A 258,274-nucleotide genomic window follows, 5' to 3' on the forward strand; every position below is an offset into this window, starting at 1 on the left:
GACTTTTACAAGCAGGGAAAAATAAATCTCTAGACAAATCAAAGTATTATATATATTTTATGAAAAACAGGAAGAAATGGTCAGATGAAGTTCCTGACTCAGTGTTGTATACAAGATACATGGACCTATAGCAATAAAATTAACATTTTCAGTAGGTTCAAGACTGGTGAGACCCCCTAAGGACTATCAAATAATGAATAAAATATCATCAACAGTGATGAGTTATTCATGATGCTGTTTCTTCCCATAAACCAAGAGTCTGTTTTGCTGCAAAAATGTTAAATATTGGAAGCTGATATTTTGCACATTTTTAGCATTTCTGGAATTTATGCAGTTAAAAACTGACCTCTTATATTTGCATTAAAACTACATTCCCTTTTTACAGGTCACCACATAAAAAAGGCCACTAAGATCCTTCATCTAGTTTACCTTTATTTTAAGGCTATACAAAAGAGAATATTTCAGTCCTTATGGACAATAAGTATTTAGTATTTCCATCATTCAGGACTGATAACCACTCCCATTGGTCTTTCTACATCCAAATACACTGACTGTGAAATACAGCTTGAAATTAATTTCATGTTAAAGCTTATTTCTACTCAAAAGGATTTCTCAATGAATTGGTAATAAAAAGCAACTATTAAAAATGTATCATTGAAACAGGAAGATACCAAATGCAAGTCTTGCCTATTATCTGTTATGACACGTGTTAATAAAGTTAAGACATTGACAAGTAAGGCTTGAATTCACACCAATGGGGGGGAAAGGCATAGAGTGTGTTACAGATTACGTGTAAACTGTAACTAAAAATGTTCAGAGCCTTGTGAGTCTGGGTTAAGTGTTAAAGTAAAGCTGCAATGCTCTGTTTAAAAAAAAAAAAGTAACATGAAATGATGCAGGATGCTGACACATTCATTTGCAAAGGGATCCGAAGGCATGAGCCCTTACTCCTATGCAGAGTCCTAATGACTTTAAAAGGGATTCTGCATAGAAATAAGTTTCATGATTGCAGAGTCCTTCTGAGAATTGGACCCATTGTCAGTCTGAAGACATGCATCAAGACAGGAATATCAGAGTTGCAGCTAGAAACATAGAGATCAGTAAGAAATTTCCATAGCACTTTTATTAAAGGCCATATCTATCTTTTTTGTCATGGGCTTCTCTGATGACATCTTTCTAGATGTCTTCTGGGTCTGCAGTGAACAACAGTAAGAGAAAGAGAGGAAAGGGAATTACATGCCATTGCATCTTCCTGTGTCTCTGGCTACAGCGCTGATCTGCCTGTATTCATACATTATTAATTACTATCTGTTTCTGTTCCAGTAGTACCCAAAATGGGTTAAATGCCATACAAACATATGTAAGAAGGCATTGTCCCTGCCCTAATAAGCTTAGCTGGATATCTTTAAAAAATATCATCAGGGTGTGATTCCTGATAAAGGAACTTAACAAATCATTCACGAGTGGTTATAAAAGACATATTATGAATTCCAAAATGCAAAACAGTCCCTTTCTGTTGTGATCTGAAAAACACATTAAAACCATGCAAAGATGCTTTCTACAATCTTTCTCTGTCAATAGGTATTTGTTTTGATTTATTTGAGCTACTGTTTTTTAAAAAAACAGGCTCTGATTTTGCACCCACAATTAATTGATTGTGCCTACAAATCAATTATTTAGATCTGAAAGTGCTATCATTTGCAGGCACAATCAATTGTGAATACAAATTTGTGGGTGCCAAATTAAAGGAAAAGTTGATTCCACTTTAAGAAATTTCCCTTATGTTCTTTCCCAAATAATAATCTGAAGCCTATGCCTGAAACCAAATGTGTGTCTAGCAGCAATAAGTTATGACACTTTGCTATCATACTTCTTGCTACCATGCTTCAGGAAATATTGGTTTAGTGGTTAAATCAGCATCTGGAAGGTAGAACCACCTTGAAATTTATTGTAGGTTGTAAATATTAGAATCCTAATTTCATCCATTTAATTGTTTTTTGAAAGCCAAGTTGTAAGGCCATGAAATTAAAAAAAAACAAAATATCATACAAAGCAAATATCATACAAATCTATTTATGTGATTTGATATCCAACATAATGTGATATCCAACATAAACAAACCAGCGCACATGAAATGATAGAATTAATGTGGAAAAGGCACTGAGCAGGTCCACACAGGTGTTTCCTTTCTAAATGATTTATCTATAGTTGCTCTTTCTTGTGAGGCGTTAAAGGTTTAGCACAGCTGTGTTTTATAAAAATTGCTTCTGTATAAGGTAGCAAGCCATATGTATTATGGAAGAGTGCATGTGAAGGAAAATCATAAGAGTAAAGGGATCTAGCCCACTGTGGGTACTATGCAGTGAAGACAGAGATATCCAGTTATTACAGCTTTCATAGATTCTAAGGCCATTCCAGCTGACCTCCTATATGGTCTGTGTTATACAACCTTACCCAATAATCTCTGTATCAGGTCCCTAGCTTTTATTTAAAGTGTAGCTTATGTTTTACAAAGACATCCTGTCTTCTGAGATTTCAAATGATGGACAAGATATCACAAATGGGGTACATGTAAGGTTTCCATTGTAATGACCCAGACCAAATGCTGACTTCAATAGAAGATTTACCTGAGTGGGGTTAGCTGATTTGGCTCATGCTCATGTTATCATTCACATCTTTATCTTTATACAGTTCATTACTCCCCCATTTAGGGTTCGTTCTTTCATGGAGCAGGAGAGAGATGCAGTGAGGAGATTAACCACACCTTATCCAGAGGAGCTTGCAGCATCAAGTGTGGAGTTACTTACCATTGTGTGAGTTGTCTGGGTACTCCTGGTACCACAACCCTTTGCAGGCAATGCAGCAGCCTATGCTACAGCAACAGCAAATTTCCACAAAAATAGTCCTGGACCTGGGCTTTGCACCACCAGCCCAGCCACTCCCTAGCCCCAGTATGCCCCCTTCCAGTGCTACACATCTGTTCATAACCAGAGGAGGACTGTGTCCCCAGAACGCACCATCCTGAACATGACCTGGAGTTCTCCACGCTTTGTGAGCACTACCAGAACACTCATTGAGTTAGTATCCCTTTCTAACCAACAATTTGTGATGGAATTACATGCCTGTATTCACACCCTGCACACTACAAAATATGCCTTGTAAGGTACCATTTGAAACTCATAATTAGCGGGTCAGTATTGTCCTGATAAAATATATGTGGCAACATTATATGCAAAGTTATAAGATTTCCCTGGATTATGTTAACACATATTCCAAACCCCACAGCCCTGCCCAAACAGAGGTTTGCAAACAGGTCTGTCCTAAACGAAGGAATGTGTGCACTGCTTAACTTGCATTTAAGCAGTAAACAGAGTCATCAAGCAGGAAAGGAACGAAAGAAAGCTCAAATAGGTGAGAAAAAGACAGCAGGGAACATCCTTTCACATAGACTTTGTCTCCTAATGCCCAGATGGAAATGTTCTTCAAGAGAGGGACTGAAACTATAAAAAGGAGGGGCAAAGACCCCAAGACACCCCCCCTTTTGTCCCCATTGCATTCACTGCACCTGGAGCAACAAAGGAAGCATTTGTTGGACTCTGGGAAAGGGGTCCTGACTGATAGGGTTTGGTCAGCAAGACTGCTGAAAGAATGTGATGAGACATTTTTCTTGAATCTGATATCGTTTGTTAAATTAGGTATTAGTAAACATCTTAGCTTTATTTTTCTTGTAACCATTTCTGGCTTTTATGCCTCATTACTTGTACTCACTTAAAATCTCTGTCTTTGTAGTTAATAAATTTGTTTTACTGTTTTATCTAATCCAATGTGTTTAAACTGAAGTGTCTGAATTACTGTGTTATCATTTAAGGAATAACATTTAAAATATTCTGTACTGTCCAGGAGACAGTATAACCCAAGCTGGTGAGAGCCAAAGCATAACCAAAGTGTGGCTGGCAGACAGCAGTTATGCACAGATACTCAGGGTGTAGCTTTCATGCTGGAAGGGTGTTTCTGAGTGACCCAGGTGGAAGCTACTTCAACAGCGCATTGTGAGGCATGGAGGGTTACAGGGCAGGGGTGACAACAGCTACCTATTAGCATGTATTGTGCCCTGGTATGTCACACACATGCAGATTTGCAATCCTTCCAGTGTGAGTTGGTTTGGCTTTCCTATACAAGCCAGGTTTCTTGGTTCTGTCTTTAAATGTTGTGCTGAAATCTCAGGGTTCCAATAACAAATGCTAAACAATACTGAGCAGTGAAGAAACCTATGTAATAGAATAAATAAATATTGTTTCTGGCAATGGAGAATAGGCAAAAAATATTATTTACACATCATCTAGGTGTCTGTCTATAGAACTAGATGCCAAGACAGAGTGGATTTTAGCTAAACATTGATGAGCCTTCACATAATATTTATTGTTGTTAGTATTGTTCAGCACAGTTGCAGATAAATATTTATCTTCTTAAATTGAAGCCTATGGGGAGTCCATAAATAGTTTCAAGACTGAAATGTAACAGACTTTATATTTGGTCTACTTCATGGTAACATAGAACTCTATGTGATCCAGGGTCCTCTGATATTAATGCCAATTATCAGTCTATATGTTACCATGAACTGCATCTTATAACTGTCTCCTGGTCTAATACAGGGAACCACTCCAACTCCCAGTGTAATCAATAGAAAGGCTTTCAGTGGGAGTGGATCTATCAAGAGAGACACCTAAATAGAGCTACATGTATAATTTTGAGAAAATTTCACCTCTTTTTCTGTTTATGATTTGTTCACGAGCAGATTGTGAAATCCCAGATGTATTCACTGTAGGTGCTTAGTAATACTACTAATATTAATAACTCATAATTATTAAATTCATCAATTTCCTTCAGGAAATCATTCTTAGTCTGCAGACCATTCACATTCAGATTTGACTCATCTGGAGTCCTTCACACCACCGAGTGGTCCTCTATCTTAATCATATGACTGACCATAGAATCATAGAAATGTAGGGCTGTGAGGGACATTGAGAGGTCATCACCCCATCACCAGTGCTGAGGCAGGATCAAATATACCTATACCATGCCTGACAGGTGTTTGTCTAACCTGTTCTTAAAAATCTCCGATGACAAGGATTCTACAACCTCCTATTCCACTTCTTAACTATCCTTATAGTTAGAAAGCTTTTCCTAATATCTAATCTAAATCTCCCTTGCTGCAGATGAAACCTGTTACTACTTGTCCTACCTTCATTGGACATAGAGAGCAATTGATTACTTCCTCTTTATAATAGACCACCCCATATTTGCTGAAGCAATGTGATGGCTAAATGAAATATGTCTGAAACAAGAATCTTGTATGGTTTGATAATTTTATAGTGAGAAGTAGCCAATAACCAAATAGAGAAGTTGTTAAAATTAATTCATTTTATGTGTCTGTAGAGATTGTTTTTTAAAAAAGAAATACAGTTCTGGAATCAAGAAGTTAACACCAAAGCTTCCCAGCAGGTCAGGTTTTAAGCTTACAGTACCAGCCTTGACAGTGATCACTTAAACAAGCTTTTCATGATTAACAGTTCTTAGTGCCAGAACCTCAGTTGGTTTAAATAGCTCAGCTCATTTAAAGTCACTTGACACCATCCGAAGAACTGTCCACAGTATTAAGGCTAGAGCGGTCAAACTTGCCAAATGCCTTAGATAAATAGTTGTTTATCTCCATATTTTCAGTGTTTAAACTATTCCATATAGTAAATGAAGTGAAGCGCAAAATATACTGCAAATTCGAAAGTAACTGTATTTCTTTATCTAAGTCCAAACTGGCAGTTTTTTAAGGGGAGTCACTGTATTATAGTAAAAGTTCTGTCAGCATCTGTTTTGAACATAAGAACGGCCATACTGGTTCAGACCAAAGGTCCATCTAGCCCAGGATCCTGTCTTCCAACAGTGGCCAATGCCACATGCCCCAGAGGGAATGAACAGAACAGGTAATCATCAAGTGATCCATCCCCTGTCGCCCATTCTCGGCTTCTGGAAACAGAGGCTAGGGGGAAAATGATGTTTTTCAGGGGGATATAAAACTAGGTAGGTAAGAAAAATTCATCTTTATATTAAATAGGAGCCAGATATTCTTCTTGGCTATGAATGGGTGGTTCCCATTAAAGTCAATGGAATATCTAGCCACGTGCAAAGACACAATTTGTCCATACTGATTTTGTTCCAAGAAGTAACATGAAGGAGAGATGGTCTTTCAGGTAGCTAGAGCCAATCCTGTGGTGAGCTTTGAACATGAGCACAGAAACCTCAAACTTGAAAGGGGGCCAGTGTCGACTACAGCACACCTGAGTGAGGCATTGAGAAGCTGGGAGATGGCACTGGATACATTTGTTACAATGGAGATATACAACTGAGTGTCAGCAACATACTGCAGGCCCTTCAGCCATTATTGTCTCATCAGCTCCGTCACTTAATATTTATATTAGTGTTGTACTCAGAGGCGTCAATCAGGATTTGGGCTCCATTGTACTAGGTACTGTACCAGCACCTAGAAAGACATTGTCCCTGCCCTGAATGGGATGGGGAAGAAGAGCACTAACTCTTGTGGCTGTTTGGTGATGGAGTGGAGGGCTGTAATGAACCTCTGTGCTCAGTTAAAGAGGGATGACCTGAACCATTTCACTTAGTAGCAGCTGCAGAGAGACCCAGGAGGTAATGCTGTCTCAAGCAGCATTAAATCCCCCTTAAAAATCTGCTTGGATCTCAGGGGTTAACAGGCATGACAGTTCAAGCATCCAGGGTGGAGCTGGTCAGAAAATGGAAATCTTGTCTCATGAAAAACGTCACGGTTAAAAATCCATAAGACAGGCAGCCAAGGCAGGGTGCTCTGACTCTCCAACTTCCCGCCCACGTTAGCATAAAAATCCAAAGAAAATTCAGTCATAAGATTTGGAAATAATGTTGAGACTGTCCATAACCTAAGGGCTTATAAACATTCAGATCTGAGATTCAAAATCTGGGTATCAACCCAGATTTTAATCATCTTCTCCAAGTATTCATTTAAATCAGACACAATGTTATTTCATCAGAGATTCATGTGGCCCCCATAGGGTTGAGGTTTTTTTTCCAGCTAGAGTGCAAAGATTTCTGATTAACTAGTTTTCTTTTAAAACATGAACAATTCAGCAAGACAAGGCCATGTTTCTCCCTGATTTATTTAGTGGTGATGAATAATGGGGGTGTACAGAGCTGCTTCAGTTTTCTTTCCATTCTACCTTTAACAGACTGACATTTTTCCCACTGAGAGCTTTTGAAAGAGCTTAAGCTTTAAATCACAATTTTTCTCTGATGAAAAGGCTTTATGCTTTCCACTCTGACCTCTGCATTCACTGTAGAATGCACTTATCCCTACTTAGGAGCTTTCATTCAGAGTGAACAAAGTAAAGGAGCATCTTACTCTTAATTGACTTAGGTGTGATATCTCTAACACATTCAGCTAAAAAAAGTGCAGGAAAAAAGACATTGTCTCACTTAAGTATAAGGTTTATGTGTTTCTCTTGTGGGGCAGTGTTCTCTTTTCTCTCCCTTTTTAACTTTACACAAATCTTTTCTTTCTTTCTTTTTTAAAGAAGCAAGTCTTTTGTTAGCATATCATGTCATTATTTCATAATAAGTGAACATCAGTGGAGGGAAAGATTTTAACATGCTGAAGTATACACAGCAGCAGAATTGTTATGCAGATTGGAAAAAAAATCTCAACTACACATATATAATGATGTGTTCTAAATTAGCTGATCCACAAGAAAGAGTTCTTGGAGTCACGGTAAATAGTTCTCTGAAATCCTCAGTTCAGTGTGCTCCAGCAGTCAAAAGGGCTAATAATGTTAGGAACTGTTAGGAAACTAATGTAAAATAAGACAGAAAATGTCATAATGCCACTATATGAATCCATGTTGCACCCACATCTTGAAGACTGTGTCCTGTTCTGGTCACCCCAGCTCAAAGACATAGTTGAACTGGAAAAGGTTAAGAGAAGGTCAACGAAGATGGAATGGTTTACATACAAGGAGAGACTAAAAAATTAGAGTTGTTGAGCTTAGAAAAGAGATGACTACTGGGGGGATCTGATAGAGGGCTATAAAATCATGAAAGGTGTGGAAAAAGTGAAAAGACTGTTATTTCCCCTTGCCCACAATACAAAACAAGGGGTCACCCAATTAAATTAATAGGCAGCAGATTTAATACAAACAAGAGAAAATACTTTTTCACACAATGCAAAATTAACCTGTGGAACTCATTGCCAAGGGATGTTGTGATGGCCAAAAGTATAACCGGGTTCAAAAAAGGACTAAAAAAATTGATGGAGGATAGGTCTGTCAATTACTATTAGCCAAGAGGGATGCAACCCCATGCTTGAGGCAATCCTAAATCTCTGACTGACCAAAGCTGTGAGGGGAAGACAAGGGTGGATCACTCCATCTGCCCTGTTCCGTACACTCCCCCAATGCTCTGGTACTGGCCATTGTCAGAGACAGGATGCTGGGCTAGATGGATATTAGTCTGACTCAACATGGCAGTTCTTATACATACAGCATGGAGAATTTGTATTCAATTTACATTACTGCAATATGACAGTTACCTAAAAGCTAGTTTGTGTTATATAAGTGCTTTACAATTCAAACAATGTATCAGGTCAAATACTACTCATGCTCCATTGTAAATTTGGAGTTAACCTACTGATGTCAATGTGTAGATTTGAGTAGAATCAAGCAAAATATGTCAACACTTTTTAATTTCATCAAACTTTTACATGAACAACAACAACAAAATAGTCCACATTCCCTCTCGGCATAATTCAATCAACTTCAAGGAGACTACACCAACAAGTAACTGAGCATACAATGTGCAAAATATTTAGATCCTAATTCAGGCCTGGTGTAAGTCGGTAAAATTCTAGTGGACATCAAGTGAATTTTGCCTACTCGTACTAATCCAGAATTTGACCTACAGCGTGTGCAAATAAACAAACAAAAGCCAGATATGTAATGACCTGCTTCTCCATGGTTTCACAATCATGTAACTCCACTGGGCCTGATTCTCCACTGCCTTAGATTAATTTAATGCTGGTGTAACCCTGTTGAAATGAATAGAGTTACACTGATGTAATTCAGTAGAGAATTAGTCACATTGACTTAAACAGTGCTATTCCTTATTTAAGCATGAGGAGAAGCAGGGCCATGAATGTCTACCCCTTTATTTATTAATTGTAATCAAAGTAATATTTTAAAGTATATTTTATATTAAGATATATTAGAGAGAAAGAGAAGATCTGTGAACAGAGGGTCTATATACAGATTTAAGGGGAATTATATGGTATAAGATTCTTACTGATCCACCACTTTGTGAGATTATTCTGAAAGTAGTGCATCCAGAATAATTATTTTATGTCCGTAGCTCAGTTTCCAGAGGTACCTTCCACTGTAGTTGATGCTTATGTGAATTATGTGTAGAAGACTGAAGCATGATGAATCTCACCATTTGTCACCGGTGAAAAGTATCAACATACTGACCCCGGAACAGATTCTGATCTCAATTACTCTGGATTTACTCATTGACTTTGTTGAAGTTGCCCGTTATATGCACCAGTGTAACTCAGATGAGAATACCGTACCCTAACTCTACAAAGAGATGTGTGCTGTTATATTTTCAGGCACTAATTCACTTACATACTGGTCCAACAATTCTTTAAAATAGAGAAATATATACACATAATAAACGTAAAAAAATAATCAAATCAGATACTTTAAAACATCCCTAAAATTTGTCTGCATCCAGGGATAAGTCCTGCTTTCAGTTACACTGTTGTAAATCCAGAGTAACTCCACTGAAGATAAGGGAGTTTCGCCAGGTATACACAGGTGTGAGAGAATTTTGCTGTGACATCTGGTCCTGGCTGCCTTAGGCTTGGTTTACACTATCAACTTATCTTGCTATAACTACGTCACTCAGGAGTGTGGATTTTTCATATCTCTGAGCGACGTAGTTATATTGACCTAAAACCTTGTGTAGACAGAGTTGGATCGACAGGATGGTTTCTCCCCTTGACAAAGCTACCACCTCTCGGGGAGATGGAGTACGTATGACGATGGGAAAAGCTCTCCTGTCGGTGTAGGTAGTGTCTTCACTAAGCACTATAGTGGAGCAGCTGCACCAGTGCAACTGTGCCACTGCAGCGCTGTAATGTAGACAGAGCCCTTGCATACCCAAAACTTGTAGGCTGAGATCTGTGGCTGTTACTCCTCATAGCAAAATAGATGGAGAGCAGCCTGAAGAGGGTAACTAGGAACTTCCTTAGCACAGAGGAATCCCTAGTTGGTGTAGCTGGTTCTAAATCACCTTCTCACAGCCCCTTCCTTAGTATAGAGGTCATGTTGGGGATATGTCCAAAGTGTAGTGCATTCAGGTGATCCTGGACTGGCAGGATAATGTATATAAGAGGAATTCATTGTCATTATAAATTAGAGGAGCCCTGAGCTTGCTCTGACTTACTCTATCTGAAGCCATATCTGTTCCTGGCAGCCCCAAGATCAAGAAACTGTAAAGGTGGCTTTTTAAATGGTGGCACCAATACATAAAATCTACAGCAGCATAATCAGAGAAATAATTAGTCTTTAGTGTAACATAGGCATAAAATCCTAAACTAAAATATATTGTATCATGCAAGGAGGAATATACCAAGAGTCTGTCTCTAACTCTTCCCCCGCAGCTACAGTGCCTCAGTTGCAATCAGCAGAGGCATTTGAGATGGATTTATTTGGATATTGACCTCCCGGAGGGGCATTCTCTATGAGGCTCCCTCAGTTTTAGAACTCACTCCCCTGCTTTGTTCAAAGTAGTCTGAAAATGTTGACTTTCTCAACGTACTGCAAAGCCCACCATTTTGGATAGTATTTGGGGAAGGCTAATGGATGGGGCTGTGTGTGGTGGGTTGATTTTGTTCTGGAGTATGTTCTTACTGAATGACCACAATACTTTGGGGAGATTTTTTCTTTTTTGTTTTTCTCCGTTTTGTAGTGTATACAGGTTGCATTTTGAACAGACAATAAAGGTATCTGTGGTTTGGCCGTTCTCTTGCAGTTGTTTAAATCCAAATGAGTAAGACTTGGATTTTCAAAGAAGCCATGGGAAACCCAAATCCTACTCAGTCTTTGGGAGTTGGGTACATAACTCCCTTAGGCCCCTTTCATAGCCCCAGACCAAATTAAAAAAAACAAACAGCTCTGAGCAGTGAAGATGGTTCTGCACTCAAAGGTTATAGAATGGAGTGTTCACAAAAATGGAAAAATTTAAATACTGCCAATAATCAGAACTTTATGGCTTAGCCAATTGTGATTCTATCAATTGCACCCCTGGTGGTCTAGTGGTTAGGACTTAGTGCTGCCACAGCCTGGGTTTCATTCCTGATCAGGGAACAGGACTTCCAGAGGACTGGACTAGATGACCTCTCAAGGTCCTTTTCTGTCCTATGATTCTAGTTCTTGCATTTAGTGTAGGTCCTGGAGTGTGAAAGAAATTCCCTGGCAAAAGAAAAACCTGTAAAATATGGTTGGTTTTTTCTCCTGTCACACAGCAATTTCAAATCATAACAACTTTTTTGTATTAAATAAAAAGCCTTTGAATGTTTTCAAATGTAAGATTAGTTTAAAAAACCTGCTATAGTTAGTACTGTGATGGGTTGGACCCCTTGGGAAGTCACCTAATGTGCTGAGATACCACTGAGTCTACCTGTTCTGCCAACATGGGCCCCCTTTTACCTGTCTTGCTGAGCCAGGCTCTTAAAACCTCCTCTAACACATACACAGGCAGGGCCACACCCAGCTGCAGATCAGCTCTGGGAAGACTCAGGTTAAGGGACTTGCTCCAGCACTCAGATGTCCACTTTCCTTGGAGTACAGACCCAAAGATATACTATATTCTCCTCTTCCCTCAATATGGAAGAGGGTATGCACAATTTCTCCCGTCCCCCACAGTTGGAAATCATATAAACTGGGCTATATTATAAACCAGAAATAAACTTATTAACTATAACAGGTGTATTTCAAGTAGTTATAGAGGTAGCAGACAGAACAAGGCAGATTACTAAGAAAATAAAACAGAGCACGCAAACTTATCTTAATACACTAAAGTATCTGGTTACATGTAAATTCTCACTCTAAATGTGGTTCTAATAATCTTCTTCACAGTCCAGATGCCCTTCCAGCCTGGGCCCAGTTCTTTCCCCCAGTTCAGTCTTAGTTGTTTCCAGCTGTAATCTTGGGTGGGCTAGCAGGGGAGAACTGACGACCAGGATTACCTCACTGCCCACCCTTAAATAGGATTTGCATAAGGCAGGAGTCCTTTGTTTCCCTAGTTAGGACCCCCCCCCCCCCGCTTCCCTTACAGTGGAAAGTTACAAGAAGTCCCAGATAATGTTTTAGTATCAGGTGACAAGACCACCTGACTCTGTAGGATTATAGCGTCCATGAGACAGGGGCAGTATGGAGGGTCCACAGGAATGCCAAGCTTTTCACAATCCATTGTCCTTGCTGATGGGCCATCCGCCCTGTCTGGCTTTTCCATCCTTGTACCTGAAGTGTCAGCAGTTAACGTCACCCAAAGTAATATAGTTGAAATACAAATACATAGTCAATGTTCCTAATTTCAGATACATGCATACAAATAGGATAATCACATTCAGTAAATCAGAACCTTTCCAATGATATCTCACATGAGCCATCTTGCATAAAGTATATCTGTTATGTCATATTCATAAGCATATTTTCATAAAGAATATGGAATGACACATCACAAGTACATTCTAAATATCCCAAATAAATGACTGATGGAAGCTTGCATATTTTATTACTAGTGTTCTTTTCATGAACATATATATTTGTATTCAATTGAAAATCCAGACAATTTTAATGTTAAATCGTTATCAAAGTAGTAAAAACCTTTAGGGTGTTAGTGAGGTGCTAGTTGTCAATTATAGCTGGAATTTAAATAACCCACATAGTAATGTTCAATCTCAGCAGCCATGGACTATCAATTGTGGCTTTTTAAATATGAATCATCCAGCATAATGTTAGAGACACAATACAATACTGTATATCTGTCTTTCTTAAAATAGCAACAAATATAATAAACACTTCTAATATGATGAAAAGCAAGCAATAAAATTGCCATTGTTAATGTTAAAATTAAATAAAAGTAACAGAACCACTTTCAGTTCTCTCTGCTAATTAAAACCTGCAATACTTACTGTATTTTATGGCATTCAGGATGACAAATTTTGCAGCATAAATACTATGCATTTTATTCCACTCAAAGGACCGGAAATTATTATCATGTTTGAACCTTAATGTATAGTAAAATCAATGGGAATTTTTGCCTTGACTTCATTTGATACTGAACCCAACCCAAAGTGTGAAATTCAGTTCTAGCATATGTATGCAAAACTCCCATCAGCTTCAGTGGTTGAAACTGGCCACATTTTGCCCTCAGATTATATATGCATTTGTTCTGAAAATAATTTATGGTCAGGATATATCTGCTACTAGTAAAGTTATATAAAAAATGGACACTATAATCACAATTGGCTAAAGCATAAGCAGTGCAGAAATGGGGAAATTTAGTTAGTTTAATCTCAAATATTCAATTTTCCAATTTTTCTCACTCAAAGGTGCAGAAAAAGAAGGAAAAAAAGAAAGAAACCCACAACAAAAAAGTCTTCATCTGCTCTATAATGAAATTTTAAAAGTGTGAATATCTGGCCATATGTTCCTATGGTTTGCATGCTGAAAAGCACATTGCAATTTGCTTCAAAACCTGTCTTCTATTCCTATGCATAATCTATAGCCTCCTACTTGGTATGGTTGGTATATTCAACACAAAAATAGTCTTGCATAAAAAATTCACAAGAGAACAGCAATATAAAAAAGCTGTGTGGTTTGAAGAAAGGAGGGAAGGGTCAGGACAAAGCCAAAGTGCTACATATCCTACTCTGAGAATACAAAGATGAAATCCTGGTCCTATTGAAGTCAATGGGAGTTTTGCCATTGATGATAATGTGACCAGGATTCTATTCTATTCTATACTAGCCTACATGCATGTATCTCTGTAGTGTTTGAGCATCTTCCAGTAGTTCATTAAGCAACATGACTAACGTTTGTCAACTGTTTGGTCTCTCATCCTCTCCTCAGAGGGAGAAATGTGTGCAGTATTTTGTTTTAGAATTACTTTTTTCTTTCCACGCGTGCTCACGGACATGATGTTATGTGTCTGTGTTAGAGAAGGCAAGGTCAAAGAAATGTGCCTAGGGTGGGAGGTGGTGCGGTTTGTGTTGTAATGGTCCTTAGTTCCTGAGAGAGTTTGTTACACCATCTCAGACCAGCCCTTGAGAAAGCTCATTCACCAGCACAGATGAGCTTAACTCTTCTTGTAGAAAGTTCTGTTGTGCTAGCAGAGAGAAGCTGTTGACCGCGGTTTCCATCATAGCTCTTTAGGTGATCTTCTAGATAGCCTGGGCCCAGGCCATTTTGCTCCATGAAGATAAGGGCCAAGACCTTGAATTTGATTCAGCATTCTCTGGGAAGCCACTGTAGAGAGTGGAGGACAGGTTTAAGAAAATAAGAATGGCCATACTGGATCAGACCAAGAGTCCATCTAGCCCAGTGGCCAGTGACAGATGCTTTTGGCAGTTGGAGGTTTAGGGACACTTGGGGCATGGAATTGCATCTCTGACCATCCTGACTAATAGCCATTGATGGACCTCCTCCATGAACCTTTCTTATTCCTTTTTTAGCCCAATTATACTCTTGGCCTTTACACCATTACCCTGGCAACAACTTCCACAGGTTGACTGTGCATTGTGTGAAGTACCTACTTTTGTTTGTTTTAAACCTGCTGCCTATTAATTTCATTGGGTGAGCCCTGGTTCTTGTGTTATGTGAAGGGGAAAATAATACTTTTTCTCCAAAACATTCATAATTGTATAGCCCTCAATCATATTCCCCCTTAGTTGTCTCTTTTCTGAGCTGAACAGTCCCAGTCTTCTTAATCTCTCCTTGTATGGAAGCTGGTTCATCCCCCTAATAATTTTCCTCTGCACATTTTCCAATTCTAATATATCTTTATGATATGGGGTGACCAAAAATGCATGCAGTATTTAAGGTGTGGCCGTACCATGGATTTATATAGCAGCATTATTTGCTGACGTATCTATCCCTGTCCTAGTACTAACATTCTGTTAGCACTTCTGACTGTCGTATGTTAAGGGGATGTTTTCAGATAACTATCCACAATGACTTTGTGATGGGGTGGACTAGACCCTGAAGCCCTCCTGCTGGAGGCCTTGTGTCCCTGCCACACCCTGCCCCAGAAAAGGGAAGTAGGGAAGTCCTCCAAGCTGTCTAGAGCAGCTGTGTGGGACGCAGCTAGTCAGGGCCCAGCAGGCTAGTATATGAAGAGCAGTAGGGTCAGAGCAAGTTCAGTTCCTTGTTAGAGCTGGAGGAGTGTGGATGGTGCTCTGGGCTGGCTTCTGGGACTCCACCAGGATAAGGCCCTGAGGTAAGGGTGAAAAATGTGTGGGAACCATGGGAAAGTAGCCCAGGGAATTATAGCATCAACACGGTTTATTTAAAGGCACATTGTGGATGGCTGCTATCTATAGGGTCCCTGGGCTGGATCCCAGAGTAGAGGGCAGGCCCAGGTCCCCCCTACCAGAAACTGGGAAAGTGGCCTGGACTTTGAGGCACCTCAAAAGGGGGACTGAACTGTAGTGGTCCAGCTGGAGAGCTGGGGCCAGAAAGGCCCTGAGAGGGCAAAGATATTACCTCCAGGGAAAGGTAATATCACCGCTCTATTCTGGAGCAGGGACAAACTAAGAGAGACATCACAGAGGGCACCGAGAGAGGCCCCTGTTGGACTTGTACCCTGAAAGGGGTTTGCTTTGCTTTTATCTCACTGACAGATTGTGTATGACTTGACTTTGAGTCAGCAAAGAACCACCACAAACAGGTAGAGAGAGTGTGCAGGCATACACACTCAGCCAGGGGCACTTGCGAGAGGTGAGTCCAACCCCATTACAGATGCCAAGATTTCTTTCTTGATATGTAATGCCCAATTTAGACCCTATTTTTTCTATGTTGGGATTTTTTTCCAATGTGCATGACTTTGCACTTATAAACATTGAATTTCATCTTCATTTTGTTGCCCAGTAACCCAGTGTAGTGAGATCCCTTTGTAACTCTTTGAAGTCAGCTTTGGACTTAACTATCTTGAATAATTTTGCCACCTCACTGTTAATCCCCTTTTTCAGATCATTTTTGAATGTGTTGAACAGCAAACGTCCCAGTACAGATCTTTGGGGGATCCCACTTTTTTACATCTCTCCATTGTGAAAACTGACCATATATTGCTACCTTTTTGTTTCCGGTCTTTTAACCAGGTATTGATCCACAAGAGGACCTTCCCTCTTATCCCAGGACTGTTTACTTTTCTTAGGAGTCTTTGTCAAAGGCTTTTGAACAGTCCAAGTACAATATATAAACTATATTTTATTCCCTCAAAGAATTCAAATAGATTGATGAGGCATGATTTCCTTTTACAAATGCCATATTGACTCTTCCAAAACATATCATGTTTATCAATTTGTCTGAAAATTGTGTTCTTTACTGTAGGTTTAACCAGTATGCCTGGTACTGAAGTTAGACTTTATTAGCTTGTAATTACCAAGATCACCTTTGGACACTTTTTTTTTAAAAATAGGTGTTCTGTTAGCTATACTCAAGTCATATGGTACAGAGGCTGATTAGAGCAAAGGGGACCCTGTACTGGTTTGAAGGACTCCAGGTGTCCCAGATCTGAATGTGAATGATCTGCAGACTTAAAATATTTTTTCCTCAAGGAATTTGATGAATTATGTATTATTATTAGTTGATTGATTTAATTTATTTATTTACATTACCATAGCATCTACAGTGAATACATCTGGGATTTCACAATCTGTTTATGGAAAAAAAACACAACAGAAAAAGAGGTGAAATGTTCTAGGAAATTATACACCTAGCTCTATTTAGATGTCTTCTTTTATGGACCCAGGTTTAAAACGATGTTCTACAGACCCACTCCCACTGGAAGTCTTTTAGTTGACTATACTGGGAATTGGATCTATCCACTATATAAGAATAGGAGATATTTCAAGGATGAAAAATTCTCTACTTTGCAGTTCATGATAACATATAGATTAATAATTTGCATTAATGATAAAGGATTGTGGATCACATACAGTTCTATGTTCCCATGCAGTAGACCGAACATATAGAGCCTGTTACATTTCAATCTTAAAATTATTTATGTACTGCCCATAGGCTGCAACTGAATAAGATAAATATTTATCTGCAACTGTGCTGAACAAAACTAACAACAATAAATATTATGTGAAGCCTCATCAGTGTTTAGCTGAAATCCATTTGTGTCTCAGCTTCCAGTTCTATTATGGATAGAGAAGCCTAGATGATGTTTAAATAATATTTTGTCTATTTTCCATTGCTAGTAACAGTATTTATTTATTCTACAGAAGAACCTCAGAATTACAAACACCAAAGTTAAAAACTGACCAGTCAACACACACCTCATTTGGAACCAGAAGTACACAATCTGACAGCAGCAGACAAAAAAAAAGGCAAATATGGTACAGTACTGTGTTAAATATAAACTACTAAAAAGGGAAAGCTTTAAAAAAATTGACAAAGTAAGAAAACTTTCTGTGCTTGTTTCATTTAAATTAAGCTGGTTAAAAGCAGCATTTTTTCTTTTGATAGTAAAGTTTCCAAGCTGTATTAAATCAATGTTCAGTTGTAAACTTTTGAAAGAACAACCATAACATTTTGTTCAGAGTTATGAACATTTCAGAGAGTTATGAAAAACTACCATTCCTGATATAGTAGTAACTCCGAGGTTCTACTGTATTATACAAGTTTCTTCACTGCTCAGTGTAATTTAGCATTAGCTGTTGAGGCCCTGAGATATCCTGTGTTCCAACAGTGGCCAATGCCAGGTGCCCCAGAGGGAATGAACAGAGCAGGTAATCATCAAGTGATCCATTCCTTGTTGCCCATTCCCAGTTTCTGGCAAACAGAGGCTAGGGACACCATCCCTGCCCATCCTGGATAAGAGCCATTGATGGGCCTATCCTCCATGAATTTATCTAGTTCTTCTTTGAACCCTGTTATAATCTTGGCCTTCACAAAATCCTCTGGCAAGGAGTTCCACAGGTTGGCTGTGCATTGTGTGAAAAAATACTTCCTTTTGTTTGTTTTAAACCCACTGCCTGTTAATTTCATTTGGTGACCCCAAGTTCTTGTGTTATGAGGAGTAAATAACACTTTATTTACTTTCTCCACACCAGTCATGATTTTATAGACCTGTATCATATCTCCCCTTTGTCATCTCTTTTCCAAGCTGAAAAATCCCAGTCTTATTAATCTCTTCTCAGACGGCAAGCCGTTCCATACCCCTAATCATTTTTGTTGCCATTTTCTCCACCTTTTCCAATTCCAATATATCTTTTTTGAGGTAGGTTGACCACATCTGCCCGCAGTATTCCAGATGTGGGCATACCATGGATTTATATAGAGGCAATGTGATATTTTCTGTCTTATTACATATCCCTTTCTTAATGATTCCCAACATTCTGTTCACTTTTTTTGACTGCCACTGCACGTTGAGTGAACATTTTCGGAGAACTATCCTATTCAGGGACCCCATTCACAAAAGTGTGCTAAGATCAGAAGTCCAGTCTTTGCTACTGTCCACCTTCTCTTCTTCTTTGGAATTCTGTAAAATCCTGACTTTGAGGAAGCGGTGGAAAGAACTGAGATGATAGGGAATGCCACATCCCCTTTTGCAGCCTCACTGTCAAAACACTGAGAAATGCTAAGGGAAAGAGTGGAAGAGTCTGCATTTTGTATTTGGCTTATCTGTAAACAAAGCCCTAAAATGTTGTTTTCCAATATGCTGATACCCATAAGCAAATAATTTCTTTGAGAAAAAGACCATATCATATTTGTTTTTTGTGTTTACCTCTCACCACTATTGTTTTAGAAAATAGCCTTCATTTTTAGAGTCATCTGCTAACACTTGCTATGAATTGGTATATGCATTCTTCACTGATAAATTGGAAATGTTTTTTCTTAGATGAAGGAGAAAGCATTGTGATAATTGTTAGAAATAGCCCATCCACCAATGTACTCAAGTGCCCTCAGTTAAAATATCTTTCTTGAGTTTTTTCTGCATTCAGCCCCCTGGGAATTCCTGGATCTCTGGCTCTCCCAAAGGCAAGAATATGCTGTCTTTAGTGAAGGGAAGATGTTTATTGCTGAGCTGTTGTTGTTCCCATAAAAGAAACCAAATAACCAATAGCCCGGCTTTTAGTTAGTTGTTTATACAATTTAACTCTTCCAGGCTGGACACAAACAAATGAAAAATAGTCATCCTCTGTGAGCCAAGTTCAGCTCTTTAAGGGTAAACAAACATTTCACTAAAATGGTCTAGCTAAGGACAGGCAGACATATCTGAACTGAGCTGTCAACTTATATTAGTCACACCTATAAATCCTGCCATGTTAGAGTGCTCTGCTCCCAGTATCCCAGAGTGCTTGTAGGCGGGAGAGAATTCTTCAGGTTTCTCTTTTTTTTTTCCCATGTATGCTTATTTGCTTTGAAATTCACAGTGTCTGTCTGTGTATAGATATATACAGTCACACACACATTCACACTCATTTTGTATACCCATACCCATAGACTGCATATAAAGAATATAATAAAAATAAAATGAAGTTCGTACTGATCAACAATTTCCCTTTTCTCTCAAATGTGCATGATCCTTAGTGGATTACAGGCTATTCACAAATATACACTGTTTTCGTGTCTATTGCACTTAATCCTTGAAATCACAGACCAATAGTTGGATAGCAGAACTTCATGGGCAAAGTTTTTTTTCCCCTCTCATCTCTGCCCCACCATTTTGTTTTACCATTAACAGGATGAAAATGTGTCTTATCAAGAATATCATCTTTGTTATCATCCCCTGCATGTTAAAACATAGTAAGCATCAAATAGCTCAGTTAATCATAGTATTTCTGATATTGTGTGTTACTTGGTCTTCAAATTCTCTTTCCCCTAGTAGCAGTAGCAGTGAATTCAGCTCTTACATTTGCTGACAGGCTGACAACGGATATCACAAGGCCGCAGCTAAGAGTAGTTTATTACTTTTAGTGGGATTTATTTAATGCAGCCTCACAGCTGAAGGGTGGGGTGAAGATTTAACTCAAAATTAAATTCCAGTAGGAGCCTTTTTAATATAAGAAAAATGGACAGAAAGAAAATAACACCATGGAGAAAAGATAAGGGGTGGGAGGAAACCTACATTTAACATGAATGTGATGATTTAAAAATGCACTGAGTCATAACATCTGTGTTTGTCAGGACATATATGGACAGAAACTTTAGAGACAAACATAACAGAACTTGTAGAGTAAGCGGCAAACTTCAACAAAAATGAATTTGAGATTTTAAAGGGGCATTGCTTGGACAACTTTGGTCCAAAATGTAAGTTTTGTAAAAATCATTTTTAACCAAATCTTAGACCACTAAAAAATGTTTCCTTAAAAAAAAAATCTAGTGGAAACAGATTATCAGATAAACATTCCTTTGATGCTCCTACACTCAGATGTTGCAGACATTTCCTAATGAATGAAAACATACTAGTGCAATTTAGAAACTGACTTAAAAAATGAAACTGGCATGTTTCTCATTGCACTAGCTGGGACAAATATGGAAACAGTATAAACACTGGGGGAAAAATATTTTTTATATTCCAAGATATGTATGTCTGATAGAATAGGTAAGGAAACAATATTTTTGGATTGGTTTGTTTTTCACATATACAAGGGTGGTGGAACAATCTGTATGAGTGGGGATGCTGAGAGCCATTGAACCAAACTGTGAACTCTGTATATGATGGAAACCACTTCAAGCCAGGGGTGCAGCAGCACTCCCAGTTTCAGCACTTATGCACATGTATGAACTTTGTGTTATACAAAGCATTAAAATTGAGATCCCGTAGTTTTTCTGTTTAATATTCCTTTACATTTCTAAGAACTCTAGTGGCATGCAGAGACAGCTGCAATTTTTGTTTTCACTGTTGCTGGAGCCTATACAGAAGAAGCAAACTCACAGGCTGGAAATCATCCTACCACAAGTGCGGAGCCTAGCTCTGAAACAACCTGTTGGGATAGCCTATACTTTTCTCATTCCTGGGGCTAGTTCTTAGCCACCTGAATTGGAAGCAGGATGATGACTCCACTGCTCAGACAATGTCCTTATACGATCACTCCCCGCAGTGCTGGCTCAAGTGATTGAGGTGTTTTAAGTCAATCAGTCAGGACCAGCTTGCATGTCGTTGAAGCCTCATCCAAGTACCCCTTCCCCTCAACGTATAAGGTAGCCATGTGGTAGGTGAGCACCACAACATTAGCCTTCAGTGAAATAAAAGAACATTGGAAAATCTGATCCCTCTGGGGGAGGTAATCAGTATTTACCTACACAACACATGTATTTTCAGACACAAATGACTGTATCGATGCCTACCTGTCCATCTGCACATGCAAGTATCTGCCTGTACTCAAATAAAAGTGAACAATCATGCATGGATGTTGCACCTTGCTTTTTGAAAACCCAGTTTTCAAAAAGGCTACAAATAACTAAAAAGTTGTTCCAGATATTTCAACATTAAACATGCACGTGTTCATATTCCGTGCATGTTCTCAGAACTCACTATACAATATCTACTGTACAATGTGGTACAAAAAATAAGGCACATGTGAAATGATACAAAGTTTGCATCCTACTCTGTTAAGTATTGGAAGGTTTGTCTTATAAAAATCTCCTTGTTTTGAGTCAATTGGCTCCATAGAAGTGTGTAAATAGAATTTAGGTACGTAAGATTGATTACTGTGAACTGTCCTGATCATTTGCAAAGAATCCAGATGCTTTAGTAGTGGCTGAGTTAGACACTATATGAAATTTTGATGCAGCAGTTTTTTGCTAGAAAGTTGCATTTGGTGTCCAAATGTTTGTTGTTCATTAACCCAGATATATTAGCACACAGACCAATCTGAACCAAATGGTCTTCATGACTCAAGTGCCAGTATTTTGGTTTGGGGCTAAAGGTTATATGTTCAAGCCTTGCACCACATGTTCATTGTGCTGAAGTGGAAATGCATTGCCCAATTAAAAGTAATATCCTTAGATGAGTTGGTGAATAAAGTGCCTACGTCATCTCTTCAGGAACAACTTAAAGATCCAGGGGGACTTCTTTTAAAGATCCAGGGGGACTACTGTCTTTTAAGGAGAAGACAGTAGCTGACATCTCAGCCAATAGTCCAATAAAAATAGGTTCTTCCAGTGTGTTTGAGTTAGCGTTGAATGTAATCCCGGCCCCTTCTGGCTCTACAGTTACTACAACATTACTGAATTATGATGGGGTGTTCACCCCATACCAGTGTAGGCTAGATGGACCCATTAACCACATAGGCTGCAGCTGGAGGGGAGCCAAGGCTCAATAATGCTTAATTAAGGATGAAGCTCACCTGGGCAGGAACAGGTAGGGCTTCTAGAAAGCTGAGAACAGATGGGTACTGTAAGTAGAAGTAGTGTGCAATCATTTTTTATAAGAGGGAAGATTTGTGAGCGAGTACAGGGTCTGGTAGGAAGCAGCTGTGGGGGAAATGTTGACAGATGATAAACCCAGAAGTGCTAGGGAAGAGCAGGAGGAAGTAATACAGACTCCAGGGAACTAACAATCAGGTTGGGAGTAAATAGACCATCATTGTGGACCATAGGGTCCCTGGTCTAGAACCTGGTGTAGAGGATGGGCCTGGGATTTCCATCTGCTTCTGGGCAAGTGGAACAGCCTGTGGATGGAGACTAGAAGACTGCCTAGAATGGCAGAGGGATAGTTTGTCCTAAAACACTTTAACAAACAACAGAAGGGAACAGTTATTATGACTTGGCCACAAGGCAAAATCCTAAAGAAGGAACAGCCAAATCACAAAGAAGACAACTACCCAGAGTGATAGAGAGTGGGCTGAGCAACCTTAGGAGGGGGTGTCTGAACAGCGGGGAACTAATCCCCAGGTGAGCCATGAGAAGGCATGCCAGCAGTGAGTAGTGAACCCTGTTACAGTTGGGAATGAAATATATTACAACAAATACAAAGTAACTCTCTCTCAGTGTAACTTGATTGAAGATAAAGAGCTAGATTATCATCTACTGCAAATCAGTTTAGCTCAATTGAATTCATTTCTTAAAGTAACAAACCTTACAGTAGGTGCCACTCTTTAAATGTGTATTTCTTCAACATAGAAAAAATGGACCTATTTCCTATTGTTACATAAAATTAATAAGACGCATGTACACACTGAGAAAATAATAGATGCATAAGTGCCTACTAAATACTGTGCTTTAAAAGGCAACTGTTGTTTCTTGTAAAAGATTAACAAGAAATCATCCAATACTAGTAAAAAGAATCCTTTTTGCTTTTGCTTTTATCTATCAAAAATGCCTTGACAGCTTTTTACCAAATTTTGCCTCTTAGGAGTTAGCCTCTGAAAATACATGTTCATAATGGAAACCTTAATTGAAGCATTATGAATGCAATACTCCAATGCCATATGTACTGTGCAGAGTAATTATTGGAGCATTCAGTTAACAGTAGACACTATAGTCAAGGTTGCAAAACAGTTTCAATAAGCCTCTGTTTTCAAATGTTGTGTCCATAACTTTCTGAAAAATAAGCTATTGGGGTTGAAATGTTTCATGCTTGGTGACTGGCTAATGAGTATTCTGTGTTTATTTTTAAGTTTAAGCAAAATCCCATTTGCTTCTTTTAGGTTATTAGAGGGCAAAAAACATCCCCAGACAGTAGAAATGTCACAAAAATGGCTGATATTTAATCTTAAAAGATTTCCACCAATATTGGAAACCATAGAATAGCAGGAGCTCTAGAAACATCATCACCATTCACATAGGGTGTCTTGTTTGCTCCTTAGCAGCTGTCCCAATGTGGTCTGGTCTGTGCCCTTTTCCACAGCTACTGCAGATGTTCCAGGGATTAATACTCAGTGATTTTGCACTACAGAACGTACAAGCTGCAACACAAAATAAAAAGAAACTAATGCTGAATAACAAATAGAAAAATAGGGATACTTCCAGACACTCATTTTGTAGATTTCTCTGCATGCAAAAACATGAGCAGATCTTCTGTGTGTTTGGGGAGGAAATATGGCCTGGTAGTTAAAGGATGTGTCTACACCTTGAGCTGGAGGTGTGATTCCCAGCTCACAAACACATGCTCATGCTTTGTTCTCACTGAGCTAGCACACTAAAAAATGTGTTCCATAGCAGTGTGAACTGCAGGATGGGCTAGCCGCCCTGAGTATGTGCCTACGGTCTCTGACAGGTGCATATTCAGGGAAGCTAGTCCCTTCTGCTGCAGCTACATTCTCTTTTTAGCATGTAAACTCTATGAGAGCTAGCAAGAGTATGTCTGCTTGAGCTGGGAATTGCACCCTAAACTCAGTGTGGCAGGCCTAAAGTGCTGAGCTGGGACTCAAGAGACCAGAGTTTAATTCTTGGCTCTGCCAAACTTGCATGCTATGAGCAAGTCACTTAGGCACCTAAATACATTTGAGGATCTGGGCCTATGTCACATTGATTTAAGTGTTTATTAGCCATTTAAGTTGTGGAATTATAGGGGTATTCCAGATGGATTGGTAGGGAATGTAGTTCTGCAATCATGACTCTTAATGTGATTAATCCATCATTGCCAACAAGTGTGACTCTCATGATATTTGGTGTTAATCTTAAACCGCATCTCCTTGAATGATGTGAGTATTTGAGAATTTCAGCCTTCATTTAAAAAATAAATAAAATAAAACTAAATTTCTAACCCCCAGGGTTACAGAGGAAAGCTGGAAAATATGAACCATAAAGCCTCAGAAACCAGAACGCAAATAGAAAGAATGCATTTATTGACTTAATCATGAGTTCAAAAAATAATCTCACATGCATCTTTTTATTTTATCATTACTAACATAAAGGAACCAGGGCCTAACTCATGATTTTTTTTAATCCTTGGGGTTGTCAGTCCTGCTAACCAAATAATCAGTCAGTAGGGAGTTGTTCCCTTCATGTCTTCCCTTCAAGTTGCCCTTATGAAAAAAGTGTGAGTGGAACTATGACCAGAAGCTGGTGAGAGGTCAGGGACTGCCTGGAATTACTCTCAAAGCCCAGGAGGAAGAGGGCTGTGCGGGACTCTTGCTGCTGAGGAATAGGACTGTAGTGAAGCCCAGTAGTGCCAACCCCAAACATTCATAATTCACTAGTCAAGCCCCCCAAAGACCATTCAATACAAAAAATCAACTTGGGGTTCTTTATATTTACCTTCTGACTCTTTTAAAAAAATTCTTGGGGTTTCTGTTTTCAAGCATATCACCACAGTCATAAAGGCTAGGAGCTTTTTAATGAAAAGAGAGATTCTGACATAACCCCATGACAACAGGAGCAAGGACTTTAAGATTAACACCAACTAACATAAGAGTTGGCAAGATTGGAAGCCCGAGCCAAGGGCTCAAAGGTCTATTTGCAGACTCTAATATTTGGGCTGCGGAAGCCTGAAGCCAGCATGTAGATTGAAGGTTTCCTCTGCAAGTATTGGAATTAAATGTTATAGTAAAAACCAGATCCCTGAAGAGGGAAGACTAGTTGTCTGGTGTGTGATAACCAGAGGCATTGAAGGAGGGGAAACTGAGGCTGAAGTGCTCTTGATGAGGATGCAGGAGAGGTGACTTTAATCCAGGGCCACATAAATACCTAGATAGATGAAATCAGAGCTATCCAAGTATTGTGACAACACCTACAACATAACAAAAACATTGGGGTCAGAGGAAGGGAGCAAGAGCCCTGTCATGTCGACGGGTAGTTAACCGACAGCAGAGTTGACAACCTAAGTGCCAAGTCTCATATTCTTGGTCTCATTCACACATGCTGTTTTAGTGGCTTTCCTTTATCACCTAAACAAACTCAAATAGTCTCTGGGGAAAAAAAGGCAACATGTGTTTTTTGTGTGAATTAGATAATCCAAATAAAAACTGGTTATTTTTTCTGACAATTTTGAAATGTTTCACAAATAATTTGGGGGAGAGGAAATGTTCAAAATGTTTCTCGAAATGTACTCCAGTGTTAACAGTACTGTCAGTATTCTCTATCCTATTTATAGGGAATACCTTCTTATCCTGATACTATCTAGGGGTAAAAAAGGTAAAAGAGAACCTTGTAAAGGCACCCCCGTCAGACCTTATTGGATCTCCCTTGCTCACTTTGGATAGCACCATACTCTGAAGAGGCTTATTGGTGCTACTCAGCGTGCCCAAGGGTTGCAGATTCAGGCCCATGGGTTTTTTTCATCTTCAAAGTGCTTTCCAATTATTAACTCATTAGCCCTCCCAATACACCTGTAAGGTATGTGTTATCACCATTTTACAGATAGGTTAAATGATTTGCCCGCCACATCAGTGGCGAACTGGGATTAGACTTCAGTAGTTCCTGGTTCTTAGTCCTGTCTCCACTCATTGGACTATGCTGCTTTTTATATCTCTTCATTCCTCCTTTACATCATCTCTATGATACTGCACATTTCGAAGTTTGCTATTTAAACATATGAAAAATAAACCAGATGCTGCAACAATACTATTTTCATTATACACTTCCCAAAGCATGATGAACCTTTTAAGACTATTAAAAGGTAATCTTTTTTCACAAAAACCATATCTATAAAATGATTAAGCAGATTTCTTTCCAAGAAAAGTGCAAACTTTATTCAGTATTAACTTTTATTATAGGCATGTAAAATGTATTGAACAATCAGAACAGGGTAGGCACATCTCAGAGCCAAGCTCCACCTCACCCCCTTTTTTGCTTCTAAAACAGTGTAAAACAAAATGCATAATAATGCTAATTAAGATGAAACATCATGTCTCAGCTTGATGTGTTGTCAATGAGTCTTACTGTGAGTGTTTTGGTGGTGGGTTTTCTTTTCCCTCCACATTTACATTCCAAACTGAACAGAACATTCTTTAAACTAAATCTGTGCACTTATAATACACAACTCTGGGAAGCACTGTACCCTTTTCAAGAGGATAATGATAGTCTCACTCTCTAAACAAATTCTCCCTAAAGATTACAAAGAGAAACATTAGAGCTGAAATCAATCTTAGCAGCATGTATGGTGATGGTACCTTGTTTTTGCTAAAAGGCAGAGGCTGTGTTGGACTCTTGAAATCTATACCTTTATTAACAAGCACTACACTCTAGCTTTTAGAGTTCTCTCTTATACAACAATGTGTACTTATTTAAAGGCATCTATTCCTTTTAGCCCCCCCATATGCAAATTAGCATGCAGAGTTATGAGAAACTTTCTTCTGACAAATGCTAATTTATTCATTTTCTGCAGATTGTTGTAAGCAATGTGAATCACCTGTAATGTGAAACTGGCAAATGTATTGCATGCAATCTTACCTCTTTCTGTCCTTTTCTGCTTGTCTTTCGATTGTACACTATGGCTTTCTGTTCCAGCTAGTGGCAAATGATATTTTATCAACATTTTTCAAAACTCTATAATGTTAAAACTATAGGGAACATACCCAATCTTATAGGTATGCTACTAAATTATTCTTTAATTATGACTCTTTATATATGGTCCTGGTCCTGCAGCTACTCCACATAAAGGAATACTGTTGACTTCAATGGGACTACATGACAGGGCTCTGTGTGTGTGGACTATAGATCATCTGGTTTTTCAGAATGTGTGGATACTGAATTAGAACTACTTCTAAATTATTAAGAGTTGGACATTGTGCTTAGAGCTGACTGGGTGGTGGAAGGGAAGGGAGCTTGTACAAACAATTTTTTTTGAAAATTTCCCCCATTTCTTTTTAATTTAATTTGCTTCTGCACTCTCGTCCCAGGTTGAGAAATGGATTTTGCCTCCCTGCCCACTCACCTGGGTAGTCTGGTTACTACTATAGCTTTGTGTGAGTGAATTGAAAGTCACTCTGCCTTTTAAAAACTACAGCAATATGCAGTTCTAAGTGATCACTAAGCATTTCAACTTTTTGAACTCTTCCACTCTGAGGAAACACTTTTTTCTAGAACACTGAAGACATTTTTCTGAAAATCTTTAAGCGTCTGTCAAATAGTAATCATCTGCTCAATGTATTTGATAAACAAGCAAACCAAAATCATTTCCCCAATACTTTAGATGCTAAAAATATCCTGTTAATCTTGAATGCAAAGCTATCCTGCCAAATACTTCAAAAATAACTGATAAAAATTCTGAGTTGGTTTGAAATGGAACAGTGACATTGATTGTGAAACTTTTTAAGCATAAGGAGAGGGCTTAAAACGTTGGTTTGTAGTTATTTCAGAGAAAAGCATGAATGAATGTATCATGCATCATAGGATCCAAAACTGCATTGCATTATGCACGTCTGGATAAATTCTGCCATCAGTTACACCAGCATAAATTTGAAGTAACTCCATTAAAGTCAGTGGAGTCCCTTCAACTTTCCACTGCTCTGAGTGAAAGCAGTATTTGGTCCATAATGGGCCTGATCCTCCATTGACTTTGTGTGGGCATTTACACCTGTCTATACTGGGTGAAGCTTTTTACATCCATTCTGAACTCACTTTCACAAGTGTAAAGGACTACACAAAGTAGAAAGGCAGTGGACAGTTAGGCCCAGAGCTCTTGGCCTTTGGCTCAGATCCTAGACTACAGTCAGCACAATTCAGGGGGAAGCTGGAGGGGCCATCCGAAGACAAAGGTCACTAGATCAGACTCTGACACCTTAAGGCTACTTTAGTTCACCGTGGCTGCTAATAGCCTCCAATGTGCTGTTCCAGTAGCTGTGCATTGCCAGGGCATAGAAACATCCTAGCTACAGTCTGTGCTATGGGAACAAGAAGTGAGGTAGTGCAGGAGCCACTGTGTATGGCAGCTTGGGATACACTGCCTCAGAATTCTCCCACACGGGGGAAACTCTCTAACTGCTATTTAAGCCAGGTTTTAGGCCAACTTAGTAGCCAGAGTAGCACAAGGAAACATTAGCAGAGTGCAGGATCTAGCCCTCTCACTACTTTTACAGTGGTTTGTTAGGCTACCAGTTCTGTGAAAACAACATGATGTATTATGTCATTAAGCTCACAAAACTAAAGCCTGTTTTTCTTTAAACATAAAGAACACCTGTACACATCTTAAAATATGAAAATACCATAAAAGGTTTTGGGGGAGCTTGAAAAGTATCTACAGTAATGAACTGCTTGCCTGTTCTGAAACTGGAGGGAAAATGAAAGGTGGAAATGATCTTCACTGAAGAATATTTTCCACTGGGGACTCCACTGGCATTCAGTTGTCTCATTTAATTATCACTTTCCTGATCCAACCATTATTCATGAGCTGCTTCTTGTTCTTAAAGAGCTCTGAGCTGTGCTTGCCAATATTATGGCATATTATGAAGCACAGTTATGCAGCAAGGGGGTTGGGGTGATAATGCATTGGTCTACACTGCTGGCATGTTTTCTATTTGAACTCATCAGCTGCCAGAAGAATGCAGAGCTCTTTATTCAAAGCCAGAAAATCAAATGGGTTTTCAGCTTTGTGCACTATTTGGCTAGCATCACATTCTTTTGCATTATTTAGGTAGAATGTAGACCATTCAATTTGCATAGCACATAAGCAGTATGAATCATTTGCATGGGATTTACACTAGTTTCCATGTGATTGCATTCCCGTCTGTAACAATGGTGAAAGAAATGCACAGAAAGGAAAGTTCCTAACAGACATAAGCAGCACCCGCTGGAGTAGTTTTGAGATTAATATTGATTGGCATTGGTTTTATGCAGACATGAAGCTGAAGTATATTCATCTTTGTTTCTTCGTGCCCCCTTTGCCCAAATTAAGTGCATAGTTTTTTAGCAGAATTATCTAATGCAAATTTACTAGGTCTGGATCTCTCTCTCTCTCTCTCTCTCTGTCCAGGGTAATGATAGTCATTAATAGCTAAAGAAAAAAAATCTGTTCGCCTAAATATTCCTCTAACCATGTCACAGCTAATTTAAAGAAAAAATGTATAATTTCTGTTCTAAACCATTGAATTTAGTTTATAATAGAAATAATCCTGAGGGAATTGGTCATTAATGAAGTTAACAACCGGTTTGTTTGAGTGTTATCTGCCCTTGGCTTCACCCCAGGCCATTAAGTCAAAAACCATCACTTGTTAATAATGACTGATTTTTTTTAAAGTACTGCTTAAATAGTGATCTGGGGTTGATAAGCATTTAGATAAACTTAAGAACACATTTAAGGGTTTTTTTTTGTTTTTGTCAGCAAACAACATTAACACTCTTTAGAACTTTTTATCAGGCATGAAAAGTATAAGCAGAATGTAACAGTGGGTCTGATTCTCCTCTCACATCAGTTCTACATAAATGCAATCTCATAGAGAAGCAAAGCTAGTCCCAATTTACATGGACATGAGAGACAAATCAAACCAGTGTCTGTTATTCATTATAGATCAAATGTTCTTCTCACTCCAAATTATCATGAAGAAGGGCTCGATGTAAGCGCAAAAGCTTGACTCTCTCACCTACAGAAATTGGTCCGATAAAAGATATTACCTCACCTGTCTTGTCTCTTTACTATTCTGGGACAACCATGGCTACAACAGCACTGCATCCAAATTATCCTGTAAGATCCCCAAAGTTCACTGAGTTGAATGGAAAAAAAGAGATAATTTAACACAGAGGACCAAAATTAGACATTTGGAAACCAGGTGTAATTCCCTTAAATTTGGAGTTGTCAAAAGAATGGCAAACAGGTCTGAATTTGGCCTTGAATAATACATTACCTGAATATGTATTATGTGCAAAAGCCTACAGAAGTCACTCAGATCTTTTAGTGACTTCACTGGGAGCAGGAGCAAGGCCTACAGGTGTGATGAGATGATTATGTTGTAGGTATGATCACTGCAGCATTGGTGCTGTCGCCCAATAGCTCTGGCAGAGCACTCACCAATGGTCTGTGAGCCTCGTAGCACCAATGACTGCCCTCTCACAGAGGCCCTGACTAGTAGAGCATACCTGTTCCCTGATTGGCCCAGGCATGCTATTAAGGGTCTAGGGAAAACACCTGCTGCCTATCTGTATACTAAGGTAGATCCCTGATGTGTTGTTAAGCCAGACCTTGCCTAGTTCTTGTTTTCTTGCCTTGGTCCTGCCCTGCACCAAGCCTTGTTCCAGGTAATTCAGTTCTGACCCTTGGCTCTGGCATCTGGCTTGTGACTCTGGTTCTGACCCTACCTTTCCTTTCCTCGTGCTTGACTCCTGCTCTGACTGCCCATATGCTGATTCTTGATATGCTTGATTGCCCTAATATGCTTTATCATAGCTCTATACTAGTATTATATATTTAGATATGGGCTGAGGATCATATGCCAGATTCTAATATCCATTTTAATTTGATGAAACTATTGCAGAATTACCTCAGAGTAGGGCTTGGCCCAGCCCCCTTAGTCAAAGTTGTAATTGCCTACTCTAGTGGTGCATTGAAAGAGCAACTGCAGCCACTCCACGCCACTTGAACAGATAGCAAACCGGTATCCCTAATCAGTTGTGCATCCCATCATCCCTTACCTGGCCTGTCCCTGCCATGTCAGCCTAAACTGCAGGGTATGCATGACCAGAATAGAGCCCTTTCTCTCTGGAGCATGAAAAGTATATGGAAGTCCCACTGAATGGCAGGTCTAAGGACTCGTAGAAGGGTTCCATTCCTGCCAAACCTATTGTCCCCTGAGTAAGCACTTGCAGGACTGAGGTTTGTGTTATGTAGTGTATCTGCTGCTTTTTATAATAAGATGTATATCGAGCCATGACATCAAGATTTTTTCTAGGTATTTTTCCACTTGATACAGTTGTCAACTGAATAATGCATGATTATCCCTGCCACTCCCTAAAATGATCCAGTGTCTGAATCTGTTTCAATCCCTGTGTTTTTGTATTTGTCCACCTTCCTACTACTGTTTGTAAATATGATTGAGTTGGCAATGTTTAAGTTGGTAAATTTTGGAAAAGATAATAGCTATATGAAGTTCATATTCAGTTTATTTTACTATGTTACAATCAGTTGTGTATATATTCCTTCTGTTTCTCCTTGCCTTAGGTATTTTTCCACTTGATACAGTTGTCAACTGAATAATGCATGATTATCCCTGCCACTCCCTAAAATGATCCAGTGTCTGAATCTGTTTCAATCCCTGTGTTTTTGTATTTGTCCACCTTCCTACTTCTCCATGTTGCTATTTACTTCTTCCTAAATTGCTTCTTTAACTTAAAAGCATATGAATTACTTACGTAATTAAAGTGCCACAAAACTATCATTTTTAAACAATCCACTGTTCAATTTTGTAAATATGATTGAGTTGGCAATGTTTAAGTTGGTAAATTTTGGAAAAGATAATAGCTATATGAAGTTCATATTCAGTTTATTTTACTATGTTACAATCAGTTGTGTATATATTCCTTCTGTTTCTCCTTGCCTCTTTAAATCTGGGCTGTTATCACTGATTTCAGAGGATGTGGGGGTTGGTTGGTGATGGGGAGAGGTCTCTTTTTAAAAAAAAAAAAATGCTGTGCAGCAGAAAATGAAGGCTTTCCTGGTCTGCATCCCTGTTATTTCACCTTTGTTTTCCAATTGTTTTATGCTATTCTTCTATTTTGTGTACTGATGTAAATTACTTCCATCTTCTCATATAACTCCCCTGGACCTTATAGGTTTCATTTCTCTACAGGTTGGTAACCTCTGGTGCACACAAAGTTAACGAAGTTTGGACCTAATCTTTCTCCCATTGATATAATGGTAACACCACCTTAACTCCAGTGGGATCAGGCCCCTTAGAATGACAACAAAATCAGAGGAGCAGACACTCACAGCTTCGGATGAGTTACCTTCTATCACCAGCAGCCTCCTCTGGTTCTTTCACACAAAAGAGGCCCATAATGTTTTTGATGATACAGAGATTGGCCTTCCATGCACAGTTCTCTTCCATTGTAAACAGTCAAGGCACCTTCTCTGGGAATGCCTCATTTCTCAACAGCATCTAAATGTTGGAGTATATATTATAGAAAAGTGGCCAGAGCCTGGGACTGGCCATGCTGTAGCCAGGGAAGCTCAGAGGTGGGGTGTGTGAGGGGGAGAATGGTGTCAGGGGACTGTAAGACACTTCTGTATTATCCAGATCTCAGGGTCACCTGGTGCCAGACCAATCCCTAGCACAAGCTAGAAACACCTTATGGTTGCTCTGTCTTCCACTCAGTCCCCATTTGCCATTCTGAGACCCCGGAGGAGGTCACAGCTCCCTGGCCAGATTACTGATATGTCCCCTAAACCAGAAGCTGCTACACTGCCCTTACACCATCCAAAGGTAATCACCATAGGAAAGATCCCCCAAAAGCTGGCTAAAAAGGCCTGAAGATGCTGCTGGAGTAGCACAAAGCCACTTTAGCAGGGGCAAAAATACAGCCCAATTTTTTTTATTTAGATCAGCATTAATTAGTTTAAAATAAATCTTATGAGAACTTTCCCTGTGGTATCCATCAAATTTTTTTTTCACGATGTTTGTCTATTCTTCCATCTTGAAGCACAGAAGTAGAAGGTTCATGGACATGCTCAGATTCCTATTTATTTTATTAAAATGATTTAAGATTTAAAATTAAAGTTATTAGCCTATTTACTTTTTGCAAAAGTTAATATTTATAAATTGTTTGCACCTTACATTTAGAGGTTAGCTATATGGAAATTGACAAGAATATTTTTTCATTATCTCTAGCTGTGCTAATTCATGGTAGTCTTTGAATCCCTGAAATAAGATGTTTTCTGAATTGGGGCATAGTTGAGGCTGACTTTTAGCCACAATCCTCGTATTCAGATTCTAACTCTACTCCCATTAACATCAATGGAACAATTAGGCCAACACTGAGCACTTTAAAAATCTTACCCTTAATATCTGGGCAGCTTGCAGCACACTGTCTGCAGATATATGGGCATGCTATTGTTGCACTTTTTTTCCCTCTTGTATATCATTTTATGGTAAATTACATAACATTTTAAAAAATACGCTAAAGAATGTTTAGGTTGCAAGGTTCTGTATTTAGAAGTTAGGAAATGCCAAAGCTGAAATTGCCTATATTCAACCTTAACTCCAGCTCCCTGAGGATATGCATTATGATACAGTCCTTAACTAAATGTGCACAGGTTGAACATTATTTTTTATTTCATTTTGGTTTCTGAAGGATACAAAAAATAAATTCTGTAGAATGCTATCATGCATAAGAGATGCATTCAATAAGGCAAATGCACCTTCTAGGATCAGATGGCTGTGGCAGAGTTCTATAAATACCTTGAAGCCTGAAGGAAAAAGTTAGAAAAAGTTATGAACAACTAAAAAGCCCATTTAGAATAGAAACCCTTGGGCAACCTTAACTATAGCTGTTGCTATGAGCTACAGCTATAATTATGATATGTTGAAATAGATGCAGTATACACTAGGGATGAGTCCAAAACATCCAGATCTGAATATCTCAAAGGGTACTAGAGAGGGGAAACATTAGAATTTGAACACAGTCCACATCCAAATTTTGCACCAGAACTGCTTCTATACAGTTTTGAACTAAATCCCCAGGTCCAAATTCCAGGGGCATTTTGTAATGTACAAAATCTGATCCTAAGCTTGCAGCTCAAGCATATCTCCATTTTGCATATTCTTGCATTTTGCATTTACTTACTTACTATAAAATGTCAATTTATCAGTCTAAAACAAAGCTGAACACCTGTCAGTTTGACATATCCTTTACTCTGGAAGTTCCAGTCATCCTCTACAACAGTCTTTTCCACATTCTGCTGGTTCACATCTCTTCTGCTTCTAACACCCTCTTTTTTAAATTGTAACTTATGTTGAAATGTATAAAAATATTTATTTCCCTTCCCTCCCCCCACCCCCAACTTGCTTCTTCAGGATAGTAGTTTCTAAGAAATAAGTGTTTATGGGTCCTATCCCAGAGAAAATTACTCCAATAGGAAAGGATTGATGACAGACCATGTTTTCTGAAAAACGACCCAATGCATCAAACTAAATTAAAAATGATAAACTGGGGAAAACACATGTATTAGGTTAGAAGTAGTTCAGCTACTTGACCTGGTTGGAATTCTTCCCCCTTCCCCATAAAGTTTTGACTTTTTGTCAAAAAAATTAAAACCCAACAATTTTCAAACTGAAAAAAAAATCAGAAAATTCAGTTTTCAGAAAAATATTAAGTTTTTAGGTTTTCTGTTTTCCAAAGAAAATTAAATATTTCCATAAAAAATCATTAGTTGAAAACCCAATCCACCCCCAACCCCTACAAATGAAATTTTTTGACCACATGTAACAGCTACTCCCACGGTTTACCTCCAAAGAATCATGTTGTTCCCACTGTACAATGCTGACTCCCTCAGTATCTGACATCCTGGACTGCAAATTCAGAACAGGCTGGTTTGAAGCAGAGGGACATTGCTCTTTGTCCATTTTCTACTTCTAACTGGTGTATTCTATTTTCCCTACCTGCTTCTTCCAACTATCATCTTCCTGTTTCCTTTACTATACCCCATACTTTACTTTTTCTTTACCTCACAAAGGCACAGGAATCCTCTGCTCTTCCAAGAAAGGAGCTTAATAGATTCCAAGGCCAGAAGGGACCATTGTGATGATATAAACTGACCTCCTTGATCTGAAAATTGTCAGTAATGGAGAATCCACCACAATCCTCGGTAATTGTCCTCATTGTGAAAACTGTATGCTTGTTTCCAGTGTGAATTTGTCTAGCTTCAGCTTCCAGAAATTGGATCTTCTTATACCTGTCTCTGCTAGAATGAAGAACCCGTTATTAAATATTTGCTCCCCATATAGATACGTAACCAAGGCTCTCCTTAACCTTCTCTCTGTAAAGCTACATAGATTGGCCTCCTTGAAGTTGTCACTATAAGGCATGCTTTCTAATCATGTAGTCATTCCTGTGGCTCTCCAGTTTATCAATATCCTTCTTGAACTGGACATAGTATTCCAACAGCAGTTGCACCAGTACCAAATACAGAGATAAAATAACCTCTCTATTCCTACTCAATATTCGCTGTTTATGCATCCTAGCATTAGCTCTTTTGGCCACAGCGTCACATTGGGAGCTCATATTCAGCTGATTATCCACAACAACTCTCACATCTTTCTTAGGGTACGTCCATACTACCCGCCCGGGTCGGCGGGTAGCAATCGACTTCTCGGAGTTCGATATATCGTGTCTCATCTAGACGCGATATATCGAACTCTGAACGCGCTCCTGTCGACTCCGGAACTCCACCACCGCAAACGACGGTGGCGGAGTCGACGGGGGAGCCACGGACTTCGATCCCGCGCCGTAAGGACGGGTAAGTACTTCGAACTAAGGTACTTCGAGTTCAGCTACGCTATTCACGTAGCTGAACTTGCGTACCTTAGTTCGAACCCCCCTAGTGTAGACCAGGCCTTAGTCACTGCTTCCCAGGATAGAGTCCCCCATAATGTAAGTTGTGGCCTACATTCTTTGTTCCTAGATGTATATATCTACATTTAGACATATTAAAATGCATATTGTTTGCTTGCACCTACTTTACCAAGCAATCCAGATCACTCTGAATCAATGACCTGTCATCTTCATTATTTACCACTCCCCCATTTTTTGTGTCATCTGCAAACTTTATCAGTGATTTCCCCCCCCCCCCCAGATAAAAATGTTAAACAATGTACAGCCAAGAACTGGTCCCTGCAGGACCCTACTGGAAACACACCTATTTGATGATGATTCCCTGTTTAAAGTTACATTTGAGACCTATCCATTAGCTAGGTTTTAATCCATTTAATGTGTGCCATGTTAATTTTACATCATTCTAGTGTTTTTAATCAAAATGTCATGCAGTACCAGGTCAAATGCCTTACAGTAGTCTAAGTATATTGCATCAACATTATTACCTTTATTAGTAAAACTTGTAATCTTATCTAAAAAGATATTAAGTTAGTTTGACAGGATCTATTTTCCATAAACCCATGTAGACTTGCATTAATTACATTACTCTCCTTTAAGTCTTCATTAATTGAGTCCTGTATCAGCCATCATTTTCTTGCCCAAGATCAATGTGAGGCTGACAGGCCTATAATTACCCGGGTTATCCAGTTTATCTTTTAAATAATGGGCATAACATTAGCTTTCTTCCAGTGCGCCAATGTGTATTGAAAAATCAACATTAATTGTCCAACAAGCTCTTCAGCCAGCTCATCTAAAACTCTTGGCTGAAAGTTAACAGGTTGCAAATGTCTAAACTTCAGTAGTTTCTGTTTAATATCCTCCAGATACTAATGGAATGGAAAGAGTATATCATCTACTTTTTTCTCAAATGCAGAACAGAAATATTTATTGAATACTCTTTTCTGCATTATCACTGATATGTCTACCATTTCCAATGGTTCAGGCCATTGTCAAAATTCTTTTATTTATATAAAATGTTTTATTTTGTTTATATATATATATATAAACAAAACAAAACAAAACAAAAAACTTCTTATTGTCCCTAACTCTGCTGGCCCTAGATTTCTTTTTGTATCCCTCTGCTTCTAAACAATTTCCTACAATTCCTAATTTATATTCATTACTATCAATTTCCCCTTTCATCTATTTGTTATATAACTTTTAACTTTTTTACAGCTGCCTTTACTTTCCCTCTAATCCAGATAGATTTTTTTTTTAAACCTGCACAGCCTTCTTTGTAAATTGTGGGATTATGGCTTTGGGGGCAGTATTAAGGTGTTATTTAATGATTCCCAGATATCATTCATATTTTTCTAATTAAATTCTTCCTCCTACCTGATTTGGGTCTTCACTGTTGTCAGCTTTGGGAAACTTGCCCTATTAAAATACCAAGTATATATATTTTACTGGTCTAGACTTTATTCTGTTTGCACATCATAAATGTGATCAAGTCATGATACCTTGTACCTAAACTATCATTAATTTTTAGTTCTGCAATTTAGTTCCTCTTTATCTCTTAGGACAAGGACTAAAAAAGAATTATCCTATGTTGGCTGCAACATTGTGAATTAGGAAATGATCATCTATAAAGTTCAGAATTTCCAAGGATGTTTTTAGCACTGGCAGTATGAGACTCCAGCATATGTCATTCATATTGAAGTCTTCCATGATCATGCAGTTTTTCCCCCTACACATTACAGATAGATGCATAAGAAGCCGATCATCCTGTTCCCTCGTGTGATTTGGTAGTCTGTAGCACTCATCAACTAATACCCAATCTTCTGCTTGATCTATTAGGACACTGATCCATAAACATTAGAGATTATTTTCTTCAGAGTTATCAGTGACTCCAAAATAGGTAATGCCAGTTTGTAGACCATAAATATGCCAGGAGTACATCTTTCAGTCACCCACTTAGCAACTTCTTTCTTCAGGCAAGGATTCTTTTACTAGACTCCTCTTCATTTTCCAAGCCTTCAGATGTTCTAGCTTCTTCAGTAGGAGCACCAGATGACTTGGGCACTGGTACTTGCTTTGGTTTTATATGCCTTCCAGACTAGTTCTGCCCCATACTCTATTGTATTTTATTTCCATGGTGAATGCTGGTCTGACCAATAATTACCTTGAATCCAGCCTCTTCAGCTACTAGTCATCATAAGTAAACAAAGAAAGGAGAAAATAAAATCACCATGTTAAAGTGTTTTCCCACTTGATACCTGCTTTTGTTCAAAGATATATTGAACGGACACTGCTATACAGAGGCCCACATACTGCAGTGACTGACACCTTGTGAATGCATAAAACAGATCATAATATAATCTTTTCAGGGGAAAAATGCCTTGAAAGCTGCCTAGCATTTCACATTTTTTGTAAACTATTTGCTTGAAGAAAAAAATGCAATTTTTAAACCTATTTCTTTCTTAATTATGAAAGATTTTGACAGTGGGATTGGAGGATTAAATCAACCATCTGTTCTTAAATGAAGTGAAATGTTGAAAAGAGTTGAGACCCACGCAGTGTAGCTAGAGATCACTTTTCATTCCACCCCAAAAAACTGAAGAAATCAGGTCTTTCTTTCTCTCTCTTTTAAAGAAAAACTCTGGTTATCTTGTCATGCATAATATATTACATCCATAGTTTCAAAAAACTAAAGTAATATAATTAAAAGTTTTCAATTACTGGATTTTTTTTCTAATTGATAACAAATTGTTGATACTTTTAAAATTGTTTCAATATATTAAAGATAGAATTCCCAAATAAACTAATACATTACTGAAAGTCTGACATGTAACAAATGATACACAGGCTATGTTGAAGTTCAAATAAACATAATGTGTTCCCTGTATATGCTTTGCTATCATTTTTAAGACAGCAGATAATTAAGAAATGAGGAAGAATTGTATAATTCAGTGAGTGAATTACAACTAAAGAATCTGTGGGAGAAGTTCAGATTCTTGAACCTCTTGACAATTCCCATGTAAACAGCTTTAAGATGCAAAATTGGAAGGAAAAAAGTCTCAAGTACCCCATGATTTATAAAGGGCATGGAATGTCTTGCATTCAAGTCATATCTGCTTGAGGCAGATGAGACTCGGAAATTATATTTCCCCAATCTTGCTGCTAGTGATGCAAGAAACAAATTTAGGGCTAGGGCATGAATCCTGCTCCCTGTGAATCCAACAGAAACTTGCCATTCATTTCTATGGAAGCAGTATTCGGCCTGTAGGTGCAATTTGTTTGACTATTTTCTATTCAATAATTCTTAATGAAGTAACTGAATTAGGCATAACTTGGTGCATCTTTAATGTGGTTAAGATGAATATATTTTATATGATTAAAAATGATAAAACTGTGTGGCCTTAAATATTGTCTTAAAAGATTTGTCAGCTACAGAGCCTTGGGAAAGGCACTTATGTGAGTGACTGTTCTAAAAGGCATTTTCTTTGTTCAATCTGCAATCCAAATATATTAATAATGTAGTATTGTTTTTCTTAACTTATTTTTAAAACATGCTCATTAAAAGTTCTTGAGTAAAGTAAAGCTACTATATTATATTATGTATGCACATATGTTCATGGCCAAATTTTGATCTGTTTTAAATTTTTAAACATTTCAAATCTGTAAACTGAGAAATTCCATTAACTTTGGTTATGGAATAATCCCTTCTTACAAAGGCTGAAAGATGGTCTTGTGGTTAAATGATGGGATTGGGACTCAAGTCTCTGTTCAGTTCTTGGCTTTGTTACAAACTTAATGTGTGACCTCGGACAAGTCATATGCCTCTTTCTTGTGCCTCTATTCCCCATTTAGAATAAGGGAATAATACTTTCCTACATTAAGAGGTTGTGGTAAGGAGAAATTCTTGTCTGTGAGGTGCTCACTGAAGTCCATATGTATGTATAGTAAGATGTAAATATATTTGATTGTCTGGAGCAGCTTCACAACAAGTAGCCCAATAATATTTGAGACCTTCCTCATAAGTTTGGAACACATGGTAAAACCGACCACCTCAGGTTCCTCAACTCAAACTCCGGGAGATAGAGATCAGTTTTGCACCATCTCCTGGAGTGTAACAGAAGTGAATTATATTAGATCAAGCTGAAGAAGTAAGCTCCATATGGGAGGATCCCTCCCAGAGAATGCCCTGCTATTAACTCTGCTCACTTTTAAATTAGGAGACTAATATAGAATCCCTCCTATGATCATAATTGCCAAGGAATTGCAGAAGCACTATAGTGCCCCTGGTTCTCAGTGCCCAAACCCTTTGGGGCTTTGTAGATAAAAACAAGAGCTGATTGGAAAACGTCATTTTGATAAAAAGGAAAGAAGGCTTTTCTATTTTATTCAGTTTTCCAAAAATCTTATATTCAAACCATAAAAAAGTCCAGTAGCCAGAGCAGTTGTTTAATACATTTTCTATGCTTAGCAAATAGGCTGCTTCAATATTTACTGATTTATGTTCCTGAATGAAGGGAAAGTGTAGTCTAACTACATCACTTTATAATCGTCTAATGTCAGTCACAAAAGCATGGACAATAGCAAGGTTCAGAACCTGAAAACAAGAGTCACAACCTTCTTGCCAAATTTATTAAAAAACATATTCTCAGTAACTGCTGCTTCCTGGACAGTCAGAATAATTCTACCTCCTGCGTGATAAAATTGAACAACACATGTTGGATATGTTGGGTGTGCTCCCTCAAGCAAGGGCTGCATATAATCTCTACCCACTCTTCCAACTGCTTTCTTCAACCTACAAGCATTATCCCGGTGCCCTCTGTGTTGAGCCTTCATTCAAGCTCAATCTCATTCAGATATCAGGTAAATCACTCAACTGTATTAGAAAGATGGAGATATAGCACTTTCAGTATGTGCTAACTCTTGCTTTCTCTCTAACCCTCCTAATAGACTCATATATATGTTTAAGAGAAGGGTTGAAACTAGAACATGGTGGAATTCCACATAAGAGACTCCTTGGGTAGGCACAGATCCAGCAATACATTCTAAAATCTCCACTAAATAGGAGTCAACACTCCCCAATCCTGCTAACAAGTTTATGGTTAACTATTCTTACATGTGTAGTCCCACTGAAATCAATAGAATTACCTGTGCTAGTAAACAGGGGCGGCTCTACAAATTTGGCCGCCCCAAGCAGTCATGCCCGGGAGGCGCCCCCGAGCCGCGGGAGCAGCGGACCTCCCGCGGGCATGACTGCGGAGGGTCCGCTGGTCGCGTGGCTCGGCTGGACCTCCCACAGCTGCGGGCGGTTCGCAGGTCCGGCGGCTCCGGTTGAGCTGCCGCAGTCATGCCTGTGGGAGGTCCAGCCGAGCCGCGGGACCAGCGAACCGTCCGCAGTCATGCCTGCGGGAGGTCCACTGGAACCGCTGGCCGAGCGTCCCCTCCGCAGTCATGCCTGCGGCAGGTCCGCTGCTCCCGGGGCTCCGGTGGACCTCCCGCAGGCATGACTGCGGCAGGTCTGCCGGCCCAGCCTGCCGCCCCCCCCGGGAAAGGGCCGCTCCAGGCGGGTGCTTGCCCAGCTGGGCTCTGGAGCCGGCCCTGCTAGTAAAGTTAACGGGCGGCTCTAGACATTTTGCCGCCCCAAGCACGCGCTTGGCGTGCTGGGGCCTGGAGCCGCCCCTGAAAGTTAAGCATTTCATAGGATTGGGACCCAAGACATCACCATAAATCCCTGCTGAGAATTGCAGATGCATCACTGAAAGCTCATGGTGAACAGGGCTGCCCAGAGGATTCGGGGGGCCTGGGGCAAAGCAATTTCAGGGGCCCCTTCCATAAAAAAAAAGTTTCAATACTATAGAATACTATATTCTCGTGGGGGCCCCTGCAGGATCCGGGGCAAATTGCCCCACTTGCCACCCCCCTCCCCCGGCAGCCCTAATGGTGAATAGTACCAAAGGCCATTGATAAATCTAAGGAAATTAGCATAGACAGGTGATCTTCTTTCTTCAGTTGATCTCCATCTTCAGCTAACACACAAGTGTGGCTTATTTATAATACACTGACTTGAAACAAGACTCAATGAGGTCTAAGAAATCTGGTCTTTAGATAGTGGTAAGGAAGCCTCACCATAGCCTTCTGAGACAACATTCCCAAAACCAACAGGTTCGTAATTCATGTGTGCATATTTTAAGTGATTCCTTAAAGAAAGCTGTCACCTTGTTCTCCAGACAGAAAACTGTACCACTTTTCACCAAGTGTGGAAATGCCACTTACCACTTGGTCTACATTGACTTTAAGGCCAGCAGAGGTCACTGATCATCTAGTCTGCCCTCTTGCATAATTCAGGGCATAGCATTTCACCTGGTAATTTCTGCCATAAAGGAAGAATTTATTCTTCCCTAACAGGTAAGTGACTGCATCAAGCCTAATCAAGTGTGTAGTTTAAACTAGAGCATAACTCTTAGGAAAATGTCCAATCTTGACTTAAAGTAAAAGTGATAATGAATTTGTCAACTGCCTGTGGGGGCTGTATACAAAACTTGCATACAGCCATCCCTTAGGGAGTGAACATCCTGTCAGTATAAATACTGGCTTTCCACATTGAGGGACTTATTCCTGTGAACTGGTCAGCTCCCTGAACTCCCCTTTAAATTAGTGCGATTGAGGCTCAGATCTTCACATCAGAGAGGCCACGGTTTGTCTAAGGACGTTACAAAAGTTACATGGGCCAAAATCCTGCAGTCATTTGTTTCTCAGGTAACGCTTCAGTTGAAGTCAGAATGGATGCAGGATCTGGCTGTATCAGAATATATTTATTATATATACACTCATTGCTGCACAACTGCCAACTATTCCTATCCTGGTAAAACAAACTTTTTTTTGACACTCACATTCCCTCACCTGAGAGAACCTCTGACCCCAAAACTTTTGTAATGTTTTCAGAAGAGAGAAATCAAGAACTATAGTCTCATTCCCAAATAAAATACATATCTGAGGAGGGTTCCTTTGCCTGCCTCCCTTACCATCATACCCCTTCAGAAAAAAACAAACAAAAACACATGCCGGGCTTCACATTTCCCTGTCTTTTTACCTCTCCTCAAACTCCAATGCACTACAGGCAGCTCACTTTGTACCATCATTGTTTCGTGAGACTGAAACCAGAATGATAAAAAAAGCAGCTGGCATCAAAACAGAGAAAATCTCCCACAAGTAGTAAAAGTTGGGGAAACTGTTAACAGAGAATATTTCCAGAGTGATCTTCATTGCTTCTTCAATCTGGCAGTTGGGGGGATATTTACAAACATGAACAGCCCATTCCTTCTGGGCCAGGGTGCACTGCTGGATTGAGGAGGGACAGGGAGATTATCTGGTGATGATTAAAAACAACACACAGTTATATTTGATACATTAGTAAACGTGGGAGTGAATAACCCAGGGCAGAAAGGAGCGGTGCTTCTGTGACAGCCACCCAGGGAACAGCAAACTGGCCCTGGTGCTCTTTTTTTTTTTGTGTGTGCATGTGTTTTCCTCTTCCCGCCGCCCCGCTCTCTGTGCGCCCCTCTGTCAGTCTCTCTCCGGATGGGTCTCCCCCTCAGTGGTCCCAGCCGGGCTCCCAACTCGGGAGGCTTTTGATTGGCGGCGGCGCTGACAGCAGGAGGAGCTTCGGGTAGCCGGTGCAGCCAGCTCTCTGCTATAAGCCTCTTTGCAGCTTTCTCCCTCAATCTCTCTCTGCGCGTCCCTATAACCGAGCAGTGAAAATTCACACTGGGGATCTGCTAACAGGCACAGATGTCATGTGAAAACGCACATGCTCTGCCATTCACACAGCCCTCCTTTCTTTCTTTCTTCTTTTCCCCCAGTTCCCTTTTTAAAAAAAATAGAAACTCCTTTCGCCCCCCTCCCCCCCTGTAACTAACAAACCAACAACCACCATCGCTCCTGCTCCTCCTCAGTCCAAGTAATCACAAAAGAAATCTTTTTGGAGCTGCTGGTGGTATTTCCGAGCAAATACGGGGAGGGGAGGCGGAAAAAGAAACACGCACAATTCAAACAAGCCAGACAGACATTCCTTTTACATCTACATACACATTATACTTTGAAAAAATAAGAATAACAACCTTGGAGGAATGATTTTCCCAGCAGAGCAAATCTACTCCGGCTGCAGCCTTCCTTCTTGCTGAGAGGGGATTTTTGTGATACAAGGTCCAAGCTGTTAGCTTCATGACTGCGCTGAGCAGGGAATCGCCAACACCATGCGAGGTAAGGGAAGAATTAGGGGAATAAGGAGGTGCGTGGGGGGTATATTATTGGGGGAGGTGATTTCACAGAGCCAAGGTTTTTCAAATGTTCCTTTTTTGTGAGAGTGGGGAAGTTTGCTGCTTACGTTGCATAAAGTTTTTTCGGTGATGTCTAATGTATTGTTTGTGCTATTGATTTTTTCTTTATTTATTTATTATGGCGGTGGCTCGATTTATTTAGGATGGTACGGGGGAACTAAAACAAGCCCAAAGTAAACAAACAATTTCGAAATGTTGGTACAGTTCACTCGGGTATCTGTTGCAAGTACTTCTATCTGATGATTAGCAGGAGTGTAATTAAAAGAGGGAATGCAAGAGCCCTTCAGTATACGGGAGGTTTCAACTGGGAGTTAGGACTCAGAAGAGTTAAGTCTCCTTAGCATGTCCCAGCTTCCATTAATAGGAAGAGATGAGGAAACAGTCCCCTGAGAGCTGGTCGGAAATGTTTAGAGATGTCTTATTTTGGTGTGCGTTGGGCAATCGTGTAGGTTCCCTCGCAGGGAGCGCGCAGGTGGGTTGCGTTTGGGATTGGAGTTTGGGTTTGCTTTTATTTTAGGAAGGGGGGGGGGAGCATTTGGACGCTTTCTTCCCTGGTATGTTGATGTGCCGCGAAGGGGAAAGGACACCGGCTTGGGGGAAAGGGGTAGTGGCTGCTAAACTTCTGGTGGGAACTTCCAGGCTCGCTTTGTTTTATTACACTCCCCCGCGCCAGCCCTGCTCGGTGTCAGCTGCCGTCACTTTGGGTCGACTGATTAAGAGAGGGTCTGGGGAGGGGGGTGCAGGTCACCGGCTCCCTGAGAGTGGTTGAGGGGCTGGCCTGGCTGGAAGCACCTGCTTGGCTGCAGAGATGGGCTCTCTCCGTTGGTTTCAGCTCGCCAGTGCTAGGAGCCAAGCAGCCCCTTTCCTGTGTCTCCCTCCTTCCCCTGGACTTTCAGCTGACTCATTCTTCCAGGGGAGAGTAGCTCCTTGCATTTTAATGGAGTCTTTGGCCTGTCTCGCAGCAAAGATTCCCCCACTTCCCTCCCCTCTCTCAGCCCTTCACAAACAGCCAGATACTCTAGTAATGACACTCCTCCCACCCCACCAAACGCCCCCTCAAGCCCTCCTCAGCATCCTCCAGCCCGCAGGTTACTGAGAGGAGTGAGGACCCGACCATTTACAGGGGTGGGGGCAGACGGGGCGTCCCTGGTGCGCAGGAAGCAGCGTCCCCCGAGCCTCCCAGCCTGGCTGTGGGTGGCCCTGAAATCCCAGCCTGCTGTGCTCGATAGGAGGCGCTGTGGCTGCCTCTGCCCCACGCGCTCGCTGGGCCGGAGAAGATGCTCTGTGCTGTCCCGCCAGGGCAGGGCGGGGGTGGCGGTCGGTGCTCGCAGCCCCCGTGATCCCGGGAGTCCCGCTGCCCGCCCCCGGCGCTGCCACAAAGCGGGGGAAGGGCTGCTGCTCGGAAGGGCAGCCTGCCAGGGGCGAGTGGAAGCGGCGGGGGCTGGGGGCAAGGTGACTGGCAGCGGGTTTGCTGCAGGACTGGGTGCTGGCAGTGGGTGGGGGGTGCCGCTGCCTGCTCTGCTCTGGGAGGCAGGGGGACTCCAGGGAGCAGCTGCTCTCTCCGCGCGTTCTGGCGGTGGGTCGGGCAGAGCAAGCGGGGAGGGGACGCGTGTGCCTGGCGACGTGCTGTGCGCTCTGATTGGTGTGGCGGGCAGGAGAAGCCAGGGGCGTGTGTGTGTGTTTCCCTGTCGGCATCTGGGTTTGTCATGTGCTCCACTGACCCACATCTCCCCGGCCCGGAAGCCAAGTACAAGGACCGGGGCAGGACCCCAGTACCTGGCAGATTACTCAGTGAAAGCTCCGCTCTCCGCCTCCTCCTTGTCACAGCTCGTGCTCCCTCCGGAGCCACCCGTTCCCTGCCCTTCTGATACCGGGCCAACCACAGTGTGTGTGGCGGGGGAAGGAGAACAGTGTATCGCTCCTGAATATTGATAGGAACCCGAACCAGCACGGTGTGCAAATTTCCCTGAGTTCCTCTAACCCAGCCCTGAAATTTGATGAGTGGAAACAGAGAGACGCCGTCGCGCCCTTACAAAACTTTATGTTAATTCTTCCAAATGCGTTATGCTGGGTTTTAGCAAACGAACTCATTTCCCTGGTGGTTAACAAAGCCGTTAGATCGGGCATCCCTCTTATTTAGGGGAGAAGTGACTGTCATTGGCACCGGGAAAAGCAAGGCACTAGCTGACCACATAGACAGGCTGGCAAGAATTTGCTTAAAATTTAGCTTTAAAACCCCCACCTCGAGTCAGTGAAATCCCTGTTATGCCCCGTCGCTTTTACTTTTCATCTTTTCAAATGTGTTTCTTCTATGTCAACCTATGTCAGCCAATCATTTGCTAGTTACTGTGTATTTCATGTTCGGAATGTAGCATCGTTTCTTGTTTAGGGTTTGCGTTTTGTTTTGATGAAGAATGTAGGAGATGGCGGAGGGTGTGTAGTGGGAATAAGCTCTTCAATGACTCTACATTAGTAAACAGTCGGGGAAAACAATCTCCTCTCTCCCCACACCAGCTTCCTCTGTTGTAACTGAACAGCGGCTCATCAGGGTCCTTAGAGGTTGTAACATTAATGAGAGAGTTGCCTCCAGTGTTTCGTCCACTTGCAGTATGGTAAATAATGTAAAAACAAAATCCTTTGCAGTGTTGTTGTAGCTGTGCTGTTCCCAGGATATGAGAGAGACGAGGTAGGTGAGGTAATACCTTTTATGGGACCAATTTCTGTTGGTGGAAGGTTTAAACTTCGCAGCTAAAGTGCGCTTCCACCACCAGAAGTTAGTCCAATAAAAGATACTACCACACCCACCTTGTCTCTAGACAAAATCCTGTCATTGCCTAAAAGAAGTCAATTTGATTTGCTAGAACAAAGGAATGTGCAGTCTCTATCCCTTGTACTTTTCCCAGGAGATCGGTGACCCCGAATGTTAAAGGTATCAGACTGACTGAATGGTTCATGGGAATGGAGAAGAGGTGCAGACGTGTCAGCAAACTTTGCAATGCCTGTAGCAGCATTTCCCACTGGTCTACAGCAAGATAGCCACGTTCCCCCCATCAAATTCTGTCAGCTTGACAGAGGATTGCCAACCCAATCCTCCTCCCACTAAAGGGGATAAGATAGAGTCCTAATGTGTGTATTTTAAGTATTCAATACTTTAAAATACGATGGTAGAGCACCAAACCCGCCCCCACAATCTATCTCCAGGTATTGTTACGCCAAAGAACGTTACCTAAAGAGTGTTTTCAATAGAATATATATATAAGGACGAAAAGAGATGTAATCTGTTGTGGATTTAAGGTATTCGTTTAACTCAGTGGGTGAGTTGTTCGTTAACAATATCAGTCCCATTTCATGTGGTTTTGTTAATCAATGTTTATTTAATGAATAGATTACTGACTTTAGCAAATTAAAATAATATTGTAGGACTGTAAAGCATGCGTTTGCAGCTTCTTGTGAAGGACATATTCTTTTATTTAAGATTAATTTATTTTGGTTCACTATTTTTTTTTTTTAGAAGAGAGAGCACCGTCTTTAACATGACATCGTCAAACTTTCCCAGGCGATTTGCAGTCCTACAGCATTCTCTTTAGAGTATTAAGTCTGCGATGCACGCATGCTTTTCTAAAATTTCCCAGAGTAAAAATTGTCACCGAATGCCCCAAACTTGCAGCACCAATTTGGAACAGCACCTCCATATTTCTTTACAGAATTAAAGTCTGGGAGTCTCAGTCAGTCCATATCCATAAAAGTACATCCGTATTAAAGTCACACTTAAGCAGTTATATAACTACCTTACATTGGTAATCTGATACAGAAAATTATTTCTTCAAGCTCTTACAATTTTAGTTTAAGTCCTTTTAAGAATACTCAATAATGCTGATTTATTGCTGAACAATATTATGGAACAGTAGCTGAAATGTAAACATCTTTGTGCTTTAGTCACTGTAGTTGTCATCTTTAGTCCGTCTCTCTCTTTTTAAATATCAATCTCAGTCAGTATAGAATACCTAGTTCTGGAAAAGGCTGAAAACTGCTAGAAGAATAATGGTGATGTTACCTTTATAAGGATGTACAATATATAGGAGTAAGGCTCACATGAAACATTTGAACTGAAGAAGCGTTGATTTTTAGATCAGAGATAAGAACACATATTTTTTCTTAGTAAAAGAAGCTTTATGTGCACTATTATAAAAGCAAAGTGGTGTTTGGATTAAAAAACAAACCAACAAAAACACTTGGTTTGTTTTCTGGATATTTTAAATGTGATTTATAATATAATTAGGCAAATTATGAACATTAGTTCATTTTGGTCTTGTATTTTAGCACATTTTAATAGTTTATATATATATATATAAACACAACTGAGACTCAGTATAGAGAACTAACAACTGGCTAAAAGCTATGCTAAGTCACAGGTAATTTTACCTCAAGTACTTACAAACACCAAGATTAATATCACAGTTAGTCATTTTGTGAAAATTACATTTAAACAGTGTTGCTAAGCCCAACATTTGTTAGTAAGTAATATTTAAATTCTCAATTGGTATCTCAGCAAACAGTTAAATCTAGTATATTTCAAAGAAAAAACCCTCAAAACTCTAGAGTTTAGGTACTTTTCCGGGTTTTGTTGTATGATTTACTTTTTTTTTATTAGTTTCAGGACTGGGCTGTGAAGTACTACATTACTTTATATAGTTATTCTATTTTCACAGTTTCACTGAAATATTCATAAGCAATTAGGAAGGTGTGAATTAAACAAATCCAATCTACAGTGTTATTGAGGGAGTTTATTAATTAGCATGTAAAAAGTGTCTGGACAACTGAAAAGCATTAATTTTCTTAAATTTAATCAATAGATGGAAGTAATTTTATAATTGTATTAAGGTAAAGAAAATAATTTTCTCTAATTACCCCAAACCATGTGTCTCTGGAATATGATCAAAATTAATTTTGGAAAGAATGACAAAATGCAACCCTAATTAATTGACATGAATATCTACATAAATGTAATAGTGTATTACCTATGCAAGTATCAATGGTAGCACAAACTACTATTCATTTTAATGAGTAGGACCAGACCCCAACAGAACTGAAACCTATATTTGAGCTGGTCTCAATGTGTTTAATCCTTCAACTCTTACTTAGATAAGTAGTTCTGACTCATATGAGTAACACTCATTGCCTTCAATAGGGCTACTTGCATGAGGAAGAACCATTTACACCAGTAAGAGTTTGCAAGATTAGGCCTTAGCAAAACACAGTTTGGCTTTACTGATAAAAGTTTTGATAATTTTCAATAAACACTTAGATATGATGAGACCATACTAAATGGTAAAATATTACTCTTTTTTTCATTAAAAATGCAAATGTTAATGTTGATAGGTAATGACATCCCCTTAGTTAAATTATCATAAGCAGAAATCAAGTCTGAAAATTGAAAGGTTATTTTGATTTTTAAACCATTTACTAATTCCACATGATGTCACGTATGTATGTTTCTTTGCAATAACAATAGTGCTTATATTAGATTGTACAAATGGAAGTGCTGTATTTCAAATTAATATAGAATCAGATTTCTGTCATAATTAATTTCTGAAACATTTGTACATCCAGATTGGTAAAGATTTTTGTATTTCCTAACTTTGTTTATGAACGAACTCTTTTTGGTGAATATTTCTCCAGTGATCAGCAATCTCATACTTAATTAAAAATGTATATTAAAAACTACTAAAATGGACTACATAGGACTGTGAAAATATAGAGTATATAGGACAGTGGAAATCCATTCTTTGTTTTGGGAAGTGCCTAGCACAATGTGGGTGCTACTAGAAAAAAATACATTGAAAAGTCGTCGTCGTCGTCGTCGTCGTCGTCATCATCATCATCATCATCATCATCATATGACAACTGAATTTCCTGTTTTGGAAATATAGGTCCTGATCCTGCAACTTTTGTTCATACTAGTTGTCCTTACACAAGAAGCACCACTGAATGCAGTGTTTTGAAGCTTATCACTAATCTTAGGATCGGGGAGGGAAATATGTAAGAGGGAAAACAATCACTTCACAGGAGTTACAATTCAAAATTCCTATTATAAAACACATTCTCATCCTAAGCAGAAAGTATTGGGGTTGGCATAGGAATCAAATATTGTATGACATTGACATGTGCCTATTTGGAAATGTATGGATGAAATATATCTTTGATAATACACAGTTGCAGGAACTACAATTTGCCATAATATGTGTGCTAGTTATCTAATGCTGGAAAACAAAATCAAAAGAGAGAATCCCAGGCTGCCCAATAAATCATTTTTTTTCCTGTTTCAAGTGAAACAATGAATTCACAGAAGACAAGACTTGTGCTATGAAATTGAAGGATGTCTGCTTTGTAGCTAAAGACAAAGGAAGTACACAGGAATAAATATTGATTGAACTAATCATCAGATGAATAGAAATGAGCTTTACCAGTGCACCAATATAATAGGTTATGTTAACTAGCCCTTTCGTAGCCCATATGCTGCCCTTTCAACCCATGACCCTATCCATTCAGCTCTTAATGAGGGAAACCACAGGTGTTATAACGGCATTTATGGTAAATCATGCTAAATATAATAGTTGTATAAATAACTAACAGTAGAGTAGTTACATGAACTCTAAAGGAAATGTAAAAAGTGAATCAAAGGAAACATTGTAAAAATGTTAAGTGAAACATAACAATAGAATCAGAGAGAATAATAATTAGCAGTATTTATACAATGTTTTACTATTTTAAGGTACTGTTCTAAAGATTAATTACTGTAGGACATAATAATAAATCTATTTAATCAACATTATATGTTTTAAACTAAATTTGTATTTTGACTGGATGAATTTATATTTAAAATCAGTTCCTCCAAAGACTGGTTTTAATAGCTTTAATAATTTAGTCCAACTGGGGATTTCCTTAATGGTTTTTATATATGAACTATAAAAGTCACTAGTCTGTATGTTTTAATATACAGTACATCATAGTAAGTCCCAGTTTTGTTACATCTACCTACTCTGTGTTCAGCCCTAGCCAAGTTAATAGAGCTACTTAGTCAGATACCATACTATGTGAGTAACAGTGGCAGAATCAGGCCTTTAGTATTTTGGAGAGTATAATTTTACTGTTTTATTTCTAATATTATTCTCATAAGCATATTGAAAACTCCCACTAATTTCAACAGAAGTTTTCAAATAGGATTAAATATCAAATATGACACTCAGTTCCTGATCCTGCAGAACCTCACTGACTTAGTTTTAACCCACGTAAGTAGTCCCATTTAAGTAATATCTGGGAGTCAGGAGAGCAGAGTTTGGCCCTGTGTGTTTTTCCTTCCTTTTCATTGAGGCCTACTTTTTTTTAATAGAGCAGAAACACACATACTGTGCTTTACTTTGCTAGAAACATATTGCTGAAAATTTATGCAAACAGAATGACAGCTGTTTCTCTGCTTCCAATACAAGTATATAGGCTAATTCAGTTTGACATAAATGTGTTTACTATGGTGTTAATGATGAATTATTTTGATGAATTGGCAATTATGATGTATCTAACAACTTTTAAAGAAGGACATCGGTGAATTTCATGTAGCGTCCAAAATCTAAATAACTTTAAAAAAATAGTTATCTCTGTCTGTATCACAGACATTTCAAACAATGTATTCAATAAAGAGTGAACATCAAGCAATTGTGGTTATTTGTTAGATGAACTCATTTTGATGCAGAGATGACTGTTTTATGCTGTCTGAGCCAAATCTTGTTAGCTTGGACTTTGCTTTTGTGAGTAACCCTGTTGGAATCAAGGGACTGCTCACCTGAGCAAGAAAGCTGCATTTGACACTGACTGTGTACTGTATACCCAGTGAAACCCAGCGGTCTGGGATTGTAAGAAACATGAAAGACTATAAAGGTTTAGAGGGAATCAAAGTTATAAGAAGCATGTTGTGATAACAAAGCTTGTTGCATTGAGGTTTTAAGCAAAATCACCTTCAAGCCTCAATCTGTACAGTACTCTTTGAAAATGAAACACAGTTAGTAGCTTCCAGAACAATAGGAGCTGTCAAAAGCACCACATTTTTTTCAGAAGCGCTAATGTTAAAATTTCAAGTATGCCATTCTAAAGTAGTGCATTCTGATCTCCAGGATGTTCATAAATAAAAAAATAGTGTATTTAAATCTTTTATTATTATTATTTTCCCCTAAATGCACTAACTGATCACCAAATTACAGATTGTGTATGTATTCAGCTTGGCCAAATTAACCTCTCCTAATACCAACACTTCTTTGAACATAATATTAAAGCTGAAAAATATTATAGGTAGTTACAGAAGTGTAAGTGTGGCTAAAAAAATATATAGTTTTGTAACTGATTAATGTATACTGCAAAATGAATGTTTTAAACATACCCTGGGTGAATGTTAAGTGTCTCTGCCAGGCTGCGTGTGTGTTTGAAGAGATCTCACCACAGCTAACAGCTTCCTTTTGGTTATCCATGACCAACTAGAAGGCTTCCTAAACTTGCTTGTCTAGAAACTGTTCTCTTTGAGATTTCATTGTCTGAAATGTCAATTCACAGGAGCCAAAATATTCTTTAGACTAGCATTTGCAAACAAGTCATGCATCCTCTTTGCATTTCATTCCTCCCCGCTTTAGGGCGTCTTTGTATTCTAAAAGTTTCCTTACTCTTATGAGTAAGATGTTTTCTGAATTTTGTTGAGTGAAGGTGTTTGCAGGGGTGCGGAAGAAGAAAAAAATAGATCAAAAGAAGTCGTTAAATTACAGTTCAGTATACTGTCAAAATAATGAGCTGTCGAGAGGGTAGCATATATTTTGGAATAGGTTGATCTTGATCTCAAATGAAATTATAGTTCTGCTAAAATAAATCTCAAGTGATAAAAATGGAAAAAAAGGCTGCTTACAGATAAGTAACACTTAAACACCCAAAGCATTCATAACACAATAGGAGATAAAGTGGGCTATGCCTCTTTGAACAATGAAATGATTAAGATAAATTTGTGACTTGGATTGTCAGTGGAATGAGAGAGAGAGACTTGTTTTATGTAAGTTATACATGTTGCAGAATAGAACTTGAGCTTGAATAATGAGTGTTTTCAGATAACATGGAGTCTGGTGTTCAAAGGTACTTATTTTGAGAAAAGTGGAAGATGCAAGGACAGGGGGCCCAATTCTGCTTCAGTGACAAAATCCCATTTATTCAAAGGGATTAAGGCTAGGCCTTTAACTAGTATAGTGAAAACAGCAACAGAGGATGAGCATGAAAAGAATTACAACCCACTTTTTAACAGACTCACTGAGGAAAAGGATGACTGTATATACTGTATATGAACAACAGTAACTAAGTCAACTTGTTTTAAGGATAACATAAGGATAAGGAGGATTTCAGCTAAGTTATAGTAAAGAGACAGTTGTCTCTTGGTCTTCCATTTTATGGAAATATGCCTGGTTTTATTAAGTGAAAAACTTCTAGTGGATCTTTTTAATTTAAGGGACTGTCAGAGAAGTATAACTAGTCTTTAGAAAACTTCATGCAGCACTTCCAGTGTTGGTTTCCTTGATCACTTCTTAGTGCTGATTTTGTTTGCCACAAGATGTTTGGAAAATGAAACATTACAAATCAGGTCTTAACTATATAATCTAGACATAGTTAAAAGAATACTTGTGATGTTTCCTTTCATTGAGAGCTGTCTGGGAGAGAAATAAAATAGTGGTACTTGTTTCTAGTTGCTCATAACTGACTATGAAAAACCATCCTGACAACAGCATGTAAATTTTTTTTACAATATAATTATGTACTAGAATATGCTTGGTATTAATTTATACTGCTGCAAATTTTGAGTTTGGGGAAAAAAGCCAGATTTTCATATCTTTACCAAATACAGAGAAGTCAAGAATGAGCAACTGTGTGGTAGTCTGGTAGCACAGAGACACAATGACACCAGAGGAAAACATTAGGTAAGAGGGGGCACAGTGCTTTTCTAGGGTCATATTTTTGTAAAGAAAAGGGAACCTGTTTTTGGAGTAAGTCTTACTGATGATCAAATATAACTTATTTTAACATGCTTAGGAATATATAAGGTAGCGATCATTATCCTGTCTGGGTATTCTTGAAAAAATATTTAACTACCATCAACGATTGCCATCAACTAACTGCAAACCAGATTATTTCCACTTTGCCAACAAAAATATACACATTCAGAGAATAACTACTCCATTCAAAATATAGCCAAAATAACAAAACAAATGGGTCAAAATAGTAAACTATATTGCATCACCAGTTTTTAAGAAAAAATATCAATTGAGATCAGTGGAAAGCTTTTGTAATAATTGGGCTTGCATATTTACTCAATTTGTAAGATCATCTGTAAAAAGTATATAAACATTCATAAAATGTTACAATAACCTACGATAGCTAAAGTTAATTTTAAAAAGTACAAAAAGGACTAAATTAGTCTAAACAAAAAAGCCGACTAGTATAACTCCAAAACAATGTTAAAGTTATGCTTAATGAACAAGAAAAGTGTAAAACCAAAAATCAGTAAACTAAAATTAGTGTGTCAGAAACTAAGCCTAACTGGTAAACAAAAATGTAAGAGTTGGGCTGTTTTGCCCACCAATCCCTTTGTGGGGCCTTAGAAAAAAATTAACTGCTGAAGCAAGCTTCACCCATCATGGCTGCCACCTCTAACCTCTCCTGGGACTCTGGGCCTTCATCATTCTGATCCTGATCGATATTCTTTCTAGATCAGGCTAAGGGAGGAACCCAGATAATATCACCACTCTGCTAGCCCCTGCTAAATCCCAAACAACACCTGAAGTGAAACAGGATTGGATTTTAACAATAATAGCAATGATACTAGCCCATGTCACTAACCCCAAAAAGGTAGTTATCATCATCTTTAATACAATCTAAAACCCGACAAACATGCTTGGTTTGTTTTTCCCTTCTAACAACTCTTTCCTGCTAAAGGGAAAGAGAACAAGTAATGTTATTAAAATTAAAACCATATTTAATACTTTACATTTAAAATGCTTTAGCTGTTTTTCCTTTCTTTATCTTTAATAAAAAATTAAAGATTTTTAATATTGTATTTGCCTTCATATGAAACAGGCTGAAGTCTCTGTATAACAAACCCCAAACTTTATTTAATGGTGTTTAATGTTAATTAGTGACTAAGTTACATTGATGCCATTAGCCCATATATTCCATCTAAATTAATACAACAGAGCTCTACTTGAAAATCAATGGCACAGAGTAGCTTAGTGAAAATTGCAAAAGCAGGAGATTCTGCACTTAACCTTCTGACTCTAAAATCTTTTATAATTATGTTGGTTTATTAAATTCAATTACCTGAAACTGTCCACACACAAATGAGAACATAAGTCTTCATATGCTGAAAAAAACAAGTATGCTAAATGTTACTAAAAGGAAAAAAAATCAATATCAAATGTTTCTATAAGAAGTTTTGGTCCACTTCAGGCTGATTTCATCCCTCCAGAAAGAATAAAGAGGGGACCTTATTAGTGGAGAAAAGGATAACACGATGCCAATAGGTTTGGGTATAATTGTATCACCCTTACCAACAATGTGTAGTAATTTACATCATTAATAGTTTCACTGTATAAGAATTGCAGAATTAGGTCCTATGTACCATATATACTCGATCATAAGCTGGTTCATTTATAAGCCGACCCCCCTAAGATGGATAAGTATAAATGGAAAATTTTTATGACCCATTCATAAGCTGACCTTATAATTCAGGGGTCAGCAAACTTTGGCTCCCAGGCCATCAGGATAAGCCGCTGGTGGGCCGAGATGGTTTGTTTACCTTGAGTGTCTGCAGGCACAGAGGTAAACCTAAGTAAACAAAGTGTCCCGGTGCGCCAGCTGCTTACCCTGATGGGCTGGGACAGCAATTGGTGGGGAATTTTTTTGTGGAGGAAAAACTGGGTGTCAGCAGAGTAACCTCTGTGACTACCCCCCACTTGACCCCACTCCTATCCCGGGACCCCCACACTCTCCCCTTCCCAGGGGAGGGTGTCCCTGGCCTGGCTGGAGCTGCTCCGGTGGGCCAGACTGGGCGGCGCGGCGGCAGCGTGCTCCAGCGGGCCAGGCAGCGTGGCCACAGCCTGCTCTGAGTGGCGGGGCTGGGTGGCGTGGCTGCAGCCTGCCATCCCCAGACAGGGCCACCCAGAGGATTCAGGAGGCCTGGGGTCTTCGGCGGTGGCGGTCCTTCCACTCCGGGTCTTCGGGGTACTTCAGCGGTGGGTCCCGGAGCAAGTGAAGGACTCACCGCCGAACTGCCGCTGAAGCCCTGGAGTGGAAGGAGCCCTCGCCGCCGAAGACCCGGAGCGGAAGAAGGACCCGCCGAAAACTCTCGTGGGGTCCCAGAAAACGCTCGTGGGGAAAACTGTAAAGAAAAATATGCCTTGGGGAGGCAGAATACATCTCTTGGAGCTTTGATGTTTGCAGGCTTCAATCCTGCTTCTGTACCCTTTTGTAGGTTGTAGTTGTCCTGCTTCCTCTCTGCTTTCCCTGTTCCCTTTGCAGCAACATATTTCCCAGCAATGTATGGAGGGAGCAGTATTGTGCTCTTCAGAGTTCGGGGCTGGTATTCTGCTTGGCCAGCTATGCAAGGGGAAGAAGTCACCTTACACCCTCCCCCATTCCGTGCACTTAAGCAGATTCTGGCTTTAATTGAATTTATTGTTAAATAGGTATTCAGTTGAGTCTGGTCCAAAACTCCAATATTTGGCTTTTAAATGAATATTTTTCAATATCCACTCTAAGCCAAATAGTAGCTACAACCCAAAAAGGCCTAGGATTGCATGTTTCAAAATATCTTGCAGGGCACATCTCACGATAAGGTATTTTGCAACATGTAATTCTAGATTGCTCCAGAATGCAGGGAAAAGAGACCAGGCCAGCAAGACCAGGAAACTGAAGGGAGATAAGGAAAGAAAAAATATGAGTGTGAGGGCTGGGGCATCCAAAGAGATGTAAGGGGAAGAAAAGGGAGGAGAATAGAGAAAGGGGAAAACTTGGAGACCTAGAGGAGAAGATTGGAAAAAATAGGAAAATGTGCTATCAAGAGAGAAGAGAAAAGTAGAGGAGGCCAAAGGAAAAGGTAAATAGATAGAGTGGAACTGGAGAGAGAAAGGATAGAAATAAAAATGGGTCAGTATTGCAAGACACTGAGCTCCCTCACTTCCCATTGATGTCTATGGGAGTTCTGGCACTCTGTCAGAAAGGCAAAAGGAGAAGAATGAAATAAATAGAAAAAGAATGAACACACAACATTAATCTGTTAATTATATTACCATCCAGTTTTTGCTGTGTTGTGTTTGGATTTGGTGGATTAAAATCTCCAGGTATTTAATATTCAGCCAAACACTAACGTTAGCCATCCACTACATTCTTATTCATTCCAGTACATTTACATTGTGGTCTTCTCCTTCAGACTGCTGTGAAATTGGCACATCATATTTATATTTACTGTGACATACATTCTCACGTCACACCATATTTTATATAAATTTCCTCTGAATTTTTGGCCATGCTATTAATTGTAAATTTTATAAATCAGTCATATTCTCCCAATTCCAAAATACAGCCAAAACCAGTCGCGTAAAACACTAGATTGAAACAAGAATCGTTTTAGCTTTAATTTATCATATAAAAAAAGAAAAGTAGAACAATTTGTTTAGAAAAGTTGTAGATACTGGTTATAAAATGCAGTATTTGTTCTTACATCATAGAACCACATGTTGTCTCTATTTTAATTAGTCCTATTTATTTTACCAGATTATTTTATTATTTTGGACACACTGTTTGAAGGATGGTTCATTCACACAATAAAGAAATTAATGACAATGTTAAGAACAATGAGTCAAATCCTGACCCCAGTGTATATCCAGCATCTCCTCTACATTTGTATGGCTCCAAAACCTTGGAGGAAGTGTAGATACCCATCCAAGTATACAATTTGGTTCCAACATGCTGTATATTTACTGTATATTTATTTAAACAGTTAGCTAGAACAGTGCTTCTCAAAGCCGATCTGCCGCTTGTTCAAGGAAAGCCCCCGGCGGTTCTGTCTGGTTTGTTTACCTGCCATATCTGCGGGTTTGTCTGATCGCGGCTCTCACTGGCTGTGGTTCACCGTCCCAGGCCAATGGGGGCTGCGGGAAGCAGCGCAGGCTGAGGGATGTGCTGGCTGCCCTTCCCGCAGCCCCCATTGGGCTGGAGTGGTGAACCATGGCCATTGGGAGCCGTGATCGGCCGAACCTGTGGATGCAGCAGGTAAACAAACCATCTTGGACCACCAGGGGCTTTCCCTGAACAAGCGGTGGACCAGCCCAACTTTGAGAAGCACTGATCTAGAATGTAATCTTCCAGTCCATTTGCACATCTTGTGTTTATTTTTGTCGTTTTTCATCTTAGAACTAAATAGTCATTTCAGGACTTTTTTATATATATATAATTTACCTAAAAGTAAGAAGCTGTGTACCTTTTAGGTTGCCGACTCAAATCCAGCCGAGGTTGGTTGTGACTGATAGTTGTTACTGTCTCATGGCTGCTTAGAGGCCTATAGTGAACAGAGTTGCTCCAATTCTGTCTTTTGTGAGGTGTTTCCATCTGAGAAAGCACCACCATAATTGTCACTCTTGGTGGCATTCTCAAAAGGGAGATCAAATACTGAATGGATATTGAGAATGAATTGTCCTTTCAGCCTTTGATGGGATCTTTACCAGTCAGTCATGAGGCTCATTGGCAGGGCAGCACAAAGAAGGAGCTTTTACTTGCCAGGCTAGCCATACCCCCGCCATTTACCAGCAACATATTTAGATGAAAACTGTAAAGAAAAATATGCATATTGTAACAAGGTATGTGATTTTTTTTTCTTTGATTGAATTCCTCTCTTCTTTCTCTTTAATAATATACTTGCCTTGGTTTCCAAACAATATAGTGTAAGAGTAATAGCTTTTCTAAGATGAACACATTGACCACACTTATGCACTAAGGAAAAAACAATAAGAAATATTTTGTGAAATTCTAGTGTGTAAGGTGGACCCAGCCCTCAGTGATGGGAACTTGCCGTGTTTTAGAAGTCAAATAAGCACTATAAACAAAGAATTTTTGTAAGACAAAGACTGTGGTCATGTACCTTCAGAATGATCAGTATTAATGTAGTACTGAAAGGTGCCACATTGACCTCGCTCCTGGAGACTGAAATGTCTTGGGACCCATTCCTGATGATGCCTTATGTATTTGAGTAGTTACATGGATAAAGTTACTCATACGCGCAAGTGTTGAAAGGATCGGGCCCTTATTTAGCTACAGAAACAGACACAGGAAACTGTACCGGCAGTGGTAGTGCAAGCTTCTTCCAGGCTGTTCCACTATTGTTATTCAACCTTGACCTGCAGCGACCCCTTTTAATGGACAGGGAAATCCTTGGCCTTACAGCTGAAACTGCCAACAGGGGTGCCAATTAGTGCTAACAGTAGTGTGCGTTCATTTATTTATTTTTAACAGTCCATTGAAAACTGGATTGAGACCACCAACTTATTTCTCACAGGCCACCACATAGCCATCACATTTTTATAACATTAAGTCACTACCAGCTGAAGTTCAACCTGCAGTTTAGTCTCTATATTCATTATAAATCTCCTGAGCCATCTAGTTTTGTGGGAGAGGGTGCTCGCTAATCAAGCAGCATATATTTTAAGAAGTAATGTAAACTGTAGTAATAAGTAAGTGGTACAAGGCAAATACAGAAATAAAATCCATGCAAATGTTGTCTTTCTTGCTGGTATATCACATTTATTTGATCAACCATGCTTTTAAAAAAACCTCAAGATTTTTTTAACATAAAATTTGAATATGATGGAAAATTGAAAGAATCATACCAGGTTGATGAAGAAAATGGATGGGACAATGAATAGCTGAGCAGAACAGAGCTTATTTAGAAGTTTCTGATATATCTTTTTTGCTGTGTTCAAAAGAAAATCTTCTGTATTATAAGAAATCTCATAATCTAATACACATACAACATTTTTTGTTATACTACTATGGACTTCTGCATTGGGATGGGGGATCTAACAATATTTTCAGTTCTTTCCACATAGAAATGCATATACCCATCCATGCGTTTAGCTTAGATTTATTAAGAACTTCCAATGGTGAGACAGATCCTGCCTTTTATATATCTGTATGTGCAGAAGCCTGCATTTAAATGGGCAGCCCTGAAACATGATTCTATTTTTCCCCTAAAAGGCCCATGTAATAATGGAAATAAGATTTTTTTTTAATATGTGCTTTGACTTTTTATATAGGGAATAGGATCTTCGTAATATCTAATACAAGGGTTAACTAATCATTAGTCCCTCTGTAAACCTGCAATTTTCAATTTCAGACTCAAATACTGTACACCCAGTGGCTAGTCAGAATAGTGTCTGAAATGCTGGGAGAAGGAAACATTTGTGTTGGATGAAGATGGAATGTTGCTTTTTATCTTTCAGAATAACTAAAATGTTGCAGTCTCATTTTTTATACCTAAGCAGGGAATCAGTTTTCTTTTCAAAGGAAATGGTGAACCTCAATCTCTCACAATGCAATATATATTTTATAATCAAATCTGTAATGTCAAGTCCTGTTGTGATGGAGTTAAAGTTGAGTAAACTTTGGAACGGCTTTATTATCTCTAGAGTAGACTGGAAGCTACAGGGTCAGCTAAATTGACTTTTTATTGAGCTGCAGGCTGTGCCACGGATACATCCTGTTAGCATAGCAGGATTGATATTAAAAAGGGTTATGCTTGGTATTCCAAATGTATAACTAACTGAGAAATTTCAGAAGGAATCATGTGAACGTTGGAGCTGCTTGGAAAGTTATGCCAAAATGGCATTTATTCCAGTTCCGTAAACTTGAGTTCTGTAAGTTTGTGTGTGTGTGTGTGTGAGAGAGAGAGAGAGATATTTTGTGTGGACGGAGTAAAGATTGCTGTGTGAAAGATGAGAGAATTGGGGGAGGGAGACACTTTAGCCTCTCCTTCAACAACATCTCCCTCCTGAGTACATTTACTTCCATTGCAAAGAGATCCTTGTTTAGTGGTGCAGTACCCCTGAGACCTAATTTAGCTTTTATAGGAAATTCAAAAAGAGACAGGGTGAGCAAGAGAGAACAGAACAAAGATATGAGTTTGCACAGGGAATATTGATATTTGTAGGTTGCTTCTATAAATCCTTTCAAAGAAATTCTCTTGGAAAATGCTGACTTGGACTTTCTGCTAGAAGAGGGCAGAGCTTCAGTGCTGCACATTGAGCTTCATTCTTCCAAAATCAAGGGTGATCAGAAAATTTGTTGTATGGTCTTAATTTTGTTTTAATATCATAAACACAATAACCGGTTTAAAAATATGTTTAATGTTGTTGCCTTTGGAAGCTCTTTTTAATTCTGAGGTTTATTGTTAAAAATATGTACTGAGCCCAGCTATGTTAACACTGCAGCAAATATTCTCAAACATTATTTGAATAAAAGTCACTACATAAATATTTGTGCGCATGACAAGCGATCAATCATACAAGCAATTTTGTTTTTGTTTACAAGTGTGTTTGAGTCTAACAAAAGTCTTGCAAATATTCATGAAGTTTAGACCAAAAATGTGTTTGTAGCCCTCTTGATAGCTTTTTTTAATTTAATTTTTCTCTTCATGTATGCATATATTTAAAAATTTGTCATCTGATCAAGGAGCTGAAAAAATACCATGCAAACTAGGTGACCAATTGCACACTATGAATAACCAGTTCCTGTAGAATTCAAACTTCCAAGTGAACAAGCAGAGGTTTATCCATTGCTAATCCCTGCAGGTGGACCCTGCAGGCATATTTCATGTAACCCACATGAATCATATCCAACTGGGTTTGTTCTCTTCGTCCTGATTACCAATCTCTTGCTTTCCCCATTACACGTGCTCAGCAGCTTGTGCTGAGCAGCACAAATCTAAAAACACAACATGAAGCTATTGTGTATGTGGGGCAATCTTTTAGGAGAAAACAATTTAATTGATATGAAATTAATTAGCTATAGAGAAATGTGTCATTTTCATATCAATAATAACACATGAAATCTTTAATGTGCTCTGGGCAGACAGGTATGAAAATATCCTTTTGGTTGGTAAGAGGCCAGCTGAATTGCATATAAATGTTTTTTATTTTAGGTTTTATTGGTGGCTTTTGGCTGGCCCAGTTGTATCACTGTATAGTATTTTAATTTTATATTTCCTTCAACTAGTATTTTGTAAATAAATAAATAAATAATATATATTAGTGATACCAATGGATATTTGTTCTTTATGCATCACCTAATTCTGATTGGATTCCTTTCTCTTTCCTCTCCTCTAAAGAGCACATAGTGAGTCACTAATAAATATCCTGCATCCAGAAAACCATGCCCACAGCAGTACTCACTAGTTTATATCATATTGCTTAGGTGAAATTGTTGTTATTGTTGCTAGGCAGCTAGATTTATATACACTGATAGAATTATGTAATTTGGCTCTGTAACAGAGTGCAATTAAGGGTCCAATCACATAATCAGTTACTTCAGATGATCAACTCCAGAGGTAGAGCAATGAACCAGAAATCAGAACCTCATTCACATTTGGTCCTATAAGGCTTTCATAATAGATCTAACATTGATAAATCATAAAAATAATTATGCAATTAATTGAACTACTTATCTTTTTCTTCTTTATTAGCAAAATACATCATTAGCTACAGGGCCATATTTTTCCTGTGATTTTATGAATAGATTTTATCCCTACATAAAAATATTAATGATGTTTTGGCAAAATCCTGTTTCTGATCTAAAATGGTGAAGCTAGGAATCCGCAAAGTAAAATCTGGGCTAAGGGGAAAATGTAAGCTTTTTAGAAGAAATGTTAACAGTAATTTTGAGGAAAAAAATATAGGGAACTGAATTTCAATAATAAATGAAAGAAGGGATCCAAAGGCTACACAAGAAGCTTTAGAATAAAAAATATTTTGTATTTATAAGGATCTATACAGAAATGCTGAAGAGCCATGTGGGAATTGGAACAAAAAAAGTGACACATTCTTCAACAACATTTCTTGGTGATTTGAGTCATCTTTTTATACTGTGCCAGGGTTACCAAAAATTAAAGATACCAAGGCAGATTATGAGATTGGTATGGTTTATTAAAATCTGGACTAATTCTGCTGACTTTACTTCAGTGTAATTAAGATCAGATTCTGGCCCAGGAGGAATAGTTTTGCAGACACCTTGTTATCTCTACTTACCCAAAAGTAAATTGAGTATTTTTCCTGTTAATATGAGGTCAAAATTGAATTTGAAGAATTAACTAACTTTCTTACAGGTAACAGGCCTTGTCCTTGTAAAAATAAGCCTGAAGAATTTGTAGAATACTATAATGGTACTTGGAACTATTTCCTACCCTCTTTCCATGTACCCTCTGTACATGAAGATACTAGAGTCTGCTACTTGGAGAAAAAATAGTTAGTGTTTCCCTTCTCACTGACGATGCTGTATCTTTTACATGAATTCAAATTCTATAGTAAACTGGAGTATGTCTGCATAAGGACTACAGGATAGGCCACTATTATTGGAAAACTTAGTAAGCACCCAGTATACAGCTCAGTTATGGTGTGTTCCATAGCAACTGAATGGAATCTATTAGGAGCCAAGTTCTGCCCTTATTTTTGCCAGATTGTTTTCAGTGGGTTTGCACAGATGTAATTCTGAGGAAAATTTGGCCCTAAATGTCCTATTTTATCCTGAAGAGGCCCAGAAACCCTTTTTCTCTGTGTGAAATAAATAAAACATTCTCCTCCTGACAGAAAAGAGGTGGTATATTTCAGTTTGCTGAACATGGAGTAAGAGTCCATACACTTTCCATAAACTGGATTGTAACTGGGAAATGTCATCTAATGATAAAGGTTCCTGAGAGGGGTAGCACAGAACCTGGAATATCACTGGAATCTCTTGTTACTACTGAGCTTTAGGTTGAAGAGACAAAGTTCAGTGGATTATGCTCTAGTCTTCCTGAAAGTCATAGATAAATGAGTTTGGTAGTCTTAACAAAAGATCATCATCACACAGTTAGTATAATAGTCTGTTGCCAGAAAAACCCAGGGTTAGAATAACAGATGCATGGCATTTCAGAATCCATGTTTATTGACAGATGTGTGTAATGGGACTGGGCTGTTCCCCTCTTGGCCAGGCATTACATACCTGATGGTACAAATTCTGCTTGCCTTCCTCATATAAGTAGCCCCATCAATTCTTCCTTGATTACAACCAGCAAACTTTACACTTATGTCAGTGCATCTCCCTGCTACAAGCATTAGATTCATATGAACATAAGAACGGCCATAGTGGGTCAGACCAATGGTCCATCTAGGCCAGTATCCTGTCTTCCAACAGTGGCTAATTGCAGGTGCTTTAGAGGGAATGAACAGAACAGGTAATCATCAAGTAATCCCTCTCCTGTCACCCATTCCCAGCTTCTGGCAAACAGAGGCTAGGGACACCATTCCTGCCCATATTGGCTAATAGTCATAGAGGGACCTATCAAAATTAAAATACAAAACAAATAACAGGAGAAATAAGTGGCCTGGAGGAAAGCAGTGCATTTGGTTCAATTTATAGCTCTGCTTTGACATTTCTCATTCCTTTGAATGTCAGCAAATGACAACAGGCTACTTGATAAAGTAAGGAGGGAGGGGGATTATTGTGGAAGCATTTGCTATTTAAAAAGAATAAGCCAGTATTTCCCCAGATCTAAAATTCAAGAGAGGTGTAATTTGTAAGAGTAATGCACAGCTCTAAAGACATTTGGACTCTGAAGGGTCTACTTCTATTTTAAAAGGGTCTACTTGGTTGTCACGGAATTTTTGGGTCAGATCCTGTGAGGCCTTTCTCAGGAGGCACAGCCTAGAGGTGGAGGCAATGTGACTTTATTCCTCCTTGGCACCTCTCTAATTCTGGATTGCTCTGAGGCCAATGCTGCTCACAGCATCAGGTAAAGGACCTACATTAGGTAACTGTCCTGGGCTCCTCCACAACCCAGAATTGTTAGTGAAAAGATACATTTTAATACATGGAGCTATACCTATCTCATAGAACTGGAAGGGAGCCCGAAAGGTCATCAAGTCCAGCCCCCTGCCTTCACTAGCAGGACCAATTACTGATTTTGCCCTAGATCCCTAAGTGGCCCCATCAAGGATTGAACTCACAACCCTGGATTTAGCAGGCCAATGCTCAAACCACTAAGCATCCTTCCCCCCAAGATGAGATTCTAGAGCACAGTTCTGTGGCAAGGGGTGAATTGTACAGTCATGGAATCAGCATATAGTGTAACTTGAGTGTAACTGTACAACATGCCCTACTCCAGCTCAGTGTATTATTAACTGTATCACACTGACTGGTCATAATGCTGCAGTTTAGTTTCAAGTCAATAAACCATAAGCATCCTTTCAGAGATCACTTAATCTCAAGTGAGAAACTCTTGCTTTTTCTGTATTTCTAGGTTTCCTTTTTCTTTCTTAATAGGTTTTGTTGTATTTTTTTTCTTGCATTTTTATCTGACCTTTTTGTCCTTTTCCAGTTTTCCCTTGTATTTGCTCCTCTAGTTTTTCATTTGTTTTTGCTTCATTTTCTGTAGTTCTACTTATATTTCTCTCCTCTCTTCTTTCCCATCAGTTTCTTCTTTTCATTTCCCCTCTTTGTATTCTCCTCTTCTCTACTCTTCTTTCAGTCATCTCTCTCTTTGTTGGCTGTTTCCACTGAGCGTGAATTGATCCATAGCTACAGTCATAATCTTTAAGAAATAGAGCTTTTCATGAGTCACAGCTTTTTTAAGAACCAGAATATCTCATCTAACCCCACTGATATCTCCAAGGATTGCTGCTTTCATATTGAGCACTTTAATAAAACAAAGTTAACCTATCACATTACCTCATTCCAAAGTATATGTAAGTTAGAGCATACTCACAAGCTTATTCATCACCTGTTTTGTTTTTTGACTGCACTAACTTCCAGCCCGGATCAAGATCAAATCAATACATAATATATCTGGAGTTTGAGGAAAGTTTTGATTCCACCCATATTAGACATATCTCCTACAGCATGTACAAATATTTCATTTCTTATTGATTCTGAAGGCAGGTTCACACCACAAAGAGCACCGTGTGTGTTTTCATGACTTAGGACGTTACTCACCATATATATAAGCATTAGCAACTGATAGGGAAAATATCCCCCCCCACCCCGCTTATAGGCCCAGAATTTTAAGCGTACCTTAACCCCCCGTTGCTGCTTGGCGTAATTTGTAGGCCTTAACCCCTTGCCCTACTAGCATATATAAGCAATGAGTTTAATACTTCTGCAAAATGTGTTTGTCTGTATAAAGGGCACCAGGAAGTAAAGCAGAAAGAGGAACCAAGCGGCCCTAAGGTGCCCAGCTGTAATACGCAGAGTCTAGCAAGAGCTTTTGCAGAAGTAACCGCAAGCAGGGGTCTTACAGGCAGGCAGACTACCAACGAAAACCACATTTGGCACAATAACAGGAAAAACCCTAGATGGTGAGGGGCAGTGACAGGCTCGCTAAAAGTAAGAAAGTATGCCAAATAAGGAGTTAATAAAGTATAATGTGTGTGATGTGTAATTATGCTTTGTGGTTTTAGCCTTTATAAGCTTGGTGAAAATCTGTTAAAGACAAGGCAGCTACCCCCACCTTCTTTGTGTGGGGCCATGTTGACCTTCCCTTTATGCATATCGGAATTTTAATAAAGGTGCCTCAGTGTGTCTGGCCCAAAATCAACAGTGTGGTCAATTTTTCCACAACACAACCAAGGGACAGATCCTCATCTCATGTAAATCAGCATAGCTCCACTGAAGGCATTTCAATAATATCAATGTAGACTAGCTAAGAATCTGGCCAAAGAGATTGATTATATGGAGGAAGAACTTAATTGCAGTGAAGAGTGATTATAATGTCCTTCTTTGGTACCTTCCAAATTAATGAGAGAAGGGTTAATCGCCAGATGGTAGACAAGACTCTGCAAGGTTCTTTCCACTGCCTGGAACATGCAGCCTTAGCAAGGACACTCTTGCCTTTTTCCTATTCTATAACAACTCAAAGTATCTGTTTTTAATGTATTGGGCTTGATTCTTCTTTCATTTATATATTGGTTTTACACAAGTGTGAATCCATTGACATCAGTGGAGTTATTCCTTAGTTAGCAAAATCAGGCTTCATATTGGTAGCATCGTAATCACAGTGGAGCAGACTCTGTTTTCCTTACTCACATGAATTACTCCAGGAGTTGTCTTACTGATTTCAGTGGACTTATTTGTGGACCATTCAGCATGAATAAGGGTGGCAGAATCTGGCCCTCAGTGGCTCGTTTTACCCTTCAACTTTGCTCCTGAATTTAAGTACCAACAGTTTCAATGTTAATACAAAGAGGACTACCTGCACTGTCCGAGGCTAGCGTCGATTTTTGGAGCGTTGCACTGTGGGTGGCTATTCCGTAGCTATCCCATAGTTCCCGCAGTCTCCCCCACCCCTTGGAATTCTGGGTTGAGATCCCAGTGCCTGATGGGGCAAAAATCATTGTCGCGGGTGGTTCTGGGTAAATGTCGTCAGTCATTCCTTCCTCCGGGAAAGCAACGGCAGACAATCATTTCGCGCCCTTTTTCCCTGGATTGCCCTGGCAGACGCCATAGCGTGGCAACAATGGAGCCTGTTTTGCCTTTTGTCACTGTCACTGTATGTGTACTAGATGCCGCGGACAGAGGCGATTCACCAGCGCTACACAGCAGCATTCATTTGCTTTTGCATGACAGCAGAGATGGTTAGCAGCCGTTCTGTACCATCTACCATGCCATTGTAAATTGGCAATGAGATGACGGTTACCAGTCCTATTGCACTATACCTTCTGCTGCTGTCATAGGTGCCCCTGGCTGAGATCAGCCAGGGGCGCAAAAGACAAAAATGGGAATGACTCCCCGAGTCAGTCCCTCCTTTATGGTATCTAAAAATAGAATCAGTCCTGCCTAGAATATGGGGCAAGTGTACTAGAGATCCAGTGTATCAGAGAACTAGAGAGCACAGCCGCTCCATGTCAGATCATGCAGGAATGATGAGCTGCATGCCATTCACAGGGGGTGCTCCTGCAACAACCCCACCTGTTGATTCCCTCCTCCCCCAGCCGTCCTGGGCTACCGTTGCAGTGTCCCCCCATTTGTGTGCTGAAGTAATAAAGAATGCAGGAATAAGAAACAGTGACTTGTTAGTGAAATGAAATGAGGGGAAGGCAGCCTCCAGCTGCTTCGATAGTCCAGACAGGACATTAAGCAGTGTGGGGGAGAGGAGCCCAGCATCCTGCTGCTATGATAGTCCAGGCAGAACAGAATCTTTTCTTTACACATGAAGGGCGGGGGCTGATGGAGCTCAGCCCCCTGTTGCTATGATGAAGACGGTTACCAGCCGTTCTGTACCGTCTACTGGGAATGACCGGGAGGCCAGTCAGGAGCACTCATGGGCTGATGATGAGGACGGATAGCAGTCCTATTGCACTACACCATCTGCCACAAAGCTGATGATGACGACAGATATCAGCCATATTGTACCATCATCCACCAAGGAGGGGGGGCAAGGATGCTATAGTATAGTGCCGCAGCATCGCGTCTACCAGCAGCATTCAGTACACATAGGGCGACATTTAAAAGAGTCAACAGACGATTTTTTTCCCTTTTCCTTCTGGGGGTGGGGGTGGGGGTACATTGACGAGCTATGCCCTGAACCACCGCGGACAATGTGTTTGACCCTACAGGTATTGGGAGCTCAGCCAAGAATGCAAATGCTTTTCGGAGACTGCAGGAACTGTGGGATAGCTTGCGTCCTCAGTCCCCCCTCCCTCCCTCCATGAGCGTCCATTTGATTCTTTGGCTTTCCGTTACGCTTGTCATGCAGCAGCGTGCTGAGTCTCTGCTATGGCGTCTGTCTGGAGATTTTTTAAAAATACTTTGGACTTTCGTCTTCTGTAACGGAGCTCTGATAGAACAGATTTGCCTGCCCATACAGCGATCACATCCGTACGGTCCATGCTGGAGCTCTTTTTGGATTTTGTTTTCGGACTGCATCGCCAGCCGTGCTGATCGGAGCTCCACGCTGGGCAAACAGGAAATGATATTCAAAAGTTCGCGGGGCTTTTCCTGTCTACCTGGCCAGTGCATCCGAGTTCAGATTGCTGTCCAGAGCGGTCAGTGGTGCACTGTGGAATACCGCCCGGAGGCCAATACCGTTGATTTGCGGCCACACTAACCCTAATCCGATATGGCAATACCGATATTAGCGCTACTCCTCTCGTTGGGGAGGAGTACAGAAACCGGTTTAAAGAGCCCTTTATATCGATATAAAGGGCCACTTAGTGTAGATGGCTGTGGCGTTGAATCGGTTTAACGCTCCTAAAACCGGTTTAAACGCGTAGTGTAGACCAGGCCTCTGTAATGTTGTGCCCATGTAAAACTGGAGTAACTCTGCTAGCAGATTTACTATGGTATAGTGAGATCAGAATTTGTGTCACAGAGCCCAACTGTACAGGACTTTGAAGGACAGGAAAATTATTGTTACAAATATTAGAAACTGTACCTTAACTAACATTTCTACACATAATAATGTCAGAGTTTTAAAATGTGAGATCAAGTATTCTTTATATCAATTGGAAGCTGGTAATCTCCCTTTTATACTGGAACACTATTCAACAGAATATTGTGACTAATTCTGGTCAGTTTCCTGCACTGGTTTTATGTTGGGAAAGTTATTTTTGTAACCAAAGGGCTTAGAAACATTTTTTTAAGTATTCATTTATTTGTATAATGAAAGAGCTGCCTCATATTAGGTGAATGGATTTTTCAAGCACTGTAGTGTGTGTGTCCGTGTGTTTGTGTCTGAAAGAGAGAGAGAAATGGAGAGACACGTTATGACTCCTTAAGTAAGAATGAAGTTATAATTGTAATCATAAATACATACATACACACACACACACAAAAAACTATAGATATAAAAAAATCAAAGATTAATTTCTTTTGGCAAGCTAAAAGAAACCTCAGGAAACTCATCTTTCATTAGTGTTGTATTTAAATAAACTGTGGTAGGTACCTAAAAGTTTCATAATGCTGATAGTGGGAAATGGAACACTGTTTTTATCCAAAAATATGTTTATAATCTTTAGATCATGAAATAAGTATGTAGGCAATTCTTCTTTTTAAATTTAATACATCATACTTACAGAAACCACATAATGCAGCTCTAGTAACTGAACAAAGACTGAAGAGAATAAACAAAATGTGCTTCTGCTGTCTGTAATCCCTACTGTGCTTTATTAAATACTCAGTAAAATAAAATGCAGATGTTACAAAGAGTTAGAGGGAACATTGATTTTTTCATTACTAGCTAAAGGTTTGCAAGCAGTATAAGACCAATTCAAACATCATAGCAGCAAGAAGTAATGTTTTTGAAATTCTTTTGTAGAAAGCAGCAGGAGACCAAACAGCAGTTTGCTTTAGTTATTGTTGTTGTGGTTTAATGTGTGGAGATGGTGGAGTAGGGTCTTAGTTATTTCTGATATTAGCGGGTATTGTTTGGTTTTGTTTATGTTTTGGGGGGGTTGTGTGTGTGTGTGTGTTTATTTTTAAAGAAAGCTATAGATTATAGATTACAGCTAAGTAAATAGTGTATTTGATGCATTTTGCCTCCTTTGTTCCTAAATTATTCACAAGCAGGCAGCAAATTTCTCAAATTATTCACTTTGATATATCAATTTCTAAGTATTTTCTGTGATAATTCTTGGTGTCTAGATTGTTCACAAGCAGCATGTTGCCAATATTTGATTTTCAGAATTCAAGATGTGCTGGTTAGTTCTGATCACATGACATGTGGTGGTATTTCTGTTTCCTGACAGGATGACAGTAACTCTTAAAACCAGATTTTCTAGTGTGAATGCATTCAAAATTCATGACATTCTATAATATTGACTTAAAATTAGTTGTTTCTGAAATTCAATAAACTTTTTTGCTAGACAGCTTGTGGAGAGTGAACGTGAAAGGAATTTGAAAAAATCTGAAGCTAATTCATTTTTTTCAGGTAAATATTTGCTGAAAATATTTTTGGGTATTTGCTCAGCTCTACTACAAATTAAATATTATTAGTCTAGTGAAATTTTCCCTAAATTCCTTTATTTGCTTTTCAGATATTATAGACCAGTCAGCCTAACTTCAATCCCTGGAAAGATACTGGAACAAATTATTAAACAATTTATTTGAAAGCATCATGGATTTGTCAAGAACAAACTAACCTAATTCTTTGACCGGGTTACTGGCCTAGTGGAAGGGGTTGTGGGGAGCAGTAGACATAATATTGCCTGATTTTAGTGAGGCTTTTGACACCATTGCATGTGACATTCTCATAAGCAAACTAGGGAAATGTGGTCTCGATTAAATTATTAAAAGGTGGGGTTTGCAATAGATTGAAATACTGTACTGTACTCAAAGAGTAGTTAAGAATGGTTTGCTGTTAAACTGGGATGGTATACTTGGGGGGTCCTGCAGGGGTCAGTCATGGAGCCAATACTATTTAATATTTTCATTAATGACTTGGATAATGAAGTGGAGAGTATCTTTACAAAATTTTTAGATGACACCAAGATGGGAGAGGTTGCAAGCACTTTGCGAGACAGGAGTTCAAAACAACCTTGACAAATTAAAGAATTGTTCTGAAATCAACAAAGATAAGTGCAAAGTACTACACATAGGAAGGAAAAATCAAATGCATAATTACAAATTAACTGGCTAGGGGGCAGTACTACTGAAAAGGATCGGGGAGTTACTGTGGATCACAAATTGAGTATGAGTCAACAATGTGATGCAGTTGCGAAAAAGGCTAAAATCATTCTGGCGTGTATTAACATAAGTAGTGTATGTAAGACACAGAAGGTAATTTTTCCATTCTACTCAACACTGGTGAGACTGCAGCTAGAGTATTGTGTCCAGTTTGTGCCAAATTGGAGAGAGTCCAGAGGAGAGCAACAAAAATGAGATAAGGTTTTCAAAATCTGATGTCTGAGGAAAGGTTAAAAAAAACTGGCCTTGTTTAGTCTTGAGAAAAGAAGATAGAATGTGGACTTGATAACAGTCTTTAAATATGTTAAGGGCTGTAATAAAGAGGATGGTGATCAATTGTTCTCCAACTCCACGGAAGATAAGACAAGAAGTAACGGGCTTAATCTGCAGCATGGGAGATTTTGGGTAGATATTAGGAAATACTTTCTAACTATTAGGATAGTTAAACTCTGGAATAAATATTGAAGGGAGACTGTGGAGTCCCTGTTATCGGAGGTTTCTAAGAATAGATTAAACACCTGTCAGGGATGGTCTAGGTTTACTTGGTCCTGCCTCAGCAAAGGAGTCTGGACTTCATGTCCCTTAAGGTCCCTTCCAGCACTACATTTCTATGATTCTATTTGCTGCATAGTTTGTGTTGTTTAAGGTGATGATGTGTATGCATGTTTCAGTGTGACAAATTGCATGAGTATGGTCTTCAGGATCAAGTCATAGTATAGTTTGTTTATATTTATGTGGGGGAGAGTACATGCTTGTATGTATGAACAAAGTGGTGTGTGCACGCATGCACACGTACACCGATAAATAGCAGGCTACAGTACTGCAAACACTATGCAACAACTAATGTGCCAGTCTTTCACCATTGAAGTCAATGACAAAACTGTCATTGACATCAGTTGGGCCAGGATTTAATCTTCATAGACTTTAATGATGCAGATATATATCATAAAGATGCAATCTTAGAAAGTGTTCATTGCATCTGTGAGCTGCTGAGCTCCCTTAATTGCCACTGGCTTCAATGGAAATTGAGGTTGCTTAGCACCCCTGGCTGCTTCAGTACCTTTAGTATCAGATCCTCTCATGTTCATTCTAACTAAAAACCTTTGTTTAATAGGATATTTATTTACTTGGTTTCTGATGATGAGATAGATAACAGATGATCATTTGTGGCACCAATACTGATGACTGAATTCACTGATTTTTATAGCTGTGCTCAATACATTATCTGAAAAGGCTCTTTCCTGACTTTGATACATGCACTTTGTGCTATGTTCTCTTGTCAGGCTAGGTGCATTGGCTTTTCTGAAAAAACATGAAGAAATAATATGATAAAGTAATCTGGTAAAAGCATCAGATCTTGCTTATATACATTATCAAATTATTTGGTATTCAAATACACATTTCTATCATTTAAAAAGATCAGGGATCACATTTTCAAAAGTATCTTAAGAGCCTAATTCCCATTTTCAAAAGAGATTTAAGCAGTTAGAGACAGATTTTTAAAGGTATTTAGATGCCTAATTCTGACTAAAATTAATGGAAGTTAGGTGCTTAAATAACTTTAAAAATCTGGTCATTAGGCCCGGATCTTCAAAGGTATTCATGTGCCTAACTCCCCTAGATTTCAGTTGGAGTTAGGCTCCTAAATATCTTGGAGGATCTGGGCCTTAGGAGCCTAAGTCCATTGACTTTCAGTGAGATTTACAGGCCAGATTTACAAAGATATTTTAGGCACCTAAAGGTTCTGACAGGCAACTTGTGGGATTTACAAAAGTGTGTAGAAAAGTTAGGTGAAAGTCCATGGGAGTTAGTCACCTCACTCACTTACGTGAATTTGTAAATAGCACTAGGTGGCAGTTTTTGTCTTTATGTGCCTAAATACCATTGCAAATCTGTCTGCAAATCTACAGGTATGTCTGCACAGCCCGTGGAAGAGAGCTTCCCAGCCCTGGTCAACAGACCTGGGCTAGCTCGGCTTATGCTATTGCTCTAGAAATAGCTGTGTAGGCAGCGCTTTGAAGTTGCAGCTGGGGGTGGAGCTCGGGCTCTGAAGCCCACCCTTTCCCCTCCCTAGCATTACAGAGAAGATATATTAAAAACAAGAAAAAGACCTGCATGCATGCTAATAAGCTTACCAGTAAGCACCCCAGCTCCAAAAAGAGCTCTGGCAAGTGAACAGTCCATCTAAACCCACACAGGCGTTTTCTGTGCCTACAGTGGCATAACACCTTTTTCTCAGAACAAGAACCTCCATGAGCAGGTCAAGTCCTTCCAACCCTTTCCAGAAAGGATTGGACTCTCCCTGGTACAGAAGGTGCTGTCTATTTGCTAGATCAGAAAGCAGGCCCCAACTGAGTTTAAACTCAGACAGCGTATCCAAAAGTCCTTTCTTTTTCTGCTGGTCTGTGGAGAATCCCGTTTGAACCAGTATAGGAAAGCCTCTCCAAGCGGTGGTACCTTTCGGGAGGTGTTACAACCTGAGTGAGTTTGCCTAATCACCTCCCACAGTTCTTAGTTTCTGGAAGGTTGTGGCTTCCCACCCCCATGGAATTACATACAATCTCTGTCCTACAGTGATACATACATTTAATACAGTAAGTCTCCCAGAGACATTGCAGGAAATTCCCACGTCTGTCATGGAAGGTTGTGCTTCTTGTCATTAGAAAGATAATTTTAGCTAGATTTATCATAAGTATTTGGATCTGGCATATGACCTGAGTAAAATAGGACCACATTTTCAAAATTAAAAAAGCAGGACCTTTGCGAAGGCAAAATAGTCATACAGGAAACTAAAGTATACTTTTAAAAAGAGTGTCCTTATGTCATTACTGCCAGTTTCTGACGGTCCTGACACACCTGGATATTTCTCAGTGTGGAGGATTTTTCCTGTAGCTTAAAGCTCTGAATGAGTTTATCATGAAACACTAAACAAATGTCATTAACATTCACTTTGAGCAAAAGAACAGCTTTGATAGAGTATATATTCATTCAGCCTTTTGATCCAGACGCCGTTCGCTACACTCAATGTTTGTCCCTGATAAACAGAGCAAATTTTACTGAGTTTAGCAATATTCTTGCACATACATTTGGCAGTTATGGAATAAATAAATATTTTGACTGATCAGATGAAAAGCTGGGAAATTTCAGGACATCCCAGAAGTTGTTCTTGGGATACTAGGACATTATATGAAAAATTGGGATTGTTTTACTAATACCATGACACATGGTTACATTATCACAGTGTAATGATGTTTTGTGCAATGGGGGTTGTGGTTGCCTTGTGTCTGTGCAACTCCCCTCCAGGGTGGCTTTCCACAACTGGTCCCTTGTGTAATGCCATCAGAAGCCAGTATAATGGCAATGCCAGATCAGTGTTGCTGAAGATGTGCATTTTGGGATGATGGAGTGTCTGGTTCACTCTCTTGGGACTCAGAGTCTACCCAGTGGTAGGTGAGTTTGTAGATACATTATTTGCCAGCACTTGGTTAGTAGGAAGCAGAGTATGGAGAGCAACTGAAGGCCAGCTGACACAAGGCTCTGCTGTCAGAAGTTGTATAGGAAGTTTATTGGCAATGTATTGCAGTTGAAATAAATTCATGAATAAACAAAATGCCTATTCCCTGCAGAGCATTCATCTGTTATCTTTTGATAACAGATGGGGGAAAGATTAGATGTATATCTATCTGTTTTGACACCCCCCCCCGCCTCCAAATGAAAACTGGTTTTGAGTTTTATTGAGCTGCCGAGGCAGAGGATCCCAGCTGAATTTTAATAAGAAGCTGGGGGGGGAGTGGGAGGGGGGAATCCACTGACCTTGTTGACTGCCCTGCATGTGCTTAAATGTTGTTTCCCATTTAAACACTCCCCACTGGAAAAGACTTTGGATTTCTACCTTTCATTAAGGAGAGGGCATGAATGCATGTTCGCTGAGGGCCTGGTTATCATTTCTCAGTTGTTTGCATTTTCAGGAACACTACACTCCGAAGTTTGGTAGAAGTTAGTTTTATCCTCTAATATCTAATGTGATTCTGTAGCTGAGGATGTCTTGGTTCACAGACAATGGCAAATCAGTGTTCTCTGGCCCTGGTGATCAGGCAAATTGTGAAGGAAAGAATGGATTGTATGTTATCCTTGCGTAGGATCACAGATATTGTCAGTGACTTTTAAAGGTGTAGTGGAGAATACAAACATGACTGTAAATACAAACAGGATATGCGTAATGCATATTAAAAATTCATACTAACGATTATATTCTCATCATAATGTTCAGGGATTTACATATGTAACACTGGAATGAAAAGTTATGAAATCTGCATAAAATAGTTGCTTTAAAATTCAGAATGTCTGTTTTCCAAAATGAAAACAAATATTAAGTATCTGTAATACTGTATATTTATCTTGCAGTATATTGACCTTTAAGACTTGCCCATTTGCCCTTAGTTAAATGGACCAGTTTATCCTAATAGATATGATATTACCAAAACTTCTATCTCCTTACTATAGGGGAATACCTAAAATACTGCAAACTGCAAATGCTGCTGTTTAGTTACCTAAGACATTATTTATAAAGAGAATGTGCTGATTATGTCCTTTTAACCAGAGGAGAAAAGGACTATAGGAACTAGAAGGTTCCTTGTAGATTATGAATGATACTTAGTATGGCTTGATCCTGCAACCAAAACACACATGATTTGGCCTAACCATACAAGCAGGCTTACTGATGCATGAGTAGGTGTCCAGAATTGGGTCCTAGGAGGGAGGAGAGATCAAGTGGAGAAGTGTCTCAGTAGCATGACCCTCTTGGAAGAGCAGCAGAGAGAATAGTAAGTGAAGAAGAGTTAACAGGGTAAAGTATGTGATAAAAGCATAGTGTAAGGGAGGTGAGTTAATAAAAGAAGGAAGGAGAAAGAAAGAAAAGAAAAAAGAAAGTGGTTGAACTAAGAACAAAGTAAAAACAGAACTTTGCCAAAGAGAGAAAAGCAGACTGCAAAATCCATCTGAAAATATGCTCTCCTCATTATCGCTCACTGCACTGATGGAATGGGAGGGGTTTAAATGGCTGCCTACCCTATCTCATGCTTACAAATGGCCCAAATTCAACTCTCACTAAGGCCTGGTCTACACTAGGGGGGGGTCGAACTAAGGTAAGTTCAGCTACGCGAATAGCGTAGCTGAACTCGAACTACCTTAGTTCGAACTACTCACCCGTCTAGACGCCGCGGGATCGAAGTCCATGGCTCCCCCGTTGACTCTGCCACCGCCGTTTGCGGTGGTGGAGTTCCGGAGTCGATGGGAGTGCGTTCGGAGTTCGATATATCGCGTGTAGATGAGACGCGATATATCGAACTCCGAGAAGTCGAACGCTACCCGCCGACCCGGACGGGTAGTATAGACGTAGCCTAAGATGAGTGCAATTTCATAGACCTATACATATCTTTTCTTATTGTATAAAGGTTTGTCAGTAACACACTGATTAGTTAGTGAAGCTGAGCAAAACATACTTATTTGAATGTATTTGGTAAGTGGAAACTGGCTGTCTTGCTTGGCAAGTGTTCACTTGGAATTTTGGGTCTGATTGTTCAAATCCAGGGAGCTGGTTGTGTGGGAAGGATTATTGTTGGCAGCGCAGGGCACCTGAATCTCCTGTGAAGTTTCTGTGAACCTTACACTGTTTCACAAACCTACACCTGAAATTCACACAAGTCTCTGCTTTTAATCAAATTCTTTCTGAACATCTCCTACCATTGCTCTCGCAGACTAGATGAATGTATTTCATTCTCTGTGTAAAATTTTAGAAGCTACTCTAGTTTACTTTAGATATGTGCAGAAGGTTCACCACTGTGGAAAATGGGATTTACCAGTTTTTGCATCTGTCAAATGTTTTCCCCCACAAAGCAGCATAACAATTTCTTTTAATCAGTGCTTTATGGCTGATGGTTTGCTATTCAGCTAACATCTCATAATGCATATTTTAGTGCTAGCTAGAAACAGACGTGGCATATTTACAGTAGTTGATGCGTTAGCCAAGGTAATCTAGTTACTTACACCCATTAATCTGAAAAGATGTTCAGTTACAAATTCTTTTTGGATCCCATTCCACTACAAGCAGGGCTGGCTCCAGACCCCAGTGCGCCAAGCGCGCGCTTGGGGTGGCGTCTCAAGGGAGGGCGGCAGGTGGCACGCCTGCGGGAGGTCCACGGAGCCGCGGGACCAGCGGACCCTCCGCAGGCACGTCTGCAGGAGGTCCACCGGAGCCGCGGGACTGGCGACCGCCAGAGCGCCCCCCTCGGCGTGCCGCCCTGCTTGGGGCGGCGCAAATCCTAGAGCCGCCCCTGTCTGCAAGAGATGACTATTAACAAATAGAGGTCTGGGAATACTCAGCCTGATAACTGGTTGAACAACCTGTAGTGCTTTAAAAGGCAGTTTGTGCTACTGTCATGACTTTGTGTAAAGAGAGCACTGGCTGGAAAAGAGATACTGTTATCTCCTGGTCGAGCATTCTGTCCCATCGCTTCCCTGGATGGGCCTGTTTTTATAATGGGAAATGAAAAAGGTCCATTTCCTGTAATATCCTCTTGAACCATTAACATACTGTCCTGTTTTGGGAATGGCAGAGAGTTGTGTTGAGCTGAGTCGAGCCCCAGAAAGCACTGTGTGTGTGCAAGAAACAGAGCTACCTGGAGATTTCTTGTGCGGGGTGGGGGTAGCACGAGCACTGCACCACTCCATCAGGAGGTGCAATGTGCGCATAGCTCAGCAGCACCCAACTGTCCTGGGAGGTGTGGATGTGGGCACTGTCTCTTTCCTATAGCCCTTTGTGGTGCCTTCCGCTCAAGGTGATGGTAGCAGAGAGCAGTTCTTACATCCAGGAGAGTGACAGTAATTGTGCTGGGGGACACACACTGCGGGGAAAGGCTTCTTTCTGCCTTTTCCCACCCATTGTGCACCTCCCAGGGGTCAAGAAAATCTGGTTCACAGTACGCAGCACCTTTCATCCCAAAGGATTGTGAAGTACCTTATAAACTATATACAGACCAATACAGGAATCAGGCAGCCAGTTCTGGGCTAGGAGAGCTGCAACCAGATTGAAGTCTGCTGAAGAACACTAGGGTGGAAAACAAACGCCTCTTCTTACCAAAAGTAGTGCCAGGGGATATTAATGTCCACACAGAGGAAATAGAACATTGGTATTTAAGTATTGCTGAGGATCTCCTCCCACCCATCCTCCCCTCCTGGAATTCCCTCCTGGAATTCAACAGGCATGTTCCTTCTTACACTGATAAATACCTACTTCACCCTATTTACTGTTTTCAAGAGCAAATTCAAAGATTAATAATATTTGATCACTTACATTTGGGGTTATATCTTAGCCCTAGAGAGGCTAGTTCAGATTAGCTATACTTTAAGTTTCTCAGCTTGTACCCTTTACTCGTAACGTGATACTCTTATACTAAGTGGTGTCTCTGATGATACTATGAATGTTTATGGCAATGCTATGCTGTACACTCACTTTGCTGAACTGGAAAAGAGCAGTGCTGTCTATCAGTGTGAGCTAACACCTCTTTAAAGATGTAAACTGACAACCAGCACACTGGAATTTCACTAATTATTTTACTAAGCCGATGATGACTAATCAAATTGTATTACTAATCTATCTGCCGTAAAGTAACTGGCACTACCTGTTCCATTCTGTGGATTTAGGATTTCTATTTCTCACCAGTATCTACTGTCAATCTAGCATCTTTCATGAATACAAAATTCACTTAAGAATCTGAAAGAAAGGAAAAAAAACCCCTCTGTGAGGTTAAAACAAAGTCTCCCTCAGCTCCTGATTTTGAAATATCTCCCACAATTTAAAAAAATGCAGTCCAAGATTTTTAATGGGAGCTACTGTGTACCCAGCCTTTTTGGAAATCAAGTCACTAATTGAAGTGCCTAAATACAGACTTTAGAACCTGTCTTTAGGCCCCCATTTATTAACATCTGGGCCACAGTTAACATTTTAAGCATCAAGTCTGTGAGTCCTCTGAGCACGGAACCTCTTTTAACATGGCAGGAATTCTGTCACTTGTTCTGAAATGTGTTTTTGCTGTAACATTGTTAAAGCCCAAATTCTGCCCTTTGAGACATATGTGTAGCACCAGGGCAAATGTATATGTAGGATGTTTCTATGAGAATATTCCAATTCTGGAGTACTGGCCCGGCTGATGATTAGGTTCATGGGTTCGCATATTTTGGCCACTGTAAAACCTTTGTAAAGCTTGTGCTGCATGAAGAAATGTTTGTGGTCTTTTATAACTAAGCAGACATATTGTGTCTCTATCTGAAAATAAAGCCATATAGTCCATTGAAGCCTGACTCCAAGCTGAATTTTCCATCAAGACTATTTGTCCTTAAGCAGCTCCCGAAGACCTTAGAAGAGAGTCTTTAAAGAAAAAAAAATACAGTAGTACTGCAGGAGTGCTCACTGATATCATTTCCACATAAGGTAAACTAGCAAGTAAAATGTAATTAAGTTCTACCAGTAGCAACATTATTTAGATAAGGTTTCTGGTGGTAGATTTTGTTTACTCTTAACAGCATGTCTGAAGGCGGTTCCAACTCTTTTCCATTTGTAACCCCATCCAAGTCCAATTCTGTCCTTTCCATCATTACTTCTTGCTCTCTGTTTGTGCTATATTCATCACTGGTATATTCTGGACTACTCAGACTCAAAACAGCCTATTGTGTTTCATTTAATATTACATAAATGATCAGTATTTTGTTTTTCTGAGATCAGTCAATGTATGTGCACAGAGCTTGTGGAAAACACTAGAATGTTCCCATCAGGGCTCTTTACCTGAGCTAGCCCAACTATTTGGGCCTCCAAAATTATATAAATTGGAATGTTTGACTGTAATTATTAAAATATAGAGAAACAGGTTTCAGTGGTAGCTGTTGTAAGTGCCTAGCACACTGTTAGTTCTATACAAATGATAAATACAGTGGCAGGACTGATGGAATAGCACTACCTTATCTTCTCTGATATGCTGCCTTGTTTATTGTTCATCACAATACAGCCACAGAGGGATTACATCTGTAGCATGTAGAGTTTTTTGCCCTTGATGATTTCAATCACTTTAGTGTTCAAAAAGAACACACCTTTTAAAAACCAGTGTTGATTTGTAAATAGTTACTAAGCTTTAAATCCCAGCATAACAAACCTGGGTAAGTAGATGACACAGATAAGCAGTTACAGATGTAACAATACAAAGATGATTTCTTTCTGTGTGGTGGTGTTGTTGTTATTTTCTTACTGTTTTCAAAGAAATGCAAGATGTACAATAATTCTACCATTAGGAATTGTTTAGTGGGATATTGTTTGAGATTTAAAATTTTCAGAATAACCTGATTTGTTGTTGTATAGTTCGACATTCTGTAGAAGCCTAGGTGATGTAGCTATTGCAGACAGTTTATCCATAATGATATAATGCTTCATCTGTGGTCTTCATAGCATTATCTACCAACAACCAGCTTGCTGTTTCACTTAGTAGAGTTTTATCATGACACTGCCTTTCTACTCTACTTCCACTTTGGCTGTCACCATAATCCTCTATGTTGTGCCTTTAAGGACTCCCAGTAAAGGGGGCCTACCACCTGAAAAAACAAATGCTAATTTTGTATAGTGTGATTGCACCCTAGATGTGTCTTGACTGCAGCCAAGGAGTCTCCCTGATGCAAATATCAGAGAAATTGCATTAGGATGCAGCATCCCCCTGTTTGCATGGAGCTTCTCACATCCCTAACTCAAATCTATGTGTAACTCACACAGTCTGACTTTAAGCAGTTTGCCCATGATCATACAGTGAGTCAGTAGCAGATCTGGGAATAGAACATGAGAATGACCATATTGGGTCAGACCAATGGTCCATCTAGCCCAGTACCCTGTCTTCCAGCAGTGGACATTGCCAGGTGTTTCAGAGGAAATGAATAGAACAGGACAATTTATCAAGTGATCCATCCCCTTGTCGTCCACTCCCAGTTTCTGGCAATCAGAAGCTAGGGACACCCAGGGCATGGGGTTGCATCCCTCACCATCTTGTCCAATAGGTTTTGGTTCAGTTGACCTGTTCAGTTAGCCCTACCCCACTACACATGTGCAAAAGCACAGCTATTGGGGGATGGGTGGGGAGGAGAGTGGACAGGCTCCACTGATGTGTGGCAAAAAGCTGGACTTTGAGCTAGGAACTATTTGAGGGCTGTGGCCTGTCAGAAGACCTTGGTAATAGGATAGACCTGACATTAGATGGCTGGGTTGACTGGAGCCCAGGAGCTGGTGGTTGAACAGTAAGACAGGCCATTGCTGCTGGGAGCCTGCCTGTAAGGAAGGGGGTTGAAGGCTGAACTCAGTAAGGCAGAAGACTCTTTTGTTGCTCTTAGACATGCACTATGGCACTCTTGTTACCCCAGAAGGGGTTGAACTTTTTCACGTAGCTTAGCCAGAGGGCCAAGTCACCTCTACAGTGGGAGAGGGCCAAAGAGCCTGATGGGGAGGGTGAGGCAGAGTGGCTGCAATGCCACACTGCTATGAGGGGGTGTTCTGGGATGGTCAGTCTTGGACACAGGGGCTCTTCTTTAATAATAGTGCACCTGTTTCTATGTAGCAATATTCATTTGGCCAACAGTAGCTTTACAGCATTTTTCACAAATCCCACTGATGAGTTTAGCTGATAGAGTATCCTTGATATTGCCAGTAATGGCAAGAGCAGGAATTTTTGTTGTGACCTGGTACTGCAATACAATGGTACACATGTACTGCAGTGAATGTATGATGAAATGACTCTAGGACCCCTATGGCTGAGCTGCAAGACCAACACTACTCCAAAAATGTTGAGATAGTGATTATAATAATATTTTCCCCCACGGTTATCGTACCCCAAAGTAGTTATGTCAGGACATCACTACTATTTCTCCAGTTTTCTCAACCACAAAACTGGAGTTGGAATTCATTTTGGCAGCTGCTGAGCCACCCTAATATAGCAGCAGATGAATCCAGGCAAAGAACAGATCTATCACTGTATCTGACTGATCTTTCTGTTTATGCACAGTGACAAATTCTCACCTCTCCATATAGATCAGCAGGCTCTGTAACCAGTCAGTCACACATAAGTTGTGACAGCACATCACAAGATTGGCAATTTGGAGCCCTGGAGAACAAGGTAAAACATGCAGTTATTTTACATGGACACAACAGCCTTTTCTATATCAAGAATTTTTTTCTTTTGCATCCTCTTACAACATTCGTCTCAATATATTAACATACATAGAAAGATATATAAAGATAGGAGACCATGAAAACAAATCTTTACAGTTCTGTTTGTTTCTTTTTCTCTTTGGAGGTGGCTGGACAGGGTAATAAATGAAGCCATTGTCTAATAATTGGCATGATCACCTTCAGAATTAAATTATAGAACTGACGACTGACCTAAAATATCTGAAACTGTATTTTTTCTGAGTTGATTATCCCCTTTCCTCCACCACACAAGTGTTTTTTTTTATAGGTACTTACTTGTCATTATGAAAACAAAATCAATTACTGTCTTCCACTGCACTCTTACAAACCAAGGACTGAAAATTCAAATGAGTTTGTAAAGCTAGGTACCTAAATCTGTATTTAGGCACTTACATAAAAAGACAATGTTGGGTGAGGCTTTCATAAAACACGAACATCCAGGGAGAGAAATCTGAAGGTTGGGTGGGGACTGCAGAAATACAGGTGAAACAGAAGTGTTGGTACACAATTGGACTTTATGCCCTGCCTTCAGTCATGTGACATGAGTCAAAGGTCATTACTCTTGTCACACAACAGGGCTCGCTATCCAGTGGATATTGTTACAGCCACCACTGTGTAGTGGGGCTTATCATCAAATGATTTTTCGGCAGTTTGTGTGTAATTAGTTGGTGGTCTCAGCCCATTTCCTGGTGGAGATGTGTCCACACCTCAAAAACCAGTCTCTGCAGAGAGCACAAAAATTAAATGGGCACAAAGACTGAAATATCTTTTCAATAGATGGTCCTGGTCTATGAAGTGCAGGAAATGTTACTTTACTGCAGCATGCGGAGTGGAGGGAGAATGAGTAATAAAAGGGGATATCTCTAAGAAAAGCAACCTAGATCTCTTAAACTGATATATAGTCCCAGAAAGGTCATAATATCAGGAGGTCAAGGGTCTCAGAATAATGGAAGTTTTAAAATGCTCTAACATTTTAACCACACAGTGTGTATTGTTCTAGATCCCTGGCTTCCTAGACTTGATGTCAATAATGATAATGATGGTTTTGCTTACAGTGCAACAAGGGGCATCTTTTCTTTCATATGATGTGACGTCTTAAAGCTTTTATTTTTTAAGTAAAAGCAGCAGATTAAGGCCCCAGTTCAGCAGAGGATTTAAGTATATAGCCAACTTTAAGCAAGTTGGGTTCTAGCCTCCTCAGTGAAGAGAAACCAAGAATGTTTATAGATATAATAACACAACATTAGCTTATACATCATGATTATTGGTTTTACAGTAATGAGAAAGTTCATTCACAGAGGTGTTTGAATTTTCATTGTTGAAAAAATCAAAAAGAATTGGCAACACTCAAAACCTTACATTAATCCAGCGACTCCATTTAATGGTTGGTGGTGCTTGCCAAGCAAGCCAACTTTGTGAGTAATCAATACAAAGCCAACTAACAAAGAATAATGCTGGATATCCTCCCAAAAAGCTTAAAGCTGTCCCTGCCAGCAGGTATATGGGATCTTGGGGAGCAATTACCACACGGGTGGGGTGCAAAATAAACTTTATTATGAAAATACAAAAACAGGGAAAATTCAATAGTGAGGGGTATGGGGTTGTTAAGGTAGGCAATTGGGGAGGGGTTTCTTTTTGGTGAACAGTAAGGGGGTTTCAGTAGTGGGGTACAACACAGTAGGATACAATACAGTGGGTAATCAGTTAACACTAAGGTATAAATGTAACAGGTAGCTAGCGATTTCTATGTAAAAAGGTGTGTCACAGCAGCATATAACCAACTAACAGTTATGGAAAAGTATGTTAAATAACAAACAATTTTAGGTAAAATGTGTCACAGTGGTGTAAATGTAGAATGTGAGGTGTATCAGAGTGGAAAAAGTAACCAATGGGGTTTTGTGCTAGACCTCAGCAATACAATTGAGGTTTGGCAGTAGGAGCACAGAGACACAGACACACAGAGAACAAGCAGGCTAGGAAGACACAGAGAACAAGCAGTCTGTAAGTTTAAGCAGCAAGGACTTCAGGGAAGTTCAGAGGGTGATGCAGACGTGGGGGAAAAGGCAGCAAAAACCTTATCTATCTTCTAACTTAATCAAACTTATATAAAATGACAAGCAGCTTATATGGAGCAACAAAACAACGAACTATAGCAAGGCAGGTGAGACTTACAAGCTTTACAATCTTAACAAACTATGACTTATCAAACTAAGAAAGAAAAAACAAAACCTATGGTGCACCTTATGCTATGGGGAAGTTACAGAGGGCAGATTGGTATGTGCCCAAAATACAGCTCCCAAGGCAGCCCCCAAGGAAGCTAAGGGAGGTGGCTGCAGCAGTGGATACAGCTGAAAACAGTCCAAGGCAAAGCCCACAGGAGCAGAACTTAGCAGCAGCACAAACTTATTTTCAGTGGCAGAGTGCCACGGGGTTTAAGAGAGAGATTTTAAAACACAGACCAAGGTTTAGCTTGAGTCTGTGTGCTGGGGAGACAGAGCCAGCAGCTAAAATAATAAAATAAAAGTACAGAAAGTTTCACAGAGGGATTCTTACCATCCCACAAGGCAGCAGCAGAGGCAGAAGCAGCAAGAACATCAGAACGCTCGGTACAGTCTTGATAATCAGGAGATCTCTCAGGCAGCAATTCGTTCTTTGTGGGGGGGGGGAGTGCACAAAAACGGGGGTATACTCAAAAATAAAACGAGAGCGGAGAAAGGACCCCCAGAACCCCTGGTTGATCAGACCAGGCAGCAATGCAAGAACCTTTCTGAAGTCTGTTCAAAAAATGCCTGTTTATAAAGGCAAACCCTGGCAGCTTCCCGCCAGTAACTCTGATTGGCTCCCCCTCTTACAGGTAGGAGAGAAGGCAGAGAAAAAAAACTGCAGGCAGCCACCAAGACATGTTTGGACTAGTCCTGAGCCCAGAGGTATGACTCATGCCCAGGATCTTAAAAACACAATAGGTCTTGCAGCTCTGGACAGAGCCTACCCTACACCAAGCTCAGGTTTTAACAAGGTGATAACAGGACTAACCCTTTGAACAGGGCAGTGGTCCCACTTAGCACAAGTGGCCATCCCTTTGAGAAGGGCAATGGCTTTTGTTAAACAACTTAAGGGGCCCTCCCTTTGAGAAGGGCAGAGGCCCTGGTAAACAACTTAACAGCCAGGGAGGGGCGGCCACAGAGGAGAACAAGAACAAAATGGAGTAAGGGGACAGCTTTAAGAAACAAAATGGAGCTGTAACAGACAAAAGCCTTGAGCACATCAAAAACAATATGTTTGTTTGGTTTAACTCTTTTGTGAGAGAATGTTCAATCTTAATATTTGTAAGCTGAATTTTCATTCTTAGTGGGAAGAGAATTTACAGAACTTTCCAGAATACAAGCTGTTCTGTGTTGGTCTTGATTCCATAATGAGCCATAATACCAACACTTTTCATTTACACACAATTTCGGCAAGTGTTTTGGCTCAGTCGGCAGCACTGACCAATTACATTTAAAAAGTGACTTGAGAAAAATGTTAGGACTTCTACCTCCAGTTCATCCAAGGCTGAGAGTTACCATTGAAAATGGTTTCAGCCTGAGAGGGTATTATTGAGGATGGGGCAGTCATCCAGCCAAGAAAATGAAACTGTCCTTTCGATATCAGAAGTACTTGGGACACATAGAGGGGCAAATGAAGGTCCAGAATAAAAGAGAAGATAAAACCCCTAAACTACTTTGACTAAGCCACGAGTCTTTTATTAGGGATGAGAGAACTAGAAATATCTATTATTTACCAAAACTCACAAAATGCAGTGAAATCCATTTGTGAAACTCCATGGATAGTACAGTGGAAGGAAAGTCCCAAATTCTTTCAGTGCTCTGCACTGTCAGTTGCAATTCTGATTATTGTGAAACTTGACATACCATATAGAATACAACGTGAAAGAAATAATTCACTATGAATGGTTTCCAATGTACTTGCAGCTTCTCTGCTTCCAATGTATTACAGCTTCGCTCATGCATTTCCCTGTAATGTCATTCCCAAAAGCACCTATCTAAATTGGCAGTACTTTTGAAAATCCATCATAGGACCAAGCCAGATATTATTTTCAGTGCTGCAGTACTGTCAGTACTAATGTTCAAGGTTTTTGTAGGAATAGTGAAATATTCATCTTGCCTTTTGCCCTCCAAACATTCCCCAAACTTTGTAGCTCAACTTTAGGATAAACCTCTTTTGGCAGAGTCCCTGGCTATTTTTGAGCAGAAGCGTGAATATCAAATATTGGGGAGCAATGGCAGATGGGTGTCTTGCTATGACAATTTATTAGTCATTAATAAACAAAGTCTACATTAAAAGTATAACTTACATTGCAAGCTAATAAAATACTGTTTAACAGATGTTTAAAAGTGGATGGAATTTTTTCCTTTGTAATAAAGTAGAGGCAATTAGCATTTCTTTAGCAGAACAAAATAATAAATGACTAAGAAACACAAGAAATGCACATTATATTGAGTTTCATATATAGTGCCAGATCCTCAGTTGGTGTAAATTTGCAAAGCTTCATTGTAAATTAATCTGCCCTATAAGCTATAGGAAGCATTGTAGCATAGCACCAGCATTTAGATGAAAGGTTTGGAAACGAGAAGGCTCTCCATTTTAATCCCACTAACTCACTACCTTAAGGTGGGCTTGGACATATTACCAGACCTCATTGTTCTCATTCAGCCTATCTGAAAACTTGCTACAATCCAGGACCTTTTTGAAAGCAAGAGGCTGCATTTTTAATTACATTTTTGTGGCTAAACACATTGGGGAGGAAAAGTAAGTATTCTTGTGGATTCCATCCACTTTCATATTTAAGTGCCAAGAAGAAGGTGAACAAAAATAATAAAATAAATAAAAGGCCATGAGGCAAAGGCAGGGGCCATTACTGTTAGATTACACAGCACCATTTAGAGACATATATGATACCTTAAAGTCCCCCAAACTTCTTGTGCCATAAAATGCCATTAGATGTTCCTTCAAATAAGGCAGGATCTTATCTTTAACAAAAGGAGTGGTCAGAATATTCGGGGTTATGTTTGGCTCAGAATTCTTGGATATTTTATCTTTCTAGCTAGATGAAGGGGGATGTTCCAAGTTTCAGTTTAATCCAGAGTGGGTTTTGTTGTTTTACTTCCAGGGACTAGATTTCCTCCTTTTGAATCTATATGTTGTCTCAAGTAGGATGAGAGTCTGCCCCTAATGCACACTGAAAGGAGTGCAGAGGGGCCACATTGCAGAAAAAGCCTTCAAGAGAAATTCTGGCTAAGCCAACCAGAATTCTTTCCAGGGGCACCCAGGGAGTGCATGTGAGAGCAGCAGCTCTACCACACATGCCGAGGCTATATTGTGCTCACTGTTCCATTCCCACCCAGTTCAGTGGGCCAATGTGAAGGAAGGAACTATAGTTCTGCCCACCTTCTCTGAGGCAGCTAGCACTCAAGAGAGCAACGCAAGGTAGCAGGAACTGCAGTCTCTAGTGACATTTGGGCCAGATTCTGCCTAAGGGTCCATGACAGGAATGAGTGATTTGCTACTACGCTGACCAAAAATCTGCTTCCTGGTGCAGGGACTGGCCAAAATCTGGGCCATAAATTGTAAGCTCTTTGGAGGCAAATACTGTCTTCTTGTAGCATGTGTTCTGTAAAATATTATGTAAACCCATGGTACGGTTCTACATAAATGTTAATAATCATCATACTTACTAACACTTGCTATATAGTAAAATAGTATGTCTTTAAAACCATTGGCTAAATCCTAGGCAGGAAGTAAGCTCTTTAGCTTTATAAAAGATCTGATTCCAGTGGAGTTCAGCATCTTTTGTCTAATTCTTCTTAAAGTATCCATTACACAGTGAGCCTTTTCAGATGAAAGAAAACTTTGCTAGAGAGAAGAGGTATTTGTTGTCCAGGAGACTAGCTTTGACTCTCTTTCTTTTAGTTGCATCAAAGAATAATTGTACCAATTGGTAATGCAAACTCCAAAAGAAAAAAAAAAGTCAGGAAAATTTCAGAATCAATACTGTAAATGCAGCACATTTTGATTTTTCTAAAAGCTGAAGCTTTTTTACAAATATGAGAATTTGTTTAAAAGCAAGGAAGAAAGAGTTTGTTGGACTGAAATCTGGGTTTAGTTTGCCTGCCTTATATCTAAAGTAATTCCATTGAAGTCAACGGATGTTAAGTGGTGTAACTGAAAACAGAGTTTGGTCTAGTGTGCGTATGGGCTCTCAAGAGACTAAGCCTGATTCTTTTTTCACTTACCACCATCAAGTCAATAAAGTATTTTACACCTCTGGTGTGAGACAGAAGAGAATCACACCCCCACAGTTCTCAGCCTCCAGCAATTGCACATTTGCTAAATGGGTTTGTGCTACTATTTGCCCTTCCTGAGACAACACCACTCTTTAGTACCCTCCATCTTCCAGATGACTAGCTTGCAACCTTGCCAGACAACTGACAAGTCTTGTGGGGGAAGGCATGGCAACTGTGACTATTTTAAATTATTTTGAACTTCTCTCCTTCAGCAGTCAGGTAAATACTACATACTTTACAAAAGTAAACAATGAAATCCAGATAAGGATCCCCATAGATCTATTGAATTGCAGATGAGTATGTAATATGGCAACAGAAGCTAGTGCATGTCTCTGGAACAGACTAAACTCTGTTGTACCCACTAGTTGTTGTGAAGTTCTGCTTAAACATGTGATAATAGTAATACAGAAGAATGGAATATTTTATGACCAACATCATCTGTAGGTTGTATGTAAAGCTAAGAGTATAAAAATCTCATGTTTCAAGATGTAAACTGATTGCTGCTGTGGTCAGGAAGTCATTTCTTCTACTCCCTTTTCTAGTCCCATTATTCAACTTTGTATGCAAATTAGCTATCTGCAGTGTGTGTGAGTCAGGAGGCATTTACCTTTCTCTGAACAACCAGTTATTGGCTACTGCTTGAGGCAGGATACTAGACTTGTTGGACCTAATGCTTTGATCCTTAATTATGACATATCTTCTATTCCTATGTGTAATGCAAAGCTTCTCTACTGTTTATGTAATTTTTTAACTCTGTATACTGTTTCCAGCGAGATGAGATGTGTTATCAAAAGATGCAGTCTTTTTCTGGTAATCAATTGCAGTACTTAGCAGAGAAGGTTTGATAAATTTCAGTTATATTGAAGGATTTAATGCAATGTAAGGAGGAAGGTGTAGATCCGTTAATGTAAATTATCTTTGCAAATGATCAGCTGTTCCTTTAAAATTTGCTCCTGCACACCAGTTAACGTATATAGTAGAGAGGCCCCAAGCCAGAAAATGCATATCTGCATCCAAATTTCAAGCAGCACAAATTCTAGGTGTGTGGGGAGCTGTATTCATATATGGGTTTTAATTTTGGCACATAATACAGAAAGGGGCCTAGCAAAATATTTGGATCAGGATCTGAGTTTGGATTATGAACTCATCATGCCAAACTTTATGGGATATTTGGATCTGGGGTTTCGGTTTGGGCTACTTTCTAATTTAAAAGAGATTCTGGAAAAACTCAATATGTGTTCTGTACTCTCCTATACATCTTGAGCTAAATCCTCTGCTGGTGTATTTCCACTAACTTAAGCTGAATTACACCAGCAGAAAATTTGGCCCCCTGTATCCTAAATGTAACAAAAAGCACAAGCCAAAATTTTCCAGAGTTACCACTGATTTTCTGCACCTTCATGTTGGGGTACCTACTAAACTGAGACACTCAGGTGACAATTTTGACCCTCAGGTACAACAGCGTCGATCTAAAAGAGTGCAACAGGCTTAATTATGTAGCTGACTGGAGAATAACAGGGATGTGTGAAATATTTACAACAAAATATTCAAAACCCTCATCATTTGAGTTGTTCTTGTTTCATTGCCAATGTATGGTCTAACTTCATGAAAAACCTATGACACCTCATAGCATTTCTTGCAAAAATAGGACTGTGTTTTATTTAGCATAAATGGCTCCCTCCTGACCAATGTCATTGCATCTTGATGAAGACCATATGAGTCAAACTGCCTCGTTTTTTATTTGCCCTCCCTCTCCTACATAAAAAAAGAAAAGAAAAGAAAAGTGTATCGAGTATTATTGGCCTTTTTCTCCTTTGGTGTGTTGTTACTGTGGGTGGTTTGTTTTGGCTGCATAACTGAAAAGCAGAAATCTCTAGTGTGCCATAGGTAAATTTGAGAAGACAGCATGGTGCTACTTTGAGGTTCAGTTTCTTCAAAAATCCAGTCTGAATAAAGTTAAGAAATAATGAAGGGCTGTTATCTCTTTTAGTGGGTGCTTATCTGATTGGAGCTAAAGGACAAGCTCTTTTTTGTTGAAGTAAAGTAAACACAAAGAGTTTGAGAAGAAGTGGAAAGGTAGCTGAAATATTAGCCTGACAATTCTGATCACCCAAAGGAATACTTGGTAGCACCTACAGCTTGGTTAACTTTCCTCTCTTCCTCTTCCCCCCACATCCCGCCGCCCGTGCTTACTTTTGAGGTAAAATAGTATTACAGAGAATTTTGTGATTCTAAAACTGTTGCAGCATCTCATTTCTACTGTGGTGAGAACATACAAATGGTATACAGTTGCCCAGATGAGAAAGAGAGCTGGAGGGTATAAATGGTCATAAACTAAATTTGGAAATATCCTGTAAAGCAGTAATAAAAACAAGCCAAACCTTGCATCCTCTGCCTTAGTTCCACCTTCCCACACCCCTTTGACTGCTTTATTTCCCTACGTGCTGAGGATATAGCATGGTCTGCCTCTTATGTAAGTCTGAAATCAGAGCTGGCATGTGGTTTGTTTCAGCCTGTCACAGATGCAGTGCACTGTATTCCATTCATCAAAGCTGTTCAACATAGCATATGACTGTAAATCTTCTCTTTCATACACACTACAGTGGAGACCTTTGTCCCAGCAGTGATTTAGCTGCCTTTATTAGACTGTGCAGGGCCTAGTGATCAAAAGAGATTTTGTGAGTTTACTAATCTTGAGAGAGAGAAAAGCAAAAGCTTTTTATTCTTTAAAACAAATAAATAAAATCAGATCCAACAGGCTGGTTTTATTTCATTCATGGGGGGAGGGATAGCTCAGTGGTTTGAGCATTGGCTTGCTAAACCCAGAGTCGTGAGTTCAATCCTTGAGGAGGCCACTTAGGGATCTAGGGAAAAAATTGGTCCTGCTAGTGAAGGCAGGGGGCTGGACTAGATGACCTTTCAAGGTCCCTTCCAGTTCTAGGGAGATTGGTATATCTCCAATTATTATTATTAAAATGCTTATGGAAAAAAATATTCTTGCAAAAATTCTGCAATATAGTTTGTTTGTAAGGCTATTATATGTCAGGAATTACTCCCTGAGTAAAAGCTTTGCAGCCTTGAAGGCAGTAATTTATTTAATGCCTCCTCTTTTTAAGTACCTGAAAGTTACTGTCTACTTTGCACTGCAGTGTAATTCCAACTAGGTCTTGAACTGACTTTTCAGCAAAAGTTGCAAACAAGAGCTAATAATGCTTTATTTATTTTTATTTTTATTTTTTGCTGCTTCCAAATGTTAGATTTGACATGGCAGTTTGTGTATAATGTCAACATGGAAGAAAGAAGGAATTAGCATCTGTAAGCCTAGCAGAAGTTTCCAAAGAAGGCACACATCAGGCTCACACTGCTGAACACCCAGTTTAGACACTTTTAAAAAACATATATTTAAGCTTTAAAATCCTGTCAGTTATTATATTTGTATTGCCAAGCTTTAACTAGACTTCACTAAAATAATTTATTGTATTGCTACTCAGTGCCTGTTATCTTCTTCCTGTATGTCATTTCAACTCAAATTTCTGAAAAAAGCATTTTCTGAGATTTAAGCACTGGTGTTAACCCATCCCATGCTGTACCTCTGAACCACTGAGAGTTTAGGAGACCGAGACTATGAATTTAAATCATTATAGCAACAACGTGTCCTGCTTACACCATGCTCTATCACTAAGCTCACATTGGAAGCAGAGTGTCTCTTAGATCCATGTAAGCACTGATGGGGTTAAATGACTTTTGTATAATTTGTTCCTTCTTTTCAGTAAATGGCACAGCAAAAGTGGACACAAGAGGTTGTAGAAGTTACAGTTGATTCCCAAGAACCAGCAGGCTGATCTGCTGATCTGTTGAACTGTACGTGTCTATAAGAGCATTCCTGCAAAACTGACCCATGAGCGCTCTCTCCCTTTCCAGACGTAAGCGTCTGAGTATATATCTTCTGAGGGATTTGCATGAAACATTCTAAAATGTTCCATACCCCCAGAGAGAAAATGTCTGAGAATTAAAGGTGAGTGAAGTATCAGAGGGGTAGCCGTGTTAGTCTGGTTCTGTAGAAGCAGCAAAGAATCCTGTGGCACCTTATAGACTAACAGACGTTTTGCAGCATGAGCTTTCGTGGGTGAATACCCACTTCTTCAGATGCAAGTGGTGGAAATTTCCTGGGGCAGGTATATATAAGCAAGCAAGAAGCAAGCTAGAAAGAAAATGATATCCAAGGAGGCATAGAAGTCCAAACAAAGCCCATTAGCATCCTGAGCAACTGGCTCTACTTAACCTAAACTGAAATTAGATGTAGTGAAACAGTAGTGAAGGGAATACAAGAAAAGCTACCTGAGGTCCTATCTTAATCCCTCTGAGCAGCAGCTGTATTTGTTTGTTTGTTTAAACAGAAAGTATTAGAAAGGACCAGAAAGAAAACATCCTTGGTTCTTTTTTCTGGTTGCATATTATGTATATGTTGTATATAGTTTGTGATGGGAAAATTGCTGTCTGTGATTTAGGAGCTGTGGAAATGGAAAAACTGGGAATTATAGGATGGTTGGCTTTAATTTTGTTCCATCTATAGGATACAATATGAGCTATTCTATATGCATTTTTCAGTAAAGGTCTAGGAGTCTCAAACTAGAATATAAATTCACCCCCTCTTAGCACTTGGGAGAGGTCCAAATTCTTATAACAATTTATTGCTTGAGCCTCTCTAAAATATTTAATCATTTAAAATGAAATTCTCCAGCACACAGTCCGTAGCAGCTGGCATTTGTGGGAAAAACACGCTGCCCCCCCTCATTTTCCTTATTGGTCCCATTTATTTGGGGTCTGTGTGACCGATGTAAATTTCATTCTTATTAAGATGATTACAGTAAAATACCCCCAGAAGAGCCAAAATCATGAGGATTGTGTTAGTATGAGAAAATGTTCATTACTATCTAGGTACTGTTTCTTTAAAAATGTAGCAGGATGCCAGGCAGGAAGGGGCTGGAGAATGTTCTAGTCAGAAGCTCTACAAAGGAGCAGAAATTAGAAATAATCCTAAATAATCAAATAAAGTTTCTTGTTTAGTGTTAGAAGAAAATGACTGTCTCTGAGTCTTTACCAGTGCCATATGACACTACTGAGCAATACAATTTAGAGAGATGACAGGTCTGGCTGAGCACTCTGGTTGGCTAGCAAAAGTTCTAATCCATGTGATTCACAGAGCAGCTGCCACTCACTACCTATGAAGCCATTTAAATCAGTGTGTGCCAACATTAACCACCTAGGTATTACAAGTATCTCCTAATCTAAGTATAGGAAAAAACTGATAATTTGCCATGATTTTTTAATTGAGTTCACTGTACCACACTTGGTCTTACCATTTTTTCTCACTCAGAAAACTAATGATGATCAGCTAATGATGGTTGAAATTCAGTATTTTTGTCCCATGGGAAATTCCAATATTTCAACATTTTCATTTTAATATTTTCATCCGAAATCTAGATGAAAAACTAAAATATCAAAAAAATTCTCAAAAATTCCAATTGTTGAACTGACCAAAAACATTGTGCTTCAGCACAGTTCGACATTAAACTTCATTTCTCTGTTGTGTCACATTGCCTCATGTGTTCAGGACCCACATGCCCCTATTCTTCCCAATTAATCAGGATCCCTAACTGGACTATATCTCCTATGATGCACCTAGTCATGTGACTCCCATCATGTACCACACAGCTGGGTTAGCAGGAGTCCATATTGCATTATGGAATGTAGTCCTCCAGGAAGCCCAGCCCAGAGGAGAGAATGAGGGCCCAAATTACTATTCCCAGGAGGCAATTCACCATGATAGGGAAATGCCACTTGATGTTGAACTGATTTGAAACTAAATGTTTAAGGTCATTTCAACAGAACAAAATATCCAATTTGGGTCAAACCAAGCAGAAACAAAACATTTCATTTTACTTTTTCTGATGGAAAATCAAATTTTTGATAAAATTGAAATTTTCCCATGCAAAAATTAGATTTTTTGAAAAGTGCATTTTCCATCTGAAAATAATTCTGATGGAAAATTCCCAACCATCTCTAATGATAACAACTTTCTCAGTGTAATAACAACACACCATAGGTGGTTATTCTAAAATAACATCACTTTATGACCTTGACTCAATCCTACACTACTGAAGTAATTGCAACAATCCTACTGACTTCAGAGGTGCAGAACTGGGGGCACGCACGGAGCAAATCCAAGTGTGTATTTTACTCAAGTGCTTATTGCTACAATTTAGGGCAATTGCACCTGCATTTCCCCTCAGTGGTCAGCAAGGACACCCATTCTCAGGTTTGCAGCTTCCTAGCCATTGCATTGCTGGGTGGGGTATTTCCAGGCTGCACAGTTGTCTGTTTTCTTTGTATTATTCCCAACACACATACATTGCCCAAGGACATCTGCTTGCTTTCCCTTCAGAGATGGTTAAAAGGTGTAATTGCTATAGTTATAAGTACCACAGTTCTTTCTATGTAAACCTATTTTATTCCTACAGTAAAAGGCATTACAGAGAAAACATTAAAAATAATAAAAGAACCTACATGTATGCTAATAAGCTTACCAGAGTTAACTCCAATCCTAACACCACCACCACCTAAGGGCTATTCCTTGTGGTTACCAGTTCATCACAGCTTCAGATCAAAATGAATACCCAATCTTATGAACCCTCAAGAGGCCCAGTCCTTCCAACACTACCTTAAGGATTGGAGCTCCTAGTAGACCAGGGGTCCTGTCCATTTGCTGAATCAGGAAGGAGGCCCTGAGCCTGTTTAAAACCAGACGGTTTATCCAAAAACCCTTTCTTAGTCTTGATCCCTGGAGAATCCAGTTTGAACTAGTATATGCATCTCTCTTCAGGGGGTTGGCTTCAAAGGGTTGATAATGGCAGAAGTTCTTTAGCATCCCCTCTCCTTACAAGAGAAGGTACATACAATTCAACAGTAACACCTACATAATTGCATTTTAATAGTGTACTCCAAGATATTAATCCTAATTCAATAAACTTGATTGAATTAAATTAAACTTTATCTTAATTCCATAAAGTTTGTTCAGGCTATTACAGGATATTGTTAGTCTGACACATTTATTCTACCTCTGTGTAAAGTATGCAATGATACATACGTTGGTTATGAAACAAGATCAGGCAGTTTAAAAAAAAATGAGGAAATTTCTAAATCCCTTTTTTAAAATTCTAATACTTTGGTTCTTAAAAAGATGTTTGGAGTCCCTAAATGTACCTTTTGGCACCATCTTGTATATAATCCACTTTAATGGAATTCTTGATAATTTTAAATTATTAAACTTTTTGAAGGATTATAATTGCTATTACTAATTATACATTGAATTTATAATCAAATATTCATCATATAATTGAGATCAAAATGTTTAATCCCAGAAATGTTTAGAGCAATGCAAAACATCCTGGATTTAATTAAGATAGAAGGTTAGGAATGAAATTTTAAAGGAAAACCTAAAGGTGGGGGGGTCCATTTATATGTTTTAAAATTTAACTTAATTGTTAAGCTCTCTTCAGTTTAAAGTGAGGGGAAAGAAGAGATCCATAGTAACACAAAGGGAAAGCAGGCTACATTCAAGCCAAGGGTTAAGGCCAACCAGGACTTCCACCTGCTTTGCATGTCTTCATTTACACTTAATCACTTAATCTTTTAGACAGACTCCTGTTCCTCTATGCATCTCATTTCAGGATTGAGGGCTTAAATTGCACCTTTGCAGGAGAAGACATGAGGCTTTTAGGGCACATTTCTCATATTTATCCTAAGTCTTCACCCTAGTGTTTCCCCATACCCTTGTTTTTGTCCTACTGAGCTCATGTATTAAGATGAGTGAGAGAAAACAATTTAAGCAACTCCACTTACATTCACAGGAAATTCCCAGAACCAGGTAAATATACACTGTGACTCTGATCCAGTGTATGACTCTAAGGCTGGTGTGGTTTTGTCATGGGCCTTAGAGATATTCCTCAGAGTTCTAGTATTTCTTCAAATCTTGGATAATGACTGCACCACAACTAAAGGGAGGCAGAATTTGTCTGGGCTTACCAAAAGAAGGACAACTCTGTTTTTTTTGGGGGGGGGAGGGTAGTGGAACCCAACCACCTTCTGTAAAAGGTGGTTGGGGTCAGCTTTGCAGCAACGACTCTCACCCCACCCCCCATGAATGTGCATGAAGGTATGAAACCTGGGTGGGGCAAGTCTCTATGTCCAAGCATCAAGGAAGCCAGCGCCCACCCTCCCTCCCCCTAGTGGAGGCGAATGGCAGGCTGGGTTAGGACCTGCTGCGGGCATTATGCTAGTCACCCCTTTTAAAGGGGGCTGGGAAGGAATTTTTCCCACACTACCTGAATTGGCTTCAGTGGAGTGAGGTTTTTTCGCCTTCCCCACAACAGCTGTGAAGGAGGACCTTTTCTGGTGAGAAGAAAAGGTGGTAGGCCATATGTCACAACTTATTTTGTAAGGTTGGGCGGATGTCCAGTGCAGGTACTCCATAGGGAGGGCAGCCAGTGACCAGATAAATGGCCTGGTAAAGGACTTAAAAAGAGATACTGGATAAAGGAACAGAACAGGGGAGGGGCTTTGGGGACTCCTATGATTGGTAAACACTTCCCCCCCCCATTGGTTCTCATAGCCCTCCTTAACCCTCTTATGAGGCTGGTGGATGGTAAGGTCCAAACCATGGGTTGGCTGGGGACCTGGATGGAAACAAAGCGGGGCTGGTGGAAGCCCCAGAGAATTTATTTGAATAAGCATGGATTTGCCTGCACTGAACATTTTATCTGCCAGCTAGTCCCAGACATCTATATAATAAAGTTACAGCCTGATTAAAACCCATAACAAGTCTCCTTTCCTTCTTGTGGTATACCCAGACAACAGTGTTTTGTGTTTGGATGAATATGCATGAAACCAAGACTTACACTTGAAGCCTCTATGTAAGGACAGAGTGACCTCCTTGCTCATCTCTAGTTTCACTCTATTGTTTCTAAAAAATGTTTTCCAGGAGAAATAATAAACTCTAGTTACCATCTTCTTCACATAGCTGCTAGATCATTGTGAGGAGGGCAATTGTATACCTGGTTCATGGTCTCATTTTGCATTGTTTAGTTGGTAAGCACAATTAATACAATATAAATAATTTAACTTCTTAAATTTAACAAACATTTTAATCTGACAAACACATTTCTTAATTTTTGTTTAAAATAAAAGCACTTTTATGAGGCACTTCTAGTGCCAAGTGAAATGGCCAGCAGTAAAATTTTGAAAAGTGGGTGCCAAGAAAATGTAACCCAAGAGCTGAAATTTGGCATTGCTAGTTGTAACTAAGTCATGATGTCTTAGGACTGTGACAATCTTCAGATAGTGTCATGAATATAGCTATTGCTAGCATCAGCTATGATTGCAGATGTAAATCTGTAATATAATTCTTGCTAAGGTGTGTGTAAAATGGATATTGCTTCTCATTGGTGTGAATAGAAGATAGACACTATTCGGAGTATAAAAAAGTTCCATATAATGTTCAGGCCAGTTTCATTCACAGATTTGCTAATGTTTTGAACCCTTAACAAATCTGGACTGATTTATAGTTTTGTATCAAAAATTGCCATTTTGCCTGGTTTCAAACTATTTAGATTCCAAACCTCAGTGACTGTGAACCCACTCAGAGCAAAGAAAGTGTTCCAAGAAATCTCTGTAAGGTGAAACAGCCAAGTTTCACAGAGCTCTAATTAGATGTCTAATGATGGTAATACTTGTTCACGAGCAGAGGGTTTTACTGATGATCAGATTTGGAGCCAGAAAAGATATTTTCCTGAGGACAGAGAAGATCTGTTTTTCTCCTTCCTCTGGAACACTGAGCAAGGATCACCACCAGCAGCAGGCAGCCGTATCCCACACAGTCAAGTTCCACTAACCACAAAGAAAGATAGGTAAAGATGGGTCTTGACCTTTGTTTCTTTGCAGATCCACAGCACTAGAAACAGTTCAATTTGCCACAGCAAATCTGATTTCAGATGTAGTCTCAGGATTTCACTAACTGAACTAGAGATAAAAACAATGAGGAGTCCTTGTGGCACCTTAGAGACTAACAAATTTAGTTGGGCATAAGCTTTTGTGGGCTAAAACCCACTTCATCAGATGCAGGGCGTGAATAAATGCAGTAAGCAGTATATATATTACAGCACATGAAAAGATGGGAGTTGCCTTAGCAAGTGAGGGGTCAGTGCTAACAAGGCCAATTTAGTTAAGGTGGAAGTGACCTATTCTCAACAGTTGACAAGAAGGGCTGAATATTAACAGAGGGAAAATTACCTTTGTAGTGCTAACAAGGTCAATGCAATCAAGGTGGACGTCTTCTGTTCCCAACAGTTGACAAGAAGGTATGAATATCAGCAGAGAGAAAAATTTCTTTTGTAGTGACCCATCCACTCCCAGTCTTTATTCAGGCCTACTTTGATGGTGTCCAGTTTGCAGATTAATTTCAGTTCTGCAGTTTCTCGTTGAAGTCTGTTTTTGAAGGTTTTTTTGCTGAAGAATTGCCACTTTTAAGTCTGTTATTGAGTGTCCAGGGAGATTGAAGTGCTCTCCTTCTGGTTTTTGAATGTTACAATTCTTGATGTCTGATTTGTATCCATTTATTCTTTTGCGTAGAGACTGTCCAGTTTGGCCAATGTACACGGCAGAGGGGCCAATGTGATATATGCCATCATGTGCCAGCAATGCCCCTCTGCTGATACAGACTAACACGGCTTCCACTCTGAAACCTGGACTAGATATAAAGTATGGAGTGTGAAAACTGTGGAGATAAGTAACTTTCAGTCAGTAAGTGTTGAGCTTGCCAGCCTGCTATCGTTCTTACTTTAGCAACCAGATAATCTACATTTTCATGAGACTCTACATGGAAGCAGTGTGCTTCCACTCCTATAAAGAAAATATTCCAAAATTACTGTGCCTCAGAAAGAAAGCATTTCTGCATGTGCCACTAATTTTTCAGTAGTGTTTAGTTCTTTTGAAGGGGAGGGGAAGCAAGAACTCATTTTAAATTATCATAGAACATAAATTTAGCTAGTGAGAATTATTCATTAGGTAAAATGCTTAGACATGTGACTAATTCTGTATATTAAACCTTCTGCACCACTTCAGTAGACCTAATGAAGCCCGCTAAGTATAGTTAAAAATACCTCTTATCCTCCCAAGTTTGCCTTGGCTTCTGAACAATATCAAAAAGAATTTCTTAGGTACACAACCATACACTAGCACATAGGTGGGGTCTTACTGATTGTTTTAAAAAAATTCAGCTCTAGGCAAATTATTTTTTTATCTATTATAACAGAAGAAAGCAAACACTTCATACTATACTCAGCAATAAGGATGCAAACTCCATCAGCTTGTAGGATGCAGGAAATGGTTGGTTTCTCACCACAGTACCAGGAGAGCTACCATAGCTACAGACTTCTCGTACTATTTATCCTGTCATTGCCACTTCTGGTGCTCTAAAACCTGTTACTTTTATATGCACCTAGTTTCATAGCACTCCACACTATCTAGGTGTCTATATAATCTCCATTAGTCTAGTATCTGAGCATCTCACAAAAGTTAATGAATTTAACCTATGAGGTAGGGAAGTATTATTACTCCCATTTTAGAAATGGGACATTGAGGAAGAGAGAGATTAAGTGACTTGCCCAAGTTCATACAGGAAATCTGTGGCAGAACAAGCCAGAAATCCATCTCAGATCTTCCGAGTCCTTAAACATAAAACTGTCCTTCCTCTGTCCAGCCAGTGTTGGATGATGGAGTACAGTATAATGTGCAGTTCTGGACCTTTATCTGCTAAAAAAAGGAAAATTATATAAGTACTACCAGTTGCTTTGTTTCATCAGAGTAATGCTACCAGAAAAACAAGCAAACAACTATGTGTTATATTTAGGGTGACCAGATGTCCTGATTTTATAGGGACAGTCCCGATTTTTGGGTCTTTCTCTTATATAGGCTATTATTACCCACCGTCCTGATTTTTCACACTTGCTGTCTGGTCACCCTAGTTATATTCTCTGATACATTTGGAAAGTCACAAAGGAGTGCAAATATATTGAATAGAATATTGCTTATATTGTCCACAGTTAATGTCTGTGCTAGAAAAAAAGTAAATGGAACATGAAGACCTTATCTCTGTCAGTTAGGCAGAAGTGTATTTAGGCCCATTACATTAAAGATACTATTCAAGAAAGCTACTTGCATAATATTGTGGTTTTATGCTGGCAAATTCAGTATCTGTACGGATTATCTGCTACATAAGCATCAGCTATGTGAGTTAAATAAACTGAAGGCAGCTTTATGATGGACTCTCAGCCTCGACTTTTCCCAGTATAGAGTTTTATGAATCAATTTTATTTGCCTGAGCATGATTCTCTTTGAGACTGATCTTGTCCCTATTGAAGCCAATGGTAAAGCACCCAATGACTCTAGGGAGAGCAGGATTGAGCCCTTTATTCCATTTCTCTTCCCATTTCCCTTTGGATTTCTGTAATTGCACTTCCAGCTCCCCAAACAGAGTGACTATTTCTTTGTGTGATCAGTAACCCATATTGATGGTCAGTTTCATGTATGAGGTTTGTGCTATGTAAATTTTCATATAATTTACACCAAAATTTGAATCATTCATGGCACGTGATAGGACCTAAAACTGTAATGAAATTTTTGCTACATGAGATTCAGGTCAAGAAAGAGTTATGGTCTGCTGCTGGCTCCTTTTCAGACATGTTTTGGCTGCACAAGGCAGATTTTAATGGGTGTCCTTGGGTTAAAGCAACTTGTTCTGTCTCCTTTCAGTTTGAATCTTAATTTAGGACTCTGTCCTTATGGCCTATTACCATGACTAACATTGCCAGCATTAGTACCAATTAATGCCAGCTGTGACTGTGCTGTTTTGTGACGTGAAAACTATAGGAATAAGACTTTGAACCTAGGCAGGATTTGAACAGGTGGTCTCCTGGTAAAGAGCTTTCTCTGCTATTTACCAGTCCCTCTCATCATGAAACATGCACAGTTAAAAATGTTACCTTCCCTAATTTAGGACCCAGTCTTGCAAGATGCTGGGTACCTCTTGGAAGAAGCTGAAATCCATGGGAGCTGAGGATGCTTGGCACCACCTTGCAGGATTGGGCCTCTTGTCACTTCTTCACATTTTGCACCCCAAGTGTCAGTATAATCAGAAAGAAAGTACCAGCATTTGTGTTGATCAGTTTACAGAGAGGACCTGATCAGATGCCTTGTCACTAATGTGTTTTACAATATTATGAGTAGGATTTTCAATATTTGTATTTGTTGGTTTGTTTATTTAGCAAACATGGATTTCAATGGATTTTCCATGGATGCATGTATCAGACATCACAGATTGTAATTTGGCAAATCATTTAACAATCAAAACACACTGGCCCTTTTTCAAGTGTCAGTCATCTCTTCCTTTCCCCCTCCATACTCTCCACACAAATCAAAATTCATGACGCAGTCAATTCTCAGTATGTATGAAAAGATTAACTACAAAAAGTAAAAATAATTCAGCACTGGACAGCACTTTCTGTTAGCTGAGTGATTCTGGTAAAAAAATAAGTATCATTTCTGTGTTTGCCTGCAGCATATATTTACATGAATTTTCCAGAAATGGGAGCCAATGTGCTAATTATTATTATTTCCTGTTTTACCTGGTGACACAGGAAAGTTAGAGTGAATGTGGCTATAAACAGAACTGTCACTTCTTTTCCACAGAAGAATCAACTAGACATAACAGATTTTTTTCATAATAAATAACCTATAGCTTTCACTTTATTGTACATGTTATGTGACAAATTAAAAGTACATTGTTATTTGAAGTATTGGGACCTTGAAAATCCAAAGAGAAGACACTTCGACTCTTACCAAGAAAAAGAAAGATATTATAAACTGCTTCTAAGCTTCAGATGTTTACAATACATGCTGTGAATCTACAACCATGAAATTCATTAGTCTCAACATTGCACATTCATAACTGGAGAGTCAGGAAAACTACAAATGGTACAGGATTATCTGCTGCCTGTACATGCAAGTCATCACAGTTATATACAGTACCCTATGAATATATGACATAGTGTGTGAATAGTAGGGTTATTAAATGGTAGTCAAAATTGGTTAAGAAATCATCCTTGAACAGTGGATATACTACGGAAATCATACTGTGTAGTAAAACACATCATAGCCCGCCATCAATAAATAGTTAGTGATATTTTCTACGTATATGCTGTTGATTGAGTGGCCTTATTACACAGCTGAGAGTCCAATCCTGGATTCCTTGCATAACCCAAACTCCCCATTGATTTTTAGCCAAGTAAGGCGTTCAGGATCCTATCCCTCATAATTAGAGTGAACAGATGTCCCATTTTTAAAGGGACAGTCCCGTTTTTGGGGACTTTTTCTTATATAGGTGCCTATTATGCCCCCACCTCTTATCTTGTTTTTTCACAGTTGCTATCTGGTAACCCTACTCATAATTAAAGTTTGTGCCACACTTTGATAATGTAAATCTTGATATGCTAGTCAGTAACACATATCGACTGTTTACAGTTATTGAATTAAACCTTGTAATCCTTGGATATGACATCAGAAATGTAAATAGTGGCTAGAATCTCAGCTAGCATAAGTCCATTGAACTCAGTTGAAGCTATGCCATTTTATACTAAGAATCTGGCCCTGTGGATTTTAGTTGGCATTGGCTAAATTGTGCCTTATAGGCAGAGTGGTTTGGAAGCGGTGCAGAGCCTTACCACCCCAGGAGAGCATTAGAAGGTGATATACAAGGTGCATTTACTTCAGCCCTTGAAAAGGTAGATCATACAATCCTCTCAACCTCAAATATTTTGCCATAAGACTAAGAATGCTGGGTTTCTAGTGATTTATTTTAGATTTCTCTCTCTCTCTCTCTCTCTCAATTTTACAAAATATATAAAAATATAAATAGTTGCAATCTTGATCTCTTAAATTACATTAATATAATAACATTAAAAGCCCGACATATGCAAGTATTACATAAAAGAGGGTGGGGAAAGTTTCACTAATTGTTTATATCACCTGAAATCACAAAATCACAATGTAATTTTCTCATAAGGTGTATTCCTTCACATAAGAGAGAGGGGTATTTAGGGATGTGGCAGCTTATCTGATGAGATCTGAGTAGTTTATGTGATGTCAGATTTACTACTATCCTTTGTGCCTATCACCCACATAGTTTGTTTTCTGATCGACAAAATATACTATTAGTCATGATGTGCATTTATATCCAATCAGAGTGACCAAAAATAAACTCCAGAGTATGTGACTGAGCATGAAACAATATAATGTACTGGCAAGTGAACATGTGTTCCACTGACTTCTGCTAGCTGGAATCAGAATGGTTCCACTGTGGCCAATATTATTGACAGCTAATGGAGATTCCTATTTTAGCCCAGCTAGTACTGTCTTGTGCTTTGGAGCAGGAGCATCTGAGTTCTACTCCCATTATTGACATGAAATTTTTCACAGGCCATCAGCATAACGATTTCCAGAAGTCCTACTTTGTCTTTGATTGTAGCAATCTAGAGAAGAGTAATATCCTGCAATTTCCGACTGAAAGGCTCCCAAAACAAAATAAACCAGGGAAGTGCTTCTGCTCCCTTAAGAATCATGCTTCCGCGTAACAACAGTTGGAAATACTACAGAATGTGTGATATTTTTATGGAAAGATAGACTTTTTAGTAAGATAAGACTTTACGCCAAATTCATCCCTGGTGTAACTAGATTGATGTCAAAGATGAATTTGTCCCAACAGCTTTTAGCCTATAAAGAATGAAAACCACATAAGTTCCTCATTTATATGACCAATTTTACGAAACTTCTATTTATGACGCTGTAGCTCTCAGTGACACCATGTGGCTGATAAAGACATGTACAACTTGGTGCATCTGGTATAATAGATCATTTGATACATTGTAATGGATAGGTGCCATATTTCAGCCTCATAATCTATTTTATTTCATATTTATAATAAGGAAATTACCTCCAAACTGTGAAAATAATTTTGATCAAATTCTATTGTTGCAAGTAGATATTGAGAGCCTGTTTCTTCTATCACTAAAACTGGTGAAAAGCTGGAGTAACTTCATTAGTGTTAGTGTAGTTACACCACTATAAAAATGGTCTAAGGTGTTCCTTGCTCAAAATGTTGGCACAGAGGAGTGGAACTGTATTTTGTAGTATTATTACAGTACTGCAATAGAAAAGCTTTTCCACAGTGTATAAATGAACTACCCTCTGTTTAAGGGATGTAGTCTATTTTAGTTTTTCACAGAATGACCAAGAATGCATATTGCCTAAAGAAATCAGAGACATTTCTGAAATAACTCTGATGTATTATTAATTACAGTAGTTGTACACAACTGGGCTTGCCTCCAAACTCTGGGAGCACTCAAGGAAAAAGGGTTAGTATCAGTGTTGGAATTATGCCAGGGCCCACCACGGTTGAATCCTGAGAGTTCTAGAAGGAGCCTAGCACTTTCTTGTGAGGACAGACTAAATGGAAGTGCATCACCCTAGTTCTGACAGCTGAATTCTCATGGGTGTAAACAGCTAGAAGCTGGGAAGGGAGGGTTAACCCCCCCCAAAAAACATAGGGAGTAAATTAATAAAGGAAACACTGAGTCTGGAACAGAAGCTTGTTTATCTCACTTTATTAAAAGTGGACATATTTAGAGTACAAAAATACTCATTAAAGGATTACTTTTTAAACGAGCAAAAAGAACTACTTAGAAATTTGAAAATGTTACAAACAATGATCTTCTCTCTGAGTTTCTTCTACAGCATTCGTAAGCTGGAAGTCATCATTTGTGTGTGTGTGTGTATGTGTGTATGTACAGGTAAAATCCTACACCAGTTGAACCATGATTGTCCCGTTGTGTATCAAAGCCATGTTTTAGCAGGACATAGATCACTGAAACTATGCACACTAACAGCATAGGTTGCTCGTACCATCAAAATAAATTTTTATCAATTTTACCACTTCAGAAAATAGCTGATATTTGATTCAAGATAAGCAAACTGATGTATTTCTGAACTGACTTCAGTGATCTTTCTGTAGGCTGATGGTTTGCAATAGATGAAGCTGAGTAATCATGGTTGAAATTGAAACCGTACACCTGAAGCACCTCTTGAATTTGTGTTTCTGTAATGTTTGGAATTTTTATGAACATTTCAATATGTTTGAATAATTTTGTAGCCTCTCTATTCAAATTTTGATTGAATACTGGACAATATAAAATCAATTAGTTAATGATAGATGTACTTATAAAATTCCTGAATTTGGGTAGCTGTGTTCATTTGTCCTTATTTGCATTTTCTGGGTAACTTTTCCTTGAAAGTTCAGCCATTCAGACTCTCTCCAACTTCAATCCTTTTTGGAAAATGTGCTCCTAGTGTAAATGGTAGTGTTCATCTGATTGAATTTATTGAGGTGAAGTAAGTGCAATTTTTGTAAGAGATTGGCCTTCGGTTGCTGAAATGTCTGATCCATGTTTATGACTTTTTGTCTCTGTTCAGAGTAAAAGAGTAAGTTAAACTTTTTCATTTGAGCTCCTATACCATCAGTTTGACCTCTCATTTCAGGATCTTTCATTGCGTCCTTTGCAACCTCCCACATTGCACACAGTGCAAGGTAGTTCTCAGAAACTGAAGCAAATTCTCTTGCACAGAGAGGCCATCTTGGATGGGAGACCTGGATGCCTGATGTTGTACTTATACTTCATCTTTTACGTCTTGAAATATAGCATTTTGGAGTGTTTTTAAATTAATCTTGTGCTTTTGTAAAGAGTTTATGACAGTATTACTTTTAATGGTGTCTGAGCATGCCAAATTCAAAGCATGCCTGTAGCGATGAATATACATATTATCAGCGACATAACAGCTTTGTCCATGACAGTTGTTGATCCTTGGTTTTAGGCATAATACTATATCTTTAAGGAGTCCGAATTTTCTTCAGAAATAGGGTTGCCAACATTGTATTTCAAAAATAAGGAATTGTTTTCTTACCAGCTCTGCCCCACCCTGCCTCCTGATATTATTATTAGTTTTATCATTATAATAATAATATAATAATCAGTATTCACCAACATTCTCCAGGAGCATTTCTTGCTGCTTTTTCAGCATTCCAGCAACTCCTGATCTTGTACAGAGATGAAAAAATAAGGAACATCCATTGTAATAAGGGACTGTTGGCAACCCTATTCAGAAGAGAACTTCAACCCAGCCCCTGGTTTCAAGAGCCTGCTGATATTCTGGGGGAAAGAGAGGAACTATCAGAAGACTGTACCCTTCCTGGACTGAAGAGAACAAAATGTTTTATGAGATAACTGTCCCTGCTGTGATTATTAGATAGTGTGCAAATGGTATTCAACAGCTATCATCTTATTATTTTTTAATTCTAGCCTCTCAAAAAAAAAAAACGTTGTCTGTGTCCCTGATTCTGAATTAAAGGTCAGAATAGTATCTAAATCTCTTTCCTGTTTTTTTTTAAATCTGAACTTTCCAGAAAAGTGGGACAAATGTATCTGGAAAAGCAGCTATAGGTATCTTTAGATGCAGCCTGGCTAAGCAGTTTCACAATGGCCTAGTCTTTCAGCAATTAAGGTGCTCTTCACTGTTTTGTAAGTATTGTGTTCATAATCATTGCCTACCAAACACATGATACTATAATTCAGAAGGAAGGATAGTTCTTGAAATAAGTTAAAAGTATAGGCCACGTGACACCAATGAGAACTTTAATTTGAAAAAGGCAGCTAATACATACATTTGCAATAACTGCCAAAGATCATGCTAATCTCAGATTGGCCTATGCAGTCACATGAGACATTGCAAACCATCTACGTCATAGGCTGCAGTTCCCGTCGAAAGGATGCCAACAGCAAAAAAATGATCTCATGACATGATCGGTCAATGGGGGGTTTGTTCTGGTGATGTAATGATTCATAGTTAGTGTTTTATCAGTGGAATATGTTGCCCATATATCTTGCTATTTTCATTACTGTTGTTCCCTACACAACAAAGGAATATATAGGAAGTCTGCTGTGAAAGCTAAAAGCTAGGATGTTTTGGAAAACAAAGTTTTGTTGATCTTTAAAGGTATTTTTGTCTTTCAATTTAGAGTCAGATAAACTTGTGTTTTTACAGGGTATATTAGTAATAAGGCTTCATTAGTGCATGAGAGCAAAAGAGAGAAGGTGTCTGCTCCTCCCCTCAATCTATGTATTACTCTGAGGGTACGTCTACACTTACCTGCCGGTTCGACGCGGAGAGTTCGACTTTTTGGAGTTCGAACTATCGCGTCTGATCTCGCGATAGTTCGAACTCCAGAAGCGCCGCGGTCGACTCCGGTACTCCACCTCGGCAGAAGGAGTTGGCGGAGTCGACGGGGGAGCCGCGGAGTTCGACCCCGCCGCGTCTGGACGGGTGAGTTGTTCGAATTAGGGTACTTTGAATTCAGCTATGCTATTCACGTAGCTGAATTTGCATACCCTAATTCGAACCCCCTTCTTAGTGTAGACCAGGCCTTAGTGATGCTACCTAGAATTGGGTAAAGTATTTACTGCAAAAAAGTTAGACGATAGGCCACTTTTCTCCTTCAGAAATATCTGTCAAAAGACTGATTTTTACGAATTTGGGGGAGATATGTTTTCAATACTCACCTTGTGCTAACAGATGTAAATTACAATGCTACATGCAAATGCCCTTCTCATTTCACTGAATTGAGCCGTTACACTCCATTTTGCCCATGTGTTCCACCTAGCCTGTACTTCCGCATGTTATATCAACCTCCCACTGTCATCTCTGTGCCTTCTTCTGTGTAGCCTTATGCCTGCAATCTCTCCCCTGAGTTCAGCTGCCATTTCTTGAACCTCTTCTTCTTCAATTCCCTCCTTAAAGCGCAATTTCTCCATGCAACCTCTAAAGCCCTCACAGAGAGAGTTAACCCATTAGATGAATGGGGAAAGAAATCCTATCCATCAAACTAACATGGTAGTCCTAAATGTCACCCATCAAGCATACAATTTTTCATTACACACATCCTTTTATTTGTATCCTGCTGATTCTTAAGCACATGCTATTGTATTTACATGTATATGTGTTGGGAAACTGAAAGCTGGGATTGCAAGTTCTTTGAGACAGGGACCCTGAATCTGACTCTCCTTTCACTTACATCAGTGTAAATCAAGAGTAACACCATTACAGACAGTGAAGTTAAAGTAGTTTGACATAGGTGCCTAGACCCTTTGCCTTGCTATTAGTCTCTACCACACCTAAAACAATGTTGTTGTTGTAATGGACTATGGCTCCAATCCTGCAAAGTACTAGAGCTAGTCAAAAATTTTCAGTTTAAAAGGTTTGGGTTGGAGTTTTTGTTTTGTTTTGTTTTGCTTGCAGAAAATGGCTATCTGGCTGGTACAGGAGAGATGCCCATTTTTTTATTATTTTTTTCAGGTTTTTGTTGAAAAAATCTCAGCTGATTGGGGGAAAAAATCAGTAAAACCAAAAATGGTTGGATGGTGGCTCAAATGTTTCAGTTTTCAGTTGCGAAAAACAAAAACTTTTTTTTGAAATTTTTCAGTTCTCAAATTTCCATTTTTTTAAATAAAACCCTCAAAAAATTTAGAAAACTTTTGATGAAAATAAAAAAAAATAGTTTTCTGATAGTGGGGAAAAAATCCATTTAAAATGCTTAAAGCTAAACACATGGGTAAACCTTGATAGAGTTGGGGCGTGGATTGTGAACCCCTTCCCTGTCTTGTTGAGCAGTTACTTATACAAGTCATGCCATTGGAGTCATTGGGACTCTTTGCATAAGAAAGTGTTTGCCAACGCAAGCAAGGAGTTGACAATCTGGCTTTAACAGTAGTAATAGACCACAGAGTTTTAAAATATATTTTAATCCAGCTCTTGATCTTAGTTCTTTATTTTGTTTATTTATTGAATTGGTAGTCGTTTATCTAGCTGATATATCCACTGACTTATTGGTCTGTGCTTTTATTTTAAAGGATATCAGAGATCAGGTATCCAAGAATAGCCAACAGCAGCGCTTACGCATGTCATTTGAACTAATGAATTTCTCCATTAATCTTTATATTTCATTTGGCAGCTTTGGCACTTTTATTTATTTCATGTAGGGACTGAAAGGCAGAGCTCCTGTGAGCCTGATCTGACAATCTTCAATACAAAGGCAGAACTCCTGTTGTTAGACAACTGGACTTAATGATCACAGCAAGTCAGATTGAAATTTTATTGGTGTGCTTCTGTGTGACTGTGACAGCACTGACACTAAATCAGATTCAGTTAGCAAGGGCTCATTAATGAGTTCTACTGCTTTGCAAGGTAGAAAGGACAACGCATTTTGCAATCTCCACACTGCAGATTAGTTGCTATCTGTGTTAACAGAGCAATAGTTTAGGGAACAGTTTTCTCCCTAGATTAATGTTAAAGAATGCTTTGCTAATGAATCCCTGAATAAATGTGTTGTGTGTGTTGTTGGAGAAGAGGATGTCAGGAGAGAAAATGCAAGAAAATGTCCTCAAGTGCTCTTGAAGTGATTTATAAAACCATTCTGAAGCTTAGAGAGCAGTGGAAACTGCATCTGTGGATGACAACATGGCTGAACAGATTATCAAAGCTGCCAGGGGAAATGCATTCTATTGTCTACTCAACATATCACTAAAGCTAAGGACTGTGCCTGTTGTGCATCTCTGCTGGGTATCACATTCCAGGAACACATGGGAAGTAACACACTATGTGCTCAATCCTGCAGGGTGCTGAGTAATCTGGCCCTGATCCAGCAAAGCACTTAAGCACACGCTTAACAGTAAGAATATGTGTAGTGCCATTGAAGCCTCTGGGACTATGCTAGAATGTTCCCCAACATTGAGCTCTAGAGAAGTAGTAGTTAAGCAAATAGGCCACTATACAACTACCAGAGGGAGATGAAAAGGATGCAAGTTCTAGATTACAGGATTGTTGTGAGTCATAGCCTGCCCTTAGCTTTTCTTATTTACTGTTCATCTAGTAGACTCATTAATACACTCTAGGTTTTGGAAAAGAAATGCCAAAAAAAATCTGTGTTGTTATTCACAAACACAATTCCCTATTGAAATTAGAGAATAATAATAATAATAATAACTTTCCCTTAAGATCTACAAACTAGCCCAATTATTTTACAAGGTATTTGTGTTCCCTTCAAACACTATAGGAATAGTATTACAGAAAATAATACAACTATTAATATTATTACCACACTTTAATATTACACTGAATTTTAAAAAGTAGTTACATTTCTGGTAGATACTACATCTCTATGTATTATGTGTTAGGTGTTGGATTTAAAAGGCCTCTCCTGCTAAGCCCAGGTAGTGTGCAGAGGAAATTGCATTACTCAAATACAGAAAAGACAGGCACCAGACCTTGGAGTGGTGCTGGGGGAGTAGATGGGGACATCGAAGCTTGTGGAGAGATTGAGACTGTTGGCGGGAGGGGAGAGGAAAACTGAGACTGAGTTGGGGTGAGAGAGTGTGAATGTTCTCAAGGTACCCAGGAGTGAGAGTAATTTTATTACCCCCTTGTCCCGAGAGGGAGAATTGCTTGTGCTTAATTGGGTATAAACTTCCTGACACCTCCAGTCTGTCAGCCACCCAAACAATCTTCTCCAGCCTGTACCAGCCCTCCCTTTTTGCCTTGCAGGTTAACAATAGGTGTACCCCACTCCCCAAGCCCCTTTGAAATATTCCCTTTAGTCTGCAGCTCCTTATCCACTGAACACTCACAGGAATACGAGGTTTGCGGTCCCCCCACCCAGGGAATAATGTATCAGCTTGAATGATTCAACACACAATCTCCTTGTATGATACCATGGCACTGAGATATATTTATAGTGAAAACAACAATGTGTTTATTGTGAAAGGTTCATGGTTCAGGAGATAATGAGAAAGGATAATGGAAACAAAGGGGTTACATATAAAACAAAATCACACCATGATTTCTAGAAATTAAGTTTCACTTAGGCTAAACTTCTGTCTTTTCAGTGTTTCCAACCGGGGCAGGTTGTGATCCCATTTTCATGAATGTAGTCATAGCGTCTAGTTACTTTCAAGATGCAGGATAAAGGAGTGTCTCCTTGCCTTCCCCTTATATTCCCCAAAGTTCATTGTCAACTCCTTGTAGCTTATTCGCTGGCGTGCTGTCTCCCTGTTGATTTCACATCTCCTCTCTCCTTCCCACCCTCCCCACATGACTTTGTATGTAAATGTCTGTCTGGTGTGTTAATTTACAATGCTTAATTTACATGTCAAAGGGACAGGTGAATATACATCTTTTGTGTGACAGAAAACCACTCTGTCTTGATACAAACTTTAGGAGCATATTTTCATCACACATACATAACTCCTTACAGAGTACCTGTATGTACATTTCACAGTGATATTAAAGGGAGAACTTGGCTTTCATTTAAGACCTTGCTTTGGTGAACTAGAATGTACAGGATCTGGATATTCTTGTAATGCCCTTGCCGACTGGCACTGAGCAGTTCTTAGGGTCACAAGGGGAGACTGGGACTGGGAGTCTGTCTACCAGATCACACTCCCTTCCAGAACCCAAAGATTCCATAATCTCACCATTCCCCTGCTGTCAGCAAATATCTGTGAACTCCACTGACAAAGTATCTCATTCCATCTAGTGCTGGTATACATAAAGGATAACTACTACAGCTGTGTGGAGAACAACTATTCAATTTCCTGTAGGATTTAGGAATTTCAAAATTTGATTCAATTACAGTTTAGAAAAGTTTTGTTTGCATTCCAAATTCTCTATGAAACAGAATCCAGAAAAAAAAATGAAAAATCAAAAGTTTGCTTTGATCGTTTCAAAACAATATTCTGCCCGATGGACTGAAGTGGGAGTTGGGAGCCTGGAAGCCCTGAGCACACTGGCTGAACTGGGAGTCTCAGAGCTTGGGAACCAATGCACCTGGGGTTTCCAGGCTCCCAGTTTCCTGAAAATCTTCCAGACAGGCTGCCAAAGAACTGGGTGAGGAAGCTGGGAGGAAACCAAGCTGTACCCCTGCCTCATTCAGAGCACATAATGTACCTGCTCTGGGAATGATTCAGGGTTTACCAGTGAATGGCATTGTTGCCTGCAGGACTTCTAGTTCATCTGCTGCAGAATTTGGCCGGTGTGTAGTGAATGAGGCAGGGGATTGCAGTCAGAGAGAGGCTCTCTCATGGTTAAGGCAGTTTAATGCTGTGCTGGAGAATTTGATTGTATGTCTCCCTCAGCCAAAGAGTTCCTATGTGATGCTAGTCAAGTCACGTAAACCAAACTTTTTACAGGTGGTCACTAATTGTGTGTTCCTCATTTTCTTGGTACCTGATTTGAAACTGTAGGGTCTGATTTGCAGAAATGCTGAACACTCACAGCTGCAGTTGAAGTCAACGGGAGCTGTACTTTGAGACCATAACATGATATACAATACTAGTATTCTGAAAAATCAGGTCCTAGTTATTTCAAATTGGATACCCAGAATTACTTGATACTTTTACCTTAATTTCTCTGTGCTTCAGTTCCGCATCTGTAAAGTGGGGATTATAATACCCCCTGCCCCCAAATCTCACTGGGACTTTCTGAAAATAAATTTATTAATGTTTGAAATTAATTCTGTCTTCAGAGCAGAGTTTCAATAATGTGAAGTAAATAACGCCTAGGGCTGCACATTGAACAATAAGGAAAAACAAAATATTGAATAATTTCTCATTAATTGAGCACCATCCATTCTGTGCACTGACTGAAGCTGGGTCCTGTGCAAACTTGTATCTGACCATGTAATTACGGATTGTCTCCTAGAGCATAACCACAAGGAGTACAAATTAAGGTTACACAGGCATCCTTAATTCTGGCATTTCCTAATTTCTGAGTGCTTGATTTTGCAACCACAATAATGCTCTTTTAATATGATGGGAGAGGATTGTGTGTAATGTACATACTATATATAAACATGTGCAAACTCATGAGTAGCATTCCATCAGACTATCATGGGCTAGGTATGGTCCAAATATCATTCAATCATGCACACTTGCAAAATCTAGTTTTTTGCTCCTATCAATAAATCAGATAATATTCTACATTTTCCTGTGATTTTTTGATTGCATTCATGTCTGATGAATGTAGCAGAGAGGAAGTATGGTCTGGCAAAGCAAGTGTGAGTCTAGGATCCAGGAACTTCTGAGCCCTAATCCAAACTCTGCCATTAAATTGGTGTATGCAAATCACCTCAGCAGACTCTGATCTCAGTTACACTGATGTAAATCTGGAATAATTCAGTCAAATCCAATGGAGTTACACTAGAAGTGACAGCAACTGATCAGAATCTGGCCCTTTAAATGCAACATCAGACCTAAGTTTTTATTGTTTTTTATTATTCTATTTTGAATATGGTGTGTCCTCTTTTTATTTAATTCTTTGTAAACTTGAGCCTTTATTTATACATGAACTTTCCCATTGCATCCAACTGGTGATACAAAAAACATATTTTTTCTGTTGAGGGAGAATTTCAATGTTATAATATTACATTAGACAGACTTAGTATTGGTAAGGAGATTCTTCTAGGTGACTAAATGGAATCATGTAATAGAAGCAGTTTGATCTTTGATCATAATGTTCTATCATCATTTTCCATATTCTTTTAGAATCTGATACAGTGCATTTTATTTTTATTTGGGGTTTACCTTGGTGCTGTCCTTAGGCTTTGTGGTACTTTATGCAAAAGGCTTTTGTTCTTTATAATACTTTGTTTATATATAAAGTAGTGCCTTTCACCCAAAGAAGTCAGAGCACGTTACAAACACAAATAAAACTTGAGAATGCTTTTGAAACACTTCCTCATTGTGACCATTCCCCTTTGGAAGTCATTTAGCTTTAACATTAATCCAGACTCCAAAATGGAGCTTTAAATTGATAACTTCACTGTTAAATATATTGGAGTCTTAAGCTGTTCATTTTACTTTTGTGAGCTATTCCTCAGTGGAAGAAATACTGCATTTTAAACTGTATTTTTTGTAAGATCAATAAATGCTTTGATATGAAAATACTGTGGACTAGGTGATGGCATTACAATTTACCAGGCAATAGATTTGTTTTATCACAGCTAACATTTAAAATGTGCTACTAATAATATTTTTACTTTTATAGTTCCTTCCAGCTAAGGATCTCAAAACATAAAGGGACAAATCCTGCCTCCTCAATGTCAATGCCAATCTATGCCTATAAACTTTGGTGGGTTGTTCTACTTTGAAGGGAGATGTGGAGGATGTGAGGAACATACACAAGAGGGCAGGCCACAGTTGGGTACAAAAAGGTGTGTTTTGTGGAATTTCCTCTACAGTAATATGGAGGAATGCTTTGGAGATGGGCTAGGGGTATGCACAGTGGATCTGCAAGTACCCCCAATCCACCAGTAAAGTAGGGAGGGATCACAGCTAACATGGAAGCTAACTGTAACATTAAGATTCAAGTACAGCCATGGAGCAATTTTGTGTTGTTCCGGGGTTTGGTATGCAGAATTCCATTAAACACCTGTGCTTAACCCTTTGGGCCAGTCTTGGGCCAGAGGAGAGGATTGGGCTCCAGTTAACTGAACTACACAACACCCTATATAATAAACTATATATTTAAACAATATGTAAACTAGTACATAGAAGTACTAGTACATTCTCAGACGTGTCCATCAGATGTATTTTTCACTTAAGCTGACATCACTGAAAGCTGCAGGGGCTTTGCAGCTCTGCAAGTCAGGTCCTCAATTTCTCATAATGGAAACACCCCAAATTAGTGGACACTTTTGAAAACGTTGGCCTCATTGGTTGTGAGTTGTTGGTAGAGCAAAGAGTAGACCCAAGGAGTATCCCAGACCTCGTTGTATAGCCATTAGACTGTCCATCCCCCTAAGAAAGGAGGGGGTTAGCTAAAATGCCTTATTAGTATAACTCAAACACTTTGAGTTATACCAGCATCATTGGGCTCAGATTGCAAAGACTGGCTAGAGCTACAGCAAGTGGAACAGCCATCAGGAGGTACCTTCCTTGTAGACTTTGTGGTGTGAGTGACTCAACCGGTTGGGCAGAGCAGAATGTGATTATAATACAGTGACGGGTTTGTCCCATTTGCCTACTAGTGCAGGAATTGCTGAACCCACCCATTTTGTAAGCATGGAGTGAAATTGTTTTTGCAGGAGTTAACAACATTTATCTCCAGTAAAAGGCTAATTGTACAAATGCTAAGAAATAATCAAGCTAACATTCATGATTCACTCTACCTTTTAAATTACACAGTGGTGCTGAGAGGGTTGATTAGTTGGTTTGGGGTTTTTGGTTTTATTTATTTTTTATTCTCCAGTATAAGTGGAACACAAAGAAATGACACTTTTAACCTGACTCGTAACTAGGCGTTTTAGTGACCAGGGTAAGCAAAAAAGAAAACCTCTGTGCTAAATGGAAAGTTGAAATTGGGGTGGGGAGGGGGAGTACATGACCCTGTGTGTGTCCCGTCCACCCCCAAAACCTCCCCATTTTTCCACCCCATGGCTTTGTGCCCTGGGCAGCTGCCTCTCTTGCCCTGCCTTGATTATGGCCCCGTGTAACCTCTTTAGTTTAACTTGCAAGGTGACTGAATAGTTCTTAAACCTTTTTATTAAAATAGGGAAAACACAAACTTTCTTATGCAGTCCACATCATAAGGTTTATACAAATGAATGCTGCATGACTCAGTGGTTTTTCTGATCCACGTAGGTGTGAATATTTTCATGTTTTATATTTGAATTTTTATTTTCTGTTATTTATAATATCTCTAGGAAGCTTGAATACACTGTATCATGTATTCCTCTACCTTTTAGTCCTTTTCTTTTTGGAGAAATACTAATTGTTTTTTGTGGAACACAAGGCAACATGGCTTTTTGTTTGTTTAGATCTTTGCCCGCAGAGTTGTCATTAATTAGGTATACGATTATGTCAGCATTGTTAAGTGGTTGGGTTTGTAAGTTCTTAATTAATTTGATTTGACTGGTTGGGCTTCCAGTTTCAGCATAACGAGATTGTGGAGTCACACATAACTGTAGATTTTTTTTCATATTTCTCATATTTCTTGGCAGAGACACATTAGATTAGAAAGTACATAACTAGGACTAGATGGTGCATATGAAATCTGCCCTGTGTAAAAGCAGCACATACCTCTGCCACCCCAGGGCACTGCAGTCTGAGAGAGGTGCAATTTCTTTCCTTCCCTCACCTCTTCCTGCCCCCACTCATTCCAGTGGATTATATGATCTGTATAGGGTGACAAGATGTCCCAATTTTATAGGGACAGTCCCGGTATTTGGGGCTTTCTCTTATATAGAGGCCTATTATCCCCCACCCCCGTCCCAATTTTTCACACTTGCTGTCTGGTCACCCTGGATCTGCTGCTTGTTTATGCCAATAGCACATTACTCCTCCTCACCTGCACACTGGCTCAGCTGCACCAGCCAGAGCATTAGTAGGGAGAGGAAGGCTGATCCAAAACTTCCCCCTTCCTCTATTTCTCTATGCTCACTTGCTCAGTTCATGAGGGGGACAAGGATATCTTACTCCGTATTAATCCTCTGCATGGCCACATAGAGCAGGCTATGATTTGGCCCTGTGAATCCAGGGAACCTTTACTACCAGATCTATATTACTTGACTGTATCATGTTAATGATTCAGAGATATTCTGCTATGAAATAAATGTGAATAATGCTTATGTCATAAAGGGCTATTTTAAAAAGGCCACCTTTTCTAGTGCAAATGCTAGAATTGAGATGTCCGCCTACCTGCTTACACTTCCAAAACTGCAGTCCAAGTTGAAGTCCCTCTAGAAATATACCCCAATTAGTTGAAAAATGTTGTGTCAGATGATTGTTTTGTGGAGAGATACATCATCCTCATTCTGGCCTGATTTTGACATTGCATATCATTTTCATCTCACATCAGTACTTTACCAGTTAGCCCCAGTGATTTTACTAGTTTGGCTCCTAATTTACAGCCGCATGAGATCAGAATCAGGCCTATTTGGTGGATTTTTATTTTTTCCATTCATTTACTCTGAAGATCCATGCAAATCAGGTAACTGCATATGCAAAAAGATGGTTTTGCAGGCAAATAGTCATGCACACACAATTAGCAAATTCGCATATGCAGGCACAATGATTTTACATGCAAATTAGATGTGCAGTTGCATATGTATTTTTATATCTGCATAACTTGTAAATTTGGGCTGTTTGAGGAAGATTTTCCAAGGTGCAGAGGGGAGTTAAGCACCCAACTCCCATTAAAGTCAATGAAAATTGGACACCTAACTGTTTTCTTTATCTTTGAAACTCTCCCCCATTCTGTCTGTGAATTTGAGTAGAAGGTCGGGGCTTGATGCATTTTTAGATGTGAGAAGTTTCTTTATTTCCTGTTTTATTCATTATGTTCACCTATATCAATGTGGTACCTAACTAGTTACAAAGAATAACAATGTGGATCTGTGAATGCTACAGGTCGAATGCTGCTATTTCCTTTTTAACATTTAGACTCATCGACTTTAATGCCAGAAAAGACCATCAGGATCATCTAGTCTGATCTCCTGCACATTACAGGCCACAGAACCTCACCCCCACACTCCTGTAGTAGACCCATAACTTCTGGCTGAGCTACTGATGTCCTCAAATCATGATTTAAAGACTTCAGGTTACAGAGAATGCCCCATTTACTCTAGTTTAAATCAGCAAGTGACCAGTGCCCCATGCTGCGGAAGAAGGCAACCCCGCCCCCCGCACCTCCAGGGTTTAATTGTGGGATTATTAGTAGCATTTCTGTGTAAGTATAGGATACTATTATTTTTTGTCCTTATTTCATAAGCAAGCAAGTAGAGCATGGGCTAACTTTGAGAAATACGATTGAGAGCTCCATACAGTACTTGTAATTTTGAAATGCTTAAACATAAGAATTGAGAGGTATAGCAGAAAAAGCACTGCTCCATATTTCACTGCTGGGACCAGTGTTCAAGTGTGGATAGATTTCCTAAGAAATAAAAGGAACTGATCTCAGCTGGATGCCTAGCAAATTGGAGTCCACTGCAGACCACCACACATGACTGAGCAGTTAACTGTCTGCTGACGGGAAGCCCAGGACTGTAATGAACTATTCCTTACCCTGAAAAGGGAGATCATCACATTCAGAGGTCATTGGGAAAAGAAGAGGGCTTTGATTTCCATTGCTGTTACTAATATTCATAGGCAAAAGTATACGAAATTAAACAGATTGTCACTATCTTAAAATGGCACCATTTTACTCACAAGGCTGCCTCTCATGTGTACTCAGTTGTCATATCTTCTCTTTTTAGTGAAGAACATTTCTGCATTGCTTTTTACTCCAGCTAGTCAGGCAGAACCAACATAGCTAAGAGAGAGTGACTTAGATTCAGGAGAATTGTCTACAAAGCTCTAACCATGTTCAACCATCTTTGATGGGCATTGATTAAAAAGTGGAAATGATGTCACATATATTGTCAAGCCACTTATGTTTGTATTTGTCTTCTGGAAAACTCTACCTCAGGTCAAGAGCCCATTATCACTACCAGGATGGACCAAAGCAAGACATTTCAGAGCAAAGTCAAGAGACTAAAAGGACTGAGCCCAGGCCAGGTAGTTAAACTGGGGTTTTACTCTGTAAATTGACTATATAAATATGACACTTTCTTGCTCAGTAGAACCACGCATTATGTCACTTACATCTGTAAAAGGCAATGGAGTGCCATAGATCTAACTGAGGTGTAGTTTTGGAACCATTATTACAGGTGATCATATGTGAGAAGGAAAGAACCCAACTCAACCAAGTAACCTCAGGTTGAGTTTGCAAGACTAACTGTGAGAAAAACCTCCTTTTTCCTTGTAGACAGAGCACATTTGACATGGAATTCGTTGAGTTAGACTGTAACCATGAAAGCCTCACCATGCTATTTTAGAGAGGCACTTCTCAGAGTGCAATTGCACTTCAGTGAAGTTTGTATGTTGACACTGGCAAGAGCAGCCAATATTGTTAAAACCATTTGCCCAGAAAGGATTAGGGTTGACCTCTCTCTCTATATATGTGTATATGTGTGTGTGTGTGTGTGTGTATATTATATATATAATATACACACACACACACACACACGTATATATAAGTATCATTGGATTACCCCTTAGTAAGGGAGAGAGCACATAGTAGTGTTTATAAATTACTTCATATTACAGTATATTAACAGTATGGAATAATGAGAACACTTCACTCATATACTGATTTACACATTCAAAGTTTTGCATACTCTTAACAACTTAAGGCAATTAGTTAATACACACAGACTAATTTAACTAATTAACGTTTCCATCTATAGTGAAAGATGCTACTTACTGGACCCTATTTAAAAACAATGGCATAAGAAAACATTCTGGAGGTACTTTGTACAGTTGGGCAAATTTAAATTGTTAATTTACCATTAGTATTATTACTGCTTTGTTACACCTATCGGACTACAAGAACTGAAGCCGATACCAGTGAAGAGCCAGGAAGAAGGTGATCATTTACAGTATGAAAGAAACAAAGTCCTATTTTGTTTTTATCAGATTTTAGCTCTCTTCCTCAGAGCAGAAGTAGGGACTTTTCTGTTACCAAATAGGATCTCACCGACACCGAGAACAATAGCTTTGCTATTTCCTTTATATTTAAGGTGTGAATTTGAAGACAATATTCACATCTTCTGAGGCTGGAATGATTGTTTGCACTGGATGAAAAAGTGAGAAGAGAAAATCATTCAGAAGACAGGAGTAACATTTTCCTCATAGATGAGTAATTGATCTCAGTGAGAGTTATGAACATGTCAGAAGAACAGAATACTACAGACAGATCTGCCACGCAAAACAGAGAATTTTGCCAATGAGTAGGTAGGGTAAAGCTGGGGCTTCTCTTTCTCCCCACCCTTTCCCAATCTCTCCCAGCCGTTTGGCTTTCATGGCTTTTATTTGGAAAGTAGCCCCTGCTTTCTCTCTCATCCCCGTGGCCAGATCTGCCACACACAGCCAAGAAGGGAGTAATGGAGAAACTTTAATCCCCTGCACATCTTAGTAAAGACCAGGGACTCTTTAGCCCTTGGTTTGCATTATTAGCATAAGGAGGCTCTCTTGATACTTTGAGTCAGTGGGCTGATATTTTTAATGTACCCTTTGGCAGCCTAACAAAAGATGTACTTTTGTGTTCATTTTTTGTTATGCACACAACATGTGTTCAATATGCTGTTTTATATTATTTTTCTTCCCCTCTCCCCCACAGTGCACAACATGAACACACACACATATACACACACACAATAGATTGTGTTAAATAAATTCTCTATTACCCATCAGTGCATTGCACTATCCAGTATTGAGGTACTAAGACATGGTTGGAATGTATCTTTGATCCTCTGTCTGTTGCTTGTATAGTGCAGTTTTGAGAATGCTTCAGCAAGGCTTTGAGAATGTAAAGGTGAAAGGACACTGCACATATTCTGCAGGCATTACATTGTTGGGTTTTTTTTCCTCTTATCTAAAAGTCAGCAAGAGAAAATGAAAAAGGAAATAAAAAATTGTCTGGGATCAATTGGTTCATTGAATTTTCTGAGTTCTTAGATTTCTATTGGGTGCTATTTCTATGAGGTGTATATCTCTGAGAATACACGTAAACATAGTCTTTCAGAAAGTCCTCCAAGTGACTAGCTATTTGCATCTACAGTAGCTCCTCGCTTAACATTGTAGTTATGTTCCTGAAAAATGGTACCAATCAGGGCTGTTTGAATTTGGGGCTTGTCTCTATATAACTAACTTGTAAAAACACCTCTTGTTTAAATAGTTTCACAAAACAAAAAACAACAAAAAAGTGAATTAAGGGAATGACTGAGAGCAGCCACCAACTGCCAGGATTACCAAAGACGAAAAATTATTTTCTTTTAAATACTATCAGTTGTAACAGTAAGGTATGTATAAATAAACATTTTATGAAATAAGCCGAGAGACCCCATCTTGATTTTCTGTCCCCAAAGTAGATGATGTGTGTTAGCAGGACTGGTCACTCCTCTTATTTTTTTTATGAAAAGTTCAGTTCCGAGATCAAGAAAATCCTTTCCTAGATGCATTGGGATTATGAAAATCCCTTTTTTATGGCAGTTTGGCTCAGAGAAAGCTTCCTATAAGTCCACTGAGGACAGAGGGATAATAGCTTAGGTCTCAGAAACTTTGCCTAGCCCTGGGTGTTTCTGGAATACCTAAATCAAAATGTTATGGTGCAGTGTTGTGTGTTCTGAGTTTACCAAGTTCTTATTTTTCCTGAAGAAACGCTTCACTCCATTTTTCTTGTTCTGCTCTGAAAAGTACTCTGTTTATGTGTACACACGTGTGTATATGTGTCTATATATTCTCTTCTCTCTCTCTGATGTATTTTCTGAGTTCATAGCCAATCACTTTAATAACAGTAAGTTTTTAATTTTTCATACTCCTGTTAAAGCTGTAGAACTATGACACCTAAGAGAGCATGAGCTGGGTTCTGTTCCCCCTTGTGTATCATCATCAGAATTTATTAATAAATTCCAGTCATTTACACCTGTTCAAATACACAGTTTGCAGTGGGACTGAACAGGCATCATTGAGGCCATGAATGGAAGACGTTGAGGTTGCATGAGTATAACTGAAGACCTAATTTTTCTTGCAGAGCCTTTATTAACTTTGAAAAGAATTAAGAAACAATAAAGATAGAACTCACCGTGCAATTTGTAAGTGTTATTTTTCAGGGTGCAAACACATATTGTACTTTCCTTAACCACTCCATATATCCCAAAACAAGCTATGCTGGCATTAATTCTGGAAGAGGTTGGTTCAGTACAGAATCCTGTTTCTCTCTCTCACACACATATACACATCCTCTCTCTTTTTGTTGGTGTTGCTTTCCTCCTTGTACTTAAGAAGTGTCTTGTCATTCTGAAAGGATCTTTCTTGAAAAATAATGAACAGGAATTTCTGCAAAATACAAATAAAGGGCTAGTTAGTGGCCAGCACCTGTGCTGCTGAGCTAGGGAACCTGTCCTGTGCAAAGACCAGCCACAGTTGAAGGTCTTGTGCACACTTAGCACAAGGATGCCCCTTGGCTGGTGCTGCTAGCAGTGGTAGCCACTCTAAATTAGGTAGAGATAAAGTGGGACCATAGCCCCTCCCTCTATTATGACCAAAGGAAGAAGGATACAGTGCAGCCCACTAAGGGGTGTAGAAGTTGGTGTGCTCCCCTATGCACCAGGGGGCTCAGAGAGACATTGTGCATAATACCTACCGGAGTAGTCTACTGCTGCATTGCCTCAGTGCAGGACACAGTACCTTAAAGGAACAACTGAGCCCAGGTTTTCATGTAGGGGCTACAGGTAATTGTTCGTAAAATTCAATAAGAGTAAATCAAAAAGTACATTTAAGTAAGACATTTCTTTTTTTTTTAAAGGATTCAGGGACAAAAACCTCTGCTCTGTATATCCACATATTTCCTTAAAAGTCCTTCTCTCTTCTATATAGTGACCTTCTGCTCTGCAGGTACATCATTATCCTCAAATTCCCTACTTGTTCTTCCTCTTTTCTGAAGAGATTTCAGATCTCTCTTACCAAGAGCGGCTTAAAATAACAGCCCTCTGGCCCCTCCAACCCACTCTTTATTTACATTAGTAGGGGCTACTCACATGTTTAAAGTTGATAGGTGTTTAAACTTTGCTGAACTAGGTCCTATATTGCTTTTTAGATGGTCAAATTGATAGTGTCCTTTTCAAAAGTAGACCTTTGAGGTCAGCACTACACTCTGGTGACTTCAGCACCTTAGTCTAGTGACAACTACTATCCACGGGACCTGAGTTCAAGTCTGAAGCTTACTCTAAATTCCTTAGAGTAAGGAATACTCTGCTGCCACATCCAGCAGTATTATTGTGGTCTTGAGGAATGGTTGCTGCAATGTGAGATCTTTGAGGGTAGGGTGAGAACCTCATCTCTCCTGTAAAAAGAAAATTTTTCCAGGGCTGGAGAAATCAATGATGTTAGGCCTCATGAATGCAGTCAGATTAGCAGTGTTAAGAGATGAATATTTAAATCCATGAAAGAGGCACAACATCGGTAACATGTGATGTTCCTCTCATTGTCTCACAATATGTCCTCACCAATACCTGGAGGTTTCACTGGCAAAATGGTAGTTCACTCTCCATGCCCATTCAGTCCCAGGTATGTCTCTCAAACCTGCCATCAGTCTCAAATTAGTTCCAGCTTTGATGTGCACATCTGGCCACCTGGATTTAAGTTGATAACATAAACCCATTTCACATTAATAAGACATTCAATGGCTGATAAGGTTTAGCTGCTATCAACCTGGGCTGCTTTCAAATCCATGAAAATGTGGTTCTTTTGTTAAAGACATTATATTGTTGCTGGCCTCCAGAAAACAATTTTCTTACAAGCAAAATGTCAGGAATAAAGAAAATCTGTGAAGTTGTACATCTGTGTGTTTCCCTTAGAGAATTAAACAAAAATCTTGTTTTGAGTCATTGTGTACCAAGTGCCGTCATGTATATGACTAAAGACAATGCTACTGATCGTTTACATTTCTGGGATCAAATCTGTTCTCTGTTTCAGATGTGTTCAGGTTATGTAGGTGCAGTGGAGAGCAGAATTTGACCCCTAATCTTTACAGGTAACATTTTCAAAAGCATCTATGTGACTCAAGCACTTAAGTCCCATTTTCAAAAGAGATTTAGGCAATTAGGTGTCTAAATCCCATTCACTGTCAATGATATTTAGGCTTCTAAGTGCCTAAACCCCTTTTTAAAATGTGTATTGTTTTTCATAAGAAATAGACAATGAACGGTACAAAAAGGGAAATTATTTACAGCTTGTATATATTTCCCAATTCTATGCTTCACAGGATCTCCAATAGAATTAAAAAAAATTGAGGGTGTCAAAAAGCATATGGACAAGAGTGATGTAGTGGATATAGCATACTTGGACTTTCAGAAAGGTCCAGCATCAAAGACTCCTAAGCAAACTAAGCAGTCATGGGATAAGAGGGAAAGTCCTCTCATAATAACGGCCATACTGGGTCAGACCAAAGATCCATCTAGCCCAGTATCCTGCCTTCCGACAGGGGCCAATGCCAGATGCCGGAGAGGGAATGAACAGAGCAGGTAATCATCAAGTGATCCATTCCCTGTCGCCCATTCACAGGTTTGGCAAACAGAGGCTAGGGACACCATCCCTGCCCATCCTGGCTAATAGCCATTGATGGACCGATTCTCCATGAATTTATCTAGTTCTTTTTTGAACCCTGTTATAGTCTTGGCCTTCACAACATCCTCAGGCAAACGGTTCCTCTCTTTTCCAAGCTGAAAAGTCCCAAATCTCTCCTCATATGGCCGCTGTTCCATACCCCTAATCATTTTTGTTGCCCTTTTCTAAACCTTTTTCAATTCCAATATATCTTTTTTGAGATGGGGCGACCCCGTCTGCATGCAGTATTCAAGATGTGGGCATACCATGGATTTATATAGAGGCAATATCATATGTTCTGTCTTATCATCTACCCCTTTCTTAATGATTCCCAACATTCTGTTAGCTTTTTTGACTGGATCAGTAACCGGTTAAAGGATAGGGGTAGGAATAAATGGTCAGATTTCACAATGGAATGACGTAAATAGCAAGGATCTGTACTGTGACCTGTGCTGTTCAACATATTCATAAATGATCTGGAACAGGGGATAAACAGTGAGGTGGCAAAGTTTTTAGATGATACAAATGTTACTAAAGATAGTTAAGGCCAAAGCTGACTGCAAAAAGTTACAAAGGGATCTCACTAAACTGGGTGACTGGACAACAAAATGGCAGATGAATAAGCCTCTACTTGAATTGCCAGATGATTGTCAAAAAATTGCAGCTGAAAATTGCATAAAAGTAATAATGGACCTTATTATTTACAGTAATAAAGTCCATTGTTACTTGTCCACGATTTTCCACTGTCGGCTGTCTGGGGCTGAGAGCGAGGGCCTGGGTCTAACAGCCGTAACACAGGGCTGAGAGCAGAGACTCCCACTCTTAGCCCCGGGGCAGCCGGAGTTCCTGCTGTCAAAATTGCAGTGGAAGCCTAATATTGGGGAATCCACAATTTCTGCAATATCACAAGTTAAGTGAGGCTTTACAGATTAAATTTGATGTTAATATGTTGGTAAATACAAAGTAATGCACACTCGAAAAAAATAATCCCAACTATACATACAAAATGGTGGGTTCTAAATGAACTGTTACCACCCAAGAAAAAGATCTTGGAATCATTGTGGCTAGGTCTCAGCAAACATTTTCTCAATGTGCAGCAGCAGTCAAAAAAGCTAATGGAATGGTAGGAACTATTAGGAAAGGGATAGACAATAAAACAGAAAATATCATAATGCCACTATATAAATCCATGGTACGCCCACACCTTGAATACTGTGCGCAGTTCTGGTCACCTATCTCAAAAAAGATATATTAGAATTGGAAAAGGTGCAGAGAAGGGCAACAAAAATGACTAGAGGTATGGAACAGCTTTTATAGGAGGAGAGATTAAAAAGACTGGGACTGTTCAGCTTACAAAAGAGATGACTAAGGAGGGATATAATAGAGATCTAAATCATGAATGGCTTGGAGAAAGTGAATAGAAAAATGCTATCTATCCCTTCACATAATACAAGAACCAGGGGTCACCCAATGAAATTAATAGGCAGCAGGTTTAAAACAAACATAAGGAAATACTTCTTCACACAATGCACAGTCAAGCTGTGAAACTCGTTGCCAGGGGATGTTGTGAAAGCCAAAAGTATAACTACTGGGCTCAAAAAAGAATCAGATAAGTTTGTGGAGAATAGGTCCATCAATAGCTATTAGCCAAGATAGTCAGGGACGCAACTCCATGCCCTGAGTGTCCCTAAACCTCTGACTGTCAGAAGCTGGAATTGGATGACAGGGAATAGATCATTCAAAATTGCCCTGTTCTGTTCATTTCCTCTGAGGCATCTGGCTCTGGACACTATGTATGGCCATTCTTATATTCTTAATTATTCAATTACACAATTTTACAACTTGTCAAAGCTGAAAGACTAGACAATACAAACCCAGACACTACTATATACACATAACATGTTAGGGTGGGGGTAACAGTAAAAAAAGCAGTAGAAGACATACATGAATAGGGAGAAGAGGGAATGAAGAGACAGGGAGAGGGGAAAATAGGAGGAGGAATGGAGCTCTGGCTTGCTTCGAGCCATATCAACATTTTTTACCCAAATGTATCTAGAAACAGGGTCCAAATTTCTTCAAATTCATATAAATGCTCTTGACAGTGATAAGATATTCTTCTTTGGCTACTAACACAGACAGGTCTGAATACCACAGTTCTATTTTGGCCATAAGCCCGGTTTTCTGTTTTGGTAAAATCATGAGGTTGGTGATGATTGCATTCTTCAAGAACCAAATTCTTTGTGGCATAGCTCAACAGGTAAATAACATAGGATATAATTTTCAGCTGAGGTTTGCGTACTGAAGCCAAGCACAATTTTTACTCTTGTGTCCACCTCTTTCCACAGCCGGCTGACTGTTGGACAGTCCCATAGCATATGCACTAGGTTTCCTTATACAGCACCAACAAAATCAGAGAATAAGGCCTTTATCTTGTGCATCCTCTGTAGCATCCAGTACATTTTGAATAAAATCTGGTTGTATCGGGCATAGAAGCCACAGAAGCATTTTTAACACTCCCATAATATACTCTGTGATTCTTTTAGGGGACTGTGATAAATCCCCTTTTCACACTTGCATAAAGTGCTCCATACTAGTGGAGTTCCTCTTCATTAACAAAGTTTACGTAGTGGACATGGGCCTGGGCAGTTTATGAAGTGCTTCTAAGGTACCCAGTAGTTCCGGGGCCTGTGACAGTCCTACAACATCCAGACCAAATTAATATGCAATCAAGTGTTTTAATTGTAAGTACTGCCAATCTGCTGAGGGTGAAGGATCATAACGTTGCTTTGCATTAGAAAAGGATCAAAACCCGCATCCATGGATGCTTGGGAAATTCACATGATGCCCCTGAACAGCTAGTTCTTCCAAATTATAGATTTGTTCCCAATCTGCAATTCTGGGTTGCCCTGAATAGGTGCTTTTGCATGATGGCGAGAATGAAAATAGTACCTTTTAGTTAGGACAGTCCAAACCCTTCAACCAGCCGTCACTGTAGACACTTTAATTTTCTCCATTGGACAAAAAGAGAAATCAAGGAGACCCACAGGAGGAACTGGATACATTAATACACATTCAATTTCCACCCACGTGGGTATAGGGGTATTAGCATAGTAGAACCAGTTTGACACCTGTGACATGATCATTTTAATTTGTAGGTCTGGGAGCCCAACTTGCCTATAGGGCATTGCAGTTTTTAAATGTTAATCATGGATATTGACCACGCCTTACAGGAAGGGTCTACTAATCATATTAAATTTTCCAATATGCAGATAGGCCATTTAGAATATAGAGAAGCCTAGGGAGAATATTCATTCTTATTATGTTAACCCTTCTCCACAGGCTCCAGGATAGAAGATGCCACCTATTTGTATCACTAACTATTTGAGAAACTATGGGGTCTCAATTTATCTGCATTAGTTTATTAATATTTCTTGGTACTTTTCTACCTAGATACTTAATTGCATCAATTTGCATCTATTGAGAAAGAGCCCCACCCACTACCTGACAACCAGGAGATTTCCAATAGTTTAGATTGTTTCCAATTTATTTGTAACCAGATACTGATCCCAATTTTAGAAATAGTGATAAGAGGGCTGGAATTGTGGTTTTTGGCTTGGAGATACAGAAAAGGGCATTGTCTGCATATAACATTAATTTATAGTCTATGGAACAAAGCTATGTCCTCAGATATTTGAAGGAGCCCATAAGTCACTTTAAAAAATGGGACTAAGGCTCCTAAATCACTTAGATACTTTTGAGCATTTTACCCTAGGCAACTAACATGCTATTTTATATATCCCCAGGCAACAAAGAATTTACCTGTTCACCAGAGCAAAAAATAACTGGATCACTAATAATAATAATAATAATAATAAATAATATTCTATATTGTTTGGTCTATAAGAAAAGTGGTCAACCCTCTAATACCGTCTTTGAAAGGGGTTGTTGATAATAAACAAATACTGACTTCTGTTGGTGTGAATATCAAGAGTTATTGACCTGAGATGGTCAATATTTAATGCAAGAGCCAATAAAATCTCATTACTCACTGAAACAATTAGTCAGTTTATATATTTTTGCATACATTCTGAATTTCTTCATTAGAATGAACATAAGCAAATCTTCCATTATGGCCACAAAATTAAAAAATGAAACAGTTTCCTTGAAATAAGCATGCTCAAATGGAGGGTCTAGAAAAGCTTCTGTTTATTTCCCCGGGATGTGAATAATAGTACCATAGAATTCACTGCAAGTAATTGCAATGCAATCATTCACATGTGCTATCCAATTGGTAATTTTCCAAATCTCATTATTGACCTCTGAGGAGGTAAGCAAGAGAAACTTATTGACATGCCACATGATGGTTTTCAGCTAAGTAGGAGCTAGTACTTTACTCTTGTATCTGGCAATAAGCAGATATTGATATCTGTTGTGACAAATAAGGATTTATTGATCCCACATAGTTGAGGTCAGTCATATTTGCATTGAAAGACAATGAATCTAGTTGTTAACCCACAAATGAATCAGTTATATAAAGTTATTTTGAATGTCTCCATCAGCTTTACCTAGAAAGATTACCATTGTGGCCATGGATTTAAAGTGTTATGGTTTTTTAAAGCCATGTTATTTGAGTAGCTTCAGTTTGTTGTGTGGGAAAGCTATACTTGATTGAATCCTTGAACCCTGTCAGAGGCCAATCACTATGTAGTAATTTGTGCATGCAACTGAAATAGTTTACATTGTTCCTTATAAACCTCTGAGATGGTAAACAGCAGAAACATCTTGACTTACCACAGAACAGTTCCTGCTAGTAATAAGCCAAGATCATTTCTTCTATATACCAATAACTGATATTTAAATTTTAATTAAATCTAGTTCACTGTTAGAGAACAATTGTTTTGTTGATTGGTTCACATTGCTGTAAAGTTTACAAAGGGAAAAGGTTCAACCCATTTGATTGATATATTTGCTGTGAAAAGAAAATCTTTCTGGACAATTTATAACATAAGGTCAATAGAAAAGTAACAAGCGAAATGTAACTTGACTGACGTTACGTGCAATCCATAATTATTTTTTTCAATTATGCCTGTTTAGTAAATATAGCATTCTAGTTGATTGGCAAATGTCTTTTACAAATCTTGAAATAATGTATTATTGTTCATTTTATGTATGGTTGTCTTGAACTGTTTTTAACTAAAAGCAAATTTCCAGAATATATTCATATCAGTAGTTCCTCAAGTAGGTAGATGATGCATTTTGATTACTAATGCACCACAAGCAGATGACAATGGCCTTGCATTTCTGACCTCTTGAAGCATTCTGTTGTTATTTCTCCCGTGATTTCCAGTGGCCTTGCATGTCATAAAATTTCATCTGGAAGTGTTTACTAAGAATACTTTCTGAAATAGTGCAATATTACAAGAGCTTCGCTGTGATACAGTAGTTATATGTTAGAAGCAACAAAAGAGGATCAAATATTTTAAGGGCCAAATTTCTAAAATCTTGTGCAGACTAACTCACAATGTGCAACCAAGAGCTACAATTGCATGGATAGGATTTTCACAGGTTGTGGGTGGTCATGCACTGATCATGTGCACACCACAGAATGGGAAGTGTAGAGGGAATAGCCCCTGAAGTCAGTGTGCACAATCTACTTTCAGAATTGCATGAGATGCATTGAAGCTGGATCAAGCACGCACAAAGTAGATGCCGTTTTGGCAGGTGGAACACAGATGGAGAAAGTCTCCCATCAGCCCTCTATTCTTCTGCTAGGTAACTCACTCTGGCTACAAAGAGGCAAAATTTGAGGCAAGGAACTCATATTCACACACTACTTGTATTAGAGAGAGACATTTTTTGAGTGTGGACAGGAGTTTTGTTAAAAAGGGAAGAGGAGAGAGCCCAAGGGTTGGAGGAAGAAATAGGCAGAATTTTGTGGGGCTGATGGGAAGGGATGGCAGATGGGACCATGGGAATGGGACTGAAGAGCAAACAGCAATGCTGGCCCTATTAATTCTGAGGCAGATGAGGAAGAGGAGAGAGATAAGGAAAGAAAAGAGTAAGGTCCGTAACTCAGAGGTAGAGTCCACAAGCCACCTTCTCGCTATATGGAAGAGCATATTTGGCTACAGACTGGCTAACCTAGTGAGGAGGGCTTTAAATTAGGTTCAACGGGGGCAGGTGACCAAAGCCCACAGGTAAGTCAAAAACATGGAGACCTGGGAGAAGGGTCAGAATCTGGGGGCAGCATGGGTGTTTATACCAGAAAGAAGGGAGAGACAAGACAGAACTGGGGGTGGGAGATCAAATCAGTATCTTAGATGTCTGTATACTAATGCAAAAAGTATGGGGAATAAGCAGGAAGAACCTGAAATGCTAGTAAATAAACACAACTATGACATAGATGGCATCACACAGATTTGATGGGATAATACGCATGACTGGAATATTGGTATAGAAGGATACAGCTTGCTCAGGAAGGACAGGCAGGGGGAAAAGGGAGGAGGTGTTGCCTTATATATTAAAAATGTATACACTTGGACTGAGGTTGAGATAGAAATAAGAGACAGACTTGTTGAAAGTCTCTGGGTAAGAATAAAATGGGTAAAAAACAAGGGTGATGTCATGGTAGGGGGTCTACTACAGATCACAAAACCAGGAAGAAGAGGTTGATGAGGCTTTTTTAAACAACTAGCAACATCATCCAAAGCACAGGACTTGGTGGTGATGGGGGACTTCAACTACGCAGACATCTGTTGGGAAAATAACACAGCAGGGCACAGATTATACAACAAGTTCTTGGAATGTATTGGAGACAATTTTTTATTTCAGAAGATGGAGAAAGCTACTAGTGAGGAGGCTGTTCTAGATTTGATTTTGACAAATAGGGAAGAACTGATTGAGAATTTGAAAGTGGAAGGCAACTTGGTTGGAAGTGATCATGAAATGGTAGAGTTCATGATTCTAAGGAATGGTAAGAGGGAGAACAGCACACTAAAGACAATGGATTTCAGGAAGGCAGACTTTAGCAAACTCAGGGAGTTGGTAGGCAAAATCCCATGGGAAGCAAGTCTAAGGGGAAAAACAATTGAAGATAGTTGACAGTTTTTCAAAGAGACATTATTAAGGGCACAAGAGCAAACTATCCCACTGCATAGGAAAGATAGGAAGTATGGCAAGAGACCACCCTGGCTTAACCAGGAGATGTTCAATCATCTAAAACTCAAAAAAAGAGTCCTACAAAGGGGGAAACTCGGTCAAATTACAAAGGATGAATATAAACAAGTAACAGAAGCATGTAGGGACAAAATTAGAAAAGCCAAGGCACAAAACAAGATCAAACTAGCTAGGGACATAAAAGGTAACAAGAAAGCATTCTACAAATACATTAGAAGCAAGAGGAAGACCTAGAACAGTGTAGGCCCATTACTCAATGAGGGGGAAAAGACAATAACAGAAAATGTGGAAAAGACAGAGGTGCTTAATGACTTCTTTGTTTTGGTTTTCACCAAGAAGGTTGGGGGTAATTGGATGTCTAACATAGTGAATGCCAGTAAAAATGAGGTAACATCAGAGTCTACAATAGGGAAAGAACAAGTCAAAAATTACATAGACAAGTTAAATGTCTTCAAATCACAAGGGCCTGATGAAATGCGTCCTAGAATACTCAAGGTGCTGATTGAGGAGATATCTGAGCCATTAGCAATTATCTTTGAAAAGTCATGGAAGACTGGAAACATTCCAGAAGACTGAAAAAGGGCAAATATCTTGCCCATCTATAAAAAGGGAAATAAGGACAACCTGAGGAATTATAGACCAGTCAGCTTAACTTCTATACCCGGAAAGATAATGGAGCAAATAATTAAGCAATCAATTTGCAAACACCTAATTTGTTACACCTTTGTACAAACCACTACAAAGCTAATAAGATGATAAATAACAGTCAGCATGGATTTGTCAAGAGCAAATCATGTCAAACAAACCTAATAGCTTCCTTTGACAGGGTAACAAGCCTTGTGCATAGGGGGGAAGTGGTAGATGTAATATATCTTGACTTTAGTAAGGCTTTTGATACTGTCTCGCATGACCTTCCCATAAACAATCTAGGGAAATACAAGCTAGATAGAGCTACTATAAGTTGGGTGCATAACTCATTGGAAAATCGTTCCCAGAGAGAAGTTATCAGTGGTTCACAGTCATGCTGGAAGGGCATAACAAGTGGGATCCCACAGGGATTGGTTCTGGGTCCGGTTCTGTTCAATATCATCATCAATGATTTAGATAATGGCATAAAGAATACACTTATAAAGTTTGTGGATGATACCAAGCTGGGAGAGGTTGCAAGTGCTTTGCAGGATAGGATTATAATTCAAAATGATCTGGACAAAGTGGAGAAATGATCTGAAGTAAATAGGATGAAATTCAATAAGGAGAAATGCAAAGTATCCCACTTAGGAAGGAACAATCAGTTGCACACATACAAAATGGGAAATGACTGCCTAGGAAGGAGTATTGCAGAAAGGGATCTGGGGGTCATAGTGGATCACAAGCGAAATATGAGTCAACAGTGTAACACTGTTGCAAAAAAAGCAAACATCATTCTGGGATGTATTAGAAGGAGTATTGTAAGCAAGACATGAGAAGTAATTCCACTCTACTCCGCGCTGATTAGGCCTCAACTGGAGTATTGTGTCCAGTTCTGGGTGTCACATTTCAGGAAAGATGTGGACAAATTGGAGAAAGTCCAGAGAAGAGCAACAAAAATGATTAAAGGTGTAGAAAACATGACCTATGAGGGAAAATTGAAAAACTTGGGTTTGTTTAGTCTGGAGAGACTGAGAGGGGACATAACAGTTTTCAAGTACATAAAAGGTTGTTACAAGGAGGAGGGAGAAAAATTGTTGTTCTTAACCTCTGAGGATAGGACAAGAAGCAATGGGCTTACATTGCAGCAAGGGCAGTTTAGGTTGGACATTAGGAAAAACTTCCTAACTGTCAGAGTGGTTAAGCACTGGAATAAATTGCATATGGAGGTTGTGGAATCTCCATCACTGGGGATTTTTAAGAGCAGGTTGGACAAACATCTGTCAATGGTCTAGATTATACTTAGTCCTGCCTTGAGTGCAGGGGACTGGACTAGATGACCTCTCAAGGTCCCTTCCAGTTCTATGATTCCTGGTCCTGGAAGGTCCTTCAGAGAAAGACGCAGGCATTCTGTACTCTCTGCAGGGAATGAAAAGATGGCTTGGAGAGCCAGATTCAGCAGAGGCGTGTCCTGCCAGTTTCTGTGAAGGCCACCATGGCCCTTGGAATCCCTTGAGACACCCGGGGTACCATGTAGTCAGTTACCTGCATATACTTCCCTAGATTAATTCCTTAAGCATTTTCCTGTAGGATCAGCTAATATATCCATTGTCCAAGGGACAAAGAGAAGTAACAGCAAAGCATGCAGGAGTTCTATACATTGGTGTAGTTCCTGTCTGTCGTGGGCATCATGTCCTCCTGAAGCCACCCAAGTAATAAAATACTGCTTACAAAAAAGAAAATCCACCTACTTCTTGTACATAATAGCAATTCACAATTTCAAGCAGATGTTCACATATGCAGCAGCCTAGTACCTGGGATCCTGTCATGACTCCTTCATACTCATACACTCTGGTCTGGTAGAGGGCACTGAGATTATTTGTACTATGCACATAATCATAATATACCTAAGTAACCCCTGTCATTACAGACAAGGATCACCTCCTCTCTTCTAGTGCTGTCACCACAGGATGGAGATGAGTAATTGCTGTTGAGTAATCACTTCACCAGGACAATGTAAGGATAAAGGTTTGCAAATGCACAGCACCCAGTTTAAACAAACACGACACATTCCTGGGAAAACGTAAACACCAACTAGTTGTTTAGAATAGTCGAAAAGCATGGGATCATAAATTAAAGGAAAAAGGCAGTAAGTTCTGGCCCCTGTCACCCCAACTCCTCTTTTCAAGACACTTCCTAAGGTGTTAAGACTAGTAAATGAGATCCTACTAAGGCAGTGAGTGTGTTGTGTGAACAAGTTTCAGCACCAATGCAGCAGAGGCAAAGGACCAAAAAGTGCAAAAACACTGTGAAGAGCTGAGACATGAGCTGTCTAAAACACTGTTCATTTTTATGACCAGTTGTTTATCTGTATTTGGATAAATCTCTGGTAGTTTCCTGAATGAGATAGTGCCAGTACTATAGTATATCTGCTCAAGATTGCCACCAGTATGTCTTTTTCATATTTGGTCCTATATTTTTTATATAAAGGAGAGTCACATTTTTCAGTCAAATAACAGAGATTTTTCTTTCACACGGAATTATTTTCCAAGTTGCTCAATGAAGACTGTAGTCTCATCAATGGCTGTTGACATTTGAAATTGACAGGAGGGAGAGAAAACTTTAAAAACACATAAACTAATGGAGCAGCAGCATCTGAGAAACCCTTAACCTAAGAGCCTGCTGTTAGGTGTAATAATCCCAATTCCTTATTGAGAAAAGGGTACAGCAGTCACCTGAAGAAAGGGGATTCATATTTTCTTCCAGACATGTCCTTTCTTAGCATGCTGTTTAAAGACTCAACTGTATAAAACAGGATTGACATTATGTAATTACTTGCCTTTTACACTGTGCTAACTTAATTTGCTTTCCGTTCCCAGGTATTTAAAAGACCATTATTTTCCCATCAGACTTTACTGTCTGCCAATTAAAGCATTAGATCGATGAGGTGGAGAGAGGACTTTGTTATAAAAGGTTTCAGGTAGACATATTGAAAACATCTGTTTTTCATTGCTCAATTTTTTGCAATTTTACTGGTTAATTATAACAGCTTCTCTGACATTTTTATTTTTTTCCCAATTTTGTTCTCCAAAGCAAAATGTTTGAGACTTAATAACTGTTTTACTTGGCAACCTTAAGTGGAACAGTAAGAGCAATGGGAATTGAGTCCAGTGGCTGCAGCTGTTTTTTAAGTCCCTTTTGCCCTCTTGGATGTACCTACTAACGTTACACCCAATAAGAGCACATTATTGTGGGCTGCAACTGTGACATGGCTCTGTACTTGGTCTCTGGAATTATTGTGTTTCCCAGTGTCTTGCTGGATACTTTTTAGTGGGCCAATATTACAGCTTCACCTGGATCTTTTGAGTTGCAAGATCAGAAATCATTAGTGTCCAAGAAAACGTGAAGCTGGGGCTGGATAATAAGTAAGATATAACCACCTGAAATGAAAATGCATGTGTTATTCACTGTCATTTTAAGTAATAAGAGCTATGTTAGTAAGGTCTTTCTTTCTTGCACGGTACTTTGAATTCAGGTCATTTTCCTTCTCTCTGTGTAGTTATGGGAAATGGCTGCACTTTTGAGGTGCAGAAAATTATAGTAATTGCATTATGCATGAGAACTGTGGAAAGGGATAGCCAGTAAAAAGATATACACATTTTCTTTTCTCAAAAAGAGCATTTTAAATGAAAAGAATAATGGATAAAAAGGTCACTATTAGCAGACTAAGGTTTACTATACCATTAGCACATTTTAATAGAGATGCCATTTTTGACAATTTTAATATGAATATAGTGCAGCATTTAAGAATACAGTGGAAGTATCTTAGTACTTTACTTTGATAAAATATGATTGTTCTACTGTAACCTTCATTTAACTTTTTCTAACAAATTATGTTCTCATTTTCAGGACCTAGAAAGGAATGTCTTGTACTTTCAATTAGGGATCACACAAGTATCAGAATTAGGAATCTAGAGAACAGTATTTTTGATTATGCCATCCTCTTTGGATTCTTGCATTTTATCATATACCATATCTCATTAGGAGATGCCAAATTTGCATCTAATTATTTTATTAGCTTCATCAGAGGATATGTCTTTTATCCCGTCCAAGAACAATCAAAACTTAGCATGGAAAAAGAATTGCATTTAATTGTGTAGGCAAAGTACATTTCCCTTTCTGTAAACTTGTACTTTCCAATCAGGATGATCCAAGACATATCTGGAAAGATGTATATTTGCCTACCAAAAAAATGCACTATTTTTTTCTTGGAAACTTTCATGGACTCTGTCCTAAGTACTAAGTTAAGATGTACAAAATCATATCTTCCCATCCTTTTTTTAAATAAAATTCATCTCTAATTCCTTGAAGATGGTATCCATAAAACTTTTTTCACCCAAAAAAGGATATCTGATGTCACTGCTATGAAAAAATTCCAATAACACTTAGGTTCTGTCAGTGGTCTCTGCACCCTCCAGTCTTACTTTCAGTTTATACTTTCTGACTTCCAGTTTCCTGTAAATCAGATGAGCCTTCTTCATATAAGGGTTCTGATAAAGCCATAACACTTTAATACTATATGGCAGGAAATTGTGTTGGTGATTCAGTGGGTGGCTCCCTTCTCTTTTATTCAAAGCTTCAGTACTGGACAATGACAGGATACTGTTTGTTAGATAGCCAAGATAGGGATGGAACGCCATGCCAAGGGATGTGCTGGCCGCCCTTCCCACAGCCCCCATTGGCCTGAAGCGGCGAATCGCGGCCAGTAGGAGCCGCGATCAGCTGAACAAATCGGCAGATAAACAAATTGGCCCGGCCCGCCAGAGGCTTTCCCTGAACAAGCAATGAACCGGCTTTGAGAACCACTGCTCTACAGTACCATATAGCCCAGTGATCAGGGCAGTCAACTAAGTCTCTGCTCCACATCAGGCAAAGGAGGGATTTGAACCTGGGTCTCCCCTGCCCTGATGACTATACTAAACACTGGGCTATTGGGCTAAATGGGGGTAGTACCCCCTATTTTGCATAGGTGGAGGGGTGCTCTGAGCTCACCTACTGTATTGGGACCTGGAAGTGAAACAAATGGGGGAATGCCTAGATATTGAATCCCACCAAGATTTAGGCATGAGTTAGGTGCTTAGCAATTTGGCAGTGTCAGGACTGAGGTGGCTGTGTGTGTGCCATGGGACAGAAACTTAGGATCCCTAAGGGTCATTACCAGGGACACTTAGATGCTTCCAGGATTAGGGAGTAGCTGAGCAGGGTTTTGTGAATGCCAGTGGTGCCTAAATATTGGACTGAAGCACCTACAGGGACAGTTAGATGCCTCAGCCTTCCTTTTTAATCTAGGTTACTATTTAGTCATTACTGATAATATAACAGGGTAGATTTTCAAAGTACCTTGTGTGTCTAATTTCCATCAATGGGCGTGAGGTACCTAAATGACATTTTTGCCTTTGAAAATCTACTCCAATTTCACTGTGTACTCAAAGCATAAAACCCGTAAAGTCGCCTTTAGAAGACTGGATGGCTCAGGGAGTTGGTAATGGGTAAAGTAATTTTCACCTCTATGTTAAAAGTCAAATATAGAAATGTTCACCTCTTCATTATCAGCTGAAATACAACACAAGAGACTAGTGAGTAAAAGAAACCACAGAAAATGGGATTGCCATTTATTCTGGGTTTTGCAGGATCCTCCTAATTTTGAACATAATCCCACGTAAGTGTCCCAAAACACCTTTTAGGGCATGTACTATAACATGGTGCATGCTGAAAAGGAAGCCTCCACATACTATTTTTAATCACTGATTACAGATGAGTTTTGTCTGGTAAAATTGACGGATTAAATTGACCACCAACATTTTAAATCAAATCCTTGCTTTTATGAAGTATTAACAGATGTGGTTGGTTAACTGCAACCAAATTATTTTGAGCTGCAATCTTGTTAGTTCTCATGATTAGTTAGGTAAGAGTAGTCAGCATGTTGATGATTCATTAGGAGGCAGTTCTCCCGTTAGTTTTGAACCAATGCCTTAGCAAGATGTTAGGGCATAGGATTGGTGGGAATGCTGTGTTTTGAAAGAGAAAGAGGGAGAAAACATTCTGACCATTTTTATTCATGAAAGACACACAGCACTTTTTATAAGAGGATGGTTGTTAGCTCCAGTGTGCTAGTCAGATTCCAGTTTAAATAATTACATTTGGCCTATTTAAATTCCCCTGACAGATGCAATTGGATATGGTATGTTTCTTCTCTTTCCGTCTTAGACTGTTTGTGTTGTGTTTTACTGTGTACTATTAAACAATCTCCATTCTCCTCTCGAGAAGTGGCTGCTTTTCAGCAAGGGCTGACGGGATTATATATTTTGTAATACAGAAGGGCTTGATCATGTACAGTTCAGTAGGGTCAGACTGTTGCACATATAAATGTAAGTTATAAAATGATGAACAGGGGAAGAAGCACAGAGAAAACAGATCCTACATTAATGAGAGCTGCAGCACAGCTGATAAGTTTTTCTTTTCTAGTAATAGGAGTACGGTCAGAGATAGTTCCCTACTGTAGCTATATGCCTTACTGTTCTGCTGAGGATCACACATAAGCTCATGTATCTTCACACAAGCCCTTCTGCCTTCATATAGACAACACCTGTTTTATACCATGGGCTGTTGAGAATAGAGGGAACTTACTTCTTCTTAGTGTGGAGGACTACATTTAGTCCCAGATGCACAGAGATATTTAGGCTCCTAACGTCCATTGATTTCAATAGAAGAAAGGAGTCTAAATATCTTTGTGGATCTGGACTAGTGCTTAACCTTATTTCAGCCTAAACATAGCATCCACTCACACTGGCATTGGAGCACAACTCCCTTTCATGCCTTCCTGTGCACTGCACAAGGACGTCCATGGTCAAGAGAGTTGTGCTAATAAATAATTTTGGGGGGTTCTATCAATTCCAGAAAAACAGGGGGAAATTGGTTCAGGTTGAACTGAAACCAACAATTCTGGAATTTTCAGTGAGTTGAAAAAAATTATTTGAGGGTATTTTTAACCTTTAAAAAAGTAAAAAGAAATGAAGGTCTAGATTAATGAAAACTAGGAGGTCCAGGAGGTGGTGCATCCCTCTTCTGCCCCCATATCCATTGGCCAAGTACTTATGGCATTCTCCTGGGATGTGAAATGCCCAGGTCCAAATCCCTGCTCTGAAGAGAGGATTCAACTCCTATTTTGCAAATGCCACCTAACTTGCCTTGTGAATCTAGCCTGAAAAGCTGACTTGTTCTAAATTTTTTTCTTTGTTTTGATTGAAATAATTTGCCAAAATTGACACGAATCTACAAAATGTTTTGGTTGACCAGAACCTGCATCTTTCAGCAAAAAAAAGTTTCAGATGAAAAATGTCACCAAACTCTAATGACAGTGCCAGAGGATATATATTTTGTGACTTGTTCTGAGATCCTGTCAGATGAGGACACTACAATAATAGCACATTATTACGATTGTTTCTAGCTCCCAAGAAATTAAGTTTATTTCTCAGACAACAGCAGAGACCTTTTAAATTTCTTTTGTATTTAAAAATACTGACCTCGGCATGTATTATTTACATGCTGCATTCTGAAACAGAAGCCTGTGCGGGTATTTAGAAGAATGACTTAAACATGGATGCACTCTTTTTGTCAAAGAGCACAGTCCTCATCTTTGGGAGTGCAAATAAATGCTGACAAAGCAGTTAAAGCAAGGTTCTGGCCTTGTTGTTTTAGAAAGGTTTGATGTATTTTGTATTATTAATGAGCACAAGATTCAAGATTAGAAACCCAGTACTGATGCTTTCTTTGCAGCTGACCTTGCAATGTGGCAGCCAGTGTTCCTATTTTTGAAAGCTAGCTTGAGAATTAACATATTATCAAAAAGCACCTTTAATATAAGGCACAGGATTCCCCCTCCCTTTTGCACCCTTTACATTGACGTTCTATAGAAAATATTATTCATGCAAATAGAATAATGTCCACATTGTTTCAAGATGCCTACTTAAATAATTTTGTTCTATCTCTCATTTCACACATTTAGCAGACAGAAGTATTTCTTATAAATACAATCAGCACCCAGTGGCCACTGCTAACTAGGTAATATTCACCCACAATATTGCCCTATACTTTAATGGGAAATAGCAAATTTCTCTGACTCATCTATATAGTATCATGGGGTTATGTTGACTTTGTAATGGCAACCACTGTTCATTGATAGATAAGACTTGTAAGGCTTTCTATGTGCATGCTTTACTAAATTGCATGTAATTCGGGAAGTTTATAATGGACTTTATTTAGGAGCCAGAGTGCAGTAATTTTGCTTCACAATGGAAATATCTGAACACAGTGATGAGGTTTCAGATCAGATATAACAGTGATTCTCAAACTTTTTTTTCTGGTGACCCCTTTCACATAGCAAGCCTCTGAGTGCGACCCCTCCCCACACATCAATTAAAAATGCTTTTTTATATATTTAACACCATTATAAATGCTAGAGGCAAAGTGGGGTTTGGGGTGGAGGCTGACAGCTCGTGACCCCACATGTAAGAACCTTGCAACCCCCTGAGGGGTCCCGACCCCCAGTTTGAGAACCCCTGAGATACAATGTAAAATATGGAACTACAAGTTACATTAAGGCCTACATTTCATATTAAAACATTCTTGCATACGTTTCACTGAGATACTTGCTTTATTCCCAAATTAGTCTAAACCTTCTAGTTTTGCTGTGCGTTTCTCTGCAGCTTGAGGCAAACATACTGATCTTCCTGGCAGATCACCCATTACCATGAGTGCCTTCAGCAATTCAAGGCAGTCTGTTGGATTACTAGCTCTACAGTTCAAGTGGTTGGACCTGTTAGTAGCGTACAAGCAGTTTAGATTATACCACTTTCCCGTTTTTTATTGCCAATAGTCATCAATAGCATTTTCTTGTTGGACACTTTTACAATCTTCTCAGACCCTGATCACTTGCAAACTTCCTTGGCAGATCAGACCAAGTTCTCAGTATCCGTCCATGTGTCCAGAGTTGATAGTTCTGCTAATCCAGAAAGCTGGAGTTTATAGTGGAGGCACAATGGAGGCCCTGCTTTTCAGATATCCATCCCCAGAATCCTTAGACCGACCAAGATAACCCTCTGACATTTCTTTGGGAAAAGGAGGCATTTACATATATCCTAATTGTGAAGGTGTCCTCCCAACCCAGAGGACAAGAATAGAAAAAACGACTAACTTATTTCCCTTACAGGCACAGATGGATGGTGGTGCCCTGTACTAAACAGTATGTCTTAATTTTATGGAAATAATATTATAAGGCTTTGCATGAGGCCACTGTGACTGCTTCCCTTCTGCAACTTACCAAAGCCCAGGATCTGCAATTCTAATTCTAATTTTATCTTGTAAAAGCAAAGACGTCCTCTGCTTGGTAGCCAAGCTACATAATATGTGCTCAGAGCATCAGGCCAAAAGAGAATAATATGGACTGATATGTTAGACATGAAAGCAGCCTTCAAAGCTTTCCTGGTTTTCAGAAGGTGATTCATGAAAAAGAGTTTATTGGCCAACCTCACTGTGGTCAAAAATATCTAAGTGATCACCAAACACTTAAAAGTGGAACTCACGACATAAGCTGGCAAACGTCTGATGTACCAAATACATTGGAACATGTCTAAATGTGGATTCTACTTTCCTAGGTTAACTCATTTCATTTTCAGAACTCTAATTTCATGTGTACCCATGATAGAGTGGGAGTGAGTGCTACACTGAGGTTAAACCTAACAAGAATTCCAGCTACAGCTCTCCAGTCACAACCAGAAGATCTCCAATCATTACACTGTTATAGAGACCATCAGAGAGTACCAATGTGTGCTGTTCTTTAGAAGTCAATCAGATCTCTGTTATGTATATTTCCTCATTACTAATGATTGCAAAGATATTAGAAAAATGCAGCTGCATGGCTGGGAAAATTTACTGATTCCATAGAAACATAAGAATTGCCAGGCTGGATCAGATGCAAGGTTTATGTAGTCTAGCAGCCTGTCTTTGACAGTAGCCAGTAGCAGATGCTTCAGAGAAGGTATAACAACTCAACAGTGGGTAGATATGGGATAATCTTCCCCCCCACATTAAGTCTCATCCTGGTCTCTAATAGCTAGAGATTGGCTTAAAGCATGAGGTTTAGTATCTCTTCCACAAAAATATTATGATTAATTATAGTCACTCTGGATATTCTTGTTATCCATATAATTGTCCAATCCCTTTTTGAATCTTGCTAAGTTCTTGACCTCAGTAATTTCCTGTGGCAATGAATTCCACAGTCTAATTATGTGTCGAATGAAAAATATTTCCATATTGTAAAAGGAGGTGAGGTTTCCTGAATTGGTGGACTTGGCCATAAATGTTCCTTTAGAGGTTTCAAGGAGACTTGAGATCATTTTTCAGGAGACAGATTTTTACCAAGAGCATACTGTCACTCACTGCTTGGAAAGTGAAATGGAAGCAGTGAGGCAGAAAGGTCATCTAGACATTGCAAGTTTTCAGCAGAAAGTCTAACAATAGAGCATACTAAAAATCTGAGGTCAGCTTTTTCAACTTGTTCAGTTTAGAAGATACTGTTTTCTACATGTCCTTGAGTTTCTTCTTCTTTGGTATGGATAACTTTCTAGCTCACAGTGTTCTTAACGTGGTGGTTTTCTGAGCTGTTAGAAGTCATATTGAAGGGGAAAGTCTCTTTTCTTACCCTAATGTTGTAAGGTTCTTCAGAGACACTTCCTTTCTCTTCATAAAGGCAAAGGCTCTGTTATCATCTTTGAATTCTTTGAACTTAAATGCACTGCTCAGTGGGCTAATAGACTTTTTATTTCTCTTCCTCCCTCCTCCCCACCCTCCCCCCCGTTCTAGAGGGTTTATTTTCACAAGGTCCAAGAGAGAACTGTTGGCAATGTCTTGTGCTCATCCTTTTGTTGTGACCCCCCATATATAGCAGTCCTAATGAAAGTGCCTGTATTCATTCTGTATACATTTGTATTGATTTTCATTGAAACCAGGAGACAGTGTCACAATTTCTGTATTTTCAGCCTGCGAACAGAATTTAATTCATAGTGTCGAAATGTCCCCAAGGCCATGGAGACTTAGATTTACAGATCACAAACTTCAGAATGGCAGAGAGACTATTCTTTGAATTCTCTACGCACAAGGGAGGAAGTCCAACATCCAAAAAGATATTTGCAAGGTGGATCAGAGCCTGCATGGCTGAAGTATATAAAGCAAAAAAGAGCAAGCCTGCAGGTTCATCTAATCACATTCCCCAAGGACAATACCTACTTCCTACAATGAAAGAGCAGAAGCTTCTTCTTTGAAATTGTGCAGAGCCACAACTTAGAAGCTGTTGCTGAATTTCCTATGGCACTGTCAGTAAAACTAGGGGGGTTACAGCACCTGCAGCTTTCAAAAGAAGAGTTCTGCAGTCAGCTGCACCTCCTTTTACAAAGTTCTAGTCTTTTCTTTAGTCTACTATAATGACTGATGTAGGAATAATTGAGAAGATAGGACCAGATCCTCAGATAGTGTAAACTGGCACAACTCTTTGACTTCAGTGGAACTATGCCAGTTTACATTGTCAGGATCTGGCCATATAGAATTTATTCTTGTATGTAGTTATACTTTTTCAACCCTCCTTCTCCTAAAAGAGTTGGATGTATTTTCATAAAATAGAAGAAATACATTTTAAGAAAAAAGTTCCAATCTGGATACCTTTGGAGCTCGATCTTAAAATATTGGTGCACTGATAGGGCTGGGTGGATAGAAATAAATGCTACTGTCCTTTAATCTCACCATTTATAGTTGTCTCTAAAGCATAGGCCAAATTGGCCTCAGTTAAGATGAACCATCTCACTTAGAACAACTGAAATGTTTTAAGTTATAAAAACGTATTCAGGGTTGCAGGAGACACCATAGTCTGGAATCAACACACCAGAGCATGAACAACACCCTCAGTTTCCACTCAGCCCTTTGGAGGATCAGGTCCTTTGTCACAAGATTTAATCAGATCTGTTTCAAACTGTATATTTGTTTGATTTTTGCCTTTAAATCCAGCCCTACATTTTTATCACTCAAAATATTGATATTTACTTCTGGAGGCGAGGAGGCTATCATGGGATCGAGAGTTCCCTCTCCTTTTCTTTGCTCTACACTGATCATGTAATAATTAGCCTGTGAGTCTCTCATGCGTTTAGTGCACAAGTCTTACCAACTAGTTATGAGAAAAATAAAGTGTAAAGCTAATTTTATAGAATTTAAGTCACCTACATGTGGAATAGATGTAAATATAAAGATTTTACTGTACCTTCACATTGCTTTCAAACTCTGCAATCTCATAAAAACCTGGAGTACCTGGTAGATTCTCTCTTTTAATACCTATGAGGATCAAATTTATATTATGATATAATAGCTGCCATCATTATATTTCCAACCAGAATGCTATCCTGTTGATTGTTCTTGTAGTTTATTTTCTTTTTCAACTACTGGGGAATATATGTCAACTTTTTATTCATTCTCTCTCTCTCTCTCTCTCTCTTCCCCCTCCCAGTCCAAACTTATATATTTACCTCCATATATTAGGGAAAACACAGAGCAAATCATGGTGCAAGAACAACTGAAAGGGCATTCATAGATAAGACTATATTCCACAGTTTTAAGTGATTATGCATAGAGCAACAGATATAAAATGCCGTGAAACATATGAAAAGCACTCTTCATTTTAATTCCTTGCCCTTTTTCAGAGAAGTTTTCACATAAAAGAATACCCTTTTCTCCTTCATTGAACAATACTACTTCATCTTAACTGCCAGCCTGGAAATACTGGCCATGGGGAATTTTTTCACAAACTTCCAAAAATGTATTTTTCTTGGCTCCCTTGTGTCATGATGTGTAAAAGATGCCTGAGTCCTTGACATTCATGCAATAACTATTGTGCAATAGTTTGATCATTTAGGCAAGTACACAACTTTTTCAGCTCAAAATGCAGGTAGCAGTGGAACTTCAGGGATTCCTGAGCTCACATAATTCTGTACTAAGAGGATTGGAGTTCCAGTGGGCCAATCCATATTTGTTGAGCTTCTATAACAGTGTCCTTAACATACATTTTCAGGAATAATAGAATCATTCATTTCCGGAAATGTTACCTCCTGTAGTTTCACCTTTCTATGAACTTGAAATAATGTTATAGCCGTATATTTGTTTTAAAAAGCTGTGGTTCAAGTATTGCCAGCTTTTCTAGAAATAGAACATCATTACCAAATTCAAGCTGACTATAAATATTTGGGGCCAAACTCTGCCTTCACTGATGCCCACTGAAATCTAGAAGTTACTCTTCCTGTAAATATTGTATGAATAGATCCTGCATTCCTTGCCCACTGAAAATTCCCATTGAAACCAATGGGACTTCTGAGTACACAAGAGATGCATAAGCGGATTTGAAATCTAGCATATCAGTATTTGAAACTCTGCACCAATTGGAAGTTAAATTCTGTATAATATTGGGTGACAATCTATTGATTTCCTTATCACTTACGCGGAACCAATTCTTACTGACACAAATTAGAGAGGAAAAAATGAAAACAGCTTATATGTTGTTGATTTCTTTTGGCCATTTCTTTGATCCATGTACTTATATGGGAGAAACATGGTGGGTTTAATATGAAACAGTGAGCCTTAGAAATCTTCTTCTGCGATCACTCTTTCAGCAGAATGAAATGCTGTGGCAACAGGAGGGAAATTATACACCAATTATTTATCAAATCAGGAAAAATGATGCCCTGCAACATCAAAGGCTTGCTTTTTATGAAATAATAGAGCTAGGGCTGTCCCTATTCTTTTAGTATGCAAGACTGTCTCTTGAGGGTTTTTTATTCATCTGAAATGCCGTATGGAATAAGAAATGAAGCTGCTGCTTATTTAGGATTATAACCTACAGTATAAAAAGTAGCCTGTGTGACTGAATCTAAGCAAGATCACATGAAAAATATCCAGAGGCTGTTAGTGTAGATTTAAATTAGTTATTATTGGTAATTAACTCACTGCTGTTGCTCAGTGCAATTATAAAAATAATATACAATAAAAGCACTGTTTTTTTATTAGGGACTCTAACTTTCCATAGGCTAAATCATCACTGGGAAAAACATTTAACAGGATGACATGTTCTTAGGCATTTTTTCCCCATATTTTCCCCTAACTTTCTATATTTTTCCTTATTTTGATAAACTTTTGGAACTCCTTTTAATGTTTTCCCATTTGTCAATTTCGCTTTTAAATTCCTCAACAATTGTATCAAACTCATACAGATTTTCAAAGTAAAATGTATGTGACATATCATGGGGTCCAAATGCAATAGATGGAGAGAAACAGAAGTGGCAAATTAACCTTTTAGCTTCAAACACAGGTAGGGGTGCATTATTTTACATGATGGTCTTATTACATGTATTAATATGGCATCTGCAACATGCCATTCAAATCTAGCCTTCTGTTTCACATATCAGACTGAATGAATGGTTTCTGATGTTAGGAGGAGGCTGAGATTTGTCATCATATCTTTCTAAAAAGCATTAGTTTTAAAAAAAATTGCAGATAAATAAGAAACAGGATTTTCCATTCTACGTAAAGATGGTATCAAAAGAGTAGTACTTTTCCCACCCTTCATTCCCTCACGCAGTCTCTCACCCTTTCTTAATGAAATGGAACAGTCTAGGCCTTTAACACTTCTTTCATTTAATCTTGCTAATACAGTCTGTAAAGATTCCAGTTTTGCAGCAGCATAGGTGCAGTAGCCAGTAAGTAGAGTAATAGAAAGAATACTATTCTGTATTTAGGCTTTATATTTATTTGCATAAAAATGTCTGATAGTCAACTCAGAATAAAAACTGATGCAATTGGTGAGTTCAAACTTTTTTCTTCTTCCATTCCTTGGTAATATGAGGTGCTCACATGAAGAATAAATGGAAAATATTAATCATATTGGGCCAAATATATCCCTGATATACCTCAACTTGGAGTTTTACTTAGACGGTATATTACCCAGTGAGTTAAAAGATATCAAATTAAATTGGTAAGTTGACAGATAGCCAGAAAGTAGACTTTGCAACAGATGCAAATCCATGAGCTATCTCTGAGTGATTTTCCACCTTTGAAAAGAAGGTACAGTGAAATTAAATAAAAATATGTCAAATTGAAAATCTATAGATAATGATCAAAAATATGACCAAATACAGAAAATCATGAGAGTGGATATAAAGTGGGAAGTGTAGCTGATTTCAGGATAACTTTCTGTCAGCCTGAAATCTTTGTTATTGTTTATTTGTTGTTGTGTTGCTTTAGCTGTGACAGTTTTGCTTTGTGGAAGTTTTGCTGTGCATATATGATACTGGATAGTTAATGCAGGGTCTAATCCAAATCCCAATGAAAATCAATGGAAGTTCTTTCCGTTAATTTCAATAGTATTTATATAAGATTCCAAGACAATGTGGGCCAGATTTTGATCTCTGTTGTACTGATAAATGCACTTAAAGTTACTCCAGATTTATTCACGTGCAAATAAGACCTGAATCTGGCCCACCAGTGACTCACATCCTCCCTCACATTAGTGAACTTTCAGCAGAGGGTTAATTTAGCTTTGAAATTTCTTGTTCTATCAAAAGGGGAAAAAAAGACAACAGCTCAGGTTTGAAGAAAGTTTTTGCTACTGAATCATGCTAATTAATAAAGTAAAGACATGAACTATGCTCATGAATTCTTCCTTCTAAACTTTTCCTTGTGCATTGTAGTTAGCTATTTTGGCAAGGAGCCTAAAGCAGTAAAATATTAGCATGAAAAGCTGTATTAATTAATGTCATTTCAGGATTGCAAATATACAGTATACTTAGCTTACTAAAATGTTTTTAAAATAGCATCATACCCCGTGGTTCAAAAAAATACTGTAGTTAATCAAAGTAAATAGTAGTAACAATCAACTGGGCCAAATTTTGCCCTGAGACATCTTACATAAGTCAGAAAATTATGTAATTAGCAAAATATCCTTAGTTGCATGGTTATATCATTTTTCAATAAGGGCAAAAGGCATCTAGCTTCACTAAGGGTAGGTTTACACTTACCTTCTGGGTCGACGCGGTGAGTTCGACTTCTCGGAGTTCGAACTATCGCGTCTGATCTAGACGCGATAGTTCGAACTCCGGAAGCGCTGCGGTCGACTCCGGTACTCCACCACTGCAAATGGCGGTGGCGGAGTCGACGGGGGAGCCGCGGAGTTCGACCCCGCCGTGTCTGGACGGGTGAGTAGGTCGAACTAGGGTACTTCGAATTCAGCTACGCTATTCACGTAGCTGAATTTGCATACCCTAGTTCGACCCCCCTTCTTAGTGTAGACCAGGCCTAAGTTACCAGAAGAGCAAAGGGATTTCTACCAGGCAATGGGAGCATGTCTGGATTAGAAGAAAAAGTTGATCTTATTTGGGAAGGGAGAGGAAGGCTATGTGGTAAATGGGCACTATTCTTCCCTGCGTCCATGCTTCTACTTCTCTCACCAAGACCATTCCCAAGTCTGTGGTTCCTGATCCACATTCCCTACTTAGTGGTCCCTGAAGTACTTTATAAATCATTGTGGACTGTTATGTACAGCAAATTAGATGTCCAGAAGATCCAGTGCTCCCTGTTCTTCACAGGCTAATGCTGGCCTCATTTGTATTCTTAATGTTCCTTGTATTTTTTAATAAATAAAAGGAAATTCCCTCCAAAATTACTTAATTACTTTACAGTATGTTTGCTACAGTATGTAATATAACTGTAAGAAAACATACATTCCTTCATAAAACCTAAGCAATGAAAACTATGGCAATGATCAGTGAAGGTAATGTAGATTATGACTTTAATGCTCTTACAGTCCATATATCCTCTTTAAAATATAGATGAGGGAATTCGCATTAGACATTTCAGTAATCTTAACCCTGACCCCTTCCTCATTTTTTAATTATATACAGTAGTGCAAATACTTTCTAATAAATAGCGTATGGCATAACTAATCAGTAATGTAATGAATAAGGCAAATGTGGTGGATAATGAATAAGGCAAGTGTTATGGTATTTTATATATTATATTTTCTACATATTATAATACTTACTAAATAAAGACATGTCCCTGATGTATATCAGTATGAGATACCAAAAAAATTGTTTGTTTTTATTGTTTTTACTATATTGTGTAAATAATTCAATATTCTGCAATATGTGCAGAAAGAGAAATAAACCACAAAATGTATAGTTTAGATAGTTTGATGAAAGTCAGTTTATAGTTATTGTATATACTTCAATGCTGTGTACGTTTAAGTCATTTTAACTTAAGTTTGTAAAACTTGAAAAGTGAAGTGCTACTTTTGGTAACTGTGTATTATAGGTCAGAGTTAAGGTTGTTACAATGTATAAAGAGTCATTTCACATCTGCTTTTTAAAGGGAATTTAAAAGTATTAATGTCTTCACTTTACCTAATGATTTCCACACCTGGTAATGTTTGTTCCAAATTAAATTTAACATTTTTATATGTATGTTTTTTTACAACAACTTTAATGATATTGTTCCAGTGCCACTGGTTGTTTTTTATAGTAGGGGGACTGAGAGCCATTGAACAAAATTGTAAATCTCATATATGATAAAACCACTTCAAGTCAGGGATTCTACTACATCCCCAGCACCTCTAGTTCCAGCATCCCTGATAACAACAAAGATTTCTGTCTGGTCAGTACTAGATGTCAAATGTTTTAATCCCAAACTCCCTTCTTCTTTCACTTCCAATATTGTGGGTGCAAAAAGGAGACCGAACTGAGGCTTTGTTAAGTTCCTACCATGTACGAATAAATGTTCACATGAGGTGAATGATATGAAACATAATTGCCAAGCAACATGAGCAGCAAATGTGACTTGCGTATGACAGAATACAATATCTTTTCTATTCAAACGTTATTAGCAAGTAACTTTTCTAAGTCCGTATCATAATTTTAAATAATCTTATTTATTTCTAACAATTTACTGCTTATTCAATGTTTAATTTTTAATTCATTTCTATGTATGGTGAATACATTCCCATAAATGGGGGTTGGAGTTTAGTCTCTCTTTGATATTTATGCTTAATATGAAAGTTGTATGCTGATATCAGGAAGATAATATACTAGAGATAGGCCCAAACCATAAAGTTCAGGTCCAGATATAAATTTCTCCAAAGTGTGGGTGTATTTGGTTGTGGGGTTTTAATTTGTGTTTACCTCTAGAATGAACCCCTTAGATTCTAAACTGTTCTCAGTAGAGCATGAAATAATAAAGAACCTTACAAACACATTACTGTTTCTGAATCTCTATAACCCAGAGATTGCTGCAATATTTATCCTTCTTATTAGTCAGAGTGGTTGTAATGTTGTTGTTCAGAGACTAAACAGTTTAGAGGAGGAGTTAAACAGGATTATACTTGAAGCATGTGGGCCAAAAGCGTTATTTAGTGACATGAGTCATGAGTATTAAAGTTGCTTATTGTCAACTAGTTTTCTGTCAAGGATTTACATTGTACTGTGGTCCTCTTCTCCCCTGATGATTAGTCATGGCACAGAATTCTGTTTTCAGTCTTACATAAAGAATATGAAACTCAGACAGCTTGAGCAGGAAGACATTTTCCTTTGAGGGCAGGAAGTTTATAAGCACACTTTGGCCTCTATCCTGTGGTGCGCAGTTGGGAGTGGAAGGCTGCTCACAGAGACTGCATGAGCTCAAGTAAGAGTAAGCATTAGACATAGTCTTCCATCTTCAGTGGAAATAATTCACAACAGTTACACACTTGCTGTCTGATCTCATACATGCAATGGTTAAAATGAGTGGGGTGTGGGTAGAGAATAAATGTGTCCTAAGGAGACATGAGCTCAGGTGTGATCTTCAGCCTTTAAAAGAGGCCCTTCAGTATCTGTTCCATGCTTTAGCCTTTCTTCTGCCACTAAGCAGGAGTAACGTGGTGGCTGTGTAGCAGCATGACTCTCATGAATGCAGGATCAGGTTTCCTTGTGCTCTCTATTCCTGATAATTTCTATTTATTTTATATTCCTACTAGGACATGCAACACTCTGCACATATGCTGTTGCAGGATCATATTCTTTAAGACAGAGTAATGCAAAAAAGCTCTCTCCATTTTTAAACCCATCAAAAATCAAATCTTTGCACACCTGTAATATTGAGTGATCAATTTACATTTATACTTTGAGTGTTCGCAAAAAGAACAGGAGTACTTGTGGCACCTTAGAGACTAACAAATTTATTTGAGCATAAGCTTTCATGGGCTACAGCCCACTTCATCGGATGCATGCAGTGGAAAATATGGTAGGAAGATGTATATATACACAGAGAACATGAAACAATGGGTGTTACCATACACACTCTAAGGAGAGTGATCAGTTAAGGTGAGCTATTACCAGCAGGAGAGAAAAAAAACTTTTTGTAGTAGTAATCAAACTGGTCCATTTGCAGCAGTTGACAAGAAGTTGTGAGGAACAGTGGGGGGTGGGGGGGATAAACATGGGGAAATAATTTTACTTTGTGTAATGACCCATCCACTCCCCGTCTTTATTTAAGCCTAATTTAATGGTGTCTATTTTGCAGATTAATTCCAATTCAGCAGCCTCTCGTTGGAGTCTGTTTTTGAAGTTTTTTTGTTGTAATATTGCGACTTTTAGGTCTGTAATCGAGTGACCAGGGAGATTGAAGTGTTCTCTGACTGGTTTTTGAATGTTATAATTCTTGACATCTAATTTGTGTCCATTTATTCTTTTTCATAGAGACTGTCCGGTTTGGCCAATGTACATGGCAGAGGGACTTTGAGTGTTATATATGAATGATAAGCAGCTGTCATAGGCAAAATGCTTTCAAGTTTGTGTGTGAATACTGGGAAAACAAAAAGAAATAATTAAAATTAAAGGCATATGTTTGGCAGACCAAAAATTTGCCCTACTCTTTTGCCCAGTTGAATTGCAAAGTCTTTGTCATTCTTTCAGTTTCTTCCCTCCACACCCAAAAAGAGCTCCCAAATGTTTGCATGACTTTATGTTCTATTAAAAAAGAAATCAATACTAACAGACCAATACTCATGAACAGCTTTCAAAACAAATCACTGTATGTGTGTGCGATGGAGTAGAACATGTGGGGAGGGAAACGGATTTTGGTTTTAAGCCACAAAGAGGTTATTATATACTGAAACAGTGAGGGGGGGGTGGAAATATTCTACAAAGAGCTTGACTGTGTAAAACAGTGAATATAGAGCATGCCTCTCCTAGAGAAGAGCTTTTCATTTGTAATACATTTTCCATATATGCTGTTGTTGCTCTTGTAAGTACATATTTTTGGTGTAGTTCATTTTGTCCATAGAAAAGATATGGTCGTCGTAGCTCAAACAGCCATCCTGACCAGCTTATGTAAACACTAGCTAAAGCTGCTGGAGATTATTTGCAGAACGTTGGATCTGATGAGCTCAAATATAAGATAGCCTGGGTAGTATATTTTGGATTACAATAGTAATCGCTTTAGGAAAAGTGTGCAGCGTCAGCAGTACGGTTGCTTGAGTCTTTATGGGATGTGGGAACTGTGCACTAATCATTCTGCCTTTATTATGCAGTTAAATCTTCTCCTAGTAGTAATGCTGGACATGTGTCCCTGCTATTTTTAAGGCTTGTGTGTGGGGCACAGGATATGGCTTTTAGAGTTTTGTTAAATTACTATGATTTGAACACTCTAAAGTATCCCAGATTGCTGGCTGGGGGGCCTGCTTCTTATCTTACGTGGTGACTTGCTTTACTTTAACACCTCCATTAAGCACTGTATGTATAATTTGCCGCCATATTATGTAAAAAGTAAAACTGGGTTAATAGATGTCTATAGAAATACCAGGCTGTGGAACAGCAAGCACCTTCCTAGGGAAGCTTAAGAAGTGTTGTGCTTATAGACAAAGTTACTGGGCTAACTGCACCCCTGACCCCCTCTGAATGCACTGCTTCTTCCATCTCAGGCCTCAAGCTAGCACCTTCATCAGGATGGGATCACACAATTCTCCCATTCTCAGACCAGGCCTTGCGCTGCAGTTGCTTGATACTAACTGTGATTACCTCAGCAGGTTCAACTTACATTTAATATCTACAAGTCTGTTCTTTGGGTGTCCAGACAGCCTTCTGAAAGCAAAGTATGGTTTATTTAGAACCAAAGCATTTCAGAAAAAAAAGATCTTACAACAATAAGCAGTCTATATGAATGCCTGTTTTCCTCACGTTTACCATTCCCTGGAAGGCTGTGGATACCCCGGCTGCTTCACTCACTCCACCACGACTTGTGTCAGGATCAGCCCCTGTTCCCCTCACAAACAGCATATTGACAACTCTCCCAAGAGTCTTTTTCACCACTGTGGCTCCCTTTGATCTCTACGCTCCCAGCCTTTGCAAAAGGGCTGAGTTACTTTGGAGCCTGGAAATAGCATCTTTACCACTCATAGCTCAGCCGTTGTCTTGTAATTGCCCAAGTGTTTGTTGGAAGGCTGATTATCTAGAGCTGTTTGCTGCCTTCCTCCTTGTTTTTCCAGTAGCCCCCTAGGAAACCAAACCAATACATTCACATAAGCAAGCCCAAGAACCCAATATGTTCAGTAACTGTTTCACTAAGTAGGTCACGTACAGTATTCATAGCAGCTGCATGTTCATCACACTAATGTATTAGAAACTCGAGGGGGAGGGCATTTATGTGTGGACATTTTGCCTAGCTCTATTCTTCATGATGTAATGGGAAGAAATTGCTCTTCTCAGCTCATTTTCTCCTATAATTTCACCTTCACTATTGGATGTAAAGACAAATAAATCAACGTTTCTTGGAAATGTATCTATTTAGTATTCTAAAATTAGTATATGGCAAACAAGGTGCAGTAAGCTAGGATAACATGGACAGTCTGGAGATTACCTTTGCCCCATGAGTAATAATAATCACAAATAGTTTGGATTCATATCACTTTTCATCTATAGATTTCAAAGCACTTCACAAAGGTGAGTAAGCATCTTTATGCCCATGTTACAGATGGATAACTGAGGCACAGAGTTTTGAAATGACTTGCCCAAAGTCAGTACCTCACCCAATAAATAAAAAAATATATATTCTGAGCCACAATGGCCCCTAATTACATTTGGCACCTTGCCCCACTTGAGTTGAAAACAACTACAAAATAGGAAGCATAGAATTGAACTACAAGAAGGACTGAATGATGGCAATTGTGTTTGATGTTCACTGTTAAAAAGGCAGAAATGATGTGTCATGAAAATTTGATGTTTGTATTTATAAGATGAAAAATGTCACCTGAGGACATGATACCATTATACTGTTATGATGAAGTAAAGTAAGGTGGTGCAGAGTCAAGGATAAGGTAAATAGGAGATATACCAGTCTCCTAGAACTGGAAGGGACCTTGAAAGGTCATTGAGTCCAGCCCTGCCTTCACTAGCAGGACCAATTTTTGCCCCAGATCCCTAAGTGGCCCCTTCAAGGATTGAACTCACAACCCTGGGTTTAGCAGGCCAATGCTCAAACCACTGAGCTATCCCTCCCCCGCAGGGGACTGGGTACAGGCCAAATTTCTAAACTGTGAATCTACATTGTGACTGTAAAAATGGCACCTTTTTATAAAACAGCTCGGTTCTTTGTGTATAGTCAGAGTCATATCTGCTTACTTTAGTGACTAACATAATTGTAGTCTATCTAGTCCCTCTTGTGCACCATCAACAGAAGTGATTACTAGATTCCAGAGCAAACCGACTGAAAGCTTGCTGTGTTGTCACTGACTGCATAATTTGATGGCAGTGGAGATGCAGTGATCTAAGGGCCTAATTTGTCATGAAAACTTTTATTGATGATACTGCATAAGAAGAAGATAATCTTGTTCAACTCACAGAGCCCAAGCTGATATTGAAGGACTGGCAGTTAGATAAAAACATGTCTTTACTTGAAAGCTGACTATATTTCAACTGAAATCACGAGACAATAAACGTGGAAGTGCAATGTGACATTTCCGCCGTCACTATTCAAAGAAATACATTTGAAGGGTGATGAAAGTTCCTGGAAGAATTAAAGTGGATGCCATCAAATGGCTCACTGACTGTCTAAATCGCTAGTTCCACTGATTTTTCCAAGTATGATCTCTGTGGTATCAACAAATCCAGTTAGAGCTATCTTTCCCTTCCAGCTGTACGCCATCTCTTGTGTACAACACTCTTTTGATCTGGAACAACATCTTAAAAGCTTTGAATATCCCCTCGACACACACGCTCCTTCCCCAACTAGTCCAAAGTGACCAGTTTGGAAGATTATAGTCCAGCCTCTTTTGAATGAAAGTGAAGTTCCTCTGATGTGAAGCAGTGATTGCATGAGACAGAGTCTCATTTAGTCCTGCTTTTTCCTGCCAGACTGCATGTGGACATGCTTGGCCAGTCTTACACTATCCAGAGCTCCATAGCCTGCTATTTCCTTTTGTTGCTAAGACTAGGAAGGAATGGACTCTAGCGATTATCAAGCACACTGCACAAAGGACACCTGCTGACTTTTACTTACATTTCAACATGAACTTTGTAAACTCGTTTTACACTGCATTGTAGATTTACCACTAATTCCATATGTTCAAAACATATGACTCTTACCTCCTCATTTTTTAGGATGTCTGGTTTGACTATAGCCAGTGAATGACATTTCTAGTAGGAATGGAATTAGCTCCAGCAAGAAAAAATGCTGGTCTATGCTGTTTGAATACAGTTGCTTATATTCCTTTGGTTGAGTGAGGAAGCTGTTTGTTAGCTGTATGATGTGCTGTCTCCTTGAAACATGTGATTGAAGACTTGGATCTCTGACATACTGAGCTCAGAGGTGACTGAGTTCACCTACAGCTACATCACATTTAGTGCATACACTCAGGCAATGGGATTTTTTATTTGCTTCTTTTCCACTCTGGAGAGCATCTGAGAGCCTGGGTAACTAATATCTGGCTTGAAGATAGTTTAAAGAACACATTTACAGTGTTGGTACACAAATCCTTCCCTTTTCAGGGGTTTTCCTTGAGTGACGTTAATTTATTCTGTAGGTACTTCCTTTGCTGTTAGACTTTAAAATGTCATCTTCTGCACTCCATCTCCTTTCACTATTCCCTCCTGTTATTCTAGTGGTATTAGGTTCCATAAAGGAAACGCCATTTTTGTTTTGTTTTTTATTAATTATTAATTAATTATTTATTTGTATTGTCAGCTCCCAATGGCCATAGCCCCAGTTGTGCTAGGTACTGTGCAAACACATAACAAAAGAACAGTTCCTGGCCCAAAGAACTTACAATCCAAGGATAAAACGAGACGTGAATACAACAAACAAATGGGATGAGCACAAAGTACCAATGAGATAATCATGAGTAGTGTGATAAACACCAATCACAGCACAGCAAGTGCCTAACCATTGTTGATTTTTTTAGTCTTCATAGCAGAGGTGAGTTTCAAGGAGGGATTTGAAGGAAGATGATCTGGTGGCATTTCAGATCTTTATGAGGAGCTCCTCCTATGCAATTTTTCAAGCAAGCATCTTCACACTTTCTCCCCAGGCATGGGAGAACGTGTGAAGATACTTGCTTGAAAATTTGGCAAATGGACAACTGACACCAGCATAATTAGCAAATAGGAGACAGAACTCTATTTTCAGTAGATTGTTAGATATAATAGGTAGAAAGGGGATAGGCCATGAAGTGCCTGAAAAGTGAAGACAAGTAGTTCTCTATTATACTAATATATAATATGTTTACTGTGTCTGAATGGGAGAAGGACATAATTTCCTGTATTGCTGAAAGTTTCCATGAGTGGCAACTTTACTATTAGTTTATTTTCAAGGTACATCATGTAATGACTTCAACATTCTGAAAGAAACTGAAAATACCCCCTTGATAAAAGGATACATTTGTTATGCTTATAAAGGATTCAAAATGAAACAGCTTCTTTTGTAATAGTTCTACAGAAAGAGAACTAACATGTACTATTTCATCAACTCTCTGTTTGAAAGGAGGAGGAGGGAGAGGGGAAAATATACAAATCTAGAGCATTGAACAAAGATGCAATGTGAAGAAGGTGTAGGAGCTGCTGACAATCATTAAATCTGCAAAGGAAACCTGGTACACTGGGTGTTAATTACAGTAATTCAAGATGTTTCTGGGAATACAGTGGCTTCTTTTTCTTCTGGCCTGTACAATTAACGACTCAGGTTTTCTGTTATGAATCCTTAAATTGTCCTGCTGTCTTATGAATAAAAGAGAAATGCCTAGGAGACATCAGCAGTCTGCTTTTTCAAACTTCTTTAAATCTCTTCTCTCTGCCCTAGAGATATAGCATTTTCCATGAGCTATCTTAGGGTATGTCTACAGTGGCAGAGTTATAGCACCAGCAGTTAGAGTGCCGCTCAGCGAGCGCTGAAGAGAAACCACTGTTGTGTGTTCACGCTGTCAGCTGCCTGCACAATAGTGTGTTCATACTTGCAGCACTTGCAGTGGTATTCGGAGTGGTGCACTCTGGGCAGCTATCCTACAGAGCATATCTTCCTCTTCTGCTGCTAAGAGTTGTAGGAAGGCAGAGGGGGATTGCGGGGCATCCTAGGTCCTGTCCCAATGCCCCATGATGCATTGCACCGATCCCTGTGCTTCCATCTGCATTTGGCACCATCTTTCAATGGTTTGTGTACTGCGTTCTCTGCCTCTTCGGTCTGGGAATGGATCCCGAACGGTTGACCAGTATGCTGCTCGCTCTGATTAACATGTCATGAGTGGCCACTGGCAGTGGAGTTATTCCTAAAACTAAAAGGCAAGAGGAGCGCGACATTGATTTCATCATGCATAGTAGCTATGACATGAGATTGGAGGTGCTGACCACAGTGGAACACCGCTTTTGGGCTTGGGAAACAAGCACTAAACAGTGGGATCACATAGTGATGCACATCTGGGATGACGAACAGTGGCTGCAGAACTTTCAGAGAAGGGAAGCCACATCCTTGGGACTGTGTGATGAGCTCGTCCCAGCCCTGCGGCACAATGACAAGAATGAGAGCTGCCCTGCCATTGGAGAAGTGTGTGGCGATTGCACTGTGGAAGATGGCTACTCCAGACTGCTACCAATCAGGTGCTCACCAGTTCGGAGAGGGAAAGTCGACAGTTGGACTCGTGTTGATGGAAGTGTGCAGAGCCATTAATCGCGTCCTGTTCCAAAAGACCGTGACTCTGGGCAATGTGCGTGACATTGTGGATGGCTTTGCACAACTGCAGAGGGGCAATAGATGGCATGCATATTCCAATTCTGGCACCAGACCACCTAGCCACCGAGTACATTAATCAGAAGGGGTATTTCTCTATGGTTCTAAGAGCACATGTGGATCACTGTGGGCATTTCACGGACATTAATGCAGGCTGATCCAGAAAGATGCATGGCACACTCATCTTTTGGCACACTGGCCTGTTTAGGAACCTGCAAGTAGGGACTTTCTTCCCAGATCTGAAGATCACTGTAGGGAAAGTTGAAATGCCCATTGTGATCCTGGGAGACCCTGCCTACACCTTAATGTCGTGGCTTATGAAGCCATACACAGCCATTGACAGCAGCAAGGAGTGGTTCAGCAATGACTGAGCAAGTGCAGAATGACTGTTGAGTCTACTTTTGGCCATTTAAAGGTCTGCTGCCTATGTGGGAAGCTGGACCTGGCCAATGACAATATTCCTATGCTTATAACCTCATGCTGTACGCTCCATAATATTTGTGAAGGGAAGGGTGAAAGCTTCACTCAGGGATGGACCACTGAGGCTCAGTGCCTGGAAGCTGGATTTGAACAGCCAGAGCCAGGGCTATTAGAGGGTCACACCGTGAGGCCATAAGGATCAGGGATGTCTTGAGGCAGTAATTTGAAGCTGAAGGCCACTAATATTTGTTGATAGGCTTGAGAGTGCAGTGCTTGTAATGCTAGGAGGTGATTGTGATTGGTGTAGATGATGCAATATGAAGGTTTAAGATAATTGATGTTGCTTTGCAGGGCTCTGTTTGCTTTCAATTAATAGCATAAAGATTACTTTCAAACCAACACAATTATTTTATTAAAAACAACAACCGGAGGAAAGAGACAAACAAAAAACCACATCAGCATTGAGGGGGTTGGGGGAAGGGAAGGTCCCAGGAGGAGGTGGGGTCCCAGGACTATTAAAGATTTGTGTATGTCCAGGGATCATATCCAGCCTTCTCCTTTGAAGTACAGTGCAGCGGGTACTGTACTTCAACAGGACTAAACTGCAGAGGGACATGTGTTGAGTGCAGTGGGTAGTGGAAGTCCACAGTGCTGGACTGTGATGGGGGAGGAGTGGAATGCTGCGGGTACAGACTGGAGTCAGGAGGTTGATAAGAGTGTGTTGGCAGTGTCTGAGGGACGCATAGGAAAGAGTTATGCGACAGCGGCTGCAGGGGCGGTGAGGTGTGGAGCTGCTTGTTTGGCAGTGCTCATATCACCTGGAGCATGTCCACTTGGCGCTCCATTATGTTTAAGAGCTACTCCATGGCTTCATTCTGGTGCACCGTGTTCTCCTTTCAGTCCCTCTTTTCGCCCTCCCTCCACACCTTCAATTCCTGTTTCTCGGCGGCGGAGTGCATCATAACCTCATGCAGAAAGTCCTCTTTAGTTCTTCATGGCCGCTTTCTAATTCTGCGCAGCCGTTCAGCTGCCGATAACAAAGAGGGAGGCTGGGCTCCCAAGGTCATCTCTGTGAAGCCAAAACGCAACATTTTACAGAGCAGTATTCTTTGCAACACGGAGAACACTGATTCAGTGATTTAAAACTCAGCCACTATTCACATATCTGTCACTAACTGGCTGACCCCAGGCAAGCACACATGAGCCATAAGACCCCCAAAATGGTGAGTAGCCGCAGAGGCGAGGTAACTCACTCTTCCTGGACCCTACTGTACACTGGGCACATGGCCCTTAGGGAGAGCCAGCACTGTAGGAGGGGCCTGATAATCATTCCTGTCCCCACATTTTCCACAGGCTGTGATCATTATGGAAGATATCTCGCTGCTGAGGGTGAGCAGGGAATCAAAGGAAACAAGAAACAGAGCAGCTGTGCCAAAGAACCTGTGGCAGCGGATTGCCCAGTATCTCCATGAGAGTTTCCTGGAGATCTCTGAGGGAGAGTCCCGTGAAGTGTCCCTGTTCCACCGTTCAGACTAGGCATGTGGTGGTATGCACATCATACAGACACAAGTCTGCTTTCTGCAACCCTCCTGTCCCCAACAACGCACTTCAGCAATTCCCCAAATCAAATCCATTTACCAGGGGCCTCCTCTCCTGTTTGTGCTTCACCAAGATCCAACAGCTGTGACTGGATAGCCTCCTCCAGGGTAGAAAAGAGCTCCTGGCTGCATGCATCTCTGATCTCTGACTCGTCCTCTGCCTTTGGGTCCCCCTCCCCCTCCACATCCTTGCCCAAGATTTCCTCCTCCTGGCTCAATCCACTCTCGACTGACGTAAGCCACCGAAATATTCACAGTGGCCTTCGCAGTGGACGTAGGGTCACCACCAAGTATAACATTCAGCTCTTTGTAGAACCGGCAGCTCATGGGTGCAGCACCAGAGTGGCTGTTTGCCTCCTGCACTTTGTGGTAGGCATTCTGCAGCTCCTTCACGTTTACCCTACACTTCAGTGTGTCCCAGTCATGGCCCCTTTCTGTCATGCATCATGGAATCTGTCCATAGGTATCATAATTCTTATGGCTGGAGCACAGTTGGGGCTGGAAAGCCTCCTCTCCCCAAATGCTGATGAAGTCCAGCAGCGTTTCATTGCTCCAAGCGGGGATTGCCTGGTGCATGGAGCAGGCATGGTCACCTGGAAAGATGCGCTGAGACCACTGCATGCATCACTGAGCAAACAGGAAGGGGATTTTCAAAATTCCAAAGGAATTTACAGGGCAGGAATGATGGTTGGTCACCTGAGGGCAGGGCAGTAGAGTTCAAACCGATGACCAGAGAGGCAAGAGCAGGCATTGTGGGACACCTCCCAGAGGCCAATTGCAGCACTGTAATTGAGCAGGGTGTCTACATTGGCACTACAGCACTGTAGCCCAGCGCAGAAAGCTGTACGCCTCTCATTGGGGTGGTTTTTTCACAGCACTGCAACTGCGCAGTTTCTGCATCCTAAGTGGCTTGTCAGTGTGTCTACCTGGGGAGTTACCGAGCAGACTTAGAAGCAGCAACACCAATCTGCTGGAGACCTTGTATTCACCGTTAGTATAATATACTAAGCCCTCCAGTTCCCCCCCACCCCTAATGACTGGAGAGATGTTAACAGGCTATTTCACCTTGAATGGTCTCTTGAAATATGTGCTAAACAATTTCTTCCACCTTACATTTAGCTGTGACACTTTCCCAGATCTAAAGAAGAACTCTGTGTAATCTTGAAAGCTTGTCTCTCTAACCAACAGAAGTTGGTCCAATAAAAGTTATTACCTCATCCACCTTGTCTCGCTAATATTTATTACTACTAACTTATAACATGATTAGTTTGATTCTGATTTGCGGATGAACCTACTGTATTTGTTCCATCATAATTTAAATCCATAGCTTTAGCATTTAGGGACCCAATCCACAAACACTTATAACTGAGCACAATACTTATGACGATGAGTAGTCCCTTACTGGAACTGGAGTTCACAAGTGTATGCAACGGTGTATGTCTAGATCATGCTTTTATCACCCAGTCTTGCACTAGGGAAGGTAGAGAGCTACTGTGACTCCTCAGGGAAGCACAGTCCTTCCTCAAATGCCTTAGAGTGCACTGTGGGTGTGGAAGTTTCACCATCCATGTATGTTCCTTCCTATCTCCTTCCTGCCCTCTTTGGGACACTGTTCACCTCTGGGGATGCACCAAAGGAACAGGGCAGCCCAGAGGATTCAGGGGGCCTCAGGTCTTTGGTGGCGGGTCCCAGGGCAGAAGGGACCCCCTGCCGCGGGTCTTCGGGGCACTTCGGTGGCGGGTCCCAGAGTGGAAAAACCCCCTGCAGCCAAATTGCCGCTGAAGACTTGGAGCAGAAGAAGCTCTGAGGGCCCGGGCCCCGCGAGAGTTTTCCGGGGCCCCCGGAGTGAGTGAAGGACCCCACTCCAGGGCCTCCGAAAAACTCTCCTGGGGGCCCCTGCGGGGCCCGGGGCCTGGGCCAAATTATATGTAGAGAGAGGAAAATATATTTTCAGATTCTGGGTAAATCTGAATCTACATGCAGTTCTGAATCTTGCAGCTAGCCGCTAATTCTATAGTTAGCCAAAGCAAAGACCAGATACTGGAGATGTTGGGATCTGGATCTATAGCTCTTGCTCATCTCTAGTTTAGAGCCAGTAAATAAATGGCTTTGACTGCAGGAGGTGAGGTATATCTGCAAATATATCACTGGTTTAAGCAATTCCTTGGAGGCAGAACTTTGCAGATATTTACAGATGTTGCTAGTATCTTTTGATGTATGTCAGTAAACCACAAATCAGAGGACATGAAAGAACATCACATGAACTGCATCATATCAAGTGTACAAGTATAATGAGCCATGATGGGGGTGAGAGGGAAGAGCCCGGGGGAGCTTAATAGAAAGAGCATCAAATCATATATGGCAATTCTGCCTCAGCAAAATGAAGAGTGAGGATATGATGGAGGACAAGATTACTGGCTAGCAGTATTTGAAGGCTGTAAACACCAAAGAAGGTAATTGTTTAGAGTGATCCAATAGGTATAGCTAGGGGATGAAATTAAAAGAAAGAAAGAAAACTTACGGCAAATGTCAGGGAAAGCTTTCTTATCATGAGATCTATTAGATTGTGAAACAGTCTCTTCAGGGAAATGGTGGAAGCCCCATTATGTGAATCAATTAGAACTGGACTGAACAGAGCACTAAAAAACCTAAAATATCATAAAGAACAATTTTACACTTGTAGGGAGTTAGGTGTCTGACCAGCACTAACATCTATGATCAGTAGTTAGGGCAGAAAAGAAACTAACAGTATTATAAACCAAAAATAACCCTTTTCTCTTTTTCAGCACAAATTGAAGTGATACCATGCAAAATTTGTGGAGATAAGTCCTCTGGAATACACTATGGAGTCATCACATGTGAAGGCTGCAAGGTATGAGACTTTATGCAGCACTGTCATTGGCATCTGCATTTGCCTCAGGCATCTGTGTACTTCACAACACACTCTGACACCCTTTCAAACAAGGCGTGCCAAAGGCTGTAATGCCTGCTGCTGATACACAGGTGTTCCATGTCTAATTTTACTAGTTGTCTTCCTTATTCAACAGTCAAACGATATTTGGAAATAGCTCCTTCTTTGAGGCTTTGAATTATTAATATGTGATGCAGCATAAATGATGATACACATGCTGGTTACAATATGTTAGAACTGCTCCACCCCGAATGAACCTGAGGACTAGTTTTGTTCTCTTGTTTCATTTACTATATTTGTGAAATGTCAAAGTTAATTTAAGTGTCATAATGCACAGTTTTAAGAGATATGGGGCTGATTTTGGCCCCCACTCTGGTGCATCTATGCTCTCAAGGGGACATAAAGAAATTGCAATTGCCCAGAGAGAAATTCCCCCAGTTCAGGAAGAATGTAAATGGCACTGCATTGTCCCTCCTTGTAGGCCTGGCATACCCCAGGGATGGAAAGGAGCAGGTTGGGATAGAAGGGAGAATGCCCATAGTGCTCCTGTGATTTGGGGCTGCAGCACCTGCCATCAGCACTTGTGGGGAGGCTGCCATATGTTAAAGCAGTCCCCGTGGCTAACTTATGTATAAGGGCCTATTTTAGCACTCACAGTAGCTGAGAATTTTGCAAAGGCAAATCTTCGTGTTTGCAGTTCTGACTACCCCCTTGAAGGTGCAAAGATGCAAAGGCTCTGATTAGCACCTGCAGGTCATTTTATAGATGGAAACATGCACTGTACATTTTGTGGGTGCACATACACATCTACATGTGTGTAGTGTGAAATATCTTGCTCCCTAGGTTTGCATTTAGCATTTTATAACATTGAAGGCATCTGAAAAATTCAAAACATTGGATTTACCACATCCCAAAACTAAAGTTTGATTTAATGCCAGTAAATTGAAAAGTGATATATTGTCAAAAATCAGACCTTGTCTTTCAGAAACGTTAACAATTGTAAATGAGCCATCCCCCATTGTGACACAGTTTTATTGTGATACTAGACTGGAAATAGGCTTCTTTTTATGATGATCGCACAGAGCAGGATTAGTCTAATCGATCTGATACTTTAAAATTGGCACAAAAATAATAAAGAAAAATGCTTTTAAGCAGAAAAAGAGCTTCTTGTCTCTGTAACCAGTCTATATAAAGCAGTAAGGAATAAAGTCTCCTCTGGATGTGATTACTGTTACTGGTAGCCCTTGTGTGTGCCTCAAGAGGAGACAATGCCTCTTAGCTCTATGTGCATATCGAGATAAGAAGCTCCTCTACCACTTAACACAGTTGTAACCCTTTTGTTTTTGTGCCAGTTTCAAAGTAGCAGATCAATTAGTCTAATCCTGTTTCATGAGACTGTCATGAAGAAAGATGTATGCAGTCTAATTGTAGCTGTGCTGGTCCCAGGATATTAGAGAGACAAGGTGAGTGAGGTAATATCTTTTACTGGACCAACTTCTGTTGGTGAGAGAGACAAGCTTTTGAGCCACACAGAGCTCTTCAAGTCTGGGAAAGGCACTCCCAGCATCACAGCAAAATGCAAGTTGGAACAGATTGTTTAACATACTGCATACAGATGTGGTCTCCTCATCTCAAAAAAGATATACTGGCACTAGAAAAGGTTCAGAAAAGAGCAACTAAAATAATTAGGGGTTTGGAGAGGGTCCCATATGAGGAAAGATTAAAGAGGCTAGGACTCTTCAGCTTGGAAAAGAGGAGACTAAGGGGGAATATGACAGAGGTATATAAAATCATGAGTGATGTGGAGAAAGTGGATAAGGAAAAGTTATTTACTTATTCCCATAATACAAGAACTAGGGGTCACCAAATGAAATTAATAGGCAGCAGATTTAAAACAAATAAAAGGAAGTTCTTCTTCACGCAGCGCACAGTCAACTTGTGGAACTCTTTACCCAAGGAGGTTGTGAAGGCTAGGACTATAACAGCGTTTAAAAGAGAACTGGATAAATTCATGGTGGTTAAGTCCATAAATGGCTATTAGCCAGGATGGGTAAAGAATGGTGTCCCTAGCCTCTGTTTGTCAGAGGATGAAGATGGATAGCAGGAGAGAGATCACTTGATCATTGCCTGTTAGATTCACTCCCTCTGGGGCACCTGGCATTGGCCACTGTCGGTAGACAGATACTGGGCTAGATGGACCTTTGGTCTGACTCGGTACGGCCGTTCTTATGTTCTTATAAGTAGTTAGCACATATTCTAAGGGACCATTCAAGGTAGAGTGTCCCCTTAACACTTCTGCAGTCATAGGACAAAAACAGGGGGTAGAGAGTAACAGATTGTTGTAATAAGCCATAAATCCAGTGTCTCTGTTCAATCCATGATTTTTAGTGTCTAGCAGAGTTATGAATTTAAGCATCCGGGCTCAAAGTGTTTCCTTTGAGGATGAAGACTGAGAGGTCAGATATAGGCCACGTCTACAATATAGACCTATATCAGTATAGTATAGTATAACCAGTATAACTATGTCGCTGAGGGGTGTGCAAAATCCTAATCCATCTGCCCTCCTGTAGACAGTGCTATGTTAATGGGAGAGCTACTGCCTCTTGGGAAGGTGGATTAACTACACTGTTTCTCCCTTCAGCATAGTAGCATTTTCATTAAGGCCTCATCTACACTGCCACTTTACAGTGCTGAAACTTTCTTGCTCAGGGGTGTGAAAAAACACCCTCCCCCGAGCGATGCATGTTTCTGCGCTGTAAAGTGGCAGTATAGACAGTGCACCAGCACTGGGGGCTACTCCTCTCATGGTGGTGGGTTTTTTACAACACTGAGAGAGCTCTCTTCCAGCCCTGGTACCGCGACTACACAGCCACAGTAGTGAAGACATACCCTTAAGCACTACAGTAGTGCAGCTGCAGTGCTGTACATGAAGACAAGCCCATAGAGTGATCGTTTTGTTAACACCCACTTCTGGCCTTTAAACAACCCCTCAACCCAAGCTCATCATCAGAAGTAAGCTCCTCGCAGACCAGGACACAGCTACTCAAAACGGCACCAAAACCAGACAGAACAACAGATGCAAAACCTGCAGCCATATCTCCACTGCTACAGTGATCAACACCCACCACAACACATCTTTACTCATTGAGTGCACTAAATGCCCCAATAAAAACTATCTGGGTGAAACCAGATAATCACTACTCTCTCAAATGAATTCATACAGGAAAATGATAAATGACAAAAACACCCTGTCACCTGCGTGTGAGCACTTTTCACAAGCGATCACTCTATATCTGATCTATCAGTCCTCATTGCACCTTATTAAAGGGTGTCGCAAATAGCACTGTCATATCCTGCAGCATGCCTGAGTATCTTCAGGAATTTGATCTCTTCTGGTAATTTTCCCACCGACTTCACTGAGGCCTGGGTTTCACCCCTTGTGCCTACCTCAATGTCTCTGGGGCTCTCAAAAGTGTCTCATTCCACCTGTCTCTCCACCGTTATGGGAAGTGATTAAAATTGAAGCCTAATTCTTAGAGGTATGGAACATATTACTATACCTGTTTTACAGACTGGGAAACTGAGATAGAGAAAGGTTAAGTGACTTGCCCAACATCACAAAGTGATTCAATGTCAGAGTTAGGAAAAGAGCCAAGAAATTTGTTTTTAGCTCTTCTACTCTACGCACTAGGTCAGTACAATTCTTCTACCCAAAAGAGCAATTATTCTCCCCAATAAATGTAGCCATTCAAAAAAAGGATATAAAATATTATATAGTCCAAGAAAACATTTAGATCTGATGAGGGAAGGGAAAAAATAAATTATACCAAGTCAAAATTTGAATATGACCCATGATATTCTAATAGGAACAAAGAATGACTGTGTAAATTCCTGTATGATAGAAAATAAGCAGCACAGTCTTCACTATGAAAATCTATGTAGCACTAAAATATGATATTCTAGACTGTGTAATAGTTACAATTCTAAAAAAAATAATTTTTATAACTGTTACCTTTAAAAATAAGATTGACCTGATCTGATTAATCCATTCATTCAATTCCCTATTCACACTGGAATTACTTACATTTAAAGCAGAAAACCCTTTCTATGCCAAAAAGGAAATTTCTAATAAAGTATGGCAAATACATAAGAAATGTCTCATAATTAGTGCTAAATTGGCCTTAAATTAATCCCACAGCCATGGCTTCAGTAAATTCTTTGTCAGTCAGGATCAGATAAGTGCTCTACAGTTTTTCATTGGTACTTTCCCTAAAGGACAACTGCATTCCCAAAGATACAAAACTCACATCTTAAATTAAATTATAACCACTAACACAACCAATGCAGGGTAGATGAAATGGGACTTTTAAACTTCACTTCATGGACTGGGAATGTCAGTATCTGTACTCAAACTCAATACCTGTTGTCCAGTGGTAGTGACACCTCTGGCCATCATTCAGTGCGCTAGGACTTGAGTGAAGCTTCAAATATTGTCTTTACTGAGTGAATCCAGTCATGTACAATCCAATTACATTGTTTCTTCACCATTATTTCTCCAGACGCCACAGCTATTATTATTGCCATGATTTGCTGCTGTCATCCATAGTTCTGTACTGAAACAATACCGGACTAGCTGTTGAATGAAGCCAGCCCTAGCTTGCTGATTCAGTTCAGGTTTAGTCTACAAACCATCCTAGCAACACTCAACCACCTCACTGCCACTGCTACCAGTGTCTAACTTTACTTACTCTGTCTTCCTCCTATGGATGCTAACTGCACTTTTTACCTTCTATCTGCCTTCCTGGCTTCCTGCAGTTGCTAGACTTCCCCTCCATCTCTTTCTCACTGTGTAAGTGTGCAGTTGCCTGTTTCTAAAGCTGCTAGGTTCTCCAATGAACTTCTCTTCTTTGTTTCTCTTCCCCCTCTCTGGGCTCCCTGCTCCTCCTGTGCTCTTTACCTTTCGTTGTTCTGTAGAAGAGAGAAGCACATCAAGTGTAGCTTTACTTCTGTCATCTCCCCTTCCTGGCTCCATTCCTCTTGACATCTCTGGCATTTCTTGTCACTTCTGCCGTAATGCTGCCTGATGGTGCCATTCTCAGTGGCTATGACTAAGTAAGGACATGCTCTCGGGTTCTAGTACTCTTGTCCCCAGTCACAAATCCAAACAACTGACCAGAATAACACTCAAAAAACCCTACTGAGACTGGGTAACTAAAAGTTTTAAAACTTTTTAGCCTATTCCCTAGCTAAACTGGGATTTTTAACTTTCTGTATTTACCTGACAATAATATATTTCTTTTACATACGAAATGTCATGATTTTTTTCCTGGAGGAGGGTGGTGTTGTTTAAAAGCGTTTCTTTTTCCTTTGCACTTTAGCTAGTAAGGTCATTAAATCCTACGGCTCTTTTAGATGCCTCAATTTGAATTACCTCTCTCCTGTGGAGTATCTTGTCTCTCCAAATCAGTTTAAGCTTCTCCAGTTAACCTAGGGAATCATACAGTATATTACAACTTCTGATACCACATGTAGCCAGTGAATAAACAAATCATCAGTGTTAGATGTTACCAATACCTTTTCTTTAACAAAAAAAGTATTCAGAACAAATGGCAATAAGCCGCCTTGTTAGAAATATTGGTGAGAGTCTCCCTGAGCATTTGATGAAGTTCAGTGTTTATTGTATATTGAGGATGTACTATATTTTATCACTCTATCCTGTTTGTTACACTCATACCCTCATATTATATTTTACAGAGTAATGCACAGGTTTTTCAGATCAGGAGAGAACATGATTTTATTTCACTATTTCTGGCTAAATCATTTACGAAGTTGTATCATAAACAAAATTTCACTGAATTAGAGTTTATTGCAGTGGCATGCCACTATATCTATTTATCTATCTATATATATATAGTAATTCTCTCTCTCTCTTTCACACTCTCTCTAGGGTTTCTTTAGGAGGAGTCAGCAGAACAATGCCTCTTACTCCTGCCCCAGGCAGAGAAACTGTTTAATTGACAGAACCAACAGAAATCGTTGCCAACACTGCCGACTGCAGAAGTGTCTTGCCCTAGGAATGTCTAGAGACGGTAAGGAGTTAGCTTCCTACTTCATAGATAAACCCTTTGAAACCGTTCTTCATTGCTGCTGACTACTTAACCCCCCGACAGATTTCTGGAAAGAAAGAAGAAAACCTAAGTGCTCTGTAACACGTTCACAGTAAAACATAGATCTTTGCCATTCCTTAAACTTAGGAGCATTTTCTCATGGGGGTGGGGGAATAACAAAATAGAGAGCAACATTAGATTAAAACAAAATGTTATAAAGAGAAATGTGGCATTCTGATTAAAAGCAAAAAGGTCCTCCCCTCGTAGAGAGGGCTTCGTATGCTGGATCAGATAATAACATTTTATATTAATAATATTAAATATTGATGTATTAAGACTCTCCCTGCTTAAAAATGTTTGAGGGCCTGAGACAGTATAATAAATAAAATATACAGTTCAAAAGGAAATATGCACGCTTAGAGCAATTTTTATGCTAAAGGATCTGAAAGCACTTCAGTAAAAATAACATTACATTACAAAGGAACGACTTGGTGCAACCTTCTGCTGTTTAGCAGTGAACTAGAGAGCTACACAACTGCTTAAAACAAAAAATGAAGAAGATTCTTGTATCCAGTTGAAACTTCAGGGTGAGGCTGTACAGAACAAACTATATATTTTAGTGCTGGTGGTCTCGTCTGAGTCCTTACTGTTAGTCCTCTTATCCACTCCCCAAACTGCGACGCAAGTCAGCATGAGTGACAAACTGAGAATAAAAATTACCTGGGACTAGAATAAGAGTTGTGTTGCAGGTTAGCATTGAGGTGCAATAGCAGAGCTGTGCAAGAAAGCTTGAGCAAAGTCTGTCTGCATTATTTCAGCCCTAGCTACTACTGTTAATTTGGATTGCTCCCAAATCCATACTGAAGTTTTAAAATCATCAAAAAGAAAACAAAAATGTCTCCTATTTTGTAGGCATATTATCTTAATTTGGTTATCTATATCTATATAGCGGCCCAAAAAAATGTCTTGGACAGTTATAAAAATGTGCCATTTGAATGTATTTCAAATTCCTCTGAGCTTTGTAGATCACCAGAGAAATTATGTTCATTAGATGGTTCAGAGGTTTTACATTAGTTTAAGGTCAGATTGCAATACTCCATAGGTACAATGAGACAGTTCACGGTGTAAAGTTCTATCCAACATGCGTAAGGGTACTACACTCTCACCATTAAGTGAATTCAGCTTGGTATCTAGTGTGCAGCATACGAGGTTCTTAGCCTCTCATTTCTGCCCAAAGAAGATTAAAGCTGTGCTCTTTCAGCAGCTAATCAGCATATAGTCTCCTCATAAAAGTGCTGTCTCCTGACTGCAGTTGAGGGCTTTTAAGGTATCACGGGACATTTGTATTTGGCTGCTAGTGCTCTGTCCCTCACCTGTAAAGCAGAGTTTCTCAGTGGCCCTGAGTTTTCATTGGTGTAAGTGAAGAGAGGGTTTAATCTCCCAGTGCTGCCTTCCTCTAACCTCTATGAGTATAAACACTCACGTAAACAGTCTTGCCTTGATTGATTTTTTTCGTTGTTACAAAGAAATCATATGTGAATTTTAACTCTGTCTAATAACAGACTCATTTCTATCATGCAGAGGCAGGATGCTAATTGACAGCAGCTGGAGAGTCCAATTAATGAAAATATAATGAGCATAAACAGTGGGTGTTTGTTTCTATTACTGAGGCCCTGAAATTAAAGAAAATATGTAGTTGCTTTTTTCAGCATAAAGTCCTTGTGGATTGGTCCTCCCTGCTCTGATCTCGTGTGGTTAAAATAAGAGTGAGAAGTGTGTGATGGGCAGGATCCATAGGCAATGCAAATGATGGTGTAAAGTGGTATATTTTACATTTTCCGTGCTATGGGGTTGGAAAGGCAGGACCATAGCAGGGAAAGCAATCCCTAAAAGGGAGTGAGAAACTGATGGGGCTGTTATCTGATATACCTTCCTGCACTCTGCTTTCTTTGGTGCTTTTCCTCTCTTTTTGCACCTCTTTCTGCTCCCTCAGCATGCAAGTTACAGTCACATTCACACAGACTTATAGGATCTGACTATCGTAAAAGGGCCTGAAAGTGTGTATAAATAGAAGTATAAAGTGGCCGTAGTGTAAATGAGAATCAGGCCCATCTTTGGCAGTCATTTATGCCAAATGTCATTTATGTCATTTATGTCTCTGAATTTAGCACAATATGTAGAAGGATCTAAAGTAATTCAGCGGCTTTAGAAAACACTTGTCCTCATACCACATTAAACGCGTATTTGATGCTTCATTAAAGATGGTCATACTGGGTCAGACCAAAGATCCATCTAGCCCAGTATCCTGTCTTCCAACAGTGGCCAATGCCAGGTGCTTCAGAGGGAATGAACAGAACAGGTAATCATCAAGTGATTGGTCCCCTGTTGCTCATTCCTAGCTTCTGGCAAACAGAGGCTAGGGGCACCATCACTGCTCATCTTGGCTAATAATCATTCTATAATTATATTCCCAAAAAGGCATGTCCAAGTGTCCCTCTCTTGTGCTTTGTATTGATATCCCTCAGAGCTCCATCCTTGATCCCCTCTAGATATTCTCCCAACTGAGTGACCTCATTTGTTCTAAAAGCTTATTTACCATCTCTGGGCTGAGGTTTCCCAGATCTACTTGAAAATATTTAATAGATTTTAAGGCCAGAAAGGACCATTAATATCATCTAGACTGCCCTTCTGTATAACACAGGGCATAGAATTTCAGCCAGTAATTCTTGCATCAAGCATAATAACTCATGCTTGAATCAGAGCATATATTTTAGGAAGACATGAGTCTCTAAAGATTTCAAGTGCTGGAGAATCCAGTTTGCACCCTGATGCTGACTTACTCTAAAAGTAACACTATTTCCTTCATTTGTCATCAGTGAAGAATGTACAGATTTTACACATGGAGATTATGTAAAATATGATTATGTAAATCCATAAGTTTTGCTTTTATGGCAGATGTGCCATGCGTTTATGCTGCTTACCTTCAAGTCTGTCATTTCCCTGCAGGTCCTAACTCTAACCTGTAGTGTTGTTTTTTTTAAAAAAATAGGAGTGTGAAGATAACAGCCCCTTGAAAGGTTGCAATAATAGGGCTTTAGGATTTGCTTTCATCAGAAGGCACTAATCAATTAGTGCATAGTTTAAAGGTTTGGGAGCAAGTTGATAAATCACACGGGAAACAAATCTAAAGGTTGTAAGTTTTATATACCTCTGGGTTGTTGTGTAGCGAACACAGAAAGGCAAGAGAAAGATGCCAGGGAGGAGTATGTTGCTTGACTGAGACCAGGTTTGTCAAAATGGAGCAATGTTGGTACCTTGCAAATCCAAGAACATAATGCTTCAGCTTTCATAAAACGTGTGTAGTCTGCAGCTTTGTATCATTTCTGATTTCCCCGGAGGAAAGACAGGGCAAAAGTGATGTAAATAGGAACATGATTTAAGAAAAGAGAGCAATGGTTTCTGTTATGGTTTGCTTTTCAGCTGTGAAATTTGGAAGAATGTCCAAAAAGCAGAGGGACAGCCTGTATGCTGAAGTGCAGAAGCACCAGCAGCGATTACAGGAGCAACGGCAGCAGCAGAGTGGTGAGGCAGAAGCCCTTGCCAGGGTATACAGCAGCAGCATCAGTAACGGCCTGAGCAACCTGAACAACGAAACTGGTGGCACTTACTCGAATGGGCATGTCATTGACCTGCCAAAGTCCGAGGGTTATTATAATGTGGATTCTGCCCAGCCCTCCCCAGATCAGTCTGGGTTAGACATGACTGGAATCAAACAGATAAAGCAGGAACCTATCTATGACCTCACTTCTGTACCAAACTTGTTTACCTATAGCTCTTTCAACAATGGGCAATTAGCTCCGGGGATAACCATGACTGAAATAGGTAAGAAAAAATTTCACTTCTCAAGCATTCACTGTTCCATTTGACTTTCTTTGTTGTTGAATAAATTGCAGTCCAGCTATAATGGCTATGGTACACAGCCAATTCATTTAGAATGGACTGGTCCTGAAACAGGGCTGGCTGGCTGGCTGGCTGGCTGGGTTTTTTCGTTGTTGACTGAGTTTACCAAATTCTAAAATAATGATTACATTTCTTAACTCAGCAATTCATGAACTGTTTATGAAACTGGAACACCGAAAGCAACTGATGAATCAATCAAAACCAAGTGATAATTACTAATGGGGAGCTTGTTTCAAATGAGCTCATTACCAGAAGGGTTTAATGATCTTTTCTGACAGCTATACATATTCTTGTCAAAACAAAGAGTCCCTAAGGTGGCTCATTCTATTATTAAAATGTGCACCAGATTCTGATCTCAGTTACACAGATGTACATTTGGAGTAATTTCACTGATCTCTTGATTTAAAGCAGTGTAACTGAGATGAGGATCTGGCCCGAAATAGGCTGTGATTTGTATTCTTCTGATTAACTCTCTGGATGTTTTGGACATACATCTTACTCAAGGTTTCCTTTAGCTGCCAGTGCAAATGATAGTGCAAGCCTTCTGCCAGGTGTTTCAGACAGCAAAAAAGGCTGGGTTTGGGTGAACAATAATGTTCTTTTGGTCACACGCTAGGGAGGGTTTCTAACTAAATAAAATGTCTCAAGCTCTCGCCTGTACACACTCAGCCAAGAGCACTGTATTCTATTCTAAGAAAAGAAAAAGAAAAAAGAAAAAGAGGCTGGCTTACTAATTAAGAGCTTCCCACCTCAACAAGTGATGAATGCTGAGTCAGTTGTGGTTTAGAATAAAATTATAGGGTAACACCTCTTTAATTGAGTTTAATTAAAAAACAAGAGGAAAAGGGAAATCTATAACAGAGGTTCTCAACCTTTTTCTATCTGAGCCCCCCCACACACACACACACACATGCTATAAAACCTCCAGGGAAGGTGGGGGGGGGAGTGTCCTCGGGCATAGGTGTAGTTTGACTTCTATTTGGTGGGAGCAGGGCTCAGGCCAGCTCTGCACGGCATGGTCCAGGGAGGGATCGTCACCTCCACCCCCGGACTCACCTCAGCAGTCCATCCAGCCTGTCTGGGGGGTGGGGGGAAGCTGCACCCAAAACTTATCAATCAAATGGGTAGAGTGGGGCTCAGCTCAGTTTGAAAACAGCTCAAAGTGCAGGCAGGGGCTCTGTGGCTGCCCTGTTTATGGCAGCAGTCAGAGCAGCAGCTGCCCCTAGTGCCTGGCTCCAACTTCCCACCTCTGACCTGGCCAGGGGGCAGGGCCTCTCCGCAGGGGCTGGGGGAAAGAAGGAGGTGGGGAAGGGTGTGGAGTTGCCCCCAGGCCTGCCCCGCTCTGGGTAAGGCACTGCAGTGTGAGAGTGTGTGGGGGGGGACAATGCCCCTTATACCCTCCCAACTCCACCCTTGGACTTGGGGCTTTAGCCCTCCAGGGTGGCACCAGGGCTCTTGGCTTCAGTCCCATGGCTCCGGGCTTCAATCCCATGGGGGGCTTCAATCCCATGGGGGTTTCAGCCCCACAGCTCTGGGCTTTAGCCCTGCAAAGGGCATTGGGGCTCAGGGCTTCAGTCTTCAGTCGCAGGGCCCCGTGGCGCCCCTGAAATGGCTCACAGACCCACAGTTGAGAACCACTGATCTATAACATCAGTAAAACAATAAACTAAAATAGGTTCACTCTCACAAAACCAAATCTTTGAGATCTTTGCACACACTGAATGTTTTGTATGTGGATCTTGGCTTGTGAAAATGTGTCTATATGCTTTCGAAGAGTCACATTTCCAATTTGTGCCTAAAGATGTCCGGGGTGGGAACAAAGGAGAAAAGTCAAGTCTAATAGATACCAGCATTTGTGCCCCTGAAGTATCTTGTGCAGGGAGGGACTTTGTAATGAGAGTGAAGATACTGCTGTAATTTGTACCGTCAGTCTAATTGCTACTTGTTTATCTAAAAAACTGTGAGCCAATACTCACCTGCACCAGGGCACCGATCGCTTCGGTGGTGTGCCAACAGCAACACTGCAGTAGATTGATTGGGTGTGGATAATGAGGTGCTGCCTCACTGCTTCTTGGGCTCTCTGTGGGCCTGACCCAGAGACAATGAAGTCAGTGGGAGTCTTTCCATTTACTTCAGTGGGTTTTAGATCAGGCCCAAACTCTCTCGTCCTTCAGGGTCACTCAGATAAGACAATATCCCTGCCTAAATCTTCATTCTTTCCTTGCTTTCCTAGCAAAAAACTGGGCTGGGCTCACCTTGCTCTTCCACTCCCTCTGATCATACCAGAGGTGAGCACATCAGACAACTGCTCTTCAACACACTGGAATAAGACGATTCAGTGAGCACTGAGTTGGGACTCGCCCTTTCCTTTCCCTACATTTCCCTCTGATATTCAGGGTAACTTTAGCTTCCTGAGGATGGGACAAGGCTGAGGAGTGTGAGGGTTTATCAGAGGAGAGTGGAACACAGCACAGGAAGAATTCTCACGCTCTCCCCTTAGTGAAACTGAAAACCGTTTGGTGGTTGAGCAGCCTTATACTAGCTCCAAATTTGGGTAGGGAAAGTAGGACCAAGCAAAGGTTTTTGGCTACAGCCACAAAGGAATTTAGGCACTTAAGTCCAAAATTTAGATCCTCAAAACCTCTGCTCAGCTGCCACCTAACCCTGTAGGCACCTAAATTTCCTAGGTTGCTACATTTTCACTGGTAAAGTCCCCAGTGTGCCTACGTTTCTGCCAGTGGACATGCACACTGCCTAAATCCTGATGCGACCTAAGCCCCAGCAGGATCCTCAAGCTAGGAATTCCCTAACCTATCTCGCCTGTGGAGGCCAATCTGTAGGCATTCTCAGAGGCCATTGTAGAGCATGCCTACCAGATCAGGCTCCACACAAACAGAAAGGAAGAAGGTGAGTACTCTAACTGCTGGGCTATATGGTATTCTGGGGTGGGTCTCTCTCAGTCTCTCACACTGTCCTACAGTCCATGGTCCCAAAACAGGAAAACACTGAAGCACATCTCTCTTGTTGAAGGTGTTCCACTTTTTATGAACTACTTAAATAGTCAGTGGAACAGGGTCTGGAACCCAGGTCTCCCAGGACAGCGTGCTAACCACTTGTCTATAGAGTCATTCTCACTTTTTCTCTGACCCAATGATTAAGTTACAGCTAAGGATTTCAGCAGATGGCAGGATTCTAAACTTTAGGCATTGCAATATGGAGCCTAAGTTTCCTTTATGGATCTAGCCCTTTGTGAGACTTACCTGCCTACGGGTACGTCTTCACTACCCGCCATATCGGTGGGTAGCAATCGATTTCTCGGAGTTCGATATATCGCGTCTCATCTAGACGCGATATATCGAACTCCGAACGCGCTCCCGTCGACTCCGGAACTCCACCACCGCGAACGGCAGTGGCGGAGTTGACGGGGGAGCCGCGGACGTCGATCCAGCGCCATGAGGACGGGTAAGAAATTTGAACTAAGGTACTTCGACTTCAGCTACGCTATTCGCATAGCTGAGGTTGCGTACCTTAGATCGAACCCCTCCCCCCCCAAGTGTAGACCAGGCCTAAGTGTCTAAGTTACTTTTGAAAATTGGACCTAGGGCCTTTGGAAAATTTTACCCAAGTTCTATTTTTATTTTTTTTAATGAATGAAAACTACTGTGGACACCCTTAAGATCAGATCTTCAACTAGTGTCAGTTTGCAGACAGTAGAACCTCAGAGTTACAAACACCTCGGGATGGAGGTTGTTCGGAACTCTGAAATAGTTGTAACTTTGCAACTGAACATTGACTTAATGCAGCTTTGAAACTTTACTGTGAGAAGAAAAATGCTGCTTTTAACCATCTAAATTTAAATGAAACAAGCACAAAAACAATTTCCTTACCTGGTGAAATCTTTTTTTTAAACAATCCTTTTGTTTTGTTAGTAGTTTACGTACAGCACAGTACTATACTATATTTGCTTCTTTTTTTTGTCTCTGCTGCTGCTTTTTTTGTCTCTGCTGCTGCTCTGCTGATTGTGTACTTCTGGTTCCAAATGAGGTGTGTGTTTGAGCGGTCAGTTCATAACCCTGGTGTTCGGAACCCTGAGGTTCTACTGAATCTCCATTGACATCAATTTCATTCCATTCTGAAAGATCCTGTTAGTTTGGGAGATGTTCCCTGTGTCTTTAACTGCGGGAACCAGTAATATTATTCACAAGGGAATGAACTGTTCAGTACAATGATTGTATGTAGCTTAGTATAAATAAGAAATCAACATATTTTTCAGCTCTTCTGTCCTTTTGTTGACTTCCCAGTTATATATAAATAATTCTGACTACCTGGCTCACTCTTTAGTAAAGAGGTATGTTTAAGCAAAATAGAAAAGATGTGCTAATGCTGTATTGCTGGAATTTTTGCAAAATTGCTCTGCAGTCCATGGCCCCAATATATGAAAACACTGAAGCATATGCTTAAGTCCTCCCTCCCCACATTCCGGATATCTCTTAAGCCTATGCTTAATGTTTAGCATGTCATTATGTCCTGTTGTCTTCAATGAAACTGAAGCCTGGGCTTACATTTAAGTATGTATTTAACTGGTGTGTGAGTAGAAGTGCTTTCCTAAGTTATGGCCTCTATTATGTGAAAATGATAGAGAATAATAGAAAATAGAGATGGAAAGGAAGTATTAAGTTGATACCATGCCAGTGAAGATTGCTCCCTATAGTATATTTTCTAGTGATTTACTCAGTCTTGCTTTAACTGTCCCAAGTGACATTAATGTTCCATTAATTCTACTACTCCTCTTTGGAGACATTCCAGCCAATCTCATGGTTAGGAAGTTTTTCAGATTAAATTTTCCTCTGCTGTTTATATTCTTAAAATACTTTTAGTTGGTTATCTTGCCGCTCCTTAGTTGTCACTTAGCCTGTTGGTACTATACCCACTCTATTAATCTTACCTCAAGAATGAATCTCTCAAACTCTGCAGCCAAAATACATGTTGCTGTATTTTATTCAACTCCCGTAAATTGCTTTACATCTCTCTGGTACCGAGATATCCAAAACTGATTGCAAGTGTATTCTCGTCAGAATCACATGGAGAAATGGAGAGACACAAGTGGCTCCATGGTTTGGGACATGTTGGCTCTGCAGAGACAATCCAGAATCACTGTGGCGTTTTTTGCTTCCACTTTATATGCCCACTAACCTCTATTTTGCTGCTCTACTCTAACTCCTTGATATTAGAGCTTTGTTCTTTTCTCCCCCGCATCAAATTGTTCACTTGGGGCTAGCTTCCCAAGATATACTAGCTTGCATATTTCCAAGGCTGAATCTCCTTTTTCTGTAGCCATTCTTTTAACCTCTTTTGGTCACTTTAAATTGTCTCTCTCCTCACTTACATTTGCACTTCCTTACAATTTAGAATCATTTGCTCATTTCAATAACATGTGGCAAACCCTCTCTTCCAGGTTATTAGAGAAAAGGACTAAATCTAACACTGATCCCTGCTGCACCCCACTAAACAACTTGCTGCAATTGAATAAATTGCCTTTGAGCATTATTTTGTTCGTGGCCCATCAGCCAGTTTGCAGTCCATGTCGTGGTGTTCACTTAAAAGCCAATTTGATTTAATTTTATAAATAAGATTTCATGAGGTGCCCTATCAAATGCTTTACACATTGTTGATGGTCCCTTCTTCATGTACTAATTTTGTAATACCTAGAAAAAATAAGTCAGGTTTGCCTGGCATGATTTGTTCTTTAAAAAACATGTTATTTTTAGACCTTCTTTAAAAAAAAAAACTTCTTCACTATGTTCTCAATCTAAGTTCACAGCTATTAATATCAGTAATGAAAATGTAGAAATGTGAATGTCATATTCATCTCTTCATTTTGAAGTTCAATACCGATACCCAATAGATATTTTAAAAAAACAACATGATACTATCATGCCAAGACAACATGAGGCTTTTTTATAGGCTAGTTTATGTACTCAAGTACTGCATGCCAATTTGTGTTCCTAAATATTGTAACAGCAAATAGGTCTGTAGGAGGACATATCAACAAATAGTAGTTAAATTCCAGGCTCACATTGTATTTAGAAACAGAATGCATTTATTCAAAGGGGTTGAATAGTTCCCTGTATAACTGTACATGATCTGGTCACAGTATGTGGTAAGAGAGTAAAATGACTGTCCTCTATTAAATACGGGATATATATATAATCAAAAGCAGTACCCAGGGCATAGAAGCAAAACTGGAAAGTCTTTTTGCTAGCTAAGAAATAATGTTCATGATAAAGTATATGAAGCAATAAACAGGCTTTGTGGGTAATTAAACATAGATGCAAAACTAAGGCATTTGATAACTGGAAAAGCTATTTATTGGAAGAAATATGTTCCAATATCCTAATTCGTATTACATAGCAAAATAAAAAAAGACTACTCACAATTTGTTTTAAAAACAAAATAAATATATAGGGGCAGATCCTCAGCTTTGCACCACCTTAGGTTCTGGTTCCTTTTTTCTTTTTCTTTTTGAAGAGTGATGGAAACTGTTCTCCAAGAATCATGAACCATTAGAACAAAGCAGATGAAATTTGGCTGATTTGACAGAATTTACCTTTTAATTTTTGGGTTTCAAATCTGAAATTCATAGTGAAATCCATGAGATAAAAGTCTGTGTGGACTGCAGCAGAACAAGGATTTGATGACCCCACTGAATTTAACACTGCTCTAGTTATGATCAGCTAAATCACTTCTCTCATTTTATAAGGCCCAATTCTGCAAAAGAGAGCCACCAATGTAGGCATCATGGAGTCCCTTTGATTGCAGGGGATTCCACTGTGGTGTTCAGTAATGACTCTGGGTCCAAGAGGCTTGAAAGAAATCCTCTTTATTCAGTGACACAGTTCGAACTGCCTCTGTATAATAACATGGGCTTCTGCACTGCCTCTCTCCCAGACTTTCTGTCTGGGATACTAACTATTAGGTTAGTTAAGGTACAGTTCCTAATATCATACCTACATTGGTGAATCTCTTGTCAAGACTGGGGTCCGATACGAGACAACTGGCTGCTATGGAAGATGAATGGGAAAGTTGATAGTTATTTAATGTTATTTTGAGGGAAAGGATCAAGCCCCATCCCCATAGTTCCTGTAAAATCCACAGAAGAAGGATAACAATTTATTATTATATCTGTTGGGGGGGGGAGCCTATTCAGGGATACAACTGTAGAGAGTGTTACAGAAGTATCTGTATCTATATATATATATGCAAATAGTTAATAGGTAAGGTAGATGGCACTCCTGATTGCATAGCAAAGTTCCTGGGTTTTATAGGGCCAATACAAATATTTTTGTGCATCACAAATGGCTTCCTCTGGTAGCTCTTTACATCAGCTCTTAACAGGGGGCGGGAAGTAGTGGTAATCTACTTAAGCTGAACCTGCCAGCCGTGTGTATCTAGAAATTTCGACTACAATAAGCAACTGTGAAATAGTGAACAATGTTGACATCATCTGGCCTGATATTGTCCCCTTAGCCTGCACCACTGTGAATGAACTAATGTGCTTGAACACCTGTAGCCACTCTGTAGTGTGCTGTGAAGGAGGAGTGCATGTTTTATTTCACACAGGCCTCTGCAAAATGTAGGGCTGGCTCTGACCCTGCCTTCAACCAGAAACCAAAAGCAAATAAGGTCTGCAACATGGCAAAAATAAAAAGTTACATTTAAAGTTAAAAACCCTCGGCTGGTTTTTAACAGAAAAGAAAACCAAAATATTGGTAGAGGTAGGGGGCAAAATAACTTCCAATTAAGGGTTCAGGTAGCCTCACAGAAACTACAGTGCTCAATACCTTGAAGGTTTCAACCATGATTCAGTTCAGTGTATAAAAATGTTGAAGGTCCTTGGATAAACAGCATTATATACAGTAAAGTGTTGTTATTATTATTTAGTATTAAAGCATGCTGACAACCAGCAATTTAGCACACAATTACTCATTTTTATATGAGATATTAATTTTTAAAAGCCTTTGGCTCCTTCACTGATACATTGTAAGGTCCCAATTCAACCACCCTTCATATCAATGGAAAAGCTCCCATTGACTTTAATTGGAGCTGGGTCTATCTCTGTATGATGACAGTCTATTGGGATTTCAGCAGCACTTTGAACTGAAGCTATATGCTTTGCTTCATATACCAGGTTTCTATGATAGCACTATACTTTCTCGCAAGACCATGTAGGTATGTTTCATTTCTAAGGGTATGTCAATAAATGCAGTAGCATAGTTGCGCTGTTACAGCTACACCACTGCAGCACATCTGATGAAGATGCTCTATGCTGAAGGGAGAAACCTCTCCCATCAGCATAAAAAACCCACCTCCACGAGCAGCAGATGCTATGTTAGCGGGAGAAGCACTCTTGCTGACATAGAACTGTGTACACAAGCGTTTATGTCAATGTAATATATATCATTCAGGGGGAGTGGAATATTCACCCCCCTGAGCAACATACATTTTGCCAACATAGGCTGAGGTGTAGACATAACCTAACTGTTGAAAAAAATATGTCCCCAAGAGTATGAATTTTGTTTTCTCTAACTCCTGCTTCAGTCACTTCAGAATCTGCCGAGTTGGATTTCAGCAGGCATGTAACTTAAGATGATCGATTACTTGAAGGGACATTCAGGAGACTGACAGACTTGTACTGTAACCCATATCCCTCCCTAAAATTATATTTAAAATTTTAAAATGTCTTCTTAATATTTCAAAAATTTCAAAGATACTATACTGCCATGTACTATGTTAAAATCCCACCTATTCTATAGGATTTTCTTGCCATTGCAACACACATGCACGATAAACCAGAACAAACTGATGCATCTATAACTGTGGTCCTGTGAGCCTTGTGTATCTCTTTGCATCTCTCTTTCCTAGGCCATATTTTAAGATCTCTCTTACAGAGGTGATATGAAGTCACATTTCTCAACTCCTGTTTTAAAATCCCCTCCAGTACAACTACAGTATGTCTGAAAGCTATATTTCAATGGAGCAACGTTGCCATCTAGTGACTAATTAAACTACTCCAATGTGTGTATTCCACAGACACCCTTTGGGCACTAGTCCATACCATCATAACCTTACTTTCCATACCTATTTAAAGGTGATAGTCAAAATAAATTAATATGACAGTTGTATGCCCATTTCAGCACATCTGACACAGTTTAGACCAAAGAAATCCCCCTTATTTTTGTAACTATCACTGTAACTATTTTGTTAATTCTCTCTCTCTTTCCTCCCCTCTCATCCTTTCCCTCTTAAACTCACAAAGAGAGAGAGAGAAGTGTATGGCAAGATTTAAAACTAATTTGACAGCTTTCCTCAGTCAGAAACTGTTTCAACTACATCAGAAAAAGGGACAAAAGGACAGAAAAACAGAGAATTAAACTAGAACATGGCAAAACTGAAACACCTTCATCATTCTAGCTTCAGCTGATATGGAACTGAAGAGCGTTTTTTTTTTTTCATTCCTTTTCACTGTAAAACCTGGTTTTTTAGCTGCTCTTGGCTTACCATTTAGAAGTAAATGTTTGATCTGACTTCAAAAAGTACTGTATACGTTTGCAGAAATGCAGAGAATTATTTTTTTAAACTGAAAAGTTTGCTAGTTTTACAATGCCTTGTTTCTCATTCAAGCATGTTGTCGTGTGTCATAGGGTTAAAATTAACTGAAAACAACCTAATTATAGATGTATGCAGTGGCCTTATTAGAGTTTGTTACACAATGTGACAGTTTAAAATGAACTAAATATACGTAGATAACTTACTATGTTGTTACAATTTAATCAAGGCATATTTAATTGCTTACTGAACTGTAATGACTTTGGGGGGAATTCAGTCTGCGGTATAACCTATAGTTCAGTCCTTGAAAATAAACAAGATTTTCACAAATAAAGGCTTTAAGTTAAGTGCCTAGGCCAATATTTAAGCACCTAAATAACTGGCCTGATTTTCAAATTGCTTACCACCCAGAAGCTCCCATTGATATCAATGGGCTTTGGATCCGGCCTCATCTCTCTCTCTCTGTGTCTTACACACACACACACACACACACCATTGCAGTTCAATAAGCATGGCGAAATGTGTTTTTTAAATTGTATGAGTCTAGTACTTATTTATGTAATCAAGCAATTAATTTGAAATTATTTAGTTTAACTGTTTGAAAATGTAGTAGATACCCTTAAAGAATGCCTCAGTCCAGATCTTCCTGCAAGTCAAAATCACTTCAGTATATCTCTGAAAGGGACTCAACTTCTCTTAAGATTAAGTCAATTCACATGTCAGTTGTAGGGCTGCTAATAAAGTCACTATAATGTTACAAATGACAGCCGTCGGCAGTGTTCCTAATTGGAGTTTGATCAATTTACGCTAGACTCAAAGCCTTTTAATATTGCCCTTTAAGTTTGTTGTAGAGGTTTAAGCAGAGTTCTGCCTAGGGTGATTTAAAGCTTATTTCCTTTTTGTTTATCGTATATCATGTTGGGGGGATGGGTGGGAAGGCAGTTTTCCTTTGGAAATGAGTTTGTACAGCGCCCGGACAATGTTTTAATTGGAAGTTTAGGGCATTACTGCAAGAGTCAGAGTTTAAGCCAGAGGGGACCACTGGATCACCTAATCTGAGCTCCTGTATGTCACAGGACACCAACACCACCATTGCACTAAAACCAACAAACAAAACCAGACCAAAGCATTGCAATCCACAGGAGACTAGATAATTATGGGCAGCAGCCAGAAAACAGGAGGGACACAGTGCTTGAGGCCAGGGAAATGATTAAGGGAGATATACCCAGGTGACCCACTACCACACACTTCAAAGGAGGACGAGACCATCTAAAGTCACCAACAACCTTGGGGGAAATTCCTTTCCGACCCCACATATGGTGATCAGTTAGACCCTGAGACTATGAACAAGAGCCAGCCAGCCAAGTACCTGAGGGAGATAATGTTTGGAGCCACCTCAGAGTCCTGGCCCAACCCACCCACTCTTCTATCTCTAGCCATGTCCATCCCTTATGCTTCAGAGGAAGGAGATAAAAAAAACACTCCCAGAATACACTAGGGGGGGCATGGGGGAAAATCCCTTCCTGACCCCTGCTATTAGACGGCTGAAATCCTGAAGCAAGAGCTTTAGGAACATAGGACAGAAACTGTCCTAAGACAGTGAGGCCCAGAACTGTTGAGCCCTGCCCCCTCCCGTCACAAACAACCATGTCATACAATTGCATTCATACATTTGTCCACTTTCTCAAAACTAATCAAGTTGTTTGTCCCCATAACTCCTATTAGGAGGCTGTTCCAGAACCTCAGCCTTGTGATGCTTAAAAGTCTTTTTCTAATTTCCAGCCTAAATTGGTTTATGTCCAGTTTATATCCATTTATTCTTGTGAAAATATTGTCCTTCAGCTTGAATAGCTCTTCACCCTCCCTGGTGTTTATTCCCCTAATATATTTATAGACAGCAATCATATCCCAGCTCAACCTTTTTTTTTTTTTGATAGACCTCTGGTAATACAGGCCCTCCATTCCCCGATCATCCTAGTAGCTTTTCTCTGCACCTGTTCCAGTTTAAATTTACCTTTCTTGAACACAGGTGGCCAGAACTGTACACAGTATTCCAAGTGAGGTCTTACCAGTGCCTTGTACAATGGCATTAATGCGTCTCATTCTTTACTAGAAATTCCTCAGCTAATACATCATAAGCTTGCATTGGCCTTTTCATACCCACATTGCTTTGGTGGCTCTGAGTCATCTGTCCAGGTCACAGGCCTCCTCTGTTGCATCCAACTGATGATCCCCCAGCTTGTAACAGAAATTCTTATTATTAGACCCTAAATACATGACCTTGAGCATTCCACTACATATTTGTAACTGTAATACAAATAAATAGAGGTGGGTGGTGCATTTTGAAAGTCATAATTTCAGTGACATTTTTGATGGAAAAAAAATCAGGGCAACGTTTTTGTGATTTTTATGACAGTTTTGACCCACTTTTCCAAATGAATTAGAAATAATAATACATGTAAATGTACTTACAATTTTTAGTAAGCAAGAACAGACTTTAGCATGGATTGTACTCCAAGGTGTGTTAAATATAGTCCACTGAAATAGGCTGCATTTTTTCATTTTCTTAAAGGGACATTGTTTAAATAAAAAAATGGGAATAACTCCTTATATTGTAAACTGATAAAACTAGTTTATTCCACTGAGTGCACCAAAAAGTGTCTATTAAACATACTTCTCTAGCTGTGCAGAATAAGCGAAGCATCATGTAACCACAAGTTTCCCAGGAAATATTGTGATGAAAGATTGTGCTCTTCTCAGGGCAGGGATCATGGCTGTCTTCGTTCTGCACAGCGCCCTGAACGCTGTTGGCATATAATAAAGAATTGTAAAAGACCAATGTACAGCCAGCACTGAGTAATGAATAATGAGATACACCATGCCCATTAAATGTCAGAGGGGTGGCCATTTAATTCACACAAAAGCATATGGCATGGAGCAGCAAAGTCAGTAGCAGAAGTAGTTTAATCTGGCAACTGGTATTGTCACAACTGGCCCATAATGAGGACGTTCTGGACGGAATGGGTCACAGAAGTTGCAAGAACAATTGGGGCTGGGAAATGGGAGGTAGAGTAGCTGCAAAAGTGAGTGTTAGGGCCCCTACATGAACAGTAACTGACATGAATGATAGAAATCCAGAGAGGTGTCAGCAGGGCAGGCGATGGAGGGAAGAGCACCTCTGTGAGGCTATGCCAACTGCAACAATGATGCCCATGCCACACAGAAGCACAGAAATGCTATGGTATCTGTGAGAGTAAATGTGTGCTGGAGTTGCACTGTTCTGTTTCTGTACCTTCTTTCCTTTTTAGACACCTGCTCCACCATCTGAGCAGCCTTTGTATTCCAGCATTTATCCTCCCCTCGTCTTAGGGCTTGTTTACGTTGTCTCTGGCTGATATCCTTCCTGCTCTGTATACTGTTATTCTGCATGTCAAGTCCACAATGCATTGCTCTCTCACACTAATTAACATTGCCCCTAGACTCTGACACGTGTTCTTTGTGGATCTCCCTTTAACCATAGTCAACTAGAGCACAGGTGTGTAGCTTATAGCTGCTTGGAGCAACTTTACTTTATACATCTATAGTGCATTTTCTAAAATATATGCATGGAGAATATGCATCATAGGTTTCTATTCCCAAAACCACATCTCCATTTTCAAATACTATATGTCCTGTGCAGTAGATGTGTTGGAAAACCACAATGTTTGTCATAGCCTTGTCACTATCCACTATTTCACGGTTGAGAATGTTGTACTTCCTTTTTAGTTTTGTTTATGCTGCTGTTCCCAGCTTCATTAGTAACTGGTGTCTTGCATTTGAAGAAATGACTGGGCACTGATAATTTTAAACATCTTTTTTAAAGATTTTATTTCATGAGGAAGATATTCACAAACTGGAGAGAGTTCAGGAACAGCAACAAAAATGATTACGTGGCTTGAGACTTATATGCGAAAAAAAGAGTAGATGAGTGACAAGTATATGGGAGATGGAGAAACATGATGCATTTATTTATGGTGGAAGAAGGGGGTATAAATGGCCATAATGAGATTAAATTAACACACCAGACACTTGAGGCAGGATATCAGGAAAAATATCTTAATAATGAAATAGTCTTTCACAAGAGTCTTGCAAAAGCCCTATATAGATTGGGACTCTTAAAGCAGGGCTGCAAGTCTCACTATATATGTTGCTATATATGTTGCTTGTTTGCTGTTTGGCCAGTTTTGTTTCTAGTCAGTTTCACTTTTTGGTTCCTATGCACTAGCTCAATATTGGTCTGTGTTAGTTTCCAACACTGCCAGGGAAGATGTGAATTATTTTTAGAATTTTGTCATGATTTTTTAAAAAAATATTAAAAACAAAAGGCAAAATGTTCATTCTTAGATTTTGTGAAATCTATGGCCTCGTTTTAGCAAGATACTGAAGCAAATGCCTAACTTTAAGCATATGAGAAGTCCCATTTCTTTTAATGTATTTGGTTGTGTGTGTTTGATTGTCTTTTGAATTATTAAATATTATTGTGGGCCAGAGATTTTCTGATTACACTCCAAGAGCCTTAAAATGCCACCAGTCCTTAGGAATTTCCTGTTCTTCTAGGTAAATTCAGCTGAAAATTTATTTCTTGTTCTAATAATAATAATAATAATAATAATAATTAATAATAAATATAGACACCCCCTTATTGCAGGATAAATTGAATTTTAATGCTCTAGGACTGTATAAAAATGTCTTTCTGTGAGCTGTGATTCCACACTGGAAAGAGTCACAAAGCAGCTCATCTCAAATACTTTAAAATATGTCTGTAATAATTAAATGTTGTTTATAGAGTCCATGACCTGTAATCTTTTAACTATTCAGTTTCTGTGATATGTGCTTCTGCTGTCCGCTAACCTGTTTCTAATTGGCAGAAAATTCATCTTTGGCTAACCCAATTCCAGCAAAGGTATCCTTAAGCCCTCATGCAGTTCATTGAATTCTGGATGGGAGTATGGGGTCCAATTTTTTGCAAGATCAGAGCTTTATTCAAATGTATTGTAGTTTCTAGTATTTGAATGTCACATTGTCAAATTCTGTTGCTAGGCTTTTATATAAATTAAATTAATACAATAGGTTTGTGCCTGTTGGTACTTTACTTTTTGTTGTTGTTTGCATTATCATTTGGCAAATGGTTGAAAATGAGATTAGGAAAAAAAAAACATTTTCAGGAAAAATTAGTTCCCCCCCACCACACACACCTCCTTTTCTTTTCCCCAACAAATTTTGAAATTTGAGATTTTTCAGCCAGCGCTATAGTCTATATACATTAAAGACATACATTCACTTTGGTCCACACTTGTGAGACTTCATTTGCATTTTTCTGCATTCATAACTCTATCACCTCCTAAAAATTCCAGAAATGAATTAATAAAATGAAACCTAGAGAACTGAGACCATATTTTAACAGAATGCAAAACATTTTATTTTGAAAGCACAAAACCTAGAATTAGGACTCAGGTGGCAATGGGACAACAGCCTAGCGGTATCCTGGGCACACCCTCAGTGATTTTTGGCTTGAGAGGCTGTGTGACATTTAAAAACCTGACATAAATGCTTACAACCGCTATCAAACAAAGCTGTGGTGTTACTGCAGCATTAATTCAAAGTGGATCCCTAAGAGAGCTCAACTTAGGGTATAAGCTGAGCTCTTAGCTACTCAACTGGATCCTGAGGGTAAGTGGGAAATTAAAAATTCATTATTCATTTTAATTGAGGATGATTATCAGTATTTTAGGAGGCACACTTCAAAGTTCTTCAGCTCCCAGTGCAAAAGAAGGGGATGCTAAGAAAGCTAGACTCCCTCATGAGACAAGAGAAACAAATGAACAAACTCAGGAGCCTATAGGAAGCATATACTGCATAATTCTAAGTGTAGCTTATATTTAGCAGGCCAAATGCACTGCTGGTGCAAGCTGCATTCAAGTAAATGAAAATGCACCCACTTACACCAGATCTGCCTTTGTCCCTTTGTCTAAGTTTTTCCCTTATGAACCATCAGCACTGCAGTTTGGGTTCTTTTGATATTGACATTAAACATGGAGATCCAAATCTGTGTAGCTCCAGGTTATGCTGATTTACATCATATGGGGACCTGGCCTGGAATGTCCAGCTTTCTGTACATGTCTTGGATGTAGATAGATTCTTAACTCACCAGCACAATGTATGTTTGAGAGGTGGTAACCTCTGAGAGGTCTACTGAAACCTAAAATAAGGAAACTTGGTTGGAAAAAAATAAAAATCCAGCTGTGCTACTGAAATCAAAAATAGAAAAGGTCACTTGCTATTTTGGAAGTTGTGAGCTATAGTCCCAGTTTTAGAACACCAAAGTTGTTAACCATACGTTGTCACTTTCCCTGCAGAGCATTTTTTCATTGTAAATTAGGCCAATCTTACAAAAATACGCTGGTTTCCTTTTTTTCTGCCTACAATTTAAAGAAACCTTGACTGAATGTAAAGACCTATTAAGTCAGTTAGCCCATCCCTTTGCCAGGACACAACTGTACCCTAGTGTCCCAAACTATAGCCCCCTGTCATTTCCCCTGGGAGACAATTCCATATTCTGGTTGGCTTCACTGCCCAGATTTTTTTCCTAATAATCAGCCTTAATTTTATTTTTCTTAATTTCATTCTATTATTGCCCGTTAGATCCTCTCTACAATACTAAACAAACCCCGTCATTCAAATATAGACCCTAATACTGTAATTTGTGCAGGGGTGGATTGTTGCACCCGCCCAGAGACTCACTGAAATCAATGGAACTGTCTGCCCATGATCAGTAGTTTGCAGGATTGTGGTCATACTTTGTAGATATTTACTATGTACCCCTCTCCCTGGTCATCACATAATCAAATTAGATTATTTTAGTCTTTTATACTTTCATTACATGTAAATCCCTTCTTCCACACAACTGTTGTTTAATACATTTCAAGGCCAGAAGGCTCTATGATGATCATCTAACCTGTCCTCCTGTATAACACAGACCACAGAATTTCACCAAGTGATTTCTGCAGCAAGCACATAACTAGATCTCATCTCAATTTAGAGACTTCAAGTGATGGACCACATCCCTTGGTACATTGTTACAATGAGCTTTATTTGTAGTCTGAATTTGTTCAGCTTCCAGACGTTAGATCTTGTTACACCTTTGCTTTCTAGATTAAAGAGTCCTCTTCTATCAGAAATGCAGCTGTCATTCTCTGAACTCCTGCTAGTTTGTCCCTATTTTTCTGGTGCTGAGAAATAATCCCAGCTGGCCTTTTACTAGTGCCATTTATAGATTATTATTAGTATTATTGTTGTTGTTATTTCTATTGATTTATTGTTATATAGTATTATATTTTATTTATATCAAACATGTATGTAGTAATATAGCTTTGCATGACACTTTTCAGAGATATATCTAAATAGACAGGCTCCTTACCATGAAGAGTTTATAGTCTAAAATAGACACATGTACAACATGAAAATAACAGAAAAAGGAAGGAAGTCCGGTGAAGGGACGAAACTAATTAGAATAATATAATTTGTATTATACAGAAAGCAAATCTGATATCTCCAGTAGGTCGGGTAGTGCAGAGGCAGAAGACTAGATAGCATAGGAAGTCAATGGTGGAAAGAAGGTTGAAGGAAGTTGCTTTCAAAGATGAAAGCCAACAAGAATTGGGATGTCCTTCCAAGCAAAGGAATGGGCATGACAAAAGGCACCAAATGAGAGTGAGAGAGGGAGCAAGAGGTTTAGAAGAATGAGCAGAGCATGAATGGGGAGTGACAGAGGATGACAGATAATACATAGGCAGAGTCTTAAAGGAATGATGGAAAGTTTGAACTTTGCATGGATGAAAGTGGAACTAGTGGAGTTACCTGGTCATAGTGATGGGGAAAGAAGATTATTTTATCTGGAACATGATGGACAGATAGAATAAGTGAGAGCTAAGGATGATAGAGAGGAGGAAGATAGATTTCTTGGCATGAGAGAGCACCATAGCATGAACCTAAATTTTGGCAATGAGGACAGAGAGAACTTTTACAGAGGGGTCTTTTATCTCTCAGCTGCAAGATATGCAGCTTCCCCAAAATTGCCCAACATCTATCTGCCTTTCTTCTGCCATATCTCTTTGGAAAGTCACAACTGTTCTGTTGTCCTCTCTCATTTCTAAGTCCCTGTGGATATTACTGATTTCCAGTTTTCTCCCACACATTGAATATCTATGTGGCTTGGATTAATGCCCCCCTCTCAGGTGTGTAATGTTAGCTGGCTGTGTCTGGGTTGAGTCTCATTTTGTTATTTCCTCTTCATCTTTTTTACTATAACATTTGACAAAACACTCAGGAGTCAGAATTGGCAGGAGAGAAACAGAAGTATGCTGCACAAAAGCACTTTGAAGAGACAGGCTGTTGTTTTCTGGCTCCAGTCACACAATATGGATCAGGGTTACAAAAGATTGTCCCTTGTCTCACAGCAGGGCAGTATTCACTCAGTTCTATCTATCCATCCATCCTGGTTCTTATAGGGCCTCCATCACTGCAGTATCTGAACTCCTGTTAAAAGAACTGCAACTAGGTTGACCAGATAACAAGTGTGAAAAATTGGGACGGGGTGAGGGTGGGGGTGGAGGTAATAGGAGCCTATATAAGAAAAAGCTCCAAATATTGGGACTGTCCCTATAAAATCGGGACATCTGGTCACCCTAACTGCGACATTTCTATCAACTGCACAAGCACCCAGGTGAGTCTGATCGCTCAAGTTTCTGAAAGCAACTATTTCACATTGGGCATGCTCATTGTGTTGACGGATATTAGCAAAGTCATTCCCATGCTTGTGAAACTTGCTACCTAAACTTACATCGTGCCCTTTTAGCTATTTTAATTCTTCTTTTAACATGGAAATAACATAGGGTGATGGATCTGCAAAGCAAGGGACTACACTCCCATCAGCCCTCACCCCTCTGTACTTGCCTTTTCCCTGGCCAGGTAAGAGGAAAGGTCCTGAACCAGGAAGTGGCCAGGTTCTATTTGGGGATTGAAAGTGGGAGCTGCATGGCATCAGGGAGCTGTAGAGAAACCTCAGGGACTGTCGACAAAGCTGCATGTGGAAAAGCCCTGTGACTGCCAGACGTTACACTGTGTAGGACTTAGGGTGGAGAAGCAGCAGCTGGGCAGGGAGCCAGCATGGAGAGGTCCCAAGGGGAGACACTAGCTGACCCTGTCCTGGAACTCTGCAAGCACCTATTTGCTGGACTTGATTCTGGGCTGGAAAGGGTACCCCAGACACTAGGCCTGCAGAGCCCTGACTTGTGATTGGGCTGCCCAGGGACCCAAACAAGAACTGCTGTTGCTCACTCTGAACTCTGTTTAAGCCTCTCTACCTAGAGTATTTCAAACTTTTCCCTTTCCTGCCAGCCCTAGTAAAATGCCCTTTCCCTTAGCTGTGTGTCCAAGTGCTTACTGGGATATATGAGAGCTAATACCTACAAGCCTAGCTCCTGAAACATCTCCAGCAATTTCCTCCTAGTCATGGTACCCCTGTCACACTACTGACACTCTAGGAGTTTGGGGTACTGGGCAGCCATAATAATTAAAATATCAATAGATTTGGAAATACTTATTTGTCGCTTAATCAGCTGTAATTTATGTCAGTCCTTCTGAATCTGCCTGTTTTCTCAGGAAACAGTCACCAAGGGCACGTCTACCCCGCATCTGGGAACATGCTTCCCAGCTCCAGTAGACAGACAGACAGTCACTAGCTCTACTCGAGCTAGCTCACCAAACTAGCAGTATAGCTGGGGGTAGCATGGGCGGCAGCTTGAGCTAGCCACTCAATGATGTACCCAGGGCTTGGGGGCAGGTTTGTCCTCAGGCAGTTAGCCTGAGATGTCATCTGGGCTACCCCAGGCACACTGCAATTTTTAGTGCAGTAGATTTAGCAGAACTAGAGCATGTCTGTCTACTGGAGTTGGGGAGCACCCCCCACCCCCCCGCTGCAGTATAGACATACTTGAATCGAACTCACCCGAGTCTGATTACATTATGGCTTTAGCCAGGTACTGCCCAGATGAGGCAGTTTTGCCAATGCTGGTATCTGTAGTGATTTCGCACTCACCAATTTTGGCGATGCTAGTGCCTGTAACTATTCTACTGGCACTAATACAAATTCTCTTCTTTCTTTATCTGTTTGTTGAGCTTTCCTCTTTTTCTACTGCATCAGCAGTTCTCTAGGATATCACAAGTACTTCAAATAAATCTTGATGGTTTCTCCAGTACCTTTGAGAGTCTCTTTCATCAGTATATGAGCATGGCTCTGAGGGAGGGGTAATGACTCTTGTTTGGTTCCAGCTGTTGTTATCAATTCTCAGGTGAACTGGTTTCCCAGCTGGACAATTGCTTGTAGGTCTGTTATAGGAAAACTGTCATTTCTTTTCCTTTCTTTCATTTGTATTTGAGGTTTTGTAGAAAGTCAAGTCCTTGTTCGTCTTCCCAGTAGCATCTGTTCTGGGGGAAACCAATACTTCTACTGGTCTGCACGTCTAAAATCCAAAGAAACAGATTTCTACTGGCATCTTCAGCTTTCTTTAAGATATTTTCATTGCCTAAATAGGTCTCTTGGTCATGCTGTTATTCTAGGTGTATTTTAGCAAGGAGGTGACTTACTTAAACTAGCCGGTCTTAGCAGAAACTTGAAATTCTGCCCAATAAAACTGTGGTGAGTTCTCAGGAATCAGAATCTTTGGTATTTGATGTCTCTCTCTGTGTTTTTTTTTTTAATTTTGAAATTCCTATGAATTAAGAGTAGAAATTAGTTAACAGCAAATAAGTTTCCATGTCAAGTTCAAGCAGCCTTTTCCAGTTTAAGGCCCTGTATAATCAGCCTGGAATGAGTTATATTAGTGTCTGTGTTCTAAGAAATTTAATCAGATAGATACAGAACAAAAATAAAGTTTAATTGATAATTATATGTCATGTGTTGCCTGGGTCTCTCTAGTATTTCATGACCTTGTATTGGCTCCAGGGGTTTTGCATATAGTAAGTAAGTATCTTTTTCTATAGTTGAAAATAATCTACCAAAACTTTTTTTTGAACAGATTTTTGTTGTGAAAGGTATCTGCTTTCCATGGAAAATCTGGATTTTTGTATGCCCCAAAATCCCAAAAGTTTCAGGTATGGCCCAAAACCCACATACTTCAGACCAAAAATGAAATAGTTCAGTTTGGAAACACTACTTTTCTGCCTCATAGGAGTTGTAGTTCCATTATCATGTCCCTATTCTCCTTTATGGGCTGTGCTCCCCAACCAGATTTCATTTCCATGACTCCCATGATGTATTGCATCAAGAGGGGTGTTGAAACAGATCTTTAATGGCCCACAGCTGGGTGGATGTTACCAGTCCCAGTGAGAATTTGGAAACCCACATGCTTAATGCACAGTAATTTATTTGAGAAAGAATCACACAAGTAGTTAAGGATACACAGAGCACGTCTTTTCCTATAAGCCTTAGCTCCCCAAGCATAAACCCTCAGTAACTATGTTGGCCTTACACAGTATCATGATTAGCAAACAAGATAGATATAGCTACCAATTCTAGATGGAGACTTCTTTTCTTCTCTTCTTTCCAGTTTTAGGTTCTCGGTCTGTTAAATGTCCCTTGAAGCAAGGTCTAGGTCACCCTGAGGACTTCTGTCTCACAGTCTCAAACCTCGTCAGATGTTAATTGAGGAACTAACTTAACTAATTCACTTTGCTTAGCATTTATATCTTTTTGTTCTCAAAGGAGTCACATGTCCCAGAAATATGCCTCGTGGGCATTTATCACTGGTTTTCTCTAATTAATATTTTGGAAGGAGGGGCTGCGGAACAGACCCAGACCAAAGATCAATCAACGGTTACCCTCTCATTAATCATTCACTTAAACTCTTAGCGTGATGTTATCCAAAAAGGGTCATTTGTCCCATGTCAGCCTGCACCAAGCCCACCGATCACATCATTTTATGTGTTTTTTTACCTTGTGACCTGGTTCTCTGCTGATATATTCCAAAGTTCAGTGCTGAAATATACACGTCCATCGAGCCATCATTAACCATTTAACTGCAGTTTCAGCAGTTCTCCACATCATTCATCTAATGCTAAGAGAATTCTGCTCCCAGAATCCTCTAGCAAGTTCAGGCATACCAAGCCATGCAAAACTCATGCTCATCACATTCATTCATATCAATCACCACACTTCATAATAATTTGACATCATCTCAACAGTCCCTCACTCAATAGCCAATTACCCAAGGTAATTATGATATTGCACCAATTATGCCAATTGTACCAATATGCCAGTTATTGGATCTTTTTGAACTACAGCCTCATTTTACGATCTTTAAAAATATAATCTAACAATTTAATTTTAAAAGTTTTCTGCAAAGCTTGTCTTTTCTTTTATACTGCTTACATATTTGGTATTTAAAACACAAACATAGCAGAAATAATACAGTTGTTTTACAAATTTGAAATACTATTATCATTTAATTTCATTTTATTTTATTACTTGACATACAACATTATACCGAACACACATTTTAGATCTTAAGTTTTCTGCAATTTTTTAAAGAATTTTATATTTTCGAGCAAGTGTATTTATTTTTTTACAATTATTACAAGTCTGGTTGATTGTTTTATTGTCACATTACCAATTTTTTTTTGAATTCCAAATTCCAATTCCTTTTTTTTTTTTTAATTAAGGTGCCCCATTCCCATTGGGCTCCTATTATTTGTTTTCGTCCCTCTCTGGGTATCCACAATAGTCCCCCATTTCCTTCTGGCACTATTTCATAGTACCCTGCTTCATTTCCCCAGGCGCTTGCATATATTACCTGATACACTTCTTGTACCTCTCCATTAGCTATACCAGAAAGGATACGGGCACACTGGCATCTGGTACATGTATGCACATTCACCCTCCGGGTATCCTGGAATGATTAGTTAATATAGGAGTAATAATTCAATGCCCAAATAAGTATCTCTGGCCAATTACCTCTGCGACTTTGTTTCAAGATATCTTTCCATTGTTCTCCCAATACTCCCTGGGCTTCTATACACACTTTTTCCCAGGACAATCCTGAACAAATATTTTTTATTGTTTAACAAATTCCAAAACACTCTTCCGCAGGAGTTCACTTAGTTCCAATACAGAGTATCCCATTTCTTGATCCATTCTTTCTCCTTGCTTCCCAGCATGTGCTGATTGTACTTCTGTACAGCACTTTTGCAGGGACTGGTTCCAAGTTGCTTCCCACAGTAAGGTTTACTTTGGCTAGGACTTTAATCAAATCTGTACTGTTCTCTACCCCAATATTGGAATTTAGACTTTCTAAAAGCTCTTTCGGAACTTTTCCCTCCCTCGGCGAATTAACCCTAGAGGCTACTTTCAGGTTTGGGAATTTTTTCTATTTCTTCGGTCTGTTAAGGGTTTAAACAGGGTCATTGAATACTTTTATTGGTAGGTTTGTTTTATTTTCTACACACCTGCTAAATCAGGGCCGGGCAAACTTTTTTGACTGAGGGCCACATCGGGTTTCGGAAATTGTATGGAGGGCCGGTTAGGGGAGGCTGTGCCTCCCCAGACAGCCAGGCATGGCCCAGCCCTTGCCCTCTATTCCCCTCCCCTGCTTCTTGCCCCCTGATGGCCCCACCCCGGGACTCCTGCCCCATCCGACCCCCGCCGTTCCCTGATGGGCCCCCCCCCAGGACCTCTGCCCCATCCACCCCCCATTCTCCCTGCCCTTTGACCGCCACGACCCCTATCCACACCCCCGCCCCAGGACCACCACCTCGAACTCCCATGCCCTCTATTCAACACCCCCTGCTCCCTGTCCCCTGACCACCCCCAGAACCCATGCCCCTGACTTCCCCCAGCTGCCCCATCCAACCCCCCCATAGCTGCCCCCCAGGACCCTTGCACCAATTCAATCCCCCTGTTCCCTGCCCTCTGACTGTCCCGACACCTATCCATTTATTAACGTGCTGTCTGGAGCACCAGTAACTGGTGGCACTACAGCCATGCCACCCCGCTGGAGCCAGGCATGCCACCGTGCAGCACAGAGCACTGGGTCAGGCCAGGCTCTGCAGCTGCACTGCCCCAGGAGCTCACAGCCCCACTGCCCAGAGCAGTGTGCCAGCGGCAAGGTGTGCTGAGGCTGTGGGGGAGGGGAAACAGTGGAGGAGGGGCCGGGGGCTACCCTCCCAGGCCAGGAGCTCAGGGGCCAGGCAGGATATGGCCCAACACAGGCTGTAGTTTGCCCACCTCTGTGCTAAACAATCAGTGAGGCCACTGGGTGATCACAGTTAATCTGAGGAACTGTCCCAGATTAAAGTGTCATTAAAGGAGGTTTTGGAACAAATAAATGGTCATTCTTTAGAACAGAGAGAAGTAAATAGTAGTGTCCAGGGATCTATACTGGGACCAGTACTGTTAAACATATTTATAAATGATCTGGGGGGAAAAAAGGGGTAAATAGCGAGATGGCAGAATTTGCATATGATACAAAACTTCTCAAAATAATTAAGTTCAAAGCAGATTGCAAAAAGTTACAAACGGATTTTACAAAACTGGGTGACTGGGCAAGAAAATGGCAAATGAAAATCAATGTTAATAAATGCAAAATAATGCACATTGGAAAACATCCCAATTATACAAAATAATGGGGATTCAAATCAGTTGCCACCATCCAAGAAAGAAATCTTAGAATCATTGTTGATAGTTTTCTGAAAATATCCACCAATGAGCAGCAGCCGTCAAAAAAAAAAGCTAACAGAATATTGGGAATCATTAGGAAAGTATTTTCTGTTTTATTATCTATGCCTTTCCTATTTTCATATAAATCCAAGGTCTGCCCACATCTTCAATAAGATGTATTGAAATTGGAAAAGACAGAAAAAAAACAAAAATGATCTGGGGTCTGGAAAAACTTCACATGAGAAAAGATTAATAAGACTTGGACTCTTCAACTTGGAAAGGAGATGACTAAGGAGGGAATACAATAGAGATCCATAAAGTCATGACTAATGTCAAGAAAGTAAATAAGAAAGTGTTATTTACATTTTCTTATAACACAGGAACTAAAAAAAATTAATAAGCAGCGGGTTTAAAATAAAAGGAAATATTTTCTTCACATAGTTAACCTGTGGAACTTCTTGCTGAAGAACGCTGTGAAGGCCAAGACTATAACAAAAAAATTTTAAAAAGAAATAACCAAATAAATTTATGGCGGATAGGTCCTAATGGCTATTAGCCAGGATAGGATGGGTTGGTGTCCCTAGCCTCTGTTTGCCAGAAGCTGGAAATGAGCAACAAAAGTTGAATCACTTGGTGATTGCCGTTCGTTCTCTTTGAAGCACCTGGCATTGGCCACTGTCGGAAAACAGAATACTGGGCTAGATGGACCCTTGGTCTGATCCAGTATGGCCGTTCTTATATTCTTATATTTGTGCCCCTAATAAGGATAATCATTGTATTAAAATTTGAGTAACTTAACAATCTTCTGGTTTATTCTTTGGATACAGCACAAACAGGTGCAGCAATCACATAGAAAACAAGCCAAGAAGCAAAAAAACAAAGCAAAAGTCACAGCATACTTCTTTCTTCAATAAAGGGATAGGTTAACCTGCAAAAATATAAGCAAACAAAAAGCAAAGGCCTCTGACTGGGCCTTATAGGTTAGTACATACTGTGCATTCATTTCCGATAATTGTTATGTCTAGTCCGTTGGCAAGTATAATTTGGTTTGATCAGAATATCTTCACACATTTCCATCCAAAGTGATTACTAAAACTGCCCCAGGACTGGCCACATACTTAACTGGAAAGAGTTCTTTTTATATAGGTTTTATTTTACCTTTATTAACCAGTTATTTAAGCATCACCTTGTCCTCTATTTTTCATTGATTTTTCAGTTGTTCCTTCTGGTCTTTTTTTTTTTTCTGTGTTGATTTTTTTCCCCCGTCCAAATGTTTTTAACTGTTTGCACCAAATTTGCCACCCAGATCTTCGTTTGTATTCACTCAGGCATTTGTTTCTTTGGTGTTAACAGGAACTCAGGAGTTTTCCTAACTTAGTCTGTTATTAATTTAAAGAGGTTAATGGAATAGCAAAGAAACAATTAGCAATGTTCAGTATAAAGAACCCCCTAGCCATGGCCACTACTCCAGCCATTAAAATTGGAAGGTGGGCTACAATTAGGACCACAGGTACTATAGGTTTATTCATTTTTCAATAATCAATTGTGGGATGCCATTTGCTATCCAGTTTCTGTACAGACTAGACTGGGGAGCTATAATGACTTTGACATTTTCCTATTACCCCCTCTGCTTTCAAATCCTGTAACAGTTCTTCTATATGTGGAACTGCTTCTGCTGGATGGGAATATTGAGTAGTTGGTGGGAAAATGTGTAACTCCATTTCCTCTGCTGCTTCTACATCTTCACATTCAGATTTATTTTCTAGCTCAAACCATGGGACATTCCCTCATTCACTTCTTGTTTGGCAGTGCCACAGCTGTCATAGCCTTGCAGGCCCACTTTCTTAATCCTTCTGAAATAATCCACTCATTCAGTCTCTCTCTTTTTTCCCCACAAACAGCCTCCTGCCAAATTAAGTCCTGTCATACCACATCTACTTCCAATATAGCTTCCTCAGTCATGCTGTTACAAACCACTGTATCTGTTTAAAATGTAGTCTGACTTACTATCTTATACTAATACATGGCAGGTGTATTAACAAGGTCCTTTTTACTTCTTTGCTGTGGAATCCAAACAAAGGAATGATTTGTTCTCTGTGCACATCCTTCTGCACTGACTTAATTGAAGTTGCCTCTGCTCCTGTGTCAATTAATGCTAGCAACCATTATATGTCTACCAGTTATGTGGGGCTGTAATTTGGCCACTAATATCCAACCTTGGGGACCGGGGTTGCTAAGGGAGAGGCACCTTTACTGAAATGTAGAACCGCCTTGACAGGGAGTCACCATGTCCATCTGAGCTAATTCCTGGAATAACAAACTATAAAAGGTTCCTATGCCTGTTTCCCTGGTCTCACCAGCCTTGGCTCCTGCTTGCAGTGTTGACTGTGATCTAGCTCTTGCCATCAAATTACTTCAAAGTCTCCAGATGTTGCCTGTCCAAACAAGCCATATCTGCACTCCTTTCCTCAAGTTGTGCCCATATCTGTGCTCACAATAATCCCCCACTAGACACTCTATGTCTCCTACCATACCATTCTCTGCCTTGTACTATTTCATTGCAACTATCACATCCCAAGTCAGCATGGTTGGATGGTAGAAGCATGGTTGGAGTCTGCTTGATTACTGTAGGAAGTCTCACCAACCATTCTCTGAGGACAACTACTTGTTCCACTTACTACCCTTTCTGCTTGATCTAAATCTATCCAAGATATTAAATCTGTCACCTGTTTCTCCTCAATTCCAGCCAGAAAGCATACCAACAAGAATCTAGTAAAATAAGCCATAACAGATTCCCCTTCCTCCTGATGCATCAACAAAACTGATCTCCTTAATTCAGAGGGGGTCAGAAAATATCAGGCTACCTTCAGGATAGCACCGTCTGTGTTATCTTTGCTTAACTCTGCTTCAATTTCTGCCAACAATGTTGTTCCTTCTGTAAGGCCAGCATATGTTGTTATCAATTCTCTCAAATCTCTAAAATCTAGATGTTTTCTAATCATGTATCCCAAGACAAACACATTTTCTTAGTCAAATAACCCAATTGTTTATCCAGTGTCTGTTTTTCGGTTTCAGTCAGAGGACAAATTACTTCTTCTTGTATTTGCTGTGGAGGCTGAGGCATTTGCACTACCACTACTGGCTGGGTTACCAGAGATCCTGGAAGGGGCTCCTCTTCCTCTTCCACCTGTATATTAATTCTTTCTTCTAAATTTTGACATATGTTGGTTAAAGCTGTTATCAGCTGAGCCTTAGTTACATTCTGTGCTACAGCAGTTTACAGGTCCCATTTCAGGTTTTCATTTTGCAATTTTAGTTTTTCCAATTCCTGTTCTAAACTTTCTTGCTGACATTCCAAACATCTCGCTCCTTTACAAGCTTAGTCACACCATGATACATAGCACAGATGACTTGTGGTGATGTTCAGGCTTTCTTGGGAATGTAACCCTTTTTGATACCTCAACAACAAATTGTCCAAATCTTTCTCATGCAGTGTGAGGACTGCATCACACAGACATGAATCTGACCCCCAACTTTCACATGCCTGTCTTAGTAAACACTTATCCACCATACCCGGAGGCTTTGGGGTATCCCCCTTGTCTTCTAAGGTAAACCTGCCTTGCTCGCTCTTGCGGAACATCATTGGCTTTAAGATGACACTGATGCAACCCTCCGTACTTGTGTGTTTCTCTATTTCTCAATATACTGGTTCCAAAGCTGTATTTAACCCCTGCTTCCCTGGCATCAGACAGTGTCTCAAAACAATATTTTAATTTGCCTTGCCAGAATATTCTGGTTCCAAGATATATTTCCCCTGTTCCTCGTCACCATAAAATGCTTTTAAGACGATATATTGTTCCTTTTAGCTTGGCTTACCAGTTCAGAAACAACTGACTTTTCCCACTAGCACAGTAAACCACCCTCTGCTACCAATGTTGAAACGGATCTTTAATGGCCCACGGCTGGGCAGATGTTACCAGTCCCAGTGAGAATTTGGAAACCCACATGCTTAATGCACAGTAATTTATTTGAGAAGGAATCACACAAGTAGTTAAGGATACACAGTGCACATCTTTTCCTATAAGCCTTAGCTCCCCAAGCTTAAACCCTCAGTAACTATGTTGGCCTTACACAGTATCCTGATTAGCAAACAAGACAGATATATCTACCAATTCTAGATGGAGGCTTCTTTTCTTCTCTTCTTTCCACTTTTAGGTTCTTGGTCTGTTAAACGTTCCTCGAAGCAGGGTCTAGGTCACCCCGAGGACTTCTGTCTCACAATCTCGAACCTCTTCAGATGTTAATTGGGGAACTAACTTAACTAATTCACTTTGCTTAGCATTTACACCTTTTTGTTCTCAAAGGAGTCACATGTCCCAGAAATATGCCTCGTGGGCATTTATCACCGGTTTTCTCTATTTAATATTTTGGAAGGAGGGGCTGCGGAACAGACCCAGACCAAAGATCAATCAACGGTTACCCTCTCATCAATCATTCACTTAAACTCTTAGCGTGATGTTATCTAAAAAGGGTCATTTTGTCCCATGTTAGCCTGCACTAAGCCCACCGATCGCATCGTTTTATGTGTTTTTTACCTTGTGAGCTGGTTCTCTGCTGATATATTCCAAAGTTCGGTGTTGAAACATAGATTTCCATTGAGCTGTTATTAATCATTCAAGTGCAGTTTCAGCACCTCCAGTGGTTTTCCACATCATTCATCTAATGCTAAGAGAATTCTGCTCCCAGAATCCTCTAGCAAGTTCAGGCATACCAAGTCATACAAAACTCATGCTTATAACAGTCATTCATATCAATCACAGCAATTCATAATAATTTGGGATCGTCTCAACAAGGGAAACCCAGGGTGAACCATGGGAGATGTAGTCTGACCAGGGAGGCTGGCCTAAAGAGGAGAATAGAAAGATGAAGCCCCCAAACTACAACTCTCATGAGGTACTGTGGGAGCATTATTGCATTGAACTGTGTTTATTTTTGGCTAAAATATTTCAGCTTTATTTTTTTGCCCAAAAGTCGATATTTTCCACTAGACCCTTCCCCCCATTTTACGACCAGCTCTGTTTGTTTCATACTGAGCTATCATGTCTCCTATATGAGCATCTCTATTTCTCAGCACTGATGAAACAGTTTTTTGTCTTTTTGATGGGATACTCCACCATTCCACTGGTACAAAGGATAATGAGGTAAGTAGAGGCCCCCACAAACCTACACTAGATAAAATCCATACATTAAACTCAAACCCTAATCCCCAGATCATAAGACAGACATGCCATTTACTGACCTGGCAGGATATTATCTCCAATTCAGCCCCAACATTGCATCAATTGCGGCTCCCCTGACTGACCTGCTAAAAGGCAAAGACACCAAAAATGCCCAGAAAGATGTAATGCCCTTAGAGTGTTGTGACAAGAAGATATTCTGTACCCTTTGATCTTTTCACCTGAAGTATCTTATGTTGCTTGTCCCTCAGAAAGCCCATACTTTTACTTTTCATCTCTCTCGTTAATAGCTTGTGCAAGACCCATCGGCCCAGCGCTTGCCATTTTAACCCTAATCCCCTTTTCCTTTTCATGACTGCCATCTCTGAAAGCAGGCAAGCAGTCTCCTCTGATACTTATGCATCTTTCTAATCAGCCAACAGAATTTGCTGTCAGGCTCCTTTCCCTAGAGACCAAGCATATCCTTTCCATGGTACACTCAGACTTAGCTGGCCTGCAGCACAAGAATTTCAAGTCTATCCTTGCACCTGGTTCATTCTGAGCTGCTGCTACTTCTGCTGGTACTAGCCCCTAGGTCCTCATACACCTAGACGGGTTTTAACATCAGCTCAAGAAACAATTAGTATATGGGAAACAGTTCTGTGTACCGCTGTATAGAGCTATCGCTCAGATGCCAGCCCCACAAAATATTGAAGAGTGTATGAACTGCAGTAGAACCAGCTCATCCTAAGTACATACATAAATAGGAAGTACAAGAATAAGAGAGCAGTGATGTGAGGGGTACCATAGTGGTACTAGCTGTAACAATCAAGTGTATTTCAAGGCAAGTAATGCTAAAGCATGTGTATGTTATTTTCACATTGTTCACCTTCAATGTGCCTCATTCTGACTGAAAAACAATAAGCTACCTCCTCTACCGGCTATGCAGTAATATGGTCTTTTATTTTCTTTATATCAAGAGTATGAATAATTCTTGCTTCATGTAAAGAAAGGTGGAGGGTAGGGTAGGAAGAATCAACGAAAACTGCAAGCAAGGATCTGGAGTCAGTAGAAAGGAAATGAATATACGAGCCCCAAGAGCATGGGGCTAAAACATGGTTTGCAACATAGTCTGGAAAAATGCAATGCAAGTTACAATTATTTTTCCATTGTCAGATATTTTGATTTAAAAAAACATAAAAGTTCCTATGACTGCACTTCAGTTCCATCTGGTTAACTCCTCCTCAGTGTAAACACGCCCTTCAGCTTGAGCTTAATTTCTGCAGTCAAGTTTGCTATGTTTCAATATGTCTCCAGCAAACATCATATACTTCATTCTCATTACCTTAATATTAATGTATTCAATGTTATATCTTAATGACATCAAGGGCTGAACATATATCCACAGGAGTTAGGAAAGTTCAGAGTTCAGGCTGAAACTCCCTCCTTAACTCACCCCCGTTATATCCAGACATTGCTGGCGTTTAAATTCAGTGATTGATCTTTTAGTCTGGACTGCATGATCTGCTGCAACATAGAGATTTATTTGAGTGAGTTAAATAAGGATTAAATGGAAGCCTGCTAGTTTTTAGTGATAACTCCATTTGGGATTCTTTTTAACCATAAGCTAAAGCATTTTTACGTGGTTGTGCTTTGAGATTATTTATGAGCAGAGCAATCTTTCAGATTTGTGTTTTATAATTATTCTAATTTTGGTTTTATTTTTAAGAAAAAATAGCTCATTTTCTGGAGATAAAAACTGAGGTTTGGGGTTTATAAAATTGTTTTCTTTTAATCACTTAAAAAAAATCAACCTTCTCTGATTCCTTTAAGAAAGGGGAAGAGACAATAAAATCTTTAGCGCTTGCCACACCCTTCGCAAATAATTTTCAGTCCTGAAAAATGCCGTGGAGATTTTGGGAGGCATATTTTATAAACCCCTATTTTCATAGTCTTGCTTCAGCTAAGTTAACATCATTTTAACATGAAACCAGAAATTTGGGGCAAATTTTTCCATGTCTTACACTGCATACTGCCCAGTGGTTGGACAGAACTGGGCCTCCTTGTTCATGGAGCTATTTTTTCCATGTGGCATGTAGGAATCTTTTAGCATCTTGTTTATTAAGTTAAGTGTGTGTGTGTGTGTAAAATACAAGCACATATATTATGTATAAGTATTATACATATTGTATACGTCACATTTATATATTTTACATAATGGTCAAACTGTTTATTAACTCTCCATTTAAAAGTGGTTTAGAAAGAGTTAAATGATCAGTAAATGTTATAAACATATTATAGACATGAGTAAGTAATTCTAGTCTGGTTTATTTTTAAGTATAATTTATATTTATAATTCATTGTTGATCCTGACCAATGAGTATGTGAAATTTTTTCTAACATCTTGGTTGTACAGCACCAGCAAATGGACTATGCAATTTCTTGGGAAATGATAAATGTTCTTGTGCTGAATTCTGCTTTGAACCAGTGTAAATCCACAGTAACTCAGCTGAAGTCAGTGAAGGAAATCTGAATTACACATGTAAATAAGAGGAGAATTTTTTTTCCACTCAGTTATAATTTGAGTTTGGAGGTTGAATTAACCTGAAAAATTTAAAGTAACCCTGCTAAGCTTTGTCTAAGTTCTGGGTAAAACCATGATAACAAATCAATTTTCATGTGGTTTCCTTCTAAAACTATAAATGGGATCCACCTCCTCTCCCCCAGAACACTACCTGAACAAGCCAGGACTGACGGTCTGCTTTAACCCACTCCACAGCTGCTAGGCACCCAGATCACTTCATGCTAGTAAAACAACTGCTTTTGCCATGACAGATTTAAGTGAAGGAAAGTGGTTTCCCTTCCACTCATAGTATGTACAAGAATTGGGTGCATTGAGACCTGCCATTAGCCCAAGTCCCTGACTTATCTGCTGTAGTTCTCTTATTTTCCTGTATCTTCTCTACTCCCTTCCCAGGCTTTTCTTTTTCATCCCTTTCTCCCAGCATGACCAGATATACAGTAGGTTATTTGTGTGACAAAATAGGGCATCCTGGTACCCTGGGACAAAGGTTCCTCCTCTCCCTCCTGGACAATAACATGGTATAGACCCTACGCAGTCATAATGTGCCCTTTTGTTGTTCTTACTAGAGCTGGGTAAAAAGATTTTGGCTGCAACTCTTTTTCACAGCAACATACAAATTCACATTGACCAAATCATATTTGTGAGTTCATGTTGATTTTGGTGAATTGCTTCCATTTAAAAAAAGGAAGCCTCAAAATGAAATTACTTTGATTTGGAGATTAGAGTCATAGGGGGAGTTAAGCACCATTCACAAAGTGGTTGTAGCATCACTACTCCCTATCCCCTAACAACCCAGTGGTTAGGATGCTCACCTGTTAAATGGGAGACCTTGCTTCAGAGCAGGGACTTGAACCCAAATCTCCTCCCTTCCATATGAGTGTGCTAGCCATCAAACCATTGAGGTGTGGGGTCTCTCTTAATCTCTCCAGTTGCAGTTGTTCCACTTTGTATAAATAATTATATATTAATTGGACCAGAGAGAGAGTGAGAAAATGACTCTGTTGCCTGGTGGTTAGGGAACTCATCTGGAAGGGAGAACACCTGGATTCCAGTCCCTGCTCCAGTGAATAATTAATTATTTAGGCAAAGTGGAACAGCTGCAACAGGAGACATTGAGAGTGATGTAGGCAATGATGAAGAAGCTATGCTGTTCCTGGTCCTCTTCGTTCCCATGCCCAAGTCTGGCTACAGCACCTTGAATGTACTGCCTCTTTCTGAGGAATACATTGTCATTTGTGTATGAGGTTTTGCTGCTGCTGCTCCATTTCAAAATCCATTTGAAAATACCAACCTGGGTTTCTAAAAATGTGTGCCTATCCAGATACAGATAAAACTTTCATTTCCAATTTTAACTGGGTATATTTTCACCCAAAGGTTGGCTATTTTTAATTTTGTAATCCACAACCAAGCAAATTTCCTGTGGTTTTAGATTTAATAAGGAACATTTCCACAGCGCAAACAATAACTAGATAAATACGAAAACATTTCACACTGATAAATGTAATATTGTCCAGTCTCCTATGCCATAAAATATATAGTTATCTACTGATTATCCCCCCTGCAACGCTGATGTCCTCAAAATTTTGCTATTGCAGATTACTATTCATTGTGACTTTCTGCTTTCCCCCCATTTCTTAGATCGAATTGCACAGAATATCATTAAGTCCCATTTGGAGACATGTCAATATACAATGGATGAACTACACCAGCTAGCATGGCAGACCCACACATATGAAGAAATTAAAGTATACCAGAGCAAGGTACAATACCCTACCACTCCTTCTCTTGCTTCTCCTTCCCCTGGCAATTCAATGCAGTAAATTTGGCAAGGACTTGTTGATCAATACCAAGTTAAGTTTTCAAACCTTTGGGTGGGAAATAGCAGTTTGATATTAGAAGAACTTGGCAACTGAAGATGTGAGAATGGCATTTTAAAATAGAAATAACAGCTTATTGGTGTGTTTGCTAGTAGCATAATGTCAGGGCAAAGGAAATGGTGATAAAATCAGCCTCCCATATTAATAATTTGTTTCCATGGGCCTGATCTCTTCCCAAAACTCCAGTTGATTTTAATGGGAGCAGGATTGGACTCCATATGTTGGAAGAGTTGTTTCCAAAATAGAAGATAGATTTGTTTAACATATTTATGACAACTGTTAAAACTGTCCCCATTTTCATGTGGAAAATTGAATGTTTTTTATTGCAAGGAAAGTAAATCTTTATCATCTGTCGACAGTACAGAAGATAATCCAGAATTTAACACACTATGTAAAGTGTGGTAATACTGTTGAAAAGTGGCTGTAAAAATAACTTCATTTGTTTGTATATTTATTCTCCCCCTATGATTCCTATATCAAATTCGTTCAGAATATTTCTCCCACTTACAGCTCTTCAAATTCAGCCTAGGCAGTGGAAATCAAGCTGAGTTCTTCTGCTTTTTTCATTTCCACCAATAATAATGATTCCGCAATCAGAATTTAGACAAAGCAGAATAGAGTTCAGTTTGCTCTGTTGGCTCCCCAGTGGTAACAGAAGTTGAAACTCACCTGTGACAGATGTAGTCCAAAGATACACTTGTGCCCGCACATGCACACACACAAAGGTGATAAATTGAACAATGGTTTTGAAAAGGTTTTTGAACCCAGCAGAAATGTTCAACAAGGTGACTAAATAGCATTAGTCTGTTTCCTTTGCTAGCAATATATTTGCATATTTACATTACCTAGTTGTCATTACTTTATATCTATCTGTAGAAAGAGATAGATATAGATAGAGGCTAGATTCACAAAAGGACTTAGGAACCTAACTGCCACTTTAGGTGCCTAAATCCCAGAATCAGACCCTACTAGGGTTCACAGAACCCCCACTCAGCTACTGCCAAACCCCATAAGCACCGAAATTGGTTCAGCGCCCTAATTTTTGCAGACTTTTTTTTTTCCATAGGTGCATGTATTTCTGTCTCTGTGCATGCAGTCTTCATCCCAATGCCAGGCATCCAGAGGACTAAGGCCTAGAGTGAGGCACGAACCTGTGTACCAACTATGTTGATGCATTTTTAAGCCTATGCTTGTTATTGAGAGAGAAATCTTTAGGGACTATCCTTCTGCGATAAATCTGTTTTGCTGCAGTGTGCCACACTTGGCCTTGGTTTACATGCACCTGATCTGGTAGGCAAGCTGATCTGGTAGGCAATCTCAGAATTTTCCTATCAGAGCGGGACCCTTTAGATGAGCTTACATAAAACAGTTGGGTGGTAGAAGACCTCTCTCATAATGTTTGGTAGGGTACTTCCCCCGCTGGATGTGGGACTGGGAGCCCCCCCCCACAAATTCAACTCCCCCCTCCACCTGAGGAATAGAAGGCATTTGAACAGGAGCCTGTCATCTCTCTGGTGTGTGTTCTAAACAGTAGGCTATTGGATATTCTGATGTAGGGCTTCTTCAGTCTCTCATGCTGAAGCTGTTCCACTGTGGATAAACAATTTAAAAAGTCATTAGAGCAGGGGGACTGGATCCTGGGACTCACACATGATTACTCTAACCAGCAGGCTACAGAGTCATTCTAGTGCTTTTACGCTTTCTCTCCTCTCCATCCCCATGATTCCTTCATTATGCATCCACAATGCAATAGCTTTGAAAGGGGAGAATGAGAATCTCAAACAGAGGGAAGCTCCTATCTCCAACAGAGGGGCAGAGCTTAGCACACATCCCTTGGCTAGGCACCTCCCATTGGCTGGCTTAGTCAAGAAATCCACTCTGAGGCACCTAATTCACCCTGTTCATTATATAGGGAGTCTAACTGCTGAACTTGGGCTTTGTGAACCCCAGGGATTTTATAGGCACCTGAAAGATAGGTGTGGCAACGTTCAACATCACCACTCCGCTGTTACTTTTTTTAATCTAGCCCATATATATATTACACAAAAAACTATGTTTAAACATTACAAAGGTTGCCAAGTCCAAGCACTCAAAAGTTAGGAAATGCCTAAATCTGCACAATCTTAATTCACCTCCCTCCCTTGTATGTCTGAATTACGATACAGTCTTTACCTACATGCTCAAATACGATTTTTTTCTACCGGAGCTTGACAAATCCAGTGCACAGAATGACAGTGCTTTCTAAATGAGCATCTATTCAATATTTTCTTTTCTCCTCCTTGTTCAATGTGCAGACCCACATCTTGTTTACTGCACTCTAGCCAAACCTTGTTCTGAAAAAAGAACTATTAATTTCTTCATGAGCTTTTCTGTGGTTCTCATCGCTATAGTCTCAGAGGGCTTCACATATATGAATGAATTTATTTTCACAACATCCCTGTCAGGTGAGGGGGTGTTATCCCCATTGTATAGATGGGGGACTGAGGCACAGAAAGATTGTCAAAAGCTCAGATGTCAAGTCCTTCCTCCAAAGCATGGAGGCACTAGAGCTTTTCAAAAAAAATGTTACATGGGCAAAATAATGTATTTGTCACTAGCCTTGTTCTTGTAAAAGGCTGACATGATTTGGCTGAATTTTTCCAAAAAATTTTCAGTCAGAAGCAGACAGCCAGCTTGGAAAATTTCAGCCCAAACAGTTAAAGTTTAGCAAAGTTATAAGCAACTGAAAATAGGGTCTTATAATGAGAAGAGTCAGGCAACCTTGATTGGAAGTGGCGCTACCAGCTCTGTCTATTATAAAATCTAAATTACACACTTTCTGTGACACAGCATTGTGTTGTTTTGCCTCTGAACATTATGTTTGCTTACTGCTTTATTTTTTATTGCATGTTTCCTTTGGAAGACAAGAGAAGCATTGTGGCAGCAGTGTGCCATCCAGATCACTCATGCTATTCAGTACGTAGTGGAGTTTGCAAAGCGGATAACAGGCTTCATGGAGCTCTGTCAAAATGATCAAATTCTACTCCTTAAATCAGGTGAGTGGTTTAGTCAGTCATTCTCTCTTCAAATAACCTTACTTCTCCCCATCACAACCTTCCCTCCCACACATGTAAACCCTACCTGATCTTCTGCATTAATAACATTCATGTCTTCAGATCCCATTCCCTCTAAAGTCAATTATGCTTTTCATTTACAGAAAAACTTTCTGTTAATTGCAGAAGCCACAATCCCCAGTTTGACATATAGTGTAAGGTATTATTGAGTTGAACTGGCTGAATTACCAAACTGCTGCCCCTAAAACCGCCACTTGATTTTAGTGAATCAAATCCATCTAACTGGGCCCTGCCTCTCTGGTTAACTCTAATCATTTTAATGATGCTACAGCAATACCGATAATCTTATGTCAGTACTTAGTAAGAGAAATCCCTGCTAGCAATAATTAATACTGGAGTGAGCATGGTTGGATTGTGGCAGCATGCATTGTCACCGTTGTGTGTGTGTGCATTGCGGTGTGGGGGGGGAAGGGGTAGTTTTTCTGTCATGTCACACAGCAATTCCTGCCCTTCTTTCAGAATAATCATTTTAAGATGCACTCTGATAACATTTAGTTGTTAGGAATTGTGACCTTGCAATAACTCCATGTCACTCAGTAGGACAAAATGGTATTATCAAACAAGCTGCTACTGGTTATTAACTGCATTACCCTGTACTATCCTGGTCCCTGGATCTGGCAGAGGCTGGGATGTAGCATGAGGCAGTTTCTTTGAGCTAGAGAAGTGCTTTGTGTCTTTCAATAGAGAACTCTCAGGCAATTCTGAAAGAGATAGTGTGATCCAGTCTTTGCTCAGAAGGATGTGGCTGTAATATGGGACCAAGATGCAAACTGCAGAAAAATAAGAGGACCTGTAGGACTCCAACAGGAATACAGAAGATCCCCTGGAAAAGAAGGATCTTGGCATGAGAATAATTAATAATATCATTATTAACATTCCAGCTTCTGAATTAAACAACCTTACTCATTTGGCTGGTAAAGCAAAAGAAACAGTAGCGCTTCAAAAAAAGGTTCAATGACATTTGGACATAAAATGTATTGTAAGAGAACCCCAATTAGCTGCAGAGTGTATAAACGGCTAAGGTTTTACTGCCCCTCATGCTGCTAATATTGAGCAAAGCTAGCCAGAATTCTGGGATTTTTCCCACAGTTTCCTATAAAAATCCCCCTTTGAATTTTTCCTGTGAGGAAATTCTGGTTTCCCTGTGGTAGAGTTTAAAAATGTGACAAAGTGTTATTCTTCCCATCACATTCCACACCCTCTGACTGTTTCCCCTCTTTTTCCATTATGAGAAAAAGGGGGAAACCTACATTTCACATTTTCTTACAGTTTTCCAACTGAACACATCATGGAAACAGTGTGGAAAAATGAGGGGGGGGGACTTTTTACATTTAAAAGTAGAACTTCCACTTTCAAGCTAATTTACTCTCAGAAAACACTTTGTTACAGTTTTCAAACTAGCAAACATTGGAAAACTATCAGAAAGTGTGAAAACCCCCATAATAGTTTTTCTAAATGGAAAAACTTAAAAAATTGCAGAAAAAAATTGGAGTATTTTCCTAATTTTTTTCTTTTCATAGAAACATTTGGGGATACTTTTTCAAAACCTTTCATTGTAAAAAAAAATTAATGAAACCCTTTAAAAAACAATTTTTAATCAGAAAATGTTTGACCAGCTCTACTACTGAAATTAGGGATAGGCTGGCAATTTGCACAGTCCTTAGCAAAAGTGGAGCCCTAAATTTCAAGGAAATGGGCCAGGATCGTGAATTGCTTCCCTCTCTGGTCAGTCCCATAGGCAGAGATTGGAGGGTAAGTTGTCTCCTAATTGGATCCCACAGCCACAGAGGATATCTCGCTGTTTTGTGAGTAACCAATTCAGCCGGCCCCAAGGATCATCAAATGTGTAGGTTGTGTTGTGTTTGGGTGTGATTCATGATGGCGAGAGATGCTGCAACACTCCATATTGCAGCACCTAACTTTTAGGTACAGCTGGGCAAATAAATGGATTTTTCAGTTCGCTGACATTTCTGAAAATCAAAAAAATAAAAAAATTGTGAAAAATATCAGTGCATCAAAAAATTCTATTTCAGGTCAAATGAAACAAAATCTGAAAATGGAAGAAGAAGGGATTTTAACAACCACTGGGCTATGTTATATTATGGGGTAGGGCTCTCTAAATCTCTCCTGTTGAAGTTGATTAACTGTTTACAAATAATTAAATATGAACTGGCATTGCAGGAATGGAGCCTGGGAATCAAAGTGGAACAGCTTCAACAAGAGAGACTGAGAGAGGCCTGTTCCACAATATCCCATAGCCCTGGGGTGAGGGCATTTTTTCTGGGAGATGGGAAACCCAAGTTCAAATCCCTGCGCCACACTAGGTAGAGGGGGAAATTGAACCTGGGTCTCCAGTGCCCCCGGGGAGGGCTAAAGATGATAAGGAGGGGGCACAACATCCTCCTTCTGCTGTTTTGTGTGAGTTTCAACATGCTCTGAGCTCGTCTACCAGATCGATACCCAGATAGGTGGGGGAATACCTAGGTTATTAATCCCATCTGGGGTTTAGGCATGAGTTAGACACCAAACTGCTGTGCAGTGTCAGGGTTTAGGCAGGTGTGCACATGCCCCGCTGCTGACATTTAGGCACCTAGGGGACTTCAGTAGTGGAAACTTAGGCACCTAGGCCCAGATCTACAAAGCTATTTAGGCTCCTAACTTCTATTGAAACCAGTGGAAGTTAGAAACCTGAATACCTCTGTGGATCTGGGCTTTAGGGATTTTAGGCACCTACAGGGTTAGTGGGCTGCTGAGCAGGGTGTTGTGAATGCCAGTGACACATAATATTGGATTTAGGTGCTTAAGCTCCCTGTAAATCCCGCCATTTGTGCCCAAGGTTGTTTCTGTTCATTGGTATTTTGCTAAGAAACTTTTTTGAAATTTAATACATTCTGCTTTCAAAAGTGCCTTGAAACATCCCAGGAACGAAGCGTGTGTAGTTTTCATACTCTTTCCTTGTCCAACAGGCTGCTTGGAAGTGGTTTTGGTGAGAATGTGCCGTGCCTTCAACCCACTCAACAACACTGTTCTGTTTGAAGGAAAGTATGGAGGAATGCAAATGTTCAAAGCTTTGGGTAGGTTTGCCTTTTTTATTTTCAGCCATTACAATGAGCCAAATTCTGGAGTGAGAGGGAGATGTACCTTTCTAAATGTAACCACCCTCCCAACAAAAAGTCATTAGCAGCTTTTGAATCCTTTACTTTTAGCACTGAAGAACAGGGAACTGCCATTTAAGCTAACAAAGTAACTCCATTAGCTGCTAGCAGTAGCAGGCTGTTTTCCTCTAGTAGAAAAGGAGCAATGGGAGGTTTGCAAGATACACTTTGGCAGTGTGTCACATAAGGACTGAGTAAAATATGAATGAAGATTTCAGAATTTGGCCTATAATGATCCCAACCTCATTTGTGCTTGACATTTGCACTGGTGCGTAATATCAGCTAAAAGAATAGTTTCAAAATTGAAACCTGTGTGGAATGAAGGTGAATGTTGCAGAAGGGGTAAGTGGATGAAGTCTATTTTTGGCCTGCTGGCTTAGGTAGATGGATGGATGCATGGATCCCACAAAGGTCATGAGGGGGCACCAAGGGGTTATCCAGAATACTCTGAACCTTGAGAAAAATTCAGGCGCAGCTCAGGTTCATTCTGATTTGTTTGGTAGAGCAACTGTTTCATTCATCAGTATATGTAACATGCTTGATGACTGCTACCTTGCTCATAGTGTTACCTTATAAATGATGTCAGTGTTCTGGTTGTGAGAATAATTAACCTGTTAACCATTCAGCAATCAGGACCAAAGCCAATGAAGGTTTCAATATTGGTAGTATTTAGTATATATTTAGCTCATTGCTTATATATACATCATATATAAACATTCCATGTATGTTTAGGTGATTGTCTTTGTCCCATAGCATGTTTTTCTCCAAACTTCTAAGAAGGCTATTTTATATTGCTAACTGATGGGATGCTGTAGGAGATGACTGTTCTGTATTAGTCAGATTCCTTTTGTAGATGTCATTTTAGTTTCAAAAACAAGATTTTCTTTCATAACGAGAGAGAAAATTCTTGGCTAACATCTCTGAATGACATTGCAAAAGACATTTTTTTTCTTGATTTTTCTTTGGAGTTTTCAGAGACAGAGTGTTTCACACTTTTTACTGGGGTTCACTGAAAGTTTTAGTGATATGCAACTTCAAATGCTACTTTTTAAAATAGCCTCACTTTCCATGCGAGTGCAAATTCAGCAGTCAATTAAAGCGTTCGCCTAACCAGAACACTTGCTCACTCACTTGCACTCTTTCTTTCTCTCACTCAGACACGCGTGCACACACACACACACACACTCTTGACATCAAAACAAGCAGCTTTTCAAGGCATTCTAAAGAGCTGATAAATTTCTAGCATTGACTTTGTTCTCTGTGATCTGTAGGTTCTGATGATCTGGTGAATGAAGCGTTTGACTTTGCAAAGAATTTATGTTCCTTACAGCTGACTGAGGAAGAGATTGCATTGTTTTCATCTGCTGTTCTGATATCACCAGGTAGTTATCTCCAAGTATTTTGATGAATCCTCTTTTTCACTGCACCCTTGTTCTTTTTTTTTTTTGCCAGCTGTTGTTCCTACTCAAACTGGCACATTAAGTAATTGAAGAATTGTCTGGATTATTCTCAAACGTTTTCTTTAATACATTATATCGACAGCAGTTAACCTACTGGAAATAGGCTCAGAAAAAAAATGGCTACACCAGCCTAAAGATCCACAGGTAGGCAGATTTATGACCTGCCTGTTATCCAAAACATTCTGGCCAGCTGTTCAGAACCTGAATTGAATGATAGAAAAATAACTGGCTGGATCTGAGCCAAGTATTGTCTCTTCAACATTTAACAGCACCGTCATGAGATGAAGGAAGAAAAATAGGAACACTAGAAAGAGATAGGGAGGCCAGATTGTGTGTGATAGGCATAGGTACCGATTGCAAGTGGGGCAGAACAGCATTTCCCCAGGTGGACCTCTGGGAGATATTGTGCCTCAGGGAAGCATATTCCTTCTTGAATTCCAGGACGCACAGGGCCTCAGCTCCTTCCTTCCCACTCTGAGGCAGCAGGCACTCTCATGGTTGGCACAAGGGAGCACACTCTGCCTTTGGTAGAGTATAGGGACGGCAGTGACTGTGACTGGCTTCTCATGTGGGATGGGAGCAAGCAGGGCAAGGGCCTTCCCCATACTGCGCACCTGTACAAGGGCCAGTCAGAAATACGTTTATTGTCATGGGAATATGCTCATTTGCACGAAATACCCATAGTTACACATATGTGTTTGAAAACACACTGGCTGCATGAATGTTGATGGAAAAGCAGAAAAAAAAGGGGTTGGACCATAGGTGATTGGATCTGATCACAAGCTGAATCTAGTGGACAAGTTCACAATTCGGTGTGGGATTTTTACAAAGTACCTTAGGGAAAAGCACGTGTCCACTGAAAGTTAATGGGTATTGTGCGCCTAACTCCTTCACACAAATTTCCCCTACACACACACACAAAATTCACACAATTCTGCTCCTGGTCTCCTCTAGGTTGCTCTGCCCTTTGTCACATCTGTGGAGGAGATTAATTTAGATAAAATTAGACCAGCACAGATGGTGTCAACACGCTTGATATCTTCATAATAACATGTGCTGCAAGGATTCTGGTCCTTGTTATTTCTACAGGAGATTTTGTGTTCTGTAACAGTTTGCTCAGTGTTGGAAGGGATGATCCAGTGAGTACTTCCTGTAGGTTAGTACCTTTAGCTTCTTAGATGGAGTCACTGGATGCAAAGCTGTTTTTCCAGGATGTTTTCTTGGTGGGAAAGTTCCTCAGCCACAGGAGAAAGGACAGCAGCAGAGCTGTGAGCAGAATCATACTTCTCCAACCGAGCTTTGTTTTATATTACAAAACCTTCACAATGTGCAGAGGTGGAATCCCTGTGTCTTTGTATTTAAATCTTCATTGAGTTGTGTTCCAATTTGATGTCTTACAACAATGACTTGGAAATATAGGATCTGATCCAAGGAATATTTAAATCAATGGGAAACTTTCCATTCACTTCAGTTGGCTTTGGATTAGGCTAGTACAGCACATCCATAGAAAAGATGTGACAAATGCAGTAGTTGAATGTGTTTGGGAGTTAGAGAAACTTCAGTGAAATCAAATTTCTACCCAGTGTTATGCCTCAGACAATACAGGAAGGAAGGAAGAGCAAATTACTGCTTCAGCCAGCCAGCAAGATCTGGTAACAAAACACTACCGATAATTCTAAGACTATGGCACCTGCTTTAGGCCTGATCCAAACCCCGCTGAAGTAATGGAAAGATTCCCATTAACTTTAGTTGCTTTTGATGCAGCCTTTTATGAGATGTGCTAAACTGCAGGTACATAGATATCAAAATACTGATTCATCCCTGTGGTCCTCTAAATACCTCATAGTTTGGAAAGTACCAAATGTTTCTACTTGGTACTAGTATTTGCTGTCGACTGAGAATCCCTTGCTCATTTCTACTTTTTCTAAACCATTTGTGGATGCATTTAGTGCTCAGAAAAGTGAGTGACTCAGCCCTGACTTTGAGACAATTAAACTCCAGGCAAGTGTTCTGAAAGCTTCCCCATTAACTTTGCTAATGCATTCAGTCCTGCTATACAACAGCCCTACTACAGTACTCAAGTGCTGTGCCTCTCTGGACCAGAAATGGCTGGGTATAGCAAGCTGTTTGGGAGCTGTGTCCTTTAGATAAACAGGAGCAACTACCAAACTCATATTCACTGTGCTCCAACTAGGAATTTCAGCCTGCTCTTCAGAAACACGAAATTAGTTACTGTAATATCCCATCAGTCTACCTTTCATCTCCTGAATGGGTCTTTCCTACACACACAGACATAAAGACACTTGCAATCAATTTTTCTCTCCCACATCACAAAGAAACAAATCTCAAAGTGAATAGTATGTGCCACTTCTTTCTGCAGTGTGTGTGTTTATGTATGGGGAGGGGTGATATAACAGACAGATGGGTTGAAACACCATGTACAACTATGACAAACATTTTCTTTGTCATGAACTTAACAACTGTTATGCTTTATGCGTAACAGCCCTAATTTGCAGTATTAGACACCGAAATGTAATTCACAAAGACTGTACCAACAATGCTGATTCATTTTTAAACCCATGCTTATTATTGAGAGAGAAATCCTTAGGGAATATCCCTCTGTGATAAATCTGTTTTCCTCCAGTCTGCCACACTGGGCCTTGGTTTAAATCCACTAGAGTGCATGTTTTTATGACAGCATAAAATTTAGCACTTACTATATGAAGTCTGAATATTATTTATGTTCACTTAGGCAGGTGTTATGTAAGCTCTTAGCTAATCTTGTTACTGCTGCTACTGCTGTTACCGAATCCAGTTGCTTACCTTATGTGAACAAGATTCTTTATCTTTCTAACAAGGTTCCTTTCTCTGAGCATCTGTTCAGTGTCTGGAGATCTCAGCTCTGTCTCTTTTCAGCAAGGGCTCAGACTAGTGTGTTCCAAACAGCAATATTTTTATGCTACACCCTTTTCATGCACTTCTCCTCACACAGGGCCTGACAAAATGATAGTATCCTGTTAATTATATGTTGAAACATCACAATTATCTGGCCTGTATGATAAATTATATTAATGGTTAGTTTACAATAATCCAATCGGTGCCATTACTTCACTTCTGTCTCTAATTTAAAAAAAATAAGCATCTGAATGGGGGAAGGGCTCTTCTGTACCTCCTGGCTCTTCCTGTAAAATTCATCTTCTGCACTAAGATAGCGTTTTCATTTCCTGATGGAAACCCAAAAACTATTACTAAGATCCAGTCTGAATAGACAGAGAGAGAGAGATTTGCAGCATGATAACAAAAAAAGTTTACTGGGAGAGTAAATGCATTGTATTAATGGACTCAGAATTGAATCAAGATCTGCTGCCCCACTTGCCATATGGTTGTTTCAGGAAACCATGAGTTGGGAGAATATAGATCCTCATCTTTCACTGAAATCAGGGGGAGTTTTGCCTTTGACTTCAGTACAAGCAAGATAGGTTCCAAGCAGCTATTTCTGTAGACATATTCTCCCAGATAATTTAGAGTTTATTTTAGCTGCTGCCATTTTTTAAATAATTGCACTTCAAGATGTTGCAACAAAAAAAATCATCTAAAGTATTAAGAAATTCTTTTCGAGGATACAATTTCTGTTCATTCAGACTTAAATGTTGGTCTCAAAATGTTAGCCCAGTTGAGACTCTAGTTTATTTAATTTTTAATTTTTAAATTGTTATATTTTATTACTGTCAAAGTGGTGTGACCACTTTGATCAGTTTGTTTATTCTTTCTGTACTCAATAGATGCTCAGATAGCATTACTTGTATTTCACCTGTGAGATATGAAATAGAGAAATATGAACTAGAAAACAACAGAGAATAAATGAATTGCTTGGACCTTGTTTAATTTTTTTGCAGGAGTTTGTCCATTTTGTCACATCTTTCTCTCTTTTGTCCTTTTTTTAAAGTCCACATAGTCAAGTTCAAACATGTAAAGGCAGTGCATTGGTAGCAAGTACGTACTTCATGTCCATGACTTGAACTCTCAGGTGATCTTATAATAGTTCATAATATTCTGACTCTGAAATCATGTGTTAATAGCATAGCAGTCCCTCAGCATAATGCAATTACACCTCTACCCCAATATAACACGACCCAATATAACACGAATTCTGAGGTTTTTCACCTTCCTCTGCAGCATGGGGCATGGGTCACTTGCTGGAGGATTCTCTGCAGCTTGAGGTCTTCAAACCACGATTTGAGGACTTCAATAACTCAGACATAGGTTAGGGGGTTGTTACAGGAGTGGATGGGTGAGATTCTGTGGCCTGCATTGTGCAGGAGGTCAGACTAGATGATCATAATGATCCCTTCTGACCTTAAAGTCTATGAGTCTATAACACGGTAAAGCAGCACTCCGGGGGGGCTGCTGCACACTCCGGTGGATCAAAGCAAGTTTGATATAACGTGGTTTTACCTATAATGTGGTAAGATTTTTTGGCTCCTGAGGACAGCTTTATATCGGGGTAGAGGTGTATTATTAACCCTTGTCAGCGTGGTATGTGGTGCCTATGTGTGGATGAGCCTTCTTTCCTTGTTCTTGTTGGCTTTAGCCCTTGTCTTACTTCTTTGTCAGATCGAGCCTGGCTAATAGAACCAAGAAAGGTCCAGAAACTTCAGGAAAAGATTTATTTTGCACTTCAACATGTGATTCAGAAGAACCATCTTGATGATGAGACCTTGGCAAAGGTAGATCTTTTGAACATGCTAGTTCGTGACTATATTAACGGAACAAGTGTTCCTAAGATTCAGGAGTGTTGCCAACATGTACATAGCAATTCTATTATTAACGCTTCTTATATATTTGATAACCAAAGTAAGGCTTTGATAGAGGATGATTTCAAAGTGGAGGAACAGCAATAGTGCTGCCAAAGGTGAAGTGGCAATTTAGTCATTACCAGATTATCTAATGCAGTATTCAAAATGTAATCTTTTTTTTTAAAGAATTCACTGAGAATGAGAGTCAGAAGACTCTGGAAGATATTAATATAAGAATTCAGAAAGCAAGCTCAGTCTTAATATATTTCCCCACTGAATAAGGGTAAGAAAGAAAGTGTTACCATTTTATAATATTTTGTTTCAGTTGTTCGACTGAGGGGGTAATAAATTCTGGGATTTGTATTCACATAAGGGGAACATAGCATTGAGTTATCCGTGACAGTTCACAGCCATAGATCATCCTGAATAAATCTGGTATTTATTCTTTATTCTATTGGCCAAACTATTTTGCTTCTGAGTTGCTGTAATTGTAATTGTTTAAAAGAGAAATAAAATTGTAAGACTTGAAGTGAGATGGTCCCTTCCAGATTTCAGTAGAACCAAGACAATAGCTTTATCAATTGGGTTGCTAAGGCTTCTTACTGAAATGCTCCTATACACATATCTGCTAACAGCGGGGGAAGGTGTAGGCACATTGTTCTAGAAAATCAAATGGAGAGTGCATAGCGCATCTGGCCCTCTGCTTTTTTCATGTCCACTGTAAGGATCACAAGGATACTTATTTTGTAATTTTTAGAGATTTAATATCTGTCAAATATATGTACTACTGTAAAAAAGATATTGAAACTCGTCAGAAAAGCAAGGCCTAATACTGAAGTCCCGGTAAATAAATAAATAAAACAAAATACATAAATAAATAAATAACCATTAATTTCAGTCAAAGTTTTGCCAAAGGAAGGACTATGAAATGTGTGGCATGCATTACATGAACTGTAAATTCAGAGGAAATTGAGACATTTTAATTAGGTAGGCTCCTCATGTAACTGCACAAAAATCTGCTGCTAGACCAAAAATATGTTATTTTCCACAGGAAATTCTATAGGTTTATGTAGTGGTATTTTGATTCAGTTAACAGCAGCATGCTATATGCTTAGTTTTTCTAGGGAAAAGAAAGGGAGTTATTTCTATTCTTATAGCCTTCTTTTTCACTCTAACCACTAGTGGTTTTATTTGGTGCTATTATGGGAATGAGACTTCATTAAGGGCCACCTCCAATATGCAGCCCTATTTCTTAAATGGCTACTTTAAAGTAACACTAAGGTTTCTAGGACAATTGTGTTTGGCCTTTAATTAAAAACCAGTTTCTTCTAGGCAATTTAATATTGCCAGTTGGAGTGGTCATTTTGAACAGGTTTCGCTATTCTCAGTTACTCTTCCACCCAGCAGGATGCTACCTCTGTTCATTCTGGAAACCCTGCTTTCTCCTAAACACTTTCTTACTCTTTTTTTCCCCTTACAGTTAGTAGCCAAGATACCAACCATTACTGCACTTTGCAACTTGCATGGAGAGAAACTGCAGGTATTTAAGCAATCTCATCCAGATATAGTGAATACACTGTTTCCTCCGTTATACAAGGAGCTTTTCAATCCAGACTCTACCACGGGCTGCAAGTGAAGGGGAAGATAGAATTGTCACATAGTCCTGGAATGCATCACTGTAAAGACAAAAGAAATGTTTTCATGAAGACTTATTGAAAATGTCACTACTGCAACACTAGGAATGTCCTGCACTTAATAGAATTATTTTTCACCGCTACAGTTTGAAGAATGTAAATATGCACCTCTGAGTGGGGCTCTTTTATTCTTGTCTTTCTTTTACTTCTTTTTTTTTAACTGACCATAAATATACAAATATAGGACACTGGGTGTTACCTTTTTTATTTTATTTTATTGGGGTATGTTTTGGGAGACAACTGTTCATAGAATTTTATTGTAGATATAAATGAGAATAGAGCGGTACTTTGCAGTATTACTCTTGCTGTTTATTGTTCAAATATAATTTAAGAAAATTCCACTTATTACACTTGCCTATTTCTATGTTTTTAGATAGTTTAATGCATGTGGAAATTTATAGCTGTCTTGGAAATTGTTGTGCATATATGAAATATACATATGTATATGTACTATAGACATATATATATATGTAGTATATGCACATGCTGTAGCTTAAAAATCCCATGCCTACTTTCAAAGGATGCTCAGTCAGGCTCTCCTGCAGTTTTTACTCTCCATGTCATGTATTAGATTTATGTTGGGCAATCAGGATTTTGCTCTGTGAGGCAGAGTTAAATCCTCACTCACCAATGTATAACGAAAGGATGGTATCGCTTCTGAGAAACTTGTCATATAGTGTGTATATGCAGTATGCGGTCTGTAAATCAAACATTAAGATTGTATCAATGATGCAAAAGCCTTGTCTGGATGGTTCAAATGGACAGAGGAAAAGTTATTTGGAATTTTCTCCCTGTTACGGGAATAAAGCGTATATAAAAATGAACATAGCATGCCAGTAAAGTACCTAAACCACAGAGTCAAAATGTAAATTATCCCAAATAGAACATTTTTGTGAATCAGCCAAACATTATATTTTATTAGCACTTCTTAGAGAAATAGATACAGGGCCCATCTTGCTCCCATTGACTTCAGTTGAACCAGGAGCAGGCCCAAAATATAGCTTTGAAGAGTAAAAATGTGACGTGGTGATGGTGGTGCGGGTGATGATGACAGTGACACTCTGTCGCCAGCTAAGTCACTGTAAGCTGTTGGATGACAATGGAGGGTTTCCATTTCATAAAAATATATTGCTCAGGTGCTACTATTAGAGGTTCAGGATAGGCAAGTGAGGGGATGTGATTATTTTTTGCAGATTTGAATTAAAAATAGAGATAGGCCTGAGTAGCAGCATTCAAATGCAAATGTGAATTGGTCCCAGATCGTTCTCTCAAACCTGAGAGTGTTCAGATCCATGGTTTGTTTTCATGTCTGTCTCTTTGTGCTGCAGATACTGGGCAGAGGAGAGTGGGAGGATACCACAAGCTGAAAAAACAGTAAAGAAGAATGTGTTTGTCTCTCCCAGATCCACACACAATAGACCTTCCACACAGGGCTGCCTGGGGGGGGGGGCAAGTGGGGCTATTTGCCCCGGGCCCTGCAGGGGCCCCCATGAGAATATAGTATTCTATAATATTGTAACTTTTTTTTATGGAAGGGGCCCCCGAAATTGCTTTGCCCCAGGCCCCCTGAATCCTCTGGGATTCAGCTTCCCCCATAGCACAACCCCTACTGTCCCCTTATCCTGTGGAGGCTTTGCCATAAGTTCAGGGACCTGAGTGTGGATAGCTGGCAAAGAGGGAGAATTCTGAGGATGGGGGCCACAGTGAGATGAATTTCCCTCCCCATTCTCCCACCTCCAAACCACATAGAAATTAATACAGCCTGAGTCATTCAGCACAGTGGAACTACCCTATAAAGGGATTTCCGCAGCCTGCATGGAAAGCCCTGTCCGCGGGGCCGGTGCAAACCATTAGGCAACCTAGGTGGTCACCTAGGGCGCTAACATTTGGGGGGCGGCGGCCGCCCTGGTTGTCATCGGTATTTCAGCGGCGGGACGGTCCGCTGCCTCTGTCGGGGGCGCCATTTCGCAGGTGGGACCTTCTGCCGCCTAGGGCGCCAAAAAAGCTGGCAGCGCTCCTGCCTGTCCGTATGGCTCCACAGTGGAACTGTGTTGATAGGGAGCTGGAGGAGACACCCTGAGATTCCACAGCTGATGTGGAAGTGCATGGTTTCCACATGGGTAGCCCTGAGCCTCCGGCCCATTTCCAGGGGTCTGCAGGGTTCTGATCTGAATCTCCTTCTCCTCCTTCCTCAGGGACCAAACCCCACATCTTATCAAAGAATCCATAGGAAACTCTGATAAGGGAATTTTGTGGAGTTTCCTTTCCCCCACTGGCCACTCTTCTGTTTCTTTGGCTTGGGAGGGGCCTATCTGGGCAAAGTTAATAATTGTTTGCCTCTCATGCTCATTTTCTTTAGTAATCACAGACAAGACACAACAGCAATAATTTTTTAAGCCTCTATTATGCATGTAACCTATAGTTTTATACTAGATCATTTTTTCTACAAGCCAGTTTCTAATCTCAAAAAATCTGCAGCTGAAGTAGTTCTGCTGGGAAAGGATTTGTTGTAAACCTGATTGTGTTTGCAAAATTACTTTGTACTGTACATCCATTTCTGAAATAACTTGTTTTCCAAACCAGGGCCATGTCCCCTGATATCTACTAATTGCACCAAAAATGTCCTCAGTTAAAATAAAAAAAATAAAATTTGCACTTCTAGAGCAACTTCCATCTCAATACAACTTACAAATACTGATTTAACCCTACAATACACGTGTATGGTGAGGAATGTATGTATATCCCCATTTTACAAAGGAGGAAAGTGAAGCACAAGAAGACTAAGGGCCTGACCCTGTACCTCCAAAGTAAGTGAGAGTTTTACTTGACTTCATCTGGAGCAGAATTTAGAGCCAATGTGTGACTTGCTCAAGGCCATGCAGGACATCTGTGGTAGAATGATGAATAGAACCCCAATTCCATTCTCCTGCCTCATATTATTATTATCTAAAGCCTTGATTATCCAAATTTACTCAGTGCCCCCCATGACAGACAGACAATCAAGGTATGCAAATACATTACAGTAAGAACAAATAAATGTGAATACAGCTAAAAATAAAACTGCTCACCAGGTCAGGTTGTAGCAGCTCAGAAGAGTATATTTATAGTTATACATGGTTACTCCCTTGCTTGTTTTTTTTAAGCACAAGAACAAAAACATATAGTTGAAAACCCTCAAAGTGTTTGTTTCAGTGTTGTGGTGACCAGACATAATAAATTTAGCCCGCCCTCCAGACCCATAGAGAAAATGATTACATATAATTGTCCTTTTTGGGGAGTTAATAATGAGGCTTTGTTATGTGGGTAGATAAGAACAGTACTTCATTATGCTGTGTTGCTTCCTGAAAAGTTTTCCATTCCTTTCCTTTCATAAAATAAAATGTCTATCTTTGGGAATTTTACCTCTTGCACTCTAGTCAAGTTAACTGGATGTAGACACAAAAGATATTACTTAGCATTTAGATAGTGCTTTTCATCATCAAAGTACTTACTTAACCCTCAGCCAATTAAACCTTTCAACACTCCTCATGCATAAGGATTATTGTACCTATTTTAAAATGGTGAAACTCAGGCAAATAAATTAAGAACCTTGCCAAAGGCTACAGAAGAAGCAGTGTCCAAACTGGGATTAGAAAACAGAGATTTTTTTTCTTAGACCACTTCTAATGTGCACTGCTGCCTCTCTGCATTAAGATGGGTATAACGGTGGTGTTTAAAAATTGCTGATTCACAGAACCTTGATCACCATTAAAAAGGCAACAGTTATCAACAGTTACCACTATAATTTATTCAATTTATTCATTGCAAATTATATTTGTTGTGAATTTAGCATCCCACTTTTTTATTGCTTTTGAATAATTTGCACATACACCCTGATTTTTTTCCAATTTATTTGTTAGTATTCACTGAATACTTAATACAAACAAATTTAGATACAACTTGTTTGCAAACTTTGACTAGTTGCTAATTGCTGTTCATTAGCTGTGGCGTGAGACTGGTAATTTAAGTAAAATGGTATTGTTCCTGCTCCTTAACTGGATGACTAAAATTTATAAAACCCAGAGAACAATGACTCTAGTGCAAATTTTTGGATGATGATTCATTTGTGCTAAAATTTGAAAAAATTGAGGTTTGATAACTTTTTCATGATTAGATGACAACCATCTTAAGAACAATGTGAGCTCCACACTTAATAGCAAATGGAACATAGTTTTTATTTATTTTATTTCAGAAAATATTTGTGCATCATTTTATATATTGTTAGTATCTCTAGTTACTCCACAGTTGTATCAAAGACAGCAAAGGTTAACTCCCTACAATTCGACTATGTCATATTTCAGCCAGTTAATTGCTGATACATATAGACTTTTTTAATGGAAGCACTTTAAATTAGACTGATTTTCAATGACTGATTAATCCCAATGCTTTAACAAAAAAAGAAAACTTTAAAAAAATTATACCTGCTCCTCCATTTCTAGTATTGTACTCAGATAATTCAGCCACATTGAACCAAATTATCCGCACCGTCTGAACAGACAGATGTAGATGGCTTGTTACACTACTACAGAGACTTAATTTTGGTGCAAATGTCACTCCTGTTAGTTCTTTGTGTAAAGAATTAATTCCAAGAGTCATATTTCCTTTTAATGGGAAAATTACTTTACTGATTGCTAGGAAAACAGGGTAATAGAAGTCACTCAATTAAACCAAGCAGTTTCCAAATACAATGTATGTTTTGATTGGCTTGTGATTGGCAGCATTTAGGGTCTGATTCTGCAATTTGTCGAGCTCCCTTAGCTCCAGTTATAGATAATGAAATTTGAGGTCCCTCAGCACCTCCCAGGAGGTATTTGGCACCTGATAAAATCAAAGGCCTCAGAGTTTGGAGCTCCCATTTGAGCTTTGTGGAATGCATGTCAAATGTTGCCTTCATACTTGTTTTAATGTTTTTACTTTGTGGTTCCCATTGTTAATTTCAGCTCCATTGCACATGGGATAATTTATTTCCTCCACTTCACCTTGGCTGTTTAGTTGGGGCCAATTTATATCTTTAGGGAGGATGAAAAGTTTAGTGCCCAAGGCAGGTTTTACAAATTGATTGTTTTTTGTTTGTTTGTTTATGTTCAGGGTAGGTAGCCTGCAATAGTGTGAGTTTTTCTTTGGGTTACTTTGGTTTGTTCCCCCTCCCATTCCCCATTATGACATTTACACAGAAAAGGGGGCAAATACTGTTCCTTGTGAACAGTTGTGTAAATAAACTGTGTAGAGAAGTGGTCTGCAAAGGCTGGGGAAAGGAACATTCCCCTTGCCACCTTCCACCTCCACTCCAAGTTGTGGAATGATAGTACAGCTGATTTCTGGAGGCTACTGTAGCCTCAGATGTGCTGCAGCCCCTGAGGCTTGGAAGGTGTTCTGGCTGGTAGATCTGCATAATCACAGATGCACAGGTCCTGGCCCCTGCCCCCCAAATCTCTCCTGTGCTAGTGTGGACCTGTACAACATGTCACAAAGGGTGTTCAGTCTACCTACATCTTCCCCCAACACTACCCTTCCCCAGGCAGCCTATCTCCATTGGTTGTGCTGCATTCAGAATCACACAAACCCCTTGCTTGGACTGGAGGGTTTGGCCATATTGTTATACAATATTAGGCATTCCTGAAATATCACTGATTAATGAGATGAGAATGAAACATGACACCGTCATTTTGGTCCAAGCACATCCTGTAAAAATATCGGTGTTGAAATTGAAACCCAAGACAAAAATAGCTTCCTTTTCCCTGACACTAACAAAATACACTATCTATTCTTAACATTACCCAGCACTTTCTGCCTCCACTGTAAGGACTACCTATTGCCTCTGACATCCTGTAGAAACAGTGGATCAGAGTATCAGTCCTCTTCTTTCCTTTAAAGTTTCACACTTTGTAAATGACAATCACTGCTCGATGCAGATGTTGCACTGTATGCCACTCAGGGATGTTTCATTATTAAAAATAAATATAATGGTAATAATAAGGAAAAGAATGTTAGAGGCTTTGAAGGGCACACATTTAGATGCCCAAATGAGAGATCCAGACAAGGCTTTCAAGCCAATGATTAGAAACGACATTGGTTAGAAACTGAATTCACTGTCATTGTTGCCTCAGCTCAGTGCAGTACCTTTTTCACTTATTGTTTCACATTCAGTACAATATTTCTGAGCAATTAATTCATGTTTTCAAATGTCCCCACAGAATCAGAATGTAAATTAGCTCTGTATGATTTACTGAATTTAGACTATTGACAAAAGAAAGTTTGATTTAAAGGTACTGAGGTAAGGTACCATTAATGTGGGCTATATTCAGAATGGCTGGAGGCATGTAGGATGAAGGACTAGGACACAGAATAAATGATAACACATTGGTAGTAACAGCCACCATTTTGCTGACTGGCCATATGGAGAAATAATCACTGACAGCAAGCAATAGAAAAGAAAGAGATTAACTACTCTCCTTTCCTTTTGTGGATGTATCAGATCATCAAATCCAGTTCCCATCCGGGCCACTAAACCAACTCTTCTCCTAGCATATACCCATGTCCTTCTGAGCTTATGCTCATCTCTGGCTGAGACACTGCATTTTTTACTACTCCACCAGAGGCATGATATTCCTATATTCCAACTACACTAGAATTGGGAGACTATGCTCCTCCTCCCTAGTCCTACTCCTCGATGCCTTAACCAGGCCCCTACTTCATCTGTTTACAAGAACTGCCTTGCCCTTCGAGTGCAGGGAACTTGAAAACACACACGCACACATGCACACACACGCACAGTCAATTCCCTCCAGGTCCCTGACCTAGCTAAGCTGTTCCTATCCTCTGACCATGATAAGATCACATCACTTCTCCCAAGTTGGTTGGGGTGGGGGCAGCTAGGATCCTTTCTACCTCTGTGTCCCCCATATAGGGAGGGTGAGTGGGAAACCTCACATCAAGAGTTGGAAGGGAGAGACTAAGGCCTGTGCTACCAGTGGTTTAAAGCTATTGATCTATCTAGCCAAGTTCTTATACTGGTAGCCATCGCTTGAGTTTAGGCTATTCAATTTTCTGGGCTACTTCGAGCCTGTCATAAAGGTTATGGAGATCCACAGGTACTGCATCAGCATATCAGAAGGCAGAGCCTCCTGACTAATGAGAGAGGTCCCTACCTCAAACATGACTGGGACAGTTAAGATCTGTGAAGTGACTCGCCCACTTTTGGAATCTGCTTAAAACTAATTCACCCCACAAAAGCCTCATCTGTTCTTATCCTGGAGCCTTGTGAGACCGTCTCCACTGGGAAGGCAGGAAACTGCCTCCTTTGTCTCTCTCTGCCAGTATAGGCCAGTGGCTTGGACTTTATGGTTCTCACAGTTAATCTTGTAAATCACTAATGGTAATGCCCCACTAATGCACAGTCTCTGAAGTGGTCTAGAAGCAGATCATTCAACTATAAAAGTCACTTGCATGCACAGCCTGCACTATAGAAAAAAAAATATCCAGTGTGAAAAGAGAAAAAAATCTCCAGTGGTATCTACTAGATCAGTAACTCTCCCTAAAAGGCAGTCTGAATATACAATGACATGGATGGATTATGCCAATCTGCTAGTGTCCTTTTTAAACAATCCTTCCATTTAGTTTACACTAAAAGACTAAGGAAACACACAAATGCATCAAAGAATAAGGACTAGATTCTCGTTTGGTGCTTAATATTGCCTGAACATTTACTGCAGACAATGAGAATAATACTGTTGACAGTGAGTTCAGTAACTTGATGTATTGTACGTACATATTTTTATCATCCTAACAATTCAACCGCATCATATAGGGAGAGTGAAAGAAAACATCATTGAATATAGCAGCAATAAATTCTAAGTGTTTCTTTGTAACTATACATGCAGAAAATGTTTGCTTTGCACGCTGTCTTCTGTACAGTAACATAAAGAAAAAACTTCATCTACTGTAGATATGACAATGTTTTTCCATATTTGTTGGACTTGGTCATCTTTGATTGAAGACGCTGCTGTTGGGAAACATGTATATGCTTCAAGGCAAGGCAACGCTCCTTGTTAATTGCTATACATTGGTAAGAGTGAACCTATATCTGGACAGAATTAGAAAATCGTCTCCTTGTTTTCAATTTTGTAACCACATTGGTCCCTTATTATTCAAGCAGCAAACGCCCAAATGCATTGAAGAACAAATAGGGCCAGATGGGCAGCCACAGGGAACAGGCTTTACCTTGAAGACTGTTCTACTTAAAAACAGCTTATAAAAAAGCACTTATATTTGTCTTGATTAGACACCCAGCTTAAGAAATCAAAGTAAATAGATTAGTCTGTCAGCTTCTTCTGGGATTCAAATGCACTATAATTGTTTTCTTTAAATGTGTCACTTCAATGTCTGAATCGGGCAATTTTTTTGTTGTTGTTAATATGAAATTCTAATAATAATGTTACCCTTTGAGGTTCTAAAGTGTGGACCTTGCATTTGTGTGCAGTAGATTGGGGATTTGTTCATGCACTTATTATTTTAAAAAAAATCACTGAATAGCATAACAAGTGAACTAGCTGCGTAATCTCTGCCTCTTGCATTACTGCAGTGTGACCTCCAGTGGGCTACAGGGAGCAGCTCAGTGACTGTATTTGTAGCCATGACTAAAGCACAACTGAAAAGCTAACTGAGCTACCATTCACACGCAGTTCAAGAAAATGTAGGGGTGTTTTGAGTTTTATGCTAATCTCTGTGGGATGAGTCCCATGTCAAACTAATTGCTTGGCTGTAATTGATGGACAACATCTACAAATAAATTAGGAATCTGAATGACTACAGAAATCCCTTATTTTACTACTGCATTGTCTGCCTCATCTGATTAACACTAAAGAAAGTACTAAAAACAAAACAAACAGAAACTGAGTATGTATTGTAGAAATGTAGAGGACAAATAAAATATTTTTTCAAAAGCAATTACTTTTAATATATGCTTGTGGAAGGTCTACTACTATCTATGCTGTCTCTGTAATTTTTGCTGTAAATAACTTGGGACAGTGAATACACTGATTTTTTCTATGTCTATGTTTAAGCATAAGACTTTGTAACAATTTTTTTTAAACAGGAAAAAACATCAAAGAGCAAACTATGTACTTGCTCCCTATGAGTGTAATGTTTTCTTCAGTTTTTAATGGAAACTGATTGTAACAGATAAAGCCTTTTGATCAGCCATTGGTGTTTAGAGCATACTTCTGTTTGTAATGGGGAAAAAATAAGACAGGGCTGTCACTGACACCTGTTCCCAATGTCTCTGTAAAGTGAATATTGTGCTAATAATACCCGAAGACCACAGTTGAACAATGCAATTTGCAAAAGATTACTCAAGCAAATAATGTTTCCTTATAACATATGGCTTTTATGAATCTTTCAAGCATGAATTATATTAATAAAAACAAATTCTTCTTTCCCACGAACTAAATATTTTTGTATGCTTTTAATTTCTTATTCAGATTTGAGGTCAGGCCACTCATTAGCTGTAATCTGAAGCCATAACTGACCTTCACCAAATAAACATTTTAAAGATCACAATAGAAAAAAGAAACTGTGTCCAGTGTATCAACAGCTATAACAACACAAGCAGGAGCATAAATAACATGCAAACCATTTGGATGCCTTTCCTGCATCCCAAATATGATTTTAATGGCTAGTATTTTATGATTACCAATTTATAAATAAAATTAAAATAGCTATTTAGATTTAAATGAAACTTTTTAATATTTTTAATATCCCTGAAAATGCTTCCTTGCTTTTAGGATTGTGAGCGGATATGATTATTCATATACTTCCAAGTTTCAAAGGTTTAATGTTTTTATCCTATTTCCAATTACTTTTGTTAGAGTGAAGTGAGATGTTAAATCCCAGATTTCAAAACCCTGAGCTATTTGGTGCTTGGCTGTAGCTACATTGTTGTAAATTGATTTAATTTGATTTGAGGGGGGGAGGCGGGGTAACTTGCTACTCAGTGAGCATGCTCACCACTTTGGCAACACACCAGAGCTGCATTGCCTGACAATGAGTGTAAAAAAAAATCAAATAAATAGAATAAAAAATGACTCACACTCAAAGCAGAATGAAAAGTACTTTCTAAAGCTAAATGCCTCCTAGAGCCAACATTGATTTTTGTTTCTGAAGCTTAATTGTATAATAATAATAAAAAATTAATAATGAATGATGTATTTTTACTAGCCTGTAGATGCAAAAAGCAAAACCACAAATGACAAAGAGACATATTGGTTGAAACTCTGGCCCCATTGAAGTCAATGGCAAAAGGCATATTGACTTTAACAGAGCCAGGATATCATCCACTGTTTTTACATCTGCAGTTTTCTTCTGAGCTCTCTCTGCTCTCTTTCTCCCCTGTTTAATATATGAGCCCTAATTTATGTGTATGTGAGTACAACTACAGCCTGATTCATTTAGAAAGTGACCATTGAGGGTTTTTTTTTTAAATCATGAATATCCTAGAACTAGCATCCCTGCCGAATAAAAAGGTTTTATATTGCTTTAGAATGTAATAGATTTTTGTCTTATTTTATGTCCTGTAATTTATTAGTTCAATACTTTTAGCATTCCATAATAATGCACACATGATTTTTGAATGTTTTCTGTAAATGACAATCAATGTTGATGAAGTTCCTTTCTTTAATGCTGAATTAAAAAAAACTGTATAAGAAAATAAAACTTGCCTTCTGTCTTTGTTTTATTTTGAAGTGGGGGATGTAGTTTCATCATTTTACTCAGAGATGGAAGATAAAAAAAAATCAGGAAAGAACATTTTCAGGATTTTTTTTTCTTTTACCTATAGCATGACGTATAATATGTGTATTCCTCAATGCACCAAAACAACTGCTAATTTACCATTTAAATTAGACTGCAACTTTTTAATATGTAACTGTTAGAGATTTATTTGGGTTTGTTTTGTGGGTTTTTTGTTTGTTTTTAAGTAAAAGATTCAGCTAGTAGAAGAGTGACGGATTTTAGTTCAGCCACTTCCATGAATGGAAAATTCAGAGTAATATAAGATTTTCTAATCAGTACACCTAACTGAAATGATGACCATGTCAATCATATCTTTTTAAAATTGACCTATGTGTAATAAAAGTGACTAACACTGCTACAGAAAGTCACTACCTTCAGCATCTGAGGCCATAAGGCTACATTTTTAAAGCTATTTAAAGAGGCAGCAAATCCCACTAGGTACTTATCTGTGTCTTTAGGTGCCTAAATATCTTTACATAAGGCCTGACACTGCAAACCTTTACACAAATCACACATGTAGTCCTGCTGATGTCAGTAGGACTACTCACTTGGTTAAAGCTAAATATCATTGAATCAGGACTGTGGTGGATGAGGGCCCCTTGAGCCACCACTGCACCATGGTTTGGGTTGCTTCCCTTCTCTGGCACTCAGCATCCATCTCCTGCTCAGGGCATAGAAGAGTCTCTCCAAACAATAAACGTTCTCTCCCCTCGCTCCTTCTCCCTCTCCCCGCACCTTCCTGAGGACAGGTTGGATCATAGTAAAAAAAAGAAAAAGGAAATTAAAAGGTGCTCAGTCTCTTGGGCAGTTTCTCGGTCACCCCTTTGGGGCCTAGCTGGGCTGTAGACTTTTTAGTGTCCATGGTTAGAGTGAGTCCATCCCCCACCCCTCAGCTTTTGGTAACACCCATTCTATAGCTGGTCCAGGCAGTCTCAGGGCGGCAGCGTTGGTGACTGGCTGCCTCTTTGCTGAGCTAACCCTGTAACCAGTTGTCTTTAAGTATATTTACAGTGCAATTAGACAGCCGTGGCTGCCCCGTGTCAGCTGACTCAAGCTCTCAGGCTAAGGGGAAGTTTAATTGTAGTATAAATGTTTTGGCTTGGGCTGCAGCTTGCGCCTGGGGAATCCTCCCACCTCACAGGGTCCTAGAGCCTGAATGTTTACACAGGAATTAACCAGCCCCTTTGCCTAAGCCCACTTCTCCCAAGTCAGCTGGCACAGGCCAACCCCCAGGTCTCCAATTGCAGTGTACACATACCTGCTGAGGCACAGCAGATTTCCCCTAGTTACCTCCCTTTCCTCTGGCAGGCTTTCCCTTTATAAGCTTCCTCCCACCAGTCCAAGCAAGCCCTACAGATGTCTGGTTAGTGCTGGCAGAGCCCAGAAGAGCTTGTTAGTTTTCTCCTTAATAGGCTGAGTGTGTGCCCCCCGCCCCTGGCCACATACCACACCCTTCAAGTTGAAAAGGTGAGCTTGGGGTGGTTTGCTGCCATATCTGACTTGTTTGATTACATCAGTGAAGAGGGAGACAGTTTTACAGAGCCTTGACCTTTAAAAGGAGCCATAACTCTCACAGCAGCTGAGAGGTGGCCTTAGTCCCTTGATCAGTTAGTATTTCCTGGGGAACCATTATGTGTGACAAGAGCTTCAGGTGTTTTCAGATACCAGGGGGGGTGGGGGAGAGAATGATGCTGTGTCTCCTAGACAGCTCTCAGTCATCCTTTTGGGGCTTGACTTGTTAGTGTCCTGATCAGAGTTTGAGTCTATTTGTGACATCCCTGTTTTTTGTTGCACCTGTTCTGTATCTGGTCTACACAGTCTCATGGCTGCAGGGTGTGCAACTGTCTCCCTCTTCACTGATGTCACCAGGTGGCTCTGAAGCAGAGCAGTCTGTCTCTAGTTGCTCTCCCATCCTGTGGCAGGCTTTCCTTTGTTAAGCTTCCTCCCCGCAAGCCAAACAAGCCTTGAGGCAGTGGTGGATTAATGCATGGGCCTCTGGAAAAATAGGCCCTGCAAGACCCTGCAGAAGCCACAGGTTTACAGGAGCTCCTGCACCACCCTCTTTCCCCCCCAAAAAAAGTCCTGCAGCCTCATTTTCTCTCCCCCCAAGGCACTGTTGTCCCCACTTTCACCTCTCCACCCGCCCTCCCCATTGCTCACCCTTAAGTAGGGCTGCCAACCACTTTCCCCTCCCTCCCCCCCCCATTGCCCTGGTATCTCCAGGAGTTAAATAGTAATCTTTAATTAAAGATTATGTCATATGATGAAACCTTCAGGAATATGTCCAACCAAACTGGGCATCCATGGCCTTAAGGCAGGTAAAAGTGGGAAGGCATAGCCTCCCACCTTTAAAAATGATGGGGCCATGGCCCCCTGGCTGCACCTGTTCCCACGACCGTGGGCTGAAGCCCTGAGCCCTGGCACCTCCCTCTGCTGAGTCCTAGCAGAAATTGCAAGGCTGAAGCCCTGAGCCCAGGTGCCCCGAGCCCTGGCTGAAGCCCTGAGCCTTCCCCCACTCCCCCCACGAGCCCCAGCAAAAGCCCAGAGTCCCATGCCCCGCAGCTGAAGCTCAGCACTGTACAGTGCAATTCACTTCCTGCAGCCAGCACTAAGTAATTACTTCCCATCCCCATGTCTACACTGCTATTTTTGGCCCCACAGCCCAAGCACTGAAAGGCCCCAGTCAATTGACCTGAGATCTGAGACTTGGTGCCGTTCTGGAGGAGGGGAGAGGTTGCACACCGGGCTTGCCTCTCCCAGCATTAAGGAGGCATCATGCAGCAAAGCCACCATGTCAATGAGACAACAGAGCAAACCGCCTTTGCCAACACCATCCCAGCTGCCAGGGGAAGGCAGGGACAGAGGAAGATAATTTGCAGCAAGGTGTTGCTGCACCCCTGCCAGAATGTTTCTATGCACAGTGTGGTTCAATGTCTTCACCCTTGTGTCTGATTCAAAGAAGCAACTTGTGTAACTAGCTGTAGCCGCAGCAGCATCTCCAGTCAGTGCTCCTCTCCTGCCACAGGTGAATGTCTTAGTTGAGCTCCAGGAGTGCAGGAATATGTGTAGAAGTGAGGGGCCACCAGTACTGGAACTGTAGCCCCCGCCCCCTGCTCCTCCTCTTCCCCTGAGGCCAGGCCAGAACACGGAGCTGGGCCATGGTAAGAGCTGCCCAGGGATCTCAGGCCACTCTAGGGAGTCCTAGACCCTCCACCTGTCCTGGGCAGGGGGCCAAGGTGTCCAAGAGCAGCCTCCAGCCTACACTGCACAGGGCAGGTGGCGTAGGTGGGACGCCCCACAGCAGCCTCTGTTCCCTGGGTGGCTCTTACCATGACCCGGGTCTGGCTTCTGGTGCTGGCTTCCAGCCTGATTGGGGGCAGGACCACAGGGGGCAGAGTAGGTGCAGGGAGCAAGGCCCCATTGCGAGGAGTGTTGTGGGGGGGCCAATATTCTTTGTGCCCAGGGCCCCAATAACGCTTAATCTGCCTCTTCCTTGAGGTGTGTTTAGTTAGTTCTGGCTAAGCCCCAGTTAGTGGCTTCCATATTAGGGAGAGGGTGTGCCCACTCACAAGGGCCCGAGTGAGTAAGGGGTGATAGAATCTGACCTATTATTTAAGATGCAGAAACTGTAGCTGAGCAGAATAAAGCAGCAACAGGTTTTTCATAATGCTACTACAAGACAAGCTGTTTGTGTAGTAGTATTGTTTAGTTTAACAGTGGGTTCACATACTAAAGCTTACACAATGGGCAGCGTTAAAAAGTGGACATTTTACAATCCATAGACTTTAGAGTTAGAAATACTGCAGTAAAGTTAAGACTAGGGAATGCTGCATATACATTGGAGAAGGTAAAAAAATGCAGTGGGGTAAATATACGGAACTATACTTTTATACTGAACTATATTGTCTGAGCACACGACTATCAAAGGCAGTGCTGTACTTTACAGCGACTGTGAAAGATACCCGTCTAGTTCATGTGTCCCTTTCACTTAGCTGCCCTTCCTCTCTCTCAGCTTGTCTCATCTCACTAGTCTTCCTGGGGAGAACTATCAGTAAAATTATTGCTTTGCTGAACAATATAATCAACCTCTTTCACTGGTATAGTGCCATTGACAGACACCATGGTGATCAGCACAGTGTAAGAACCTGAGTAAGTAGAACAATTATTTCTAAACTGTTATAAAAAAAATCATTTAGAGGACATGAGTCATAATTCATTTATTCAAAATCTGCTGGTATGTTATTTGGACTATCTTAGCTTATTTGTTTGCAGTGCAGTTGTAGCCCTGGTAGTCCCGGGATCGGAGCAAGACAATGTGGATGAATTAATGTCTTTTATTGGGCCAACTTTTGTTGGTGGGCAGGACAAGCTTTTGAGAGTCACAGCTCTTCTTCAGACTTGGGGAAGGTAACTAGAGCGTTCAAGCTAAATACCATGTCGGACAGCAGCTTGTGAAGCGTAAGGGATTCACACGTGTTGTAAGAGACCACTTAAAAGAATGTGGCCAATAAACACCTCTGCAGGCATAGGACAATAGAGCGTTAGCAGAGTGCTACACATTGTTGTAACTGGCCATAAACCCAGTAGCTCTGCTAAGTCCATGGTTTTTAGTGTCCAGGGATAGGGTATTTTTGTCTTTTAATCATATTTCTGTGTGAGTTCATTCAAGAGCATAGTGATTGTCTGGTATCACCCACATACTTCTTGTTGGGGTGATTTTTATGGAAATGGGATAACAAGCCAAGCTTTTGATTTTGTAAAATGTTTCTTTATATTACTCATAAGAATGGCCATACTGGGTCAGACCAAAGGTCCATCAAGCCCAGTATCCTGTCCTCTGACAGTGACCAATGGCAGGTTCCCCAAAAGGAATGAACAGACAAGTTATCATCAAGTGACCCATGCCCTATAACCCAATCCCAGCTTCTGGCACACAGAGGCTAGGGACACCATCCCTGCCCATCCTGGCTAATAGCCATTGATGGACCTATCTTCCATGAATCTATCTAGCTCCCTTTTGAACCCCATTAATGTATTGACCTTCACAACATCCTCTGGCAAGAAGTTCAAAAGTTGACAGTGCATTGCATGAAAAAATACTTTCTTGTATTTGTTTTAAACCTGCTACCTATTAATTTCATTTGGTGGCCCCTTGTTCTTGTATTATTAGAAGGAGTAAATAACACTTCCTTATTTACTTTCTCTATACCACTCATGAGTTTATAGACCTCTATCATATCCCCACCCTTAGTCACCTCTTTTCCAACCTGAAAAGTCCAAGTTTTATTAATCTCTCCTCATAGGGAAGCCGTTCTATACCCCTAGTAATTTTGTTGCCCTTTTCTGAACCTTTACCGATTCCAATGTATGCATATATTTTTGAGATGGGGGCGACCACATCTGCACACAGTATTTAAGGTGGGGGTGTACCATGGATTTATATAGAGGCAATATATTTTCTGTCTTATTATCTATCCCTTTTTTGATGATTACCAGCATTCTGTTTGCTTTTTTTGACTGCTGCTGCACATTGGTGGATGTTTTTAGGGAACTATTCACAATGACTCCAAGATCGCTTTCTTGAATGATAACAGCTAATTTAGACCCCATCATAATATATATATATATAGTTAGGATCGTGTTTTCCAATGTGAAGTACTTTGCATTTATCAACATTAAATTTCATCTGACATTGTTGCCTAGTCACCCAATTTTATGAGATTCTTTTGTAGCTCTTCGCAGTCTGCCTAGGACTTAACTATCTTGAGTAGTTTTGTCTCATCTGCAAATTTTGCCACCTCACTGTTTACCCCTTTTTCCAGATTGTTTATGAATATGTTAAATAGGACTGGGTCCAGTACAGCACCCTGGGGGACACCGCTATTTACCTCTCTCCATTCTGAAAACTGACCATTTATTCCTACGCTTTGTTTCCTATCTTTTAGCCAGTTACCAATCCATGAGAGACCCTTCCCTCTTATCCCATGACTGCTTATTTTGCTTAAGAGCCTTTGGTAAGGGACTTTGTCAAAGGCTTTCTGAAAATCTAAATACACTATATCCATTGGATCTCCTTTGTCTGCATGCTTGTGGACCCCCTCAAAGAATTCTAGTAGACTGGTGTGGCATGATTTCCCTTTACAAAAACCATGTTGACTATTTCCCAATAAATTATGTTCATCTATGTGTCTGACAATTTTGTTCTTTACGATAGTTTCAACCAATTTGCCTGGTACTGAAGTGAGGCTTACTGGCCTGTAGTTGCCAGGGTCACCTCTGGAGCCCTTTTTTAAAAATTGGTGTCACATTAGTTATCCTCCAGTCATTTGGTACAGAAGCTGATTTAAATGGTAGGTTACAAATGACAGTTAGTAGTTCTGCAATTTCACATTTGAGTTCCTTCAGAACTTGGGGAATACCATCAGGTCCTGGAAACTTATTACTGTTTAGTTTATCAATTTGTTCCAAAACCTCCTCTTTTTGGGACACCTCAATTTGGGACAGTTCCTCAGATCTGTCACCCAAAAAGAATGGCTCAGGTTTGGGAATCTCCCTCACATCCTCAACAGTGAAGACCAATGCAAAGAAGTCATTCAGTTTCTCCGCAATGGACTTATCATGTTTGAGTGCTCCTTTAGCATTTGGATCGTCTGGTTGCCCCACTGGCTGTTTAGCAGGCTTTCTGCTTCTGATGTACAGTATTTAAAAAAGATTGCTATTACTTTTGGAGTCTTTGGCTAGCTGTTCTTCAAATTCATTTTTGGTCTTTTTAATTATATTTTTACACTTCATTTCACACTCACCTCTGCTTGGTCCTGATTTTAAAAAATACAGAACTATACAAAAAAATCAGACATTTCATATGTATGTACTGTCTATATAAATATATGTGCATACATATATATGAATTATATAGTTGACTAGACATGTAAATTGGGCCCATTTAAGTCAGTGGGAATTTATGAAAATGTATGGCTAATTTATAGCTAGCGCTTGTTGCAAGTTTTCAGAATTTCCACCAAAATAATGACAAGTCTGAATGAAAGGTTTCACACAAATGTTTTGGCATTTTTGGACCAGCTCAGCTTATAATAGATATTCATGTTGATATTTCCATTGTAAGGTCAAAAAGAAAACATATGTATGTGTATAATTTACAAATATTGTAATGTTATTGTAACATCAGGTAAGAGAGCTAGTGCATATGATATGAGACTATTCAGGGAGTTACATAAACTCTAGAATAAAATGCTGAGTGATAACAGAGATCCTCTTTAATGCTAAGTTACTCAACCACCACAACTGCTCTGTGTACTTCCAAATCATCTTACAGGATTGTCAATTAGGGAAGCAAATGTGGTTATGGTTCAGTCTAACAGCCACAAAACAAGTCATTGTGAGACACTGAAAAGCTAAGTCACCTCAGAATAAGGTTGAGTGGATTTCATTAGATGGTAACATACGAGAGAATGATGTAGAGACTGCAAAGTCAGCATAGGTTTGATATACTATATACCATATAGGGTTTAAGGATAAAGAAACTACTGCTGACAACTAATATGCAGTGATAACTAGATTAGCGTTATGATAAAGAACCTGAGACATTTAGGCTTTATCAAAAGCCACCTCACAGGTCATCTAGGATTAAACAATAATTGTAGTTCACCTCCCCCAAACACCTCATACGAGTTTAAACATTAGTTTGTCCATTTTCTATTATTCTTCTCTATTATTTAGTATCACAATCTCATGCAAGGGATCACGTACCATGAAACTTCCTAACAAACAGAATGGACTCATTGCAAGGCTTTTATTCTGTACACAGGAACATGACAAGTAATATTGCTCTTTAAATATCAGTTTAAATTGAGAAGTTTGAAGTCATCCATACCAAAACAGGCTTAAACATTACTTCTTATGTAATTTAAATGTCATAGTCAAGTTATTTTATAGCCATTGAGTGCTAACTACAACATTGGTAGCTCATAAAGACAGAAAAGGGTCTGGAAACCATTGCAAATATACATTTATAAATGTAGAACACAGCATTAAGTGAAGCGATATGCTGTCCATCCAGTATGATTGAATAGCCATGGGCTACTCTCTATGCATGTATTGAAGCCACTGGTGCTCAGGACCTTTGGAAGGATCATTAAGGACACAGTCTGGGTATGATCAAACACTAGCTCTTTATTAACAGAAGTAAACAAGCTGACAACTTTGTGCAACTCAATTGGTTTCTAGCTCTTCTTTGGCTGCCCCTCGGAGCCTGAACAGCATGCATTTGTAAAGTTATAATACACAATATATTATACTTGCTCACTTCTGAGTTTTTCATGTGCTTTTCCAGGCAGTAAGTAGTTTGGCTTGTGTTCCCTCAGAATACTGCATGAAGCTCAGGAGCATTTCTAATTGCATGGCAGCAGAAAGCAGCACAGTGGAAGTGTAGTTTGGGGGATCAGAGTTGCTCTGCCTAGACATGCTGAACTCACAATGAAAATACAGTTGTGAACGTCATAGGTTTTTGTAGTGAGCAGTTCAGCTATAGAGAGAATGGGGGCTGGAGGAATACGGACGAGATGAGGAAGAGTGCAAGTGGGAAAGGAAAAGAGGGCAACAGTCCAGAAACCATCCTGTTATGTTCAGTCAAAAGAGGACAACTGAGTTCTGATTGGCAAAGCTGCCAAACTGTTCCAAAAGAGAGGCCCTGTTTCTCCTTCTTGAGGTTGTCAAATGTACCAGCAAGGTCATGTGCTTCACTTGGCACTTCAATTTGGAGCATCCTATAGCAAAATAGACTATTTCCAGCTTCGACTCTAGGAAAGAAAAGCCTCCACAGTTGTTTTGTACTGTGCACCTGCTGGACTGGTGTGATGAGCTTGTAAACTAATTTCTTGTTCCCGTCCCCATTTCTGTTCTGGGTGTATCTTCATGAAAAGGTTGATGAGGCTGTTCATTTTCAAAAGGCTTCAGCATTAGTCTAACTCTGCTTCCACTGACGTCAGTGTTATTTTTACCCTTAACTTCAGCAGAAACAGAGCTTGGCCAATCCCACCCAAGATATCGTTATTTACCAAGCTTGGGTTGGATCCATACTCCCCTTGGCTTCAGTAGTGATATTTATGTGAGTAATTAGTACTTACATCAGCAAGTGTTTGGAGAATCAGGGCCTTTGTTACTTTTTTTATTTGTTGACATGTTTTTCCTCCCGCTTATATTTCATAAGGATCTGACATGAAAAAGGCTTTTTTGTTATTTTTTTTGGTTGTTCAATAGCACTGTCTGGGTGATATTAGCACAGCTTGATGAACTGTTTGTTGATTAACTACTGTCTAGAAGCCAGCGAAAGGGTCTCAAGACCAAAAAACATTGTTAAAGATTCTTCATCATTTTGTTGTGCAGGTCATTAAGAGCTCCTCCATTGTACACCCCTCCCTCCTCAAAGACTCACAGCTTGGATCTGAGAAATTAACCCGGGGAGGGCTTAAAAGATGAATGGTGTTCTATGTTCTTATAATCCATTTTACTCATAAAGCTGTGCATTTGCAACGTGAATCCTTCTAACAATATTTAGGAATGATGTGGGGCAAGGAGCTTTTACTAGTCTTTATTAATATAATATTTATATTACAGTAGCACCTAGAGGCCTCATACAAAACCCAGGCCCCACCTGAAAACGGTTCCATACAAATTCCTACATGAAACGTAGGAATCTATGGGTGAGTTTCTATAGACAATGTTATGCAGGAGGTCAGAATAGATGATCATAATGGTCACTTTTGACCATCAAATATATGAAGTAACATGGTGCCTGCCCAGAGAGCTGTCAGATTAAGAAGGGAGAACTTAGCATAGTGACTATTAAACAATCATTGGGATGGGACCGTAGGAAGGAGGAAGTTGAATAAACTTCTGCTGGTATAACCTACATGCTTACATCACAGCATTTACTGGTGTAAATAAGGGAAGAAACACTGGGGGAGGATACTTGGTGCTCGTGTTTGTTGTGGAACAATGTGTCTGACTGCAGACTTGGCAGAGCCAGGCAGGGTAACATTGGACCAGAATCATCCAGAAATTGGGTGTGTCAGGCACTAAGCATTCTGATTGGCTGTTTATAGCTGGTTAGGTGCTTTCCATTGTGGATACACCCAGAATCACTCTCTGAGAGAGGAACCAATGGGACCTCCAGGAGAGGAGGAGGTGTTTATAAGTAGAAGCAGTGAGAACCAGACTGGAGGAGAGGGGACAACAGTTGTGGAGCAGTGCAAAGACAAGAAGGGTCTGTTGTAAGGATTATGGTCTAGTGACATTGCCAAAATATTTTATTTAGCCTGCAGGCCCCCTCACCACATTGGAAAACAAGAAGAGGACTAGAAGTGCTGCAGATGGTGCGAATTGCAGCTTGCCATTGCAGAGACAAAGGGAGTTTGAAGGAGACTGTGGGACTTAGTTCCCAGATTTTATGGGTCTGGACATCATTCCAAAGACTGAAAAGGGATATATCCTCCCCATAGAAGTCCTAGGGGAATGTATGTAAGTGTGTGCATAATAATACTTTGCTGTATTCCAGATGTGGCCTCATCAGAGAAGTATGGTCACCTCCATATGCAGCATCTGTGTGTGTGCAGTACAAAGTCACACCGGTCTCTCTTTTTCTAATCTGTATACGTGTGTCTATTTGTGGGTGTGATTGGATGAACCCCATCTGGGCTGACCCTTTTGTAGCAGTTGTTAGAATTTAAAGAATCTCAGAGGAACACCTGTATCTTTTAATATGCTTACAATTAAAAAAAAATCAGGACACTTCGTAATTCCAAAAGCCTTAAATGAAAATAAGCTGCATTCAGAACTGAGTTAATTGTGCTCTATCTATGTCACCCCTTGCTGCAAATCAGTGCAGTTTTCAACTAACAAGAATGGGTGCCCTACTTGATCCAGCAGCCCACATTTCCCCTCCTAGGAGAGGCACTTAGTATGGCATTACCATCATTACATCCCCAGGTTAAAGGCAATGAAACTCCAGGAGTGGTAAAGTCAAATCAGTTCAATTGTCTGATTGTTCATACTCATGAAGCAGTGAAGCTGGCAGGGGTCCAGTATAAAACTTAGGGTTTTACAGAGGAGCTCTTTTAAGGTAATTCATTGCCCTCTGCAGTAGCTTAAATCAGAAGGGCTAGAATGGTCACAGTAAATGTGGCTCCCGACACGTCTTAAGAGCAATACAGCAGATAGCCAGCTGCTAGGCCAGATGTCAAAGGTGCATTAAGAGCACTTGGTTTTCATCTAATCCATTCCAGAGAAGTACAATAGATTTGGCTTTAAGCACTGCAATAAAAAAAGATTGTGATTAATGAAGCAGTACAACTTAATAAAGCAAGTTGACTCCCGCTTCCTTCTCTCATGCATTTTCACTGTCCACAAAACAGTTCTTTTACTTACCAGCAGGGACATGTAAAATGTTAATCATCAATCTGTGGGCCATTAAAGAAGTTGCTTTCCCTTTCTCAACTTGAAAACCAAGGGGGAAAGATAATAGGTTTGGTTAACAGAGCTGTTCACATAATGGAGATGTTGAGAGGAAAGCTTTGATGAAGTCAGCATGGGAGCTCAGTGCCCTAATCCATCCTACTCTTAGGGACCATGAGTTCAAAACATAGCTGGGGACTGAAAATCAGGTCTGAGGTGGGGGTGACTTTCTTTTAACTTTGTGGGATCATCGTCAGCCTGGACTTGCCGTATGATCTTCATTCTTTATCACTTGAGCTGAGTACACACTGCTAGCAGTATTAGGTAGGCCTTTCCCTACTGGTTTATCACTAGGTGAGGAGACAAGGGCAAAATACATTCAGTATGTGAGAGAGAAAACTAAAGAGAATGTGGTCTGTAGTAAACCAGGGATCTTTGCAGTAAGTGAGGAGAATTTACAGTTCTGTCTTTTCTCATTAAATGTTTGAATTATCGTGAATCATGCATAGCAAATGTTGTGAAGATTAAGGGACTGGCAATACTGAAAACAGAAATTTTGTAGATCCACATGCCATTTTGCAAAGTGATTCCAGCTTCTGTTGTTTCAAGCAATGACGGTGAGGTAATTATTCAGACTCCCTGGAATTATAGGGAGGCTGACTATAAATCTATGACAATCAAAGGAACATGGCAATATCAGCGGAATCAAGAAGCCTGCCAAAAACCCAGTCCACCTAGGATCTCAATTTAGATTCAAGCTATAGTCCTGGGCTCCATAGGCACTGACTTTCGTTTTTGCCATGGGTGCTTTGGAAAAGGTGTCTATGTTTGGATGCGGGAGGGGCACTCTGCCATTTTTTGCGGGGGGAGGGGGTCTATTTTCTTTCATATTCTAGTTATTGAATATGTCTATCATTGGTATCTTTATTTTAAAGATGATTAAATTATGCACTACATAATTATTATGAATTACAGTATATTAAAATCATTGCACTTACCTACAAGCTGGCTTCACTAAAACCACTAAAGACATTATGTCTCATTGTAGCATTCTGGATGAAACTGTCAGCAATCTGATTTACATCTAGTTCCCTGGTAAGGACAGCCACGTTATTCAGTTGCGTCTGTCCCCTTGATGACTGGAGATAATTTTTAAGCCTTCTGAAGCTGGAGAACATCTCCCAGGTCCTCACAAAACAAGAAACTAAAGCACAATTTTAGTTCACATGAGATGGCAGCAGTGTGCCCACTCCAGTATGGCACTGTGCGGCCTCACCACCCTGAGGAATGAGGAACTCCACGATGATTAGGTTAGTGCATTAAATTAATGCAGATAAATTGCATGTGAGCAGACTTTTTAAGTAAGCAGATGTGGGAAACAGAGAAGCTGTAGAGCAGATTTTAGGACTCCTTTGTAAAATCCCTGGGCTGTGTTGTTGCCTTTATACTGTCAAGTAAATCTTTCAAATGTGAACTTGTCTTCCTGAGGCTGGGGACAACAGCCTGAAACAGCCCCATCCCTCTGAAATGTGTGTTAACTCAATGGCTTAATGATGGCAATGTTCATGTTAATAACTATTTAACTGATGAGCAGAAATAACCAGCTAACGTGCTTACCAGCATGATTGAAAAGCATAGGTGTTAGAGCACAGGTATAGATCTGTGAAGCCTGTGGTGTATAAATCCATGGCTCTGAGCGGACCTTGGCTTCAATATTTCTCTGGAAAGAAGAATATTGTGTGAGTGGGCGGAAAGTAGAGAAAGCCTATATGGCCTTGAGAGACTGTACTGGTGGCTTCAACGGCAACTAGCAGAAGGCTAGTTCTGCAGCCCGCTCTGGATGACTCTCCACTCACTAAATGTCTGAACCCATTTTCATATACTTTAAATTTTTGGCCTCTGAGAGAACCAGAGGCCTTTGCTAGCCACTGCCCAGGAAGCGGAGAGGATTGGAGGCCTCTGTTTGCAGCTGCTGGGGGTTATAGGAAGCTAAGAAAGGGAGCATGCCTAGACTCAGAAAACAGGTGTTTTTAATGGGTTAGCTAATTAGCAAGGTTTTAACAAGATTTTAAACAGGACTTAGCTCCCTGTATACAAAGAACAAGTTGCATTTTAAAAAATGTTCACTGGTCAGCCTTCAGTGGTGACTTTCTTGTCAGTCATATTGCTCATATGCTTAAAGTTAGGCCGAATTGAAGCCAGGAAAGGGGTCAGTATCTGCTGACTCCAATGGTTGTTACCTCTTTGAGCTCAACGAGAGCAAAGGCAAGTCCTGTCATAAGAGGTGAAATCTTGATCCAAAATGTGTACAAAAATGCTCTCTCTCTCTCTGTTTTAACTGATGCAGTAAAACCGTTAAATACCTTGTACTCTGCTCTCTGACAGGGGCCTGACAATAGTTCCATAGAACAACAAACATTGTCTCTTCATTCAGCTATTGCATGGTGAGTAAAAGTAAATGTTTCACACATGAAGTCAAAACCAAATCCGAAAAGTAATGGAGTGCTAACAGGAGTGCTAAATGCTTTGAACCAGGCTTTTAGTAAAGATGTTAAGTATGTTCCAAAGGACATGCCACAATTAACTACCTTACATAAAATCAGGGTTTTACATAATTCACTACAGCATACAAAATATAATGCTCCCCACCACCTAACTTTAGCTGTTGACATGGCTAAACCGTACAGTGATTATGGTCATTCAGTGTAGGAAATGAATTAGACTCTCCACAGGATTCTCATTTGTGCTGTATATTAATAGGCTTCTTACATAAATAGTCACTTGTACATCACTGCTTATTTGCCTGCTAGCTGGGTTGTATCTAATTTAGAAAAGAGGCAAAAATGTTTAATTTGACATAATGTAGCTTATCCAACAGCAGTAGTTTATTTACATAATAGTTATTACCTGAAGTAATCTAATACATATTCACAATAGCCTATCTATCTATGGGCCTCAGTCGCTCTAAAAATATTACAATGCTGCCTAAAGATAGTGGACAACATTTTAAAAAGTGCCTAAATGACTTTGTAGTTTCAGTGGGGCTTAGGCTCCTAAGTCACTAAGGGTATGTCTACACTGCAAAAGAAAAACCCTCCACGTCAAGTCTCAGAGGCCATGTCAATTGACTCAGGCCTGGTCTAAACTAGAAAATTAAAAAATCATAACTATATTGTTCAGGGGTGTGAAAAAGCCATACCACTGAGTGGCATAGTTAAGCCAGCCTAAATCTCTGTGTAGACAGCAATAGTCTTTGGTTACCCTCGCTACTGCCTCGTTGGGAGCTGAATTAACTACACCAAAGGAAGACTCCCTCCCACCAGTGTCAGGAGTGGCTACGCTGAAGTGTTTCAGTGGCACAGCTGTGATGCTGTAGCATTTTAAGTGTAGACAAGACTTTAGGCTTGCAGAGCTTGGGCTAAAAATCGCAGTGTAGATGCTTTCCCTTGGGCTGGAGTTAGGTTCCCAAACCCAGCAAGGCGGAGGGCCTACGTAAAAATGGGCTATACCTGGAACCAGCTAGAGCAAATGGCCCAGGATAGAGGACTCTGGAGATCTGTGGTTGGCGGCCCATACCCCGATTGGGGTGACGGGCATGAGTGAGTGAGTGCAGGCATACCCTTAGATTTTTAGATTTCCAGAAAGCCTTTGACAAGGTCCCTCACCAAAGGCTCTTACGTAAATTAAGCTGTCATGGGATAAAAGGGAAGGTCCTTTCATGGATTGAGAACTGGTTAAAAGACAGGGAACAAAGGGTAGGAATTAATGGTAAATTCTCAGAATGGAGAGGGGTAACTAGTGGTGTTCCCCAAGGGTCAGTCCTAGGACCAATCCTATTCAATTTATTCATAAATGATCTGGAGAAAGGGGTAAACAGTGAGGTGGCAAAGTTTGCAGATGATACTAAACTACTCAAGATAGTTAAGACCAAAGCAGATTGTGAAGAACTTCAAAAAGATCTCACAAATCTAAGTGACTGGGCAACAAAATGGCAAATGAAATTTAATGTGGATAAATGTAAAGTAATGCACATTGGAAAAAATAACCCCAACTATACGTACAACATGATGGGGGCTAATTTAGCTACAACGAGTCAGGAAAAAGATCTTGGAGTCATCGTGGATAGTTCTCTGAAGATGTCCACGCAGTGTGCAGAGGCGGTCAAAAAAGCAAACAGGATGTTAGGAATCATTAAAAAGGGGATAGATAATAAGACTGAGAATATATTATTGCCCTTATATAAATCCATGGTACGCCCACATCTCGAATACTGTGTACAGATGTGGTCTCCTCACCTCAAAAAAGATATTCTAGCACTAGAAAACGTTCAGAAAAGGGCAACTAAAATGATTAGGGGTTTGGAGAGGGTCCCATACGAGGAAAGATTAAAGAGGCTAGGACTCTTCAGCTTGGAAAAGAGGAGACTAAGGGGGAATATGATAGAGGTATATAAAATCATGAGTGATGTGGAGAAAGTGGATAAGGAAAAGTTATTTACTTATTCCCATAATACAAGAACTAGGGGTTACCAAATAAAATTAATAGACAGCAGGTTTAAAACAAATAAAAGGAAGTTCTTCTTCACGCAGCGCACAGTCAACTTGTGGAACTCCTTGCCTGAGGAGGTTGTGAAGGCTAGGACTATAACAATGTTTAAAAGGGAACTGGATAAATTCATGGTGGCTAAGTCCATAAATGGCTATTAGCCAGGATGGGTAAGAATGGTGTCCCTAGCCTCTGTTGGTCAGAGGATGGAGATGGATGGCAGGAGAGAGATCACTTGATCATTGCCTGTTAGGTTCACTTCCTCTGGGGCACCTGGCATTGGCCACTGTTGGTAGACAGATACTGGGCTAGATGGACCTTTGGTCTGACCCGGTACGGCCGTTCTTTTGTTCTTATGTTTTGCAAATGTGAGCCACTGGTTGCAGTTCTCACTGCACTATGCCATTATTTTCAAAGTTCCTCTTAATTGTAGTTTTGGTTCATAAATCTCAACTGCACATATGTCTGATGACATTGTGAAATATGAAGGTGTGGTCTTTGCTTCATATCTCCTTAGACTGAAGCTCTTCATGACAGAAACAGTCACTATGTGAACATATACAACCTACATACACAATGTGAGTTCAGCTTTGGAATGTAAAAGCTGCTACAGTTAAAGAACCATTGAGGACCAAAAGCATGCAATCAGCAGTCCTGCCAACTTGTGTTATGCATACATTCCCATATGACTTTGACAGAAGAGCGAGACACTTTCACCTCTCACCACTTAATACATAGAGCCTAAGGGAAAGTGCACTGAACTACCAACTAAGAGCCCATGGGTGCTAATCCCAAATTCTTCTACTGACTGCTCTTCACATTTCGGTGCATTTCACACCCCTTATTGACAATCGCTGTAATCACTACCTTTGGGGACATATCACTCCTCAATTGTATAGCTTGGATAACTATGAAGTTGGACAAGGAGAACTAGGTATAGAACCTAAATCTTTGTCCTATTGCTGTCAGGTGAAATATGGCAAACTATCTCCTGTGTAACCCAGGCTAACACAGTGTGGCTCTTTGGCCATCTGTAGCAGACCTTATACAGAGATTTGAGTCTGCTACCATCACCATACTGCTTGGACTGGTCGTTTAGTTCAGCTAATAGAAGCTCATGCTTTCAGATGTAGCAGTCCCAGATTCATTCTCTACAGACATCCCAAATAGGGCCAGCCTTACATTGGATTGCAGAGTGTCTCACCCTCACCCATATTCTACTCCCAGAACTTGAGAACTTTCTATTTATGAATCTAGTCTGAGTTCACAAAAAGTTGCTCAGTGGCTTTGGTGGGAGGTAGGCGTCCAGATGCCAAGAGAAAGGCAGCAGTGTGCATGCTCAGAGGCCGAAACCTAGGTGCTAAGGGAATTTTTACACTGAAAATTTAGGTGCTGAGTGAGTTTAGGTACCTACAGGGTTCAGTGGGAGTTTTGTGGACCACAGTAGAGCCTAAAACTGGGACTAAGGCACCTAAGTACCTTTGTGCATCCTAACCTAATCAACTATAGCATTGTCCAAGAGATCACAAGTAGAACAATGCTAAGGTACCTTGCTAATCCTATGGTTGGAGGTGGTCTCATATTTACACTACAGCTGCGGCTAGAAACCGAGGGTTTCCAGACAACCAGTTTCCTGCTCTCGCAGTTCCCTGCTCTCTCCACACTAATACTGTATTTCAGTATGTCCGTTTCTTTCACCTGAATTTAATATTTTGTCTCCTGGTTCTTTGGTACAATGTATTTACCATAGTAAATTGCCAGTATTAGTGGGGAGGTCACCGTTGCTTTATCTGCTTGTTCCAATCCCGAAAGAATGTTATGACACAAACGTTCTGTGTCGGCATTATACAGAAGCCAGTACTCTCTAATTTAACACTCCCTTAATCCCTTTGTTAGGCATAGTCCAGATCACAAGGGCAACACACACAGTTGGCAATAGCTCAGCAGGATTACAGTTTTAGTCCTGAAAGCTAAGAGTAGAATGGCTATGGAAGTCAAAGTTCTCTTTCTGATCCTTGCTCCACCTGCTCTTCCCTCCCCCCCAGCCTACCAGTTGTGGTTGCATCAGACTGGCAGGGCACTGTCAAGACCCTGCATTGACCCCGTTCTGTGACAGACTGAGAAATGGAAGGCTTCAGCTTCCTAACTAAATCCCTGACACAAAAAGCATGTCAAAAGCTTTCTTTAATGGAAATGAGTAGCTGGTTTTGTTTGTTGAGTGCGTTTTTCTTCTTTTTTTTTTTTTTAACTTTAGGGGGGGGTTCTTACATGGCTACATGACACAATCTGGAGGAAAATCATTTATTTTTAACATGTTTGGAGAGAGAGAACAAATAAACTAATACCAACTAGGCATACCAAGTTTTCCTTCCCCATAACAATATGTCTACACTTCAAATAGACGTTCGCAGCTATCCCATGCCAGTGCCACGGGGCTCAGGCTAAGGATATGTCTATTTGCAGTGTAGACGTTCCATGGACCCTCCCATCTCACAGAGTCCTAGAGAGTCCTTAGATTCCGGATGACCATGTCAAGGCACAAGTTGAAATACCTCTTTGCATCTCCCTTCTAAGAACAACAAACAGAGTTAAAGCCAGATTCCCTCATGATGTAAATTAGCGTAACCAATTGACTTCAATGGCACTCCAGTGATTTATATCAACTGAGAATCTGGCCCAAAGGTGCTTGTTTATACCAAATTCTTTATGTTCCACCCATACTACAGCTCCAGAATTATGGTTTAGGAATCATGCAGTCACTTCAAATTAATTCATGTTTAGTTTATAACAGTTTCTTCATTTAGAGAATGATTACCAAGTTTTTACGTGTTAAAAATGTACACAGATAAAGTGTAAAATCAGAGGCTTATTTTATTAATTGAGTTGTATTCACTAGCTCTGATTGTAACTAAAAAGACATAGTGGAATTCTAATGGAAAGTTTCCACTTGTTTAGATGGAGCAGTCACCACAGGTGTATAGAGAAGAATTACTATAATTGGGGTGGGGGTGTGACGGGATCAAGACTCACCACCGCGGCGCCTCCCTCTGGTCACTCTGGGAATTAGCTCAGTCCATGGTGTTGTCCCATCCATCTCTCACCCTCTGTTGGCGTTTGGACCCATGTTGCTCCCTTCTGCTCGCAGCAGCCACTTCAGGACACTGCCCTCCAGCAGTGCCCCCTAGCCCGTTCTCACCCCCTTCCGGGTGGGGGAGGGAGGGGGCTAACAGCAGTCTTTCACTTTGCCCCAGCCACAGTGGCCAACCACACCCCAAAGTCTAACCCCTTCCATCAGGGGTCTGGTGCAGTCCACTATGGCCACTTCCAACAGCCAGGTGTAATACAAGAGGGAAGGGGGGGGGGGGACCCAGGCCTGCCCTCTACTCTGGGTCCCAGCCCAGGGACCCTCTGGCAGCAGCCTCCCTGCCCTCCTTCACTCCCCTAGTCCGTCTCCCTTCCCTAGGCTGCTTCCCCTTCAGCCCCTTTGCACCCTGTGGGCCCTTCTATCAGGGCCTGCAGCCTGGCAGGTACTGGGCTGGAGTTCCCTTCTGCTCCCCAGCACTGCGCTGTCCCAGGTGCTGGTCTCCTCTCTCAGGAGACAGACCTTCCCCTTTGAAGGTCTGGGAGAGACTCACTGCTCCTCTCCTGGGCAGCCTTTATATAAGTCTGAGCCTTGCTCTGACTGGGTCTCTAACAGGCCCTCCCTGATTGGCTGTCACTTTGCACAGCCTGTCTTAGCCCCCCTCTTACAGAGGCTTTGTGGGATCATCGTCAGCCTGGACTTGCCATATGATCTTCATTCTTTATCACTTGACCTGAGTACACACTGCTAGCAGTATTAGGTAGGCCTCTCTGAGAGAGGAACCAATGGGACCTCCAGGAGAGGAGGAGGTGTTTATAAGTAGAAACAGTGAGAGCCAGACTGGAGGAGAGGGGACAACAGTTGTGGAGCAGTGCAAAGACAAGAAGGGTCTGTTGATAGGATTATGGTCTAGTGACATTGCCAGATTATTTTATTTAGCCTGCAGGCCCCCTCACCACATTGGAAAACAAGAAGAGGACTAGAAGTGCTGCAGATGGTGCAAATTGCAGCTTGCCATTGCAGAGACAAAGGGCGTTTGAAGGAGACTGTGGGACTTAGTTCCCAGACTTTATGGGTCTGGACATCATTTCAGAGACTGAAAAGGGATATATCCTCCCCATAGAAGTCCTAGGGGAATGTATGTAAGTGTGTGCGCATAATAATACTTTGCTGTATTCCAGATGTGGCCTCATCAGAGAAGTATGGTCACCTCCATATGCAGCATCCGTGTGTGTGCAATACAAAGTCACACTGGTTTTTCTTTTTCTTATCTGTATATATGTGTCTATTTGTGGGTGTGATTGGATGAACCCCATCTGGGCTGACCCTTTTGTAGCAGTTGTTCCTCTGAGATTCTTTAAATTCTAACAACTGTATCTTTTAATATGCTTACAATTAAAAAAAAATCAGGACACTTCGTAATTCCAAAAGCCTTACATGAAAATAAGCTGCATTCAGAACTGAGTTAATTGTGCTCTATCTATGTCACCCCTTGCTGCAAATCAGTGCAGTTTTCAACTAACAAGAATGGGTGCCCCACTTGATCCAGCAGCCCACATTTCGCCCCCTCTATTTAGTATTAAAGTGATTTGTAACCCAACAACAGCCAAAGTTGATCACTTTGAGCAACACCACTCTATCTGCTGGATATCTAGGCAGAGTAGATGTGCTCATGTAAATACAGTTTGGTTCTGAAGTCTCTCCCCCTCCTAGCTAGCTGTCAGAGGAGAAACTCATTCAGACCCTGCTTACATCTACATATACATTCTCTAAATGTACCAAATTCATGTCAAGTCATAGTGGGGCCCAATGCTGCTCTCAGTGACATTAATGGGAGTTTTGTCCACTGACTGCAATGGCAGCAAGATCGAGCCCCAATAAATGAAAAACACTGGATTCCAGGCTGAAATCTTGAACCTACTGAAGTCAATGGCAAAATTCCTTTTGATTTCAATGGAGCTAGGATATTACACCAAGTTGCTTTGCTATGCACTGACCTGTAATCAGGTACAGTGTAACCACTAGGCGAACTAGGCAGCCACCTAGGGCGCCAAAATTTGGGAGCGCCAAAAAGCAGTGTCTGGCGTCACGGGAGTCGGCTGAGCAGGGCAGGGTGGGGAGCAAGGCCTCCATAATAAACCCACCCCCGCAGCAAGGGGCACCACGCAGGACGGTCAGTGGGAGGCTGCGGCTGAGGGACGGCGCTGTTGGAGGAGGCAGGACGCGGTCCTGAGCTCAGGTGAGCTTCACTTTTCAACGCGACGTGCCTGGGGCCAGGTGCAGCCACCTCCTGGGGTGAGGGAAAGTGAAATTAAACCCTACAGCGCGACAGAGGGGAAAGGGCTGGCACAGGTGCTGCTTCCAAACACCGACACTCCCCATCAGTGGCACTGTGCCAATGTGGGGAGCCGGCCCTGATCCCCAGGGAGACCCTCACTTGCTCCCTAGGAGAGCCCAGCTCTGCCCTCCTTGCCTTTGGGCCCCCCCGCAGGGCGAAGTACTCAGAGCCTGGGAACATTTAGAGACCCTGCGATCTGGGGGCATTCTCAGCCTCCTTCTTGCTCATAGGTTTCCCTTGGCCAGAAGGGACTGTTGTGATTATCTCCGCCAACCCCCTTGTATTAATTCTTATGCAGTATTCATTTCTGAAAGTTTATAATAAGCGATGGTCCGGGGGGAGGGGAGGAGGAGAGGGAGCGCAAGGTGGAAGTTTCACCTAGGGTGCAAAATAGGCCCTGCCTGTAATGGTCTGCTTCGGTGCATGATTCAGAAAGATATGCTGCCTGAAAGGAAACAAAATTACTGGTGCAATCACGTGACATTACAATAATATTCCAGAGAGTAAACTAGAGCGTCTTTGTTCGCAGCTCTCAGACACTCAAAGGCGCATGATGACTTCTGCAATGAGTGGTTCAGCGGCTACAAAATATAGTGTAGAGAAAAATAGAAAAGGTAAGATTCATTTTTTTGAAGTTTCCTATCACTTTAAATTTCAAAATTTGGCATTTCTAGTATCAGCTATTTAGAACAAAAAGAAGAAATCGGCTAATGCAAGATTTGGAATTTGATTGGAGGTGTTAAAGATTTCAGGTAGTGCAACACTGGGGTCACTACGGCCCCAATCCTGTCAAGCTATGCTTACTTGTACCTGCTGTGAGTAGTTCCACTGAAATCACACTACACAATTTAAGCACAAGCGTCAGTCTTTGCTCTAACACTGGATCTCAGTAGGAAAGAGCAAAAAGAAAACGTATCTATACACCTATCAATCACACGTAGGGAGAAAACCCAAGTATCTATAATATTCAACTAAACACCCAAGTGTAATTTTATATTATTCATTAGGTCTTTTCAATTTTCTAGTGTATCTTAAAACTTAAAGAATTGAGAGGGGTTTTTTTTTCAAATTGCAGACATTTTCAAGAAAGACAAAATCCTATTTAAAAATTAAAACATTTTGGTTGTAAAACGTATAGTGTTTTTGCAGCGGATGAATTCACCTTCCCACCTATTCACATTTGGAAAGACATGCTGTTTCATTACACCTCCAGTTTTTCCTTTAATGGGATTTTGGAGTGTGAAAAGAATGCAGGAATGGGCCCTTATTGCACAGGGCAGTCCTCTCCCAAACTCACGGAATGAGGACTTTTGTTTACATGACTTTTAAACTCTTGAGCTCAGATATGCAGAGGTATTTCAGCACTTAAATCCCATGGGATTTAGGCACCTATATACATTGGAGGATCTTTATCGTTGTTCTCAGAT

At 39.9% G+C, this 258,274-nt stretch overlaps 1 protein-coding gene and 2 long non-coding RNA genes across 8 annotated transcripts; 1 reads left to right on the forward strand and 2 right to left on the reverse strand.

Moving 5' to 3' along the window:
• Positions 1-27,665: 27,665 nt before the first annotated feature.
• Positions 27,666-31,189, reverse strand: LOC123372549. Its single transcript, XR_006580339.1, has 3 exons — positions 31,055-31,189; positions 30,830-30,913; positions 27,666-27,722 (listed from the first exon to the last, which is right to left on the reverse strand). It is a non-coding gene; the product is annotated as an uncharacterized LOC123372549 (long non-coding RNA).
• Positions 31,190-31,364: 175 nt separating this feature from the next.
• Positions 31,365-224,772, forward strand: RORB (RAR related orphan receptor B). Of its 3 annotated transcripts, none has more exons than XM_045020891.1 (11): positions 31,365-31,445; positions 44,889-45,005; positions 166,145-166,230; positions 172,217-172,358; positions 175,857-176,258; positions 210,130-210,251; positions 213,271-213,403; positions 216,448-216,555; positions 217,908-218,018; positions 222,711-222,823; positions 224,373-224,772. In XM_045020891.1, exons 2-11 carry the CDS (start codon positions 44,999-45,001, stop codon positions 224,526-224,528), a joined length of 1,380 nt encoding a protein of 459 aa, XP_044876826.1. In that variant the 5' UTR covers positions 31,365-31,445; positions 44,889-44,998; the 3' UTR covers positions 224,529-224,772. The 3 variants fall into 3 exon arrangements, with proteins under 3 accessions (XP_044876826.1, XP_044876827.1, XP_044876825.1); XM_045020892.1 differs by having other exon boundaries at positions 31,389-31,445; positions 44,886-45,005; XM_045020890.1 differs by lacking the exon at positions 31,365-31,445 and having other exon boundaries at positions 44,477-45,005.
• LOC123372642 lies at positions 124,601-196,342 on the reverse strand. Of its 4 annotated transcripts, none has more exons than XR_006580381.1 (6): positions 195,988-196,342; positions 181,282-181,468; positions 178,313-178,424; positions 171,701-171,756; positions 170,690-170,877; positions 124,601-124,887 (listed from the first exon to the last, which is right to left on the reverse strand). It is a non-coding gene; the product is annotated as an uncharacterized LOC123372642 (long non-coding RNA). The 4 variants fall into 4 exon arrangements; XR_006580379.1 differs by having other exon boundaries at positions 170,690-170,882; XR_006580380.1 differs by lacking the exon at positions 124,601-124,887 and adding an exon at positions 162,774-162,829 and having other exon boundaries at positions 170,690-170,882.
• Positions 224,773-258,274: the final 33,502 nt, after the last annotated feature.

This window comes from Mauremys mutica, chromosome 6 (genome assembly GCF_020497125.1).
Source record: "Mauremys mutica isolate MM-2020 ecotype Southern chromosome 6, ASM2049712v1, whole genome shotgun sequence".
Taxonomy (NCBI): Eukaryota; Metazoa; Chordata; order Testudines; family Geoemydidae; genus Mauremys; species Mauremys mutica.

Excerpts from the sequence above, each read along its gene's own strand:
- RORB (XM_045020891.1), top strand. Across the intron at positions 213,404-216,447 it reads AATTCTACTCCTTAAATCAG|GCTGCTTGGAAGTGGTTTTG; the intron begins GTGAGTGGTTTA and ends CTTGTCCAACAG. Across the intron at positions 216,556-217,907 it reads GCAAATGTTCAAAGCTTTGG|GTTCTGATGATCTGGTGAAT; the intron begins GTAGGTTTGCCT and ends TGTGATCTGTAG.